At 38.5% G+C, this 288,358-nt stretch overlaps 5 protein-coding genes and 1 long non-coding RNA gene across 14 annotated transcripts; 1 reads left to right on the forward strand and 5 right to left on the reverse strand.

Moving 5' to 3' along the window:
• Nucleotides 1-2,876: 2,876 nt before the first annotated feature.
• Nucleotides 2,877-23,001, reverse strand: EREG (epiregulin). Of its 2 annotated transcripts, none has more exons than XM_025289904.3 (5): nucleotides 22,765-23,001; nucleotides 10,872-10,937; nucleotides 8,672-8,795; nucleotides 7,665-7,814; nucleotides 2,877-5,625 (listed from the first exon to the last, which is right to left on the reverse strand). In XM_025289904.3, exons 1-5 carry the CDS (start codon nucleotides 22,811-22,813, stop codon nucleotides 5,544-5,546), a joined length of 471 nt encoding a protein of 156 aa, XP_025145689.1. In that variant the 5' UTR covers nucleotides 22,814-23,001; the 3' UTR covers nucleotides 2,877-5,543. The 2 variants fall into 2 exon arrangements, with proteins under 2 accessions (XP_025145689.1, XP_025145688.1); XM_025289903.3 differs by having other exon boundaries at nucleotides 10,872-10,958; nucleotides 22,765-22,994.
• On the forward strand, nucleotides 22,249-127,011 carry LOC112586166. Its single transcript, XR_003110559.3, has 4 exons — nucleotides 22,249-22,823; nucleotides 91,334-91,441; nucleotides 123,042-123,274; nucleotides 124,903-127,011. It is a non-coding gene; the product is annotated as an uncharacterized LOC112586166 (long non-coding RNA).
• On the reverse strand, nucleotides 82,150-89,059 carry EPGN (epithelial mitogen). Of its 3 annotated transcripts, none has more exons than XM_006059635.4 (5): nucleotides 88,924-89,057; nucleotides 88,302-88,391; nucleotides 85,617-85,737; nucleotides 84,506-84,658; nucleotides 82,150-82,723 (listed from the first exon to the last, which is right to left on the reverse strand). In XM_006059635.4, the coding sequence occupies exons 1-5, from the start codon at nucleotides 88,964-88,966 to the stop codon at nucleotides 82,669-82,671; spliced, it is 462 nt and encodes a 153-aa protein (XP_006059697.1). In that variant the 5' UTR covers nucleotides 88,967-89,057; the 3' UTR covers nucleotides 82,150-82,668. The 3 variants fall into 3 exon arrangements, with proteins under 3 accessions (XP_006059697.1, XP_006059698.1, XP_006059699.1); XM_006059636.4 differs by having other exon boundaries at nucleotides 88,302-88,433; nucleotides 88,924-89,039; XM_006059637.4 differs by lacking the exon at nucleotides 88,302-88,391 and having other exon boundaries at nucleotides 88,924-89,059.
• Nucleotides 89,089-235,813, reverse strand: MTHFD2L (methylenetetrahydrofolate dehydrogenase (NADP+ dependent) 2 like). Of its 6 annotated transcripts, XM_044945786.1 has the most exons (9): nucleotides 235,441-235,545; nucleotides 233,604-233,637; nucleotides 216,576-216,760; nucleotides 215,840-215,962; nucleotides 195,336-195,488; nucleotides 194,107-194,214; nucleotides 171,021-171,113; nucleotides 122,174-122,299; nucleotides 89,089-89,219 (listed from the first exon to the last, which is right to left on the reverse strand). In XM_044945786.1, the coding sequence occupies exons 3-9, from the start codon at nucleotides 216,727-216,729 to the stop codon at nucleotides 89,089-89,091; spliced, it is 888 nt and encodes a 295-aa protein (XP_044801721.1). In that variant the 5' UTR covers nucleotides 216,730-216,760; nucleotides 233,604-233,637; nucleotides 235,441-235,545. The 6 variants fall into 6 exon arrangements, with proteins under 6 accessions (XP_044801721.1, XP_044801719.1, XP_006059704.1 ...); XM_044945784.1 differs by lacking the exon at nucleotides 233,604-233,637 and having other exon boundaries at nucleotides 235,441-235,813; XM_006059642.4 differs by lacking the exons at nucleotides 89,089-89,219; nucleotides 233,604-233,637 and adding an exon at nucleotides 94,582-96,032 and having other exon boundaries at nucleotides 235,441-235,802.
• Nucleotides 235,814-253,756: 17,943 nt separating this feature from the next.
• Nucleotides 253,757-255,914, reverse strand: LOC102416225 (growth-regulated protein homolog beta). Its single transcript, XM_006059634.3, has 4 exons — nucleotides 255,748-255,914; nucleotides 255,541-255,664; nucleotides 255,344-255,427; nucleotides 253,757-254,493 (listed from the first exon to the last, which is right to left on the reverse strand). The coding sequence occupies exons 1-4, from the start codon at nucleotides 255,836-255,838 to the stop codon at nucleotides 254,478-254,480; spliced, it is 315 nt and encodes a 104-aa protein (XP_006059696.1). The 5' UTR covers nucleotides 255,839-255,914; the 3' UTR covers nucleotides 253,757-254,477.
• Nucleotides 255,915-265,625: 9,711 nt separating this feature from the next.
• Nucleotides 265,626-267,658, reverse strand: LOC102415899 (growth-regulated alpha protein). Its single transcript, XM_006059633.3, has 4 exons — nucleotides 267,485-267,658; nucleotides 267,278-267,401; nucleotides 267,088-267,171; nucleotides 265,626-266,302 (listed from the first exon to the last, which is right to left on the reverse strand). Exons 1-4 carry the CDS (start codon nucleotides 267,573-267,575, stop codon nucleotides 266,287-266,289), a joined length of 315 nt encoding a protein of 104 aa, XP_006059695.1. The 5' UTR covers nucleotides 267,576-267,658; the 3' UTR covers nucleotides 265,626-266,286.
• Nucleotides 267,659-288,358: the final 20,700 nt, after the last annotated feature.

Here is a 288,358-nt window from a genome sequence, read left to right on the forward strand (position 1 = left end):
CTTTCCACTGGTATTTTTATATGCATGCCTACTGAATCACCTCAGTCCTTTCTGATTCTTTGCAACCCCATGGACTGTAGCCTGCCAGGTTCCACTGTCCATGGGATTCTCCAGGCAAGAATACTGGAGTGAGTTGCCATACCCTTCTCCAGGGGGTCTTCTGGACCCAGGGATCTAACCTGCATCTTCTGTGGCTCCTGCATTTCTTGTAGATTCTTTACCACTAAGCCACTGGGGAAACTAATAATTTATTCATAATTCCTATATTTCCAATGAGTACAACCATGCCCTTATCCAAAGCTTTGTCACATGGCCTCCATTTAGCATTTGTTGGATCTATTAACAACTTCCTGACTCAGGAATCGAACCCAGGTCTCCTGCATTGCAGGTTGACTCTTTACCAACTGAGCCACCAGGGAAGACCTATTAACAATACCTGCATTAAAGTACTTGGCTGTACCTATTTTCTTAGTAGGCACAAGGCTCTGCAGGCTCATATGAAATTTTTGGAAGACTTTTCCTAACTATTTCTATAAATTTAAATAAACTGAATGTCCTTCCTTTGTTTGGCTCTGTATGTTGGGTATTTACCATTAGTTGGCCAGACAGGATATTTTTAAAGGATCCGTATTTTATGTCTCCTTCTTAATGAATTCATGTTGGACCCTAATGAACAAAACAACATCTTGTGACCATTTGAGGAGAAATATGTTCTAGAATTGACCAAAGTCAAAAACTTTGCCTACAGTTTCCTATTTTTAAAAAAACTGTGATATTTTATCAAAGTCTAGTCTTCTGGGAGATTTTTCCTTCTGCATAATGCCTTCAAAATGGCCAGTTCTGCAGTTTTTCCATTGTTCCACAAATTTGAGGGTAGTCCTCTCTGAAACCACTTAAAAGTGAACCTTTCATCACCTTCCAGAAAAGACACCGGGTTTTTGGCCTGAGGTACAAAAAGGATGGAGTTGAATTTAATCAAACAGGAACATGGTAGAAGAAAAAACAATAAGGGACTGTTGGTCATTGAACATGTTACTATTTAATGTCCAGTAGATATCCAAGTGGATAGGTAGTTGTATAATGAAGTTTAGAAATCAGGGAAAATATCTAGTCAAGGAATAGTCTGTATACAAATGGCAATTAAATGCACAAGGCTATATGAAATAAAGTAGGGATTGTATATATAGAGAAAACTCGAGGATGGCATGGCAACCCACTCTGGTATTCTGGCTTGGAGAATCTCATAGATAGAGGAGACTGGCAGGCTTCCATCCATAGGGTCGCAAAGAGTCGGACACGACTGAAGTGACTTAGCACGTATGCGTATAGAGAAAAAGTCCCAAAATTAAGAGCTTGGGTGGACTCCAGCATTTACAAATCAGTGGTGGAAGACAGAAGATATTAGGGAAGATCAAGGATGAGACTGAAAACAGGATGACAACCAGATGAGGAGGGCACTTTGGAAGCTGAATGGGAGAAGTGTTTCAAGGAGTTCATTTCCTTACTTAACCCTGTGGGTTGTCAGACTTTGAATAGAATCAGTCTGATGGTTCTGTAAGATCTCATGAAATTCATTTTATAGAAATTTCTGTTTCTCCCCCACAAAATTCCAAATTAAATCTCACACTCACTCCACGTGATGGTCTGTTCTGCTGCCCCTGACATGAACCAGGTGCTAAGTCATTATAGTCATGTCTGACTCTGTGACCCTACGGACTATAGCCCAGCAGGCTCCTCTGTCCATGGGATTTACCAGGCAAGAATACTGGAGTGGGTTGCCATTGCTTTCTCCAGGGGACCTTCTTGATCCACAGATCGAACCCAAGTCTCTTATGTCTCCTGCATTGGGAAGCAGGGTTTTTTGACACTAGCACCACCATGGCCAGAGCTGCAGTGTAACTGGGGACCAGAAGACCTTATTTCTCACCCCAGCTTTATCTTTTACTACCAACTGTGACCCTGGACAGATTGGTTTATCCCCTTGTAAAATGATCAGAGCTAGCCACGCCTCCCTGCCCTATCCAGAGATTATGAAGTGGTCCAAGGCGCCAATAAAAGACAAAGCATTCTATAGATTGTTGAAGCAGGTACCTCAGAAGGTGTTACTGTGACAGAGGTTCAGAGGATCAATGTTTCCTGCTGTGTGGTGGTGTGTGTGCTTGATCATGTCCTACTCTTTGCAACCTTGTTGTCTACAGCCCACCATCCTCCTCTGTCCATGGAATCTTCCAGGCAAAAATACTGGAGTGGGATCCCCTACTCTAGGGAATCTTCCAGACCTAGGGATTGAATCTGTGTTTCCCACATCTCCTGCATTAGCAGGCAGATTCTTTACCACTGAGCCACCTGGGAAGGCCTGGGAAAACCCAAACTTTTGGTTGGCAGATGCTGAGGGAATCATGGGACATGCTTCTGTCTGATGCGTCCTTTCAAAAGTTATTTCTCAGTAGGATATTTATTCTTCTTAAAAATTGCTATTGGGCTATAGTTGTTTCACAATTTTGTGTTAAGTTTCTGCTGCATAATGAAGTCAATCAGTCATATGTGTACATATATGCCCTCTCTCTTGGACCTTCCTGCCACCCTCCATTCCACCCATCTAGGTCATCACAGAGCAGTGAGCTGAGTTGTGCATGCTATACAGCAACTACTCTCTAAAAATATTCTTTTAAAATATACTAACAGCTAGAATTTTATAATTAATGTAATTCCTTACATTTCAAAGAAATTCTTCATTATGGTAGGCCATAATCTATGATAAATTTATATAGTGCTTTCCCAAACTAAAATCAATGTCTTTAAACACATTATAGTCCTGTCATTGCTTTTAAGCCCTTTAATGTAGTATGAAAAAAAAAAGAGTCTAAATCAATCAATGACATTTTTAATGCAAGGTGTTTCATGCATTTTTATTTTTCAATGTTTTTTTTCCAGTTTCCAAAAAAAAAAAATAAATAAAAATTAATAATATCTTGTGAAGTATCTATAGTCTCCTTCAGTATCTCAAGGTACACAATTATCAAAGCTGATATTGAACACAAACAAATTGATACAATTCAGTACTCTGATAAAATTCATTTTCAAATAAGTTACTTTAAACTGCATGTGATACAACTTTATGTTCTATAGCATCTTTAATATAAACTGTATACCAAAATGGCTCTTCAAACTTAAAAAGTGCAATTACAGAGTGCAAAAAAAGCAGAGAGATATTCACTATCTTACATTTAACCTCATCAAGCTTGAATAACAGGCATGTTTTAGATAAAATTATTCTTCAGTCAAAACATTAAAATTTACTCAAGCAACACTGTTTATATAAAAGTTGTTACTCCCCTTTTCCCCATAGGAATAAGAGTAGACAAAAATCAGAAATTATTGGGCAGCAAGTTAAACACATTTTTCCCCAAAAGTCTACATACTGACTGTTGCAGCAAAAAGAGCAAAATGGATCAGACATGAGTTTTTACTGAATTCAACAGAAATTAGAATATCATGTATTTGGTACATAGAAATTGATCTGACACCTCAGGACAGTTGAATTTAACTAATCCTCTTCTCAGGACTCAAAAATGAAAATCTGTCCTCCCAGTGCACCATCTCTCTCCTTGCTTTGACTTTGGCAAAGAGATAAGAACAAAGAATGTCCAAAAGAACAGTGGCATTTGATTGTATTTTAAATATTTAATAAATTACACAAATCTTGATCATGAGGTTATCTTTAGCATCTATCTTAGACCCTCTTTGGTTATAGAGTATGTCTACTGGGTTACTGTGTGGTCTTGGTGGGAAGCCACAAACTAGGTATTTATGCATTGGTTTGCATTTAGTCTCAATACATTAGATATAGATAGATCTTTCTAGAAATATATATAGTGAGAAATTTGTAAAATAAGGAAGATAGACTAAATATGAGCCAAATTTTTTTGTTTGTAAGAAACATGAGCTAATAGCAATGGTTTTTTAATGTTTGCCCAGCATTATCTTCATTAAAACATTTTAAAAATTAATTTTTACCCATAAAATGAATCTGTGTCCTATCTTTTTTATTATTTAATATCAAATTATAAGTAAAAATTTAACTTTTACAGGGGCTAGTTTTTAATCTTTATTTAAGCATCCTTAAATAAAGGTTTAACATTCCAAATCACTTACAATTAATTATGTAATATGAATTGAAATGCTCAAGATAAACTAATATGACTCCCTTTTGTAACAAAATAAATGGATTTCAGATGATTTCTTGGTTCGTCAATAATTTTTTTGGAAGCAACCAATATCACTCAAAATAAGCAGACCTCCCTTACATACAGTAGATGTCAATAAAGATGTGTAGGATTAAAAACATATCCTTACACAGCACATTTGACTTCAGCTATATTAGTGGGAAACAGAAACATGCTTTTAGATCTCTTTAGACTATACATAGAATAACTGTCTTATATTATACTTTAAAATAACACTTAGTCCATCAAATTTTGGACTCTGATTAAACTGTAGAATTCTTTAGCAAAGTTCATATAGAAATAAATACTCTTCAAAAAAGAAGCACAAATTTTGGCTTCATGTGTGGATTTTTTTTATTAGTTTATGAGCAACAGTTACCTAGCATAAATGTACTGAAAAAAAAGAAGGACATTGTGAAGCTATACATAAAATTACGTAAAAGATGGTAAAAGTTTTCTCAATTCATTTTCTTAAGGAAAATCTATTAGATCAGCAGTCCCCAACATTTTTGGCTCCAGGGACGGGTTTTGTGGAAGACAATTTTTCTATGCACCAGGGAGAAGTGAGTGATGGGGAGAGGCTGTAAATACAGATGAAGCTTTGCTTGCTTGCCTGCCACTCACCTCCAGATGTGTGGCCCATTCTTAGCCAGCTGTGGACTGGGAGCAGTCTGTGGCTGGGGGTTGGGGACCCCTGTATTAGATGGATGACTAATATCCACAGGAGTTGTGAATGGGCATAGAGAATCACGCACCTTCCTTCCAGGCAGTAAACAGTGAGCATGTGTGAGTGGAGGGAGCAGAGGGTGCAGTGTTTAGCTCAAGATCTATATTTGCTTCTCCCCAGTTCCCATAGCATTAGTGTTTCAATACGTGGCACAGTGGTGCCAACTCAGACACCAAACTCTGATATAGTCAAACCAATTATCATTGATTCGAGGAGTAGAAAAATATATTAAATTGGTTTGACCATATTTTCGGCTTATAGAAATCTGTCACGTGCTGACACTTTCTAAACAACGAACTGGGCATTGCTCACTCCTATGCAGTGTACACCAGGCAAAAAAGTTTTCAGTAAAGCATTTAGCCCAGAAAAGGATTTCTTACAAAAATATCCACTTTCCTTTTATATTAAATATTTTGTGTACATTAGCAATCTGTTAAAAATAAAACAAAAATAAAAACTTTTCTTAGCATATTAAAAAATACATCATTGTTGACTTAACATATGCCCCACATAAATATTATTAATAAAATAGGAATATTAACATAACCAGGCATGCAGTGCATTCCTGCCCATAAGCTTAATGGCACCATTCAGACTTGCGGCAATGCCGGATCCCCTGAGGTCACTCTTTCATATTCCTTCTTGGGTTCTTTACTTTTTCGATTTCTGTACCTAGAAATATTCAAAAATGAAATCATTAGCACTGTAGTTAACAGTAATAAGAGCAAAATATGCTAACAAAAGAAACAAATACTTGGACTCTAAAGGTACTTTAGCATGGTACTTCCAAAATGACACAGGTAACCAGGTTTAGGTTGAAGGTGAGAAAAGAGGGAGGGGGCAAGGAGTAGTTTCCCTGGACAAATAATTTCGGGAGGAAATGGTGAAATGCAGTTAAAGAACTTCTCAGAGGCTTTCAGATGGTCATGAAAATTGTAAAATTCCAGGAGAGCATGTGACCACATTTAATCCTGGACTGTTACCATTTTTTTCTTTTTCTCTGTCTTCCCTTCCTTTTTTATTCCTTCTTTCTTTATTACAAATAAGAAAAAAAGTACAAATACTTTGAATATCACTACTATATTCTACCTATCATGTTGATGTAATGTTATCACCAATAAAAATAAAAATAACTAACATTTATCAGGCAATTACTACGTGACTGACAATGTTTTAAGTGATATATATTCATTTTTAATTTTATCCTTACACTTAGCATTATCATCCTCATTCTACAGATGAAAAAAGTAAAGTACAAATGGATTACATAACCTGGCAAGTTCTCCTAGCTAGGATTCATAAATCTAGTGGTTCAGAATCTTCATTCACTCATTCATTAAAGCTGTCTACCTAATATTTTGAGTTCATTTTCTACCCATTTTGAAGATGAATCATGTAGACTTAAGGAAACTGCATAATGTTTTTGCTTAGTTGAAAAACACGATTAGGAAAACCTTTGTTTAGCCTTGATCTGGCTACTTGTCAACTAGACAAGCCAGGGCATGTCAATTCCCTCTCTGGGTCTCACTTTCTCATCTTTCGAAAAGAAAGGATTGTGGTTAAAGACCTTTCAGGTGTGTTTCAGGTGTAATAATATTCAGTTATGTGATCATAACTAATTAAAAAGGTATTATAATTTGATGAATACTTAGAAGTAAACACGGACCAAATAAATTTAATCTTGTAAAAGTAACATTTTTGGAGCGTCAAAAGTAGAAGTGCATTATTTTCAGCAAAAATAAAATAAAATTCACTCAAATGTACACTGAAAAATTTGTAGCCCTTCCAAAATAAGGAGGATTTCATGGAGACATTTTAAAGGCAGCTACTATTAAGTAGGGCTTCCCAGGTGGCACGGTGGTAAAGAGCCAGCCTGCCAATGCAGGAAACGCAAGAGATTCCGTTTTGATTCCTGGATCAGGATGTTCCCTTGCAGTAGGAAATGACAACCCACTCCAGTATTCTTGAGTGGTAAAGTCCATGGACAGAGGAGCCTGGCAAGCTATAGTCCATGGGATCTCAAAGAGTTGGATAAGACTGAATACACACACTATTTAAGTCATACTATTCCTGATACTAACCTTAAAAAACAGCCAATCTGATATACGGTCAAAAGTTTCAATGCCCACTCAGTTATCAGCATATGTAAGTACAGCACTGTACACAGATGGAGTGTTGAAGATGGAATTTTAAGGGAGTGGCATGAACCAATTTTTAAAAGTAAGCTCTTACAATTATCTGGACACTCGCTTCTACTAGTCTGCCTTAAATTTTAAGATCCTAAGCCTCTGGGGTTATTAGTTTACAAAGTATATTTTATGAAATACAAACTTCAATCTAATAAATTGAATACAAGTGGCTAAATTTAACATTGGCATGATGCCTTATGATTTACTTTTGCATGTGTTATACTCAATACTGATAATAATCCTGTCATTAATGTAGAATAAGGATTTCTATTTGTATTTTATAAAGGAAGGAACTGATACTCTTAGTGTAAGTTGTATAAGGTCACAGAGGTAATAAATAACAGAGCCCAAAACAGAGTCAAGTCCAGATGTTCTGTTGCTGAAACTTCCTTAAAAATATTTTTAGTGCAGTCTGTCTTTTCCCACTAAATAATACTTTGCCATATTTTTACCCAGTTTTTGTGTCTTGTATAAAGGTAATTTACAAAGGAAGAGTGTTAAAAAACAAAAACACTGGCTTACCATCTGCAGAAGTAGTATATAGAACCAGCAACTACGACAAGGAACAAGATAACAAGAATCACAGTCAAAGCCACATATTCTTTGCTCAGAGGTTTTTGGACGGTTAAAAAGAAATGCTCACACCGGACACCAGTGTAACCTACTTCACACCTAAAGGACAATGGAAGAGAAAGATCAATTATTTTAAAAAGAAATCTTGGTTCTGAATTAATTTCATAAGAGGTCATCTCACACTATAAAGCAAGATATCAACAAGGTCTGCCAAAAGTTGTAAAGATGAATTCAAAGACTGACCTGAAAGCTGGCCCAACTTTGATAAAAGAGCCCCATGAAGCTCTCAAATCACAACTGTTACATTAAAATGATAGTCTTATTCAGCTGCCAATGTGGCTGACAATGGTGTTTTGTATGTTGTGTGGGTTTGAGGTGCTTTTTGTCTAAATCAGTGGAGTCAATGCTTGTAACAATAGCTGACATATAAGTCCAGTGAAAAAATTAAAAGTTGACCTGCTATTGTGGTAAGTGTGAGAGGAAGATATCTGAAGCCCTCCCCATTCCACACCCCCGAAGTATCTGTATAATCTGATAACTACCATTTGTTCTACTCTTTGTTCCCCAACTTAAAAGAAGGTGGCACTAGTGGTAAAGAACCTTCCTGCCAATGCAGGAGGTATGAGAGAGCTGGGTTTGATCCCTGGGTCAGGAAGATCCCCTGGAGAAGGGAATGGCTACCCACTCCGGTATTCTTGCCTGGAGAATCCCATGGACAGAGGAGCCTGGTGGGCTACAGTCCATAGGGTCGCAAAGAGTCAGACACAACTGAAGCGACTTAGCACACACAGCACAACTTAAAAGAAAAAATAAAGTTTCTAATAGTAAATATAAATTGCATGCTAATAATACTAAAAACTGCAGCCCATGGAAATAACAGAGTACTTATTAAGAAGATAAAAAAGAGAGACAATGTGGGTTTTTAAAATATTGTTTGTTTGCGTTTGGCACATTACCTGCAGTAATTTTCACTCATGTCTACCAGGTAGATGCACTGTCCATGCAAACAGTAGCCATTCATGTCAGCACTACACTTTGTTATCGACACTTGAGCCACACGTGGATTATCTTCAGTTTGAACTGTGAAAGAAACGGAAAGGGGAACGTATTCTGTCACTTTCTTCGAAATAGTATCATCCTTTCATAATCGTAACCATTCTCAGGCATTTGTGGACAAAAAGTCACTTTAGTTCTCATACTCTCTAGAGCAATAAGCAAAACACTGGATTCCCAAAGGAAAATGGACTAAACAAAACAAAACAAAAACTGGGAATAAAATTCTCAAAAGACAATGTTTAAGGTTAGAAAAGGTAAGTTGAAGGCACACACGAAAAATCATAATACTTTATGGTTATTCACTTATCCAAATAAGGTTGTCTAATTTTTTCAAATAATTCTGACATTTGCAAGCTTAATCCATTAATTAATTTAAGACAGCTTAAATCTATAGAGTGTTTTAAGCCAACAAGGCTTGTTTTGGTGTGCATTCTCTGGTAGCTCAGTCGGTAAAGGATCCACCTGCAATGCAGGAGACTAGGGTTTGATCCCTGGGTCAGGAAGACCCCCTGAAGAAGGAAATGGCAACCCACTCCAGTATTCTTGCCTGGAAAGTCCCATGGAAGAACCTGACAGGCTACAGTCCATTGGGTCAAAAGAATCAGACATGACTTATGACTAAACCACCACCCCAAACCCAAAATCAATCAAAGTCTCTAATGATAAGAGCTGAACGTGACCTAAACAAACCCTGACTTATAAATGCCTTGGTTACACAAATACAACCATGAAAACAGTAGCCTCTTTAGAATAGCGCTACAACCTACACATAACATTTACTTTAGAATTTTTTATTAAGAGCTTTTTTTTTTAACGTTTATTTACTTTTTTGGCCATGTGGCATGTGGGATCTTAGTTCCCAAACCAGGGACTGAACCCATGCCCCCTGCAGTTGAAGCATACAGTCTTAACCATTGGACCACCAAGGAATCCCTAGAATGTTTTAATTACTAAAATTTGAAGACAGTGAAAGTGAAGTTGCTCAGTCGTGTCTGACTCTTTGCGACCCCATGGACGGGTAGCCTATCAGGCTCTGCAGTCCATGGCATTTTCCAGGCAAGAATACTGGAGTGGGGTGCCATTTCCTTCTCCAGGGGATCTTCCCAACCCAGGGATTGAACCCGGGTCTGCTGCATTGCAGACAGACGCTTTACCGTCTGAGCCACTAGGGAAGACCTAAAATTTGAAGAGTCTATATGAAATAATCAAACAAGGCATCTTGACTTTATACTCTTGTTCAAATAGCCAAAAATAGGAAGCGAGGCAGACCAAACCCCTAGAGTATAATGAGGAAGGATAAGAAAAGAGGTGTACTACTCTGGTTACTCAGGATAACTCTGAACTCAGTAACTCAGACTGAATATAAAGCAGATCTCTCCTGAACCACAGTCAGAGTTCCCTGGGGTCCAAAGATACGACAATGCACCACTTATCTGTGTGCATGTATGCTAAGTTGCTTCAGTCCTGTCTGGCTCTTTGTGAGGCTATGGACCATAGCCCGTCAGGTTCCTCTGTCCTTGGGATTTCCCAGGCAAGAATACTGGAGGGGGTTGTCATGCCCTTCTCCAGGGGATCTTCCCTACCCAGGGATGAAACCCACATCTCTCACATCTCCTGCACTGGCAGGCTACTTCTTTACCACTAGTGCCACCTAAGCACAGTATTTGGCATGTATTAGGTACTCTATAGATATTTTCTGAATGATTGCTGTAACTCAAAATAAAGGGCATCATTTGTTCTTTTTACAAAAAATAACAACGAAATACTTTATCTACTGTGTACAAAGCTCAAATTTGCCTATTTTGCCTGGGATCCAACCTCTCCCAGTAGTTTCGTAGCAAAGCTCTGAAATGATCAAAGGGAATCTGATTTTCTTTTTTCCCTCTCTTTAAGATCAAATCTTCACATACAACTAGATATCCAGGCCCTCTGCCTCCAGTTACTCCTTTATATAATTTTTCCAGATCATTGAGTTCTTTTGTTAATAGAGCAGCTATTCGCCCCTCTTTTTTCCACTATCTCATATTTATAGTCTTTAAGTTTACATTTCTGTTAAGAATGCATAATTATTTGATGCAACATTGACAAAGCTGGGCTTACCTAATGCTGTGCAGTTATCTCCCGACTCTCCTGGGATGCATGAAGGAATCACAGTTGTACTGAAGACTGCTTGAAGAAGATAGAAAACTATTTATGGAGAAAAATAAAATATATAACTGATGCTTCAAGAAACAAACTCTGACCAGATTTTCACATAATTACAATATTTGCAGATTTCTTTTAATTATTTCAATAATTTGATCCCTCTAAACCCTGAAAGAAAATAATTTATGGAAACAGGCATATCACTGAAAATAAATGAACACCCAGCTCTGTGTCCCATGGTAAAAGCCATGGCATTACATTCAGAGTTACAAACTTGACCTGCTCTAAACATTTCACAGTAACCTTTTCAAAGACCTGGTTTTACCATTGGATTTCTTAAGAAGTTTTAGCAATTGGAAATTTTCCACCGTTTTTTACTTCATGATGTGTTCAGAGCAATGCTCCAAAGTAGAACCTATCACAAAGAAGGCTTCAAATAAAACTCAGCTTCTATTTATGGTCACAATGAAATAGGACTCTCAACTGAAGATACATCAGTTGTTGATTTAAGTACCTAAGGTACTCTTTGTATTACGCATGAAAATATTAATAGATTTTAATGAACAATATGTAATCTAAGTAAAGTCAGAACATATCTTATCCAATATGGGAAGGGATACACATGCTGCATGAACCATACTGAGCCTTAGAATACAGCTTCTGTCATCCAATAAGAGATTAACAAGGTGTTTCACTGTGTGTCTCCCCTGAAAAGATAAATGTTGGGGAACTGGCACCAGGATGATGCAAGAAGTTTGTGAATTGCATGGAAAGAATAGGAAGAATCCTTTTAATTGTAGGAAAGTTTACTGGAGAGAATTTTACTCTTCTTAGGAGTCATGTATTTGCTCTTTAATCACTCATTCCAGGTTATATGCGTAACTGTCATATAATAAACATTATTGGTGGTGGCGGTGGTAGTAGTTAGCAGCAGTTGACATTTCTTTACCATGTACTGTGTGTGCGCATATATATTTTTTATGGTCTGAGCCACCAGGGAAGCCCCAAGCATAATGGAGTGGGTAGCCATTTTCTTCTCCAGGGGATCTTCCTGATCCAGGGATTGAACCTGCGTATCCAGCATCGCAGTACAATTCTTTACCATCTGAGTCACCAGGGAAGCCCATCCTTACCTATACTATCTCTTTAATCCACTCAGTGACTCTTTGAAGAAGATATTACTGTTCTCCCCACTAGCCATTTGAGAAGAGTGAGGCATAAAGAGTTTAAGTAACTTTCTTCAGAGTACACAGCAATGTTGTTCTTTGCCCACATTACAGAATTTGGAAACACGCAATAACACTAAAGTATAATGGACATTACAGGGAATGAACTCAGCTAAATATAACTGAAGCAGAGTATTTAACGCCATAAAGAGGCAACAAAGTATGGTGGAAAGGCAATCCTGGGAGAAAACCTGAGCTATGCAATTTTGGACAAATTAATTAAATTCTCTGGATTTCAATGTTCCCAAATTACAGAGTTTGGGGGAGAATTAAATGAAATGGGACTCATGAATGTTCCATGCCATTCAACAGCTAGCTTGTTTTTAGCAGTAGTATATGTGGATAGTGCCCTCTACTGGTCTATAACAAGGTTATAAATCTCTCTGTACTTTGGTATTTTAAAGGATAATTATTCCATATAATAAAGAATTTTATTGTTTCACAATCAGAGGAGGTGTGTACATGTTAAGCAAATTGAGTATGATTTGAGTAAAACATAAGCATCAGAGTTAGTAATTTCTTAATGTTTCAAACTTGACACTGATAATAATCCTCTGAAGTGGTTATATTAACCTCAATAACTGCAGTGTAGTTAAATTAAATGTCTTATCCAAGACCAATTATCTAGAGATTATAGAAGATAAGGGTTAGGAGTACATCTTATGACATCGGGTCTCATAACCTTTCAGTGACTTGAAAATCTCTTTTGGAAAGTTTAGAACTATCACCTCCTTGCTCCATATTTCTCCTACAATATAAATGATACTTTGATTGTCCTTACAGGAAAAAAAAAATCTTTCTTAAATGACAAAAAAAATGGCTAAAATTTTTATTCTACTGTCAGTTGAACAGAGATGGAAAAGGATAACTTTGTCCACACATTTTTTCAGGGGTGAATTAGCTTGAGTTTTATCCAAGCCAGTATCATTCTACTTCTCAATATAATTTTGCCATAAACTTTCACTCATAAAGAATTACTTCCTTTAATTTATGCAATCTGCTCAACACAAGCTGGAGTTTCAAATGTGTGTTTTTACATCCCTGACATTCCTATTCCTCCATGGCTCTTCAACTGATGTGAGGAGATATTATCGATTCTCCTACTGCAAAAGGGCCAGCCAGGTCCACTGTGAAATGCACATTTCTCTGCAAAGGATGGTTTCTTCACTCTTTGCAGAAAACAGACACTAGCCTTTCCTGTTCAGAACTGCTTACAAATACAACCTGCAACTATTATAATAAAATCCAGCTAATTGCTCTGAGGTGTTGCTTATTAGTTGTTGGTTTTTTTTTTTTTCTCAAAAGTTTTTCATATTGTTAGTTTTTCCACTGTTGGAAACTTTGTTCCAGTTGGTCAAGCCACAAGTGAAATATTTGTCTTTGTGAATTAAAGAATGTTCAGGGCAGGGCGTGCCTCCACAAAAACTGGGCTGTTCTAACCTGTGACGCTCCCTTGGACATAGTCCATCTCTCAGGATGGTTTCTATGAGACTTGGTACATTAATCCCACATCCGGGTATTTTATAGATGGAATTGTAAATGATTTTAAATGTAGTTCTCAAATGACAGTGTTTAGATTACACTTTAATCACAGATATATGTAGCCAATGAACTACTGTGTTCAGTTCTTGTATATGCTCAGTCGTGGTTGACTCTCTACAACCCCATGGACTGTAGCCGGCCAGGCTCCTCTGTCCATGGAATTTTCCAGGCCAGAATACTGGAGTGGGTTGCAGTTTCCTTCTCCAGGGGATCTTTCCAATGACCCAGGGATAAGACACGCATCTTTTGTGTCTCCTGCTCTGGCATGCAGATTCTTTACCACTAGCACCACTTGGGAAGAATTACCAAAACTGGTTCTTAATGAACTACCAAAATTGGTTCTAAAGCATGTGTTCATCCACACAGCTCTATTGCTTCAAAACTGGTTTTCAAGCTTTCCTCAACCTCACATTTAGCCCAGGGCCTTGCAAAATGGGGTAAAGGAATAGTGGGAAGTGATCAAAAGATTGAAAAAGTTAACCCATGAAGAATTTTAACATCCAGGATTCATATCCAATTATAAATCACTACTCATTAAAGTCATACAGGGATACATGCTGAAGTCCTATCTGTATATTAATCTTTCAGTTTTTCATGACTTTAGTGTTAATTGAACATAATGATCTTTCTCTAGGTCAATTGCAAATCTTATATTTGAATTTTTGATCTTGATCATGGGTCCCTGCTGAGAAAATATAACCCTATGGTATTATTTGGATATAGAGTTTGGATAATGTCAGCAAACAGATTGGTGGCCAGCCCTACATTGGTAACTACCATACAGAGGAATTCCACGCTAAATGGTAATTTGTAAACACAAAATTAGCCATTGGAACTTCTATGTCAATAATGTGAAGAAAACAAAACTGTCTTTGGAGCGCATTATTTCTGTCCAATTTCCAAATGGGTTTCAGGAATTTAAAGCTCGCCTATTCATCTACCTTCACCTTTCAGAGATTTGTTTCAGTGAAATCTCAAATGTGCCAGCAGGAAGTGGCACCGGTGACTCACAGGATACAAATCACCTCTACTCTGTGAGTCAGGGCCGAGCCTGCACCTTACACAATACTGGGGACAGCGCGTGGGAGAGGTTGAGTGCCATCGCTCCAGTGGGGGGTGGGGGGGCACTAAATGTCCTGGGCCCTGGGGCATTAAGTGAAAAGTGCGTGCCTGACAGTCAGAAGGAATGCTAAAGGTAGAAAACATCCTTTTTTTTGCATACGGTGTCTTTTGTCCTTGCTTCCTTCTGGCCACACTGAGGGGCCATCTAGATGGAGACTGAGATTTGGTGACTGGTTAACCAGCCTATTCCGCAATCATCAACTGCAATTCTCAGAGATAAAATGACTCTCCTGAATAACAATCAAGTCAAATACAAATGACCCAAAATAAAATGAGATGGGTTACAGAATGAAAGGAATGCACCTTATTTTCCTAATTTAACCTTTTCGGATATTTAGACCAGAACAGCCAACTCATTATGAATCATAGTAATTGCCCAGCCCAAACAGGCAGCAAAATCCTCTTTGCTCACACTTCTGCTCGGTCACATGCCTACCTACTCACAAGACTGTTAGTTTCCTACTTTCTTCCACGGCAGTCTGTAATTTTAGGATTTGTCTTTAACATACTAGGCTTGTTAGGTCTTGTATACTTTCTTTCAAGGAGTGAATATGCCTTCATCATTTCCAGATGTCTTTTTGTCTTAAATGCCACTATTAGATAAAGTTAAAATAACTGTAAGCTCTGTTATCACATCAGACATTGAAAAGCACTACTGAAAGTACTTTCTAGTAACAGCCTATTTCTCAGAAAATAGCATATATAATAGTATATACATATCATAATGTATATCTATATAGCATAAACCTTGCTTCCTGCCAGCAATCATTTTCTTTCTACAGCTTTTAATGTTAACTTTACCACAAAGCTTCATTAAAAAATAAATGTAAAAGCCAACAGTAACTAGATAAAAACAAGGATAACAGAATGAAACCAGAGGTTGATATGACAGGTTACAAATAAGTCTTGAATTTTGAATTTCAAATATAGCCATAAGATCTTCTTTGTAAAGTATCAAGAGAAGATGTAATAGGCATAGTTTTCAGTTCAGAGACATTAAATAACTCTTCAAATCTCTGGCAATAATTTCTAAATCATACTTCAAAATGCTCATATATTTTGGTTATCATACAATACTATACTTAAAACTATTCAAATCAAGAATTGTGTGTCAAAATATGAAACTAGAGCTTATTTTATCATAAAAATGGATTTAAAGCTGTCTATCTTATTCATAATGGAAATGTTCTCATAATATAGGAGAAGGCATATCCATTACTGTATAAAGTATACAATTTTTACTAATCTGGGTGTTTTGAAATTTTGTGACTAAGAGCTCTAAATATGGAATGTGCAACCTCTAAAACCAAAGAGTCATCTCTAGGGTATTATTTCAAATTATCTATTGAAAATGTATTTTTTTCTTCAAGATAGTATTTCATGGAAGATCCTTTCAGCATCTTTTCTATCTTTACCCCCTTCCATCTTGCTTCTTACATGTATCCCCATTGATTCAATTCAGAAATTTAAATTACTATTACATTATTGTCTCAAAAGAAAAATCTTCTAAAGGAGAAACAGTTTGGATAAGTCTGTGCCATTTGCCTTTTCTTCCTTCCTTACGGTCATATTGTGGCCTACAACTTTGAAAACTTAGCATTTTTAGAAGCATACTAACTATTGTTATTATTCATTCTTTACAGAAGCTCATTGCCAAAAATGAATTTGCAAAAGGATGGTGTTTTCATCAGTATGCCTAAAAAAAAAAAAAAAAAGAAAGAAAAGAGGAGAAAACAAGTACATAAAAGATAATTTTAAAAGCCTTAAGGCTAATTACATTTCATTCCAAGAATCTGTGTGATGCACTTAGCATAATGGGAGCTGCTAAGAAATTTTATTTTGTGAAAATATATTTTTTGGTTAACACTGGAGACTTCAACTTTTGGGCAAAGCATATGTGCATCCTTAGCATAACCGAAGGGTGGGAAGGGCTTAATTACACGCGATAAATGAGAGGGAAGGAAAGCAACTTAACTTATACTAACTTTTTAGTAATTATCTGTTTCTAATAATATTTGTTCAACAAATGTCTACCAAGAGTCTTCTATATGCATAATACTGAACAAGATGCTGAAAAGTAAACTGATGCAAAGGGCATAGCTTCTGTTCTAACTAGAGGCTAGATCCCAGGTGGTGGTGAGGGAAGGAGGAATTTCATAGATGATACCATGTTTCTGACCAGAAAATACCAAGGAAGGTGGTGCCATTACAGGAGTAGATAACACAGGCAGGACAGCAGGTCTGTGGCAGTGTTTGTAGCTAGTAGACATGACGGAGGACATAACGAATGAAGGAATCTGGGTTTGCAGTTCATATATCATTTATTTATATTTATGAGGTACCTGGGAAAAAAAGATCTTGAGTAAAAGAATAGGAATGGAATTGACAGGATCTATTTGAAAGTCTTATGAGGAAATACTACCTTCAAAAGATAGAAGTCATTCAAATGTTCCAAGGGAAAAAGTATGGAATGGAAAATCATAGAACTTCGGAAATAGGTGACAAGGAGTGGATAGAAATGACCAAAGAAATTGGAGGAAAAAGGAAAATTCAGTCTTGCGGGAGTCAAGAGAACAGAATTATGAAAGGAGGCATGGGGTGGTTAGCAATGCAATGATTGGAGAAAGAATGAATGACTCCATCATAAACAAGAATCATCATTATTCAGGGAAAATGGTGTTAAAATTGGCAATAAAACTTGCTAAGTTGATTTTTTTAACATTAGAATTGCTTTTATATCTGCAATGAGCTTACCATTAACATGAATTTTATTTGTCTTAGTAACTCAAGCACTGATTATTCGAACTGCAACTTACGAGCGGCAATGTTTCCTAGCAATGGAAAACATCAACTGGTGCTTCTCACCCTGGAGTAATTTTGCCAACCAGAGACTTTTAGCAACGTTGGAAATACTTTGGGTTGTCACAACTAGAGCTGCTACTGACATCTAGTGGGTAGAGACCAGGATTGCTGCTGAATGCCCTGCAATGCACAGAACAGTCCACAACAAAGAACCATCCAGTCCATAGTGTAAATAGACGCAAGGCTGGAAAACCCTCCCAGCAGATCCGTGAGGTATGGAGAGAGTTCTAGCTCAGATACTGTTTATCTCTCTGCAGCTAGGTTACCTTATCTCTGAAAATATCACCGGGGAGCAGGGTGGAGTAGGAGAGAGAGAATTTAGATTAGAATACGTTTTCTTGCTGATTATCCATCATTCAGTCATATCATTGCCCTATCTCCCTCCCCCTCTCTCTCTCTCACACACACACATACACGTACACACACACATACACATATACACACATCCATCCACACACACACAGTGCTGATACACTTAAATTTTGTTAGGCATACTGTCATTGAATACAGACTACAGAGAGACAGAAATGGGGAAAACAAGGAAGAAAAGGTGTTCAACTTTACTATTAAACAGAATTGAATTTTCAAAAACTATTGTTCAGCCAAAATATTTGACTTTGTAAGCACATTTTCAAAGAACAGCTGTCTGAGTCAAAACAGAGTGCTAAGAACCCTAAATAGAGTACCATTCTCATCATCCCTCCAATGATAGTCATTGACTGGTTAACATAAGTCTGTTACAATGTGAATGATAAAAGCTGAGCATCAGTAAGAAAAGACAGGGCGGGATACACACTTACAGTGTGATGAGAAAAGAGTAGGATAGGAGGATTCAGAGAGAAACAAAGGGGTAGGGGGGTGGGCAGACTGCACATTTATTTTCCAGTGGTGAGAGAAAGATGGAGGGAGGTATCAGAGAAGGCCTGGTATTTTTCTTCGATCTTAAAGGATGAGTAGAACTTTCACCAAAAGTGAAGTGAGTTGGGAGCATCCACAGTAGATGGTACACCATATTTTAAAAAGTGGCCTTACATGCTGTGTAACGCCTTTTAAAGTGAGTCTTGTCATTTATAAACTGGGAAAAATAATGCCTCTCCTGGCTAAAAGGGAGTTACAAAGATCAAATGAGGCATTTTCCTAAAAAAAAAAACTTGCTACTACTGATAACAACACTAACTTTAAAACTGTTTCTCATTATTTTTAATATTATGATATTTATAATATCCATATACAGTAACCTAACAGCATAGTTATTACAATCTCCATTTTATAGATGGGAAAACTGAAGCTCAAGGAGGAATAAATCTTTCCAAAAGTATGAAATAAAAGAAGCGGGATGTGAAACGTATGTTCTATATACTATGTCTCAGTGCAAAACTGTAAAGTATGACACACACATGTGTGTATAGAAACTTATACATATACGCATTTACACATACATATGAGAAAGAGAAACTTTTCCCTTTATCCTGAGGATTTTCAAAAATATTTGTATTTCACTTACTTTCATGCCTCAAGTTTAAAATTCAGGCTTTTTGACCTAAATAATTGAGCTAACTTTTTTTCTGGACAATTATCAAGTTGTCTTGGGTATTATTAACAGTATCCTAGTTAATGCTTTAACCTAGAATGCCACTGAACCTTTATTTGCCCTAAAACCAGACATCCAGCCTTAACATAAACTGCATCGCCAGAGGACACTGAATCATTTTCCAAAGGTTCCAGAATTGCCGTACCAAGGCAATGGCTGTCAGGGTGCTTCTCCCTGAGGAGCTGGCCTATTATAGCTTTGGGGAGTCTTCCCATTGTCTTCTGAAGGAATGTTTCCAACAGCAGTTACAGCCATGGGAATTTGCATAGGCCTATATTCAGAGTGAAGACTGACAGATGAGGAGACCACACCTAAATTTACAGTCCCTTCAAAGAGGATTTCTTACATGACATTTGCATCTCCTGGGTGATCATTCACCAGGAAATGGGAGATTCCTGGGCAAAAATGAACATTCTTGAAGACATTCAAATTCAAGTTTTCCAAAGTGACTATGGGACCACTGCACTTTTTTTTATAAAACCAAATAGGTGGGTCTATTTTCTCACTGTTAATAAAGTATGCTGTAGATTCCAGCTAGATCTCTTGTCAACACTACATTCAATTCACAATATTGTGAATGATCCAGGGAATAAAAAGAATGTGGGTTTCCTTCTCCTTGACTGCTTTACTTAACATACGTCTAGGAAACTATAAAAATAGAAACAAAGGTCTCAGTCAACTGACGTCAATGATTGCTTCATAATAAAGTCATTTCCTGGGTATTAAAAATGCTGAATATAGGTTAAGTAAAAATGTAACATATCTGAGCAGAGCTTAAAGAAATAATCTCATCTTTTTTGTGCCTGGTTTCTTGAGTGATACCATCAGGTAACATTTTTGCACATATGCCAGTGCCCATAACAGGTCCTAAGCTCTGCAGCAACCCCCACACTACTCTAGGACCTCTCTATTAGAACCAGTTACTTTATTATGCTCCTGATAACTAACTCTGAAAACCTCTGGCTCTTTGCACATTGACCCAGAATGACCTTGACATTTGCTGTCTCTAAGTCCTTGTAAGGTATCTGACATCACTGAGCCTTGGTTTCTCCATTTGTCAAACTGGGCTAATCATCTCTACCTCATATAGTTATTTTAAGGAGTAAAGGATACATGGAAAACACCTCACACACAACATGGTTAGTTCACAGGAGGCATCTGCCTTCCCAGAGCCTGGATTTGGGTCTCAGGGCTGAACCACACACCCCAATTACCCAAGTTGCTTATATGGCAAGATGATGCGGAAGGCAGCTAGGGTGCCTGGGTCAAAATCCAGACTGGAGAGGCCTGTCATCGTGTTTCTGCCCGTGATGTGTCATCTCAGGTTGTGCCAACACCAGGCAGCTCATAAACTCTCAGGGTCAAAAGGAAAGCTCTAAGGCAAGCCATTGCCTCACTGAGATCTATGCTTCTCAGATTTCAAGAAAGAATGTTTATTCTGTCAATTCTCTATCATTGTGCAATGAAGTATGGATAAATTGTCTTGGAGCTGTCATTCAGGAGCATGCTCAAAAGCCCATCTAGGTATCCTTGAACATGTTTGATTTTTAGATCAAGAGACCCTGAACATTAATTGCAGACTCAATATAAAATGTTTTCCTTTTTATTTGGGAACCATCAATATCAAATATTTATCAAATGTAAAAGTGACCAAATGATTGTGGGGTGTGTGTAGCAATTTAAATCTGCATGTGTTGGAGGCAGAAGATGGAAATGAAAGTGTCTGTATTTTTTTCCACAAACATAAATACATATAAATTCTACACATAAAAAAAGGCAATAATAAAATGTTTGCTGAAAATTCGAATGAATGTCTCTTTTTCTTGAAGGATAGATATTTGGGAAAAGTATTTCTAGGTAATCTTTAGCGGGGAAATGGCAATTTCAGAAAGAACAGTTGGCCTTGCCTTTTTTCCATGTGCTTTGGAATAAGACTATTGGACTTGCATACCTGAATAGAGTGTAGAGATATGATACAGAACTTCAAACAGGAACTTTCCTAGTGGCAGAGAAATACCTAAACAAACTGGGAAAACAGAAACTGGCCGAGTTCATTTAGAAATGGGCTTGGCAGCTGATGAAATAGGTGAACTATAATTAAGTAATGCAATAAAGGAGTTAAGCATTTTTATGACAACAAAAACACACACAACACATAAGCTAAGTGGGTAGTAACCAGGATATTCATAGGATCTTAATGTCTCAAATTAGAATACTCAATGAGTGGCCCAAAACAGACACTTGCATTGTTCAAAGCAACCTTACAGGTAGGGGAAATTAAAAAAATAGTGTTAAGCTATTCTGACCTCTAGGTTGACATCTAACTCTAGGAAGACTTCATAACAAAGATAGCAAAGCCACATTATTTACTGAGAAACTCCTAGCAAGTTATTCTTAAAAGTTTTGGTAGAAACCACAGATCCAGTTCCCACCTATGTTCTTGAACTTGGACAGGTAAGTTACAAGTATGCATAGTATGCATGTCATTAGGTCTCCTAACCCCTAAGATAAGGTGTGTCGAAATAATAATTTAACTGTCACATCCTGCACAGGTAGAGTTAGGGGAATTCGCCTCATTGCAATCCCAGAAATAACGCGAGATTGGCAACCTTTATTTCCTTAGGAAAATTTTCATAACAGCTCCAAACTCTTCTTGAAGTTTAGGAAATAGCATTATTTTTTTCCAAAACCAGTAAAGTTACATAAGGATTTTTCCCCCCCTGTCCAAAAAAAACAAAAAAACAAAAAAAAAAAAACCCCACACCTGAATTATCTCCAATAAGAAGACATGCATTAAAGACTACAGGCTGCGTGTGTGTGTTTGTGTGTTCAGTCGTGTCCACTACAGGCTACAGAGTGCAATTAACAGCAAGTGATGAGCGCGCGGCCCGGGAGTCGGGGGGAGGGGGGAGGGGGACCGGAAGCGGCAGGGCCCGCGTGTCCCTGCAGCTCCAGGTGAGCGAGCAGCGTTTCCACTCGTGGAGTCCGGAGCTTCCGCGAAGCCGGCGCCGGCACACGCCAGCGCCCCAGAAAGCTGAAGCCCGCTTTATGTAGAAAACTGAAGGCCAGGCGGGAGGAAACCGCTTTTCTTTCCCAAAAGTCTTTTATAGGCGCGGGTCTAGTCCCTGCTCCCGCCTCCTGTCCCCGCCCTCACCCCAGTTTTCCCTTGTCTTTGGATTTTTTAGAACTGTCAGATTTTCCTAAGGGCGCGGGGGGAGGGGGGGGGAAATCTTTTCAACTTTTTATTTCTCCCAATACGGAGCTGTATTAATTCACGCAGAACACACAGCCCAAGTTCCTTGATCAGCGAAAGGCATATTGAACACCGATCCCCGCTCCCCTACCCCATCCCATTCCAGCCGCAGCGGGAGGGAAGGACCGGACTCCCCGCCGAAGGAGAGACCTGGTTGGAAGTGGAGGACCCTGGACTCAGGTGGAAAGTGACAACTGCCCCCCGGGCCGCCCGAGTCTCGTCCTCTGCGTCGGGAAGGGGCGGGGGACTCACCCAGGACGAGCAGCAGCGTGGGGACCTGGCGGGCGCGGCGCGGCTCCATCCTTCTCGCGGTGAGCGTGTGTCGGGGTGCGGGGACACGGGGGCTCCGGCGGGCTGCGGGAGGGGTCCGGCTGGGCTGCGGCGGCGGCGGCGGCTGGAGCTACGGGGGACCACGCGTCTCTCGGACACCCGGCCTGTGTCTGGCAAGTGAGCTCCACGGCCGCGCGCAGCGACCTTTATTAGTCTGGGGAGGGGCCTGAGTACTCCCTAGCGAGCGGGGTGAGGTACAAAGTGCCCGCAGTTTCATAATCGGCCCGGGGGAGGTGTGGCCGGAGGACGGTCCGGATGTCATCCTCCGGCTCTGAACACCTGAGAGTGACCGAGGAATGAGAAAATGCCCTTCTTGTGAGCCGGGGACTACTCCCCAAACTTTTCCATCTCCCTCCCTGGCTCATGCGGGAGGAGATGGGGAGCGTGGACCAGAAGGGTTGGTTTGTGGGGTCACCTGCCGGATAGTGGGTGGTTTGGGTTGCTCTGGGTGACGGGCGTTAGCTTGAGTCAGTCAGTTTCTCGGCCAGGGCTGGAGCTCCCAGTTCGTGCTTTTGGAAAGCTGTGTGTGTCTGTGTGTGTGTGTGTTAGTGACCTATGGACGTCCTTGAAATTTGTCTGTGGTTCCTTGTATTCACACCCGCCACCCTCCAGAGGTGGTGTGTGTGTGTGTGTGTGTGTGTGTGTGTGTACACCTTCCTTTGCAGCCCCTCTGCTTCCAGCGTGCTGCGAGCATTTAAGGCTTCCAAATGTAGTGATTATGAAGAAAAGCCCCTAAATGATGCTTTCCCCATCCATCAGCCTACTGCTTTTAATTTAACTTCCCTGAATTTTGCCTTAATGCTGTTACCCTTCTGAACAAAATCTTTCAGTGACTTTCCATTGCCTTTTGGAGAAGGCCAGACACAATTGTGAACTCAATAGACTTCTCCACTTCAATTCCGGCTAGTTCATCAAGACAAGTTGTCTAGCCGCAGTCAGGCTGGGGAACTCACTCTGCCTTTGCTTATTTCCACTGTCCTCCCTGAGCCAGCGGAATCCCAGTTTGGAGAAATGGAGCCAAGCCTATTCACTTTCATGGTTCTCCTCCAAGGCCTGGATTGCTGGGGCTTCTCTCTCCATTCTGATCTGTCACAGCTTGTGGTGTTTATCTCTCCACTAGACTAAAGAATTGGAGAAGGCAATGGAACCCCACTCCAGTACTCTTGTCTGGAAAATCCCATGGACAGAGGAGCCTGGAAGGCTGCAGGCCATAGGGTCACTGAGGGTCGGACACAACTGAGCGACTTCACTTTTACTTTTCACTTTCATGCATTGGAGAAGGAAATGGCAACCCACTCCAGTATTCTTGCCTGGAGAATCCCAGGGACGGGGGAGCCTGGTGGGCTGCCGTCTATGGGGTCGCACAGAGTTGGACACGACTGAAGCAACTTAGCAGCAGATATAGAATGCTAGATGGTGCTTTACACCTGATGAAACTACTTTGAATTAACTTTTCTTGTTTGTCAGTCCTATCTTTGGCTCTCCTCCAATGCATGAATTGCCTTACTTGTTGTATTTACCCTGTAGGTCCTAAAAACAGTGAGTTAATATAGCAGTACTGACAGCATATGCTGTGATGTGTTTAGTTGCTCAGTTGTGTCCGACTCTGTGACCCCATGGACTATATAGCCCACCAGGCTAGAATCCACGGGGATTCTCTACGTAAGAATACCGGAATGATTTGCCATGTCCTCCACCAGGGGATCTTCCCAACCCAGGGATAAAACCCAGGTCTCCTGCATTGCAGGTGGATTCTTACCAGCTGAGTTATCAGGGAAGCCCATACATCCCTGACATACTGACAGCATACTTGAATAGAAAATGAAATTTCATATGTTGATAACTCTTTACCTTTCTTTTATCTTCATGTTATTCCTTTCCTTTTTTCTTTCTTCCTTTTTCTTTTTTTCATTCTTTCTTTCTTTCTTCTTTCCTCCTTCCCTACCTTCCTTCCTTCCTACTCGTTTTCCTTCATATCAATGATGTCCTTTACTCATGTTGGAAGCAAATGTTTCCTCTTTCCCTCAGTGGTTAAGATCTTCAGTTCTGGATTTAGATTGTTTGCATGTGAATCCTTGGACAAGTTTTTTAACCAGTTTCAGTTTCCTTGTATGCAAACTAGGGATACTAATAGTATCTAACTCATAAGAAGATAGTGAAACTGCTTCTCATAGTGCCTAGTACAGAGTTGGCACGCATTAAAAATGCCTGTTATGATATGCAGATGCATGTTAGGATGATGGTCAGTATTCAGGAGCTAAGTGAATCAATGTATGGTAAAGTACAAGTAGGATTATCTGTGTCTCAGGAGTTCCTGAGTTTAATTTCTGAACCCAGCAAGGAAACAAGCAGTAAGTAACTTGTCAATTGCTCTTTTCTAAAAGAATAAATGGAACCAAGAAAGATGATCCTGGAGGTGGGTTAGCTTAATGGAACATTGATGGGGATCACAAATTTGGTAAATTAGAATTGGGAAAAGGGACTGCTGGTTCGTGATGGTTTTTGTTTTACAAACTGGATCTGGAAAAGAGATAGCCCTCAAGTGTCTGAAAAACTAAAGCAGAATTCAGTAGAAAGAATGAGGGGTCAGCTGGAAGTATTTCATTATTTTGCACAGTGGCCCCTGTCAAGTACTTATAAACAGTGACAGGAAGAAGACTGTCTTAGTCCTAATTAATGTCGTATTTCAATACATACAGTGTCGTGGTGTGTACACAAAAGAAGGATGGGGTGGGACCAGATTGGAAAAAGTGGAGTCACGCGACAATAGTCAGCTCTTTGGTATTGATATGTGGGGAGGAATTTTTTTCATTTTGTAGCTGATGCCTGCAAGCAGGAGATACCATCATCATGAAAAAATCTTGTGCTTCTCCCAAAATTTTCCACAGCAATGTGCTCCTCTATAAGCTGATTTCACATGGTGTGAAGAAATCTTCTCTTTATTGGTTTTATGTTTACTCAATTTTCTAATCATTAGCTTTCAAGAATGACTCTTTTTTTTTCAGGATGGGGAACACATGTATACCTGTGGCGGATTCATTTTGATATTTGGCAAAACTAATACAATTATGTAAAGTTTAAAAATAAAATAAAATTTAAAAAAAAAAAAAAAAAGAATGACTCCATCATGACACATCAGGAAAGACTGGCCGCTGCCTCTGCAAAAGAGTCTTGTTTTTTTTTTGATAATTGGGAACCATTTTCATTAATCTTTCATTTAAGTGTATAAACATAGTATCAAGCACAATCATAATTCCTCTTAAAGGCCCCCAACACATTTAAGGCAGGACAGTTTGGCAAGAAAACAATCAAGTCGTATAGAATTTTCCAACTGGCAGTACCTTCAAGACATCAACCAGGTCAGCAATTCCCAACCCTTGCAATTTGGGGATTCTTTCTCAAAAACTTAGTAAATATAAATAATATTTATAGTCTGATATCTATCTAATACTGTTTTTTAAAGGTATTAAGGATTGTGATTATTAAAGTGTATTCATTTTAAATTAATAATGAATTCAAGGTGGCTTGCTGGTATGTGTATTTTAATTGATACATAACAAACGTATTACCTCTGTCAGATGGGGCTGTGTGGCATTAAAAGAGGTCCTCTTAGGAGAATTAGGAAACCCTGGACTGGCAGCATCCATGCATCCTAAACTGCATGCTGCTGCTGCTAAGTTGCTTCAGTCATGTCCGACTCTGTGCGACCCCATAGAACGGCAGCCCACCAGGCTCCCCCGTCCCTGGGATTCTCCAGGCAAGAACACTGGAGTGGGTTGCCATTTCCTTCTCCAATGCAGGAAAGTGAAAAGTGAAAGTGAAGTCGCTCAGTCGTGTCCGACCCTCAGCGACCCCGTGGACTGCAACGTACCAGGCTCCTCCGCCCATGGGATTTTCCAGGCAAGAACACTGGAGTGGGTTGCCATCGCCTTCTGCACCTAAACTGCATGCTGCTGCTGCTTCTGCTAAGTCGCTTCAGTTGTGTCCGACTCTGTGTGACCCCATAGACAGCAGCCCACCAGGCTCCTCCATCCCTGGGATTCTCTAGGCAAGAACACTGGAGTGGGTTGCCATTTCCTTCTCCAATGCATACACAGGCCCTAAACTGATATCAGGTGTAAGCCTACTACACACGGTAGCCAGATCGAGCCCTGGACCAGACCCAAACTCTAGCATTTAGCCTTAGACAAGAACAGATGCAACTTCATAATTCTTCTCCCATCACTTGCTTCTTTGGGACTGCAACTGGCACTTATTTATTATGAAATTAATGATTTTCAAGCTAACAACAGAGTATACCTACTTCGGTGAATTAGCTTTTATATAACAAAATGTTTATAATTTTTTGTTAGGTAATCCTTAGCAAGAACTGCTGCCATGGAGTGGTATTAGACTGCTTTTTTAAAAATAATGTATTTTTTAAATTTATTTATTTTTTAATTGAAGGATGATTGCTATACAGAATTTTATTTTTTTCTGTCAAACATGAACATGAATCAGCCATAGGTTGCTTTTTTTTTAACAATAAAGGTATTGAAAAATATAGGAAAGTGTTTGAGATAAAGCTATTAAATTTAATATTCAAAATATGAGTCCTGGAATGTGAATTCTGTTCTATCATGCTAACTTTTGAAAAAAATGATTTTATTCTACATTTAGACAAATATGAATCATATGTTAGCAAGTTCCACTTGAATGAAGAATTTATGTCCTTCATGATAATTACTTAAATGTAGATTAAATAGTGTCTTATAAAGTACAAACAAAGCACGCATTTCCAAGCAAAATTCTAGGCTGCATATTTCCCTGTAGTCTCTGTGCGACTGTGACTGTTTAGCTTTTCTCGTTTTTTAAGAAAAGTATTTATTTATTTGGCTGGGTCAGATCTTAGTTGTGGCACTGGTGTCTTTAGTTGTGGCATGAAAATTCTTAGTTGTGGCATTGAGATCTAGGTCTCTGACCAGGGATTGAACCCAGGGCCCCCTGCACTGAGAGCACGGAGTCTTAGCCACTGGACCACCAGAGAAGTCCCCTAGCTTTTCTCCTTGACTGAAAATTAACAAACTGCCATGCTTTTTCATTGATTCATTTATTCATATTGTATCCTAGTAGAGACAAAATAGAGAAAGGAGGAACTTATATTGAATGTAGTTATCCTCCCTTTATTTAAATATCTTTTTTTATCATAGACTTTTTAAAAAAAGTCATTGTCTTCTGGACTAATCCATTCTTAACAGAGGATTAGTTTGAAAATTCAGAAAGAAAAATGTCCTTGTGTTTCTTTCGATATATGCAGAGGTAGAAGAAAGTAAAAATTTAGAAAGCTTTAAAGTCTAATTAATAGTAAACTACAATTTTTCATTGACTGGCCTGATAATTTGAGTTTTCTTAAACCAAAAATGATTCCAAAACGTGTAAAAATTTACATACCATTTGAACAGTGAGTGATGTAGATGGCTGAGTGATTAGATGAATGAATTCACTAAAAGACAGTATCTTGTTTGTGGTTCTGTTTTGATTCAGAACTATAGGTGGAAAGGAACATGAAAGTAGTGGATATTTGTTCTTAAATCTAAATCAGAATGTGCCTAGTAATAATAACAGTAGCAACAACAACAACAGGTAGCATTTATATACCTAACATTTTTAATGCATTAGGTAGTTTAAAATATAATTGCTTATTTATTCCCCTAAATAACCCTGTGAAGTGAGTACATTTTTATTTCTATTTTACAGATGAGACTAAGGCAGAAAGATTAAGGAATTTGTTCAAGGCCCTTCAGCTCATAAACAACAGGAGACAGAATTCAAACCAAGCAGCCTGACTCCAGGCAACACCAACTCTTTCACCATCACACTGTATTGTTTTTGCCCATAGCAACATCTGGTTCACTGTAGGTAGTGTTTCTTTCTTTTTTTCTTTTTTAATTAATTTTTTAATTGAGGGATAATTGCTTTACAGATTTTTGTTGTTTTCTGTCAAGCCTCAACATGAATCAGCCATAGGTATACATATATCCCTTCCCTTTTGAACCCTTCCATCTCCCTCCCCACCCCAGCCCTCTAGTTGATACAGAGCCCCTGTTTGAGTTTCCTGAGCCTTACAGCAAATTCCCTTTGGCTATCTATTTTACACATGGTAATGTAAGTTTCCATTTACAGTGTTTCTTATATGTGCATTGCTCTCTTATATTTTCACTAAAATCCATGTTTCTGGAGCTTCTAGTCTCAGAGTATTTGAAAAGCGCGTTCACGTCCCTTTGCAGATAGTTTTGATACTCTTTCCAAGAAGAATGTCCCATATTATTGCTTTCCTATTAAGAAGGAAATTAGGTGTGTCAGTCTTCCAGCTTCCATCGCCAAAGCAGTTGTTCACCTTCCTTTTTTATAGTCCATCATGCTCATGTAAAACATTTTGTTCTAACAATGCCCCATTGAAAATACCACGTGTGAATTTTATCAACAGCTTCCTCTGAAAAATCATTCAGTAATCATAAAATATGAGAAAAAGACAGATGCGATTTGATATTAGGAATCTGACATCTGAAGCTGCTGCTTCTTGTACTTGTCTTGAGCTGTGACCTAGTAATAGAAGAGCCTCCCTTTCTGTCACTTATGCATACCCACAGAGCATTAATTACACATGCAGTGATGATGAATTAGGAATGCAGCCATCCCTATTTAAAGTACTGCTATTTCAAGTTTAGCTAATGCCTAGAAGCATGTGATCATACATCGCCTACACTGGTGCTACTACTTCTTAATCAATGGCTTACAGTTAAAATGTTAACTTTCATAAAGACCTTGATTAAACAATCATTCAATAAACATTTTATGTCTCATATATCATCAGCCTTTGAGAAACTCCCCAACTTCTAAATAATTTGCAAGATTATTGCAATGATTGCATATGGACTTACGTAGTTTCTTAAATACTCAATTTAATGCCCTTCTTGCTTCTCTTTTCTCAGCTATTTAAAGGCCTCCTCAGACAAGCATTTTGAGTTTTTGCATTTCTTTTTCTTGGAGATGGTTTTGCTTACTGCCTCCTGTACAGTGTTATGAACCTCCATCCATAGTTCTTCAGGCACTTGGTCTATTGGATCTAATCCCTTTAATCTATTTGTCACTTCTACTGTATAATCGTAAGGGATTTGATTTAGGTTATACCTGAAGGGCTACTTTCCCTACTTTTTTCAATTTAAGTCTGAATTTTCAATAAGAAGTTCATGATCAGAGTCAAGTCAGCTCCCAATCTTGTTTTTGCTGACTATATAGAGCTTCTCCATCTTTGGCTGCAAAGAATATAATTAATCTGATTTCAGTATTGATCATTGGGTGATATCCATGTGTAGAGTGGTCTCTTGTGCTGTCAGAAGAGGGTGTTTGCTATGACCTGTGCATTCTCTTGGCAAAACTCTTTGTTGGGCTTTGCCCTGCTTCATTTTGTACTCCAAGGTCAAATTTGCTTGTTACTCCATAGATCTCTTGATTTTCTACTTTTGCCTTCCAGTCCCCTATGATGAAAAGGACATCATTTTTTGGTGTTCTAGAAGGTCTTGTAGGTCTTCATAGAAGTATTCAACTTCAGCTTCTTCAGCATTAGTGTTGAAGCACAGACTTGGATTATTGTGATATTGAAGGCTTAGCCTTGGAGACTTACAGAGATCATTCTTCTGTTTTGAGTTTGCCCCAGGTACTGCATTTCTCTTTTGTTGACTATGATGGCTACTCCATTTCTTCTAAGGGATTGTTGCCCACAGTATAGATATAATGATCACCTGAATGATATAATGATCACCATTCCGGTCCATTTTAATTCACTGATTCCTAAAATAGAGGAAAATAATAGAATGGGAAAGACTAGAGATCTCTTCAAGAAAATTAGAGATACCAAGGGAACATTTAATGCAAAAACGGGCACAATAAAGGACAGAAATGATATGGTCCTAACAGAAGCAGAAGATATTAAGAAAAGGTGGCAAGAATACACAGAAGAACTATACAAAAAAGATCTTAATGAGCCAGAGAACCACGATGGTGTGATCACTCACCGAGAGCCAGATATTTTGGAGTGCAAAGTCAAGTGGGCCTTAGGAAACATCACTATGAACAAAGCTAGTGAAGGTTATGGAATTCCAGCTGAGCTATTTCAAATCCTAAAAGATGAGGCTGTTAAAGTGCTGCATTCAGTGTACCAGTAAATTTGGAAAACTCAGCAGTAGCCACAGGACTGAAAAAAGTCAGCTTTCATTCCAATCCCAAAGAAAGGCAGTGCCAAAGAATGTTCAAACTATCGCACAATTGCACTCATCTCACACACCAGCAAAATTTTCTAAGCCAGGCTTCAACAGTACATGAAATGAGAACTTCCAGATGCTCAAGCTGGATTTAGAAAAGGAAAGGAACTAGAGATCAAATTGCCAACATCCATTGGATCATAGAAAAAGCAAGGGGATTCCAGAAAAACATCTGCTTCATTGACAATGCTAAAGCCTTTGACTGTGTGGATCACAACAAACTGTGGAAAATTCTTAAAAAGATGGGAATACCACCTTACCTGCCTCCTGAGAAACCTGTATGCAGGTCAAGAAGTAACAGTTTGAACTGGACATGGAACAACAGACTGGTTCCAAATTGGGAAAGGAGTATGTCAAGGCTGTATATTGTCACCTTACTTATTTAACTTATATACAGAGTATATCATGAGAAATCCCAGGATGGATAAAGTACAGACTGGAATCAGGGTTGCTGGGAGAAATGTCCATCAGTTCAGTTCAGTTCAGTTCAGTAGCTCAGTCGTATCCGACTCTTTGCGACCCCATGGACTGCAGCACACCAGGCCTCCCTGTCCATCACCAACTCCCGGAGTTTACCCAAACTCATGTCCATTGAGTCGGAGATGTCATCCAACCATCTCATCCTCTGTCATCCCCTTCTCCTCCCACCTTCAATCTTTCCCAGCATCAGGGTCTTTTCAAATGAGTCAGCTCATCACATCAGGTGGCCAAAGTATTGGAGTTTCAGCTTCAGCATCAGTTCTTCCAATGAATACCCAGGACTGATTTCGTTTAGGATGGACTGGTTGGATGTCCTTGCAGTCCAAGGGACTCTCAAGAGTCTTCTCCAACACCACAGTTCAAAAGCATCAATTCTTCAGTGCTCAACTTTCTTTATAGTCCAACTCTCACATCCATACATGACTACTGGAAAAACCATAGCCTTGACGAGATGGACCTTTGTTGACAAAGTAATGTCTCTGCTTTTTAATATGCTGTCTAGGTTGGTCATAACTTTTCTTCCAAGGAGTAAATGTCTTTTAATTTCATGGCTGCAGTCACCATCTGCAGTGATTTTGGAGCCCCCCAGAATAAAGTCTGCCACTGTTTCCACTGTTTCTCCATCTTTTTGTCATAAGGGTGGTGTCATATGCATATCTGAGGTTACTGATATTTTTCCTGGCAGTCTTGATTCCAGCGTGTGCTTCATTCAGCCCAGTGTTTCTCATGATGAACTCTGCATATAAGTTAAATATGTAGAAATGTCAATAACCTCAGATATGCAGATGACACCACCTTAATGGCAGAAAGTGAAGAGGAACTAAAGAGCCTTTTGATGAAGGTAAAAGCGGAGAGTGAAAAAGCTGGCTTAAAACTCAATATTCAAAAAACTAAGATTATGGCATCCAGTCCCATCACTTCATTACAAATAAATGGGGAAACAATGGAAATAGTGATAGACTTTATTTTCTTGGGCTCCAAAATCACTGCAGATGGTGATTGCAGCCATGAAATTAAAAGACACTTACTCCTTGGAAGAAAAGCTATGACCAATGTAGACAGCATATTAAAAAGCAGAGACATTACTTTGCCAACAAAGGGCCATCTAGTCAAAGCTATGGTTTTCCCAGTAGTCATGTATGGATGTGAGAGTTGAACCATAAAGAAGGCTGAGTGCCAAAGAATTGATGCTTTTGAACTGTGGTATTGGAGAAGACTCTTGAGAGTCCCTTGGACTGCAAGGAGATCCAACCAGTTAATCCTAAAGGAAATCAGTCCTGAATATTCATTGGAAGGACTGATGCTGAAGCGTCAATACTTTGGCCACCTGATGTACAGAGCTGACTCATTAGAAAAGTCAGCTTTTCTAAGGCTGGGAAAGAGTAAAGTCAGGAGGAGAAGGGGACAACAGAGTATGAGATGGTTGGATGACATCACTGACTCAATAGACATGAGTTTGAGCAAGCTCTGTGAGACGGTGAAGGGCATGGAAGTCTGGTGTGCTGCAATATATGGGGTCACAAAGAGTCAGACACGACTTAGCACTGAATAGTAAGAACAGTGTCCTTCTCAACCTTGGAGAAAGGATGAAACATACACAGCCTGAAACTTTCTTGTCTTCAATCTCTTCAAAGATATCTAAATCTATAGCTCAATAAATTTTATCTCAGTTCAGTTCAGTCACTCAATCGTGTCTGACTCTTTCCGACCCCATGAACCACAGCACACCAGGCCTCCCTGTCCATCACCAACTCCCGGAGTTTACCCAAACATGTTCATTGAATCGGTGATGCCATCCAACCATCTCATCCTCTGTCGTCCCCTTCTCCTCCTGCCTTCAATCTACTGTTGCCTTATTTCTGTATACCCTGGAGGTAAAGATATCTAGAAGATGGAGTAAAATGCCACAGAAATCCTAGGAATTGTTTTATGATCACTGTTTTTTTTCCTCTGTTTAACACTACCACTAACAGATAAGTAAAAAATTGCTAGTGAAGACAATAAAGCAATAGCTATTGAAGTCTTCATTTTTATTGCATTGGATATTACTGGTAATACCTGTTAGATTTAGAAAATTATCCCCCAATAAAATTACACACAGTTTATATTCTGTCTTGCAATGTATCTTAGTCTGTAAGGAATGATTTGTATAATTGCTAATATTTTATTGTACAGCTGATTCTCACCCATGGCTACACATTAAAGTCACTTGGATAGCTTCAGAAAAAATACTGAATCTGGGGCCTTATTTTCCCAGAGATTCTGATTCATTTATTTTGGGAAGGGCCTCAAATAAATGTAGTCTTATAAGCAGAGAACCTGATATTTTAACTAAAACATGGAAAGCGAGAACAAATACTGAACCTCATAGTTTAGATCCAAGTTCTAGTCCTGACTGAACATAAACTCTTGTGTGATCTTGTGTAGGTCATTTAACAGTTCTGGGCTAGACCTTTTTCATTCTTAAAAGGCAGATTTGAACCACATGATCTCGAAATGGAGTAACTTTCTATGACCTCTGAAATCTGGTATTGATATGATGGAACCACAACATTATTATCTCTCAACTATATTTGCTTTTTAAGCACTGAGCAGTCTTAGACCTCGGCTGAAATATCCTAGAGTGATAGCACAGGTAATGTCCTTAGGATATGAAAAAGTAGTTTATCTTCTAAACAGGCTTCTCCAGTTTTATGAAATCCTTACCTTCATCTCCCCTAGGATTTCGGTTTAGGTGTTTTGTTCATTTTCTTCCCTTAGCTTACAATGTATGAATCATAAATGCCATGAAAACTATGTGGGGATTTAGAAACTTGAAAATCTTGATCCTGTCGTGGATCGAGAACTGTACTTTAGTATGACCCAAGCCACATTTATGAAGAAAATTTCACTTTTTCTGTCAGAAAGAAGGACTATATGTTAAATGTGCCCAAAAAACAAGAAAAGAAAACATTTGTGCAAAAAAAAAAAAAAAAGACACTAAATCAACAGGTAGAAGCCCTAGTTTGCGATGCTAGCTCCTATCATTCCTGAGTCTTTTGACCTTATGACCTTATTTACACTGCCCTAGCCTCATCTGTAAAACCTGTTCCTGTCTTTCATTCATCTCAGTATTTTCAAATGAGGTCAATTAATAAAATGGTGAGATAGAACTGTAAGATATAATTTTTGACATTAACAAATATCAGATATTTATTTAGTGTCAAGATATATAAGAGAGTCAAAAAGTTCAAAGGGCCATGGTGATAGTGCTGGATTCCCAAAGCACAAGGAGAGTGTTCCAAAGAGGTGCCTGTGGCAGGTGGAGCAATGAGGTCAAGACAGTAGTAGAAATGGAGGAAGAGGTTTGGCAAGAATGAGATCACTGGTAACCTTTCAGGAGAAAGTTCAGTGTAAAGGAGAAGACACAAGTCAGATTACAGACATATAATGTCCTGTATTTCTTCTAATACTAAATATCAACTGTCAGAGAAGAGTCAGTGGGCCTCACTCAGCGTGGGAAGTTTCACAGCACAAGAGTCCCAAAAGTCATCAAAGCCAAGTGTAAAACTCTTGGAGTAGAGAGAAGTCATTCTTGTAGGCAGGCCTTTGTTTAACCCATGCAGTATTCAAGTGAACCCAATAGAGAAGCTGCTTACTGTGGGCTTTACTATAACATGCATTTCTCATCTTTTTCTAATTTAATTTGGAGGGAAACTTCAAAAATAATTTTCTTCAATATTATATATATATATGGATCTAAGAAAGTAACCTTGTGTATTATAGTAGAGGAATCAGGAACAAAGTGATTTTCTGAGATACTGAGATTCTATTAATATATACAGACAATCTCGTTCACACCTTATTTAAATGCATTGGTCTCCTCTCATTCCTTTCCTGCTGATATCTAATCCATTATTTGTGGGTGGAAATTAAGGGGCACAGGAGAAAACATACAACAGGTACTCTATATGTAGTATATATACATACACACACATATAATATCTGTTGTATCTTCACTGAAGGCAGGTAGCTGAGTATAGAGAAAGAGACATGGATCATCATCTCCAGTCTTTATATGGTGCCATGGCACTTAAACTGACTTGGACTTCAGAACGACATAAGATCAAAAATATAATGACATGGAAGGAATATCCGTCTTACAATTCCTAGTCCCCTCTCAAGTTACTCTGGCTCTTGGACTATAATTTCAGACTCAAGATTCTTAAAAACTCCCCTCATCTCATGAATCATCTCCCCAGACTCCCTGGAACTTAATCTTCCTTTCTCTAAACACACCTCTTAATACATACCTATTTGTAAAAATCTAGTTGTTTTTCTACTTTTATAACAGAGGACTTAGTACTTCAGATCTATCCTTCCTGGGTAAGTGCATCTGCATTCTTAAGAATGTATGAAAAATAAAGCTAGAGGAACCCAGAATCTCACCAGATGGAAAACTGAGTTTTACTTGAATCTTGAGCCAATTTTCTAGAGGCCCTCCTATACCTCACTTAGATTACAAACTGTGTTTTGGATTTGGAAAAAATATTACCTGTATTCCCATGGGGCTACAAAAGGAATGGCTGTAAACTACCCTTCTCTCTGCTTACCCTATCCTGCCAGTCTTGTAACGGGTATCATGGCATCTTAACGTGAAACCTGTGCTTTGTTATGTTATCTGTTGTACCAAGCTCTCTAGTGAAAGTAAAAGTGTTAGTCACTCAGTTGTGTCTGACTATTTGAGACCCCATGGATCCTGCCAGGCTCCTCTGTCCATGGAACTCTCCAGGTAAGAATTCTCTAGAATGGATAGCCATTACCTTCTCCAGAGAATCTTCCCGGCCCGGGAATTAAACCCAGGTCTCCCGCTTTGCAGTCAGATTCTTTACCATCTGAGCCACCAGGGAAGGTCTCTGGTGGCTCTGACAAATCCTTGACTTCCAAAATCACAAATCAATAGAAGATATTCAAAAGGGAAAACTAAATCAAGCACAGCAATGGATAGTGATAGACTAAGGATTTGAGAGCAGAAGCTCTGATGTTTATAACATTTCTACTTACGTGACTTGTGAGTTCAAAACTTTTATGACACTTCAACTCCAGATTCTTGGCAGTTCTGCTTGTTTTTTGTCCTGGCTCATACTCAAATGAGTGTTAACTTTATTATTACTTTCTCTGGGAGCCTTTTCAGATCTTCCTAGGCCATGTCAAGCATGTCCAGTGATGTCTATTACAGTCTGAACTTCCTCCATCATAAAACTTATCACTTCTTCATGCATTTGTTTCTTGTTTCTCTCATGGAAAGATGAGCTCCATGAGGAAAGGATCAATCACTATCCTTATTCAGTAACTTGGAGTTAAAAATTTTAGAACATTGGCTAGCACATAAATTATACAATAAGTATGACTATTGTTAGTGGTGGTTTACAAGTTGTATTTTAAATACCAGATTTTAATATTTTTGAAGCCAAAGTGATGCCTTTCATGTGTTTGGATACTCTGCAATACCTACTTTAGTGTCTTGCATATATGTGTGTGCTTGGTTATGCAGTCGTGTCTGACTCTTTGCAACCCCATGGACTGTAGCCCACCAGGCTCCTCTGTCCATAGAATTTTCCAGGTAAGAATACTGGAGCACATTGCCATTTTCCACTCCAGGGGATCTTCCTGATCCAGGGATCGAACCCATGTCTTTAGTGTCTCCTGTGTTGGCAGGTGGATTCTTTACCACTGCACCACCTGGGAAGTCCTGTCTTGCATATACAAGGCATTAATATTTAGTTGTTGAATGAATGTGTTGCTTACTAAAGCTGAATTCCATATTATATATTAAAGGAAGAGAAGAAAATTACATTGGGACTTGGGTGTCATATATCTGGTAGTGATCCAACATGACTAGGTTAATAATTATTGCCAGCACAAATCCTATTACATTAATGGTGTGCATACTATCTTAATAAGCTCCTAGACCGGTTTTGTTAGATATCTATGAATCAAACTTAGGGCCAGTGGTAAGGAAGACTTGCCCATTAAGCAGGCACTTAACAATACTTCTGTGCTCTGATCAGTACTATTCACAAGTCACAGTGTCATAGGATAGGTTTGGTGTGGACAGCCAAAGGCCTGTTAAGCAGAAGACATATCTGAAGTGATCTCCAGAAAATGCTGCTTGTTAAAGACTGTAACATCTTGAATCATGCTGAGAACTGGTCAGAGATGACATGAATCATTTTGAGAAAATCCTGCAGCTTAAGGAGCCAAAGAACTTCTTCTGTTAGAAACCCAGCAATTAGGAGCCCAAGTAACACTTGACTCTTGTGTTCCACATGAAAAAGACAAATATGCTGAGGGTATTTGGATGCCCATTACTGTGAAAATTAATACAGACATGATACCAAGGCCTGGATGATAAACAGATCCCCAGTGTTATTAAGAGAAATGATATCATGCAGTTTCATGGATTAACTAAGATATTGCTCTTGCCATTTGTTACATTTAAAGTATCTAAAATACCTTTACATCTGTTTCTGATTTGCGGACTTAGCAACTATGATAGAAGGCTTAAGGCAACCCAAGTTATTCAACAATCTTAGGTTTAAACTGAACATTTATTTTATGGGGGAAAAGAGCATGGTATTTATAATGAATAAATGATAAATACATAAATAAAAATAAATGGCTAAAAAAACTTAGCTTCTTTTTATTACCAACAAAATTTATGCCTCCAACTTCTTCATTGATTTGCCTATATGTGTGTTCAACCATAACTTTTTTTCTGAATAAAGTTCCATTATATTAGGGTTGGGAGTTTGTCGTTTTAAAATTATTTCACCAAGATGTTATCCACTTCATGAGGTTCTCTCAGCCTCATGAAGCAGCATGGGGTCTGTCAGATTTTTCTCGGTTGGGGCTTACAGTCATTTTACATTCTGATGCAGCATACTCAGGAATATATATCTTTATGAAATAAGTGTGTTAAAACCATATATTAGCTTTTTGAAGTGTGTTGTGATCTCTTCTATTTTATGTCATATGAAAGATACAGTGGCCTTCCCAGGTGCCATAAGTGGTAAAGAATTCGCCTGCCAGTGCAAGAGATGCAAGAGATGCGGGTTTAATCCCTGGGTCAGGAAGATCCCCTGAGGTAGGAAATGGCAACCTGCTCCAATATTTCTTGCCTGGAAAATTCCCTGGACAAAGATGCCTGGCAGTCTACAGTCAATGGGGTCACAAAGAATTGGACACGATTGAGCACGCTCAGGCCATAGGCCACAAGGATATAATAGTTGAGATTCATTAAAATTTATTTACTGGCACAGTAACTGGTTACGATATGCAATTTAGGGAAATATAGACACATAGATCAGTGATGCTTTAGAGCAGTGGTGAATCCTATGCATTCTAAAGCCCCAGGGGCTACATGAATGGGGAGGGGTGCTGGTGGTGGCGGTGCTCAGAGTTTCTGTCATAGTCAGAAATGGGAGAGAGAATGTGTGTTTTTAGAGTGGATGGATTCCAGGCTCTCACTCCCACTTCTGCTACATTTTGCTCTAAATGCAGGTCTTCCACAGAAAATTCCATTTAAAGAAACATATCACTGGGTAAAAGGTTTAACAACTACCTCTGTACATTATAATTTCCTTACCTTATAGGTCAAATCCAGTTATTTGTGAAATCACTTTACAGAAACTAAAAGCTTTCTTATATGATGTTCTCTTTATTTCAAGCAATACTTTATTTAGGCATGGAGTTTCAGTAAAGTTGAAGTATTTGACTGGATCCTTATTTTTTATATATATATAATATATATATATTATATATATATTATATATATATATAATATATATATATATAAAAAGATGTTTTGCTTACATCTTTCAAATCTGCATCAGAATTTTGGAATTTATATTGTGGACTTATGATAAGTCTGTTAGATAATTTACACGAATTTTGACCCTTTTGCTCAGAATTCAGTGCTAAGTTTTGATCACTGTTTTGGTTTCTGGTGAGTGAAGACAATCTCCTCTTCTTTTTATTTCTTTTTTTTTTTTTTTAATTTTATTTTATTTTTTAAACTTTACATAATTGTATTAGTTTTGCCAAATATCAAAATGAATCCGCCACAGGTATACATGTGTTCCCCATCCTGAACCCTCCTCCCTCCTCCCTCCCCATTCCATCCCTCTGGGTCGTCCCAGTGCACCAGCCCAAAGCATCCAGTATTGTGCATCGAACCTGGACTGGCAACTCATTTCATACATGATATTTTACATGTTTCAATGCCATTCTCCCAAATCTTCCCATCCTCTCCCTCTCCCACAGAGTCCATAAGACTGTTCTAAACATCAGTGTCTCTTTTGCTGTCTCGTACACAGGGTTATTGTTACCATCTTTCTAAATTCCATATATATGCATTAGTATACTGTATTGGTGTTTTTCTTTCTGGCTTACTTCACTCTGTATAATAGGCTCCAGTTTCATCCACCTCATTAGAACTGATTCAAATGTATTCTTTTTAATGGCTGAGTAATACTCCATTGTGTATATGTACCACAGCTTTCTTATCCATTCATCTGCTGATGGACATCTAGGTTGCTTCCATGTCCTGGCTATTAAAAACAGTGCTGCGATGAACATTGGGGTACACGTGTCTCTTTCCCTTCTGGTTTCCTCAGTGTGTATGCCCAGCAGTGGGATTGCTGGATCATAAGGCAGTTCTATTTCCAGTTTTTTAAGGAATCTCCACACTGTTCTCCATAGTGGCTGTACTAGTTTGCATTCCCACCAACAGTGTAAGAGGGTTCCTTTTTCTCCACACCCTCTCCAGCATTTATTACTTGTAGACTTTTGGATCGCAGCCATTCTGACTGGTGTGAAATGGTACCTCATAGTGGTTTTGATTTGCATTTCTCTGACAATGAGTGATGTTGAGCATCTTTTCATGTGTTTGTTAGCCATCTGTATGTCTTCTTTGGAGAAATGTCTATTTAGTTCTTTGGCCCATTTTTTGATTGGGTCATTTATTTTTCTGGAGTTGAGCTGTAGGAGTTGCTTGTATATTCTCGAGATTAGTTGTCAGTTGCTTCATTTGCTATTATCTTCTCCCATTCTGAAGGCTGTCTTTTCACCTTGCTAATAGTTTCCTTTGATGTGCAGAAGCTTTTAAGGTTAATTAGGTCCCATTTGTTTATTTTTGCTTTTATTTCCAATATTCTGGGAGGTGGGTCATAGAGGATCCTGCTGTGCTGTATGTCAGAGAGTGTTTTGCCTATGTTCTCCTCTAGGAGTTTTATAGTTTCTGGTCTTACGTTTAGATCTTTAATCCATTTTGAGTTTATTTTTGTGTATGGTGTTAGAAAGTGTTCTAGTTTCATTCTTTTACAAGTGGTTGACCAGTTTTCCCAGCACCACTTGTTAAAGAGATTGTCTTTAATCCATTGTATATTCTTGCCTCCTTTGTCAAAGATAAGGTGTCCATATGTGCGTGGATTAATCTCTGGGCTTTCTATTTTGTTCCATTGATCTATATTTCTGTCTTTGTGCCAGTACCATACTGTCTTGATAACTGTGGCTTTGTAGTAGAGCCTGAAGTCAGGTAGGTTGATTCCTCCAGTTCCATTCTTCTTTCTCAAGATAGCTTTGGCTATTCGAGGTTTTTTGTATTTCCATACAAATTGTGAAATTATTTGTTCTAGCTCTGTGAAGAATACTGTTGGTAGCTTGATAGGGATTGCATTGAATCTATAGATTGCTTTGGGTAGTATACTCATTTTCACTATATTGATTCTTCCAATCCATGAACATGGTATATTTCTCCATCTGTTAGTGTCCTCTTTGATTTCTTTCACCAGTGTTTTATAGTTTTCTATATATAGGTCTTTAGTTTCTTTAGGTAGATATATTCCTAAGTATTTTATTCTTTCCGTTGCAATGGTGAATGGAATTGTTTCCTTAATTTCTCTTTCTGTTTTCTCATTACTAGTGTATAGGAATGCAAGGGATTTCTGGGTGTTGATTTTATATCCTGCAACTTTACTATAGTCATTGATTAGTTCTAGTAATTTTCTGGTGGAGTCTTTAGGGTTTTCTATGTAGAGGATCATGTCATCTGCAAACAGTGAGAGCTTTACTTCTTCTTTTCCAATTTGGATTAATTTTATTTCTTTTTCTGCTCTGATTGCTGTGGCCAGAACTTCCAAAACTATGTTGAATAGTAATGGTGAAAGTGGGCACCCTTGTCTTGTTCCTGACTTTAGAGGAAATGCTTTCAATTTTTCACCATTGAGGATAATGTTTGCTGTGGGTTTGTCATATATAGCTTTTATTATGTTGAGGTATGTTCCTTCTATTCCTGCTTTCTGGAGAGTTTTTATCATAAATTGATGTTGAATTTTGTCAAAGGCTTTCTCTGCATCTATTGAGATAATCATATGGTTTTTATTTTTCAATTTGTTAATGTGGTGTATTACATTGATTGATTTGCGGATATTGAAGAATCCTTGCATCCCTGGGATAAAGCCCACTTGGTCATGGTGTATGATCTTTTTAACGTGTTGTTGGATTCTGATTGCTAGAATTTTGTTAAGGATTTTTGCATCTATGTTCATCAGTGATATTGGCCTGTAGTTTTCTTTTTTTGTGGGATCTTTGTCAGGTTTTGGTATTAGGGTGATGATGGCCTCATAGAATGAGCTTGGAAGTTTACCTTCCTCTGCAATTTTCTGGAAGAGTTTGAGCAGGATGGATGTTAGCTCTTCTCTAAATTTTTGGTAGAATTCAGCTGTGAAACCGTCTGGACCTGGGCTTTTGTTTGCTGGAAGATTTTTGATTACAGTTTCAATTTCCGTGCTTGTGATGGGTCTGTTAAGATTTTCTATTTCTTCCTGGTCAAGTTTTGGAAAGTTGTACTTTTCTAAGAATTTGTCCATTTCTTCCACGTTGTCCATTTTATTGGCATATAATTGTTGATAGTACTCTCTTATGATCCTTTGTATTTCTGTGTTGTCTGTTGTGATCTCTCCATTTTCATTTCTAATTTTATTGATTTGATTTTTCTCCCTTTGTTTCTTGATGAGTCTGGCTAATGGTTTGTCAATTTTATTTATCCTTTCAAAAAACCAGCTTTTGGTTTTGTTGATTTTTGCTATGGTCTCTTTTGTTTCTTTTGCATTTATTTCTGCTCTAAGTTTTAAGATTTCTTTCCTTCTACTAACCCTGGGGTTCTTCATTTCTTCCTTTTCTAGTTGCTTTAGGTGTAGAGTTAGGTTATTTATTTGACTTTTTTCTTGTTTCTTGAGGTGTGCCTGTATTGATATGAACTTTCCCCTTAGGACTGCTTTTACCATGTCCCACAGGTTTTGGGTTGTTGTGTTTTCATTTTCATTCGTTTCTATGCAAATTTTGATTTCTTTTTTTATTTCTTCTGTGATTTGTTGGTTATTCAGCAGCGTGTTGTTCAGCCTCCATATGTTGGAATTTTTAATAGTTTTTCTCCTGTAATTGAGATCTAATCTTACTGCATTGTGGTCAGAAAAGATGCTTGGAATGATTTCAATTTTTTTGAATTTACCAAGGCTAGCTTTATGGCCCAGGATGTGATCTATCCTGGAGAAGGTTGCATATGTGCTTGAGAAAAAGGTGAAATTCATTGTTTTGGGATGAAATGTCCTGTAGATATCAATTAGGTCTAACTGGTCTATTGTATCATTTAAAGTTTGTGTTTCCTTGTTAATTTTCTGTTTAGTTGATCTATCCATAGGTGTGAGTGGGGTATTAAAGTCTCCCGCTATTATTGTGTTATTGTTAACTTCTCCTTTCATACTTGTTAGCATTTGTCTTACATACTGTGGTGCTCCCGTGTTGGGTGCATATATATTTATAATTGTTATATCTTCTTCTTGGATTGATCCTTTGATCATTATGTAGTGACCATCTTTGTCTCTTTTCACAGTCTTTGTTTTAAAGTCTATTTTATCTGATATGAGTATTGCTACTCCTGCTTTATTTTGGTCCCTATTTGCATGGAAAATCTTTTTCCAGCCCTTCACTTTCAGTCTGTATGTGTCCCCTGTTTTGAGGTGGGTCTCTTGTAGACAACATATGTAGGGGTCTGGTTTTTGTATCCATTCAGCCAGTCTTTGTCTTTTGGTTGGGGCATTCAACCCATTTACGTTTAAGGTAATTACTGATAAGTATGATCCCGTTGCCATTTACTTTATTGTTTTGAGTTCGAATTTATACACCCTTTTTGTGTTTCCTGTCTAGAGAATATCCTTTAGTATTTGTTGGAGAGCTGGTTTGGTGGTGCAGAATTCTCTCAGCTTTTGCTTGTCTGAAAAGCTTTTGATTTCTCCTTCATACTTGAATGAGATCGTTGCTGGGTACAATAATCTGGGCTGTAGGTTCTTTTCTTTCATCATTTTAAGTATGTCTTGCCATTCCCTCCTGGCTTGAAGAGTTTCTGTTGAAAGATCAGCTGTTATCCTTATGGGTATTCCCTTGTGTGTTATTTGTTGTTTTTCCCTTGCTGCTTTTAATATTTGTTCTTTGTGTTTGATCTTTGTTAATTTGATTAATATGTGTCTTGGGGTGTTTCGCCTTGGGTTTATCCTGTTTGGGACTCTCTGGGTTTCTTGGACTTGGGTGATTATTTCCTTCCCCATTTTAGGGAAGTTTTCAACTATTATCTCCTCAAGTATTTTCTCATGGTCTTTCTTTTTGTCTTCTTCTTCTGGGACCCCTATGATTCGAATGTTGTAGCGTTTACTATTGTCCTGGAGGTCTCTGAGATTGTCCTCATTTCTTTTAATTCGTTTTTCTTTTATCCTCTCTGATTCATTTATTTCTACCATTCTATCTTCTAATTCACTAATCCTATCTTCTGCCTCTGTTATTCTACTATTTGTTGCCTCCAGAGTGTTTTTAATTTCACTTATTGCATTATTCATTATATATTGACTCTTTTTCATTTCTTCTAAGTCCTTGTTAAACCTTTCTTGCATCTTCTCAATCCTTGCCTCCAGGCTATTTATCTGTGATTCCATTTTAATTTCAAGATTTTGGATCAATTTCACTATCATTATTCGGAATTCTTTATCAGGTAGATTCCCTATCTCTTCCTCTTTTGTTTGGTTTGGTGGGCATTTATCCTGTTCCTTTATCTGCTGGGTATTCCTCTGTCTCTTCATCTTGTTTAAATTGCTGAGTTTGGGGTGTCCTTTCTGTATTCTGGCAGTTTGTGGAGTTCTCTTTATTGTGGCGTTTCCTCGCTGTGTGTGGGTTTGTACAGGTGGCTTGTCAAGGTTTCCTGGTTAGGGAAGCTTGTGTCGATGTTCTGGTGGATGGAGCTGTATTTCTTCTCTCTGGAGTGTAATGAAATGTCCAGTAATGAGTTATGAGATGTCTATGGTTTTGGGGTGACTTTGGGCAGCCTGTATCTTGAAGCTCAGGGCTGTGTTCCTTTGTTGCTGGAGAATTTGCTTGGTATGTCTTGCCCTGGAACTTGTTGGCCCTTGTGTGGTGCTTGGTTTCAGTGTCGGTATGGAGGCGTTTGATGAGCTCCTCCTTTCGAAGAGTTGGGTTGCTTTTCTGGGTGCCTGATGTCCTCTGCCGGCATTCAGAAGTTGTTTTGTGGAATTTACTCGACGTTTAAATGCTCTTTTGATGAATTTGTGGGGGAGAAAGCGTTCTCCCCGTCCTACTCTTCCACCATCTTGGCTCCTCCTCCTTCTTTTTATATCTTGACCACACATTGCAGTATCTTAGTTTCCTGGACCAGGGATTCAACTTGGGACTATGGCTGTGAAAGCTCTTTTTGAAAATTAGTTAAAATTAATTTTTATTAGAGGATAGTTGCTTTGCAGTATTGTGTTAGTTTCTGCTCTATAGCAAAGTGAACCAGCTACATGTATACATACATCCCCTCTTTTGGATTTTCTTCCCATTTATATCACCTGAACTACACAGTAGGTTCTCATTAGTTACCGGTTTTATACATAGTAGTGTATGTATATATGGAGAAGGAAATGGCAACCCACTCCAGTGTTCTTGCCTGGAGAATCCCAGGGATGGGGGAGCCTGGTGGGCTGCCGTCTGTGGGGTCGCACAGAGTCGGACACGACTGAGCGACTTCACTTTGACTTTTCACTTTCATGCATTGGAGAAGGAAATGGCAACCCACTCCAGTGTTCTTGCCTGGAGAATCCCAGGGATGGGGGAGCCTGGTGGGCTGCCGTCTATGGGGTCGCACAGAGTCGGACACGACTGAAGCGACGCAGCAGCAGCAGCAGTGTATATATGCCAATCCCAGTCTCCTAATTCATCCCACTTGCCAGATCCATACATTTTTTTCTCTGCATCTGGGTCTCTATTTCTGCTTTGCAAATAAGTTTATTTGTATCATTTTTCTAGATTCCACACACATGCAATATTATTATTTTTCTCAGTGAAAGGGAAGGTCTTAACCACTGGACTGCCAGGGAATTCCCAGACATTCTTTTCCTTAAGAGTTCAGATATTTTATTTATTGCTCTACTCTTCATGCGTTTTTAGATAAAGAACATTTCATTTCAGTGGAAAGGAAAAAACAGAATATTTTTTTTAGATTTTATCAATCTGTCAGGAATGGGAACAGATCATTCTCAGAGAGAAATGTGTTTCAAGGGCAGAGGTGACATCTCATAATTTTAAACTAATTAAAAAGAATTAGAAATGATTATTAGAACTTCCTAAAGTCATGTTTGTCTAAGATGGAGGACACAAACCCAGTTTTTAGAAGTGACTCAAGATTGGGATGTGGATGAGGGAGGGAGAGAGGAATATGAAGCAAAAGAAAAGAGAGAACTTGTATTTATGAAATATTTACTATGTGTGAAGCATTATGTGTATTATACATATTCCTCCTTTTAATCCTCACATCAGTCTACTGGGTAGACATAATAATCCCTGATATACGATGAGAACCTGAAGGTTAAATAACATTTCCAGGATTGAGCAGTGGTGGAGCTGGAGTTTGAAAATAGGTTTGTCAGATTTCAAATCCCTGGTCTTTCCAGATGTTCCTTTGGATCCAAAGACTGGTCTGTTTTTGCTTGGTTTCTGTAAATTGCCCTTTCCACTCCTCCCCAAACACCGGTTCTCACTGATCAGCTCAGAATCCCCAGTCACTTTCCATCCTCTTCTCCATCTCCTCAGTCCTCCAACAGTAATTCCTTTGTGCCTCCTCCTCCCATTTGGGGGCCCATCTCACCCTTCAGACTCAGCACTCTTTGCTCCACTTGTTCCTTGGCTTCACTCGACCCCAAGTTAACTTGAATTTTTAACTATGCGACAAAAGGCTACCTTAGGCTAGCCAGCCCCTTGGTTTAAAGTAATACCAGAACCCCACTTTGATAATCATGCAATAAAGAATAAAGAACCTGCCTGCAATGCAGGAGATCTAAGAGGTGCCAGTTTGATCCCTGGGTTGGGAAGATCCCCTAGGGGAGGAAATGGCAACCCACCCCAGTATTTTTGCCTGGAGAATTCCATGGACAGAGGAACCTGGCGGACTGCGGTCTATAGGGTCACAAAAAGTTGAACACAACTGAGGCAACTTAGCACGCATGCACGCCATAGACACATCTCCTCCACTTACTATAGATTCTAAAAGTATGGCATTTACACATATACTGACAGTTTGCCTCTCAGTAACTCAGGGTTTGGAGAGAAAGCCTTTAAATTCAGGATCCGGTCACCTATTTACATGAGGATTAGAGGAGCTGGAGAACTAAGAAGCCCAAAGGAATAAACTGTTCCAGATCAACAACTGGCTCCCAAATGAAGCCCTTGAAGGCATGCAGAGTCAAGAGTCAACCCGTTCCCAAACAACCCTCAGATAAGGAAAAGCGTCACTCAGAGGGGAGGGCATTAGAAAAGACAATCGGGTTGGGGATAGAGGTGACTGCGTGCAAGGAGGGAAGAAAACTCGGAATGTTTTCTAGCCAAAAGCAGAACTGAAAAGGCTGGAGTGATGAGTAAGTCCAACTTGAAACTGTGCCATCTGGTCTTGGAGAAAATGAACAGTACACAGATGTAGCTTTTTGTGTGTGCATGTATGACATGATGGGCTTCCCTGGTGGCTCAGCAGTAAAGAATCTGCCTGCAGTGCTGAAGCCTTGGGAGATCCCTGGGTCAGGAAGATCCCCTGGAGGAGGGCTTGGCAACCCATTCCAGTATTCTTGCCTGGAAAACTTCCATGGACAGAGGAGCCTGGAGGGCTACAATCCATGGGGTCACAAAGAGTCGGACACGACTGAAACGACCTAGCATGCACGCACGCATGGGTGACATGATAAGACACTGTAATGCTGTTGAGGAAAGGGGGTTTCTCTTTGCTTTGAAGCCTGAGTAGTAGAAAACAATCAAGAACTTTTTCTCCTATAGATTCTTAAGTAGAGGTTTCTTGCACCTGGGATCCTGTTGACAAACTGGAGAATTCTGGTATAGAATTCACAACAGACCCTCCTCATTTGTAGGTCAGAGATGGACATGGGGAAAAGGTTGAATTTCCTCAGGCAACACTAGAAAGGCCTGAGGAACCCTTTTAATGTTTCTTTCCTTTTGTAGATGATGAACCAGGCACTGAGTCTTACACTTGTTTCATATCTTGCAGCACGTGGCTCTGTACCTGGAGCATAATTGTGCCCAGTCCTAACTCTTTGCAACCCTATGGACTGTAGCCCACCAGGCTCCTCTGTCCATGGGATTCTCCAGGCAAGAATACTGGAGTGGCTTGCCATTCCCTTCTCTAGTGGGGACATAAATAATACTCCATTAATGATCATTAGCTGAATGAAAGGATTTGGCATCAAATTGGATGATACATGTGGAAGTACTGAAGAGGGTGGAGGGATAAAAGCATGGGCTTGGGGCCAGATTGCCTGGTTTCACATCCATACAACCTAGTTTACTAATTGTCTGACTTGGGGCAAGTCACTTAAACTTTCTCTGCCTCAGCTTTTGGCCATTTATAAAGCAGAAATGACAGTACTGTTTCATAAGGATGTGGATCTTAAATAAGCATAAAGTATTTAGAATTGTGCTTGGCCCATGGTAAGTGTACAGTAATTTAATAACTTGGAAATTAGAAACCACACGAGGTTTTTATTGTTTTTTTTTTTTAAATGACCAAGATTAGATAATAGGCTAATGCCATCATAATCGTATGCAGTCATAATCATATGCAGTCATAATCGTAATGTATTGAATGATTATAACATGTGGGTAAATGAAATAAATGACAGTACTGTGATAAGGGATGGGAAGAAGACATTGGAAATACCTGTTATAAGATGCTTGCCCTACACGTGAGGCAGTATCATGTTATTATTTGAAGATGGCTTTAGTTTAAAATGTGTGCTTCAAACTCCTAAGTATTATAATTGATGCAGCAGAAGAGGTGAAAGGAGATCATATATAATAACCAATTAAAACCAGAGAAGGCAGAAAAACAGTTGAAGCCAAAAATGGAACATTTGTCTGGGTGGCAGTCTGTCCTGTAAACTCAGTTCTCTAACAGGGCCAAGATAATTCATTGATTTTCAGTTTGTCAGCTTTTTCTTATTCTAAGGATGGGAGTGATATCTTCTAAGTTCTTTGTATGTCAGAACTGAAACTGGATAGCCATAAAATCATTTTTTAAGTAGGGAAGATGTTAGTCAGAAATGACATTCTTATTTCAAATACATTAACTTCATTCTTAACAGCATTCCTCAGATAACATCAGCTTATATATTTTCCAATTTGTAAAAAAAAAAAAATCTATTAAAAATTATCATGAGATGAAACTACTTTGTCATTGAAAATCAGAGATTTATTCAACCTCTATCTGTGAATTCGTTTTGCCCTTAGAGTTTCCCTCATACCCAGTACAGAACCTCTGAATTTAATTAGCTTATAGAATTGCACAGTAACATCAGAGAGCTGATAAAGACAGTATCTAGCAAAGAGATTCCTATAAATCTACTGTTTATAACTGGAAACAAGGTTATGTGCAAAGAACTTATGTGATAACTATGATTATTATAATCACTTAATGAGCAATAATTATGTTATGCATACATGCTAAATTACTTTACTTGTGTCCAACTCTTTGTGACCCTATGGATTGTAGCCCACCAGACTCCTCTGTCCATGGGATTTTCCTGGCAAGAATTCTAGGGTGGGTTGCCATGCTTTCCTCCAGAGGATCTTCCCACCTAGGGATCCAACCTGCGTCTCTTGAGTCTCCTGCACTGGCAGGTGGATTCTTTACCAGTGGCACCACCAATTATGTCATAGATATGGTCATAGAAGTGTACTGGTAAAAAGATAGGCAAAAGTCATTAGATTTCTTTTGTTTATCTATTAGGGAATTATGGGGGTATCAAAATTATCCCATTATTCCTATTGATCTCCTTGTTGAATATTCCAGTAATATAGGTATTTAGGATTGCCTGGGGAAGCCCCAGTACTTCTAGCCCAAAGTTAGAGCCATTTCCATTTGAAATAAAAATGTGGATAGTGTTGGCAGTTAGTCTGTTCACATAAGTTACCAAATGGACTCCCAAGAGTTTACCTGAACTTGTAATTTGGTGGCAGGATTGCCCTGGGAACCTAGGGTGATACCTGAGAACAGATTCAGATCAGTGTTTACGCTGAAATCTCTGGGCCAAGCAGACAACCAAAAACAAAGCCACAGGAATGGGGTGTGTTGGGTAGGATGAAAATATTTCTGTTTTGAGTCCTGGTGAATAGAATTTCTCTCCTCTAGCTGAGACAGTGAAGCTGAATATGGTTTCTTTACCCTGACATCAAGTTAAATCTCAGAGACAGAGTTTTGGGTGAAGTAGAAAAGAATAGCTTTATTGCTTTGCCAAGCAAACGGGAACACAGTGGGATAATACCCTCAAAACTGCGTGTCCCAACCTGGGGGGGGGGGGTGGTGGTGAGATGTTTTATAGTAATGGTTCAAAGAGGGTGTGATCAACTCCTGGGCATTCTTTTGCTTGATTGGTGGTTAGGTAAGTGGGAGTCTGCATCATCAACCTTCTGGTCCCAGTGGTTTGGGTACCATTAATATCTCTCACCTGGTCGGGGATTTCAGTATCTGCAAATCACTCAGAGATATTGTTATGTCTAGCTCTTAAAGGGGAACCAGGACCCTGCCCCAAGACTGCATGATTGTTTCTTTTGACTATTCCTCCCCTATCTCCAAGTTCCCTCCAGTCACTAATGAACAACTGATTGAACTTGCCTCTTGGAATTCAAGGAAAGTCATCAAGGCTGAATGAAACCTATTTCCTATAATCTGGAAATGAGGGGGCACAGCAGGGCTTTTGTGTCCAGGAGGCCCACAGGATCCTGCTTTGTAGAAACAGGACAAATCAGACTTTTCTTAAAGGATTAGAAGCTTTCAGGAGATGCTCTGGCAAGACTAGAGACTGGAATGGACCACAGGGGATTGGTGTAGCATCTTGGCCATGAGGCTTTGAAGGGGCTGCAGGAGGAATGGAAGGCAGACTGCTGTCTGTGTTTGAAGTGCAATTTTATTTAAAGACGGAGAAATGGACTAAGTAGGGTAATGACTGTTAATGATGATTTTCACTATTTTTAAACTTTATTCATGAAACCTTAGCTCCCTAAAAGCTAACAAGTATTAGCTTGAAGTTGTTTAGCAAGCTTAGATCACTGTTTTATCTGAAGAATGGAGTTAACAGAGTATGCATCATGGGATACTTTTGAGGTTGAAACACTTTCATATATTAAAATGTTGAAAAGAATCCCTGGAACATAGAAGGTACTCATGAAATAAACTATCAGCTCCCCCTAAATACATACACACACACACCCACGCACAAACATATACACTTGTGCACAACCATAGTTAGAGATAAACAATACATGCAAAAATGTCAGAAGGAGTCCTTTGCTTTTATTATTAAGTAAACAAAAGTTTAACAGATATAAACTTCCTCATTGTGGGGAGTGTTGCAATGCTGTGACGATTTAAGCAGTGTTTTCGCGTATGTACAGTTGCTGGATATCTGTAAGATACTTAATGTCAACCGAAAAAGTACAAGCAACCTAAACAATGAGAGTTACGTCTTATTTGGTGGAAATTTTTAGGACTTCAAGCCTGGGAGACAGAATCTCAAGAAATCCTGAGAGAACTGGTCCAAAGAGGCAAGGGGAGGAGCCAAGTTACATAGAAGTTTTGCAACAAAGAGCAGGTAGTCTTGAGGCAGAAAATAGATGGACTCCAGGTTAGACATTTACAATTGACTTCTTGTTTACATTTTACGGGGCAGGAAGAAGTGGGCTTCAGGCAGGATACTTACAACTAGCCGCCTATTTGCATTTCCTGAGACAAGAGATAGGTGGGCTCCAGTTACGGCATTTACAATCAACCTCCTATTTGCCCTCGGAAATGGAAATAACAACAGAAACAAGGTAAATAGCCAGTGTTTGTTCTTAAAGTAATAATCATGGCAAGGACAAAGAGGGGCAAAACCTTGTTTGGATAAAGAATTAAGGGATCTCTGCTCCCTGCTTTTTGGGGACAAGGGAGACACTACACATACAGAGAAAGCCCCTCGAGGGTTAAAAGTCAGGGGATGATACCTGCCGTAATGAATCTTGCTCCTCCCAGAAGCCTTCACTTCAAGATCCATCTTGGCTGTGGGGTGCATGCACACCCATAGGAGGGTCCTAGGGTAGGTCAGGTGTGGAAAAAGAAACCAGATAATTGACTGAAGACCCTGACAAACTGCCCTATATAAATGACTTAACCACCTCTTTACTGAGCTCCTCCTCACTAGGAGAAATGCCAACACCCTTTCTCTTCTGATGTACATCTTTGCCTTGCTTCTGTTTTAACTAAACAAACCGCTTCCTTTGATATGCACTTCAGCTATCTGAGGCCAATATCCTGTTTTCACATCCTGAGTTCCTCAAGGCTCACTATAGGGAGTGGCTATAGTCTGTTGGCTGCTAGACAGCAGGTATTCTTCTCCTTGAGTTCCCTTATGACTCATGGGCTCACATTCAGTTCGGTTGCTCAGTTGTATCTGACTCTTTGCAACCCCAATGGCACCCCGCTCCAGTACTCTTGCCTGGAAAATCCAATGGGTGGAAGAGCCTCGTAGGCTGCAGTCCACGGGGTCGTGAAGAGTCGGACACAACTGAGCGACTTCACTTTCACTTTTCACTTTCATGCATTGGAGAGTGTTCTCCAGTGTTCTTGCCTGGAGAATCCCAGGGATGGGGGAGCCTGGTGGGCTTCCATCTATGGGGTCGCACAGAGTCGGACACGACTGAAGCAACTTAGCAGCAGCAGCAGCAGCAGCAGCAGCAGGCTTCCCTGTCCATCACCCGGAGCTTGCTCAAATGCATGTCCATCGAGTTGGGGATGCCATCCAACCATCTCATTCTCTGTCATCCCCTTCTCCTCCTGCCTTCAATCTTTCCCATCAATCAGGTCTTTTCCAGTGAGTCAGTTCTTCACATCAGGTGGCCAAAGTATTGGAGTTTCAGCTTCAGCATCAGTCCTTACAGTGAATATTCAGGACTGATTTCCTTTAGGATTGAGTCAAGGATTTGATCTCCTTGCTGTTCAAGGGACTCTCAAAAGTCTTCTCCAACACCACAGTTCAAAAACATCAATTCTTCAGCACTCAGCTTTATAGTCCAACTGTCATATCTGTACATGACTACTGGAAAAACCATAGCTTTGACAATATGGTTTGAGAACTCCATGAATAGTGTGAAGAGACCTCACATTGGAGGGCTGCAATGGCTGATGACTATGACATTCATGTTTATTCTCATGGCAGGAAATATTCCATTTCTCATTAATTATAAACAATGACTCTTCAAAATATAGAGTGGGTAGAATCCTTGTCTTTCATAAAAAGAGAGTTGAGTGATAGGACATACTATTTTTTGACATTTTTTTGGGGGGAAGGTAAGTAATGAAGAAAATAAGAGTATACTTACCATTAGGTACAATATGAAAACTAAACTTACTTTCAGCTGTTTATATTGTATTACATATTCAAGTATGCAAACAAAAAGAAATAATTTAATGTGATTCCTTCATATTAAATTTTTAATGTGAGGAATGAAAACAAAAATTAAGTTTTTGTTTATTTATAAATGTGATGTCTGTCTTCATTTGTTCCCGAATTGATGTCAGTTATTTATTGTAAATGCTATAATATAAACTTGGAAATCCCCAGCTTAATTTTTTCTTTAGAATTTTTAGAAAGCATAAACATTACAACAATTTTGAAATAGCTGCATATTTAAAGTCATATTTTGTTCAAGGATATAGCTAATTTTTTTAAACAAGATTAGATAAACTCTAACCTTAAAATTAAAATAATTACTGTAGGCAAAAATGTTAGTTTGTTTTAGACTGATCATAGAAAGTGGGGAGACAATAGTATTTTGGATTAACTGTTTCACTCAGAATGCCCAGAAAAGGAGCACAGTGAAAGAAGGCATTGATCTGAAGGCATCAGACAGGCAGCAGTAAGGAGCTGAGGGATCCATATCCTCAGTAAGGGTGCTGAGCCTCACGATTTGGACTGCTCTGGATGATTCTCAACAAAGAAATCGATGGATGAGGGGCTTGAAAACCTGAGCAGAACTATTGATGGTCTTATAGGAATGGGAACAAAAGTTAGGGTTTAAATTCTTTCAAAAAGAAGGTCCTTCATGGAAAGCAAACTTATGTTTACTGAAAGAAATAGCAAGGATGGGGAGGGATAGATAAATTAGGAGTTTGGGATTAACAAATACATGATACTATGTGTAAACCAGATAAACAACAAGGACCTGCTGTATAGCACAGGGAGCTATATTCAAAATCTTGTAATAATAACCTATAATGGACAAGAATCTGATAAAGAAATACATATATATGTATAATTAAATCATTGTGCTGTACACCTGAAACTAACACAACATTGTAAATTCACTATATTTCATTATTTTTTAAAGAAAGAGCAAAAAGAAAAAAAAAAAAAAGAAAAAACTTTGCTGTCAAATAAAACATTATACAAGAATGTCATTTATTGCCCTATGTTAAAGCAAACTAAAATCTAGGATGATGCTAAGCTGCAAATAAAGAGTACACTTTGGCTTTGCTTTCAGGGGCAAAGTAGAAATGGAAATGTTAAAGCTGGACAGTGAATAAAGTTTATATAGTTATTTCTTTAAAAAAAAGAGGGTCCTTATTACCACATGCCCATCCTTTCATTTGGAACTTGAAGAGTTACATTTTAATAGTAAGAAAGAACCATAATACCTCAGATTTCACATTTTCTAGTCAAGGAAGTTAATGCACAAGAGAGGTTTAACAGCTTGCCCAAGGTCATTCAGTCACTAACAGCAGAGCTGATTTGAACCTGGCTAGTCTGGCTTCAGAGTTCATGATTTTTATCATCATAGTTTAGTATTCAGCTTGCCTAATATTGACACCCAAATCTAACAAAGTCAGCACAAAAAAATTTTTTTTAATTCACACATTAATTTTAATACAATAATAATCTTGAAAAAGCAGAAAATAAAATTCAGCAGCACTTTAAAAAATAGAAAAAAAAATCCCAAGAACAGTTATGATTCATACTAACAGTGTTAAGAGGATTTAGCATAAAGAAAACTACCAATTTAATTCAACATATTAATAGAACAAAGGCAAAATTGTAACAATATCCATAGATGATGAAATTCTTTTGATAAAATTCAATATCCATTCTTGACTTTAGAAATACTTTTACTGAAATATAAATAATAGAATTTACTTTTATTTTACATTGATGGAGTCAAGAATCTATATCATATTGCTGGAAAACACTAGATATATTCATAATAAAACTGGAAATGATAAATTACTATTAGCTAGTGTAATTGTCAGGATTAGATGAGAGAAAGAAGAGGCAAAAATATTAAAATAGTACTGAGACAGGAGGGAATCAGTTCAGTTCAGTTCAGTTCAGTCGCTCAGTCATGTCCGACTCTTTGCGACCCCATGAATTGCAGCACGCCAGGCCTCCTTGTCCATCACCAACTCCCGGAGTTCACTCAAACTCAGATCCATTTTGTCGGTGATGCCATCCAGCCATCTCATCCTCTGTCATCCCCTTCTCTTCCTGCCCCGAATCCCTCCCAGCATCAGAGTCTTTTCCAATGAGTCAACTCTTCTCATGAGGTGGCCAAAGTACTGGAGTTTCAGCTTTAGCATCATTCCTTCCAAAGAACACCCAGGACTGATCTCCTTTAGAATGGACTGGTTGGATCTCCTTGCAGTCCAAGGGACTCTCAAGAGTCTTCTCCAACACCACAGTTCAAAAGCATCAATTCTTTGGCGCTCAGCTTTCTTCACAGTCCAACTCTCACATCCATACATGACTACTGGAAAAACCATAGCCTTGACTAGACGGACCTTTGTTGGCAAAGTAATGTCTCTGCTTTTGAATATGCTATCCAGGTTGGTCATAACTTTCCTTCGAGGAGTAAGAGTCTTTTAATTTCAAGGCTACAGTTACCATCTGCAGTGATTTTGGAGCCCCCAAAAATAAAGTCTGACATTTTATTTACTTGGGACAGGGCATAACCTCTAAAAGAATGACATAGCCTGAGGACGTGAGATAAACTGATTAGAACCAAATAGGTCCAAGATAGCAGAATAGTTGACCTTCACTAGTCTTCCAGCCTTAGTATACACTCATTGTAACAAATTAGCAAGCTAAATGACATACCCATAGGTGCCATGACAGTTCCAGGGCCAACCATAGACACCAAAAAGTAGGCAATGGCCCAATTCCTGGAATTTCTCACCCCTTCCCCAAAATAGCTGGAATACTTCCCCACTCATTGGCCTATGGAATCACCTACCCTTATAAAAACAGACAACCCCATACCCTGGGCCTGCTTTCACCTTCTGAGATGGCCCATATTCTGTCTGCAGAGTGTGTTTCTCTCTAAATAAATCCACTTCTTACCTATCACTTTGTCTCTTATTGAATTCTTTCTACAATGAGACATCAAGAACCCAAGCTTCATTAAGTCCTGAGACCAGGTGTGTGTCTCAGTTAAAGGACTGTGGGTTCAAGTCCCAGTTTAGGTTTTGGCTGGGTTTGAATCCTGGATTGTGGGTTCAATTCCTAGTCTGAGTTTCAGTAAGAGGTAAATTATCCTTCTTAATAAAAGCAGTGATTCCATATGTTTATAAAAAAAAGGAATTCCATATGTTTATAAAAACCTTATAAACTATTACAATTAAATAGATGTTTCAGTTAGATGGCCAGAAATTTTATTTACAAAAATTGATGGCCTTCCCGTATAGAATTAACCACTAGTTAAAATTTAAAGTGGAATATGATCCACCTTACAGTAATACCAGAGTGGATTTTAATAGCTGTGAATAAATTTAACAATAAATGCACAATAATTCTATAAACAAATATTAAAATGCTATTGTGAAATATAAAAGAAGACTTGAATCAATTGGAAGATATACCCTAATCTTGGATAGAAACCCTGAATATCATAATAATGTAAATTCTCTCTAAAGAATATGTATGCATTGTCAGTTTTTGTAATAAACTAGGTAAAGTGATGAAACAAAACAGAATCCAATACAGAAAATAATATGAGAGTAATATGGGAATAGTATATAATATTAAGGTAGCATTGAAGGTTAATGTGTAAGAACAAGTATTCAATAAATGTTGTTGAGAAACTGGAATAGACATTTAAGGAATAAATAACTTTATTTGCTTACTCTTTACACTAAAACAAGTTTTAGATGGATCAAGCATGGAAATTAAAAAATGAAGCTATAAAAGTATCATGGAAAATAAACCATAAAATAAAAGATGGATGTATTCAATTATGGAAAATATAGGCATCAAAAAACACCATAAATAATTCAAAAGACAACAAATACTTGTAAAACATATCTGAAGAAAAGAGTATCCTTTTCTTTATATAAATGATGCATAATTTCAAACTAATAGTGTGGACACTTGGGTTGATAAAGAAATGGAAATATTAACATTTTAAATACAGAAAAGAGATGTATCTATGAACCAGCAACCCCACATAGAGGAAGCAGCAGTCATATTTTTAAGAACTTACCTTTATAGATATGTTTTCAAATCTGTATCTTGATGTATATGTAAAAGGATATTCTTGACAACCCTGTTAGTTGTAGTAAGAGACTGGAAGCAATGTAAATATCTGCCAAGTAAAGACCAGTTAATTAATATGGTGCATGAAGCAAGGCAAAACTGTGCACTCTTGAAGTAAATGAGAGAGCTTGGATGCACTTGCATGAAATACTTACAAAGATAATAGGTAAAAAACAAACAACAACAAAAAATTACATATATAGTATGGTAAAGTTTTGGAGCAAACCAGCTTATAAATGATTATACTAGTTTATGTGTAGAATATCTCTGAAGTGGTACAAAATAATCATTAACTCTGAAAAGTATAAGTGTTGGTGATTGAGAAGCAATAATGGTAAAAAAGAATTATTAGTCTCTGAATTTTCTTTTTTTAAATTCTCTTTATCATATTTATATAAAGCCTATTAAAAATTGTTTTTTCAAAAGCTTAATCTGGAGATATAGACAATACAATTTTGAAAAACTGGCTTAATAATGAGATTCTAAGTTTACCTGATTTTTAAGCATATTATGTAGCTATACAGTTATTAAATATATGTGTTGTACTGGTGCTGTAAGAATAAAAGAGAGCCACAGAACTGCAGCTTGGAAATATAAATAAATATTAATTAAATATATGACAATAAATTGAAAAATGACTAAACACTCATCACAAGTTAGAAAAAACAACAAAGATTTTCAGCATTCTGTACAATCTCTAAAATAAAAAGTTACATTCTTGTGTGAAAACTTACTTTCTTGTCTTTCATTTGTTTCTCAAATGAAAACAACTTTAGTGTAGAAAAGATCTTTGTGAAAATTCCACTTTTCAAGTTCTGTATTTCAAAGAGAAATATAGACAAAAATGGAAAACAACTTAGAATAAACATTTGTAACACAAATGACAAATGGTTAGTAATTGAAGTATTTTACATTTTCTATATGTCAATAAGAAACTGAAACAGCCTAATTTTTTAAAAATGGGTTATGAAGATGAATAGGAATTTCATAAAAGTATATTTACAAATGATCAGAATACACATATAAAAATATCCAGTCTTACTTGTAATGAAAAAAACCTAATTTTGTTCCAGCCTAAGATGGCAATTTCACTTCTTTTTTCCAGTTTGTAATATTGCAACACAGATATGAAGAAACCTTTCTCATAAATGTTTCAACTTTATGACCAATGTTTTTCATGGTAAATTAGCTACTTCTCATGCCCAGTGCGTGCCTTGATATGAATCACTCCCTCTGAATCCAGTTCCTCTTGCTATTGGCAACTCAGGCTCAGGGTTACCCTTGAGATATGAATTTATGTCACATTGATAAGTGACAGTTTAGCACGGGCAGAGAAAGGAACCTGGACACATTTGTGGTCACATAATCTGGGGAGGAAATTACTCAGATGCATCAAGGTTTGCCTCCCCCAGTCCAGTTCCTGGCTTGGGATTGCTTATCTCTCTCTAGATCTTGATTCTGGTTATCCAGCATATCACATATATAGCCCAGTGTACCTCAAATTTAACCTTTTACACAACCTCTGACTGTAATGTCTTTCACAACTTTTTACCACTTGAGTAGATTCTCAAGATTCTCTTGAGTAGAGAGATTCTTGTTGCAAAACCATGTCGCCAGTTTTTCTGGGATTCTGTTCTTCCTGTGTTTTCTTGTATTACTTGTAAACTTTATGTGTCTGTTAGGGAAACTGGCTGATGATTTTAATGTATTCTTTACTTTTACAGTAAAGTTCTCCTGTTACGGAGATTGAAATACTTTGAGTTTGAAAAATAAGTGTCTGAAAGAACTGAGGTATTAATATAAAGAAATTAACCTGCCTAAGGTTACACAGCTGGTTAGCTAAGAAACCCAGTCTGCCAGGGGTCCATGCTCTTACCCACAAAGCCATATGTTTTGTTTCATCCTCAGCTTTTGCTATTTTTCATTGCTAATTTTTCATTCATTGCTTTTTAATCGGAGAAAAGTGAAAGTGTCAGTCACCCAGTTGTGTCTGACTCTTTGAGACACCATGGACTGTTTCCTCCTTCCATGGAATTCTCCAGGCCAGAATACTGGAGTGGGTAACTGTTCCCTTCTCTAGGGGATCTTCCCGATCCAGGGATCCAACCCTGGTCTCCTGCATTGCAGGCAGACTCTTATCTGAGACACCAGGGAAGCCCCTTAATCAGACAGCATTTGTATAATTTCCATTTTAAAAATTCTCATTGAGGGATGATCTTATGAGTGGTGGACTCATAAGCATTCCTCATGTGCTTGAAAAGAATGTCTGGACCTTCTTTAAGACACAGTGTGTATATCAGACTGAATTTGTTAATTGTGCTATTCAAATCTTATATTGTTTTTGTTTGCTTATTCATTCAGCTCTTGAGAGACATTTTAAATTCTCTGCCTATGATCATATATTTATCCAATTCTCCAGGTTATTCTGCCAAATTTGTTTTGTAGATTTCGGGTGATTAAGTAGATACCAGTTCAGGGTTATTATAGTTTTAAATGCATCATTATTTGTATCTGTGGGCTACCCGATGGCTCAATGGTAAAGAATTCGCCTGCAATGTAGGAAATGCAGGAGGCACAGGTTCAGTCCTGGGTCAGTAAGATCCCCTGGAGAAGGAAATGGGAACAAACTCCAGTATTTTTGCCTGGAAAATCCCATGGACAGAGGAGCCTGGCGGCTACAGTCCATGGGCTCGCAGAGCCGGACATGACTGAGTGGCTACGAACACTTGCACATATTTGCATCTATATCTCAATTCAAGGTTTTTTCCTTTAAACTCTATTCCAATTAATATTTTACATCAACTCTCTTTCCATGATAATTTATTGTCTAGGTTTTATACTATCTTTTGTAAATGACTGAATGCCTGCATTTAATTTTTTTATCCCAGTTTGGAAATCTCCAACCCTTTACAATTATTATAATTTATAATATATTCCAACGTATCATTACTATTTCATTTTGTTTTCTATTTAATATGAGTTTTTTCATCTTTTACTTTTCCCTTTCTGCCTTTTATTGGTGAAAGTTTTCTCTGGTATATTTTTATTTATTCTCCTATTTTAAGAGTAATACACAGTATTCATCCTTAAGGCAGAAATGTTTAATATTATTAAGGGTTTACCATATTCTTTTTCATTCATTCTTAATTTTTATAATTTTATGCCATAGTCACTCTTTAGTCAGTATTTCTCTCCTTGTTTATACAGATGAGGGAGCTTCCCAGGTAGCGCTAGTAGTAAAGAACCCTCTTGTCAATGCAGGAGATATAAGAGACAGGAATTTCATCCCTGTGTCGGGAAGATCCCCTGGAGGAGGGCACGGGAGCCCACTGCAGTATTCTTACCTGGAGAATCCCCATTACAGAGGAGCGTGGCAGGCTACAGTCCATGGGGTCACAAAGAATTGAACACGACTGAAGCGATTTTGCACAGACAAGGACCTTACTACAACTTAACTTCTTTCTAAATTCCTTCTCTAATATCCTTGTTATGATCTAGTGTTTAAGTTTTACATCATTTTCTAAATGTTGCCCCAGGTTAATTTTAACCAGAACTCAACATTTATCTCTATTTACCAAAATGTATCTCTGATTTCTTTGCTCGTCATTGCTACTTGCATGACATTTTTCCTCTCATGATCTTTTTTCATCTTGTTGAAATATATTCATTGGCAGTTCTTTCAGTGATGATTTAGCAATAGGAAACTAAGTCTTTTTCAGAAGTAGAAAATTATAAGCTCAATATCTTTAATTTAGACTTTCCTAAAAAGAAGAGTCAGAGGTTGAAAGCCTTTATTGAGTTTAATAATAAATTTTGAGAATGAGAAGATAGTTACCATGGTCCTTGGAAAGCTAGAGTTCAGATTAAATCATAAGTCATAGCAATAACAGGTTAGCAAATATTAGCTGGTGAGTTAATTTTTTTGTATTTTTTATCTTATTATAAAGTTGCGTATCTCTTTAAGTCTGTTTGCTAAAGATAAAAAACATACAAGTTTGCTTGATTTGTAAAGAAAATGAAAGTCGCTCAGTCGTGTCCAACTCTTTACGATGCTATGGACATGGTCCATGGAATTCTCCAGGCCAGAATACTGGAGTGGGCACCCGTTCCCTTCTCCAGGGGACTCTTCCCAACCCAGGGATCTAATCCAGGTCTCCCTCATTGCAGGTGGATTCTTTACCAGCTGAGCCACCAGGAAAGCCCAAGAGTACTGGAGTGGGTAGCCTATCTCTTCTCTAGTTGATCTTCTTGACCTAGGAATCGAACCGGGGGTCTCCTGCATTGCAGGTGGATTCTTTACCAGCTGAGCTATGAGGGAAGCCCTAAACTAGAGACCAAAAATGTTTGTTTAAAAAAAAACTGTATTTCTTAAAATATTTACTTCATCCAACTGTTCACCTGAAGCTGTACACTATGTTTGTCACAAGAAAGAAAAATGTGAGATGAAACCATTATATATGATTTAACTGAATTTTTGTAATCTCAATTATATATCAGTGATTTGAGCATTTTGTTGGAAAGTATTAGTATCTTTTTTGGCTGAATGTCTTAATTTTGTTCTTACTATTAAAATGGGGGTAGAATTCTATAGTAACATTGGTTTTACCTAAATATTTTAAAAATCATTCCCTTGTATAATAATATTCTGTTTTTGCTGAGGGAGAATATGCCCTTATTTTCAATGACTTATTAAGACAATATATCTTTTTTCCTGACAAATTTTAAGTGTTTTTAGTCTTTCATGTCCTTCAGTATCATTGTGATTTGTTTATGTATAGATTTGTTTTCACTCATCTTTCTCAAACCCAAGTAATATGTCTTCAATTTGAAGGTTCATGTCTTCATTTCTGAAAATTATTGGCCATTATTGCTTAAATATTTCCTCTAAACTATTCTTTCCTTCTGGAAATCACCTTGATTTATTTTGGAAGTTTTCATACCTTTCATCTCTTTATTTCTCTGAGCTACTATTCTAGATGATTTCTTCAGAACTTTCTTTCATTTCTCTAATTCTCTCTATCTTGTGCCTAAGCTACTAGATTTTATTTTAGTTTATCTAGATTTATTTTACACTAAAGACTGCATTTAGGATCATCACTTGTCTTTTTCCAGTTCCCTGCTCTTATTTTATGATTTTTTTCCTCTTAATCCTTGAACAGTTTAAGCTACAAATTTTAGAAGACGTTTTAGACTGTAATTCCTTTAATTACTTAGGTGTCAGGTCTACATTTCTTGGATCTGTAGACTCTCTTTTCTGAAATTCTTTTAATGTTTTTAAATAATTTTTGCCTTGTGACAAAAACAAAACAAACAAAACAAGGCAAAATGGTTGTCTAAGGAGGCCTTACAAATAGCTGTGAATAGAAGAGAAGTGAAAGGCAAAGAAGAAAAGGAAAGATATACCCATTTGAAGGCAGAGTTCCAAAGAATAGCAAGAAGAGTTAAGAACGCCTTCCTCAGTGATCAATGCAAAGAAATAGAGGAAAACAACAGAATGGGAAAGTCTTGAGATCTCTTCTATAAAATTAGAGATACCAAGGGAATATTTCATGCAAAGATGACCGCAATAATGGACAGAAAGGGCATGGACCTAACAGAAGCAGAAAATTTTAAGAAGAGGTGGCAAGAATACACAGAAGAACTGTACAAAAAAGATCTTCACAACCCAGATAACCATGATGGTGTGATCACTCACCTACAGCAAGATATCCTGGAATGTGAAGTCAAATGGGCCTTAGGAAGCATCACTATGAACAAAGCTAGTGGAGGTGATGGAATTCCAGTTGAGCTATTTCAAATCCTGAAAGATGATGCTGTGAAAGTGCTGCACTCAATATGCCAGCAAATTTGGGAAGCTCAGCAGTGGCCACAGGACTGGAAAAGGTCAGTTTTCATTCCACTCCCAAAGAAAGGCAATGCCAAAGAATGCTCAAACTACCCCACAACTGCACTCATCTCACATGCTAGTAAAGTAATGCTCAAAATTCTACAACAGTATGTGAACTGAGGCTTCAACAGTTCATGAACCGAGAACTTCCAGCTGTTTCAGCTGTATTTAGAAAAGGCAGAGGAACCAGAGATCAAATTGCCAACATCTGCTGGATCATCAAAAAAGCAAGAGAGTTCCAGAAAAACATCTACTTCTACTTTATTGACTATGCCAAAGCCTTTGACTGTGTGGATACTATAAACTGTGGAAAATTCGGAAAGAGATGGGAATACCAGACCATCTGACCTGCCCCTTGAGAAACCTATATGCAGGTCAGCAAGCAACAGTTAGAACTGGACATGGAACAACAGACTGGTTCCAAATAGGAAAAGGAGTACGTCAAGGCTATATATTGTCACCCTGCTTATTTAACTTCTATGCAGAGTACATCATGAGAAACGCTGGGCTGGAGGAAGCACAAGCCAGAATGAAGATTGCCAGGAGAAATATCCATAACCTCACATATGCAGATGACACCACCCTTATGGCAGAAAGTGAAGAGGAACTAAAGAGCCTCTTGATGAAAGTGAAAGAGGAGAGTGAAAAAGTTGGCTTAAAAGTCAGCATTCAGAAAACTAAGAAACTGCATCTGGTCCCATCACTTCATGACAAATAGATGGAGGAACAATGGAAACAGTGACAGACTTCATTTCTTTGGGCTTCAAAATCACTGATGATGGTGACTGCAGCCATGAAATTAAAAGATGCTTACTCCTTGGAAGAAAAGTTATGACCAACCTAGATAGCATATTGAAAAGCAGAGACATTACTTTGCCAACAAAGGTCCATCTAGTCAAAGCTATGGTTTTTCCAGTAGTCATGTATGGATGTGAGAGTTGGACTATAAAGAAAGCTGAGTGCTGAAGAATTGATGCTTTTAAATTATGGTGTTGGAGAAGACTCTTGAGAGTCCTTTAGACTGCAAGGAGATCCAACCAGTCCTTCCTAAAGGAAATCAGTCCTGAATCTTCATTGGAAGGATTGATGCTGAAGCCGAAACTCCAATACTTTGGCCACCTGATGCAATGAGCTGACTCATTTCAAAAGACCCCGATGCTGGGAAAGATTGAAGATGGGAGGAGAAGGGGATGATAGAGGATGAGATGGTTGGATGGCATCACCGACTCAATGGACATAAGTTTGGGTAAACTCCAGGAGTTGGTGATAGACAGGGAGGCCTGGCTTGCTGCAGTCCATAGGGTCGCAAAGAGTTGGACACGACTGAGTAACAGAACTGAACTGAATGATAACATGAACTCAATTCACATGCTAGCAAGATTATGTTCAGAATCCTTCAAGCTAGGCTTCAGCAGTACTTGAGCAAAGACATTCCAGATGTACAAGTTGGGTTTCGAAAAGGCAGAGAGAAAAAGAGATCAAATTGCCATAATTCGTTAGATCATGAAGAAATTAAAGGAGTTCCTGAAAAACATCTACTTTTGCTTCATTGACTATGCTAAAGCCTTTGACTGTATGGATCACAAAAAACTTTGGAAAATTCTTAAAATGATGGGAATACCAGACCACCTTACTTTCTTCCTAAGAAACCTGTATGGAGGTCAAGAAGCAATAGTTAGAACTGGACATGGAACAACAGACTGGTTCAAAATTGGGAAAGGAGTGCATCAAAGCTGTATATTTTCACCCTGCTTATTTAACTTAAATGCACTGTGCATGCTCCTGCTAAGTTGCTTCAGTTGTGTCTGACTCTTTGCAACCTTATGGAGTGGAGCCCTCTGTGCATGGGTTCTCCATACTAGAATACTGCAGTAGGTTGCCAAACCCGCCTCCAGGGTATCCTCCTGACCCAAGGATCAAACCTGTGTCCCTTATGTCTCCTTCACTGGCAGGTGGGTTCTTTACCACTAGCACCACCTGGGAAGCCCAATATGCAGTGCACATCATGAGAAATGCCAGGCTGGATGAATCACAAACTGGAATCAAGATTGCTGGCAGAAATATCTACAACTTCAAATATGCATATCATCACTCTAATGGCAGAAAGTGAAGAGAAACTAAACGTTTTGACGAAGGTCAAAGAGGAGAGTGAAAAAGCAGGCTTGGGGTTTTCTTCCTTCTTTCTATTAAGGTGACATATCACATTGATTAATTTTTGTCTGTTGACCCATTCTCAAATTCCAGGAATAAATACATTTGGTCATAGTGTATAAACCTTATAATGCACTGCTTTGGTTTGCTTGTATTTTGTTCAGGATTTCTATGTCAATATTCATTAAGGATATTTGTAATTTTCTTGTAGTGTCTTTGCCTGTCTTTGGTATCAGTGTAAAAGTTTTCAAAATATATGCTGGATGCAAAAAAAAAAACAAAAAACTGAAACTCAACATTAAATAATTAAGATCATGGCATCTGGTCCCACTGTGCATGCCTTCATGCTTACTCAGTCGTATCTGACTCTTTGCAACCCCATGGACTGTAGCCGTCTAGCCTCCTCTGTGCATGGAATTTTCCAGGCAAGAATACTGGAGTGGGTAGCCATTTCCTGCTCCACACATCACCTTCCTTTCCTGCGTTGGCAGGCAGATTCTCTACCACTATGCCACCTGGGAAGCCAGTTCCATCACTTCATGGCAAATAGAAGGGGAAAAGGTTGAAGCACCTTTATTTTCTTGGACTCCAAAATCACTGTGGACAGTGATTGCAGCCATGAAATTAAAAGACACTTGCTCTTTGGAAGGAAAGCTATGACAAACGTAGTGTATTAAAAAACAGAGGCATCACTTGTCAGCAAAGGTCCATGTAGTCAAAGCTATGGTTTTTCCAGTAGTCATTTACAGATGTGAGAGTTGGACCATAAAGAAGGTTGAGTGCCCAAGAATTGATGCTTTTGATTGTGGTGCTGGAGAAGACTCTTGAGAGTCCCTTGGACAGCAAGGAGATCAAACCAGTCAACCTAAAGGAAATCAACCCTGAATATTCATTGGAACGACTGATGCTGAAGTTGCACTACTTTGGCCACCTGATGCAAAGAGCCAACTCATTGTAGAAGGCCTTGGTGCTGGGGAAAATTGAAGGCAAAAGGATAAAGGGGTGGCAGAGATGGCTAGATAGCATCACTGACTCAGTGGACATGAATTTGAGAAACTCCAGGAGATAGGACAGAGGAGTCTGGCGTGCTGCAGTCCATGGGGTCACAAAGAGTTGGACGTGACTTAGCGACTGAACAACTGCTTCTCAGTATCTACTGTTGGGTGATGGAATGTTTTGATTGCCCCTGGGGATAGAGGTGAGATGTGTACATCTAACCAGGTACAATGAAGTTGAAGGAGGATGATATTCCAAAGCAAAATTGGGGTTCTATTTTCAAAAGAGACATGGATGCTGGCCAGATCAGTTCAGTTGCTCAGTTGTGTCTGACTCTTTGCAACCCCATGGACTGTAGCACACCAGGTTTCCCTATCCTTTACTATCTCCCAGAGCTTGCTCAAACATCCAACCATGTCATTCTCTGTCGTCCCCTTCTCCTCCTGCTTTCAATCTTTCCCAGCATCAGAGTCTTTTCAAATGAGTCAGTTCTTTCCATCAGGTCGCCAAAATATTGGAGTTTCAGCTTCAGCATCAGTCCTTCCAATGAAGATTCAGGACTGATTTCCTTTAGGATGGACTGGTTGATCTCCTCTCAGTCCAAGGGACTCTCAAGAGTCTTCTCCAACATCACAGTTCAAAAGCATCAGTTCTTGACTCTCAGCTTTCCCTATAGTCCAACTAACACATCCATACATGACTACTGGAAAAACCATAGTTTTGACTAGATGGACCTTTGTTGGCAAAGTAATGTCTCTGATTTTTAACATGTTGTCTAGGTTGGTCATATCTTTTCTCTCAAGGAGTGAGTGTCTTAATTTCATGACTGCAGTTGCCATCTGCAGTGATTTTGGAGCTCAGGAAAATAAAATCTGTCACTGTTTCCATTGTTTCTCCATCTATTTCCCATGGAATGATGGGACCAGATGCCATGATGTTAGTTTTTTGAATGCTGAGTTTTAAGCCAGCTTTTTCACTATCCTCTTTCATTTAAAGAGGCTCTTTAATTCCTCTTCACTTTCTGCCATAAGGGTGGTGTCTTCTGCATATCTGAGGTTATTGATATTTCTCCCAGCAATCTTGATTCAAACTTGTGCTTCAACCAGCCCAGCATTTCGTATGATGTACTCTGCATATAAGTTAAATAAGCAGGGTGACAACATACAGCCTTGATATACTACTCCTTTCCCAATTTGGAACCATTCTGTTGTTCCATGTCCAGTTCTAACTGTTGCTTCTTGACATGCATACAGATTTCTCAGGATGCAGGTCAGATGCTCTGGTATTCCCATCTCTTTAAGAATTTCCCACAGTCTGTTATGATCTACACAGTCAAAGGCTTTGGCATAATCAATGAAACAGAAGATAATGTTTTTCTGGAATTCTCTTGCTTTTTCTATGATCTAGTGGATGTTGGCAATCTCATCTCTGAGTCCTCTGCCCTTTCCAAATCCAGCTTGAACATCTGGAAGTTCTCAGTTCATGTACTGTTGAAGCCTGGCTTAGAGAATTTTGAATATTGCTTTACTAGCATGTGAGATGAGTGCAATTGTGTGGTAGTTTGAACATTCTTTGTCATTGCCCTTCTTCAGGATTGGAATGAAAACTGACCTTTTCCAGTCCTGTGGCCAGTGCTGAGTTTTCCATATTTGCTGGTATATTGAGTGCAGCACTTGCACAGCATCATTTTTTTAGGATTTGAAATAGTTCAACTGGAATTCCATCACCTTCACTAGCTTTGTTCATAGTGATGCTCCCTAAGGCCCACTTGACTTCGCATTCCAGGATGTCTGGCTCTAGGTGAGTGATCACACCATTGTGGTTACCTGGGTAATGAAGATCTTTTTTTGTAAAGTTCTTACTTGCTGGCAAGGGAAGCAAATTAATTGTTACTACATTTTACTACATGCTATATATTTCCCTAGGCCTGCAAACAAAAACCACTGAAACATAAATTAATTTTGATCAGGTATGAGGCGTACCTGAAGGTGTACTCAGAGAAGGCTCCTTAGTCCCTCAGGCAAATGGACTTCAGTCTGCTCAAGACAGCTGTCTATAGACACACGTTTTTGCCCAGTCCACCTAGACAGGCCTGAACCCTGATGGTAACGTCTTAGGCTCAAGCTGGGGACCCGAGTATATACCAAGTTTGACTCTTCTTTTTTACTTCCTTTTGTGTAATATCCCCTTTTGTCTACTAAATGCTTTGATAATTCTTAAATGAATTCTTGCTGCTTGAAGAAGGTCTGCAGTTTGGCAAGATTTATTGCCTAGTATATATTACTGAAGGGAGTCAAACTTGATGCTCAGAAAGAAAAGAAAAAATACAGGAGGGGAATAAGTCACTATGAAAGGAGGAAGAATTGGGATTTTTCACATTAATACTTTAAGTCAATAACACTTGGAAGAAAACGATGTTAGAGTGATTATGAATTTTGGAAGGAAAATGTAGTCATGAGGTTTTCTGTCCATTTATAGTTTGATTTAAAAAGAATAAACATAATGATAGTAAGTCTGTCTGAGAGAACTCAAAAGCATGGTATCATGGGTCCTTGGAAATATGTGTTGGCATTCCTGTTACAATTTAGATGGAGAAATGAAGGTTATCGTAACCCCCACTCCTTAAGGTCCTGATATAAATATTATCAGAATGTTTCAAGTGTCTAAAAATTATAATTAAGTTTTAGGTTGAAATATAAGAGCTATGATCATTTCAGGATATAGTTTTATTTGAATGCTTGTTTTGAAAGTGAGCATTACTTCTAACATAAAGGAACAGTTTCAGCATAATAGGAATTTTGTGTTTGCTTACACATAATTTCACCCGAGAAAAGCACTAGATGAACACACAAAGTTGTTGAGCTGAGATGAGTAGACTACACCAAACGCACACTTGCCCAAATCACAAGTATATGATGGCTACCTTGGTTCAGGTTTGTGTTAGAAATATTTGCTGTTACAACTTTTTACCCAGTTTCCATAATCCTTCTTCTGTCACTTCCACAAGCAAACCTCAGGTGTTTTTTGAGGTAAAGTACACTACACACTCAACTATTTATGTCTTTTTATTATTTATTTATATATCTTTGATCATTTAGAATGTATAAGACTTTGCTGATTTTATTACTCTTTCTTATTGAAGTATTTTGACTTACAGTATTATTTTGACTTCAGGTGTATAACACAGTGATGTTATTTTTACACATTATGAAATGATCCCTATGACAAGTCTACTTACATTTGTCACCATAAAATATAATTGCAATATCATTAACTAGATTCCCTTTGCTGTACAGTACATCCTCATGACTTATTTATTTTGTAACTGGAGGTTTGTACCTTTTATTCCCCCTTCCCCCATATGTCCATTGCCCCACCCCTCCCTTTTGGGAGCCACTCATTTGTTCTTTGTACCTGTGAGTCTGTTTCTGTTTTGTTATGTTTGTTGGTTTGTTTTAAAGATTCTACATATAAGTGAAATCATATAGTATTTGCCTTTCTCTGTTTCACTTTAGCATAATATCCTCTAGGTCCATTCATGTTGTCAAAACTGGCAAAATTTAATTCTTTTTTATGGTCGATTAATATTCCATTGTGGGGCTTCCCTGGTGGCTCAGTGTAAAGAACCCTCCTGCCAAACAGAGACACAGGTTCAATCTCTGGGTCAGGAAGATCCCCTGGAGAAGGAAATGGCAACCCACTCCAGTATTCTTGTCTGGGAAATCCCACTGACAGAGGACCTGTGGGCTACAGTCCACGGGGTTGTAAAAGAGTCGGACGTGACTTAGGGACTAAACAACAACAACATTCCACTGTATATATACCACATCTCCTTTATCCATGATTATTTAGGTTACTTCCATATCTTGGCTCTTATATTTACATAATATTGCAGTGAACCTTGGAGATCATGTTTGATTTCCAGTTAGAGTTTTCATTTTCTTTGGATAAATACCCAGAAATGGAATTGCTGGATCATATGGTAGTTCTACTTTAAAATTTTGAGGAATCTCTATGCTGCTTTCAATAGTGGCTGCACCAGTTTACCTTCCCATTAACTGTGTACAAGGGTACCATTTTCTCCGTTTTTTCACTAACACTTGTTATTTGTTTTCTTTTTGATAATAGCTATTCTGATGGGTGTGAGGTGATATCTCATTGTGGCTTTTATTTACTTTTCCCTGAAGATTAATTATGTTGAACATTTTTTCATCTGCCTGTGTGGTCATCTGTGTGTCTTCTTTGGGAAAATGCCTGTTTAGGTCTTTTGCTCATTTTTAATCTAATTTTTTTCCTATCGAGATATGTGCATTCTTTATATATATTAGATATCAACCCCTTAGCAGGCATAGCATTTGCAAATATCTTCTTCCATTCAGCAGATTGCCCTTTCACTTTATTGATGGTTTCCTTCTCTGTACAAAAGTCTTTTAGTTTGATGTAGTCCCATTTGTTTATTTTTTCTTTTGTTGCCTTGCCTGAAGAGACAGATCCCAATAAATAAGTACACAAATAAGGGAATACTGCCAAGATTGATGTCAAAGAGTATGCTGCCTCCATTTTCTCCTAGGAATTTTATGGTTTGGGGGGCCTTACATTTAAGCCTTTAATTCATTTTTATTTTATTTTTGCTTATGGTGTAAGAAAAATAGTTTCATTCTTTCCCAGGTAATGGTCTAGTTTTCCCAACAGTGTTTATTGAAGAGACTGTCTTTCCCCTATAGTGTATTCTTGCCTCCTTTATCATAGATTAACTGACCATATAAATGTGGGTTTATTTCTAGGTGTTCTATTCTCTTCCATTTGATCTATATGTCTGCTTTTGTGCCAGCAATATCTATTTTGATTACTATAGCTTTACAGTATAGTCTGAAACCAGAGAATGTGATACTTCCAGTCTTGTTCTTCTTTCTCAAGAATGATTTGGCTATTTGGGGTCTTTTGTAGTTTATAAAAATTTTAGGATTATTTGTTCTAGTTCTGTGAAAAATTCCATGAATATTCTGATAAGGAATGTATTGAATTTGTGAATTGCTTTGGGTAGTATGGACATTTTAACAATAATTTTTCAGTCAGTGAGCAAAGGATATCTTTCTATTTGTTTGTATCTTATTTAATCTTTTCCTTATAGTTTTCAGAGTACAAGTCTTTCACCTCCTTGGTATTTTGTTCTTTTTGAAGTAATTGTAAATTGGATTATTTTCCTAACTTCCCTTTCTCATAGTTTGTTATTAATGTATAGAAATTAAACAAATGTCTTCAGATTAATTCTGCATCTTTTTGTAAATCTTGTAAAGTTGTAAATTTTGCAACTTTAATGAATTCATTTATTAGTCAAAATTGTTTATTGGTGGAGTTTTTAGGTTATTCTATATAATATCACACCATCTGCCAAGAGTCACAGTATTACTTCTTTGCTTCCATTTCAGATGCCTTTCTTTCTTTTTCTTCTCTGATTGCTATGGTTAGGACTTCCAGTATCATGTGAGTAAAAGTGGTGAGAGTGGGCATACTTCACTTGTTCCTGATCTCAGAGGAAAAGCTTTCAGCATTTCACCACTGAGTATGAGTTAGCTGGGGGCTTGTCATATGCAGTTTTTATTATGTTTAGGTTTGTACCCTCCATACCCACTTTGTTGAGAGTTTTTATCACATATAGATGTTGACTTTCATCAGATGCTTTTTCTGCATCTGAAAATTATCATTTAAATAAAATGTGCTTTAACTTTCACTTTTGTTAAAGTGCTGTTTTACAATAATTAATATGTAGGTATTGCATCATCCTTGCATCCCTGGAATAAATTCCACTTGATCATGGTGTATGATCCTCTTTATATATTGCTAAATTTGGTTTGCTAATATTCTGTTGAGAATTTTTTAATCTATGCTCATCAGGGCTATTGGCCTGTAATTTTCTTTCTTTTTCTTTTTATAGTGTCTTTGTCTGATTTTCTTATTGGGATAATGCTGGTCTCATAGATCAATTTGGAAACACTTCCTCTAGTGTTTTGGAATAGTTGTAGAGGGATAGGTATTAACTCTTCTTTAAATACATGTTGGAATGTTCCTGTGAATCCATATGGTCCTAGACTTTTGTTGAGAGATTTTGGTTACTGATTAGAAATTGGTCTGTTCATATTTTCTCTTTCTTCCTTAGTCTTTGAAAATTGTATGTTTCTAGGAATCGAATTATTTCTTCTAGGGTGTCCAGTTTGTAGTTGTATAATTGTTTGTAGTAGTCTCTTGTGACTGTTTGTATTTCTGTAGTATATGATGTGGAAAAGGCAATGGCAACCCACTCCAGTACTCTTGCCTGGAGAATCCCATGGACGGAGGAGCCTAGTAGGCTGCAGTCCATGGGGTCGCTAAGAGTCGGACATGACTGAGCGACTTCACTTTGACTTTTCACTTTCATGCATTGGAGAAGGAAATGGCAACCCACTCCAGTGTTCTTGCCTGGAGAATCCCAGGGATGGTGGGGCGTGGTGGGCTGCCATCTATGGGGTCGCCCAGAGTTGGACACGACTGAAGCGACTTAGCAGCAGCATATGATATAACTTCTCTTTCATTTTTCATTTATTTGTTTGGGATCTTTTTTTTCTTGATGAATCTGGCTAAAAGTTTATCAATTTTGTTTACTTTTCAAAAAATAGTCCTTAATTACAATGATCTTTTCTATTGTTTTTTTGGTCTCTATTTCTGTTATTTTTCACTTTAATCTTTATTATCTCATTCCTTTTGCTAACTTTAGGCTTTGCTTTTTCTTTTTTGTCTTGTTCCTTTAGATGTAAAGTTACATTGCTTGCTTGAGATTTTTCCTGTTTCTTGAGTTAACCTGTATTGCTACGATATTGCCTCATAATTGACTTTGCTACATCCTATAGATTCTGGAAAGTTGTGTTTCCATTTTCATTTGTCTCAGGGTATTTTTTAAATTTCTTTTTTTTTTTTTAATTTTATTTTATTTTTAAATTTTACATAATTGTATTAGTTTTGCCAAATATCAAAATGAATCCGCCACAGGTATACATGTGTTCCCCATCCTGAACCCTCCTCCCTCCTCCCTCCCCATACCATCCCTCTGGGTCGTCCCAGTGCACCAGCCCCAAGCATCCAGTATCATGCATCGAACCTGGACTGGCAACTCATTTCATACATGATATTTTACATGTTTCAATGCCATTCTCCCGAATCTTCCCACCCTCTCTCTCTCCCACAGAGTCCATAAGACTGTTCTATACATCAGTGTCTCTTTTGCTGTCTCGTACACAGGGTTATTGTTACCATCTTTCTAAATTCCATATATATGCGTTAGTATACTGTATTGGTGTTTTTCTTTCTGGCTTACTTCACTCTGTATAATAGGCTCCAGTTTCATCCACCTCATTAGAACTGATTCAAATGTATTCTTTTTAATGGCTGAGTAATACTCCATTGTGTATATGTACCATAGCTTTCTTATCCATTCATCTGCTGATGGACATCTAGGTTGCTTCCATGTCCTGGCTATTATAAACAGCGCTGCGATGAACATTGGGGTACACGTGTCTCTTTCCCTTCTGGTTTCCTCAGTGTAAATTTCTTATTTGGTTTCTTTATTGACTCATTGGGTTTTTAGTAGCATGTAGTTTAATCTCCATGTGTCTGTGTTTTTCTAGTTTCTTTTTGTAATTGATTTCTAGTTTCATACTGTTTTGATTAGAAAAAAGCTTGACATAATATTAATCTTGAATTTATTTAGATTTGTGTTGTGGACTAATATGTGACCTATCCTGGAGAATGTTCTATGTACACTTGAAAAAGTGTCTTCTGCAGTTTGAGGATGCAATGTTTTGTATATATTGGTTGATCTATCCATTGATTTTAAGTGGGGTGTTAAAGTCCCTATTATCATTGTATGACTGTTGATTTTCCCTTTATATCTGTTAATATTGGCTTTATATATTTAGATGCCTATATGTTGGATGCATACGTATTTACAAATGCTATATCTTCTTCTTAAATTGATCCTTTTATGATTATGTAATGCCCTTGTCTTTTGTTGCAGTTTTTTAAACTTTATTTTATCACATATAAGACTGTTACTCTCAGCTTTGTTTTAATTTGCATGGAATATCTTTTTCCATCCCTTAACTTACAATCTGTGTGTGTTTATAGATCTGGAGTGAGTCTCTTACAGGGAGCATAATATAGATAGGTCTTGTCTTTTTATACATTCAGCTACTTTAAGTTTTTTGATTGGAGAATTTAGTACATTTACATTCAAAGTGATCATTAATAGGTATGCTCTTATTGCCATGGTGTTAATTGCTTTTGGATGTTTTAGAGTTTTTCCCTGTTCTTTTCTTCTTCTCTTTGTCTCTTCCCTTGTGGTTTGATGATTTTCTTTAGTGTTTCTTTTTTTTAATGTCACACAGTTTTCGAGTATTATACCCCTAGCTTTAGTTTTCCCATATGACCTGTGGTTTTTATTGCTTAATTGTGCAATGTGATAATTTTTTTAGGAAGGCATATACAGGAGTTTCAAATGTTTAATAATTATAAGTAAAATTTATTGAATGGGTACTATGTTCTAAATATTTTACATAGTTAGCTATCTAAGTTAACTTAATCCTAAAATGACCTTATGGGTTAGGTGTAATTATTATTATCCCCATTTTATAATGGATGCAATTGAGATTTAGAGGGGTTAAATAATTTACTCTCTATCACAGAGCTAGTAAACAGCTGGGACTCAGAACCCAGCTCTCTGAGATTTCTGATCACAACTGGAACTTAGCCAAAAACAAAAATCATTATACTACAAGGCAGAATGTAAGCACTATTTGAGAGGTTAAACAAAATAATAATCAGGGAACTCAAAGGAAGGGAAAGATGATATTTGTAAATAATGTAATTCTTCAAAGAGATGGCAGGATTTGAAAAAAAAAATTTTGCGTGAAATCTTGACCAACAGAGATGAAGGAGGGTAATACATGTGGAGGGAATAGCTGACAACCTAACATACAGATAGAAATTGTGAGATCTCTTCAGAGAGCAAAGGGCAACTGGTGGCTGCAGCTGATGGTCTGAGTTGGGAGCCCCCGGGAAGATAGGTAAGAAAGAGACCACCAGAGCCTCCTTGTGGAGGGCCTCACACTATTGGGAGGGGAGCCTTTGTTAAAAAACATGGTACACAATGGGGAGTCAGTTTAGTTTTTGATCAGGAAGTTAACATAAACAGGGCTGAACAATGAGAAAACAAATCTGACAAAGATTGTAGCAGAGAGTGACTGAGGGTGTGGGCAGGGCAGGGAATCTGAGTCATTGGAGGCCACCCCTGACAGCTTCCAGGTTAGTGTTTTGCAGTACAACAAGGCCCTCTACAGGTTACCCAGATGACTAGATTCAGAGGAATTTAGATGAGGCAGGATCTTAAAATTAATCCAGTCAAACCATCGTGGCACACTTTAAGATCCATCAGTTCAGTTCAGTTGCTCAGTCGTGTCCGACTCTTTGCGACCCCATGAATCGCAGCACGCCAGGCCTCCCTGTCCATCACCAACTCCCAGAGTTCACTCAGACTCACATCCATTGAATCAGTGATGCCATCCAGCCATCTCATCCTCTGTCGTCCCCTTCTCCTCCTGCCCCCAATCCCTCCCAGCATCAGTCTTTTCCAATGAGTCAACTCTTTGCATGAGGTGGCCAAAGTATTGGAGTTTCAGCTTCAGCATCATTCCCTCCAAAGAAATCCCAGGGCTGATCTCCTTCAGAATGGACTGGTTGGATCTCCTTGCAGTCCAAGGGACTCTCAAGAGTCTTCTCCAACACCACAGTTCAAAAGCATCAATTCTTTGGTGCTCAGCTTTCTTCACAGTCCAACTCTCACATCCATACATGACCACTGGAAAAACCATAGCCTTGACCAGACGGACCTTTGTTGGCAAAGTAATGTCTTTGCTTTTCAATATGCTGTCTAGGTTGGTCAGAACTTTTCTTCCAAGGAGTAAGCGTCTTTTAATTTCATGGCTGCAATCACCATCTGCAGTGATTTTGGAGCCCAAAAAAACAAAGTCTGACACTGTTTCCACTGTTTCCCTATCTATTTCCCATGAAGTGATGGGACCAGATGCCATGATCTTCATTTTCTGAATGTTGAGCTTTAAGCCAACTTCTTCACTCTCCTTTTTCACTTTCATCAAGAGGCTTTTTAGTTCCTCTTCACTTTCTGCCATAAGGGTGGTGTCATCTGCATATCTGAGGTTATGGATATTTCTTCCAGAAATCTTGATTCCAGCTTGTGCTTCTTCCAGCCCAGCGTTTCTCATGATGTACTCTGCATAGAAGTTAAATAAGCAGGGTGACAATATACAGCCTTGACGTACTCCTTTTCCTATTTGGAACCAGTCTGTTGTTCCATGTCTAGTTCTAACTGTTGCTTCCTGACCTGCATACAGGTTTCTCAAGAGGCAGGTCAGGTGGTCTGGTATTCCCATCTCTTTAAGAATTTTCCACAGTTTATTGTGATCCACAGTCTTAAGATTCATAGGAACCCTGAATGAGAAGACAGAAACTGGCTGGGTGTCCAGGGCACACTCCTGATCAAAGCTACATTAAGAATATAGGGTCAGAACTGTGTATCTCCTATTATATATCCTGTATCTATGAGATCTCCTTTAACTCCTATTATATATCCTGTATCTCCTTTTTTTTCTAGAAGCTAGATTTCTATAGTAAAACATCTTGATTTCTAAATGTGGTCTGGATTTAAAACAGACGCCTTGAAAGACAAAGGAAATATACCTGTGGACGGGATCTGCCTTACAGGCTGCACATTTTCAACATACAACTTTCAACCAGGAAGGGAATGTGGAGGTCATCTCTTAACAATATCTTTTTCACTTAACAGACAAAGATAGCCAGTCCAAATGGCCCCAGCAAAGTTAGAGAATCACACAGCCAGACTAGATCACAGGTCCTTTAACTATCCATTCATTGCAGATTTTTTTTTTTTTTTTAATGTTGCTTCCAAATTTTGACCCAAGCTGGATCACTATCATTGACTGTTTTTCTCTGAAGAACACTAGGGTAGGATTGGGGGTGTTGTGGTGGGAAGGAGGTTGTTGAGATTTTCCTAGAGATGTGAAAACCACTCGCTCCTCATCTCATTACCAAACTGAACCACAATGCCCCTGTTAGGATGTTAGTGCCAAAGAACCCTTGTCCACAGGCTGGGATCAAATGTTCCCAAGTGACCAACTTATTCCCTACATCCTGTGGATAAACCAGGGTTCATTTATAGTCTAAAGTCTCTTCTCAGACTGTACATTCAGTAGGCACTTGAAGCTTGTTCTGGCCCCACCCTAAGGATGCTATTCATATTTTAATAATCTGCAGATGACACCAGGAAATTTTTGTGGTCGATTCATGACAAGGTCATTATTTTATATATTTTGAAGAAAATAACTTTTCATTTACTTGCAAATCTCTTGGGTATATATTCAAACTCATAAGAAAAAAAAGAAAGAAAATCAACCCCCAACACTAATGTTTTTCATAAAATGTTGGGAACTATTTTCATATAGGTTTAAATAAGGGACTTTGGCATTAGATCTATCTAGATCTATCTAGGCTCTGCCACTGAAAGGCTATGTGACCTTGAAAAAAATGATTTGCCTTCTGTAAGCCTTAATTGCATATAGGTGTGGGTTAATTAAAATAAAGCTAATAATGCTTTTCAAACATTTTAAATGCTCATAAATGGTAGCTATATTACAGTATTACTTCAGTTTCCTTTGAGAACAGACTCAATATTGAATCAATAGTTTTGTATAGTTTAAAAAAATCTAGATATGCCATTGTTTTCCAGAAAGATGTGAAGCCTAACTAACATTCTGTTAAAGAAAACTGCTAGTTTGATACCTGCTAGACTGTGGTATTAACAGAATTTTAATCTAAGTTACTTATGCTCCAGTATTATCTGAGACATAAAAATTACAAAGAAAGCCCATGAAGTATAGGCATAAGACCTGATTAAACAATTCAATTCTTCTTGTTACTGTATAATCACATTCTTCATCTTTATGAGATACTTCTCTGGAAGCTGTGGGTATTGGCCACAATCTGTAAAAGCCCTCATGTTTTGTTTTGGTGGAGGTGTAAAATGTAGTGATGGATCACATTTTTTCACATGGTTATTCTCAAGAAGTCTATACTTTAAATTCTCAAGAAATAGCTACTTAGGCCTTGTACTCTGAGTTGTGCATTCATTGAACATTTAATAGAAATTTGGAGCTGAATCTGGAAGATATGCTTCTGAATGTGCTACTGAATAGGGCTGTGCCAAAAGTTTGGACAGAAATGTGGACTCACCCAGATTAGCAGTCCCAAACTCACAAATTAAATTTCAACACTTCCAGTTCATCTTGGCAAATGCTAGTATCCTGATGTCAGACAGTAATGATGTAAGCCAGAAAGAGTGGTGTTTTGCAATACAGAGATTCTGGTAACCCTTCCCATGAGTGTGGGTTGTAGGATATCAATATTTACATCATATCACAGAGTATGTTACAGTTTGCAAGGCACAGAAATTAGATGGTTTACTCATGGTCTTCTATGGAGAAGTGTCCTTCTGTTCAACATCAAAAGCTTAAATTGCTCATGTTTGCATTGTTATTTCCTTAAGACATTCTTTTTTTCAATTGCATATAATAAATGGACATTTTCTTGATGTCAGCAAAATGGGATGTTTCAAAATTAAAGGGTTGTATTGTGCCAGGAAACACTAAATGACAAACTGTATTATAATTTCATCTACTTCCAATATAATTATAGGAAAAAATAACTTGGGGAAAGCAGTTATAATTCCTTTTTTGTAAATTTACTCTCTCAAGCATGACTGAAATTATAGTGTTTGCTCCTACTGCCATCATGCTCCAAAGGGCTAATTAATGAAGCACTCATGAATACTGATGACTTAAGAATGTGTTCTCAAGAACTGAAGGGCAGACACAGGAAGGAGACAAAATGGGAAGTGAAAGAAATTGATAAACCCCGTTGACTGGTTTGATTTAGTCAGATGCCAGAAATATGTTCTCATTTCTTTCTTAAATGACCCACCACACCTAATAGCTGAAAATGTAGTTCTGATACCAGATCTTCACCGGTAGGCGTCTTTTCAGGGAGGGTCTTATTTCATATAGGAAAAAACAGAAAATGAAATATTTGCAGAACATCTTATACATGTTCCTACTGAAGACCTGCTTACAAATGTAAATATTGCCATAAGAATACCAGGGATTCCTTCCTGGAAAATGAACTCTAGGAGTTATATGAGCACAAGATTCCTTTGTATGACAGATCATAAAAGATGGCTTCTCAGGAGCCACACTCTAAATTTCCATATTTTCTCACTGGGTGGATTTTATGATGTTAATGCATACCCATCCAGAGGTGGAAAAAAATGAACCTCTGTTGGTTTTCTGCTTTGATCTACTTTTTGGTTTGGCATTTTGGGAATTTTATTCAGTTAAGTATACATTTTAGAAATACTTATAGACAGCAAATATTTGTAACTTTTTAGTTTATCACCTTTCCAGAGACTTTAGTCTTACTTCCTCTTTCTTTTCATCAGGAGGCAGTCCTTAATTAAGCTTTATTGTTTCTTCCTGGACTCTCCCCAGCTTTTTAACAGCTATTTGAAATGCTCAGGAAGAGGAGTCATTGGGAGGAACCTTTACCTCCCTACTCCTTGGGATGATGTAACCTTTGCATACTTTGTGAGATCATGCAGAAAGTGCTGATGTGCAATTCATCTGCATTAAATTCCTTCAGAAGGAAAAACAAACTGAGCAAGTGAAATGCCTTCTACTCAAAGGAAAACAGAAGGTAGTTTTATTTAGAAGTGAATGAAAAGTCACAACTTGACGTAAGAGAAGCCGTTGCTAGTAGGCTTCCATTGTAAGAAAATTCACCTTTGACCCCTTTTTTAACCCATGCCATGATCAAAATACTTTGCTTATCTATTCCACAATAGAAAAAAAGAAAAAAAGTCCATAGTCTTAGATTGAATCTAAAAGAAACGTGGTAGATACTATTCTTTAATTTCATGTTTCACTTCCTTTAAGAACAAATTCTTAAATTATTATTTTAACAACCAAACACTAAAATATACACCGAAGATAATATCCAGTGGTGTGTTTCAGAGTGAGGGGTGAGACTGGGGACAGACATGCAATACAGATGTGTAAATTTTTCTCCCTTCTCTCAGTATCAAATTTTAGTGCTAGAAAGGCTTTGTGGAAAATGACATGAAAGTCCAAAGAAATTAAGGGGCCTAGGATTATTCGAATTAGGTGGAAGAATAATGATAAAACAGGTAGGACCATAATTCTCAAAATGTTATTTCTACCAATGTTCCATTTTCTCTACGTATAAATCTTCTATCAGGTATTCAGAAATGGTAAAGAAAGTTTCCACATGCTCTTGGTTGATGAAAATGTCTGGTTCTTCAGTTTCTATTTCAGAGTCAATTGTAGAATTGTATACATTAGTAGAATTTTAGAATGTCAGTCCAAATAGTCACCAGGTAATTCCACTAACAATAGGAGAAAGTGATGAACATAAGCATTTGAGGACTAGTGAGTCGAGCACAAAATTTTATAATCCATGCAGAAACAAAAATGTTTTGCCTATTCAAGACTCAATATCCAGATAAGTTTTCAGTCATCAGAAACTCTTTAGCTTATTCCATATTTCAAAGTTTTGTCACAAGCTTGGGATGATTTATGTTTGCCTTGGACGTTCCGTTTTCTTTTCTCTAGCTTAGACTTCAGTCACATGTTTGGGTCACCAGAGGCGCCATAACACTAATCTCATCTGAGTAGTTGACATCACATTCTTTTAGACACCATGAAAGCAGCATGTTTCAGATTTGGTCCATAGAGCTGTGGTCCAAAATCCTGGTAACAAGCATAGTGAAGAACCCAAGCATGGCCTTGCTTAGGCTGACTGTGTTGTAGGAAAGCGGACCCCTTCCAGGGCCCAAAACTGGGCTCTTGTCTAACACTCAGAAATGAAGTGTCCGAGGAGACACATGTGCTGACAAAGCAAGAGATTTTATTGGGAAAGGGCGCCCAGGTGGAGAGCAGAAGGGTAAGGGAACCCAGGAGAACTGCTCTGTCACATGGCTTGCAGTCTTGGGTTTTATGGTGATGGGATTAGTTTCTGGGTTGTCCTTAGCCAATCATTCTGACTCAGAGTCCTTCCTGGTGGTGCAAGCCTTGTTCAGCCAAGATGGATGCCAGAGAGAAGGATTCTGGGAGGTGGACGGACAGCTGGTGTTTCCTTTTGACCTTTCCCGAACTCTTCTGGTTGGTGGAGGCTTATTAGTTCCCTGTTCCTTACCAGGACCTTCTGTCATAAAACAGCTCATGCAAATGCTTACTGTGGCGCCTGGCCAGGGTGTGCGGTTTCAGTCAGTGCGCTTCCCCTAACAACTGCATAGTTGATAATTATTGTCATGAGAATTCACATCTGACGTAGTCAGAAGCGTACAACTCAGTATCCCATAGGGAGAACAAAAACCACACAGAAGCAGCAAACCCAGAGTAGGGCTGTGAACTTGACTTCTGTCACTGTAGCTTGTTCCCTTGGCTCCCACGGTGCTTTAACGATGACAGAGTCTAAGCACCAACGTTGAAATTTATTCTCTCATTTCACCACGATCCCAACTTTCTAGTCAGCCTGGAAAGTTTTGTTGTTTCACTTGAAGATTTCAGTTTGGGGCCCACTGATTTACACCAATGCCTCATGAAAATTTCTTACAAAGGCTTCACAGTGGTCTTCCTCCGGAACAGATATTGTAAGGTGATTTCAATTTTAGATACCTAAAACAGAGCATTGGTTTCCATATGAATTTGACTGCTGTTTGTATAGCTTATTGAGAATTATATAAATGCTCTGGTATAACAGTTGCTCTTGGTGTCCCACCTATACCCTCTTTGCCATCCCCATCCCTCAGCAGCTGTGGGTATTAATAAGGCTCATGTGCTTTGTGCTGTGCTACATCGCTCAGTCGTGTCTGACTCTCTGTGACCCTATGGACTGTAGCCCACCAGGCTCCTCTGTCCATGGGGATTCTCCAGGCAAGAATACTAGAGTGGCTTGCCATGTCCTCCTCCAGGAGATCTTCCCAAGCCAGGGATCGAACCCAGGTCTCCTGAATTGCAGGCAGATTCTTTACTGACTGAGCCACCAGGGAAGCCCAAGAATTCTGGAGTGGGTAGCCTATCCCTTCTCCAGGGGATCTTCCCGACCCAGGAATTAAACCAGGGTCTTCTGCATTGCAGACAGATTCTTTACCAGCTGAGCTTCCAGGGAAGCCCATAATAAGGCTCACAGCACCATCCTTCTTTAGAGGATTGTAGCACCATCCTTCTCTAGAGGACTGTCCTCAGCCAAGAGAGGATTTTGCCTGAAGATTTCTGGGAGATTCCAAGGCCCTGTCCCTTACCCCACCAGGAGCATTCTGACATCCACACCTGATGACTCAGTACTAAAACCAAGCTCCCTCACCTCCTTAGGTTGGGTCAGAGATGCCATTCATGTTCTAGGTCTCCCTGTGGAATCAGGCTGAGGATAGATTTCAGCTAAAGCTACATCTTTGCTTCCTTTCCACTCTGCTCTAGTTTTCCTACTTCATTACAAGTTTCAGCTTTGAGTAGTCCCTTGACCAATCACTCACTCAAGAATCTCTTTCATAGTTCTTCTTCTAGGGAACTTGACCTCAGGCAGTTGTCTTATTTACACTAAAAGGTCTTACTTCCTTTTCTTTGTTTTTCCTTTCTTGATCTCTTATGCAGCTGATTTAACAGATTTTGTATTAATCGATCCACAATTGATACAACAAATTTTACTCTCTCTAAGGTGCAGTTATTAAGAAAATATTTTTTATGTTGTATAATAACTTTTGGTCATTTTAAAAATGACAACTTAGTTAACAGAGTACAGCAAAAGAAATGTATTTTTACTTTTCTTTAATGTATGTCACGTATTTTTTGACTTTTCCTTATATGTGGATTTTAGGTAAAATTACCAGTGTGGAAAGGCCAGAAATAATAATTAATAATTAATACATGAGTAATTTATACTTAGTGGATCAAATTTGTCTTCTTTAGCTTTTAGCAGTAGGCAGTATCTCCTGCATGTACCCTCAGTTGATGTCTGGGAAGAAAATGGCCCAAGTTTGTTACACACTTTCATTAATTTCATACTTATATTTGATGTGTCCATTCAACAGATATTTACTGAGCACGTACGGTGTCCCAAACACGGTATTCAGCACTCCATATAGTTGTGCACAGGACACAGTTAATCTTCACCGTTGTGGACTGACTGTCCTACTCATTTATAACTTGATGTAGACAGACAAAGATGAGGATGAAGGGAAATTGTAAATTGGAGCTATCCTATTGCAACTGCAGGTAAATCTACCTCTTGTCTGGGTTTATGAGAAGAGGCACCAAAACAAATATGCAGGAACTTGCCAGATTTACAGCCATATTTTCACTAGACAATTATATATGTCAATGCTTGGTACCTTGTAGGGGCTCAGTAAATATTTGTCAAATGAATGAGTATCTAGTGACTTCATAATTTTTTTTTCTTACCTCTTTCTTATGTAGCAGTAAAAAATAACAAGAAAACCACTTAATAGTAATCCAACGCCAATTCCAATTGCGATGTATTTTTCATAAGAATCCGCAGCATATGAAGTTAAGGTCAAATGCTCACACCTTTCTCCAGTATAACCAGTAAAACACCTTTAAAAAAAAGAAAAAATGTATAATGTTAAAACTCATGATGATAGAAACACATATGACTAATTTCAAAAAATGAAAACAATTAAATAAAAATGATTTAAAAAATATATAAACAAAAAAAAATAAAGAGGCACATACCAAATGAAAGTTGATCTATTAAAGAAGAAGAAGCCATGCATTTGATTAAAACCCCGTATTAATGCAGCTTCCCTCATTGGTAGAAGAGAAAGGTAGGACACCTCCATGAGTTGATCTAGAAAACTGTTAACCTACTCTTTCATAAGAGGATGCTGAGTAAATCAATGGTCATAAACAGTATCTCAGCTGATCTAGAACTTTATATTCCTGAAATATTTTTGCCATAGTTTCATTTCATCCTATAATCAACTCATAAAAATCTTAGAAACGTCTTTGCATGTTATTTAAAGCTGGTTTGGGATTCCCTGGTGTCTAAGAGGGTAAAGAATCTGCCTGCAGTATAGGAGACCCAGGTTCAATCCCTGGTCAGGAAGATTCCCTGGAGAAGGAAATGGCAACTCACTCCAGTATTCTTGCCCAGAGAATCTCATGGACAGAGGAGCCTGGTGGGCTATACTCTATGGGGTTGCAAAAAGTTGGACACAACTGAGCAGCTAACATTTTCACTTTTCAAAAGTTGTTTTGGATTCAGTAGTTTTGAGGTGTGCATGAGCTTCTGCATTTCTAACAAGCTCCCGGGTTACACAGATGCTGCTTATCTAGGAACCATACTTTTAAGCAGTGAGAATTAGGTAGGTTAGAAAAAGGCTCCTTAGATATTCAAATACAAAGAGAATTGGTGAATCATGTTCAGAGCATGTACCTTTTTTACTGGGTAAGATAGAGGTGTATATAAATGTACCATGTGAAACACCATGTTAAAGGAGGCATACATTCTCCTTCTCCCATCTCTAGGACTTGGGAAGTTCTTTGCAATTACCTGCAGATGGCTTTCTCCAACTCATGGTGGAATGCACAGACACCATTGATGCAGTAACTGTGGTGGTCTTCCAGGCAAGGATGTGAGAACTTCAAGGCTATGGGTACTTCTGTGTAGTCAGCTAGAAAAAGGAGACACTATATTAACAGATGAAGTGGGTCACGCTTTCATAGTAGATCCGTAACACATATACAAAAAGGCCTTTCATTTTAAGAATATTCTTTGAGTGCTCTGCCCCTTGAACTATTGATTCATTCCGTTGGCAGGGTATATATACAAAGGTTAGGTTAATATCATCTAGACATATTAAGAAATTAGGTGGTGGAGGTGGACTGATTATCATTCTGTTCTTTAGAAATTTCATTATAAGATATAGATACAAGTCTGCCAAAAGGTGGCAGCATTGATACTAGTCCGTATGGTATCTTAAACAAGGCTTCCCAGATGTATCCTGGATGCTAATAAATATAGAAACTTTCATATGCCTGAGAAGTAAGCACTTAGGGAGATGTGGATATATGCTTGTGAGATAATGAATTTGATTTCTCTTCACTCCCCAGAGGAGTGAGATGAGAATCTGCCCTTGCTCATCTGTGGACCTTAAGTAGCTAATGGAAAGGAAATTGCTTTCCATAACTGATTTCAGAAGAGGTATTGTTATGACCCATATATGAAGCCAGAAATAATTTATGGCTCAGGCTTAACATAGCTAAGACAATACCTTTGGACGTTAATTAGAAATTTTACTCAAGAGGCATTATGAGACTGTAGGAAAAGCCATGGAGTTGGAATTAGAAAACCTGGGTTTTGATTTCTAGCTCTTAGACTCTTCAGATGACCACACTTGGTCAAACTTTTGTGGTCAAGTGTCCAGAAGCCTTTTTATGGGAAACTTCCCTTTGGGAAGCTGTACTGCGGCAAAATACATATATTTCAGAGTGGTTATCTTTCATTTCTTGATGTATTAAAGACATATATCTATGCTGTTCTTGAGGTTTATGCAGTGGGAATGACATTTGGGTAAAATGGCATAATTTTAGTGTAGTTTAATATTTGATTCTTAAATTCTTCTCAAGCAGAATTAGTGGCATTTTACTTTTGTCATTGTTGTGAATAAACATCATATGTCCTCAACGCATAGCTTCATTTTGGTTGAGAATGCACATTACCTTAAAATTCATATTCATTTTGTTAAATGTAGCATAGTAAATCTAATTTCTCACCTTGATCATTAAGGCAGTGAGAACTTCCCATTATAAACTGTACTAGGTTTTTCCTACTTCAAGATTAACTCAGTTCAATTAACCAAGCGTGAATCAGGGCTTACTAGAAAATGTGAGAACTGAAAGAAGACATTTTTAAAAAGAGAGTAGACTAGAGACTCATCTTCCCGCTAAGGACAAGAATATTAATTATAACTTCACAAAATTATAACTTCAAAAAATTTTCCTGAGGTACTAGATTCAGATTTTTTAGATTAAACAATAAGCAGGAAACTAGAATTCCCCAATCAAGAACACAAAGGAAAACTACTGAAGTGATACATTCAATCCCTTTTCTTTCCAATATTATTGCCTGTAACTTGGCGACTACTGATTTGCAGTTCACCATTAGGGAAGATAAACGGTGGTGATGGGCAAACTGTTACGACACTGAGAGGGAACTGTACTTCTTTAATTTCAACAGTATTATCTTCCAACAAGGATGCTTTCTCTTTGTTTAAGGGCTTGGAGACATGAAGAATTTGGCTAAAAGTTATTCTAAAAGCCGCACATTTTGTTTTTCAAATTAATACATGCTCCAAAATTCAAATGGGTAAAATATTTTAAGGAAGTTTTTAAAATATAAAATTACTGGTGAAATGAAGAATACTTAAATATTACTGTCTTTCATGTTCACAAACAAAGTATTTGACTTCATCTTCTTTTATTTGCCAGGCTCTGAGAGCAAGATATGGTGTTTCTTTTGTTGTAAATCTCAAAGCCCACCTTCCCATCAGGGAGTGATATTTGATTTGCCTGAGAATCACAGCCACCTGATACACAGGTCTTGGCAGATAACAAGCTTCCTAAATTCACCTTTAAGAGTTCAAAGAGTTTGGAAACATGCTGATGCTCAACAATGGCCAGAAACTATTTTAATAACAATAATAAAATATGTCATCACCATCAACAACAAAAATTGGGTACAAGTGGTTGGGAAATACAGCGTACACTAAAATAACAAAAAACCCCAAAGACGAACAAGAAAAAAGACGTTTCCGAAGAGAAAGTAGATTAAGGCTTCATCTGCTTGCCAGAAATTTTTTGGCTGCAAAAGCTCATAATCACAGATCAAAATATTGTTACTCATCGAGAACGTCAAAATGGGGACAAATTGCCTTTAGACATGCCTGGGTTGTTGGGAACTCGGCAGGAATCAGGCAGAAAGTGTGGCAGGTTTCACATCCAGGACTGTAACTGAAGACAACTTTCTCTCATCTGCTCCACTTCCTCCTTTTAAAAAGATGATTCTTTGCGATATATTTACCTGCCACTTCCATTTCACAATGTCCCAATAAAAGATTGTCTAATAATAAGATATATGTTTAAAAATTTCCAATGTTGCTTTTATCACAATCTAAATTTCGCTAAAACATTTAAAAAAAAAAAGTCACTTGAAATACAAAAGTGTGAAGAAAAATACCTTCTGTTTTGTTAACTGTCCAGTTACTCTGCTGGGCTGTGACTGGGGGGCTTATCGTGCTGGCTGCCTCTCCAGTCACCGCTGTCATTGCTGTGTGAAGCAGGGGAAAGGCATCTTTAGCAGGCTAGCCTCCTTCAACGTACAAGCAACAGATCAAAAGTTATTCTGTCTATTCCCACATCTGTTCTATTTTTAATTCATCTACATTTGAGATCCATAACCTACTAAGGGCAGTTTTCTGACAGTTTCTCATGTATATCAATTCCATTCACTACATTACAGCTAGAGAAAATAGAATAATTGTTAAGAGAACATGAATACATTTATAAACTCACTCAATCACAAGGATACTCTCATATCATAGTGAAAATGTCTCAACTGCTCTTCAGTTGTATAGAACAAACAATATAGAGATCTCAGAAAAAAAGGTATCAAAATATATTAAGAGAGGAATGTGTCAAAAGATTACATAAGAAACTAAATGAATCCACGGATTCCTTGCTTGGATCTTTGTCATAAAGAACAATTGCTAAAAGCCAACTTCTCACTCACACAGAGAAAGCAAATCCTGTTCACATTTTACAATGACACAACATTAACACAATAAAAAGAAATGACCTACCATTGATCAAGAGATAGACTGACATTGGAACCCCGAAATCCATTTCCTGCACTTGTTAATAGTATCTTGCTCTTATCCTCCTAGACCGATGGGTGGAAGGTTTTTATTGAGCTCTCTCAGAGGCTTTCTTGCATTTATATTTCATGAAGCGTCATCTGGCAGTTCTTAGCAATCAAAAAAATATGTCCTTCTGGCAGCAGCATGAAGCCTTGGGGCGTTCGTGCACTTGTTCAGGATACCTGTGTTATCTGGTAGTGTGATCAAGTTTTTCTTTTGAAACACTGGTTTCCTGTTACCTGTGGGCATAATCATGCTTGTGAATGTACTTAAAACAACAAAAAAGAACTGAATTCAGGTAAAGCTCCCTTGGTGTGAACAGAATGGTTCTCGCTCCTAAGCTGCTAGCCATCCATGCAGGATTCCAAGAAAGGGGACTTTTAATATATCCAAACCAGGAAACATCTTAACCTGTTAATAAAAGAAATATCCCTGAAGCTGCAGTTATTTACACTACTTTTTTAGGACAGATTGGGTTGCACTGTAAATCAAGATATTTTGTGATTTAGTGGCAGGAGAGAACAATTAAATGTGCATAAAAGTAAAGGCTTAATATTCCATTTTAGTTTTTGCTACTTAGTTTTAGTATTTCAAGTTTTGTAAAAATAATTATTTTTAAGAGTATAACATTTACCTTTATGTCATTTTTGCCATTTAATATTTTTCTGAGTAAATGGAATGGCTACCAAGCTCTAGGAACTACAGTTCTTAAAAATGTGCCCCAGTGATTAGGCTGGTAAAACACCAAAATACTAATAACAATAATAATATCATCTCCAATAAGATGAAATTAAAATATTTAAATTTGGTACATCTAATGAATAGAAAGTTTTAAGTTTAATATAACATTCACATTTTTTTTGCTATTCATCTACTTGAGACTTCCTTGGTGGCTCAGACGGTAAAGTGTCTGCCTACAATGAGGGAGACGTGGGTTCGATCCCTGGGTCGGGAAGATCCTCTGGAGAAGGAAATGGCAACCCACTCCAGTACTCTTGCCTGAAAAACCTCACGGATGGAAGAGCCTGGTAGGCTACAGTCCATGGGGTTGCAAAGAGTCGGACACAACTGAGCGACTTCACCTTACCTATCGACTTACGATTATTAAAGTATCATTTTTAAGGTCAAAACATGTAATTATTGCTATTACTTTTTGTGACAATTGGAGCTTCCATAAAGTCTCACTTGCCCAATTTATAATAAAATAATTTATAAATATGTTTTGCTGAGGTGTTAAAGTTTTCTACCAAGAATTTCAATTGCTCATATTTTCTGTACCTTGAAAACTTGTAGAAGTCGGGATAGGTTGTCATTTGCATCACGTCCATCCAGCAAATTCAGTTTACCAGAAAGGATCCTTTTCACTATTCAAATATAAACTTGGCTTTAGAAATCACACAAGAATGAGCTTGTTGAACTCATTATAACTTGGGCAATCGCTTACCACAAGAGTCATCCTTTTAAAGTTAAAGAATATATAGGACTTGGCTTACTTTAATGTGCCTACACAGTTCATATTTCTACTTTTTGAAGTTTTCTTTTTAACTGCTATTAGGACAATTTCTGGATATGATTTTTCCTAAGCAAATAATATTTGAATTATAAGTTATATAATCACTTTCTGTGCCATTGGTGAGAATTTAAGAAGAAATAATTTACAAAGGATTAAATAAACCACAACCAATTGCAGTTTCAGGAGGAAGATGCTAGGAATAATGTTAAATACCTTTATTCCAAAGACTGGGACATAGTACAACAACATCTTTGTAGTAACTGTTAACTGGTACTTAACAGTGCTTTGCATTTTGCAGAAGGTTTTCACACACATCTCAAATTTGTCTTCAGTAATCCTGCCTGGCCCCAACAAATCCAATGCCTAATATATAGTGCATACTCAATCTATCTTGAGTGAAGAAAGCAATAAACAACAGGTCTTGTTTTAATTCCCATATAACAAATAAAGAATGAAGACTCAAAAGAAATTAAGTGACTTGCCAGAGGACACACCCTAGAGTTGGGACTTGAATCTGTTCAGGATTCCAGGTCACGCGTCCTTTCCATTTCCCCAGCTGCGTCCTCTGGTAGGAGTCAGTATACTGACCTTAAAGGAATTCACATTATCTCCTAAAATCAAGATTTAAGTAAATTACCTTTACCATAAGAATCTAAACATTAAATGAACCGTGGCTTCTGCACATATTTGGACTGAGAGAAGTGCACCGCTGTCTCTCTAAATGTTTCTCCACTCTGGTGAACTAAGCCACATAATATCATTATAATATCAATATAAACTCATCTACCACCTGAGCCTATGAAAATAGCTCCAAGTTATCCTTTGTTTCTTTTCCTCTAGGACTCATCCTGATGGATTCCACGTACACTCTAAGTAGGAAATCTCCAATGTTCATGTCTTCAGTCCTCTCATCAGGGAGTCCCTCAGCAATTCTGAAGAATGGGGATGGTGGGTATTTGTATTCTTGATCCATGTTAGAATGAGAAAGAAAGTGAAGAGCTACAATGCCCGTCTATCATTTTTCCCTCTGACCATTTTTACTGTCTTTTTAATTTATTCATCTCTCTCTGCTGCTACTGCTAAGTCGCTTCAGTCGTGTCCGACTCTGTGCAACCCCAGAGATGGCAGCCCACCAGGCTCACCCGTCCCTGGGATTCTCCAGGCAAGAACACTGGAGTGGGTTGCCACTTCCTTCTCCAATGCATGAAAGTGAAACGTGAAAGTGAAGTCGCTCAGCCGTGTCTGACTCTTAGCAACCCCATGGACTGCAGCCTACTTGGCTCCTCTGTCCATGGGATTTTCCAGGCAAGAGTACTGGAGTGGGGTGCCATCGCCTTCTCCGTCATCTCTCTCTAGTCATAAGCAACTCTGGAAGTGCCTTCTCTTCCCGCCCCTCCCCCTTAAGTTTATTTTTTCCTTCCCTCTCCCACTTACAGTTTCTTTTCCTTTCTTTTCCTCTCTTCATCTCTTTGCTCCTCTCCTATCCTTCCATTTTTTCTTTCTCACTTGCTCTTTGACTAAAAGTCACAATTTGTTTTTGGACATTTGCAGGAAAGTGTCACCAGCACATTGCTTATCTTTCTCTAAACTTAATCTGTAATTCTCATGAATTCAGCTGTCACCCATTCAATCATAAACTACTTTATGCCCCTAACATCCAATATTTGTAAGACAAGTAGACAAATCATACATGGACTCTGACCTCAAGGAACTAGAGTGAGTCAAGGAAAATATATACTTAACTACAATGCTGGGTAGAGATAGATGACTGCCATGAATGTGTACATAAATGAGTATGAGAGTTCAGAGGTGGGACTTAGTCAAAGTCTCACAGCATTTCTCTTGGATGAGTTTCATTTGAAGTGAATCTTAAATAGCAAGTAGAATTTAGAAATATAATGATAAGAGAAAGGATTCTAGGTGGCAGGGAGGTGGGCACTGAGGGGATAGAGTGATAGAAAAGAGAGTGGGTTCTGGCTCATATTACCCAACAGACCTTTCTTTGAATTTCAGTTCTACCTTTCCTACCCATTTGGCCTTGGCTGAGACTTTTTCATAACCTCATGGGTTGATTTCCTCATATATCAAATGCAAAATGTCAGTAACAACAACCTCAAAAATGTCAAACATATAGCACACTCTCAGTTAAGGATAGCTATTACTATTGAACAAAATTAGAAAGATGCAGGGTGTATACAGTGGTCAAAAAGGCTAGGAATTTAGTGGTTAACACACAGTCAGTTCAGTTCAGTTCAGTCGCTCAGTCGTGTCCGACTCTTTGCAACCCCATGAATTGCAGCACGCCAGGCCTTCCTGTCCATCACCAACTGCTGGAGTTCACCCAAACTCATGTCCATCGAGTCGGTGATGCCATCCAGCCATCTCATCCTCTGTCGCCCCCTTCTCCTCCTGCCCCCAATCCCTCCCAGCATCAGAGTCTTTTCTAATGAGTTAACTCTTCACACGAGGTGGCCAAAGTACTGGAGTTTCAGCTGTAGCATCATTACTGTGTCTTAAATTTTCACCACTAGCCATAATTTATTTTCAATCCCGAGTGATATTATGTTAGGACTTTGATTTATGTATTATGTCATCACTGCAAACACAACATGTCTTCAACTGAACATATTCTCTCTCCTCCAAATCAGCTCCTCTTTACAACTTTCTCATGATAATCAGTGATAACATCCTCCAGGCTTCAACTTCCATGTTCTATCACTGACTAACTGTAGTCCAAATTCTGATTTATCCAGGCTTTTTCTAATCCAGTTCTGCTATTATTCAGCTATATTTCCACCACTCTGCAACATGCATTTTTCACTTCAGTCTGACTGTTGCCCTTGATTTCATATGTATTTGCTAAGCTCATTCTCACCTCCATGTCTTCATGTTATTATTCAGTCCTCACTAGTCCTTCAGGGTCCTTTTTACAGATACTTGTAGGAGAAGGGAACTTGTACAAATCTCCTTCACAAGACAATCATATATCTATCTTTTATAGACCCCAAATAATATCCATAAATAAAGTTATGATACTGATGAACCAACTTCATTTCCTTTATGTGTTAACAAAGTCTTCCTTCTTGACCAAACTTTAGCTAGGCTCCTCTGAATCCTTCTCTTAACTAGGCATCGAATTAGACTATTGAGCTCAGTTTTAGCAAAGAAATCTGTTGTTAGTTTGTAGAGAATACCCCTGCCCTGCTCCTTGTCCTCTTGCCATATCTGATTAAATTCCTCCTCTCCCACCCTTTATATTGACCTAACTTTTGGACAGGGAGGCCTGGTGTGCTGCGATTCATGGGGTCGCAAAGAGTCGGATACGACTGAGCGACTGAACTGAACTGAACTTTAACAAGAATCCTGGTGAGGTAGTTTAACAAAAGTCCTTCCAGCCTTGATATCTAATCAAGTTCTCTTAGTAATTTTTCATCTACTGATCCCCTCACTCTTTTCATTGCCTATAAATCCATTGATGTCTCAGCTATATGTGGAGTTGATTTCAATCTCTTCTATTGTGATAGTCTTGACCCCACTGCAATAGTCATTGTTCGTTTTGGGAATTTGGGGCACTTAAATATTAATGAGGGCCTTTCTAACATGTTTGCTTGGGATCTTTGATTTTAAACTACCATGAAGAGGCTTCCCAGGTGGCTGAGTGGTAAAGAATCCACTCGCCAATTCAGGAGACACAGGTTCAATGCCTGGTCCAAGAAGATCTCACATGCTGCCCCACAACTACTGAACCTATCCCGGGAGCTGAAACTACTGAAGCCTGCCCGCCCCAGAACCCGTGCTCTGCAACAAGAGAAGCCCCTGCAGTGAGAAGCCCCCGCACTGCGACAAAGAGTAGCTCCCACTCGCCGCAACTAGAGAAAAGCCTGTGCAGCAACGAAGATCCAACACAGCCAAAAATAAATAAAGAAACTACTATCAAGGTTATCAGACCAAGATCAGTGTGGAATGGGCTACAGAACATTTTCTTTCCTTTTTGAGACATTTGTACATCTCCCCAGCGTGCTGTGAAGAAATAGATAACGAGTATATGAACAAGGAAACTTCTAGCTTAGGAAAAAAGAAGACATGTATTTCTTTCCAAACTGATTTTATTATACAGTTGAAATACTATTAATTATAAACATCTAGTCTATTTTCACACAAATGATTAAGAGTACACACTAATAAAGACATGCATTGGGTAAGAATCATTATTGGTACATTAACACACTGGGATTTGGGCATGACAACAATACCATTATGTGCCTAGGGTAGTCTCAAATAGCCTTCAACTGACAGGCACATGTATTTTCTAATTTACATTGTGTTAAAAACATGGCATCTACTGTGAGAACCAAATGCCATAAGAGAAAAGAACTGTGGGCAAAAAGCAGAAGGTTTTTAGTCATATCCTAAGGAGTAGCTGTGGCACATTGTGTCATATTTTGCTATTAGAGTTCTACATTTGTGGAACGTATTATTCAAATATGTTTGTAGGAGAACAAAGAAGTTACATGTAAGCCTAACATATTCTTATTGAATTTTTACTGTCAAGTAGTCATTCACAATTTGAAATAATCAATACCTTTCCAAGTAGCATGGCATTTTTGGGGTTCCTTGCACATTTTTCTTTCCTTGAATGGAGCATAATTTTTCATTAGTATGCCTTGGGGAGTACATTTGGGAAGTATATGAGATCAAAATTTTATGCTTAATATTTTATCTTTCTTTTAGCAAGTAAGCTCTTTTGCTCTTTCTCAGCATACAATATGGGCTTCCCACGTAGCTCAGTCAGTAAAGCATCTGCCTTCAATGCAGGAGACCTGGGTTCAATTCCTGCATTGGGAAAGTTCCCCGGAGAAGGAAATGGCAACCCACTTCAGTATTCTTGCCTGGAGAATCCCATGGGCAGAGGAACATGACGGCAGGCTACAGTTAATGGATCACAAGAGTCGGACACAACTTAGCTCTATCTTTCAGCATACAATATAGACTATAAAATATATATAAAATTGAGGACGATTATGGCAAAATCTAAATTACATTTTACAAAGGAGCCTATTTGGCTGACAACGTGTTTGTTGAAGACACACAATTTGTGATTTTGTGTCAAAAATATATGCACTTCTTATGAGCCCTTTATTGTTTTAACATTATGAACAAATATTATTCACAAAACAAGCAATTGTTACCAAAGTGTCGTTGCAGTTGTTTTCTTTTTTCCTAAAACTCAAAATCCATTCAAAATATTCTAGTAAATATTAGCAGGAAATGCATAAGATTGTGTGAATCATCTGATCCACCATGATTCTACCCATGAAAAAATAAATACAATGTAGAAATAGCTTTGTAGTAAAATATAAAGATTTTTGCCTTTTGTCAAATAAATACGCAGCATGACTTCAGCTTGCTTTATTCCCTCACGTGATCTAGTAAATGACTTTTTTAGCTGCCAAAAGGGTGTTCTTGAGAAGCATTGCCACCGTCACGGGTCCCACGCCTCCTGGAACTGGAGTGATAAAGCTAGCCTTCTTCTTAACAGCTGATGGAGGAAACAGAAAAATTTCTTATTTTTTCCCAGAATTTCATATCTTTAAACATATGGAACTGTTAAAACTGTAAAAACTGAAGTGAATATTTTAAAACTTAAGAGTTTATCTGCACAAAAATGGAGTCAAATCCAGCAGCACCAAACCTAAAGTAGTTGGAAAGCTTTCAACAACAGGAGCGACTTACAGAGAAAAGGTAGAAACAAAGCAAGAAAACCACTTATTAGTTATAGCTTTAATGCCCAGCTTTATAGCCTAGTTGGCTGTTTGTGATAGGTTGTCCTTAGCTTTCAATTTTGTAACCTTGAGGCATTTCCAGACCTAGATTTTGATTTGCTTATGTAGACAGCTGGGGCATTAGAGCCACCTCAGTCCAAGGGTTTCTTTGTTTAATTAACAGAATACACTGAATTTTTCTACATTACATGTATAGCTCTAGCATCCCCAAATAATTTTTACAATGAAGCAGACTATAACACACATACACACACTTCTGTATATGATATTGAATGTGTATAGAAAAAACATGAGGCCAACACTGTAGCATAAAACTTCATGCAGCTCAGTTAGTGTTACATGATGAAAATCTAACCTACTGTATAGCACAGGGAACTCTGCTCAATATTATGTGGCAGCATGGATGGGATGGAAGTTTGGGGAATAATAGATACATGTAAAGGTATGGCTGAGTCCCTTTGCTGTACGCCTGAAACTCACAACATTGTTAGTTGACTATTCTCCAATACAAAATAAAAAGTTTAATAAAAGAAAATCTGTAACCCATGATTGATTCAGTTCAGTTCAGTCACTCAGCTGTGTCTGACTCTTTGCGACCCCATGGACTGCAGCACGCTAGGCTTCCCAGTCCATCACCAACTCCCGGAGCTTGTTCAAATTCGTGTCTATCAAGTTGGTGATGCCATCCAACCATCTCATCCTTTGTCGTTCTCTTATCCTTTTGCCTTCAATCTTTCCCAGCACCAGGGTCTTTTCTATGAGTCACTTCTTTGCATCAGGTGGCCAAAGTATTGGAGCTTCAACTTCAGCATCAGTCCTTCCAATGAATATTCAGGACTGATTTCCTTTAGGATTGACTGGTTTGATCTCCTTGCAGTCCAAGGGACTCTCAAGAGACTTCTCCAACACCACAGTTCAAAGCATCAATTCTGTGGCATTCAGGATTCTTTATGGTCCAACTCTTACCTCATGGCTAATAGGTGGGGAAACAATGGAAACAGTGAGAGACTTTATTTTGGGGGGCTCCAAAATCACTGCAGATGGTGACTGTAGCCATGAAATTAAAAGACACTTGCTCCTCAGAAGGAAAGCTGTGACCAACCTAGACAGCATATTAAAAAGCAGAGACATTACTTTGTCAACAAAGATCCATCTAGTCAAAGCTATGGTTTTTCCAGTAGTCATGTATGGATGTGAGAGTTGGACTATAAAGAAAGCTGAGCACCAAAGAATTGATGCTTTTGAACTGTGGTGTTGGAGAAGACTCTTGAGAGTCCCTTGGACTGCAAGGAGATCCAACCAGTCCATCCTAAGGGAAATCAGTCCTGAACATTCATTGGAAGGACTGATGCTGAAGCTGAACTCCAATACTTTGGCCACCTGATGGAAGAACCGACTCATTGGAAAAGACTCTGATGTGGGAAAGATTGAAGGATGGAGGAGAAAGGGACGACAGAGGATGAGATGGTTGGATGTTTGAGCAAGCTCTGGGAGATAGTAAAGGATAGGGAAGCCTGGTGTACTGCAGTCCATGGGGTCGCAAAGAGCTGGACACGACTGAACGACTGAACTAAACTGAGCTCACATCCATACATGACTACTTTGACTAGACGGTGGACCTTTGTTAGTAAAGTAATGTCTCTGCTTTAATATGCTATCCAGGTTTGTCATAGCTTTTCTTCCAAGGAGCAAGCATCTTTTAATTTCATGGCTGCAGTCACCATCTGCAGTGATCTTGGAGTCCAAGAAAAATAAAATCTCTCACTCTTTCCATTGTTTCCCCATCTATCTGCCATGGAGTGATGGGACTGGATGTCATGATCTTCGTTTTTTGAATGTTGAGTTTTAAGCCAGCTTTTTCACTCTTCTCTTTCACTTTCCTCAAGAGGCTCTTTAGTTCTTCTTTGTTTTCTGCCATAAGAGTGGTGTCATCTGTATATCTGAGGTTATTGACATTTCTCCCCGCAATCTTTATTGCAGCCTGAGTTTCATTCAGTCTGGCATTTTGCATGATGTACTCTGCATATAAACTAAATAAACAGGGTGACCATCATACAGCCTTGATGTACTCCTTTCCCAATTTGGAACCGGTCCATTGTTCTGTATCCCGTTCTAACTGTTGCTTCTTGACCTGCATACAGATTTCTCAGGAGGCAGGTAAAGTGGTCTAGTATTCCCATGTCTTGAAGGATTTTCCACAGTTTGTTGTGATCCACACAGTCAAAGGCTTTGGTGTAATCAATAAAGCAGAAGTAAATGTTTTTCTGGAACTCTCTTGCTTTTTCTATGATCCAGCAGATGTCAGCAATTTGATCTCTGGTTCCTCTGCCTTTTCTAAATCCAGCTTGAACATCTGGAAGTTCTTGGTTCACGTACTGGTGAAGCCTGGCTTGGAGAATTTTGAGCATTACTTTGCTAGCATGTGAGATGAGTGCAACTGTGTGGTAGTTTGAACATTCTTTGGTATTGCCTTTCTTTGGGATTGGAATGATAACTGATCTTTTCCAGTGATTGACTCAATTATGTGTAATTCCAGTTAACTATTTCTAAAATACATGATATTAGTCTCTAAAGGGAAGACAGGATACAAACAGTTTAGTACCATCCGTTAAATTAAAATAGTCTTGCCAGGCTTTTCTGTCCATGGAATTCTCCAGGCAAGTATACTGTAGTGGTGAATCATTCCCTCCTCCAGGGGATCTTCCTGACTTAGGGATTGAACCCTGGTCTCCTGAATTATAGGCAGATTCTTTACTGTCTGAACCATCAGGAAAGCCTTGTTATAACAATAGCATCATGTATATGTGGATAATACATTCCAGTGCAAGTCTAATAAAAACATTAAAGATATTAAAATTAACTGAGCAAATACACATAGTCCTGTTCTAAGGTATGAATAAAGATTTCTTCTTCAGTGAATATACTCAAAGAAAATTACAGAGAATTTTTAGCAAGTTATATTTAAGAATGTTCTCACACCCACAATATTACAGGTGAATGGCTTTATGAATTGACCTACTGGTTCAGTGTTTCACCGTGTGAATAAGAAAAATGAAGTTTTCCCAGGTAACTCTTTTAATACAAAGTTAGCATACAGAATACTTTAATGCATACTCTGACCTCATTAGTCACATGCTATTTAGATATATTGCCTTTTAAAAGTTTATACTTAGATGCTTCTACAAACATGAAATCAGTAGATGTTTTTGAAATCTTAATTAAGCATTACTTTTGTACAATTTACATTGCCTTTTTGAAATATGGTTTGTAAAATTTGCATTTATCTTAAGTGTATTAGTATACTGTAATTTTTTACTCATATGTGTGTGTGTGTGCTCAGTCATGTCTGACTCTGCGACTCCATGGACTGTAGCCTGCAAGGTGTCTCTGTCTATGGGTTTTCCAGCCAAGAATACTGGAGTGCATTGCTATTTCCTACTCCAGGGAATCTTTCCAACCCAGGGATCTAACTCATTTCTCCTATGTCTCCTGTATTGGCATGCAGATCCTTTACCACTAGCTCCACCTGGGCCTTTTAATCATAGGAAAATCAAAGGAATAACATTCTTTTACTTGAAGAAAAGTCCAGATAAGCTTGAAGACATCACACACCAAAAAAGCCCGCTAGTGTACATCATGAATCGTCTCATGGTATATAACAAAGAAAGGATAAGAGTATTATGATTTGGGAGATAATATTTTGTTTTTCCAAAATGTGCCTCTATACAGGAAGCATGTCCTTTCCTGGCCATAATTCAATCCAATGTACTCTATTCTGCAGAAACACTAGGCTGTGTCAACAGTCAGTTCACAAATCAATATGAATTCTCAGTCCTTACTTCCTTTGCTCTTGTTATTCCTTCCACCTGGAATATTCTGCTACCTTTTCCAAATAAACAACCCCTTTTATTTATTATTCTTTTAAAGCCAATAAAATGTTACCTGTTCATAATTTTTCTCAAAAAGTCTCCCCCCTCAACATTAAATTAAAAGTGTTACCTTCTATGTTTCCAGTCACTTTTTACCAAACTCTGTTATGAAATTTAGCACAGTGTGCTGTTCCCTTAATTAGACCCTGGCCCCTAGAAGGCAGAAACTGTCTTTGGGGTGACTGTTGTTTTTCTTAATCTTAGAACTTCTCCATGCACAGGTGAGGCATTCAGTAAGTTATGAAAGCATGAAGTAAGTAGTTGTTGAAATTTAAAATCTAAAATCAGTTTGCAGAAATGTGTCCGTGTTTTTGACTGGATATAGACAGCATCAAAACAATTTAGTTCAAGTTAATTTACTGAATTCTCAAGCTACATAAGTAGCTGGAGGGTGACATAAGCTAACTTGATGGTATCAACGGTGCCTTCCAGGACCTTTTCCATAGGATTAGAGAAAAATGTCTTTAAAAATTGCATCAGCTCTCTAGAAGAAATGTACTGTACTGCTATTATTTATACTGATAGCATGTAAAATCATATATTTGTAAAGCACTGACTTTGAAATATTAATACATAAAAATAGAATACTACTGCATAATGTGATACATTAAGAATCAAGATCAAAGTAAATATTCAATGGAAAACAAAATGGTTTATTTCATAGTTAAAAGATAGAAGCAGACAAAATTGGGAATCCATTCTGGGTATACAATCATTTTTTTATATAATTTGGTTTTCAACTTTGAAAAGTGAAGTGGCTTGAAATCATTTTTATATGGAAAAATAGTAATAACCATAGGCAGTATCCATTGAATACTTACTATTTGCCAAGAATTGCAGACACATCATTTTAATAATTGATATTTAATTATCATTTCAATAGCTGAAGAAAGTGGCTTACTGAACTTAAAATGACTTATCATTCTCTAATATGGTAGAGACATTATTCACAGTCAGGCTTGAATCATTTTATGGTTCCATAATTCCACCTCATCCCAATGCAACTGTATTACCATGACCTGAACAAGTGGAAAAGCTCCAAGAAAGGCTCATGTGCCCCAAATCAACTCAGTTTTCTCAAAGGGTTAAGAGGATATTAAGAAAAAAGAAACAAAAAGGAGAAAGTTCTGATATAGTAATTTACCTCCAATTTTACTGTGAGTACTCAGAGTTCATCATCTTTGAATTATGTCAGCACTTAAATTTCAGCTGGCTTAGCAGCCTGAGTTGCTTTCTTTCTTGGGTGAAATTCAGATCAGATAAACCACTGGTCTGCTCAGGTGTTATGACCCTCCTCTTTGAAATTATATTTTTCACAACATGCTTACTATTGCATTCTTTTGCTAAAAAAGTGAGGCTTGAGGTGGAGGAATAGGGAATGAGAATGAGCTGTCACATGAAATAATACCTGCCTGAAACGTGTGGCTCTATGTCTGCTGTCCTGCACACTTTACTATGCAAACCAACATGTATCTGTCCTGTCCTATCACTTCATAGAATCAAGACTATGTGATGGGTAATGGATCTTCACCTGTCTTGGGTGAGGACTTCTCTGGACTTCCATGAGCATTTAGTTGTGTCAACAGAGCCTTGTAAATTATCACTAGGCAGAATTTTATGACATCACTGTGAACACATTTGGTTTTATTCAAATACTTATTTCAGATATTTTTATCTTTGACATAACTAGTCAGGTATTAAAATAGAATTTGTACAAAGTCATGAGAGGCAGATTGTATTGAATTTGATTTAAAAAATATAAGATCTCTATTGCTTTTGATTGGATTTTAATTAGGATCTATGTCTGAGAAAGAACTGCTAAGTTTTGCTGCTGCTGGCTAATGTTAATGTATTCTTTTTCTATTTACATAAGGACCAGGGTATGGAAGTAAGTGATTTCTCAAGAAATATGAGGAATTATCACTGGCAAATGCCAATGGGTACAGATGCCAATGCTTGAAAGAAATTCTCTTAGTCTAATTACTTTGCATAACTATTTCAAGGCTGTCCTAAGTGACATGTTTGTGAAAAGAGTTAAGTTCAATACTTGTCTGATGCTCTGAAAAGCATTTTCCCCAATCATGTTTGAGAAAGAGTAAGTTAACAAGCATTACATCACCAGAATAACTTCTCATTGACTGGTCTTTCCCTGAGGGCAAACAGGGTTTGCACCTGTTTGCAGAAGATGATGCTATTAAAGATTAATCCTATTATGTGTGAGAAAAGGTGTTCTATATGCTCCATTGAAAAGAATTACAGAAGAATTTTAAGGCAGCAATTTCATTCATAAACTTATTTACTGTGAGGCAGTATGTTTGTGTTTTAAGGAAAATACTAAAATTCTGTACATATGGGAATCAGGAATTAGATCTTGATTGATATTGATGCTTTCATGGGAGACTTTTATGAACAGATGCCACAAAACCATGATTAGATTAAATTTCATAAAGTCAATATGATTTTACAGATACTGAAACTGACAATGGAGGCAAGTAAAATAATCCTCAAATCCTGTTGTTACTTGTATGGAACTTACTTTAGGGAATGAGATTTAGATGGAAATGACTTGATGATTTTAAAGCAGTTTCCTAAAAATAAGAATATTTTGAGGAAAGGTGACAATTGTCATGATAATTTATTTGAATGACTTCTTTCTAAACTGTTGACTCTGCAAAATATATTCTATAATTTCCTTAATAATAATGCCTATCAGCAAAATTCAGACACTAGAGAGTGTGTGTCCAGTTGTTTAGAAATAAAAGAGCAAAGAGCTCACAAATTAAAATCAGTCATTCTGGACACAAGATTTGCCTTTGTACATACTATTCTCTTTGACATACCATTCCTGCACTTCTCCATCCAATGAATATTTATTCTTCCTTTTCAGATCTGGCTAAATGCTACTTCCTTTGTGGTGCTTACTAACTCCCCAGCTACATTAACTATTCATTTATTGATCCATGAAATTTACTAGCATGGTTTTCAATTTGTCATCATAGAGTAGGTTGGACTCTCCTGAGAACTGTAGTCAAATTAAATATGCCTCCTCCCACCTCATGATTCCAGTACGCACCACTGAGAATCACCACTGAAATGAGAGCTGTTTCTAATGAGGGTAGGGAATGTTATACATATACACATATGTGGAGGAGATTTAAATGTGGTTAGAATCCACTGCTTCAGTGAAGGTTACTTCATGTGGTGGCCTCCGACTTTCCAGTCAAGTCCCAGCCACCCCCAGTGTAACACCTGAATGCCTCATTGGTCAAAGCAAGTCACATGGTCAAGCTCAAATTTAAAGGCTTAGAACAGGAAGAATCACCAAGTCACACTGCCAGGAGGATGTGCCCATGAGGCAAGAAGACACGTGCAGTCATTTTTTATAATCTACTGTATTTAGTCTCTTGGATTTCAGTCTCTACCTTATTAGCCATATAACCTGCTGCCAGATTTATTCTTTAAAACATAGATTAGATCACTTCAGCTTATAAACATCTGTTGAATTTTGACTGTCTTTAGCCACCCAGCTAGCTCAGTTGGTAGACTGCCTTTAGGATAAAATATCAATTCTTTGTCATGTCAGCTAGGATCTTTTATGATCCAGCCCTACATCCTTGTCTTGCATTTCCGAACCACTGCATATTTTCTGAACTCCATTATTCACTGTTCCAACACATGCTCAAAACTCCCCAGAGAGATTTACCAAAAAAGTTTCTTGAGAAAGACAGCCATTGTCACTATCCCTTGGAACTTATAGTCTAGTTGGGCGATTTATATTATAAATATAATTACCTACATAATAATTGAGCTAAGGCTATGATATGTTCTACAAACAAAATGCTTACTGTACAGTGACTGTGTTGGGAGGACCTAACTGAGGTTGAGCATATGAGTATCTCTGCCAAGTCAAGAAATCAGAGGATGAATCAAACTTTTCCAGATGAAATGGAGAGGTAGGGAATAAACAGTGTTCTTGATTGGGGAACAACGTTTGTGATGAGGTAGAAACAAGATTTCCCCCAGGCAGAAAATGGCATGAATTCTTGGAAACACTACAAGAATGTCAGTGGGGTTGACATGTAGAAGTGAAGGGAAGAGTTTCAGGAGATGATATGGAGGAGTCTAGCTCATATAGAGCCTAGCAGATAATGATACAAATTTGAGGCATTAACCTAAGATCACTGGTTAAGCATTTTATTTTTATTTATTGACATACAGTTGATTTACAATGTGTTAATCACTGCTGTACAGTGATACATTTATATATGCTCTTTTTTTACGTAGTCTTTTCCATTATGGATTATCATAGGATGTTGTATACAGCTGTCTGTGCTATACAGTAGGACCTTATTGTTTATAACGTATTTTTAAAACTTTGAAAAAATAATATTCTGATGCAGGATAAGTCAAATGGGGAAAACTGCCTATTCTGTGTATATTTTTCTAATGGGATGAGCTTATCATCTGGGCCAGAGAAGTGAGAACACCAAAGAAGCAACATAAAGGTAAACTTGCTAAGATGGGAATAAATTCTGGTTCTTGTGAGAGCACTTCAAAGAGGAACAGAAACCATACTGGGGTCAGAGAATATTTGTAAAGTGACAGAAAAGCTTCAAGATTTTATGAATGTCTGAGGGAGTAAGAAAGAAGGAAAGAATGCAGTGCAAATACCAGGAATAATAAAAGCAAAGGAACTTTGGACCTGGCAACAAAGCCGATGCAATGGAGGAGCTCAAAAAAGTGCATTATGACTGAAGCACACGGTGCAAGCAGAGAATAGACAGAGAAGAGGCTAGGAAGGTGGTCGTGGGCTGCATGACCATTAAGTGAAGGGTCGTGACAGCTGTAGATACTGTGTTCAAGATGAATAAGCTTTTGAAAAAATTTCTTTTGTGAATAAACCTAGGCATTTATGTATTTAAGAATAACCAGCTTTTCAAAGTGAGAAATTGGAGAGAAAAATGTATGGTGGTTTAGTCACTAAGTCGTGTCTGACTCTTGTGACCCCATGGACGGTAGCCCGCCAGGCTCCTCTGTCCATGGCATTTTCCAGGCAAGGATACTGGAGTGGATTGCCATTTCCTTCCCCAGGGGATCTTCACCCAGGGATTGAACCCCAATCTCCTGCATTGCAGGCAGATTCTGTATACTGCTAAATAATTTTCAGAAGAAAATTAAAATAAAGGAGAAATCCAAGTTTTATTTTCATAAAGTTTTAGGTTCTTGAATGCTATTCAATTATTTTTCAAGAAATCCCTTTTCAGTATGAAATATGTGTTTAATCTGCTATGCTTCCTTTTCTCCAATATGTAGACATCTACTCTTTATCATGTTATTGTTTTCAAATTTCTAAAGGGAAGAATTAACACAGGTTTGGCTTGACATAATTTCCATCATTTCTTACTTGAAGTCAACCATCTTTCAGTTTGAAGGTAAGAAGAACAGGTATGGCGCAGAAGTTTAAAATTTGAGGTAATGGAGGGGATGATGAAAGAAACCAGGTGTTCAGATTAGGTGTGCCTTAAAAAAAAACCAGGGGTGATACATGGTCACAAGGTGTGGAAATACTGCTAACGAAGGATACTTAGAGCTACATAAGGGATTAGCAATTACCTTTTAACAATTAAGGTAAGAATAAAGGAAGAAGTGTGTGATCGTTAACCTTCTGGCACCAGCAACCCATGCTTCATGACAGGGTATCTCTTGTTTGTGTGTTGTGTGTCATTATTTCCTCTGGAAACTTTACTTTTCCAGGTTTTCAGGATCTGGGTTTAATAATCCAGACTGTCATCTTAAACACTTTGTTAGGATGACTCACTAATTTTTAAGCAGATAGGGAATTTCTATTGCTGTATGATGTGTGCGCTCATTCACTCAGTTGTATCTGACTCTTTGTGACTCTTTGCTCGCCAGGCTCCCCTGTCCATGGGACTTTCCAGGTAAGACTACTGGAGAGGGTTGCCATTCCTACTCCAGGGGATCTTCCCAACTCAGGGATATCAAATCCACGTCTCTTGTGTCTCCTGCATTGGCAGGCAGATTCTTTATCACTGCGCCACCTAGGAAGCACCATAGTATGTGAAATACTGACTCCAAAGTTCCCGAATAATCGAATTTACATATATACCTAAACAGAATTAATTTTGCTAATACAGTTTGGAAATTGTATATTCTAGTTAAGTCAAAGAATGTATTTGTGCTTTATAAATCTATTCTTGGGTAGAAGAGAAAGAATTGATATGTTAAATTCCCACAGTACTGTTTTATTTCCATTTGTATTTTGTCCATTTCTCTGTCTCTTGCAAAGAAGAACTCTATGGCCCATATCAGATTTTCAGCAATGTTACAACTAACTTTTAAAACCAACTCCCTTCCCTAAAAGGAAAAGGAATGATTCTTTATTTGTGGCAACCAGCAGCAGAAGGAAAATTCCTTGTTCCCTTCATGTGAATTTCTGTCTCCTCCTATACATGCGTAATTGTCCAAATTAAATGCTTAGAGATTTTCCCTTGCTTCTAAATGCAGACCATTTAGACCTCCCAAACACATCCGCTGTAATGAAGGGAAGACAAGCTTTAGGAAAATGAAGTAGGTAAATAACAACCAGAAAAACCTGACTTGCATGAGACTGGAGAAATAGTATGACTCAGGAGATAATATGGAAAACACTTCACTTTCGCATATGGTTGATATAAAAAATGAGAGCATGATGAGCCAGAGAGAGAGAGTAAGGGCTGCTTGACAAGTGAATGGCTCACCACTGGATTCTTGTGAGGCAACAGGGAATCAGGTGCCCCAGAGACAATTTACTATGCTTTCTCTTGCATTTATCTAGCTGTCTGACTCCTGGGGTTTCTACAAGTTATTTTATATATAAATAAATATATATATATACATATATATTAAGATATTCATTATGGCTGCTGCTGCTGCTGCTAAGTCGCTTCAGTCATGTCCGACTCTGTGCGACCCCATGGACTGCAGCCTACCAGGCTTCTCCATCCATGGGATTCTCCAGGCAAGAACACTGGAGTGGGTTGCCATTTCCTTCTCCAAGTATTATGGCACCCAGTGGAATATTAATGGAATGGACAGGATTATGAGACTTTGGTCATATTTTTATAACTTTTTTGTTACAAAGACTTCCCTCAACTATTTAACTTAAACGGGGTAAGGTGGATAAGTCTTTTCTTTCTTCTTCTTCTTTTTTTTTTTTTTTTTTTTTTTTGCTTTATCTGCTTTACTCTTTATGTTAAGTCAAATCTATACTCACACCAGTATTCTTGCCTGGAGAATTCCATGGACAAGGAGCCTGGTGGGCTATAGTCCATGGGATCACAAAGAGTCAAACACAGCTGACTGACTAGAGAGATGCCAAGAGAAATACAGATGTGAATATTTAAAACTACCACTCACAACTCAGGAGGCCTTCAATGGAGCCAAATATCAAATTAATTACCTGATCAAAATTTGACATTGTTTTCAACAAACTCTGTGACCACCAGAGGAACCTCCTCTCTGACCATGAATAGTGTCAGCCATCATCGATAGTTTCCATTTTGGTGAGCAGGAGTAAGGATCTCTGCTAGGATATTTTTAGTACTCTGTCAACATAACTAAAATATCTTCATTTCATGACTTCCTTTATAAAAAAAAAATTATCATTTATTCTTGTCATTCTCCCCAATCCTTTTTCTTCCCTCCCCAGTCCTTCTTCCTCAAGCCTCTGAACATTTGTACAGCAGAGTGGCAAATCTGTAAACCTAGATAGGCTGTTTGGAGTATCCTCAAAAATCACTGGCACTGTCTTAATCCCAGTAGTCTGCCATAATCAACCCAAGACACTAGGACATAAAATTTCCTCCCCATAGATATTTTTATTTTAAAAAGACCCTAAGAAAAAACTTCAAAAAAACAAAAACAAAAAACCTCACCCTTAAGTATAAAACAAGGACTTCAGAGGCATCAAGCACTTCTGTTTTGGTAGACAACCTTTTATGTTTCAATTTAACTCTTCTCCATATGTGTGTGTGCTCAGTCATGTCTTTGTGACCCCATGGACTGCAGCCCCACGAGGCTCCTCTGTCCAGGGAATTTTCTAGGCAAGAATGCTGGAGTGGGTTGCCATTTCTTACTCCAGGGGATCTTCCCTACCCAGATATGGAACCCTAGTCTCTTGTGTTTCCTGCATTGGCAGGCTGATTCTTTACCACTGTTGCCACCTGGGAAGTCCAACTCTTCTCCACATAGGTAAAGAATTCAATGTCAAATATGTTCTGCTAAAATGAATGTCTCTAAAGGTTGACCTGAGTTCAAAGACCTAGACTTTAAGCATCTTGCCCATGCTGTAAACAACAAGGCAGCAGCTGGCTCAGTGGTCGATATCTCATTGTGAACGTCAGTGATTCTACCTGTTTTCTGAAATGACAGGTTGGCACAATGACCACAGTGTTAGTAATAGTCTCTCTAACAGAGACTTTTGCCAGTTTCCATCAGCTCTTTCAAAATGACTGGAAGAGATCACCTCTGGGCTAGAGTGTTCAATTCAGTTCACTTCAGTCGCTCAGTCATGTCCAACGCTTTGCGATCCCATGGACTGCAGCACACCAGGCCTCTATGTCCATCACCAACTCCCAGAGTTTACCCAAACTCATGTCCATTGAGTCGGTGATGCCATCCAACCATTCCATCCTCTGGCATCCCCTTCTCCTCCTGCCTTCAATCTTTCCCAGCATCAGGGTCTTTTCAAATGAGTCAGTTCTTCACATCAGGTGGCCAAAGTATTGGAGTTTCAGCTTCAGCATCAGTCCCTCCAATGAATATTCAGGACTGATTTCCTTTAGTATGGACTGGTTGCATCTCCTTGCAGGCCAAGGGACTCTCAAGAGTCTTCTCCAACACCACAGTTCAAAAGCATCAATTCTTCGGAGCTCAGCATTCTTTATAGTCCAACCCTCACATCCATACATGACTACTGGAAAAATCAAAGCTTTGACTAGATGGACATTTGTTGGCAAAGTAATGTCTCTGCTTTTCAATATGCTGTCTAGGTTGGTCATAACTTTTCTTCCAAGGAGCAAGCATCTTTTAATTTCATGGCTGCAGTCGCCATCTGCAGTGATTTTGAAGCCCAAAGAAATAAAGTCTGTCACTGTTTCCATTGTTTCCCCATCTAATTGCCATGAAGTGATGGGACCAGATGCAGTATCTTAGTTTTCTGAATGTTGACTTTTAAACCAACTTTTTCACTCTCCTCTTTCATTTTCATCAAGAGGCTCATTAGTTCCTCTTCACTTTCTGCCATAAGGGTGGTGTCATCTGCATATCTGAGGTTATTGGTATTTCTCCTAGCAATCTTGGTTCCAGCTCAATGCTTCATCCAGTCCAGCATTTCTCATGATGTACTCTGCATATAAGTTAAATAAGCAGGGTGACAATAAACAGCCTTGACATACTCCTTTCCCGATTTGGAACCAGTCTGTTTTTCCATGTCCAGTTCTAACTGTTGCTTCTTGACCTGCATCCAGATTTCTCAGGAGGCAGGTAAGGTGGTCTGGTATTCCCATCTCTTGAATAAGTTTCCACAGTTTGTTGTGATACACATAGTCAAAGGTTTTGGCATAATCAATAAAGTTGAAGTAGATGTTTTTCTGGACCTCTCTCACTTTTTTGATGATCCAGCAGATGTTGGCAATTTGATCTCTGGCTCCTCTGCCTTTTCTAAATGCAGTTTGAACATCTGGAATTTCATGGTTCACATACTGTTAAAGCCTCACTTTGAGAATTTTGAGCATTACCTTGCTCACCTGTGAGATGAGCGCAATTATGCAGTATACACTGAACATTCTTTGGCATTGCCTTTCTTTGGGATTGGAATGAAACCTGACCTTTTCTAGTCCTGTGGCTACTGTTGAGTTTTCCAAATTTGCTGGCATATTGAGTGCAGCACTTTCACAGCATCATCTTTCAGGATTTGAAATAGCTCAACTGGAATTCTATCACCTCAACTAGCTTTGTTTATAGTGATGCTTCCTAAGGCCCACTTGACTTTTGCATTCCAGGATGTCTGGCTCTAGGTGAGTGATCACAGCATTGTGGTTATCTGGGTCGTGAAGATATTTTTTGTATAGTTCTTCTGTATATTCTTGCCACCTCTTCTTAATATCTTCTGCTTCTGTTAGGTCCATATCATTTCTGTCCTTTATTGTGCCCATCTTTGCATGAAATGTTCCCTTGGTATCTCTAATTTTCTTGAAGAGATCTCTGGTCTTTCCTATTCTATTGTTTTCCTCTATTTCTTTGCATTGATCACTGAGGAAGGCTTTCATATCTCTTCTTGCTATTCTTTGGAACGCTGCATTCAGATGCTTATATCTTTCCTTTTCTCTTTTGCTTTTTGCTTCTCTTCTTTTCACAGCTATTTGTAAGGCCTCTTCAGACAACCGTTTTGCCTTTTTGCATTTCTTTTTCTTGAGGATGGTCTTGATCATTGCCTTCTGTACAGTGTCATGAACCTCCATCCATAGTTCTTCAAGCACTCTGTCAGTTTTAATCCCTTGAACCTATTTGTCACTTCCACTGTATAATTGTAAGGGATTTGATTTAGGTTATACCTGAATGGTCTAGTGGTTTTCTCTACTTTCTTCAATTTAAGTCTGAATTTAGCAATAAGGAGCTCACGATCTAAGCCACCGTCAGCTCCTGGTCTTGTTTTTGCTGACTGTATAGAACTTCTTCATCTTTGGCTGCAAAGAATATAATCAATTTGATTTCAGTATTGACCATCTGGTGATGTCCATGTGTAGTCTTCTCTTGTGTTGTTGGAAGAGGGTGTTTGCTATAACCAGTGCAATCTCTTTGCAAAATTCTCAGGACCTTTTAGGAAAAGATTAAGTCATTAGAGTTCCAACTTTCAGTACTCTTAAAAAAAAAATTCAGGGAGCTATCATGATCTTTGTGACATGTAAAGATACAGTGAGAAATTAGCTGTCTATAACTCAGAATGGGGTTCTCACCAGAACCTGGGTATGATGACACTCTGATCTTAGACTCTCAGTGTCCAGAACTGTAAGAAATAAATATTTGTTCTTTATGCCACCTAGCCTTTGATAATTTGTCATAGCAGCTCAAACTGACTAAGACATACATCATCAAATTAAATGATTAACATGGAAAACTCAGTTTAATTTTGGTTCTTTATAATATCACCACAGATTAATAGTTCTCTAAAAGTGATTCATTCCAAAATAGTTTTATTTCCTTAGAAACTGGTAACATGCTCTTACTCTCCCAGCTTTAGAACATACATTTAAGAGTAAGTAGTACCAAAATCGGCTTCCCAGGTGGCACTAGTGGTAAAGTTCATGCCTGCCAATGCAGGAGACCCTAGAGACACAGGTTCAATCCCTGGAGAAGGATGATCCCCTGAAGGAGGGCATGGCAACCCACTCTATTATTCTTGCCTGGAGAATCCCATGGACAGAGGAGTTTGGTGAGCTATAATCCATAGGGTCACAAAGAGTTGGACATGACTGAAGCAACCTAGCACGCACACACAATACGAAAGCCACTTCCAAAAAATGGTTACTTTGACATATAATCTAGAGAATATAGGGCTTCCCTGGTAGGTCAGATGGTAAAGACTCTGCCTGCAATGCAGGAGACCCAGGTTCAATCCCTGGTTGGGCAGATACCCTGGAGAAGGGCATGGCAACCCACTCCAGTATTCTTTCTGAGAATTCCAGGGACAGAGGAGCCTGGGGGGCTACAGTCCATGAGGGGGAAAAGAGTAGGACATGACTGAGAGACTAACACACACTAGAGAATATAAGTTCTGTGGGAACAGGGACTCGGTCTATCTGTGTGTGCCAAATCCCTGGTACCTTGAAGGTGTGTTGAGTGAGAAGTATGCACTGAAAAAACCAATGTATGATTCAGTGGATGTATCACTACTGAATCTAGATTGCTGTAGATTAATAATGTGTCAGATGCCACCTTCAGTGGGAGCTTTTGCTCCCATTCAGGCAACTATAAGGGATTATTTCTGTAATGCAAGAGTAACACTAGAGATTTATAAGTTATCCAGGATTATCATGCAAATGACCAGTGATATGATTGAGAAGGTTGAACCTGGTATGGGATGAAGATACAAAAGCAATGTAGGACAGGAAGCTTACCTTACAGAGGCATACAATTCAGTAGGGGACAACTAAATAAAAGTGCAAGGCAGTACAGGATTAAGAACAGAAAGAGTTGGGCAGATTGAGACCTACTATGGGAGTCTGGAGAAGATGGGGACTATTGGGTGACAACAGATCTGACCGGAAGAGAGCTGAGGTCAGAAAAGTAATGAGGAGCTGAGTGGTAATTGAAAGGTGAAATTAATACAATTATGTAAAGTTTAAAAATAAAATAAAATTAAAAAAAAAATAATGACAGGTGAAATTACATATTTCCAGGTTAGGACTCTAGTGGGAATGGAGAGAAAGGCTGAGTAATGTGCACACTCACAAACGCACACATACACTGTTTTCTGCCAGGTATTATGCTCAGGAAGTCTCATACATTAGCTCATGTGAGGTGATTACTTCATTTAATCTTTGTAACAACTCTATAAGATAGGTATTATTATCTCAGTTTTTTGGATGATAAGTCTCAGAAAGGTGAAGTGATTTGCCAAGATCCTAATTGTTTTAAGCAACAGAGCTAGAATTCAAACCTAAATCAGTCTAACTCCAAATCATAGCCTTATATAAAATATTGTACATAACATAAAAAGAGCACGGAGTAAAAGGTAACTCTCAGGTTTTGAATGTAGACTACTATGCATAAATAAGACATCTGGAAGCACCTATAGTAAAATAAGAGAAAATATAGATGAAAAGCTGCTTTAAAAAGCACTTCATGAGTTTTAATTCCTTTATAGTAGTTTCTTATAAGAACAGTACCTTCTGTGTAATTCTGGATCCTCTTCTGTCCTCATATTTTGACTACTGCATTTGAATTTTGAGGAATAACTCTGACCAGATGGAGTCCCAAATTATAGGGTTCTTTTTGCTCTAGGAGAGATTTGTCTAGTGGAGATTCTTTTGAAGAATGCATGGTAAGGCTATAACTATTTGGACCAAATCACAATTATTTAGAATATCATACTTTCCTTATTCAACAAACAATGTTGGGTCACTTATTGAGTACATAAGGCCTTTTGGAATCTTTCCTCCTTCCTTTTGATCTGCTGTTCCCTTCCCATGGAAAGAGCCCTATTTATTTTTCTGCCCACTCTCTGCCCTATATACATATAAATAGATGAAATTCACTGATCATTTCAGACTCATCTCAAAAGAATACCTTCACTCCTGCCTATTTGAGAACTCTTAGAGTCATAAATAATTCTCTTCTTTCTATCTAATCACTTAGCCAATCATACTAACTCTCCTTTTAAATTTTATCTACCATCTAACTACCTCTTAATACTTTCAACCATTACCACCTGGGTCCACACCCCATCTTGGATAATTTCTTACCTGGATAATTACAATGGGTTCTTAACAGGTACCCTAACAGGTATCTCACCTCTCTAAGGTACCCTAACAGGTATCCTAACAGGTACCTTACCAGGTACCCTAACAGGTATCCTCACCTCTCTAAGGTTGATTTGTCATTCAAAAAACCAGGATGATCTTGTTAAATGCAAAAAAATGCATAAATATCCTGCAATGGCTCTGGCGCAAATCCTCCAATGGCTTTCCACTGCACTTAGAGTAAAATTCAAATTCCTTTTCATGGTCTGTAAGGCCATTCATGATGTGGTACCCCTGCTGCTTCCTCTTTATTTCCCAGCATTCTTCCCCTTATTTATTTTGTCCCCAGTTACAGTGGCCTTCCTCAGCTCATCAAAACCAGCAGGTACACTGTACCTCAAGGTTTTCACACTGCTCATCCATGTGTCTAGACTGTTCCTGCCCCATATATCCACATGGCTCTCGACTTGACTTTGCTCAGATCAGCAGTTAGCCTGCTGTGACCACTCTTTCTCAACAACCTAAGGCCATAAATCCCTAGCCCCGCCCCCCATCTTGTTTTATTCTTGTAACGTTAGAGTCGGACACAACTGAGCGACTTCACTTTCACTTTTCACTTTCATGCATTGGAGAAGGAAATGGCAACCCACTCCAGTGTTCTTGCCTGGAGAATCCCAGGGACGGGGGAGCCTGGTGGGCTGCCATCTATGGGATCGCACAGAGTTGGACACGACTGAAGTGACTTAGCAGCAGCAGCAGCAATATAGTATATTATATATTTATTACCTGTCTTCTCCAACCAGAGTGTAAGCTCTTTGTCAGGAAGGACTTTGCCTGTGTCAGTCACTGCTGCATCCCAAGTGCTCATAGCAATGCCTGACACTTGGCATCCCCACCCCCCTGCATCCCACCCCCAGCCCTTCTGTGGCCTCCAGGGATTCCAGAGAGGGCTCTGAGCACCTCTCCCCTTCCTACCATCCTCCTTGGCATTTTTTAGAAAGGGCTGTAGTGAGGAGCCAGAGAAGTACCTAGGCCTCTACTGTGCAGAGAATTATGGGCCAGAAATCGCTGACACGGGCTGGAAGCTCATAGACATTTAAAAATATTATTTCTTCTAATCCATGAACATGGAATATCTTTCCATTTATTATTTGTCTTCTTCAATTTCTTTCATCAAAGTCTTGCAGTTTTCATTGTATAGATCTTTCATTTCCTTGGTTAAGTTTATTCCTAAGTATTTTATTGTTTTATGAAGCTATAGTGGACAGGATAGTTTTCATTATTTCATTTTCAGATTTCATTGTTATGTATAGTATCAACTACACTAAATCAACACTACTGATTTATGATCCAGCAATCCCACTTCTCTTATCCAAAGGAAATGAAAATAGGATACAGAAAAGATACGTCTTGTTTAGTGTAGTTTTACTCATAACAGCCAAGATATGAAAATAACCTAAACATCCCTCAGTAGATGAATGGAGAGTCTGGGAAGGCATGGGCCATGGATGGAGGTGCCCTGTTCCTGGGTAGGTTAAGAAAAGATTGAGTTATAGACCTAGGAATGGACAGACAGACTGATCCAGCATCCGACCTTCTCTTTCCTCTTACTGTCCCAGGATGGCTGGGCTAGATGCCCCCTGTTCCCTCTCTCTAGGACCACCCCACTCCTCACCTACAAATCCCTCCTCAAGTTCAAGCACAGACTCCATCATGAACACAGTTTTCCCTGGTACCTTATGGAGTTGGTGCTGGCTCTGCCTCCCTCTGTGAACTACAGGGCAAGCTAACTCAGCTCCAGAGGGGCACTTGGCCCCACTGCCTTCCCAGACTCTCCATTCATCTACTGAGGGATGTTTAGGTTATTTTCATATCTTGGCTGTTATGAGTAAAACTACACTAAACAAGACGTATCTTTTCTGTATCCTATTTTCATTTCCTTTGGATAAGAGAAGTGGGATTGCTGGATCATAAATCAGTAGTGTTGATTTAGTGTAGTTGATACTATACATAACAATGAAATCTGAAAATGAAATAATGAAAACTATCCTGTCCACTATAGCTTCATAAAACAATAAAATACTTAGGAATAAACTTAACCAAGGAAATGAAAGATCTATACAATGAAAACTGCAAGACTTTGATGAAAGAAATTGAAGAAGACAAATAATAAATGGAAAGATATTCCATGTTCATGGATTAGAAGAAATAATATTTTTAAATGTCTATGAGCTTCCCTTGTGGCTCAGCTGGTAAAGAATCCTCCTGCAATGTGGGAGACCTGGGTTCAATCCCTGGGTTGGGAAGATCCCCTGGAGAAGGGAAAGGCTACCCATTCCAGTACTCTGGCCTGGAGAATTCCATGGACTGTATAGTCCATGGGGTTGCACAGAGTTGGACATGACTGAGCGACTTTCACTTCACTTCACATGCTACCCAAAGCCATCAAAATATTTGATTCAATCTCTATCAAAATTCCAATGGCATTTTTCACAGAAACAGGAAAAAAAATCTTAAAAATTTGTATGGAAACACAAAGATCCTAAATAGCTAAAGCAGGCCTGAGAACAAAGGTGAAGGACCCATTTCAAACAATATTTTGTGCTTGTGCTGTTGTGTCCAACTCTTTGCAACCCCATGGACTATAGCCCACCAGGCTTCTCTGTCTGTGGAATTTTCCAGGCAAGAATACTGGAGTGGGTTGCCATTTCCTCCTCCAGGGAATATTCCAGACCCAAGGATCGAACCTGTGTCTCTTCCATCTCCTATATTAGCAGGCAGGTTCTTTACCACTGAGTCACCTGGGAAGCAAACAATATATAAAGCTATAATACTGAAAGCAGTAAAACAGATACATAGATCAGTGAAAGAGAAATGAGAACTCAGAAATAAATCCCCTACATAGGGTCAGCTAACATTTGACAAGGGAGTCAAGAACACTTCACTGGAAAAGGAAAATCTCTTCAAAAAATGATACTGGGGAAACTGGATAAACACATGAAGAAAAATGAAATTGGAGCTCTAGCTCACAGCACTCACAAAAATTAACTTAAAATGGATTAAAGTCTATTTAATACCTCATACCATAGAACTCCTAGAAGAAAACATAGGGAAGAAACTCTTAACATTGGTCTTAGCAGTCAGTTTTTGGCTATGACACCAAAGCACAAGCAACAAAAATAAAAATCAACAAGTGGGACAACATCAAACTAAAAAGCACCAGCACAGAAAAAGTAACAACAAAGTGAAACGGCAACCTACAGAATGGGGGGAAATACTTGCAAACCACATACTGGATAAGAATGTAATAACCAAAATATATGAAGAACATACAACTCAATAGCAAAAAAGAAAAAACAAAATCCTCAAACAACTCAATTAGAAAATGGGCCAAGGAATTGAATGGACACATTTTCCAAAGCAAATATACAAGTGACCAACAGGTACGTAAAATGTTGCTCCATCATCAGAGAAATGCAAATCAAAACCACAGTGAGATATCACCTCACATTTGTCAGAATGGCTACTGTCAAAAAGGCAAGAAATAACAAGCGGTAGAGAAGACCTGGAGAAAAAGCGAACACTTGTGCACTGCAGATGTGAATGTAGATTGGTGCAAACACTGCTGAAAACCGATGGAGGTCCTCAAAAAATTAAAAATGGATCCAGCAGTCCCAGTCCTGGGTATATATCCACAGGCAGGTTCTAACAGCAGGTAACTCATCTTTCCTGGCTGGCCATACACACAAAAATCTTAGTCCTTGAACCAGGGGAAACATGTAGGGTTCTCTTTCTCAATAGTCAAAATAAGTGGTAAGTAAGCCTTAGGTGAACAGTGCAAAGAAACAGAAGAAAGCAATAGAATGGGAAAGACTAGAGATATCTTCAAGAAAGTTAGAGATACCAAGGAACATTTCATGCAAAGATGGGCACAATGAAAGACAGAAACAGCAAAGATCTAACAGAAGCAGAAGAGATTAAGAAGAGGTGGCAAGAACAGACAGAAGAATTATACAAAAAAGGTCTTAATGACCTGGATAACCATGATGGTGTCATTCACCTAGAGCCAGACATCCTGGAGTGTGAAGTCAAGTGGGCCTTAGGAAGAATTGCTAAGAACAAAGCTAGTGGAGGAGATGGGAATTCCAGCTGAACTATTTCAAATCCTAAAAGATGATGCTGCGAAAGTGCTGCACTCAATATTCCAGTCAGCAAATTTGGAAAACTCAGCAGTGGCCACAGGATTGGAAAAGGTCTGGTTATTCCAATCCCAAAGAAGGGCAATACCAAAGAATGTTCAAACTGCCATAACTGCACTCACTTCACATGCTCAAAATCCGTCATGCTTCAGCAGTACATGAACTGAGAAATTCCAGATGTACAAGCTGGATTTTAAAAAGGCAGAGGAACCAGAGGTCATATTGCCAACATCTATTGGATCACAGAAAAAACAAAATTCCAGAAAAACATCTACTTCTGCTTCAGTGACTATGCTAAAACCTTTGACTGTGTGGATCACAACAAATTGGAAAATTCTTCAAGAGATGGGAATACCAGACCATCTTACCTATCTCCTAAGAAGCCTGTTTGGAGGATAAGAAGCAACGGTTAAAACTGGACAAGGAACAAGTTTTATTAAAGGCAAAATGAGGACTGTAGCCCAAGAGCTATTTCAGATAGCTCTGAGAAACTGCTCCACAGAGTCTGGGGAAAGGTCAGTGATTTTGGTGAAGGGCAAGTACATGTAATCAGGCACATATATTTTGTTGAAAGTTGATGCTAGTCTCCTGAAAATTACTGCTAGTCACGAGGAGCAGATGTCGCCATGAAGGGTTTTAGTGCTTTTCTAGCCACAGGAGATGCAAGAATTGGGCTCATAAAATCTTTTGAAAATCTCTATCTGCAGACCTGTTCTGCCAGTTGTTCCCAGATCACACAGTGCCTCATTTCTATCTCCACCCTGAACGCCTTTCAGGGAATGTTGAAGGTCAGCAGCTGCAGCAGCTCATGATTTAATCCTTGTGGAGGCAGATGGCTAGTGCCAGTGTGTAGTTGGCATAACAATACCTACCTTATAGGGTTATCATAATTACTGAATCAAAATTAAACAATACATGCTTATAGGGTTATTCATATATAAAAGTCTGGGAACAATAACTAGTACCCTGTAAGCACTTCACAAACACTGGCTATGAGAACACAGAAATAAGAGCAGGAAACCCTAGTGGATGAAGGAAGATGCAGTTTAGAGGAAACTATATCTAAACCCAAATAAAAATCTGAGCTCAAAGTCTCAAGGAAATATTTAGGGTGTTTTTATGTTCTCTTTTGTCAAGAACTATAGTGAGTGTGATGTAACCTTCATGTTGTATTTGATACAAAATATCAGTCTTCTTAGAGAGAAGCCTGATTTAAAAATGAGGTCAAAACATTTAATAATGAAGCAGAATACATACAGGCATGTGTATTTTCTTAGAAAGAAAATGGACTAAATGGCACCTGATTCTATAAATCACTGAATTTGTAAAATAATCTGCAATTATTTACATATTTCCAGTAATACCTAAAGGGGGTCGTGGATGAAATTATTCTTTAAAAATCATTCCCACTGAAGTAATCTACTTGAAGTAGGTCATCCTGTTTCCTTTATTATTGAGCCAAGATTTCTGCAAGGACCATTTACTTCAGCTCTGCATTTTACCTGTATCTGGCTTATCTGTCTTGGCTATAGTTGTAGTGAAACTTTCATCGATACTCACAAATCAGCCACAATTTCCCTGTGGCAATTTACAGCTGACTGCTACCTATAAGTTTTGCAGCAGAACCCACATGAAAGTCCCTCCCTCTCAGCTTCGGGATCATCCCTCACCTCAGGTTAAGTCCTGATGAACAATCTGAAGAGCAGCATGTCAAAACCTATCACTTGCGTGCTCCTCTGGGTGATTGAGTCATGGCCTCACCGGTAAGGCCTTCTTTACCAAGTCCAGGTCTTAGGGCTCTGGCTCCACGAACCAGCAGGGCGACAAGAGTAATTTTATAAATCACATAGGCGTGTTTTATGATAGGATCAGAAAAACCTGACTTTCTGAAAGTTTCTGTGTTTTTACACAATCACATGGCAACACTCAGCTGAACGTCCGAGATGCACCAAGTGTTAGAGCTGGAGGAACAACTGCCATCATTGCTGTCAACTGGTAACAATGCTGGACAGAGAGGCTGCTAAGTTAATGGGCTGCAATAATAGGTCTCAGGGCACCTCTTCAGTCTCTCAGCCCAGTGCTCTTCCTTACATCTTAGTCTCTCACGGTCATGTCCTTTTTTGTTTCATTATATAGTTAGATACGCATAACTGTAATTTAATAGATACTACCAAGGGATTGTATATGTGACAGCGTATGCACCCACCCCACAATGCTCATTTTAAAGAAATGTTTTCATAAAATCTGAATTGAATGAAATATCATATAGGAGAAGGGTCTTATAAAACACTGCCAACTGCCAGCTAGGTAAGCTTGCCCCAGAAGCACAGTCAAGGTTGTGAGCTGTGTTTAACATCCTGCTTTCTTGCGTTGAGCTGGTTGTCACGTGCTGTCAATGCCATCTGGATGCATTATAAGTGTGTGGTGATTTTGCAGTAAACACACAGTAACTATAATGTAACCCAGAAGCAGAATGACTGAAAAAAAAAAAAAAAGGTCAACTTTTAAAATGAAATCTATCCTTACTTGAAATTTCAAGTTTAGAAATTCAAATATATTATAGATATCTGACATTAGTGACTGAATATGAAAAATTAAATAAAGAAGAGAGGTCATTTCCTAAAGAGGCCAGCGTGGACACACACATACATACAGACATACATGTTCACTTGGGGAGCCACCTTGCTCGGTTGGCAGGCTCCATGAATGACAGCCTGTGAGGGCAGCAGATGATAAGGTCCATCTGTACTTTGCTCTCTTCATCATTCTGTCTCCAGAGCTTTTGTCTTCAGGCTTCCCTTTTCTTTTTAGCACCAGACTTAGCATCCCTGCTTGGACCTGGTCCCTGATGCACCCTGGAATCTCACATTCAAGGGGCCAATACCTTACTCAGAAGGACGCTCCTGAGTCTCTGTATAGTCATTTGTATTACATACCACGCTAGGACTTGGGCAAACCATCAGCTCATGACCAAATTCCAAGAGAAAATGTGAAGTCTGAATTATTTTTAAAAAGAGCATGATTTTTCCTTTCAATTTGTCTGTAAAGACACACTTTTAACTTGTGGAAGTTCTTGCATGACCCTGCTTTTTTAGCCAGAATGACCAATCCAATATATAAAATATTTCTAATATGAAAATTACTCTATTACATCCATGTATTACTAGACAGCTAAGATTCCTAAATTATACTGAAAAGCCCAATGCAGATAAGTATTTGACAAAGACACTGGAAGTAAAATTGGATTAGGGGTCAGGCATCTAAAAATATATCTATCTTGGGGTTAAGTTTCTTCATCTATACAGCTAAGGCATTGGGTTAGAATTTCTTTTGTTCCTACACATTGGCTGCTTTGTCTCCTTCATCGGCCATAGTAATGTTAACCTAACTCCTCTTTCTCGTCCTCTTTAAAACACAAGTGAGGGATATTGACTTGAATTATCCAGGGAACTATTTAGATCTGAAATATAGTGAGGGCTAGCAAACACATCCCAAGTCGCCTTCTGGCTCTGAGAATGAATGGCTGAGTATAAAGCATGGATGATGAAGGACAGAGATACACTACCAACAGTCAAAACAATGCTAAGAAAACTGCACTACAAAGAATTTAATCTTAAAACTAAATATTAATGATGTCATTATATTTTTCTCCAAAGAAAGAAGATGAGGAAAGGAAGGACAGAAGGAAAGAAAGAAGGAAGGTAGGAAGGAAGAAGTGAAGGAAAGAGGTCAGGCAGAAGGAAGGAAATACGTGAGTGCATTACACTCTTTTCCATCAGAGGAAAGATTAATGTAATAATTAATAATAGTGCCAAAATCTGGGCTTCCCTGATGCTCTAGTGGTTAAGAATCTGCCTGCCAATGCAGAGGACACGGGTTCAAGCCCTGGTCCAGGAAGATCCCACGTGCCATGGAGCAACTAAGCCCATGTGCCACCACTACTGAACCAGTGCTCTACAGCCTGTGAGCTGCAGCTGCTGAAGCCTGCAAGCCTAGAATCCGTGCTCCACAGGGAAACCACTGCAGTGAGAAGCCTGGGCAACACAATGAAGAGTAGCCCCTGCTCACTGCAACTAGAGGAATGTCTGTGAAGCAACAAAGATCCAGCACAGCCAAAATAAATAATCTTAAAAAAAATTATAAAAAAGTAATGCCCCAATCAAATAGAAAATCTCTCCTTCAACTATCAAAACATGCAAAGTTGAACCTCTGTTTTTCTTCATTTGTCAAAAGAGATGCACTTTATTACCTTCAAAGTCCACATCTCCAACGAGTTTTGTCTTTCCTGTGATTGGGTCATAGACATAGTTGATACCAACGTCGATTACAGCAGCACCTTCCCTAACCATATCCGATGTGATCAACTTTGGGATACCTAGAAGCAAAACAGAGTTGTAAAACACTGGGAAATACTTAAACTTTGTCCTTGAGCATAACAAAGATTTATACATCTGGTATTTTTGTTGTCATGGAAAGGTAGCACATGAGGGTATCGCTGGATGAAATCCTGTTAGGGTTTACCCTTCACCTTAGAGATTGCTTAGCAGACTTCAAATGGACCCAGCTTGAGCAGCCTCCTTTTGTATCTCATGTACTGTAAATAGCATGGGGAGATTATGGAGATAAAACAGGCTTCTGTTGAGGGTGAGTGCAGTGGAGTGAAAACAACTAGGAAGATGGAGGCAGAGACAAGGAAGCGAGGGAGGGAAGGAGGGTAAAAAAGACAAAACGTGAAATGGTCATGTTCATTTTTCTCAGGGTTGTGGTAAACTGTAAAGCACTGTGCACAAAGTAGTATCTCATCATTTCCAAACATGAAAGATTATCCTGCTTTGATTTTTCCTTGGTTTCTTTGATTCATCATGTCTGTATATAACTTGGAATGGTAAGAAACCGTACATTCTACTCAGTGTTTCTCCATTTGAATTTGAAAGATAGCTCTACAGAAATGTGATGTCACCATCTATTTTTTATAACTCTTTTCAAATTTTATTTCAGGTGCAATAGTACCAGCTAACAATAGCTAGTGCTCCAATTTTTTATTTTTTTGCTATAAATTAACAAATCATTCCTAAACTCAGTGTCTTAAACCAACAACTTATCATTATGTTCCACAGTTGTGTGAGTTGACTGAGCTCAGTTGGACGGATCTTCCTGGGGGTCTTTCATATAAATGGAGTCAATTAGTGGCTGCAGCTTGAAGCATCTCAACCTGTGACATCGCTGGCTGTCTGAGGTGTTACAATCACAGGCCTGCAGTTGAGCTCATCTGGGGATGCTGACTAGAGCACACAGACGTGGCCTCTCCATGCAGCTGGACTTCTCACAGCCCCACAGCTGGCTTCCAGGAGTGAGTGTTCCAAGTGGCAGGAAACAGAAGGGCACCATTGCTTGAGGATGGAACCTGGAAACTAGCACAATGTTGCTTCTATCATATTCTGTTTGCCAGGCAGTGACAGAATCCACTTAGACTGAAAAGGAGAGGTAGAGACGCCACTTCCCAATGGGAGGAGAATCAAAGAATTTGTGTCCATCTTTATTCCATCAGCATGCCTCTGGAGGACACTGTGTCTGGAATGTGATTTACTCATTTTCACACTACATCCCTTAACCAGAATAGGGGAATCTGTTTGGTATCATCAGAGGCTTTCTTCTATCATCTGAATATCCAGATGCTTTAACTGTCATCTTGTGACATATGATTTTTAGTGATAGTAAGAATTAAAAGGCTAAAAAGACAGTGCCAAAATAGATGCAGCTAGCTGACAAGGTTCCTCAGCCACACCAACGATACAACCAAGATGGTTATCAATGCTTGAGAGATATTTTTTCTCTTGCTTTCCTATCCTGTCCCAGAGAAGTTCTCCCTTTTTATCAGTTCTAGCATAGATATTGAGTAATGCTCCAAATAAACTAATAAAATCCTGTATATTCTTGGCAGCCAATAGAAAAAGAAACCATAAGTGATTATGGCAGCAGGAAATATTTTTAAAATTAAAATGACAATGAAGTAGTTATTAAAATCCAGCTACTATGATTTTGGGAAAGATCCAGATCTCCCTTTCAATTAGGACCATTCAGTATAGTATCTCAATGAATATCAATTGGCAGTGGTCAAATACACAGTTTTCAAAAGCGAGGGAAATGTGAGCTTGATTTTAATTCTCAGGAAAATTACAAAATGGAAAACAACTGAATGCATTCTTTTTTTTTTCTGATGATGATGTTACATATGTCCATTGCAGAAAATGTCAAAAATACCTAAAAGGTTAAGCTGAAAACAAAAATCACTATAATCTTGCCATCCAAAGATAATAAATGTATTTTATTGTATTTGTTTCTAGGATTTCAAAATGTTTCCTCATTATCTATAAAAGCCTATAAAAAGATATATAGTTTTGTTTGTATTGTGCCCCATTGTTTATCTTTGAATTAAAATTAAATTGTAAGCACTTTCCTATTTCATTAATTATTAACATTTAAAAACCACATGAAATAATTTATTATATAAATTACCATAGTAAGTTATTCATTCCTGCAGTCTTTTCAATACTTTGCTATCATAAATAATGCAGTGATGATCATTTGTGTTCAGAAAACTATGATGATTTCTTATCTGCAGCATCAAGTTTGACAGTTTTTCACTGAACCCTTATGATGGGATTCAGTGAAACATGATGGAAAAACATGGGTTGAATAAAAGCTCTCAATGGTAGAGTCATGACTGGTTAAATAATACATTCTGAAACAGTTTATCAATGCATCTTATAAGAAGGTCTCTTGAGGTCTTCCATGAAAAGTATCTTTCAGTGCCATTTTCAAATTTTGTGAGAACTTGGAAGAATGCATTGTCATCCCAATAGTTATTTTATCTTTGTCCTCCTTCAGGTCCATTTTCCACCCTTCTCTGCTCTACTTTATGGCAGGGATGGGACTGATTCTTATAGAGGTCTTTTGTGTTTCCTCTCTCTCTCTCAGAACCCTGTCACAGCCATGAGAACAAATACAAGCCTCCCTGCTGGCAGATCCAAATCCTGTGGAAGAGAGCCGAGTCGTTTCAGGGAAGCCATCCTAGACCAGCCATCTAGCCAACCACCAGCTGAAGGCAGATGTTTGAACAAGCCAAGTCATGGTCAGAATATTTGAGGTAAGGTCACCATAATTGACCAGCTGAACCAGACTCAGGAGAAATTTATTTTAAAGGGTGGTTGTTTAAATTGACTGAGTTTGCGGGTATTTGGTTATTTTTTAATACAGCAAAAGCTGCATAATCCATATTAGTAAATGACACAAAACTGGGCAGAATAGCTAGTAGGTAGCTACTTTGGAATAGTGGACTATCAATAGCAATAAGAATTTGAAAGAGGTTCTGTATATAATTCTGACCAGCTGGCTGTACTTGATTAAAAACTCACTAAAAACTATTAGGTTGTTCCAAGACAAATAATGTCCAGATACAGGGATGTAATGTTTTCCACTATATTTTCAGTAGACTCTCTCTGAAAATGTTGGTTGTATTCTGGAGGCTGATCTCAAGAAGAATGATGAGAATGAATCTGGAAATCATGTCATATGGAACAAGTGCTATCAAACTAGTTGGTTCAACTGTTTACCCATCAGGTTGTGACAAGAAGAAAAGTTTATGCCACAATGTAAATCAACTATATCAGTAAACAACCTTTTAAATTCAGCTATCTTTATTTTTTCACAGAAAGAATTTTTCAATGATAGCAATATGATTTCTTTTTTTTTTTTTTTAATTTTGGCAGTGCTGGGTCTTCTTGCAGTGTGCAGACACTTTGTTGCAGCACGTGGGCTTCTCTACTTGCAGCATATGCTGCAACTAGTTGTCCCGTGACATGTAGGATCTTAGTTCCCTGACCAGGGATTGAACTCTTGTCCTCTGTATTGGCAGGCAGATTCTTAACCACTGGACCACGAGGGAAGTCCCAGTATGCTGATTTATATTCTGCCACAGCTCTTTATGTTGATGTGGATCTATAACTTATAGTTCCCAAAGGGTAAGGAACAGCCATGGGTTAGTATTGGTCCACACACTGAATATCTCTGAAACAGAGGAATGGTTGAATAAATTCAAGTTGCCTTTCTCAGGGAGGAAAAAAAAACCTAAAAACTAAAAATAATCAAAACCCAATAATTGTGCCTTCAATGTGTTAAACTACATAGGGAGTTGATTTACTTTATATATTTTCAGAAGGAAGAATGAAGGGACAAGGAAGGGAATAGATTTTAGCTCAATACAGAGAATGTTTTAAGAATAATAAGCCACAAAGAGAAATACTGTCCTTATTCCCTATTAGAAATGTTCACAATAGGGTAAAGATGAGATTGAATTGGGAAAGTTAATGATGCTTTCAAATTTTATGATTTAAAGATTCTCTTTTGTCTAATTATAATAATTTTTTTTCTTTCTTCTCTCAAGTAATTCATTTCTGAATCCTTGCAGACTTCTGACCCTGCCATTCTGCTAAACAAAAGAAAGAAAGAATACAAATTGTATTTAACAGTTGAAATGATAACAAATAGGCATATATGATACCTACTTCAGATATGTTAAATAAGTTGTCCACTGATATTGTTGTCTTGTAGAGACAAATGACTGGAAGTAAAGTTGTTCATTAATTGTACCTTAAAAGACACTGAAAAGAAATTTCTTAGACATGAGGTATTTGGTTCCCCAAATAAACAAATGCAATGTATTTAAATTAAATTATTATCATTTGATAAAGTGGCATATTAAAAACTATTTAAACATTTGGAAAAGACTTTCAGTTTAGTTCAGTTCAGTCACTCAGTCATGTCTGACTCTTTGCGACCCCATGGACTGATTTTAGATATTAGTCTAAAAAAAGACTTTAGATACTAGTAGAATGTGAAGTCAGAAAAATTTTTATTTGTTTTTTTGTTAAAGTTGAAAATGAACAGTAGTTTCAAGTGAACATTTCCTATGAGCTTTTTCTTTGTAATGTGATAGTTCCATAGAAACCTGTCCTTAATTCTTATATAATTTGAAGACTCAAGCATTATATATGAGAACCAAAACCATGCATATCCACTATACTTACTTACCACATCCATAACTTACTCTATATAGTAACATAACTTTATTATTTCATTATCTTTATCAATGCAACTTTATTACTCTAGGAAACTCTTGATCAGAAAGATAAAAGTTTTGAGCAATTTTATGGTCTCAAGAACGCATCAAAAGGCTTATTTTAATTAACATCAAACTGTTTGACATCTCAACAGATAGTATCAAAATTTTCGAGACTCTTGGAAATCCTTGCTTTAAATCCTCTCCTTGTTGTGTCTTCAATCCTAAACTTTTATATTATGATTTTTACCTAATCCTACTGAAAATCTCTTATTAAGAGACTTGCCTTAAAACAAACTTCATGCTTAATCTCCTACAACCCCATGGACTGTAGCCCACCAGGCTCCTCTATCCATGGGATTCTTGAGGCAAGCATTCTGGAATGGGTTGCCATTTCCATCTCCAGGGGATCTTTCCCACCCAAGGATCAAACCCACATCTCCTGCATTGCAGGCAGATTCTTTACTATCTGAGCCACCACGGAAACCCCCAAAACAAACTTCAACATATCCAAAATGTTCCAACTTTGCTTCTACACCCTAAGATGTTACTAAGGTAAAGTAGCTCACTGGGGCTGGCGGCGGGGGTGGGGGGGGTGTGATTTCTGATTTGTGGAATTTGGTGATTTCTGTGGAGAAGGCAATGGCACACCACTCCAGTACTCTTGCCTGGAAAATCCCATGGATGGAGGAGCCTGGAAGGCTGCAGTCCATGGGGTCGCTGAGGGTCGGACACGACTGAGTGATTTCACTTTCCCTTTTCACTTTCCTGCATTGGAGAAGGAAATGGCAACCCACTCCAGTGTTCTTGCCTGGAGAATCCCAGGGACGGGGGAGCCTGATGGGCTGCCATCTATGGGGCTGCACAGAGTCGGACACGACTGAAGCGACTTGGCGGCGGCAGCAGCAGCAGTGGTATAAGTATTCCTATCATGGCTGACTTCAAGTTACCAAGGTGACATCACTGAACATGGAATTGGGAAGGGATGTTCAGAATCCTTCTCAGGCTAATAAGAGTTAGCTCCAACACACCACTGCCTCTAAGGGACTGTCAAAATAGTGTTCTCCCATGTTTCTCTAACCTAAACTCAGATTTGTCTTATTGATGGATTGTTTGAATGACATCTGGGGGAAACCAGTGTTCAACAATACTGGGGATCTGTGAAAATCTAATCAAGAACTTCTCCTGGCCATGGTCCATGACCTCAAGTTGGAACCAGGGTTGCCTCTTTGGCCCTTTGAGCCTCTTGCTGGTGCAGGGAGCTGTCGGCCTCTGTGACTGGGATGATGAGGTAAGTCTTGCATTGAGTCCCAACTCTGATTTCTTTTCTTTAAAGGTCCCCAAATGCTGAGTTTATTTTGTCTTCTTTAAATAAGAAACTCATTTTAGGAATCCTTTGATTATATGTTCAGTTAAATAACTTTTATCTTTGGTGAAAGTCAGTGCTATTACTTACAACACAATTTGTCTCTATCGCTGTCATCTTTTGTTGTATATCTACAAAGGAAGAGTTCACAGGGAGGGGATGTGGGTAAGGTAGATAAATCCATTACTCAAACTGACCCTGAAGACTGAAAAATTCAGAAAGTGTCTTGATTTTTGGAAAATCCTATGGATAAGTTTTGCCTCAGCTCACTTGTTCCCCTGGCTAAAATGGTAAAAAATCTGCTTGCAGTGCAGGAGACCTGGGTTCAATCCCTAGGTCAGGAATATCCTCTCAAGAAGGGAATGGCTACTCACTCCAGTGTTCTTGTCTGGAGAATTCCATAGACAGAGGAGCCTGGCAGGCTTACAGCCCGTTGGACCACAAAGGGTTGGATATGACTGGTGATTTAGCATTAGCACGGCATCCCAAATATCCACTGTTCTGCATTTTTTTTTTATGTTTCAGAGGGAGTATCTGAGGCATTTAGATTCCAAAATTGTTCCCTTTAAAATATGTCTTCACCAAGGCAAACAAAAAGTGAAAAACTAAAAATGATCTCTTTTAGAGTCTTCCAAGTCTTAGTACTTTCTTTAATTTAATAAGGAGCTCATGATCTGAGCCACAGTCAGATCCGGTCTTGTTTTTGCTGATTGTATAGAGCTTCTCCATCTTTGGCTGCAAAGAATATAATCAATCTGATTTAGGTATTGACCATCTGGTGATGTCCATGTGTAGAGTCTTCTCTTGTGTTGTTGGAAGAGGGTGTTTGCTATGACCAGTGTGTTCTCTTGGCAAAACTCTATTAGCCTTTGTCCTGCTTCATTCCGTATTCCAAGGCCAAATTTGCTGTTATATGGGGTCGCACAGAGTCAGACACGACTGAAGCAACTCAGCAGCAGCAGCAGCAGCAGCCAGGCATTTCTTGACTTCCTACTTTTGCATCCCAGTCCCCTATAATGAAAAGGACATCTTTTTTCGGTGTTAGTTCTAAACGGTCTTATAGGTCTTCATAGAACCGTCAACTTCAGCTTCTTCAGCATTACTGGTTGGGGCATAGACTTGGATTACTGTGATATTGAATGGTTTGCCTTGGAAGCGAACAGAGATCATTCTGTCGTTTTTGAGATTTCATCCAAGTACTGCATTTCGGACTCTTTTGTTGACCATGATGGCTACTCCATTTCTTCTAAGGGATTCCTGCCCGCAGTAGTAGATATAATAGTCATCTGTGTTAAATTCACCCATGCCAGTCCATTTTAGTTCGCTGATTCCTAGAATGTCCATGTTCACTCTTGCCATCTCCTGTTTGACCACTTCCAATTTGCCTTGATTCATGGACCTGACATTCCAGGTTCCTATGCAATATTGCTCTTTACAGCATTGGACCTTGGTTCTGAGACGGCGGATGGCATCACTGACTCGATGGACATGAGTTTAAGTGAACTCCGGGAGATGGTGATGGACAGGGAGGCCTGGCGTGCTGCGATTCATGGGGTCGCAAAGAGTCGGACACGACTGAGCGACCGAACAGAACTGAACTGAACTGAAGTCTTAGTACAAATCAAATAGCTCTTATCTTATTGTTTATCTTCCCCCAACTTAAGTTTCTCCACTTCCTCTGACTTGTTCCTTTTACCACCTAATTGGCTAGAAAAATCTCCAAAGTGCAATTACTTCATAAAATTAACCACCCCTCCCCTCACCATCAGAAATGGGGAAAATTGCATTGTTTTAAGGTCTAGTCTCATACTGAGCCAAAAAGCCAAGTGATAAAATTTGCAGAGAAATTAGAAATAGTTTTAGGAGTCAATAATCCAGTACCCCCAAGTGTATATCAAATAGTACATATGTGTTCTGTTATGAAAGAATTGGATGGAAAGATAGGATTCAAAGAACCCAATTTGCATAAGAAATCAGAAGAATTTAGAAAAGTTGTGTGTATTAGACAAGGTCTTTTGGAAACTATCCCCTCCTGTGAGCTTAGATTGAATGCTGATTCTGTCTTAAAAGCAAAGAAAGGAACCATCCACTGGAGAATTCACAGACAAGTTCTTTAATACCTTTAGACAGTTCTCATAAGTAACTCCTGCTGTAGATGCAATGAGCTTTCTGCTAACTTTTTGCCAATGCTTTTAAGCCTGAAATAGAAAGTTTAATACACTAGAAACATTTAGAATTTAAAATCTATAATTTAAAACATTCTAGAAAAACTAGAATGGAATAATAGACCCATTGACAGACATCCAGAACTTTACTGAGCATTTTTAAAAGAACATGAGAAGACAGAATAAGACTCAGATAAAACAATTAGACATTCCTTATGAGGAAGAAGAGGAGGAGGAAAGGAATCAAACGCCCAAATCTCTCATTTTATCCTTGAATATTCACAAGGAGAATTTTCTCATAATGTTAAAAGGCAACCTTTTGCTTGATCTGGGCACTACTTTATTAGTCTTAATCTTCGCTATTTAATTCAACATCTCCCTTGGAGTAAACAGACCACTCAGGTGGTGGGTGTTTAAGAATACTCAGACATTCCACATGTCCTGGCTGAGAGCAGAAGTGCAGTCTTGGCTCCTCAGTGACCCCACACTTGCTAATTTGATAGCGACAGATGTATGCTGAAAGTGGAATCATCAACAAATTAAGTGATTTCTTGATAGTCTCTTTCCTGAAAACTCTGAGGACTTCCTATTCATAATGAGGTCTCAACTAATTGGCATATTAACTTAGATTTACTGTGTCTAAATCAAGTTCAAATTGGAAATCTCAAAGAAATGCCAGAGTTTTTGTGGGTAACACTTCTATAATATTGGTGGCATTAATAGGACTGAACCTCTATCTAAACCTCTATCTAGTGAGAAAAGCACTTTTATTGAGATGTTCTTAAGTCTTAGTGAGTTTTACCTGGGGAGCTTGTTAGACTGCCTGTGTCCTGAGTCAGCAGGCCAGATATGGCCCAGGACTCTGCATTTTAACACTTCTTCAGGTGACTCCGATACATAATATTCTCTTAAAGCACAAGCTAAAGACAGACCAAAACTAATAGAAAATGGAACGGTTCTTAAAACCCCTGTCCTTCTAGGTAAAAACACCAATGGGTTGAGGATATAGAATCATTCAGAATCTTAGATCCATAAATAGAATATTCATTCCCCAGTTACCTGTAGTAACAACCTCAAATTCTGTTTTATCCTTGTGCCTCCTGATACAATATGTTTTAGTTTAGATCTGTATTTTGTTTCCTTTAGTGTCCTTTCTGTAGTGTTAATCATAATTGACTATTATGATTTCTTTTAGATCATAATATACTTATTGGCCTCTGGAAATATCAACAATATACATATCTGGGCTATTGTTATACCGAGGAGTTTACTAAGTCATCCTAATACTTTTTCAAAATCCTCTATCAGGACCTAAACAATCTGAAAATTTCCTGTAATTATAGTCTTATCATTCAAAGGAAGATTTGCAGAAGAACATATATTTTAGAAGATGTGAATCAGAAACTGAATTTTAAGTTTCTAAAAACTCAAAATACTTTTAGGCTATGCTGGCCTATCAGCAGGTGTATTCCTTAAGTAAATAGGTAATAAGAAACATTACAAGTACAATAAAATAGCTGTTAGATTTTATATAAATATTTGTTATTGTAAAATCCCTCCTTTACATTTAGCAATTTTCAAAACTCTCATATCAGTTCTTTAAATTCCTAATAAAACATATCAACTCTATATTCTAGGATATTCAGTAACATGAAATTTCATTGTTGCACACTTATAATATCATCATTAAAAATTTCTAGCATTGTTTTGCATAGCAAAAACAATCTTGAGAAAGAACAGAGCTGGAAGAATCACCCTACCTGATTTCAGGCTATACTAGAAAGTTACAGTAATCAAAACAGTCTGGTATTGACACAAAAACAGACATGTAGATCAATGAACAGATTAGAGAGCCCAGAAATAAACTCATGCACTTATAGTCTATTAATCTATGGCAAAGGAGGCAAGAATATATAATGGAGAAAAGACAGTCTCTTCAATAAATGGTGCTGGTAAAACTGGACAGCTACACATAAGAGAATGGAATCAGAACATTCTCTAACACCATATATAACAATAAACTCAAAATGAACTAAAGACTTCAGTAAAAACAACAACAACTTATTAAAGACTTAAATTTAAGACTAAAAACCATAAAACTCCTAGAGGAAAATGTAGGCAGAACACTCTGACATAAATTGTAGTAATATTTTTTGGATCTGTCTTCTAAAGCAAAGCAAATAAAAGCAAAAATAAACAAAAGGGACCTAATTAAACCCAAAATATTTTGCACAGTAAAGGAACCATTGACCAAAAAAACCCCAACCTACTCAATGGAAGAAAATATTTGCAAATGATATGACTGATAAGGAGTTAATATCCAACATACATTAAAGAGCTCATATTAATGCATATTAATACAGCGTAACATAAAACAAACAATTAAAAAGTGGGCCGAAAATCTGAATATATATACATTTTTCCAAAGGGACATGAAGATAGTAGCAAACAGGCACATGAAAAGATGTTCAACATCACTAAACATTAAGGAAATGCAAATCGAAACTACAGTGAGGTATCACTTCACACCTGTCAGAATGGCTATCATAAAATGAACACAGATAACAAATTGTTGGCAAGGATGTGTAGAAAAGGGAATTTTGTACATTTTTTGTGGGAATGTAATTGATGCAGCCACTAGGGAAACAGAATGGAAGTTTTTCAAAAAATTAAAAATAGAACCAGCAATTACACTCCTGGGTATATGTCTGAAAAAAGCAAAAACACTAATTTGAAAGGATAACACACCCCAATGTTTATACCAAAATTATTTACAATTGTCAAGATATGGAAGGAACATAAGTGTCTATCAACAGGTGAATGGATGAAGAAGATGTGATACACACACACACACACACACACACACACACAGGAATAATACTCAGCCATAAAAAGAATAAAATTTTGTCATTTGTAGTAATACGGATGGATTTGGAGAGTATTATGCTAAGTGAGATACTTCAAAAGGGTAAGACATATACTGTATGATACTGGATTTATGTGTGAAATCTAAAAAATACAACAAACTTGTGAATACAACAAAAAGAATGCAGAAATAAATACAGAGAACAAACTAGTGGTTACCAGTGAGGAGAAGGAAGGGGGAGGGACAATATACGGGTAGGAGAGTAAGAGGTACACACTGTGATGTAGAAAATAAGCTACAGGGATACATTGTACAGCACAGAGAAAATAACCAATATTTTATAATAACAATAAATGGGGTGTAACCTTTAAAAATAAATTAATTTTTTTTAAATTCTAACTTATAAATAAAATTACATACTAAAGCCTGAGATAGGTTTATGGAGGTAGGCTTATGATTTTTTTTTTACCCCGAACGACTAACCAATGGATGGTCTACACAGAATCACACTATTTCAAAGGTTATACGTTTATTAGGCTATATCAAATCTGTTATTTTGTGATCCCGTATATGACAGATATGACAGAGAAGGCAATGGCACCCCACTCCAGTACTCTTGCCTGGAAAATCCCATGGATGGAGGAGCCTGGAAGGCTGCAGTCCATGGGGTCGCTGAGGGTCGGACACGACTGAGCGACTTCACTTTCCCTTTTCACTTTCATGCATTGGAGAAGGAAATGGCAACCCACTCCAGTGTTCTTGCCTGGAGAATCCCAGGGACGGGGGAAACTGGTGGGCTGCCATCTATGGGGTTGCACAGAGTCGGACATGACTGAAGTGACTTAGCATATGACAAATATGAAATAAGCAACCAATGCTGTTTTAGCAAAATATACTGGATAAATATAGCATTTATAAAAACAATAGCATTATTTAAAGTATAAATAGGACATGATTCTACACCCTAGGAACTGTTTACTTTTATATGAAGGTAAAACCAACACTCCTTGAGTAAGTAGAGGCCATATCCTAGAACCCCAACTAGGTATTTTCACATGATTTCACATGGTTACTTGACAATCTCAGAATTTAGTTCACAAGCATTTTTTTTAAAGTAATCTTTTCCTTATGAATCCTCCTATCACAGTCATCTTTCTTTATGACATGGCTCAGTCAAGGCATCCTGATAAAAAGAAGCACCATATTTACACATCAATTTAATTAGTAGAGTTCAAAGGGCTGTGCGAACATTATCTAATTAAACTTCACAACAATTCAGTGAAGCAAGAGAAGGTTACCCATTATCCTCCTTCACAGAAGAGAGATTTTGAGGTGCTGAGAGGCTAATTGATTTCTTGGTTTCACAATGATGAGTCAGAGGTGAGACTGGGAACAAAACCAGAATTCTTATTCAAATATAAAAGTAACACCGTGGAAATGCTTATTCAGATGCATCACTCCTTCAGCTGGAAGTTGTCCTACTACATAAATAACAAGAGCAATTGTAATGGAATTTGTGTGAATGTATATGTTTCTATCTAGATGAGAAAAAACCATGTTCAACAGTATTTGTTTTGGAGACAGTAGTATGATGGCTAAATGCATCCTAGCTAAATACAGACTATATTAGTAGTGAGAGTACTTCAGTGTCTTCCCCAAAGAGTCCTCCTGTTACTTCTAGGAATCCCCAAGAAGCAGATTATAAGCCAGTGAATCAGTGACAATGACCACAGAACATGTCCTTTTTTTCCCTGGCTTCTTTGATTCCTATCTGGCTATTTTGATACGTGTTTGACTATGATGCCTGTCAGGAGAGTAATGTCTGTACCGAGGGCAGTCTCTGGATACTTCTAAAGCTTCTAATCCTTGGGGTGCCAGACCAGCCTTGGATTCTTTACAGAGCTGAGGACCAGTAGGATTCTGCTCTGTGCTATACTTGATTCTCCAGGGATATGGAATCCCTTTGCTTGCAGAAACTCACAGAATTGCTCATGAGTAGTTATATCAGCTTTTGTCATTGTTGTTAAGTTGCTCAGTCATGTCCGACTCTTTGTGACCACATGGACTACAGCATGCCAGGCTTCCCTGTCCTTCACAATCTTCTGGAGCTTACTCAAACTCATGTCTTGAGTTGATGATGACATCCAACTATCTGGTCCTCTGTCATCCCCTTTCCTCCTGCCTTCAGTCTTTCTCAGAATGATGGTCTTTTCTAAGATCTGATAGTTGATATCAGCTTTTACCTTGAACCTTTTTGCTGCAAAGTCCAGTGGACCTCTTGAGGGGTGAGATGCATGTTTCTCTTTTCTTCCTCCCATTAACAAAACCATGTTCCTTTCAAATAGACACTGGTGCATTGGAGGCATGGGTGGAGGTTGGAGGACAATTGGGGCAATAGGTTGTTCACTCAGTCATGTCTGTTTGCGACCCCATGAACTGCAGCACGCCAGGTTTCCCTGTCCATCATCATCTCCCGGAATTTACTCAAACTCATGTCCTTTAAGTCAGTGATGCCATCCCACCATCTTATCCTCTGTTGTCCCCTTCTCCTCCTGCCCTTAATCTTTCCCAGCATCAGTCTTTCCCAATGAGTTAGCTCATCACATTAGATGGCCAAAGTATTGGAGCTTCAACTTCAGCATCAGTCCTTCCAATGAAGATTCAGGGTTGATTTTCTTGAGGATTAACTGGTTTGATCTCCTTGAAATCCAAGGGACTCTCAAGAGTCTTCTCCAGCACCACAGTTTGAAAGCATCAATTCAAAGGGCCTACATTGCCAGTCTCCATGGGGTGTACAGAACACACAAATGGAATAAGATTCAAACACTTTTTCATCCTTTCTTTCAGGAAAAATGTTTACCAAGCTCACATGCAAAATGATCAAAGCAAGGATAGATGTACTCATTGAAAAAAAAAGGTAGGATTGGGGGAGCACTAGCTCCTTAGGTTCCCAAGAGTTCAGTTTGAAAACCAGTGAGTTCAGTTCTTTTTGCTTAAAGACATAGCTTCCAAAAGCCAAATAGTCTAAATAATGTATATAAATGAGGCTGATATTTTGGAAACACAAATTATTTTTTTCATAATTCTGTTGTTTCCTTTGTATGTTGTCTTAGGCCTTCCCTTCTTCCATCTTGTTGCTTGCTGGTCTCGGCCTATTGATAACAATGCTATGGCTGAACCTGCTCTTTTGATTCTTAGGATTGTAAGATGCCATCAGCAATAACCATTAAGAAATTAAAAAAAAGCTTATTGACACAGGAGCTGGAAATTACATGGCACACCTGGGGCACACAGTCAGTGAGGTCACAGGTAAAGCGAAAGAGAGTGAGAGAGCATGTAACTGGGGCTCTGCTTTCTACTGGGGCTCCGGGTGGGGGGATAGGATTTCAAAGGCTCCCTATTGTTTGTGAATTTAAAACAAAAATGGGAGTTAACAGCACAGGAAGAGAGAATACATGCAGCTCAAATCATCAGTTAGCAAAATCAACCAATATCTCTAAAACAGAGGAGTCTGGAGGAGATGGGTAGCCTAGGTCATTATCTACTGGCTGGCAATGTGTTTATCCAGTGGCAATTTAGAATAGTTTCATAGGAATAGTACAGCATAATGTGTGTTGCTGTTGTTTAGTCACTGAGTCATTGCAGACCACAAATTGCAATTCCTTGATCCTGAATAAATCCATTTTTGCTGGAGAAATAACTGTCAGACTCTTTGTTTTCGGTCAACATGACTTTGTGGTTCCTTTATTTAAGTAGTGGAGTCTTTTTCCCATGCTTTGAATCTGAGCCTGACCATAGAAATCTGATCAATAGAATAAAGGAAAAATGTAAGAGCACCAGAAAAATCAAAGAAATAGTTGTTTTCTGTGTTTCATCCTTAAATGAATGGGAATAATTCTAGTATTTCAAAACTGAGGATTTTTTCTCTATTTATTTTCAACTGATAACATTCATTAGATTAAGAAAATTTTCTCCATTCCTAACTCGGAATGATTATTTTAAAAACTTGTTTCTTTGCTGTTGTTTTATTAAATCACAAATAGGTGTTGACTATCATAAATAGCTTTTTCTACATCTTCTGAGGTTATAAGAGTAATGGTGCATGTGTGCTAAGTTGCTTCAGTCCTGTCTGACTCTTTGCAACTCTATGGACTGTACCTCACCAGGCTCCTCTGTTCATAGGATTCTCCAAGCAAGAATACTGGAGTGGGTTGCCATGCCCTCCTCCAGGGATCTTCCCGACTCAGGAATCGAACCTGTGTTGCTTATGCCTCATGCATTGGCAGGCATTCTTTACCACTAGTGGCACCTGGAAAGCTGGGTAGTAATATAGTTTAAAGAATTCAATTTTTTAAAATGGTAATACAGTTTTAAAGAATCTGAATTCTTTTCTTATATTCTTTTAATGTTGTTTTCAATTTAACAATATTCATAAGTAAAACTAGACAAAGTTTTTTTATTTCCCTGTCACCTTTGTCCTGTTTTGATATCAGTATTATGCATGCATGCTTAATCTCTCAGTCGTGTCTGACTCTTTGTGACCCTAGGGACTGCAGCCCACCAGGTTCCTCTGTCCATGGGGATTCTCCAGGCAAGAATACTGGTGTGGGTTGCCATGCCTTCCTCCAGGGATCTTCCCAACTCAGGGATCGAATGAGGGTCTCCTGCATTGCAGGGGGATTCTTTACCAGCTGAGCTACCAGGGAAGCCCCATCAGTGATCTTATAAATTAAATTGGATAATGTTTCTTCTCCCTCTTTGTCCCCTTCCCCCACCTTCTCCACCTCCTCTTCCTTTCTTCTTTTTCCATACTAAGTTTATATGAGACATAATTATTCATTCTTTAAAGAATTAAAAGTTCTTTCTGAAGTTATCCCCAGGCCATCTAGTACTCATTATTTTAATATGAAGAACTGTTTACCAATTCAAGTTATTTTATACTTAGTAGCTTAATCAGATTTTCTCTGTCTTGGGACAATTTTGCTAAATCCCCACCTTTCCTCCCAGTTTTTTAAATTTTATTTTATTTTACTTATTTACTTATTTCTGGTAGTGCCACATAGCTAGTAGGATCTTGGTTCCCCAACCAGGGATCAAACCTGGGCCCACAGTCGTGAAAGCACTGAATCTTAACCACTGAATCACCAGGGATTCCATTCTCTGGTTTTAACATGCTATCCAGGTTTTAAGTATCGATCTAGGTTTTAAAATTTAATGGCATAAGATTATATAATTTTAAAATGTCCCACTGTCCCAGTTATATTTCCTGATTTTACTTTTTTGTGCCATCTCTCTTTTTCCTTTCCCTAATTTTGATCCTAATACCTACTTTACAATATCACAGTAATCCAAGTCTATGCCCCAACCAGTAATGCTGAAGAAGCTGAAGTTGAATGGTTCTATGAAGACCTAAAAGACCCTTTAGAACTAACACCCAAAAAACATGTCCTTTTCATTATAGGGGACTGGAATGCAAAAGTAAGAAGTCGAGAAACACTTGGAGTAACAGGCAAATATTGGCCTTGGAATACGGAATGAAGCAGGGCAAAGGCTAATAAGAGTTTTGCCAAGAGAATGCATTGGTCATAGCAAACACCCTCTTCCAACAACACAAGAGAAGATTCTACACATGGACATCACCAGATGGTCAACACGGAAATCAGATTGATTATAGAAGCTCTATACAGTCAGCAAAAACAAGACCGGGAGCTGACAGTGGCTCAGATCATGAACTCCTTATTGCCAAATTCAGACTTAAATTGAAGAAAGTAGGGAAAATCACTAGACCATTCAGGTATGACCTAAATCAAATCCCTTATGATTATACAGTGGAAGTGAGAAATAGATTTAAGGGACTAGATCTGATAGACAGAGTACCTGATGAACTATGGACGGAGGTTCATGGCATTGTATAGGAGACAGGGATCAACACCATCCCCATGGAAAATAAATGCAAAAAAGAAAAATGGCTATCTGGGGAGGCCTTAAAAACAGCTGTGAAAGAAGAAAAGTGTAAAGCAAAGGAGAAAAGGAAAGATATAAGCATCTGAATGCAGAGTTCCAAAGAATAGCAAGGAGAGATAAGAAAGCCTTCCTCAGAGATCAATGCAAAGAAATAGAGGAAAACAACAGAATGGGAAAGACTAGAGATCTCTTCAAGAAAATTAGAGATACCACGGGAACATTTCATGCAAAGATGGGCTTGATCCTCTGGATCAAAAAGCAAGAGAGTTCAAGAAAAACATCTATTTCTGCTTTATTGACTATGCCAAAGCCTTTGACTGTGTGGATCACAATAAACTGTGGAAAATTCTGAAAGAGATGGGAATACCAGACCACCTGACTTGCCTCTTGAGAAACCTATATGCAGGTCAGAAGTAACAGTTAGAACTGGACATGGAACAACAGACTGGTTCCAAATAGGAAAAGGAGTATGTCAAGGCTATATATTGTCACCCTGCTTATTTAACGTATATGCAGAGTACATCATGAGAAATGCTGGGCTGGAAGAAGCACAAGCTGGAATCAAGATTGCCGGGAGAAATGTCAATAACCTCAGATATGTAGATGACACCACCCTTATGGCAGAAAGTGAAGAGGAACTAAAAAGCCTCTTGATGAAAGTGAAAGAGGAGAGTGAAAAAGTTGGCTTAAAAGTCAACATTCAGAAAACTAAGATCATGGCATCTGGTCCCATCACTTCATGGGAAATAGATGGGGAAACAGTGGAAACAGTGTCAGACATTATTTTTTTGGGCTCCAAAATCACTGCAGATGGTGATTGCAGCCATGAAATTAAAAGACGCTTAGTCCTTGGAAGGAAAGTTATGACCAACCTAGATAGCATATTGAAAAGCAGAGATATTACTTTGTCAACAAAGGTCCATCTAGTCAAGGCTATGGTTTTTCCAGTGGTCATGTATGGATGTGAGAGTTGGACTGTGAAGAAAGCTGAGCACCGAAGAATTGATGCTTTTGAACTGTGGTGTTGGAGAAGACTCTTGAGAGTCCCTTGGACTGCAAGGAGATCCAACCAGTCCATTCTGAAGGAGATCAGCCCTGGGTGTTCTTTGGAAGGAATGATGCTGAAGCTGAAACTCCAGTACTTTGGCTACCACATGTGAAGAGCTGACTCACTGGAAAAGACTCTGATGCTGGGAGGGATTGGGGGCAGGAGGAGAAGGGGACGACAGAGGATGAGATGGCTGGATGGCATCACCAACTCGATGGACGTGAGTTTGTGTGTACTCCGGGAGTTGGTGATGGACAGGGAGGCCTGGCGTGCTGCAATTCATGGGGTCACAAAGAGTTGGACACGACTGAGCGACTGAACTGAACTGATGAAAATTTTGGTGTATTCTAATACAGATATAAATTTATCCTATTGAAAATATGACCTCTATCAAATGATTCATACCATTATGAGATATTCCCAATTTTAAATATAGAATTTAAAGATGTGTATACAGCTTGTGATATTTCATATTTAATTTTTCTTACATAAAGCTATATTTCAATAAATTATGGTTTTTAATAAATGCATGTAAGTGCAATAAAAGCTGCAGAGTTTTGTTATTCCACTCATTGAATACTTATATTTGAAATTTCCAATTGCTTATCAATAAAATGCAAACAAAATTTAGATGATTCATCTACAGAATTTCAATTCCATTCTAGTACACTTAGTTTGCTGACTAAAAAATTAAAATTTCAAAATCTGTATAATATCTATGATGAACAAATAGAAATACATCGATAGTTGTACATAAACTTGTAAATTTTGACAATCACTGTTCTGCTTCAATTGGCAGAACATCTCATCTCATTTGGAAGAAATTCTGAATGATGTATGTACCACAATTAACCCCAAGGAATTTCTTTGCATAGCATTTTTTTTCTTAGACGCTTTAATGATGTATAATTCACCCATTTAAATTCTACAGTTCAGTGGTTTTTAGTATTCATTACCAGTCACAAAACTGTGTGTTTATCACCGCAATCAATTTTTGACCATTTTCATCATCCTTTTATCTATTAGCAGTCACTCCCCAATTCTCCCTGCCTCCCCAGTCCCAGTCAATTACTAATCTACTTCTATCTCTATGGATTTGTCTATTCAGGTTATTTTATATAAAGGGAATCATACTATGGTGTTATATTTGTGTACTAGTTTTGTGTGGGGTTGTGTGTTCTTTTTCTTGGGGTATATATCTAGGAGTGGAATTATGGAGTCATATGGGAACTCCATATTTAACATTGTGAACAGCCAGATAATTTCCTAAACCGTTTTATACTTAAATGAGAAATGTATGTAGATTTCAATTTTTACTTTCTTGTCAACACTTGACATTATCTGAAATTTTGATAGTGAACCTTGGTGGGTATGAAGTGTTATCTCATTTGGTTTTGGGTTGCACTTCCCTAATGATAATGATAGTGATCATCTTTTCATGTGATTTGATTGACTATCTGTTTAACTTCTTGGAAGCATCTCTGTTCAAATCATTTGTCCATGTTTGAATTAGATTATTTTTTTTTTCATTGATGAACTGTAAGAGTTCTTTATTTTGGGTACAAATGTTATCAGATATTTGATTTGCAAATATTTTCTCACATTTTTTGGGTTGTCTTATTATCATCTTGACGACAACCTTTGAGGAATAAAGTTTTTAAAAACTTTTTATGAAATTCAGTTTATCTCTTTTTTTTTTCTTTTGTTGATTGTGTTTTTGGTGTAATAGTTAATAATCTGCCTAGCTCAAAGTTATCAAGATTTACAGCAATATTTTCTTCAAACAGTTTTATAACTTTACCTCTTATGTTTGGTCTCTGATCCATCTTGAGTTAATTTTATGTATAGTATGAGAAAGCAGTCCAACTCCATTTTTTGCCCATGTGGATATCCAGTTGTTCTAGAACTACTGGTTTAAAAGACTTAAACCACGGAGATTGCCAATATCCCCTATGTATTCTACAGATTCAGTGAAATTGTCAAAATTCCAACAGGCTTTTTTCAGAAGTTGACAACTTAATCCTAAAAATCATATGGAAAATTATAAAGCATGAGATGAATGAACATGGGGCCTCTTTCTTTGTATTTATGTGATCTTTCAGTTCAGTTCAGTTCAGCTGCTCAGTCGTGTCTGACTCTTTGGGACCCCATGGACTGCAGCACGCCAGGCCTCCCTGTCCATCACCAACTCCCGGAGTTCACTCAAACTTATGTCCATTGAGTCAGAGATGTCATCCAACCATCTCATCCTGTGACATCCCCTTCTCCTCCTGCCTTCAATCTTTCCCAGCATCAGGGTCTTTTCAAATGAGTCAGCTCTTTGCATCAGGTGGCCAAAGTATTGGAGTTTCAGCTTCAATATCAATCCTTCCAGTGAATATTCAGGACTGATTTCCTTTAGGATTGACTGGTTGGATCTCTTTGCAATCCAAGGGACTCTCAAGAGTCTTCTCCAACACTACAGTTAAGCATCAATTCTTTGGCACTCAGCTTTCTTTATAGTCCAACTCACATCCATACATGACTACTGGAAAAACCATAGCCTTGACTAGACGGACCTTTGTTGGCAAAGCAATGTCTCTGCTTTTTAATGTGATCTTTAATTCTCTTCAAAAATGTTTTGTTGTTTTTCAGGGTAGAATATTTTCCATTCTTTTTGTTAAGTTTATTCCTGAGTGCTTTATTCTTTCTGCAATTGTTTCTTAATTTTGTTTTCAGTTTATTCATCACTAATGTATAAAATCTGTATGCAGGTCAGGAAGCAACAGTTAGAACTGGACATGGAACAACAGACTGGTTCCAAATCGGAAAAGGAGTACGTCAAGGCTGTTTGTTGTCTCCCTGCTTATTTAACTTATATGCAGAGTACCTCATGAGAAACGCTGGACTGGAAGAAACACAAGCTGGAATCAAGATGGCCGGGAGAAATATCAGTAACCTCAGATATGCAGATGACACCACCCTTATGGCAGAAAGTGAAGAGGAACTAAAAGCCTCTTGATGAAAGTGAAAGAGGAGAGTGAAAAAGTTGGCTTAAAGCTCAACATTCAGAAAACGAAGATCATGGCATCTGGTCCCATCACTTCATGGGAAATAGATGGGGAAACAGTGGAAACAGTGTCAGACTTTATTTTTCTGGGCTCCAAAATCACTGCAGATGGTGACTGCAGCCATGAAATTAAAAGACGCTTACTCCTTGGAAGGAAAGTTATGACCAACCTAGATAGCATATTCAAAAGCAGAGACATTACTTTGCCAACAAAGGTCCATCTAGTCGAGGCTATGGTTTTTCCTGTGGTCATGTATGGATGTGAGAGTTGGACTGTGAAGAAGGCTGAGCACCAAAGAATTGATGCTTTTGAACAGTGGTGTTGGAGAAGACTCTTGAGAGTCCCTTGGACTGCAAGGAGATCCAACCAGTCCATTCTGAAGGAGATCAGCCCTGGGATTTCTTTGGAAGGAATGATGCTAAGGCTGAAACTCCAGTACTTTGGCCACCTCATGTGAAGAGTTGACTCACTGGAAAAGACTCTGATGCTGGGAGGGATTGGGGGCAGGAGGAGAAGGGGACGACAGAGGACGAGATGGCTGGATGGCATCACCAACTCGATGGACGTGAGTTTGAGTGTACTCCGGGAGTTGGTGATGGACAGGGAGGCCTGGCGTGCTGCAGTTCATGGGGTCCCAAAGAGTCCGACACGACTGAGCAACTGAACTGAACTGAACTGAATGTATAAAAATATAATTGATTTTTATATATTGATCTTGTATCCTGAAGCTCTATTAAACCCATTTATTGGTTCTAATAATTTTTAGTGGATTATTTAGGATTTTATATATGCAAGATCATGTCATCTGCAAAAAGAGATAATTTTACTTCTTCCTTTCCAACATGAATGTTTTTTATTACTTCTTCTTGAACTGGCTGGAACCTCCAGTACAATATAGAATAAAAGTGGTAAGAATTGTCATCTTTGTCTTATTCTTGGTTTTAGGGGGAAGATATTCAGTCTTTCACCAATAGGTATGATTTAAGCATGGAGTTTTTTAAAATGCCTATTATCAGATTGAGAAACTTCCTTCTATTCTTAGTTTGTTGTGGGTGTTCGTCACTCAGTTGTGACAAATTCTTTGTGACCCCATGGACTGTATCCCACCAGGCCCTCTGGCCATGGAATTCTCCAGGCAAGAATACTGGAGTGGGTTGCTATTTGCTTCTCCAGGGGATCTTCCTGACCCAGGGATCAAACCTGGGTCTCAGGCATTGCAGGCAGATTACCATCTGAGCCATGAGGGTGTCTTTATCTTGAAAGAATGTTGCATTTTGTTGAATCCTTCTTCCATGTCTAATGAGATAATTGCAAGGCTTTTGTCCTTTATTCTCTTGATGGTGTGCATTACATTAATTGATTCTGTATGTTAAAGTAAAATATATTCCTAGTGTAAACCCTATTTGGTCATGATATGTTACCCTTTTTATTCATAGCTGGATTCAGCTTGCTAATATTTCATTGAGGATTATTGGATCTATATAAGGAATATCAGTCTGTACTTTTTTTGTAATGTTTCTATGTAATTTTTTTGTGATGTTTCTATTTCAATATCAGAATAATATTGGATTCATAGGAAATATCCCCATCTTGTCTATTTTTAGAAAAGTTTCAGAGGAAGTGACATTAATTTGCCTCTAAATATTTAGTAGAATTCATTAGTGAAGTCATTTGGACTTGGGCTTTTCTTTGTGGGAGGAAGTTTTTAAACTACTTATTCAATCTCCTAAACTGTTAAATGTCTACTCAGATTTTCAGTTTCTCCTTGTGTTAGCTCTGGTTGTCTGTGTCTTTCTAGGTATTCATCCATTATAGTTTTCCACAGTATTCCCTTAGAATTTCTTTTTGTTTCTGTAAGTTTGTTAATGATGTCCTCTCTTTCATTCTTGATTTTAGCAATTTGACACTTTTCTCTCTCTTTTTTTTTTTTTTCTTCTCCTGGTCAACCTAGGTAAAGTTTTGTTGATCTTTTCAGAAAACCAAATTTTGATGTTCTTTATAATCTCTGTTGTTTTGTATTCTCTATTACTCTCATATATGCTGTAATCTTTATTCTTTTATTCCTTCTCTTTCCTTTGAGTATAGCCAACTCTTCTGTTTCTAGTGTTCCAAGTTCGAAGAGTAGGATACCGATTCAATATATTTACTTTTTTAAAAATAAAGACATTTGCAGCTATAAATTTCTATCTAAGCACTGCCTTAACTGCATTCCATAGGTTCTGCTATGTTAGGTTTTCATTTTCATTCAATTTAATGTAATTGTGATTTCTTTTTTGATGCTTTAGTCAGTTAGGAGGGTACTACTTAATTTCCACACACATGTAAATTTCTCAAATTCCTTTCTGTTATTGCTTTTTCATTTCATTCCATTGTTGTTGGAGAACATACTTTTTGTAATCTCAATCCTTTAAAATGTACTGAGTTTTTCTTGTAATGAAAGTCAGTTAGAAATGAATTCTCTTAGTTTTTATTTATCTGGAAATGTTTTTACCTTCATTTTTGAGAAAGAATTTTACTAAATGTAAGGTACATGTTTGATAGTTTCTCTTTCAGCACTTTAAATATGTTATCTCACTGTCATCTGGCCTTTATTGTTTCTGATGATAAACTGTTAATTTTATTGAGGTTCCCTTATATGTAATTAGTCATTTTTTGCTTGCTGTTTTGGAGATTTTCTCTTTGCTTTTCAACATTTTAAGTATGATATCTTGGGGGTGTTTCTACTTGAGTTTATCCTAGTTGGAAGTTGGTGATTTCCCTTGCCTTTGTTCATTAATGCTTTTCATCAAATTTGGGAAGTTTCAGCCATTATTTCTTCAAACATTGTTTCCGATCATTTCTTTGTTTCCTTTCATTCTAGTAACTCTATCACACATATGTTAGTGTGCTTACGAATTTTCCACATTTCTCTGAAGTTTATTGCACTTTTCTTTATTCTTTTTACTATCTATTCTGCAGATGGCACAATCTTTATTGATCTGTTTCCAAGCTCACTGATTCTTTCTTCTAACAGTTCAAATCTACTATTGAGGCTCTCTAGAAATATTTTTTATTTTGTTATATTACTTTTCAACTTCAGAATTTAATCACTAATTAAAATGATAACTCTTTCAGTACAAAAGTGTGTCACATTATAATAGATGAGATGATGGTAAAGTCTAGAATTACAAAATAGAAGTCACCACATCCATTCTGGGTCTTCAATACAATAATAACAATACATACTACTACTATTACTACTATTATTGCAGGCAGATTCTTTACCATCTGAGCCACCATCTTATTCTTCTTTTTAAACTTTCATTCTTCTCTCATGGTTATAATCCCTTTCTTATCTCTCTAATAACATCAAAATGACTTTTTCAAAGTCCTTTCTAGTTGTACTAGCTGCTTATTTTCCTTAGTCAGCTTTTCTGTTTACCAAGTTGGTCATTTGTCCTTTATCATCTTTGTTAGGTGCCTGTGTAGTCATTTTTCATGGGTTATCTCCTCTAGGGCATCCTGGTCTCTTATAGCAAGTTTGTGGTGGCCTCACCATGGGCTCTGTTGGAAGTCTGGCTCCAGAGCAGGCCTGGAACTCAGGACTGCACTCTTCACAGATCCACTTCTAGATTTGCTTCTGCTAAGGCACAGATCCAGACTCTCATAATTCTACAAGCCATGCTGCAGGAGCCCCAAGCTATATGGCAGGAGGTACTGCTGTTCTAAGCACAGCCAAGAGAGTAGAAAACAGGCGGCATCTGTCTCAGAACCCCTTTTCACTAAAGCTGTGCAGATGTGGTCCTGTGCTATGTATACAACTTGTGTGGGCATAAAGATGTCAGTTCTTTTTTCCAAGCATTCACCTGAGTCTTTACCCTCTGCTACCTGTGGACTGACTTCACAGCTTCAGAATGTTATGAATTTTATTTGTTCCTCATTGCTTTTTTTTTTTAGGGGAATATCCTTATTCTATTCTCTTTCTTGTTTTCTAGAATAACTGTTTATTGATTTTAAAAATGTTTTGCCATATTGTCAAATGATAGAAAAAAAACATTTTATTTCCCACTATGCACTTAAGAGAAGAGAAAGGCTGGTTCAGTTCCAATTGGTCAACATTCCAGTTCAGATGTATCCTGAATATTAAGACTTGGTTTCTCCATTGAAAAAGTAAAAGCAACTAGTTTTGTATTATATTCAATTCTTGGAAAAGCTATGGTTGGGTGTACCCAATGATTTGGAGGGATGGGCATGACAGAAGTACCAGTGGGGAGGAAAGATCTTCTAAATGTTGTCACATATTATTTTACAGTATTACAAATCCTATTCATTAATATCACCATTGCTCTCATGAGAAAAAAAAATTAAGTTTTTGGAAACTGTCAAGCTTACAGAGAGGACAATGTTTTTTCAAAATTATCTTTGCTTGAAATCAAGCTATAACCTAGTTCAGATGGCTAGTACCAGTTCACCACAACTCACTCCAGTGCCTTTTGTACCCACCACCAGTCTTTACTCTCCTATCTTCCTTTCCACTAACAACAGCAGACCAGTTTCACTCAGATCCATTTCCCTCAAGACCAACAGAAGGATCTATCTTTATAACCAAGTAAAGACCTCCCCACTCCATTCACCTGTCTGATCTAAGGGTTACGCCACTTTCCAGCACATTGGAAGGGCTGTGATGATGCATACAATGAATGATCTCACTCTTCACTTGAGACCCCACCCCCCACAAATAGAGAGTGGCACAACCTTAACATATAATCATCACATAACAACAGTTGGGACAAATAGTAACAAGAAGATTGCTCTGTCACACCTGTCAACAAACTGAATGGTGTTATTTCTAATCTGGTCTTATATAAAGTATAACAACAATGTTAGTAAATGACGTTTGGGCCAAACCTTACAGAGTCCCCTACCATAGATGGGGTCAGTGTACAAGCCAAAGTGACGAAAGAATGGGCACCTTGTAAGAATGAAAAAAAAAAAAAAAGCTCTCTGTTCTCTTAGGGATTTAATGGGTGGGTCTGTTACCTTGCCTACAAGCTTTGTTTTGAGAGAATAACTAGCTGATTATAACATCCTCTGTGATGCAAGTACAAAACAAAATTAAGGACAACACATTCACATTTATTTGGAAACACTAAACACATCCAGAGCATGGAACTCTGAAGAGGCTTGATATGAAAGCAGGGAAATCAAGGGAATAATTTTTTGAGGTTAAAAAAAACTTGTTAAAAACAAACAAATAAAACTACATGATAAAACTAAGTACCCCCCAAAAATCCAACACTTGTTTTCAAAAATGAACAAAATCCACACAAATGAATTAGAGAAAGCTTCAAAATTTCTTGATGGCATTTTATCCTGCCATAAACCCCTTTCCCATGTAGCCCAGTAGGAGTGTGGTGAGATGCTAGGCTGACATTCAGGAGAGTAAGGGAACCTCACAGAGGCCCTGTCCTCAGGGAACTCAAATGTACTGTGTGGAAGATGACTTCTAAACCTGCTGCTGCTGCTACTAAGTCGCTTCAGTCATGTCGGACTCTGTGCGACCCCATAGACGGCAGCCCACCAGGCTCCCCCGTCCCTGGGATTCTCCAGGCAAGAACACTGGAGTGGGTTGCCATTTCCTTCTCCAATGCATGAAAGTGAAAAGTGAAAGTGAAGTCGCTCAGTCGTGTCGGACTCTTAGCGACCCCATGGACTGCAGCCCACCAGGCTCCTCCATCCATGGGATTTTCCAGGAAAGAGTACTGGAGTGGGGTGCCATTGCCTTCTCCGTTCTAAACCTGAGATGCACAGTAATAAAAATACAGCAGATGTACATGAAGTGCCTCGTTAAAACTGATAAAAGAAAACGGCGACAGTCTTTCTTGCCTAATAATACTAAATCCAGCATATGTCAGACAAACAGCCACTTCCTCTGGGAGGCTTTCTGTGATTACACCAATCTTGGTACCAACCAAGTCCCCTTCCACAGATGTACCCACAGCTCATGCACTTTCTCACACAGTTTATAATTTTGCCCTTACATTTGCATATTACATGTTTGTATAGAGTAGATTATAAGCTCCATGAGGGAGAAACTAACCAGCATGTGACACAGAGTCTGGCACTAATATGTATGAACTCAATACATAAGTTGAGTAAATGAAGGGAGAAAGGATGAATGTAGCTAGACTAGCTTCAGGCATCAGTCCGTGGAAAGTGGCATGCTAATTAAATGAGGAGAAAGGCAAAAGCAATCCCAAAGGAAAGTAGGAAAGTCACCAAGGCTCTTGTTCTGTGTACTTTAACTTGGTGAAAAGGAGTTAGATTCTTGTTGAAAACTTAATTTGAGAAAGTTAAGTGAGTAAGTTCAGTAAGTGCCTACTAGACCTCTTGAAGTAACAGATAAATCCTCAGAATTCTGACCAATGAACTCAGAGTATTTTGTGAGATATTTCTTCTTGGTAGTGAGACAGAAAGAACTTCCAAAAGGAAAGAGAGCATTATTGGAGTAGTTTCTTTCATTTGGGTCTTCTAATTGGCTTGGCTGGCACTGCAGGGCTATAGAGAAGCAAAAGGAAGGTGAAACAGTTGTGTCTCTACCAATCTTGGGAGTTTTGACTGTCTTACCTGGATTGGCAGGATGGGAAAGAGAAGTGAGCAGAAAGTCCAGGAGTTTCAAATCACAAATCCAGGGGGAAATGTGGATATGTGCTGTTTATTTGCTCCATATAGCATAATGAGACAAAGTGTGATCTGAGAAACTCTTTAGGTAGGAAAATGGTATGATAACGACAGCTCTCCATTAGGAACTAGCAGTTACCAGGGAGGGTAACCAGGTTTGCCATTTGGTGTGCACAAGCATGTAGTCTGAGTCATTGGAAAGAACTTGGGCTTTGGAGGCAAACAGATCTCAGCCTTGACAACTACAGATTCTATGTTCCTACACCAATGGTAAGACTATATTCCACATTTATAAAAATAAACACAATGACATTTCCCCAAACTCTAAATTTCTTGTAAAAATACAATTAAATTAAATTAAGTAGATGAAAGCACAGAGCATGATGCTTGGCATACAGCAACATTTGATGAATGACAATTGCCTTTGGTTTATTTCTATTCTAATTGAAAACTTAAACACAATATGAATATTGACCTGTATGCAACTTTACAGATCAAATCAATACTTTGAGACCCCGTGGACTGCAGCACATCAGGCTTCCCCATCCTTCACTATCTCCCAGTTTGCTCAGATTCATGTCCATTGAGTTGATGATGCTATCTAACCATCTCATCTTTTGCTACCCTCTTCTATGTTGCCTTCAATCTTTCCCAGCATCAGGGTCTTTCCCAATGAGTTGGCTCTTCGCATCAGGTGGCCAAAGTATTGGAGCTTCAGCTTCAGCATCAGTCCTTCCAATGAATATTTTTTTGATATGAGGAAGTTCTTTTCTGCCTCACTACCAAGAAGAAAGAAACACCTCACAAAATACTCTGAGTTTATTAGTCAGAATTCTGAAGATTTATGTGTTACTTTAAGATGTCTAGTAGGCACCCTGAATATTCGTTGGAAGGACTGATGCTGATGCTGAAGCTCCAATACTTTGGCCACCTGATGCGAAGAGCCAACTCATTGGGAAAGACCCTGATGCTGGGAAAGACTGAAGGCAACAGAAGAGGATGGCAGAAGATGAGATGGTTAGATAGCATCACCAACTCAATGGACATGAATCTGAGCAAACTGGGAGATAGTGAAGGATGGGGAAGCCTGATGTGCTGCAGTCCACAGGGTTGCAAAGTACTGGACACGACTTAGCAACTGACAACAACAACAAGCTTTAATGATGTTAAGTTACTGTAAGTGACCTTATTCCTATGTAACTAAAATGTCTTTATAAGTTGCTTCAAACTTTTTTTAAAAGTCAAGGTATAATTAAATTTCTTTAAATAAATGTCATTGTTAATCCCCTTTGGACAATTTTAGCAAATCAATTTATTTTGTGTATATCCCTAGTTATTTTTTTTAGGGTAAAAAACATGTATGACTTAAAGGACTACATATAAATAAACCAAGACTGTCTCAATTTTACCTGTCTAGCTACTATTATTATGTGGCTATAATCTCCAGCTGATTCTAGGAAAGCAATGGCATAATTAGTGAGGCATTGTTTTTCGTCTCTTTGGTCAGGGGAGGGGAAGAGAGCCTTTCCCTTACATAATTATTCTAGGATTAGTGGTGTACCAATCAGTTCCTATCTAGAGTTTACAGGTCAAAATCCCTAATGAGGACATTGGGTGGTGAGAAAACATTTAAGGAATATATAAGAATAAGAATAAACCATAGGTTAAACAATTTGAGATGGGTTCTAAATTATTTCCTTGGCCATGAAATCACACAAAAAATGTACCAGGAGTTAAAACTTTTCCAGTGGGAGCACATATTTTGCTAAAAACAAATATGAGCCTATGACTAAAAGACACAGAGATGAAGGGATAATTTTGGTCCCTTTCAACAGATTTCTGATTCCTAAAGAATGTCAGCATCACTCTGTAAGAGTGTGCTCTTAAGCATCACCACGCATTATGAAAGGGACACATATGGCAGGCTGTCTTGGAAGAGCTGAACCGGAGTGAAGATGTAACAAATACTCAGACAAGGAAAATGCCAAGTTTTCTGCTATTTGAATATACAAATGTGAAATGTTATTAACTGTCAGACAGTTATAGAATTGTAGATATAACTCTGCAAGCTTTGAAAATTTAAACTCATGCTTGTTTTTTTGTCTTGCTAAAATATGCCCCTTGAGTTCCGTTAAAAAATGCTATGAATAAAATGTGGAACGTACCCAACATAAATTCTTGAGAAACATTTATGCATGCATGATGCCTGCTCCTTCAGTTATTATAACACTTGCAGTTAACATAAAGCAAATAAACACAGAAAATGAAAGCACATATTGCTTTCCAAAATTATGACAACAATAGCCAAAAGCAGATGAAGAATCAAGATCAGGGGTTTTAGAAGAGTCAGCATCAGGGGCTTTGAAGAATCAAGATCCAGATGGGGTTCCCAGTCCTGGTTCAGACATTCCATCATATGATCATGGGCAAATCAGTTCACTTTAAACCTCAACTTTTTGCATCTATAAGGATATTAAACTTACTGACTTCATAAGGGTGTTATGAGATTTAAATGTGAGATTTTTAGAAATGCTCAATAAATATCAATCTGTATTATAATAGATAAATATTATGAATACCAATATTTAAATAAAATGATGAAAATTCTATACTGAAACACTCCACTTAAAGGTTACTTTAAAGTCTGTTTGAAGGTGTACAAACCTAGAGCCTATTATACAGAGTGAAGTAAGTCAGAAAGAGAAATAAAAATATCATGCTGCTGCTGCTGCTAAGTTGCTTCAGTCGTGTCCGACTCTGTGCAACCCCATAGACGGCAGCCCACCAGGCCCCACCGTCCCTGGGATTCTCTAGGCAAGAACACTGGAGTGGGTTGCCATTTCCTCATCCAATGCATGAAAGTGAAAAGTGAAAGTGAAGTCGCTCAGTTGTGTCCGACTCTTAGCGACCCCATGGACCGCAGCCTACCAGGCTCCTCTGTCCATGGGATTTTCCAGGCAAGAGCACTGGAGTGGGGTGCCATTGCCTTCTCCCATAAATATCATATACTGATACATATATATGCAATCAAGAAAGAGAGTACTGATGAATTTATTTGCAAGGCAGCAATAGAGACACAGACATAGAGAACAGACTTATGAACATGGAGGGAGCAGGGGAGGGCGAGGGTGAGATGTATGGAGAGAGTAACATGGACACTTACAACACCATATATAAAATAGATAGCCAGTGGGAATTTGCTGTTTAAGTCAGGGAACTCAAACAGGGGCTCTGTAACAATCTAGAGGGGTGGGATGGGGAAGGAGATGGGAGGGAGGTTTGGGAGAGAGGGGACATGGATGTACCTATGAATGATTCTTGTTGATGTTTGACAGAAAACAATAAAATTCTGTAAAGCAATTATCCTTCAATTAAAAAATAAATAAAGTGGCCAAAAAAGTCTGTTTGAAAAACATCACTATATTTTAAAAGATAATGTCCATGATACTCAGACATATGAGGAAGTACTAATTATTTAACCATATAGAAAAAAATCTTAATGTCCTAGTACATGCTTTTTCAGAAATATCAAGGACTAGCTTCTGCTGGAGATGAGTCAGATAAATTGGAAACTAAATAGGTTTCTCTAAGGTTTAAATTATTTATACAGGGCAAAAAATGTATGTGCCTCTATTTGTTACAAAGCTTACTTCAGTTAAAATCTGGATTTGTCCTTGACTGACTACAGAAGAACAAGGTATTAATGGCATCTGGATAGCTCTAGGGCCTTGAGACAAAAGGATAGAGCATCAGTGGCAAGGAATGTTCAAGACAGAATGGCAAAGAGAGAAATCAGGGGCTTCAAAGAGAGCAAGTAGAGGTTTTCCCTTCCTACCACCTCTTTCCCTCAGACTCTAGCCCTACTCCTTCTTGCTGCTACCTGAGAACTAGATGACTTTTTCATACGATCAGGAGGCAACAAAGACAACCACACTGGCTTGATCTGGAGTCCCCGTCTTGGCTGTAATTCTGATAATATTCCATAGACTTGAATCAACTTATTTATAATGACTGATTGCTCTTAACAATTATCTTCTGTGTGGTAACAGAATGCTGTTTGCTTCATTTAAAATGCTGGTACACAGAGATTGTAGTTGTGGGAACTTTAACTCAGGATATTACTGAGAATACAATTCTCAGCGATTAGGTAGAAATGCTTTCAAATTCCATCTTCTTTTTTTTTTTTAATTGGAGGCTAATTACTTTACAATATTGTAGTGGTTTTTGCCATACACTGACATGAATCAGCCATGTGTCTACATGTGTTCCCCATCCTAAACCCCTCTCCCACCTCCCTCCCCATCCCATTCCATCTTCTTTTGGCAGTTATACTTTTTAAATAAAATTCTTTGCTGAGCATTTCAGTTTTACTAATGTAATCATGCTACATTACATGTGGCCTAACATCAAAAGGGTTTATTGCTTAATGACCAAGAACTGAGTATATCAGGATTCAGGAGTTGGAAATGGTTTTAAATAAAGCAATTTCAAGTGAAAAAACAAACAAGTCAAACAAAACACTAGATTCTTTTTTCTGAATATTTGATAACCGATTTAAAAGCAAAAACTGCCTTCAATTGCAGCATCCCTGGGTCTTTCATTTTCCCATCAGTTTTTATAAGCTTTGCTGCTGCTGCTGCTGTTACTTCAGTCGTGTCCGACTCTGTGTGACCCCATAGATGGCAGCCCACCAGGCTCCCCCATCCCTGGGATTCTTCAGGAAAGAACACTGGAGTGGGTTGCCATTTCCTTCTCCAATGCATGAAAGTGAAAAGTGAAAGTGAAGTTGCTCAGTCGTGTCCGACACTTCGCGACCCCATGGACTGTAGCCTACCAGGCTCCTCTGTCCATGGAATTTTCCAGGCAAGAGTACTGGAGTTTAATGAAGATATAATTTATATCCCATATGGTTTATCCATTTAATTCACTTGTCTTTTCATTTCTTCTTCTTTCAAGAAGAGTCATTTAATTAACATGTTTGGTACTTTGCAGGGGACAGGCCATTTCAGTTTTATACCACTCCGTGCTCTATTTTTTAATTTTTAAAATTTATTTATTTTAATTGGAGGATAATTACTTTACAATATTGTGATGGCTTTTGCCATACATCAATATGAATTGGCCATAGGTATACATAGAGATAAGAAAGCCTTCCTCAGCGATCAATGCAAGGAAGTAGAGGAAAACAACAGAATGGGAAAGACTAGAGATCTCTTCAAGAAAATTAGAGATACCAAGGGACCATTTCATGCAAAGATGACCACAATAATGGACAGAAAGGGCATGGACCTAACAGAAGCAGAAGATATTAAGAAGAGGTGGCAAGAATACACAGAAGAACTGTACAAAAAAGATTTTCACAACCCAGATAACCATGATGGTGTGATCACTCACCTAGAGCCAGATATCCTGGAATGTGAAGTCAAGTGGGCCTTAGAAAGCATCACTATGAACAAAGCTAGTGGAGGTGATGGAATTCCAGTGGAGCTATTTCAAATCCTGAAAGATGATGCTGTGAAAGTGCTGCACTCAATATGCCAGCAAATTTGGAAAACTCAGCAGTGGCCACAGGACTGGAAAAGGTCAGTTTTCATTCCAATCCCAAAGAAAGGCAATGCCAAAGAATGCTCAAACTACTGCACAATTGCACTCATCTCAAATGCTAGTAAAGTAATGCTCAAAATTCTCCAAGCCAGGCTTCAGCAATACGTGAACCGTGAACTTCCTGATGTTCAAGCTGGTTTTAGAAAAGGCAGAGGAAGCAGAGATCAAATTGCCAACATCCGCTGGATCATGGAAAAAGCAAGAGACTTCCAGAAAAACATCTATTTCTGCTTTATTGACTATGCCAAAGCCTTTGACTGTGTGGATCACAATAAACTGTGGAAAATTCTGAAAGAGATGGGCATACCAGACCACCTGACCTGCCTCTTGAGAAATCTGTATCCAGGTCAGGAAGCAATAGTTAGAACTGGACATGGAACAACAGACTGGTTCCAAATAGGAAAAGGAGTACGTCAAGGCTATACATTGTCACCCTGCTTATTTAACTTCTATGCAGAGTACATCATGAGAAACGCTGGGCTGGAAGAAACACAAGCTGGAGTCAAGATTGTCGGGAGAAATATCAATAACCTCAGATATGCAGATGACACCACCCTTATGGCAGAAAGTGAAGAAGAACTAAAAAGCCTCTTGAGGAAAGTGAAAGTGGAGAGTGAAAAAGTTGGCTTAAAGCTTAACATTCAGAAAACGAAGATCATGGCATCCGGTCCCATCACTTCATGGGAAATAGATGGGGAAACAGTGGAAACAGTGTCAGACTTTATTTTTGGGGGCTCCAAAATCACTGCAGATGGTGACTGCAGCCATGAAATTAAAAGACGCTTACTCCTTGGAAGGAAAGTTATGTCCAACCTAGATAGCATATTCAAAAGCAGAGACATTACTTTACCAACAAAGGTCCGTCTAGTCAAGGCTATGGTTTTTCCTGTGGTCATGTATGGATGTGAGAGTTGGACTGTGAAGAAGGCTGAGCGCCAAAGAATTGATGCTTTTGAACAGTGGTGTTGGAGAAGACTCTTGAGAGTCCCTTGGACTGCAAGGAGATCCAACCAGTCCATTCTGAAGGAGATCAGCCCTGGGATTTCTTTGGAAGGAATGATGCTAAAGCTGAAACTCCAGTACTTTGGCCACCTCATGTGAAGAGTTGACTCATTGGAAAAGACTCTGATGCTGGGAGGGATTGGGGGCAGGAGGAGAAGGGGACGACAGAGGATGAGATGGCTGGATGGCATCACTGACTAGATGGACATGACTTTGAGTGATCTCTGGGAGTTGGTGATGGACAGGGAGGCCTGGCGTGCTGTGATTCATGGGGTCGCAAAGAGTCGGACACGACTGAGCGACTGATCTGATCTGATAAATAATATAATTAGTTTTAAAAATATAACTGGTGGTAAGAACTCCTTCTTATAGCTATACCATCATTTATTAAATATTCCTGCATTGTTGGATGTTTAGGTGGCTTCAAACTTTTTGCTCTCATCAATAAATCTGTGATGGATGTCCTTGAATATTTCTCTGAAAACCTCCTTATAATTTTCTTTAAACTCCTGGATGTAGTATTTTGAGACCTTATCTGTTCACAGTTTATATCTATAACAAGTTTTAAAGTCTATTTATTTGTATCTGGAGAAATTTACTCAAGTTTACTATCTCATCTAGTGCCCACTATAATTAAAGCCATCTTGTAAGTTCTTTTTGAGCCATTCAAGTATTCCTTTGCAGAGTCTCCAGTGAAAAAATCAGAAAATGTATCATAAAGTAGAGGAGGGGGAAAGTCCTTCAAGCACTTTTTTTTAATTCAAGAAAAAGTAAATTTGGGGTGATATCTTAGTGACCTAAAAGAACATATGACACTCAATATTTAAGGAGGGCTTCTCATTCATTCTGACATGACATATCACATTATTTTTAGGACTGTCCTACCTATCCTGTCAAAGATGTATACTGTGTGTCCTTTGTTTTGTGTGTGTATGTATGTATGTCAAAGACAAGGTATAGTGCTACTTATCTTTAAAGTAAGTGTAAGTATGAATTATGAAATACATACAACAGAAACATGATTGAAATGTACCTGCCCTTTTTTTGCAACGTAATATGCAATCCCTGATGTTACTTTTTTGATTTAAAGCGCACACATTAGTAATATACCAAGAGAAGATTGTCGGCAATCTGCACACTCAGGGAAGAACTATGACATTTATATTTGTTCCATCCACAGTCATAAAGCCCACACTCATACATAGTACTCATTAATCTTCAAGTTTTGTTAACAAAGGTAAATCATTCTAAAATAAGCAATTATTAATTAATCAAATCAGAAATAAATTTGGGAGGAAATGCACTTAGGTCAAAGATGAGGAGACAGGGCTGGAAACACTTCTCTGACTGTATAAATGGGTGAGAAGAAAGGAATTACACAGAAAGCTGCCTGAGGAGACCTGTGGCTGCACAGTGACTCCTTCCTTCCCATCGTTCTCCTTTAGAACCAAAGCCACACCTCAAACAGGTAGCTAGGTGCACAGTCTGGTTCTCCATAGCCTCCTCTTCAATCACCACCTCTGTACAGATTATTACACAAGTTTTGATATGTGATACTTCATCCCTGAATTAAAAAATATTTTTTTTGGTTTCCTGTATTTTAATTAGATATGTGGTATCATCGCAAAGCCACAACTAATGACTGACTATAGATCTATTGCAATCATTTCACTTTCTGCCAGTCCTCATACATTTGGAATAAATATTCAGCAGTACCACAAATCTGAATATACCACAGGAATGATGACTTCACCAAAGAAGGGCTCATACTTCTACCCATAATAGAGAGCAAAGAGATAGCATTTTCTCGTTCTTTCATTGAAGACAGTCATCATTTCTCAGATGTTTCTCGGCCTCCTCCCTATCTTACCTTTGAATTCTGCAGGTGTAAGCTCTGAGTCAGTGGTGCTGATGCAATGCCATATTAAGGCTTCATGAAGTGGAACAGCCCCAAACAAGGTTTGAAGAAGAATCAGAGTCTGAATGGATCCTGAAGAGATCATCTGCCCCGATGAAAGCTCTCTTCAAGTTTTTCTCCTTCAAGGGGAAAAAACCCTTAAACCAAGAAAAGCACCTGACTTTTAAAGAAGGAAATGTATTCATTTAACAGTGAGTTTTCTAGTTCCCAATGTAAGGTTCTTCACGAGGTACAAGAAATACAAAGATAAATAAGACATGGTCCTGGCTACTGGAGATCACGAGATGGTATGAATAACGTCAGTACTGTCCCACTTGTAATTCATACTGTTTTTTACTCATCACATCTCATCTAGGTCCTCTGTATTTCCATTCTCCTTCTCCTCTTTTATTATTTTGTTAACACTTCAAAATTTTCAACGTGATGCTTGAAAGAGACTTTTCTACTTTAAATAAAGGCAACCACTGTCATCCCATGTTCAGATCAGATCAGATCAGATCAGTCACTCAGTCGTGTCCGACTCTTTGCGACCCCGTGAATCACAGCACGCCAGGCCTCCCTGTCCATCACCAACTCCCGGAGTTCACTCAGACTTATGTCCATCAAGTCTGTGATGCCATCCAGCCATCTCATCCTCTGTCGTCCCCTTCTCCTCTTGCCCCCAATCCCTCCCAGCATCAGAGTCTTTTCCAATGAGTCAACTCTTCACATGAGGTGGCCAAAGTACTGGAGTTTCAGCTTTAGCATCATTCCTTCCAAAGAAATCCCAGGGCTGATCTCCTTCAGAATGGATCTCCTTGCAGTCCAAGGGACTCTCAAGAGTCTTCTCCCATGTAAGTATCATGTATTTAAATTTTACATAATTTTAAGGTGTATTTTATGCCTTATATGGGTGTTGTTATACAGCTTTTTTTAACAACTATAAACAAAGACTTGATACAGCCTCATATAAAGTTAGGCCTACTAAACAATTAATAAACTAGAAAGAGATAAGTCCATTGAAGGCATGGTTTTAAAAACTGCCTTATACCTCCTCTGTAGTCCAGAGTCAGTTTACTGGAGTCAGTTGTTAAAGTGAGTCATAATATTCAAGGGCCATATTCAAAATGGCACAGAAGCTGTAGAGTAGATTTTAAATTATCTACTGATACACAAGGAAAATATATTGGTTTTAGGCACCATTCTTTATGGATTAGATACCCTAGAATCTATTGTCTTTTAATGCAGAGGCAATAATTTGCTGAGAGGAATTTGCTGTTGTTTGTTTGTTGTTTAGTTACTAAGTTGTGTCTGACTATTTTCAACCCCGTGGACTGTAGCCAGTCAGATTCCTCTATCCATGTGATTTCCCATGTAGAATACTGGAAGGGGTTGCCATTTGCTATTCCAGGGGATCTTCCCAACCCAGGGATCGAGTCCATGTCTCCTGCACTGGCATGGGTAAGTGGATTATTTACCACTGAACTACCAGGGAAGCCCAACAGAGGGATAAAGGAATTTTAATAGTCACTACCATGGTTATGAATGTCATGACTATGTCTGCCTTAATCAGACCCTCCAGAGTTGAATGGACACCATGCTAAGTCACTTCAGTCGTGTCTGACTCTGTGCGACCCCATAGACAGCAGCCCACTAGGTTCCTCTGTCCCTGGGATTCTCCAGGCAAGAATACTGGAGTGGGTTGCCATTTCCTTCTCCAATGCATGAAAGTGAAAAGTGAAAATGAAGTCGCTCAGTCGTCCCTGACTCTTAGCGACACCAAGGACTGCAGCCTACCAGGCTCCTCCGTCCATGGGATTTTCCAGGCAAGAGTACTGGAGTGGGGTGCCATTGCCTTCTCTGAATGGACACCATAGGAGTAGAATTATAAATAGAAAAAATATACTGGATGAACAGAAAAAGAGCCTAAATGGATAGGAAAAACTACAGAGTATATTTAAAGTATGTAGAACTTTCATTTCAGATCCTAGTTTTTTAAAAAAAAGAATGAACTTAAGTCGATAGATTATTCAAGCAAAAATTAAGCAGATCAGGCTCAGAAAACAGATAATCAGACCATAAAGTACTGAGAAAATCATTTGTTCCAATTTTTACAAAGCATTTAACCAATAAATAGGCATGAGAAATGCAGGTACTGAAATTAGGCTTTCTCTGATGAAAAAAATTATTTGACAATAAAATAGGCTGTGAGAATTAAGACTGGAAAAAAGTAGGTCCACTGGGAAACTTAACCAAACTACCTAATGGAAATCAAATGCATTGAATGATAAAGAATAATTATGACAAATTTACTATGAACATAACAGAAACACAAGCATGAACATAAAATATAAGCTGTGAGAAACATTTATTAATGATTTTTAAGTATATATGTGGAAAGATTCAACATTTATGAATTTAAGATAATCATTCTGTTTTTAGAGTATAATTTTGTCTCTACTATATGAGTGTGACGTAACTATGCAATCCACACAACTTTGCTATAAAAAAGTTGTTTGATAACACTTGTGTAAAGCATAAAATATGCCTTAATATTATTAATATGTAAAATTTAAATACATCAGGCTAACACGGGATGATATGGAATGTCTTTCTTTAAAAACTCTTAAACATCACATTGTGAATTTTGAAGTGTAACAAAATAATAAAAGAGAAAGAGAATGGAATTGATTATATAAATACTTGTTTTGTCTAAACAAACTCATGTCTAGTACCATTGACACTAATGACTTCCAAACCTGTCAGTCCAGATTAGAGTTCTCTTCCTAACCCCAAATCCACATATCTCAGGCCTCTACTGGATTTCTCCACCTCAATATACTGTGAGTATTTCAAACTCAACAAGTTCAAATGAGATTCATCATCACCTCTCACCCTCTCATTTCTCCACACAAATCTTGCTTCCTTTCTGCATGCTCTCCCTTGTTAATAGTAACACCATATGCCCAGGGTCCAAAGCCAGAAAGACTAGTCTACTTTTTCTTTCTCTGTCTGATTTTCGACTATTATATTAGTTTAGAACCACATCAACGCTACTCCCAACCGTATCCCTGCCCATGGGCTACTAGGGTAACCCTTCAAAAATTTAAATATCATCATGTTATTCCAATGCTTACACCTATTTAAAGTTTACCCGTTCCCCAACCCTTCACCCCTGGTAACGATAAGTTTGTTCTTTAAGTGTGTGAGTCTGTTTTGTAAATAGGTGCATTTGTATCTTTTTTTTTTGATTCTGCATTTCAGTGATATCATGAAATATTTGTCTTTCTCCATCTGAATCAGGGAGTTTGGAATTGACATGCACACACTATTATATTTAAAATGGATAGTCCACAAGGACCTACCATATAGCACAGGGGGACTCTGTTCAATATTATTTAACAATCTAAATAGGGAAAGAATGCAGGATACACAGGTTTGATCACTTGGTGGGGAAGATCCCTGCAGGAGGAAATGGCAACCCACTCCAGTATTCTTGTCTCGAGAATCTCATGGACAGAGGAGCCTGGCAGGCTGCAGTCCATGGGGTCACAAAGAGTCAGACACAACTGAGTGATTAAGAACACGCACTATATGTAAAGTAGATAATCAACCAGGACTTACTGTATAGCACAAGGAACTCTACTCAGTACTCTGTAATAACCTATATGGAAAAAGAATCCGACTACATGCATGTATATGTATAACTGAATCACTCTGCTGTGTACCTGAAACTATGACAACAGTGTTAATCACCTACACTCCAATAGAAGACAAAAGCTAAAAAGAAATAAAGGAAGTTCTTCAGGTTAAGAGAAAATGATATGAGAAATGAGAAATACATGCACATTTATGAAATATTTTTCTCATTAAAATTTATTTTAAATATAATTGACTATTTAGCAAATATAACAGCAACATATCATGGGGTTTACTACTATACACGAGGAAAATGTACAATAGTAGCACAGAAGATGAAAGGGGAAAATGTAAGCATGTTTTTGTAAGTTTCTTACATTAAAAGTGAAGTTGTGTGTTACAAAAATAAATAAAGTTTAACCCATAACTGACAGGATAAAATCCAAATCTCTTCATTTATTTTGCTGTCTGGCTCTTTCGGAATGCTGTTTCATCTTTCACCACTCACAGAGAAGCATCATTTTGAAAGAGTTAACATTTTAACATTCAAGAAATCAGTCCTGAATATTCATTGGAATCATTGATGCTGAAGCTAAAACTCCAATACTTTGGTCACCTGATGCGAAGAATTGACTCATTTGAAAAGACCCTGATGCTGGAAAAGATTGAAGGCAGGAGGAGAAGGGGACGACAAAGGATGAGATGGTCGGATGGCATCATCGACTTGATGAACATGGGTTTGAGTAAGCTACGGGAGTTGTGATGGACAGGGAAGCCTGGTGTGCTGCAGTCCATGGGGTCGCAAAGAGCTGGACACGACTGAGTGACTGGACTGAACTGAACATTTTTTGATATATGCATAGTGTTTTACTGGAGTAGAAAATAGCACCCCATTCAAGAATTCTTGCTTGCAAGGTTCAATGGGCAGAGGAGCCAAGTGGGCTACAATCCATGGGGTCACAAAGAACCAGCCATGACTGAGAAACCAAGCACACACACACTGTATTTTACAGCTTTCAGCTTCCAGAAGGCCCCTTCCCTTTGATTCTGCCCAGGGAATTACTGTTCACTCTGTGGGATGGGACCCCCCACTCAGTCATTTCGCCTTCAGGGTCAGTGAAACACAGCTGTCACTCCTCCTCAGTGACACACCCTCTGTCTCTCTCTGTCTGTCTGTCTGTCTCTCTTTCTCTGTTCTTCTCCATCTTTGTCTGTGTGTCTCTGTTCCTCTTGGTCTCTGTCTCTCTCTACTGTCTGTTTTTCTGGGTCTCTCTTTAATAGACAACCAGACATAAACATATCTATCCACAAATACTTCTAATACTGTATCAGCAAACTGTATTATACTAATTTGTACATCTTTCTCCTCTGCTAGGCTCTGAATTTCCCAAGAGCTGAATCTATAATTTATGTATCTTTGTTTTCCAGCACCTGATGGAGGGCAAAATTAATATCTGTTGAAAGAAAGAATGAGCCTGAGGAAATATGTACAGATTTATTTCTGTACAGCACCACAGCGCTTTTCACAATCACAGTAAATTGGAAATAACATACATATCCATCAACAGAAAATGGATACTCAGTCAACTGAGTATTATACAACTAGCACTGCATGTATTTATATGGGCAAATCTCCAAAGCATGATGTTAACCAGAACAAAGGAAGTTGCAGAAACGTACAGCATGTAGAAATTGAAAACACAACAATATTTAGATATGACAAACCTGATTGAGGCTTGCAACATTGTTCTTTTGCTATATTTAAAAAGCACATTTTAAATATTTCATGATATAAAATGTTTAAAGACATGCAATAAAAACATAACAAAGTAATAATTCCAACCAGGGATTGAACCCAGGCCCTTGGCAATGAAAGCGTGGAGTTCTAACCACTGGACTACCAGGAAATTCCCAAGGCCTGTGCTTTTTACTATACTCTATAGCACTGAAAATAATTGAAAAAAAATTGAGATAAATGACAAATTTAGGAAAGCAGAAAGGAATTCTAAATGGAGAAACAGAGGCCAAAGGGGACAAGATAGAGAATCAGAAATAGGATACAAGAACAGTAGCTTCAGAGAGACCGTGAAATGGGTGAGCATCCATTCAGGAAGCACCCAGGACCGTGAGTGAGCAAGCTCCACTCCCGAGTTGCATGAACTTCAGATGGTCCAGTAGAGTATTTCCGTGCCCCACCCCTTGGAACTTCCTGCCATCCTGAAATGGCTTCAAGGAGGAGGAAACCTACCAGAGGGAAAGCTCTGAGCCTAGGATGTTGTGTAATGGGAGTGTGTCTAAAACTTGATAATATGATGGGAGAAGCAGTGGAAAGAAGTTAGTTGGTCAGCTTGCATTTTATGACAAGTAAGTATGAATATTCTAAATTACTGAATTGCTCATTTATCCTGCTTTATATTACAGTGTCCATCATTAAAAGTGTTGCAATAGAGACGCTTCAGTTACGACTGTGAAGGTTCATACATCACGCTGGCGGAGAGAGCTTAGTGGACAAAACACCAGCTTTCACCGGCTATGACACTCTGCAGCCAGAAGTTAATATGCTAGTGGCATTGACTCAGCAGCTCATCTTCTGAATGAAGCTAATTCCACAGAGTTTACTCAGATGGGTGGAGGGTCCTTTGGACAATGTCTGGGGAAAACATTGCCGATCTTGTCTGGATAATCAAGATTCCTACAACTTTTACAAACTGAAGACTTCCCCCAGCTTCCTGTAAGCATGAGATGTGGGTGAGCCAAAGGCTTTATCCATATTCTTAAAACTGGTTCCTTAATCTGGCTACTTTCCCCTATTTTACCATTATCTTACACAAAGCCAATTTAGCCTTCCCCTAAACTACTTCTTTTCATTCAACTAATACTCTAATTGTATTTTTATTTCTAAAATTTGTTTTATATTGGAGTATAGTTGATTTACAATGTTGTGTTAGTTTCAGGTGTACAGCAAGGTGACTCATTTATGCATATACATATATCTATTCTTTTCAGATTCTTTTTCCATATAGGTTATTATAGAGTATTGAGTAGAGTTACTTGTGCTTTACAGTAAGTCCTGGTTGATCATCTATTTTACACAGAGTGTGTGTGCTTAGTAACTCAGTTGTGTCTAACTCTTTGTGACCCCGTGGACTGCAGCCTGCCAGGCTCCTCTGTCCATGGGATTCTCGAGGCAAGAACACTGGAGTGGGTTGCCATTTGCTCCTCCAGAGGATCTTCCTGATCCAGGGATTCAAACCTGCATCTCCTATGTCTCCTGCACTGCAGGCAATTTCTTTACCCACTGAGCCATGTTAATCCCAACCTTCTAATTTATCCCTCCCCCTTATCTTTCTCCTTTCATACTATATTTTAGATGTCTATCATAGTCTCCTTATTTTCTTCATCCTGCTCTAAGTTTTGATCTTAATAATTTTATGCCCAACCTAGATAGCATATTGAAAAGCAGAGACATTACTTTGCCAACAAAGGTCCGTCTAGTCAAGGCTATGGTTTGTCCAGTGGTCATGTATGGATGTGACAGTTGGACTGTGAAGAAAGCTGAGCACTGAAGAATTGATGCTTTTGAACTGTGGTGTTGAAGAAGACTCTTGAGAGTCCCTTGGACTGCAAGGAGATCCAACCAGTCCATTCTGAAGGAGATCAGCCTTGGGATTTCTTTGGAAGGAATGATGCTGAAGCTGAAACTCCAGTACTTTGGCCACCTCATGCGAAGAGTTGACTCATTGGAAAAGACTCTGATGTTGGGAGGGATTGGGGGGCAGAAGGAGAAGGGGACGACAGAAGATGAGATGGCTGGATGGCATCACTGACTTGATGGACGTGAGTCTGAGTGAACTCCGGGAGTTGGTGATGGACAGGAAGGCCTGGCATGCTGTGATTCATGGGGTCGCAAAGAGTCGGACACGACTAAGCAACTGAACTGAACTGAACTGAATCTTTAAAATAAATCCATTCATCTACCTAGTGACATGAACTGACTTTTTATAAACACATCTTTTATTTTTATGGCTTTATCAATTTACAATGACAAAGTAGGAAGTTTAGTAGTCATAAAAATAATATTATCTCTAAGCAAATCAACCAATATCTTAGACTAACAATTTCACCCTTATAAAAGTATTCTTACATATTTATCAGCTAAGTTTATATCAATTTGAAGAAATCCTTGCTCCAATTATAATCTCAGGATGAATTATAGTACACATTTACTGAGTACCACTATGGGTCAGATACTGTTCTAAGCACTTGGCTAGAAAAAGAGAAAACAACAACAAAACCCAGCCTTGTCCCTGCCCTAGTCTAGTGAAGGTAACAGATGACCATAAACAGGCATTGAGTGCTATAAGCATGGTACGGGAAAATACCCTAGAAACAGACTCATGCTTCCTGTGAACTCAGCAGTAGCTATAGAGACTTGAACTTCTTGTTTCTAAATACAGTTTGACAATGTGATTTTCAGATTTGAGTTTCTGTGTGTTAGTCACTCAATCATGTCCTGACTCTTTGCGGCGACTCCATGGATTGTAGCCCACAAGGCTCCTCTGTCCATGGAATTCTCCAGGCAAGAATACTGGAGTGGATAGCCATTCCCTTTTCCAGGGAATCTTCCCAAACCAGGGATCGAACCTTTGCCTCATTATGTCTCCTGCATTGGCAGGTGGGTTCTTTACCACGAGTGCTACTTGGGAAGCAGTCTGACGATCTGATTTTCAAGTCTGAGCTTCTAAATTAGTCCAATTCTTGATTTTTGAAAGTAGATATTTAAAAAGTAAGGGATGCATAGTTAAACCTATGGGAATTTGAGAAACTGGAGGGGTGAGGTTAATATAAGCTAATTTTATTCATGCCCCAGGATCGTCACAAAATGATTTCCTTTTTTACCTTTTTCTTGTTCAAGCCCATTCTGAGATTTTATCATTACATTCTGTACTGTCATTTCTCAAACATTATTAAACTTTCTGATACATTACGCCCTGCTCCTCCTTCTACTGTTCCCAACTTTTAGATGCAACTGCTTCCATATATGCTGACATCATTATGATAACGATCCAGCCCTCCCTGTTCCAGCAACTCTGCTATTAGATCACTATCTCCTTCTTTAATACCCACTGCTAATTGTATTTGTGTATTCCCCACACATGATGATGTGGTCATTTTAGAAATATTTCTTTCTTATCATCTGGTTATATGGAATTTCTTTTATACATTAATTTATACTTTACCATCATTTACTAATATCTACATATTTTACCCTTAAATTCTCCAGGTGTTTATTAAGGAAGTGAAAATGTAGCAATCTTTAGTTATTTCTTATAATTCTCAATTTTCTTCCCAGAAATTTCCCATTATCCAAATATTTATTTCTTGGGGATGATGGGAGGGCTTTGTATAGGGCAGTCTTCCAGCTTTCAGAATACTTTAGTATCTGTTAATAGTTGGAGGCATTAGAACTAGAATATAAGGCAGGAGCAAGACCAGATTGCACTGCTTTCATTCAAAATGTCTTCCCCCTCAGGATAAGGATGGAGTGTGTCCAACTGGCTGTTTGCAGTAGCTGCACACCTGACTGGCGCCCTCTGGTGGTAAGAGGCTATCCTGAGCAGGATGGCTGCTGCTTCTAGAGTCTCCACAGAGGCTCTACCGCTAGGGGCCTGAGTACCTCCTGGCTTGGTGGCTCAGAGGGTGAAGAATCAGCCTGCAATGCAAGAGACCTGGGTGAGATCCCTGGGTGGGGTAGATCCTCTGGAGAAAGGAATGGCTACCCACTCCAGTATTCTTGTCTGGAGAATTCCATGGACAGAGGAGTTCAAGCAGTTCAAAAGAGTCGGACATGACAGATGGACTAACACTTTCACTTGTTCATTTTACATAGGCTTGGCTCCTCCTTTCCCTTCTCTTATTTCCCTTTGTCTTTTCCTTTTTGTTATTTTTAACCCCTTGTATTCAGTGCTTATTTCTTGTTTTTGTTCAGTCACTCAGTCATGTCGGACTCTTTGCGACCCCATGGACCACAGCACGCCAGGATTCCCTGTCCTTCACCATCTCCTGGAGCTTGCTCAAACTCATGTCCATTGAGTCGGTGATGCCATCCAACCATCTCATCCTCTGTCATCCCCTTCTCCTCCTGCCCTCAATCTTTCCCAGCATCAGGGTCTTTTCAAACAAGTCAGCTCTTCCCATCACGTGGCCAAAGTACTGTAGCTTCAGCTTCAGCATCATTCCTTCCAATGAACATTCAGGACTGATTTCCTTTAGGATTGACTGGTTTGATCTCCTTGCAGTCCAAGGGACTCTCTAGAGTCTTCTCCAACACCATAGTTTGAAAGCATCAATTCTTAGGTGCTCAGCCTTCTTTATAGTCCAACTCTCACATCCATACATGACTACTGGAAAAAACATAGCTTTGACTAGATGGACTTTTGTGGCAAAGTAGTGTCTTTGCTTTTTAATATGCTGTCTAGGTTTGTCATAGCTTTTCTTTCAAGAAGCAAGCATCTTTTAATTTCATGGCTGCAGACACTATCTGCAGTGATTTTGGAGCCTCCCAAAATAAATTCTCTCACTGTTTCCATTGTTTTCCCATCTATTTGCCATGAACTGATGGGATGGGATGCCATGATCTTAGTTTTCTGAATGTTGAGTTTTAAGCCAACTTTTTCACTCTCCTCTTTCTCCTTCATCAAAAGGCTTTTTAGTTCACCCTGCCATAAGGGTGGTGTCATCACATATCTGAGGTTATTGATATATCTCCCGGCAATCTTGATTCCAGCTTGTGCTTCATCCAGCTCAGCACTTCACATGATGTACTCTGCACAGAAGTTAAACAAGCAGGGTGACAACATACAGCTTGATGTACTCCTTTCCCAGTTTGGAACCAGTCAGTTGTTCCATGTCTGGTTCTATCTGTTGTTTCTCGACCTGAAAACAGGTTTCTTGGGAGATAGGCAAGGTGGTCTGGTATTCCCATCTCTTGAAGAATTTTCCACGGTTTGTTGTGATTCACACAGTCAAAGGCTTTAGCGTAGTAAATGAAACAGAAGTAGATGTTTTTCTGGAACTCTCTTGCTTTTTCTATGATCTAATGGATGTTGGCAATTTTATTTCTTGTTCCTTTGCCTTTTACAAAGTGCTGATTTAAGCCTTTACAAAGGAGCATACGCTGAGTCCATAGCAGGAACTCAAGAATGTATACTTGTGACATAAGCTTTGCTTTAGTCACAGAGAATGTCAGTGGTTCGGAAAAGAGGATTGTGATCACACATTTGTCATTTTTTATCGAAATAAAAAAAAACATGAACTGAATGAACACTGAGGGATGTTACTCCACCAGAAGAAAATATGCATTTAATGTCATAATTGATAAACGGGAAATGAGGTCAATGGTGAAACAGTCTTTACAAGTTGGTAATACTGGAGCCAATAGCACCTTTTCAAGATAATGTAAATTTCATTCTGTCTAAAGTTAGAGATAAACCAGGAAGATCACTCTAATTTCTCTCTGTTCACCAAATCCTGAGACTGGTGTGTGACTCCTAGTATTTCTAAAAAGGAGTCGGTATTTGTCTCTGATAATATATCAGCTGCTGCACAGCATTTTACTTAATGTTGACCTATGGTATAAAAACTTTTATTGCCTCTCTAAACATCTGATGTCTTACTTATGTCAACTCAGTTCAAAAATTTGAATTTGATATCTCTTGAATATAATTTTTCAGAAAAACAGGAAATGTTATTAGCTTTACCTGTTTACTGGTGACTTCATGAAAATGTAATATTTCTATTTTCCTCTACAAAGAGGCAAATTACTCCACCTAGAATCATCACATATATATTCTGAGTTCCAGAGAAGGGTCTATATTATTTAAAAAGTGAGTTAAACTTGATTGAAACTAATTTAAACTATTATCATTCTCTTCATCAAACTCAATTTGTTCTGGAACTTTTACCCTCCCTTTAAAGTTTGTAAATATTCAACAATTTAACTGTAAAGTCTAGAAATTATCAGTAACATCTAATTGATAAACAAAGTGAAAAATGCCCCCACTCAAGCCTTGGATAAAACAAGGAGTCACAGTCATCTGTAATGCAGAAATACTACGTGGCAAGAGTAAAGCTAGAAGTGAAGGGTAGAATTACTTTGTATGTTTGAATATAAAACAAATTAAGGGAAAATCGAGATTCGTTAAATAGAAGTGCATAACTATTCTCTCTGTTTCTACTCTTACTGTTCTAGAATCAATTCTCCTTGACACAATATAAGTAATATTTTAAAAACATAAGCCAAACCATATTGATCTTTTGCTCACAGCCATCCTTGGCTTATATGAAAGTCCCTGGAGGGTTTACAAGATCCTACATGAGCTAGCCCTGACTACTTTTCAACAGCCTTTCCTACCAGTCTCCTCTTAACTTATTCATGTTTGGAACCAATTACACCAGTCAAAGTAATTGTCAAAGTACACATTCATTCTTGCGCTTAATCTGTCATTCCAGACTGTTTTGGTTTCCCATAATGAAGTAACAAATGCTAACACAGGCATAATGGACCAATATCATGACTACCAAAAGACAAAATGGAAGTTAGTTGTACATATACCTAATTCTTCCAAGAAGCTATTCTTATAGACATGTCAGCAATCAGGGAAGGAATTAGTCTGCTGATGTGACATTTCAACAAATAACAGGCACTAAAGACTTACCTGCAGCAACTATGATAACATCTGCCAACAGAGTGTGGGTCTTCAGTTGCTCTTTGGGGGTATATCTGTGAGCTATTGTCACAGTTGCATCACCTGGAATGCAGAATAACGTCTATTAGTAATTACTGAGTTTTTTTTTTTTTTTTAATGAGGCTTCAATTCTAGAGGAGTTCTGGCAACATCCTAAGAATAGTAAAATTGCTTTGAAATTATCAAAACACTTTGCAAGCAAAAGCTAGATATGGAAATCCAGTGACTCAAAATATTGCACCTTTCAGCTGACCAGTAGAAAGTCAAATGAGACCAAATGAGGGTGTGTGCTGTTCATCATAAGAGATTTGCAAGCAGAGTCCAAGAAACCAAGGATTTCAAAGTTTTATATTGACAGGCCAATACATAGATGCAGGGCATACTCACTGGCTTGATAATAAGATATATAAACATTGAAAGCAACAAAGTAAGTGCAGTGAAAATAGGACAGTGTGCTGTGGAAACACAGGTGAGAGATTGATTTGCCTCACTTCATGGCAAATGAAAGGGGAAAAAGTGGAAGCAATGACAGGTTTTATTTTCTTGGGCTTCAAAATCACTGTGGATGGTGACTGAAGACATGAAATTAAAAGATGCTTGCTCCTTGGAAGGAAAGCTATGACCAACCTAGACAGTGTATTAAAAAGCAGAGACATCATCTTGCCTACAAAGGTCCATATGGTCAAAGCTATGGTTTTTCCAGTAGTCACGTATGGATTTGAGAGTTAGACCATAAAGAAGGCTGAAGAATTGAGGCTTTCAAATTGTGGTCCTGGAGAAGACTCTTGAAAGTCCTTTGGATAGCAAGGAGATCAAAGTAGTCAATTGTAAGGGAAATCAACCCTGAATACTCATTGGAAGGATTGATGCTGAAGCTGAAGCTCCTGTACTTTGGCCACCTGATACAAAAAGCCGACTCATTGGAAAAGACCCTGATGCTGGGAAAGACTGAAGGAAAAAGGAGAAGGAGGTAGCAGAGGATGAGATGATTAGATAGCATCACTGACTCAGTGTATATGAATTTGAGCAAACTCCGGGAGAGACTAAAGGACAGGGAAGCCTGGTGTGCTGCAGTCCATGAAGTCACAAAGAGTCAGAAACAACAACAGCTGAGGAGATGTCAAAGAAGGCTTCCTAAAGGAGTCAATACACATTTTTAGCTCATGAAGTATGAACAAGAGTATACTAATCAGGGAAAGAATAAAAGGGCATTTCAATTCAAAAGGATAGCAGGAAAAAGTGGATCAACTTTGAAATTATATGTTCAGGAAATGATGACATGGTCTAGGATATAACAGGAAGTACTCCATGCTTTAATAAAGTGATGTCAGAATAAGACGAGATGGCAGTATGAGGGATACCAGAGCTTAATGTGTGAGCCAAGGAAAGGGAATGAGGGAAAGGCAGTGATGACACCAGTTAAAGGAAGGACTTCCAGGAAGAACATGGATGTGTTAAACAGGATCTTCTATCTGCTCCTCCCAGATAACATGCAAAATTACACAGTTAATGACAACAACAAAAACTGCACAACCCCTCTTTTTAGCAAAACTAGAAGACATATTTTTCACAGACTCCAAAAATATGTAACAGTACCCAGGTGCAGCAGAGTTAGTAGATATCACACAGGGAGAAAGGCAGAAGGAAGTTCAAATAATAACAAAATGGCCAGTAGTGGCAGATCGCTGAAAAATGATTACAAAAATATACTTCCTGAAGGTGAAGGAGGTCATAGCAAATTGCAAAATCTCTCTCTCCTATTGCATGTAGGAATAAAGGCAGAAGAAGCCTTCTTGCACCTCGCATAGTTCACAGTGAGTGGTAACATAAAGACTCAGAGGAGCTGTTTAAGAAGGAAATGGTTTGACTCTGTGAAGGTGGTGAAGAAAAAAATCTGAAGGCTGCCCAGAATGTTTTCCCCAAACCCTAGCAGAAGTATCTTGCAAACAGCAGATTCAAGAAAATCCAACTCACTTCATGATAAGTAATCTATAAAGGACTTTAAACAGTATCCATAATACTATATAGGGGCTTCCCTGATGGCTCAAGACCTTCTAGAACTAACATCCAAAAAGATGTCCTTTTCATGATAGGGGACTGGAATGCAAAAGTAGGAAGTTAAGAAACACCTGGAGTAACAGGCAAATTTGGCCTTGGAGTACAGACTGAAGCAGGGCAAAGGCTAATAGAGTTCTGCCAAGAGAACGCACTGGTCATAGCAAACATCCTCTTCCAACAACACAAGAGAAGACTCTACACATGGACATCATCAGACGGTCAACACCGAACTGAGATTGATTACATTCTTTGCAGCCAAAGATGGAGAAGCTCTATACAGTCAGCAAAAACAAGACTGGGAGCTGACTGTGGCTCAGATCATGAACTTCTTATTGACAAATTCAGACTTAAATTGAATAAAGTGGAGAAAACCACAAGACCATTCAGGTATGACCTAAATCAAATCCCTTATGACTATACAGTGGAAGTGAGAAATAGATTTAATGGACTAGATCTGATAGACAGAGTGCCTGATGAACTATGGATGGAGGTTCGTGTCATTGTAGAGGAGACAGGAATCAAGACCATCCCCAAGAAAAAGAAATGCAAAAAAGCAAAATGGCTGCCTGAGGAGGCCTTACAAATAGCTGTGAAAAGAAGGGAAGTGAAAAGCAGAGGAGAAAAGGAAAGGTATATCCATTTGAATGCAGAGTTTCAAAGAATAGCAAGGAGAGATACGAAAGCCTTCCTCAGTGATCAATGCAAAGATATAGAGGAAAACAACAGAATGGGAAAGACTAGAGATCTCTTCAAGAAAATTAGAGATACCAAGGGAACATTTCATGCAAAGATGGGCTCAATAAAGGACAGAAATGGTAGGGACCTAACAGAAGCAGAAGATATTAAGAAGAGGTGGCAAGAATACACAGAAGAACTGTACAAAAAAGATCTTCATGACCCAGATAATCATGATGGTGTGATAACTCACCTAGGGCCAGACATCCTGGAATGTGAAGTCAAGTGGGTCTTAGGAAGCATCACTACAAAAAAAGCTAGTGGAGGTGATGGAATTCCAGTTGAGCTATTTCAAATCCTGAAAGAGGATGCTGTGAAAGTGCTGCACTCAATATGCCAGCAAATTTGGAAAACTCAGCAGTGGCCACAGGACTGGAAAAGGTCCGTTTTCATTCCAATCCCAAAGAAAGGCAATGCCAAAGAATGCTCAAACTACCACACGATTCCATTCATTTCACATGCTAGTAAAGTAATGCTTAAAATTCTCCAAGCCAATACATGAACCGTGAACTTCCAGATGTTCAAGCTGGTTTTAGAAAAGGCAGAGGAACCAGAGATCAAATTGCCAACATCCGCTGGATCATCAAAAAAGCAGGAAAATTCCAGAAAAACATCTATTTCTGCTTTATTGACTATGCCAAAGCCTTTGACTGCGTGGATCATAATAAACTGCAGAAAATTCTTCAAGAGATGGGAATACCAGACCACCTGACCTGCCTCTCGAGAAACCTATATGCAGGTCAGGAAGCAACAGTTAGAACTGTACATGGAACAACAGACTGGTTCCAAATAGGAAAAGGAGTACGTCAAGGCTGTATACTGTCACCCTGCTTATTTAACTTCTATGCAGAGTACATCATGAGAAATGCTGGACTGGAATAAGCACAAGCTGGAATCAAGATTGCTGGGAGAAATATCAATAACCTCAGATATGCAGATGTCACCATCCTTATGGCAGAAAGTGAAGAAGAATTAAAGAGCTTCTTGATGAAAGTGAAAGAAGAGTGAAAAAGGTGGCTTAAAGCTCAACATTCAGAAAACTAAGTTCATGGCATCTGGTCCCATCACTTCATGGGAAATAGATGGGGAAACAGTGGAATCAGTGGCTGACTTTATTTTTCTGTGCTCCAAAATCACTGCAGATGGTTATTGCAGCCATGAAATCAAAAGACACTTACTCCTTGGAAGGAAAGTTATGACCAACCTAGACAGCATATTCAAAAGCAGAGACATTACTTTGCCAACAAAGGTCCGTCTGGTCAAGGCTATGGTTTTTCCTGTGGTCATGTATGGATGTGAGAGTTGGACTATAAAGAATGCTACGTGCCAAAGAATTGATGCTTTTGAACTGTGGTGTTGGAGAAGACTCTTGAGATACTCTTGTACTGCAAGGAGATCCAACCAGTCCATTCTAAAGGAGATCAGTCTTGGGTGTTTATTGGAAGGATTGATTTTGAAGCTTAAACTCCAATACTTTGGCTACCTGATGCAAAGAGCTGGCTCATTTGAAAAGACCCTGATGCTGGGAAAGATTGAGGGTGGGAGGAGAAGGGGATGACAGAAGATGAGATGGTTGGATGGCATCAATGATTCAATGGACATGGGTTTGGGTGAACTCCGCGAGTTGGTAATGGACAGGGAGGCCGGGTGTGCTGCAGTTCATGGGGTCACAGAGAGTCAGACATGACTGAGTGACTGAACTGAACTGAACCAATGGCTCAGGTGGTAAAGAATCTGTCTGCAATGCAGGAGACCCAGGTTCGATCCCAGGGTTGGGAAGATCCCCTGGAGAAGGCAATGGCAACCCAATCCAGTATTCTTGTCTGGAGAATTCCATGGACAGAGGAGCCTGGTGGGCCACAGTCCATGGGGGTCACAAAGAGTCGGATACAACTGAGCCACTAACACTTTCATAATACTATATATACGGATCAGCCCTGGGGAATTTTGATATTAGCGATTATTGCATGACTGTACATTTGTCTAAATTCATGGAACTAAACACCAGAAAAGTGAATTTTACTGTATGCAACTGCTTAAATAAATTGTATTCTATGCAAATGTTTAAGTAAACAAAAATGCCTGATGAAAGGTCAAAACACCAAAAAATAATTTTAAAAATTTACCAACAAAGTAATAAACTCAACAGAAAAATGTTGTTATGGAAAAGTTGAATACTATGACCAAACACTATGCCAAACACTTGCTAGAACACATTGCCACTCATAATCCACAATTTGAATGATCAGTGCTTGAGTTACCAAGATTAATAAAATTCATATTAATGGTAAGCTGGATGAAAATATAAAACCTATTCCAGTGTTAAAAAATCAACTTAGCAATTTTTATTGCTGATTTTAACACAATTTTCCCTGAATAATGATGAATCTTGTTTATGATGGAGTCACTCATTCTTTCTCCAATCATTGCATTGTCAGTCACCCCATGCCTGCTTTCATAATTCTGCTCTCTTGACTCCCACAAGACTGAGCTCCTTGTTTCCTCCAAATTCTTTGCCATTTCTATCCTCTCTTTGTCACCTATTTCCCAAGGTTCTATGATTTTCCATTCCATACCATTTCCCTTGGAACATGAATGGCTCCTATACCTTTAGAAGTGATAGTTCCTCATATGACTTCCAAACAGACTCCGTTAACTCTATTCTTATTCGTTTACTCAAGATCTACTTGTCCAAGTGCCACACATAAATATAAATAGAGGATATATGAACTAAAACCCAAATTCCTTCACTCATTGTGTCCTCCTTCATGTCTGCTAGCTGCAAATGCCACTGCAAACCTGCTATCCTGCCTACGTTATCTACTCTTATAATGGCACCACCTTCCTTGGCATTTTCTGCCCAGAAACTTGGCATCATCTACGAAGTCCCTCCTCCCTTCACCATCACCTGGGGTCTAACATCACAAAGTCTAGTTAGAACAGAAGTGGTGTCCTTTGTATCAGTTTTCCTCTCAAAGTCTTGTTCAGTATCTTGCATATACTGAGAGAATTCTCAGTAGCTATTTATTAAACAAATATTATTAAAGACATGTAGTTACTAAAAGTACAAGCTGTAAACAATCAACATATGTAAAGTATATGTATAGAACCATCCCCAGGCACCAGAATTATGAAGCATCCTCCCATCTCTATCTTAATACAGTTTTCCTATATTTAGAAAACTTCCCTTAGACGTTAACAGCCCACTCAAGCATTCTCTTGTTCCAAATGAGAGACCCCTGGGACTTCCTTGGTGGTCTAGTGGATAAGACTCTATGTTCCCAATGAAGGGGCCGGGGTTCGATCCCTGGTCAGGGAACTAAATCCCACATGCCACAACTAAGCCTGTGTGCTGCAATTGCTGAGCCCACCTGTGGCAGGTAGAGAAGTGCACGCACCACAGCCAATAGCCCGAGTGCCCTGAGTGCCTCAGTGAAGATCCAGCACAGCAGAAAAAAATAATAATTAAAAAACCACTAAATGAGAGCATCCCAAATCCTTGCAAAAACCAAAATTAAAACCAAAACAAAACCAAAACCTCCCACTTCATCATTACTAATTATTTCATTAAGTAACTGAGCGATACATAGTTCAGTGAGTTATATACACATATAATTAACAACCTATAAAGGTTCAAACAAAAGAAAAAAAATTGAGATGAATTTCAATCAGCAGGGAAAGATCTTTTAGATACCTCTACTTCTTAATTAATAATATCTAGTGTTTTTTTTAACTCCTGAGTGTGGCTAGGCATACTCATGGCAATATCAAAGTCTTTTTTAGACTTGATGGATCAGTTTCTGATTGTTGCACAATCAAACCATGGGAAGGTTTTTAACCTACTATTCATTAGAGTAGATGATGACAGCAAAAGAGAAGTGAACCAAGGGAGTTAAGAATAAATGTGTTCAAATAATGCCTCAGACTCTTCTGCATTTGCCCCTGGATACCTGTTCCTGGATGGACTCCTGTGGTGGTCTGGTGGTCCTGTGGTTAAGACTCCATGCTCCCAATGCAGGGGGACCAGGTTTGATCCCTGACAGAGGAACTAGATTCCACATGTCACAACTCAAGATCCTGCATGCTGCAGCTAGAAGATCAAGCATGTCACAACTAAGACTTAGCACAGCCAAATCAATAAAGAAAAAATATTTTGAACGTCCCTGGTGGCTCAGCTGGTAACAAACCTGCCTGCCAGTGCAGGTAGATGCAAGAGATGCAGGTTCAATCCCTGGGTCGGAAGATCCCCTGGAGAAGGAAATGGCAACCCACTCCAGTATTCTTGCCTGGAGAATCCAAGGGACAGAGGAGCCTAGCAGGCTACAGTCCATGGGTTCGCAAAATGTTGGACACAATTCAGTGACTAAACAACAAAACCTCATCCCTTTTCCTGAGAACTAGCTGTCCTAACCCTACTCTTATTTGACCTGTCCTCCTCGGCATTGTGAAAATTTTGTCATTTCTGTTTTAAATTCTGGCGTTCCATCACTTTTCTTCAGTGAATCCCAGGGCTTGCTGCACCTAGTCATCTCTAGTGCCTTAGCTTTTTCCCTAGGATCATCAGAACCAACAAGTTACCGCAGCCACTCCACAGAACGATGCATATCTTTGACACTCAGATGACTTTTTCTCACACTCAGTTTTATCCTCTTAGTGTGCATATGATAACAGCCTGGGCTCAGGCCTCTTTTTCTCTATCACACAAATCTAGGTAAAAATGTTTTATAAGAAGAATCTTAAGCAACTTTATTGTGCCCAGTGTTTTACATCATATTTGTAAGATATAATAAGAACGAAAGACTGAGGACCTATCTCCTAGAATCATAGAGCTCTGTTAGAACTTAATAATTAGCTGCTGGGCAAGAAATGCTTCTGACTATATAAGAGTCTGCAGTCAATCCAGGATTTTTCACTGGGAGCCAGCCCTCTGCACAATCTTCTAGGCTATCATTACCTCTGTGATTTATGCAAAATTGCAGATTGTGGCAAAGGGTTGGTGCTAACTAACACAGAGTGCCAACTGAGGGAAATTAATTTTTGATGTTAGAAATGCTAAGACAACACAATATGATTCATTTTAGAGTATCATTTTTTATTAAAATTACCTAAATGAGGAATTTACTTTTGTCAGGCATTTCATTTAATCCCAGGGCCATGCCAAGTAATGGAGACACACAATTCTCTACTCTCACATAAAAATAGATCTGTGAATAGGAACTGTAATACAGTGTGATAATTCCACATTAAAAGGAGATATAAGTTACAGAACTGGCAGAGAGAACCATGATCTACTCTAGCTAAGAACCACACAGGGGCACTTAAAGCTCTTAGAGATAGATTCTTCATGTGAGCAGGAATTTAGTTTGCTTCTGCTTCAATTCCCTTATGCTTTTCCTATCTTTTCCAACTAATAAATTATTTTCCATAAATATAATTATGGGTATTTTATTTAGCTCAAACTGTTAGAAAGTCCTTCATATAACAGCAAAACTCTACCTTTTTGCTATGATCCTAGATCTATCTTCCTCAACAACACAGGGCAAGTCGCATCTTTATCCATGAGGCAAATCTTCAAACCTGTATCCGTTTGTGCCTGCATCAGCAGATGAAGCAAAATGGCAAATCCAGTAGGAGCTAGAATTCTCACACGTAGGGTATTGCTTTGTCAGCTTCTCTGGATAAGGGAAAATTGCATCATTCCTGATACATTTAACTTATACCAGGGTCTGGCTTAAGGGAAAAAATCAAGGAAATAGCAAAGAAGGAAAACTTCTTTTTGTCAAGAAGGAAAACTCAGTACTCATCAACAGAACAGCACTAGATAGAAAAATGAAGCCTGAGTTCTGTTTTAGGATAAATGACTCCAGAGGCCTAAAGGTTCTGAACTTGAACATGTATTTCTTTCTCTCTTCATAAGCTGCTATTTTATATCTTTAAGCATGAAACAGAAAAACAAAGCCCTTTCTACTAAGAAATGCTCCATGGAAGCTACATGGGCAGAACCAAAGCATATACGATAAAAACAACCCTTATGTAAGAACTTACTAAACAACTAGCACTGTTCTAGTTACGCATATTAACTCACAACAATCCTCACCGAACACTGGAAGTGTATTTTTTGTGAGGTTGAAACTAACATTATTTACATTATATAAATGAGAAAAGTGAGAAAACACAAAGATCCCATAATTTGTCCAAGGTCATAAATCTATGTAAGAGCCAGAATTCAAACTGATCTAGTCCAGCTCTTGAGGCCAAGCTCCTAATCACTTCACTGCACAGCCTCCACATGGGACAGAAAGGAAAGGAGCTCTGAGCAGTAGAATCAGAGCTGGAACACACTGAGTTTTCACTTTGGTCAGCAGAATAGCATTTCTGGGATTATGCTGATACTAGGGAGGCCGGGGAGGGATCTCGATGACACTTCTTTTTCCTTAGGCATAAAGTCTGCCTTCAAATCCCACCCAGAATACACCGGTAGTACTGATGAGAGCACATCCGACGGAAAACATGTGCCTCTAACACAAAAAAAAGACAGTTTAGGCTTTAATTTTTGTGTGTACTCAGTTGATCTACTGTCTTTGACTCTCATGACCCCATGGACTGTGGTCCTACCAGGCTCCTCTGTCCATGACATTTTCCAGGGAGGAATACTGGAGTGGGTTGCCATTTCCTCCTCCAGGGGATCTTCATGTAAAATAATATCTAGCCAATTTTTCCAAGTGGGAAGCAAAGAGATCAAAACAGTCAATCCTAAAGGAAATCAATCCTGAATATTCACTGGATGCTGAAGCTGAAGCTCCAATACTTTGGTCACCTGATGTGAAGAGCTGACTCACTGGAAAATACCCTGATGCTGGGAAAGATTGAAGGCAGGAGGAGAAGGGGAGGACAGAGAATGAGATGGTTAGATAGGATCACCGACTCAATGGACATGAGTTTGGGCAGGTTTTGGGAGATGGTGAAGGACAGGGAAGCCTGGCACACTGCAATCATGGGGTCGCAAAGAGTTGGACATGACTTAGTGACTGAACAACAACAACAATTTTCCTAGATCTTAAAATAATATTGTACTCTCTTGGCTCCTGAATTCCATTTACTATAAGTTTTTTGTTTCAATTTCAGCTGCTTTTTATTTAAATAACTTTATTTTTTTTTTGAGACATAATTCACATATTTATTTATTTATTATTTTTTTAAATTTTATTTTATTTTTAAACTTTACATAATTGTATTAGTTTTGCCAAATATCAAAATGAATCCGCCACAGGTATACATGTGTTCCCCATCCTGAACCCTTCTCCCTCCCCAGAGCACTCAGATCTAAGCCTTTTTTTCATATTTTAAATGGGCCAGACTTTAACCTGGCATCTGGTCAAGACTAGGCTGGTTTGATTTGCTGTTTATCAGTCTGTCAGTTATCTTTCAAACACTTTGGGTTGCTAGGTGGATGCAAACTAAGGAATATGGTTTCACATTTAATCAAATACCATTTCAATCTCACTCCTTTTACGTCTATCTCAAATTTCTTTTGTGAGAAAGAGTATTAGGAAAGACTTACTGAATCATAACCACCTATTGCTCTAGATAATTAAAAATATCTGCCCCTGGTTTCAGCCAAAAATTATTGAATTTAACTCATGGACTCATCATCCAACAAACAAAATACATAAATGAGCAAATAAATCTATAATAAAAATTTACATAAGAATAAATTCTATGAGTTAAAAAGCACAGAATAAGTGAATAAAGAGCAACAGGATAGGTGCTATTTTGATAAGGTGATCAGGTGCAGCCTGTGGAGATAACATCTGAACAGAAACCAGATGTAGTGAGGAAATAAATTATGTAAATAACTACAAAAAAGAGCACTGTAGGCAAAAGGAAAGTCAAGAGCAAAGATCTGACACATGAGCATGTACGACATGTTCTAGGAAAGCAAAAGGCAGGTGTGGCTGGAGGGTAGTAAGGAAGCTAAGAATGGTGAAGTGAAGTGAAAGTCGCTTCGTGACTCCATGGACCATACAGTCCGTGGAACTCCCTAGGCCAGAATACTAGAGTGGGTAGCCTTTCCCTTCTCCAGGGGATCTTCCCAACCCAGGGATCAAACCCAGGTCTCCCATGGAGATAACATCTGAACAGAAACCAGAAGGAGTGAGGAAATAAGTTATGCAAATAACTACATAAAAGAGCATTCTAGGCAAAAGGAAAGCCAAGAGCAAAGATCTGACACATGGACATGTACAGCATGTTCTAGGAAAGCAAAAGGTAGGTGTGACTGGAGGGCAGTGAGGAAGGTAAGTGGTAGGAAATGAGTAAGGAGACACAGGTCGGGTCATGTAATATCTTGCATATGACAGCAAGGGATTTGGCTTCTATTCTGGCATTTTGTTGCTGTGAGTATTAGGGGAAGCCACCAATGACTGAGACACACCACTTGGAAAATAGACTGGATGTGGGAGATGGGACAAAGGCAGATGTAAATTTTATAAAATGTGTACATTTTATAGTGTGAGATAATGGCTTACTGACCTAGGGTCTTACTATTGAATGTGATGAGATCATAGGTATGTTTTGCACAGATTGCTAATGGATAAGATAGGGAATGTGAGAGAGAGAAGTCAAGGATGGCCTGAGCAACTAGGTGAATCGATGGTGACATTTACTAAGATGATGAGGACTATGGGGAGTAAAATTAAGAGTGAAGGTTTGTATTTGGTAATTTTGAGATCCCTGTGGACCATTCAAGTAGAGTGGTCAAGTGGACAGTAGTTACATGGCTGTAGAGCATAGGGGTGATACAGGTAGATTTAAAGTTAGGAGGATGGTATTTGCAGAGACATGGATGGACCCAGAGGCTGTCTCACAGAGTGAAATAAGTCAGAAAAAGAAAAACAAACATCATATATTAACGCATATATGTGGAATCTAGAAAAATGGTATAGATGAGCTTATTTGCAAAGTATAAATAAAGACACAGATATAGAGAACAAACATATGGACCCCAAAGTAGGGGGAGGGTGGGATGAATTGGGAAATTGGGAGATTGACACATATATGTACTATTGATACTATGTATAAAATAGATAATTAATGAGAACCTACTGTATAGCACAAGAAACTTTACCCAAGGCTCTGTGGTAAGCTAAGTGGGAAGGAATCCAAAAAAGAGGGGGTACATATAACCATATAGCTGATCCACTTTGCTGCACAGCAGAAACTAACACAACACTGTAAAGCAACTATACTATAATAAAAATTAATTTAAAACATTAAAAAATGAAGCTATGAGGCTGGGAAAAAAATGCCTACAGAATGACTCTGGAATAGGAAGTGAAGTCCTGGACTCATTCCAATGTTTTGAGTTTCATCCTCAATTACTATCATTGTGTTAGATTCTTTTATGAAGCTTTATAAAAAATGCTGATGTTCAGATCCTCCTCACAAAGACTCTGATATAAATATTCTGCATTGGGTTCAGGTGGCTACATTTTTAAAAGCCCTCAGATAATACTAGTGGACAGCTAAGGTTGAGAACACTGGTTTAGAAGTTGGGAAGAAGAGAATGACTCAGAAACTGAGAATCAGAAGAAATGTATGAGTGAGATCAGAGAAATACATGCCAGTGGTAGCTTTGACCTATGCTAAACAATGAAAGAAATAACTCTATAAAATATGACCATTTCATTAAATTAAAAAGCATTATGAATATTACTCAGTCCATTTATAGTTCTCTGCGTATAAGGAATTTAGGAGAAATTACTCTTTGGTTTTAAAATCAGAAAATGCAGAAAAATGTTTTATTTATTCTGAGTATGTGTTTATTTTTAATCCTAAAGACACTTAATTGGGTAACTAGTCATTTTGTTTTCCTGCTAAAAAGCTCACAGAATGAAATTACTGACCCTAATACAGAAAGTGTGGTTTAGACCCAATTAAATTCACCAAACATATATTTAGTGACAGTATATAAACTGCAGTGTGCTTGGCCAGGGAAAATATCCATGAAGATTTAATGATATTTTTATATGGTAGCTTTATTTTTATTAAAAATAAATTTATTTATTATAAATTTATAATACATTCATTATTTATAGTAGCCTATTTTTAATAGCAGCTTTATTCATAACTCCATTTTAGTTTCAGGTCTTATTTCTCCTTTTTCTTAACTATTTCTCATTTGCATTGTGATTTGCATATTGTTGTGGACCACTTTAAATACTTTTTAGAGCAAGCACACTATAATAGCTAATATGAACTGAACACTGAGTTTCAGGGAAATACAGGAACACAGGGTGCACTCAGGCAATATGGTCAGAGCACCGAGTCTCATTAACACGAGGCTCTCCTGCTCCAGGAGTCCAACTTTACCTGTCAAGATTGCAACTATGGAGAGAACAAGTTGCTGATTACAAATGAAAATGTTGGCTTTGGAGTCATATTTTTGGGTTTATTTTCCTATTAGTAGGGATAAAATTTGTTAAATCATCCACATGAATCAATTCCCCAGGTGACCAAATTCCTCATGCTACCAAGCTGCCGGGTCAGGATTGATGGTAGTATTCATGATTGTGAAACAGATTTTAAGCTATATATACAAAAAAAAAAAAAAAAAAAAAAAAAAGAACAAAAAAAACAAGGCAATCAGACCCTCCTAAACCCTAGCCAAAATGAAGTAGCCAACTCAGTCATGGGACAAAGGCTAAGTAAAGTGTTACCCTTTGCTTTCTAGTTGTTTTGGCTGGGAGATGTGTGTATGAGGTCTATTTGTTAAAGCTTTATATAATTTTTGCATTTATTTTCTTTCTTCCAAGATTAACAGATGAAAATAAACTGAGGAATCTTACTACGATGTCTGCTTTTGCAAACCTGCTTATAAGGGCATAGTGTTAGTCACTCAGCCATGTCCAACTCTTTGTGACCCAAAGACTGTAGCCTGCCAGGCCCCTCTGTCCATGGAATGCTCTAAGCAAGAATACTGGAGTGAATTGCCATATACTTCTCCAGGGGATCACCACAACCTAGGGATTGAACCTGGGTCTCCTGCCTTGTAAGCAGGTTCTTTACCATCTGAGCTACCAGGAAAGCCTTAAAAGACCATAGACTGATGCTAAATAAGTTTTCTTAAGGTCCTGAAATTGATAGTGAAAAATGCAGACATCTTGAAGAACAACATCCTGCTTATTGCCCAACCTCCAGGGTCAAATACCAAAGACTTTTACTCTCTCAGAGTTTCACAATGGTCACTATATTAAAGGCTATATTATAGGACTATATTCACAGTCAAGATATATGTTTGATTTTGTTTAACCCAGATTTCCCAGACTTATTTGACTAATTTTTGTCCCTTCAAAAAAAAATTAGCCAGCACCCAGTGTCAGTCGCTCAGTTGTGTCTGACTCTTTGTGACCCCATGGACTGTAGCCTGCCAGGCTCCTCAGTTCAAGGAATTTTCCAGGCAAGAACACTGGAGTGGGTTGCCAGGGGATCTTCCCAACCCAGGGATCGAAACCAGATCTCCTGCAAACCCATTTAAAATACTTTTTTTTTTTTTTCTTTAGGTAAGAAATGAATTTATTTAGAAAGAAACACACTCCATAGACAGAGTGTGGGCCATCTCAGAAGGTAAGAGCCCCCAAAATATGGGGTGGCAAGTTTTTATGGGCTGAGTAATATCTTAGGCAAATGAGTGGGAAGATTATTCCAACTCATTATTATTCCAACTATTATTCTAATTATTCCCCAATTATTTCAGTTATCCCTTGATTATTTTGGGGGAAGGGGCAGGGACTTCCAGGAATTGGGCCATTGCCCACTTTTTGGCCTTTCATGGTTAGCCTCAGAACCATTTAAAATCTTGTGGTACTTTAGGCCTCCTAAGACTACAGTTTATGAACAGCTGTATTAAAACCTTTGTGATACTCATGGTCTACAAATAAACTGATCTTTTCATTCATTTATTGAACAAAGAATTTTTGGAGAAATATTGTGCTATTAGTAGATTCTGGAAATAAAATGGGAAGATAAAGAAATCTGGTTTTTGCTCTTGTGGAGTTAACAGTCCAGTAAGTATGGTGAACATTAATCAATAATGATACAAATAAATTATAATTACAAACTGATAAATGTTATGAAGGAAAAGTTCTTTAGTGTCTCTATAGAGCTGTGTGTGAGGGAGTAGGAGAGATTTTCAGAGAGGCCTGTTTGAGGAAGTTCTATCTGATGTTCTTATTTTATACATATAATAATTGCATGGCATTGACTTGATTTTTTAAAAAATCATCAAATCATAATTTACCATTATGGTATGAATTATTTATTTTCTATAGAATGAAACTTTTCCTCTAGATATTTTAGAAATTTTAAATAACTTTAAGTAGTATATATTTTTGTTTTTGTCCCTGAGGTGGGATTTTTTTAGTCTGAAATGAAGCATAGTGACAGAAAGTAGACTATTAAAAATATTCCATTGCAACAGTAACAGAAGATAGACATAAATAGGTATAACCTTCATGCAGAACTATAGTTAGAAATAATCCATTCCTTAAGCTTTTATTATAGAAAGCTCTTCTCTTTTGGAGCATTTTGCACAATTATGATTAATCATCATTACCTGATTGTTTAGTGATTGTCTTTCCTACTGAACTGTGAGCTCAAGAATATGATTTATTCACCGTCATATTGTGCATACCTAGTGAGAAAGAAATCAGCCCTTCTGTAAGAAGGCAGTATTACATGTCAGCAGCATGAGGAAAAAAAAAGTCTAAACAAAATGATAAATTTTAAATGTTTTACTGGAAAAATGCTGTGACCTCTTTCAATTAATGTTGTCGTTAACAACTCCCTTCTCTTCCCAGTACACTAAGATCTCCTCCTGATGGTCATGAGGCATTCTCCTCTCCTGTGATCTGATTCTTGGGGGAAGGGGTGTCATAAGTTATGCTTATATATAAATGTCTATAATGTTAAAATATGAAGGAGTTAGTGTGTAGTAAGCACCTAGCTACTTCTCTCCCTCCTCACTATACAGGGAATTTTTTCACCCTCAATAAATAGCAATATTTTATTTTAAATCCCTAGCCTGCAGTCTTATTTTCTATAATACAGGCTCATGTTGTTGTTCAGTCACTAACTGTGTTTGACTGTTTGGGATCTTGCAGACTCCAGCATGCCATACTCCCCTGTCCTTCACTATCTCACAGAGTTTGCTCAAGCTCATGTCCATTGAGTCAGTGATGCTATCTAACCACTTCATCCTCTGCTGCCTTCTTCTTTTGCCTTCAACCTTTCCTAGCATTAGGGTCCTTTCCAAAGAACTGCATCTTTTCCAATGATGTGAAGGCATCAGGTGGCCAAAGTATTGGAGCTTTGGATTCAGCATCAGTCCTTCCAATGAGTATTCAGGGTTGATTTCCTTTAGGATTGACTGGTTTGATCTCCTTGCAGTCCAAGGGACTCTAGAGAATCTTCTCCAGCATCACAATTCAAAAGCATCAATTCTTTGGTGCCAAAATAGGAGACATTAATAAACTGTTATTGATTCATTGACTAGTTGCATTATTACATGCCAATCTCAGGGCTAAATTTCAGAGATAGAAACAGCCCAAGAAGAAATATTTGTCATTAAGCAGCTCATGTTTACTATGCATGTGTAGAAAAGGGGAGTAGGTAGACAATCAAGACGTAACAGAATTAGTATTGTGATGGCAGCATAGATAACATTTAAGAGTTAGATTTGGTGCACATCATGAAAGATGGGTGGAAGGTGAGAGGAAAGCAGGTGAGGGATGAGAAGAAGCATTCCCTGCCTAGGGAACAGTGTATGTAATGGAAAGGCGGTTTGGAAGAGGTGGTGTGTTTGGGGAATAATATATAGTTCTATGAAGCTTCAGCAGAAGGTACCAAAGGGGACTTGATGGGAGAAATGGCTGAAAATGCTGGTGGAGCAGAACACAACATCCTTACAAGTCATGCTTTGAACTATTGGGCTTATAGACATTAGAAAAGGGATGTTTTGTGCTGCTAATTAAACAAATGCCTGGTGCTCTGAGGTCAGGATGAAAGAGAGAAAATGAAAGGGAAAGAAAAGGATTTGAACTTCATTTCATTTTTTTATACAGTGTTTAGTGTTAGTAGTCATGTATGGATGTGAGAGTTGGACTATGAAGAAAGCTGAGCACCGAAGAATTGATGCTTTTGAACTGTGGTGTTGGAGAAGACTCTTGAGAGTCCCTTGGACTGCAAGGAGATCCAACCAGTCCATTCTGAAGGAGATCAGCCCTGGGTGTTCTTTGGAAAGAATGATGCTAAAGCTGAAGCTCCAGTACTTTGGCCACCTCATGTGAAGAGTTGACTCATTGGAAAAGACCCTGATGCTGGGAGGGATTGGGGGCAGGAGGAAAAGGGGACGACAAAGGATGAGATGGCTGGATGGCATCACTGATGCCAATCAGTGGATTGGCATCAAAACTCAATGGACGTGAGTTTGAGTGAACTCCGGGAGTTGGTGATGGACAGGGAGGCCTGGGGTGCTACAATTCATGGGGTCGCAAAGAGTCGGACACAACTGAGTGACTGAACTGAACTGAACTGAATGTTAGTTTCAACAGTGTAACTAACAGTTCCAGCTGCCCAATGTGAGGATATGTGGTATTTTTCCAAGTACAGTGCTTTCCAGATACTAGCTGGCTGAATTTCAGATACTCTGAAAATGAAACAGTACTCCTACTATTCAACACAGAAAATGAGACTGCAAAAAGCATTTGTTCTTTGCTATTGCTTTCCACTAAACAAACTCAAAGCTATAATTCAGTGAAGCCAACTCAACATGGAGGCATCACAAGACATAATATCCCCAATATCTTACCGTGAGTACTTCTACCTTAGGAACAGTGGGATGGGAGGAAACTGGAGCCTATTATACAGAGTGAAGTAAGCCAGAAAGAAAAACACCAATACAGTATACTAACGCATATATATGGAATTTAGAAAGATGGTAACAATAACCCTGTGTACGAGACAGCAAAAGAGACACTGATGTATAGAACAGTCTTATGGACTCTGTGGGAGAGGGAGAGGGTGGGAAGATTTGGGAGAATGGCATTGAAACATGTAAAATATCATGTATGAAACGAGTTGCCAGTCCAGGTTCGACGCACGATACTGGATGCTTGGGGCTGGTGCACTGGGACGACCCAGAGGGATGGTATGGGGAGGGAGGAGGGAGGAGGGTTTAGGATGGGGAACACATGTATACCTGTGGCGGATTCATTTTGATATTTGGCAAAACTAATACAATTATGTAAAGTTTAAAAATAAAATAAAATTAAAAAAAAAAAAAAGACTATATGCCTGGTGTCTGCCTGCCCCAGTTTGGCAATGGTTCATTCCACAGAGGCAGCAAAAGTCCACCTCACTCCCCTGGCAACAAGACCAAGAATCTCAGTCTCATGACTGAGACTTTGTGATTGCTTTGCGTGACTCCTCCCCCAGGCATTCTTTTTTGGCTCCTCTCTGAAACTGGAGGGCACCTGACCCAACCTAGCACTGGGCTGAGCTTAATCACACATAGCACTCATATCACAATGCACTGCCTGGAACATCCACTCCTGTATTACCACCTGAAGGCCCCTCCTGTACGTGAGAGATAATGCTTCCAAGGTGGCAAAAATGTTCATTTTTCACAACTGGAGCCAATTTTCACAAAGGCAAGGCATTCCACTGACAAAATACCTTGAGGTTTTTCCATTTAGATAGGATGTTCCTTGAATTAAAAAAAAAAAATGTACCTGATTTATAGAATTTTCAGCAGATGGGCAGCTTGAGTGCAAAAGCTGAATATCAACAAGGAACCTGAGCTTTAAGAAAACACGGTGTCCTGAAGATGCAATCTCTCATCTTCTGGAGATGGGTGTGTGTGTGCTCAGTTGCTTTAGTAGTGTCGGACTCTTTGCCAGCCCATGGACTGTAGCCCTCCAGGCTCCTCTGTCCATGGGATTCTCCAGGCAAGAATACTAGAGTGGTAGCCATTCTCTTCTCCAGGGGATCTTCCCAATCCAGGGATCGAACCCAGGGTTCTTACGTCTCCTGCACTGGCGCAGGTTCTTTACTACTAGTGCTACCCAAGTCTTTTTCAATACTTTACCACTCCCCACCCTAGTGTTTCAGTGAGAATATGTACTGAATGCATATTGCACAAATGAAATCAAGAATATCCCTGGGTCCATAGGACTCTAAGCAAAATCTTCCATAATGCTCTTTTAAAAAATCCCAGCACTAATGCCACTGCAATAGTACCACAACCTCACCATATGTCTTCCAGTGTGATTATCTTTGGCTTTAAAACACAAATGAATCATTAGGGCTTTGAATCTTTTCTGGCAAAGAAATACAGTGTGAGCTGATGCTCAGCATTGTGAGTGTCATCAGAACAAGGTCTATCTCTAAGAATTTGCCCAGTTAATCCTCCTTTATTATCTCCACCAGCTAACAATGCACATGCAGTCACTCCACATAATCACTGCTCTAACAGACATGGACATTTGAAATATTATCTTTCCCACAGATTCCAGGTTTTCAGTGAGCAGCTCTCAACAATTCATTATACTAATCATATATGTCACCATATTCCTATTAAATGTGCATGAGATTAAACACCACCCATGTTGTGAATTTACCAGTATCAGTTACAATATATTACCTTTTAGATACTATAATTATAAACACACCTAGGTGCCACTATAATAAATGCAAATTTAACCACCTGGCATGTAAGTAACCAGTACTATATCTAATTCTGCTTTTATTCAATTTTTAACATGCGTTCAAGTGAACATATCTTGCAAAACAAAGTACAGAATATTTATAAAGTCAATGTGTTTTACGACATAGGAAAATGTACTTTTAAATTTCATAAAGAGGAAGGAAATTGACTTTCTTAGACTTAGGTATTTTATAGACAAATAATTCAAAATTGAAATTTATCAAGAAATTAGCACACAATATGTTAATAATATAAAGTATAATTTGGAATATTATAAATCATATTTCTAAAAGTTTATAAACTTTATAAATTCTACATTTATGCAAATTATTACAACAAAGATTAGATTTCATCCAAATAAAAGCAAACAGAAAACCCACCACAAAAAGAAAATAAAATTTCAAATGAAGGTTAAAAATTCATCATTAACTTTGGATTATGTTACTCTAAGCTTTTTCATCTGTATGGCCATAGATTACTGCCTTAAGCATAATAGTAGAAATAATAGTAATAGCCATGGTTCACATGTACCAAGGGCTTACTTAACTTACTGTCTCAGGCACTGAGAGTAGTGCTTCACATTCAAATCTAATTCAGTTTTTACGATAACCCAGCAAAAAAGATACAAATGAGGAGAGTGGAGGCTTACACAGATTAAATAACTTGTCCAAGGATACAGGACGTGGTGGGAGAGGGGCCTGACTTCAAAACTATCCTCCTAACCAGAGAGTCAGCACCCAGCCCCCAGCTCTGTACACTGTTTCCTTGAATGGCCTTGGGTAAGTTACTGAAGTTTCTAAAGCTCATGTCCTTTAGCTACAAAATGTGAATATGAATATATTCCAGAATTACTGAGAACAAAATAAGATAGTTCATGAGAAAGTGCTGTGCAAATAATGAAGTTGCATAATGTTGCTTGATATGTTACTGATGAAATAAGATAACAATGTGTTGAAAATGAAGAAAAACCTGCCAAGTGACTCTTGGTCAAAATCTTCCAACAAAAATGGTATACTTAGGTAAATCTTCCTGGTTATTTTACCTTGCTTTACAGAAACTATTAAATAAAGGCAAATATGAATCAATATCATTATTACATCCTAAGAGATACACAGATGAGCACTAACAGACTATGTTAGAAGTGAATAATTAAGCTAGAGATACATCTACACTACATCTCTTTGTAGGCTACCATCTCAAAGTTCATACTACCATTACTACCATACTACCATTTGGTCTTGTGAACAGCTCTTCAAAACTCAGACTTTTAAAATAATTAATTAATTAACTTTTGGCTGTGCTGGATCTTCCTTGCTGCATAGGCTTTCTCTAGTTGTGGTAAGCAGGGGCTACTCTTTGTTGTGGTGCACAGGCTTCTCATTGCAGTGGTTTTTCTTTTTGCACAGCACAGGGTCTAGGCACGCAGGTGCAGTAATTGTGGGGCACAGGTTTAGCTGCTCTGGGGTACGTGGAATCTTCCTAGACCAGGGATTGAACCCAGGTCCCCTGCATTGACAGGGAAATTCTTAACCACTAGACCACTGGGGGAGTCCAAAACTAAGGCTTTTTAGTTACTTTGAGTCACTATCAGGCCCAAGATAACTTTGATCCTCATACACATTTTGATCTGGTAATATTTAAGTCCTTAATTCCAGGAAGGAAAAACAATATTTAATTCTCATAATTCATCACTTTGCATAAGTGATATGTTATCACTGGGCTTGTTTTTCCATTGGGCTTCATGGTTTAAAAAATATTTCACATGCATTATGTCAACCAAGGTCATAAAATTAGTATAGTTGACCCTTGAACAATGCGGAGGTTTAGAACACCCACCCTCTGTGCAGTTGAGAATCCACCTATAACTTTATAGTCAGCCATTGTATTCACGGTTCCATATTCACTGATTCAACTAACCACAGATTGTATAGTACTGTAGTATGTAAATGTTTAGTGGAAAAAATATAAACGGACTTGTGTAGTTCAAACCTGTGTTGTTCAAGAGTCAACTGTATTTGAAAATGTTAGAACAGGAAACTAGAATTCATCAAGGTAATAATGGTAAAAAAAAAAAATCTTATATCCATGCATTGGTGGTGTGTTTTAGTGAGATGGTGTACATGGGTATACAGATATCTATCAACATGTGATATTTATGCATCTAGTATGTATCTAGTCTTTCCACCTTTCTTTTTTTAATATTTTAATTTTTTAATTGGAGGATACTTGCTTTACAATGTTGTGTTGGTTGCTACTGTACAATAATGTGAACCAGTCATAAATATACATATATTTCCTCCTTCTTGAGCCTCTCTAGCACCCTTCCCCATCTCACCCCTCTAGGTCGTCACAGAGCACAAGGTGAGCTCCCTGTGCTACACAGCAACTGCCCACTGATTATCTATTTTACACATGTAGTGTATATATTGCAATGCTGCTCTCTCAATTTGTCCTACTCTTTCCTTCCCCTGCTATGCCCACAAGTATCCTCTACATCTGCATCTATATTTCTGCCCTGTCAATAGGTTCATTAGAACTATTTTTCTAGAATCCATATATATGTGTTAATGTATGATATGTTTTTTCTCTTTCTGACTTCACTCTGCATAACGGCCCTAGGTTTATCCACCTCACTAGAATTGACTAAACGCATTCTTTTTTATGACTAGTAATATTCCATAGTATATATGTACCACAACTTCTTTATACATTTATCTGTGGATAGATATCTAGGTTGCTTCCATGTCCTACCTATTGTAAATAGTGTTACAATGAACATTGAGGTACATGTGTCTTTTTTAATTGTGGTTTTCTCAGGCTAAATGCTCAGGAGTAGGATTGCTGGGTCACATGGTAGTTTTATTCCTCATTTTTTATGGAATCTCCATATGATTCTCCATAATCTCTATATGTTTAAGGATATGAAAGAAGTACATATAGCCAAAAGAAAAAAATAGGAACAAAGGGACCACATACTTCTAGCAATTCTTTTATACATTATCAAGGCACTCATGTCATTAGATGGAGTAGGAAGTGGCAACCCACTCTAGTATTCTTGCCTGGAAAATTCCATGGACAGAGGAGCCCAGCAGGCTACAGTCCATGGGGTCGCAAAGAATCAGGTATGACTGATCAACTGAGCACGTGTGCACACGTCATTAGATGAAGAATAAGGGAAACCTTTATTGCATTCAGTTCAGTTCAGTTCAGTTCATTTGCTCAGTCATGTCCGACTCTTTGCGACCCCATGAATTGCAGCACGCCAGGCCTCCCTGTCCATCACCAATGCCCGGAGTTCACTCAAACTCACGTCCATCGAGTCAGTGATGCCATCCAGCCATCTCATCCTCTGTAGTCCCCTTCTCCTCCTGCCCTCAATCCCTCCCAGCTAAACCCACAAATATGCTAAATCACATTTCCAAACACATTTTTATTTGAAGAGCTTAGGAAGTGAGAAGATTGTATTAATAAGAGTGCATAGAATCTCCAAGTGGCACCTACCTCCTGGCCGTTCGTGTTCTCCATCTGTGTGTAACAGCATGGCAATGGGCATCCCTACATTCTTGGATCGTCCAGCCACAACAACATTTTTTCCAAATGTTTCAATTCCTTAAAACACAGAGTTTGATTTAAATGAAGAATAAACAACAAGAAGTAATCATCTGAACAGCCAACTGAAATATCCTTTAAAAACCTCTAATTAAATTTGAATTATTTTGTGAATTGTCTATAATGTTCCAAAATTCATTATTTAAAAATATTTCTTTTTATACTTTGTGGTTTTTTCACTTTCCCTCTCATTATATCCTCATTAAAAAAAACTCACAAACATTTTCAAGTTGTCATTAAATTATTTTAAACATTAAAATTCACATGAAGAGGTAGAAGTGTGAAGACTTAAAATATATTAACTATTAATCATAAAACAGGCAAGGTACAACAATGTCAAGGTTAACTGGCAACCAAACTTTGACCAAATCTAGGACATAATGAAGTTGGGAAAAGTATTTTTCATAAGATTTATGCGGTTTACTTCATAGGAGAGAAGCACTAAATGTACAGATTTAGAAAGATATGAAAGGTAAAGCTTACAGATTTCATACACTTAACCTCTTTGGGGCATAGTTTTTTCATAAGTAAAATGAAAAAATTAGAATTAAAGTTTTATAACTATTAAGATTCTATGAATATAATTCTAGGATCTGCTTTCCCTTGAAAGTTCTCTTTCTCAGTAGAAAAGAACAGATTGGGATGAGGAGATGCTGCCAGAAATGTAAGTGACAGTGATAGAGGCAGGGGAGCCATCACCTGCCTGCTTGAGGGTCTTTGAGAGCATTATTTTATTTAGAGCACAGTTCAAGGGCAAGTGTCTACGATGAAAACCTAGGTCATCAGAGACGGCTCCAAATGTTCAGCACATTTTGTTTTTAAAGGTAAGGAAAAATATAACACATTTTGAAAAATGCATATCAAAATACCTTAAGTTTATAGTTTTAAAGTAGGGAGATAAATCTATTATTTGGAAAACGCACTCCCTGAAAGCTGAAACAGAGTTACTTGTAACCTGATACCAGTTCTTCTTTTATCTTATTTCAGATTATTCTTCAATTTCTATAACTTTATCCATTCCTGTAGACTGAAGTTTAATGGCTTATTTTCTTTCATCCTTTCCATCAAGGCAATGCACAAATGCTCATGTGGCACTTAGCACCTATGTCCCATAGACCAACCTGTTCTTCTGATAATTTCCCAAACAGCACTAGCAGTGGCAGGTATGAGGGAATGCTGATCAAGACACAGTCTTCCAATGTTAATAATATGAAATCCATCTACATCTTTTTCAGGGGCTATTCCATTGCATACTGTCCGCTCATCCATATGATCTGGAAGTAAATAAAATTGATTTAATTTTGCAATTGTTATTTATTCGGAAGCCTGAAAAATTATATACAAGGGCCTTCAGCCAGATCACTTGTGGTTCAGCTTCAGTTAAGATATACAATGATTACTCTATTCCTTTTCTTGCCATGAAAATATTAAGTCAAAGTGCTCTTGACCAATAGCTGTAATTAACTTCTGTAAGAGTATATGCAGGTACAGAACCAGAAGTGACTACCCTGGTAAAAAGGAAAAATCTGTAAAATAAAACAATACCAATGAGACATGGGAATGGTCAGATGATAAAGCTTTGCTGCATAAGTTTGCATATTTAAATCTATGTTTTTCCTATACAAAATATTTCCATGAATAAGCTTCTATTGAATATCGCTAGCATTATAGGTTAAAAGGGCTATTAGTGTTAAAAATAGCCAAACATCATTAATGCCTAGCTTCCTCCTAAATGACATAAAAGAAAAGCAAATAAAACACACACACACACACACATCATTACCCTGAAGCATTACACTGAAATACAAAATATTATTATGGTTTTCTTTAAGAAGGGAAAAGAATACAACTTGAGTAATGAATTAACCAAATGGGATATGAGATGCCAATCATCTCATTTTGAAAAGTAGGCTCTTAATACTATTCTATACAGCGTAGCTTAGGTTACCCTAAACCCAACAATTAACCCACATGCTTAAAATACTAAAATAAAGGTGTATATTCTATATAAAAGTTTATTTATGCATTATCCAATGAATGCCACTTATACATAATTTTTTAAACATTATCAATGCCTAAGTTCTAATTGTTTTCAGAGAGCCATGCTTTCTGTCTTTTATCTTTTGTATCCTAAAGGGACACTATTGCCATCTTACTTTCAATGGAGCTACTTTAGATTGGAGCTACTTCAAATAGCTCCAATTTGCCATTATTAGACTGCCAAAGTCCTTTATATATGTAAAAGGCACAGTTCAGTTCAGTTCAGTTCAGTCACTCAGTTGTGTCCGACTCTTTGCGACCCCATGAAACGCAGCACGCCAGGCCTCCCTGTCCATCATCAACCCCCGGAGTTCACTCAAACTCATGTCCATCGAGTCAGTGATGCCATCCAGCCATCTCATCCTCTGTCATCCCCTTCTTCTCCTGCCCCCAATCCCTCCCAGCATCAGAGTCTTTTCCAGTGAGTCAACTCTTCGCATGAGGTGGTCAAAGTACTGGAGTTTCAGCTTCAGCATCATTCCTCCCAAAGAAATTCCAGGACTGATCTCCTTCAGAATGGACTGGTTGGATCTCCTTGCAGTCCAAGGGACTCTCAAGAGTCTTCTCCAACACCATAGTTCAAAAGCATCAATTCTTCGGTGCTCAGCTTTCTTCACAGTCCAACTCTCACATCCATACATGACTGCTGGAAAAACCATAGCCTTGACTAGATGAACCTTTGTTGGCAAAGTAATGTCTCTGCTTTTCAATATGCTATCTAGGTTGGTCATAAGTTTTCTTCCAAGGAGTAAGCATCTTTTAATTTCATGGCTGCAGTCACCATCTGCAGTGATTTTGGAGCCCCCAAAAAATAAAGTCTGACACTGTTTCCACTGTTTCCCCATCTATTTCCCATGAAGTGATGGGACCAGATGCCATGATATTTGTTTTCTGAATGTTGCGTTTTAAGCCAACTTTTTCACTCTCCACTTTCACTTTCATCAAGAGGCTTTTTTAGTTCCTCTTCACTTTCTGCCATAAGGGTGGTGTCATCTGCATATCTGAGGTTATTGATATTTCTCCTGCCAATCTTGATTCCAGCTTGCACTTCCTCCAGCCCAGCATTTCTCATGATGTACACTGTATATAAATTAAATAAGCAGGGTGACAAAATACAGCCTTGATGTACTCCTTTCCCGATTTGGAACCAGTCTGTTGTTCCATGTCCAGTTCTAACTGTTGCTTCTTGACCTGCATACAAATTTCTCAAGAGGCAGGTCAGGTGGTCTGGTATTCCCATCTCTTTCAGAATTTTCCACAGTTTATTGTGATACACACAGTCAAAGGCTTTGGCATAGTTAATAAAGCCGAAGTATGTTTTTCTGGAATTCTCTTGCTTTTTCGATGATCCAACAGATGTTGGCCATTTGATCTCTGGTTCCACTGCCTTTTCTAAATCCAGCTTGAACATCTGGACATTCAAGGTTCAGGTACTGTTGAAGCCTGGCTTGGAGAATTTTGAGTATTACTTTGCTAGCTTGTGAGGTGAGTGCAATTGTGCAGTAGTTTGAACATTCTTTGGCATTGCCTATCTTTGGGATTGGAATGAAAACTGACCTTTTCCAGTCCTGTGGCCACTGCTGAGTTTTCCAAATTTGCTGGCATACTGAGTGCAGCACTTTCACAGCATCATCTTTTAGGACTTGAAATAGCTCAACTGAAATTCCATCATCTCCACTAGCTTTGTTCATAGTGATGCTTTCTAAGGCTCACTTGAGTTCACATTCCAGGATGTCTGGCTCTAGGTGAGTGATCACACCATGTGATTATCTGGGTAATTAAGATCTCTTTTGTATAGTTTTTCTGTGTATTCTTGCCACCTCTTCTTAATATCTTCTGCTTCTGTTAGGTCCATACCGTTTCTGTCCTTTATCGTGCCCATCTTTGCATGAAATATTCCCTTGGTATCTCTAATTTTCTTGAAGAGATCTCTAGTCTTTCCCATTCTGTTGTTTTCCTCTTTTTCTTTGCACTGATCACTGAGAAAGGCTTTATCTCTCCTTGCTGTTCTTTAGAACTCTGCATTCAAACGGGTATATGTTTCCTTTTCTCCTTTGCCCTTTGCTTCTCTTCTTTTCACAGCCTTTGGAAGGCCTCCTCAGACAGCCATTTTGCCTTTTTGCATTTCTTTTTCTTGGGGATGGTCTTGATCCCTGTCTCTTGTACAATGTCTCGAATCCATCCATAGTTCTTCAGGCACTCTGTCTATCGGATCTGATCCCTTGAATTTATTTCTCACTTCCACTGTGTAATCATAAGGGATTTGATTTAGGGTCATACCTGAATAGTATTAAACTGATTTACTCATAGCTTTCTCAGGTGATGGCAATTCCATCCAGATATCATGCTTACTTGCTAGAAAAATCTGAAGTCATTCTGAACAATTTCTTTCACACGGAATATCTAATCAACAAAAACTTTATTGGTTCTTCCTTCACATCACATATAGCATTTCACTGGTCTCACCATGTCTACTCTGGTTCAGTTCAGTTCAGTTCAGTCACTCAGTCATGTCTGACTCTTTGCAACCCCAAGAACTGCAGCACGCCAGGCCTCCCTGTCCATCACCAACTCCCGGAGTTCACTCAAACTCATGTCCATCGAGTCAGTGATGCCATCCAGCCTTCTAATCCTCTGTCGCCCCCTTCTCCTCCTGCCCCCAATCCCTCCCAGCATCAGGGTCTTTTCAAATGAGTCAACTCTTCGCATGAGTTGGCCAAAGTATTGGAGTTTCAGCTTCAGCATCAGTCCTTCCAATGAACACCCAGGACTGATCTCCTTTAGGATGGACTGGTTGGAGATCCTTGCAGTCCAAGGGACTCTCAAGAGTCTTCTCCAACACCACAGTTCAAAAGCATCAATTCTTCCGCACTCAGCTTTCTTCACAGTACAACTCTCACACCATACATGACCACCGGACCTTTGTTAGCAAAGTAGTATCTCTGCTTTTCAATATGCTATCTAGGTTGGTCATCTAGGTTATCTAGGTTTCTTTCCAAGGAGTAAGCATGTTTTAATTTCATGGCTGCAATCACCATCTGCAGTGATTTAGGAGCCCCAAAAAATAATGTCTGACACTGTTTCTACTCTAGTTCAAAAAGCCATTATTTCTCCTGTGAATTCTTGTAACAGCCAATTCTCTAGCTAATTGTTTCTATATTTGCATCCATATAATCTGTTCTCAAAATAGCAGAGGTTTTATTTTTGAAATGCATGTTTGATCACACCACTCTTCTCCTCAAAACCCTGTTGTTCTTGCTATTCCTCTAACATATCAGGCATCTCCTAGCTTGGTTATTGCTCCTCTGTCTGCCTGGAGGCTTTACCAAAAAAAACTGTCAATTTGGCTAAATCCTTCTCTTTTTTCAAGTCTTTGTTTAAATTCCACATTCTCAGTAATAGTATTCTGACCACGTTATTTCAACATTAGGTTCCATGTCTAATAATGTTGAAGTTGTTTACATTGGACCAAATTTCTCAAGGAAAACAACTATAAACATTGGGAAAATACATTAAAAAAGAACTATCAAAGATGTACTGTACAGTACAGAAAATAAAGCCAATATTTTGTAATAACTGTAAATGAAGCATAAAATTTTTAAACATTTTCAAAAAACACAACTCTCTGAAAGCACTGGAGAGTTACTTGAAACAGATTTGGAAGAGAATGGACATCTGAAGGAAATGTCACTGGAAGAGTTTCCCATTTAAGAGTTTTTTCTAGGAAAAATTTGGATAAAAATCTGTGGTATTTCTTGCTTAAGGAATCAAAGGACAAAATTTGGGGCTACTACAGAAGTTGGAAATTGAAGGGACATATCTATCCAGGAAAAGAGAAAACCACAGAGGGGAGAGTCAAATTGTGTCTATAATTTCTTCCCAAAACTCTGACTGACCCCTGGACAATACACATAAGAGGCAAACCCCAAGAAGCCCATCTAATGCTAAGAGAACTAAACAGAATGCATCTGCGGCTCAACAAGGGCAAAGCAAAGCCTTAAGTCTTCAATGTGACAGGCATTCACACACACACACACACACACACACACACACACACACACACTTTTACAGCAAACATTATACTTAATAATGAAATATAGACTCTTTCCCCAAGATCAGAAGGTGGCAAAAGTGTCCACACCCACCATTTCTAATTCAATATTTTATTGGAGATCCTAGCTGGTATAATAAGAGAAGCAAAATTTAAAAAAGAAGTTTAAAGATCAGAAAGGATGATGTAAAACTCTCTCACCACAGATGGTTGTTTATATAAAATATTGTAAAGAATATGCATGACAACAAAAGAACAAATAAATTTAGCAAGATCACAGAATATAAAGTCAATATCCAGAAAAATAAATTGCATTTCTGTATACAAGAAACAACTAAAATAAGAAATTTTAAAACTTCTGTTTACAATAACTCAGATCAGAAAATACTTAGGAATAAATTTTAAAATTTAGGGCATGATTTTTATAATGAAAACTATACAATGTTGCTGACGGATGACCTAAATAAGTGGAAGATGTACTGTATTCAGGAGTCCTGATGGCTCATATGGTAAAGAATCTGCCTGCAATGCAGGAGACTCAGGTTCCATTCCTGGGAAGATCCCCTGGAGAAGGGAACGGTTACCCACTTATATGTTGGAAGACTCAATAATATTAAGATGTCAGTTCTTCAATTTGATCTATTGATTCAACGTAATTGCAAACACAACCCGGTGAGGTTTTTTTGTAGAAGTTGACAAACTGATTCTAAAATATATAGGGCTATGCAAAGGACTTAGGACATCCAAAGAAATCTTAAAAATGAACAAAAAGGACTTAGGATACCTGACTTTAAGACTTGCTACAAAGCTACACAATAATCAGCACAGAGTGGGGCTGGTATGAAAGTGAAAGTGTTAGTCGCTCAGTTGTGTCCAACTCTCTTTGACCCCATGAACTGTAGCCCACCAGGCTCCTCTGTCCATGGGATTTTCCAGGCAAGAATGCCTGAGTGGGTAGCTGGTATAGGGATAGACAAATAGATCAATGAAACAGAATAGAGAGCCCAACTTTAGATGGACATTTACACAGTCATTTGACTATTTACAAAGTTGCCAAAAGCAATTTAATGAGAGAAGGAAAGAATTTTCAACAAATAACACTTGAATAATTTGACAATCATATAGGGAACAACAACAACAAAGAGATACAATCTTTACTTCATTCTGTGAAGGAGAAAATTTGCCACATCAAAATGTGTCTCTTTGACATGAGGATTACATTTTATCTCCCCCTTTAAATTCTTTGGCTGCCTAAAGAATTTAGATAAAGGAGTTGTTCCCAGAACAGAGGTACAGAGGTATTACTAGAAATATCTGCAAAGAATATGGGCTAGGAGTTCTGGGGGAACTCTAGGCAGGGCCTAGAAATCAGAGTCCACCATGTGTCCCATTGTCTCTGCGTAGCCCAGCAAACATTTGCTTACTAAACATTTGCTTTTCTGTCTTCAGGTGAATCGCTTTCCTCTCCTCTGAAGTCCCAAACCTAACGGCCAAGAGAAACTGGGGAATGTAAGGAAACGTGCATGTTTGGAGTATTTTATTTGTCTGCGCAAAAAAAAAAAAAAAAAAAAAAACACAGATCTAAACTAGGGGTTGACAGATTTAAAATAATGTCAGAAGACATGGGCTGGGAAAGGCTCTCTGAGGCAGTGGTATTTAAGCTAAGACCTGAAAGCTGGAAAAGAATTCAGCCCTGGTACATTTGATAACCAATGTAGTAAAGAGATCAGAGGCTCAATGAAGTCCAATTCAAATAATAAAATGTGCATTATCCTAACATGTCCTCTGTACAATAAATACTTCAAAATAAAAATATAACATCCCAAGTACCCCCTGAACATCCTGATCCTCTTTACTATGCTCTACCTTTTCTTTTTTCCCATAGCATATAAACTTCTAAAAAATATACAGTAATTACTTATTATGTTTATTTTTTTATTGTCTATCTGCCCTACTACTCCACAAAGGTAGAAATTTCTGTCTTTTTTTTTCACTGATGTATTCCTAGCACAAATAACAGTACCTGAAAATTTGTTAAATAAATAACTACAACTACCTTTGATTTATAAATGAAGATATTGAGACAAATGAGTGGTAAACTGGAAACAATTAGAATAGACTACCACAAGGAAAAGGTGCCTGATTCTCCTGCAATCTCTGATATCCATCTTTTACAAATACAATGAAAAAAAAATCAAAAGTAGCTTTCACTAAAATCTTGATTTATCAATAGCTGCATCTACATTATTAGATATTTGGCATTTTTACACTCTCCAATATAAATTTAATGTGTAAAAGAATCATATTTCTTTGTTTTTCATTTATTTCTTCCTTTCAGGACTTGAAAAATAAGAAATCTCAGGTAAAGCTTTCTGCAGATATGTTAAAGTCCACACTCTGAACAAGTGTGGACAAGACCCCTGGAAATTCACTCATTTATTCACTCAACAAATATTTATAGATTTACAATATTGAAATGATTATTGAGTGTCTAACATGTGCCTACCATTGTTCTAAAGTGAAAAGTGAAAGTGTTAGTCTTTTAGTCATGTCCTACTCTTGCAACCCCATGGACTGTAGCCTGGCAGACTCCTCTGTCCATGGAATTCTCCAGGCAAGAATACTGGAGTGGGTTGCCATGTCCTTCTCCAGGGGATCTTTCTAGCCCAGGGATCAAACTGGGTCTCCTGCATTGTTGGCAGATTCCTTACCAACTGAGCCACCAGGGAAGCTCAGCACTGTTCTAAGGGTTTAGAATATATAAGTGAATCAAACAAACAAAACTCTTATCCTCTGGAGCTCACATTTTAGTCAATGATTTAGCTGTAGCCTCTTAATGAGCTGGGCTTCCCTAGTGGTGGCTCAGATGGTAAATAATCTGCCTGCAATGCAGGAAATCTGGTTTTGATCCCTGGGTCAGGAAGATCCCCTGGAGAAGGAAATGGCAACCCACTCCAGTATCCTGGCCTGGAGATTCCATGGACAGAGAAGCCCGGTGGGGTTACAGTCCATGGGATCACAAAGGATCCGACATGACAGAGTGACTAACACACTTTCACACTCTTGATGAGTTAATTATTTTCCCGGAGTAAATACAGTTTTGGAAGCTGTGTTCATGGTTCTCAAACCAATACATAATATTATTTAAGTTACACCCTCTGGGTTCTACGTCAATGTTTCAAGACACAAAATACGTATCAGGTGCTTACCTCTTGCCCAATATCATTTAAGAATTGTTGGATCATCAAGCAGTGACAAGACAAAAAGGCAATGGGAAGTGACTCGAGTCTCACTGTATTACTCCACCCCTAAATCTGAGAAGACAGCAGAACTTGGAGGCGGAGTGGATGCCCAGAAAGGGGTGGATCTGGCTCTCCACCCTTTCTTAGCCTCTTTCTCCTATAGCCACAGAAACTAGGCAGACATTCCTAGGCAGGCTGATTTCACAGGCTCTTTAAAAAGTTAATGAAGTGGGAACCTACACATCACGCAAAGGTTTGACCTTTATAAGTTTCTTGAGTGATGTGAAGAGTAGATGGAGATCCAAAGATTGCATTATTCTTCAGAAGTGGTGTTGAAGACACCCTGGTTTTCTAAACCCTTGGATTTCTAGACACTATATACTTCTGTCAAATACATTGTACTGAACTTGAAGCTATGTCTTTTCCACAGAGGAAACAGTCTGATAACAGAGCATATCTATTCTAATGAACTCCTTTAACACAAAAGGGAAAAGAAGAGATACTGTGTTTCAGGGACTTCCTTGCAAAGTTTTTAAGGACAGTGTGTCTCAAATTGTTTTCTAACCACCCCTTTTCCCTAGTGACTATCACAGAATCATATATAGGTTGGATTCTAGGTAAATATTTTTTTGAACTGGAAAAAGAACAAAGAGGGTCTGAGAGAAATCATTTAAACACTTCTCTTTAAAGAATTCTACAAAGAAATATCCAGACATTTCAAAGGGTCTTTTGATTTTGGTGAATTCCTTATCAAAGCTGAAAGCACTCAAAAATAGTTAAGGACATTATGACGGAGGAAAGAGAAAAATATGAAAAAAGAAGCAATGATTGTTGTTCTAAGAAATTCCAGACTGTGAAGATACTTTGAGAAGTAAATAATCTCAAGTTACATGATATAGTCTGTTTATGATAGCAACTGCTCAAAAAGACATAATTATATAGACCTGAGGGACTAAAATAACTCTTGGGATGGTTTCCCTTTGGAAATAAATAGGAAGAAACACATATGGCTACAGGGACCAACCAATCCCACTGATATATAAAGCACATCAAAGTGATTTACTCAGCTTTCTCTATAAACCATTAAACAAAACACACACACACACACACACACACACACACAGTTTGCTTAACGCTGCCATCATGTGGTTATCATGAGCCAGAGCAGGAGAATTTTCCATTTTGTTCCCCTGTGCTGTGCTGTGCTGTGCTGTGCTTAGTTGTTGAGTTGTATTTGACTCTGCAACCCCATGGACTGCAGTCCATTAGGCTCCTCTGTCCGTGGGGATTCTCCAGGCAAGAATACTGAAGTGGGTTGCCATGCCTTCCTCTGGGGAATCTTTCCAAGCCAGGGATCAAACCCAGGTCTCCCTCATTGCAGGCAGATTCTTTACCAGCTGAGCTACCAGGGAAGCCCTTTGTTCCCCTAACTGCCCCTCATACAAATTCTCTGAAAAAAGTCTTACCTATAAGAAAAAATTTTTAAGTAGATGAGTGATTTGCAGTGATGACTTTGTTTCTTGGGCTTCCCTTGTGACTCAGCTGGTAAAGAATCCATCTGCAATTCAGGAGACCTGGGTTTGATCCCTGGATTGGGAAGATCCCCTGGTGAAGGGAAAGGTTACCCACTCTGGTATTCTAGCCTAGAGGATTCCATAGACTGGATAGTCCATGGGGTCGCAAAGAGTCGGACATGAACGAATGATTTTCACTTGTTTCTATGTTAACACTAAATCATGTCAGAAAGGATTTGAACAAACTATTGTTTAAAATCTGGCCCTTTTTCTTTGCATAAACCTTAAATGCATAAATTTTTGAATAACTTGTGACACAATATCAATATTGGTCCAAGCATAATCCAGTTTTAAATAATTAACTAGTTATTTTCATAGTAAGCTAGGCATATGCAAATTTGCCACCCCAAACAAAAGTTATGGACTTGACAAAATCTATATTTAATCATATATTTCATCCATTAACCACCCCATTTCCTGCTCCAATCTTAGGTAAACTTCATCCCACATCCTGATCTTATCATTCCCTTGACTTCCTTTCCATAAGAGTTCTATTGTATCCATTTGTATTCCTAATAGATTTGTTTTTTAAAATAATTTTATTTAAAAATATTTGAATATAGTAGACTGCATATATTTAAAGTACATAATTTGATAGGCTTTCACATATGTATATATTTGTAAAACCATTACCACAATCAAGATGATGAACATATATATATACCACTCTGGAAAGTTTCTACAGGCCCCCTTTCCTCATCTCGTTCTCTCTCCCCTTCCCACCCCCTAACCCCCAACTACTTTGTAAACACTTGCTATGGGCTGAATTGTGTCCCCTCAAAATTCGTGTGTTGAATCCCTGACCCTTAATGTAAATGATATGTAATTAGGTTTATATGAAGTCATCAGAGTGGGGCCCTCATGATGGGATTAATGCCCTTACAGGAAGAGACGTCAGTTTCTGGTTCAAGATGGTAGAGTTGAAGGACGTGTGCTCGTCTCCTCCTGCAAGAGCACCAAAATCCTAACTAGCTGTTGAACAACCATCAACAGGAGCACACTGGAACCCACCAAAAAAAGATGTCCCGCATCCAATGACAAAGAAGCCACAGTAAGACGGTAGGAGGGGCACACTCACGATAAAAAATATTCCCACATCCGCTGGCGGGGGGATGACCCACAAACTGAAGAACAATAATACCAAAGAAGTCCTCCCACTGTTGTGAAGGTTATGAATCCCACATCAGGCTTCCCAGCTGGGGATCCAACAAAGGGACTGGGAATCCCCAGGGATCTGAATCTGATCTTCCTGACCCAGGGCTCAAATCTGTTTCTTGTGGTTTCTGCATTGGCAGGCAGATATTAACATAACCACTCCAGCTTTCTTTTGATCTACCTTAGTATAGCGTATCTTTTCCATCTTTTTTTCTTTTAACCTCGCTAGGCTTTTATATGTAAACTATATTCCTTGTAGGTACCATATAGTTGGATCTTGTTTTTTATTCAATTTGACAGCCTCTGACATCTAACTGGATTATTTACATTACATTTATGTGATTAAATCTATCATCTAGCTATGTGTTTTCATTGTTCCCCCATTTTCTTTCTTCCTTTAGAATAACTTGAACATTTTAATGATTGGATAGTATCTCTTTGACTAGCTTTATTAGCTCTAACTCTTTGTTTTGTTTTGTTTCAGCAGTTGCTTATGGCCTTATAGTATATAACTATAACTTATTTCAGTCTACTTTCGAGTGACATTTATCACTTTACATATAGCGTAAGAATCTAACAATAAAGTTTTATCATTTCTTCCTTTCTGACTTTTGTACTATTGCTGTTATGTGTGTTACAAACCACACATTACATTGTTTTTATTTTGGGATAAATGCCAATTATATTCTAAAATGATTTGAAAAACAATTTAAGAAAAATATCATAAATACTTACTCATGTGGCTACCAATTCCAGTGTTCTTCATTCCATTGATAATATACATATTGTATCATTTCTTTCTGCCTGAAGGACTTCCTTTAACAAGTTTTACATTGTGGGTATGCACGTGATTGTTTTCACCTCTATCTGGACTCTACTGTCTCTACATTTCTAAAAATGCTTTTTTTGCCTTTAGTTTTTAAAGATGTTTTCACTATAGATCTCATGATTGATAGTTATTTCTTTCTTTCAGTACTTTAAAGATTAAGATGTTCCATTGTCTTCTTGCTTACATTATTTCTGAGAAGTCTGCTATTTCCTTCTTTTTGTTCCTCTGTATGTAATGTGACTCCCCATCCCCTTGACACTTTCAACATTATTTTTAATCACACTGGATTTGAAGAATTTCATTTTGGTGTTTTTGGTATAGTTGTCTTCCTATTACATGGGCTGAGAGTTTGTTGAGCTTCTTAGATCTGTGTTTATATAGTTTTTTTTTTTTTATCATATTTGTGTTTCTGTGTGTGTGTGTGCTTTAATCTGAAACTCCAATCCATTATGAAAGAATACTTATTTCTTATTCATGTAAGCCTCTGCCAAGAGTCCCACCTTCTGAGACTTCCCTGGTGGTTCAGTGGTTAAGACTTCCAATGCAGGGGGTGCAAGTTCAATCCCTGTTTGGGGAGCTAAGATCCCACTTGTATTGTGACCAAAAAAAACAAAACATAAAACAGAAGCAACATTGTAACAAATTCAATACAGACTTTTAAAAAATGGCCCACATTAAAAAAAAAAAAAGAATCCCACTTCCTTTATTCTCATAATTGGCAATCATCTTTAACACCTAGATTTCATGATCACTGCAACAAAAATGGCTGTGGCTGTGGGAGGCCACATAGCTTCTAAATATCTCAGTCCAGAAGTGACTCAAAAAAGTCACTTATCCTCACAGTCCAGTAACCGAAACTCACATAGCCCCAATCTAATTGCTAGGAGAAGCTGGGAAATGTAAGGAAATGTGTGGCTGTTTGGCACACTTCAAAAGCAGATCTAACACAGGAATTGATAGAACTAAAGTAATTTCAGAAGGTGTAGGCTGAGAAAGGCTCTCTGAACCAGTAGAATTTAAGCTAAGACTTGAAAGTCAGAAAGAAGTCAGCCCCGGTATGTTTGAAAGATAACCAATGTAGTAAAGAAGTCCAAGGCTAAAGCCCTATTCAAGAAATAAAATGTACATTATCCTAGCATGTCCTTCGTATAAGAAATACTATCGCTATAGGAAGCTTTCAAGGATTTGCGGCATAAGAGGCTCACCAAATACTGATCGGTAACAGAAATTAATAAATACACTACTCAGATATAGAAGAATATGCAGAAGGATGAAACTTCAATGACATACATACACTAAAAACAGTAGCTATGAAGCTACAGGGTTAATTTATTTCAGCAATAACAGTCACTAAGAGTCCACCATGAGGCAAGGTGGAATAATATTGTTGACTGCAATTTCCCCTACTTTGGTGGAACTGATAACTAATAATCTAGTAGAAGAAACATATTACTAAAAAGCAATGAAATATTCTATGTGGAATTGTTTTTCCCCACAAAGAAAAGGAGAGAAAGCTACAACAAAGGTGATTTCTAATTTAGAAACTATTTAGAAATAAGCAGGAAAAAGCTCTACAAAAATGGAGAAGTCCAGAGTGATAAAAATTTCTCACTCTGGTCAAGAACATTAAAAATAGAGCAGTAAGTATTCTGCATACATAAATTCCATAATCTCTCAAGAAAAACAACTATAGTAAGACCATTTCTCTTTTTTTTCCCCCTCCAAATGAAGAATCAAGGTTTAGACAAATACATATATCTACATTCACTAATTAGGTCAACATCCACATTTATATGCCTACTAATTACTACAGAAATTTATCTTTGTTAAATCTACACTGTGAATGCTAACTCTTCTTACTCACCCTTTCCATTTTCAATCCTTTAATCCTGTATTTCATTCTAATTTCTCTATTCAATCCTTTTACATAAATTGGAAGATGTTGATCCTCAAAGGCATCAAACTAGATAACTGAAGGGAAATATTTGAAGAACTACTTTAGAAAAAGATAGATAAGATACAAAAATTTTCCCACTCTACTTATAATTTTCTAACCAGAAATAGATGAGAAGTAGATTTCCTAGAAAGCAAGAAAATACAAAAAGGTGAGTAAGCATCTCCCTTGGTGCTTGACTTAACTCAGTTGTAAGACTGTGATTATGACTGAAAGAATGCTATAACTGGATATCTAGTACTTCTCTGCTACTCATATGCTGTAGCATATGAGTGAAATCTATGTAGCATATGAAACCTTAACAAGTTTCGTTTCCTTAACTATAAACCATGGATCAAAAAAATGTACTTACCGGTAAAGGTCCTTGTGAGTGTTAAATGATTTACATATATAAAGCACTTAACAACAATGCCTGGCAATATTAAATGGAAAAAATTTGCCATTACTAATACTAGTAATAGTTGTCATGGAACAATAGTTGTAAAATAACACATTAAAATTTAATTGAGTGATTGCTGTTTCCTGGGCTTCCCAGGTGGCTCAGTGGTAAAGAATCTGCCTGCCAATGCAGGATATGCAAAAGATGCAGATTTGATCCCTGGGTCAGGAAGATCTCCTGGAGTAGGAAATGGCAACCAACTCCAGTATGCTCACCTGGAAAATTCCATGGGCAGAGGAGCCTGGCAGGCTATAGTCCATTGGGCCACAAAGAGTCAGGCACAACTGACACAGGACATACACCCACTGTTTTCTAAACTTATATCTGAATTGCTGTTGTTCAGTTACTCAGTTGGGTTTGACTCTTTGCGACCCCACACACTGCAGCATGCCAGGCTTTCTTGTCCTTTACTATCTCTCGAAGTTTGCTCAAATTCATGTACATTGAGTCAGTGATGCCATTCAACTGTCTCATCCTCTGTCACCTCCTTCTTATGCCTTCAATCTTTCCCAGCATCAGGGTCTTTTCCAATGAGTCAGCTCTTTGCATCAGCCGGCCAAAGTATTGGAGCTTCAGTCCTTCCAATGAATACTCAAGGTTGATTTCCTTGAGGATTCACTGGTTTTATCTCCTTGCTGTCCAAGAGACACTCAAGAGTCTTTTCCAGCACCACAGTTTGAAAGCATCAATTCTTCGGCACTCAACCTTCTTTATGGCCAACTCTCACATCCCTACATGACCACTGGAAAAAGCTTTGACTATACAGACTTTTGTCGGCAAAGTGATATCCCTGCTTTTTAACACATTGTCTAGGTTTGTCACAGCTTTTCTTCCCAGGAGCAAGCATCTTTTATTTCATGACTGCAGTCACCATCCGCAGTGATTTTGGAGCACAAGAAAATAAAGTCTGTCACTGTTCCCACCTTTTCCCCTTCTGTTTGCCATAAAGCAATGGGACTAGATGCCATGATCTTAGTTTTTTGAATGTTGAATTTTAAGCCAGCTTTTTCACTCTCCTCTTCCACCCTAATCAAGAGGTTCTTTAGTTTCTCTTCACTTTCTTCCATTAGGTGGTATTATTTGCTTATCTGAGGTTGTTGATATATCTCCTGGAAATCTTGATTCCAGCTTGTGATTCATTCAGCCAAGCAGTTTGCATGATGTACTCCGCATATAAATTAAATAACTAGAGTGAAAATATATGGCCTTGTCATACTCCTTTCCCAATTTTGAACCAATCAGTTGTTCCATGTCTGGTTCTGACTGCTGCTTCTTGACCCACACACAGGTTTCTCAGGAGACAAGTTGGTCTGGTAGTCCCATCTCTAAGAAGTTTCCAGTTTGTTGTGATCCACATAATCAAGGGCTTTAGCATAGTCAATGAAGTAGAAGTAGATGTTTGTCTGGAACTCCCTTCCTTTCTCCATGTCCAACAGTATTTAAGGTGAGAGCTAAAACCATTTTGGAGAGTCACTCAGTTTTCCTGAGTCTCTCCCAAGTACACAAGTTACTAAACTTCTCTTTGTTTTTCTCTTGTTAATCTATCTCAGGTCAAATTAATTCCTAGACCAGACAGAAGAAACAAGAAGGGAAAATGTCATCTTCCTTGAAAACCTACATCAAAAGATTGATGAATTAATTTAAATACTTTATAACACATTGTTTAAGGTAATTGCATTGTGTTATGGTTTCCTGGGCTTGCCTTGTGGCTCAGCTGGTAAAGAATCAGCCTGCAATGTGGGAGATCTGGGTTTGATCCCTGGGTTGGGAAGATCCCCTGGAGAGGGGAACAGCTACTCACTCCAGTATTCTTGCCTGGAGAATTCCAGTTTATTCTGCTAAACAACAAATTTTGTGTACCAGTATAATGTACATTAAGTCGATAAGTAATATAGCTGAGTCTTCTCACCTGCAATATGAAGAAGATAATGCCTACCCATAAGGCTATTTTGAGGAGTAAATAAAATCATCCCTATAAAAGAATACTTGCCACATAGTAAGCACACATTACTCACGAGCTAACACTGACAAGTTGGTGAGGGTGGTAACATAATAGTAAAGGTATGAGGGACCTGTGAGCCTGGGTTCACATCCCAGCTCAATTACCAGCTCTGTGACCTTAGAGGAAGTTACATAACTTCTCTGTACTTCAAATTCATCATTAGTAAAATGTACATAATAATAGCTCCCCATCTGCATTGGGAAATTGTGAGGATCCAATGAATCAATAAATGTAAAGAATATAATAATGCTTATAATAAAGGCTTAATTTTAATCAGTGTTATTTTGTATGTTATTGGCTCTTCAGCAAGGTAGAAGACTGCCCTTTCTCAAAGCATCCAGATAAGTGTTATCACCATATCCCTTTGGCTCTTGCTTCTCAGTTTCTTTTTTTTAATTAATTTATTTATTTTAATTGGAGGCTAATTACTTTACAATATTGTAGTGGTTTTTGCCAAACATTGACATGAATCAGCCATGGGTGTACATGTGTTCCCCATCCTGAACCCCTCCTCCCACCTCCCTCCCCTTCCCATCCCTCAGGGTCGTCCCAGTGCACGGGCTTTGAGTGCCCCGTTTCATGCATTGAACTTGGACTGGTGATTTATTTCACATATGGTAATATACATATTTCAATGCTATTCTCTCAAATCATCCCACCCTCGCCTTCTCCCACAGAGTCCAAAAGTGTGTTCTTTGTATCTGTGTCTCTGTTGCTGTCTTGCATATAGGGTCATCATTACCATCTTTCTAAATTCTACTTATATGCATTAATATACTGTATTGGTGTTTTTCTTTCTGACTTACTTCACTCTGTATAATAGGCTGCAGTTTAATCCACCTCATTAGAACTGCTTTAAATGTGTTCTTTTTAATATTTAATATTAAATAGTTAATATTTAATAGTAATATTCCATTGTGTATATGTACCACAACTTTCTTATCCATTCATCTGCCGATGGACATCTAGGTTGCTTCCATGTCCTAGCTACTGTAAACAGTGCTTTGATGAACACTGGGGTACACGTGTTTCTTTCAATTCCGGTTTCCTCGTTGGGTATGCCCAGCCGTGGGATTGCTGGGTCTTATGGCAGTTTTATTTCCAGTTTTTTAAGGAATCTCCACACTGTTCTCCATAGTGGCTATACTAGTTTGCATTCCCATCAACAGTTTAAGAGGGTTCCCTTTTCTCTGCGCCATCTCCAGCATTTATTGTTTGTAGACTTTTTGATAGCAGCCATTCTGACCAGCATGAGATGGTACCTCATTGTGGTTTTGATTTCCATTTCTCTGAGAATGAGTGATGTTGAGCATCTTTTCATGTCTTTGTTAGCCATCTGTATGTCTTCTTTGGAGAAATGTCTGTTTAGTTCTTTGGCCCATTTTTTGACTGGGTCGTTTATTTTTCTGGTATTGAGCTGCATGAGCTGCTTGTATATTTCTAAAATGAACATTTCTAAAAGGTACTCTATTTTAGTACAAGCAGATCACCATTGCCATCTAGTGGCAAATTGCTAGCAAATTCAATAAGGAATATTGCCCATAAAGGGGTAAATTTTCTACAGATGTGAATTTAATTCTTTAAGACAAACTAGATATTTGGAAATTTGTGATACATTTTCTATAACAATCTGAATTGGATACAAATATAAGTGGGGGAAATTTAAAAACTGAAAACCACAAGAACGTTGCTTGGCAAATACAGCAGTACCAAAAAAATAAAAAGATTCTTATTTTGCATGAGCCAAACAACTGGGTTTAAACTCAATGCCAAAAAAATTTTGGAGAGACTTGTGATGTTAATATACCCCTGACATTTTCTAGGCCCTAATCGTCTATGATATCACATGAGTTTGCTGTATGTGTTGAATTCCTTTTGTAGTTATAAAAGTATGGGATAAATCACTATGCTAAATCTATAGTATTATCTGTCAGAAGCATTTTTCTTAAGGGCAAACGTTAATAACTTCTAAGATCTGTTCCAACTTTTTGATATTTTAAATGCAGCCATATAAGAGGAAAAGAATTAGAAATGTGAATCTGGAGTGTAATTTAAACAGCACAAATGTTATAACATATAGCTAGGATATTAAATTATATTATTAGATAAGTTAAAATACTAGTACCATACAAAGAACACAGACAACTGCATCATTCAGCTTTACTTTCTGCAAGTCAAAACCTATAAAATAATTCAAAACTGCACAAAAGTACTATAATCTATAATATTCAGGCTACTCCTTGCTTTGCTCATTGAAAAATGCATGAATTTCAGAGCTATAATTCAGTCAAATGACACCTGTCTTCCAACAACACAGTTCAAATTTTAGTTATCACGGTGTCTTAACTGTGAGTAATTATATAAGAGCTGCCAACCCTCAGACAGTAAAGAAACTGCCTGCAATGCAGGAGACTCAGGTTCAAACCCTGGGTCAGGAAGATCCCCTGGAGAAGGGAATGGCAACCCACTTCTGTATGATGGAATTCCTAGGTAGCGCTAGTGGTAAAGAACCTGTCAGCCAAAGAGATGCATTAAGAGATGCAGATTTGATCCCTGGGTCAGGAGGATTCTCTGGAAGAGGGAATGGCAACCCACTCCAGTATTCTTGCCTGGAGGGTCCTCTGGACAGAAGAACCTGGAGGGCTACAGTCCACAGGACTGAAAAGAGTCAGACATGACTGAAGCGATTTGGCATGCATGCATGCATGCCGACTCTTTGGTCCAAATATCACTATGTAAGTAACAGATGAAGTCTGTGAATGCTTGGTCACTGTACATATGTTACTCAATTCAAACATAGATAGCAAATCATATTGCCTCCTTGGGTTTCAGGGATAAATTCACTGACATTTCATAAAAGTACATAATCAAAAGAGGGAATTAGCCCATAAAGATGAAAGTTCAACAAAGAAATAAACATGATGATGCTGGAAGTGAAAATTAGATGTGAATAGAAGATCTGAAGATGGCAACAGCAAAGCAAAGATAAAAGAGACCTAGGCTAGCAAGAAGGTGAGGGCCATGAATGTAAAAGAGAAGGTAAAGTCGCTTCCGTAGGATTTTAATGGACTGTAAATGGGTTGGTTGATTAAGAAACAGGAAAAGACCCTAGAAGCTGATACCATGTCCTTTGGAATGATGCAGCTGTGAAGCCAAAGGAACTTAGTCATCGCAAACGGATCAAAATAAATGAGGAACAAAAAGGATGACAACGCCCAGAGGAAGTGACACCAGAATCAAACCTCACACTAAAGAAATTCTCAGAGATATTTCATGACTTTGAAAGGACAAAGGACAAAATGGAAGTTAATCCAAATTTAAAAAGAATTTGACAATTTAATTCACCAAGGCATAGAAAAAATGCTTGCTCCATATAAGTTATATGATGAGAAGAAAGCAAGTAACTCTTCAAACTCCTCTTGATAAGATTTTGGCAATGAAATAAAGTACTTTAATGCTCAATGTTTCTAATGTTTAAATTACAGTATACTGGATAAATATTAGTTTCATTATTTTTTGCATCTGCTTCGGTTCAGTTCAGACGCTCAGTCATGTCCAACTTTTTGCGACCCCATGGACTGCAACACACCAGGTCTCCCTGTCCATCACCAACTCCCAGAGTTTACTCAAACTCATCTCCATTGAGTTGGTGATGCCATCCAACCATCTCATCCTCTGTCCTCCCCTTCTCCTCCCGCCCTCAATCTTTCCCAGCATCAGGGTCTTTTCCAGTGAGTCAGGTCTTCGCATCAGGTGGCCAAAGTATTGGAGTTTCAGCTTCAACATCAGTCCTTCCAATGAACACTCAGGATTGATCTCCTTTAGGATGGACTAGTTGGATCTCCTTGCAGTCCAGGGGACTCTCAAGAGTCTTCTCCAACACCACAGTTCAAAAGCATCAATTCTTTGGTGCTCAGCTTTCTTTATAGTCCAACTCTCACATCCATACATGACTACTGGAAAAACCATAGCTTTCATCTCCTTACACATTTATAAACCATGGTAATGTTTTGAGAAAACATTTTAAAGGTCACAGAACAATTATTATTTTCCTATTGATTTGTTAAGCTCTTTTGCCCAGTTTCAACTTAGTCATTTTCATGGTCTCGCATTATTGTGCAAAACAAGAACCGCATGTATTATTGCCAAAGCCTAAAGTTTTCTTTCACAATTTTCAGTCATGATAAGCATGTCATTCAGAAATTGCCACCTTGAATGCTACTGTAATAGCTAGTCCCTTTCTGAACCTATTTTATAAATGACTTGTGGTGTCATGAAATAATGTTGAAAGATGTCCTTGCCCCTAACCAAATTAGATACACAGAAGAGCATTATGTACCTGGCAGTGGCAACTGAACTAATATACCACTGACTCTTGGGTCCGTGTTCAATTGATCAGTTATATCCAACAGTTCTTCCTGAGAAACATCCTTAGGTTTTAGAATGATCTCACTACAGATACCTGAAAGAAAAACAAGTACAGAAAGTCACTTGACTAACAATGATGTGTTTTTTCATTAATGGTGTCTTACACAGTGTTTGATTGGTTCCCTCTGTTCTTGTCCCACTGAAAGAAAAGGCCTTTCTACAAAAGTGATGTTCAAAGCACCATCAGGAGGGAACTTTTAAATGGTACAGATGTTTTCTTATGATTCACATGCATTCATTGGCCCAGTATCCCATGCGACAAATTGCACTTATTTGTGATGAGCTACTGTTAGTGGATTGAGGAGAGTGAAAATACCAATACCACCACCACCACCACAGCCATGAACTAGCCAGGTTAATGTGATTAAAAAAAAACACAAACAAACAGGCCCTTTAAATGTAACAAGTTGCTTTCATGTTTCCCAATAGGATCAGAAATCACACTAAGTTGATTTAAAGAAATTTGAAGAAAAAAAAGAGTAAGAAATGAATGTGAATGTTGGGACCTAAATAATCTACAGAATGGCAGTAAATAATAATAACACATATTATTCAAATAGCATTTAGTCGACAGTTATCATTCATAGTTATCACACTAAAACCAGAAAAGGTTATCTAGTAACAAGTACAGCTAAAATGCTCCCCACCTACAGCGGCGGCGGCTTTAATCTTCCTCCTGACATACGTGTGGCTTGCTGGGTTATCACCCACTAATATGATACTGAGGTGAGGCCTTCTGTTCCCAAGGGAAACCCAAGAGTCCACGCCATGTTGGATTTCTTTCTGGATTTGTTTGGCCATTTCAGTTCCTGAGATAATAATTGCATCATATCTGTGGAAAACAAACAAAAAACAAATATACTACTAAAAAGGCAGTAAGGACTATCCAGCCACATCAATTTAAAGTACAAGAGTGAACAAAACGTCTATGATCCCCTAAGCGAGCACCAAACTTTGATTTTTTTGATATATTTGACCCTCATTCTTCAGGTTCAGAAATGCATTCATAACTTTTAAAAACTAGTCCAACTCTGCTTTTCAGTTCTGCATTATGATCTGTCTATAGTATACATTTCTTCATCACTTTCACCTGTATGTTTTTTAATTATTGAATCACATACTCAAGACCTAGAATATTGGTTCTATTAAAAGCTCTGCTTTTTTTTTTTTTTTCCAGAAAAGACAGATCAGCACAGTCGAGTTAAAACTGGCCCCTATCTCCAAAGCCCCAGACAAGTTGTATATACCTGGCCCCATAGCCTTTTGACCCAGAGGCAAAGTCAGTTCACTCTTAATAGTACATCCAGTACAAAATCCTGAAGTCATGAGCTCTATACTACACAGCTGCTCTCATTTACTCCAAGAAAAATTGTGTTCCACAGCTCTCGGACTCTGTGACAACAGCTGCCAGTACTGCCATACTTGTCATTGATGGGGATCAGGTCAGGAAGCAAATGGCTGTTTCCTCTTCTTCCCACACCACCACCCCAGCCACCCTGATCACACCAAGGCATTATTTCTAACAGAAAAAAAACGCACAAAACATTACTTCATGGCAGTTTATATAAGTGCTTAAGAAGGTAAAGCATGCTAGACTTTGATAGATGACATAAATTTATCTCTGGAAAGGCACAAAAATGGATGCATTATGGGAAGGCTTTACTGCTCTCCATGATCTCAAATTTAAAAGTGGTGAATTAATATTGTTCCTACTATATGCAGGAGACATAAGAGAAGCGGGTTCAAACCCTGGGTCAGAAAGATCTCCTGGAGGAGGGCATGGCAATCCACTCCAGTGGAGAATCCCATGGACAGAGGAGCCTGATGGGCTATGGTCCCTAGGGTCACAAAGAGTCGGACACGACTGAAGCGACTTAGCATGCATGCACACACTACTGCATGTTTAGTTTTTAAAGGTATTAGATAAAATAAAAAATAGTTCCATCTGGTGCCCCCGTCCTTTCACTATCAAAAGCTCTGGTGAAAGCATGATCTATAGCGCATGAATATTATACAAAACACTAAATGCAGGTCAATGAATATTATGCAGGAGGAGAAATGGAGGAAAGAAAAACCTTTACCAACTTAATTTTTTCAATCACCTGTACAACTTTTATGTTCTAATTAGAGCAGGCATCATGAATATCAGCCAGCACAAACAAAATGAAATCTGTCACGCCTTCCAAATAAGTCAGCTCCCCTTTCTGACAGGTTGGTATACACACACGCAGAACCAGATCAAGAATACCCTATTTCAACCTGGCACCAGTGGTCTACAGGGTTCATCCAGGTTCATGCAATTTTGATGTCAACAATATTCTGCTAAGAAGTGATCCTGAAATACAGTCTATGGATACATACATCAAAATTGCCCGGGAAGCTTACTGAACTTGCAATTTCTGGACGCGCCCCCCCACCTCCACCACACCCATGATTCAAGACCTCTGGGGGAGAAGAGACAGCCTGGCAATCTGCACATCTAACAGGCTTTCACAGGTATTCTTATGCATGATCATGTTTGAAAACCACTTCTTTAATTCAACACGAAAGTGTATTTTAATAATCATGTGTCTGCTAAGTCGTTTCAGTCGTATCTGACTCTTTGCAACCCTATGGAGCCCTCCAGGCTCCTCTGTCTGTGTGATTCTCCCGGCAAGAATACAGGAGAGGGTTTCCATGCCCTCCTCCAGGGGATCTTCCTGACCCAGGGATCTTACATCTCCTGTACTGGCAGGTGGGTTCTTAACCACTAGCACCAGATTCTTAACCTGGGAAGCCCCAATAATAATCATAACCATGGGTAAACAAGTAACTGGTTTTGGTATCAGGGTGAAACTGCCCTCACAGAATGAGTTAGAAAGTATCCATCCCTCTTCACATTTCCAAAAGAGTTTGTGTAGAATTGGTTTTATTTCTCCCTTAAATGTTTGGTGGAATTCACTTGTGAAGCTGTCCGGCCCTGGGCTTTCTTTGTGGCAAGGTTTAAAACTACAAATTTAAATTATTTAATACAGAGGGCTCTTTAGGTTATCTATCATTTCTTGAGTGACCTTTTGTAGTTTGTATCTTTGTACATTCTAATAATTGGTATTAATACATAATTATTAGACTTAAATAAGGTAAAAAATAAAATACATTCACTTTTGAGTTTAAATTTTATTTTTCAGGATTAAGAAACAAACTTTTTTCATTATTTACTTTGAATTCCTGATGCTCATTTGTTATTGATTCATTTAAGTGGACTTTTAATACTAAGGGCCTTCCCAGGTAGCCCAATGGTAAAGAATCTGCCTGATAATGCAGGAGATGCAAGAAATATGGATTTGATCCCTGAGTTGAGAAGATCCCCTGGAAAAGGAAACCAGCAACCCAGTCTGGTATTCTTGCCTGGAAAATTCCATGGACAGAGGAACCTGGTGTGCTACGGTCCATGGGATTGCAAAGAGTCAGATATAACTGAGCACGCATACACACACACACACACACATTAATACTGAAAGAACAAGGACCTCCTATATTAATAAGTACTAAGGGCCTGCAGATATGGCAAACAATTTCAACATGATTCATTTATAAGAGGTAGAAAAAAATAAAATAAAATAAATAAATGATAAATAAAATAAGAAGTAGTAAAAAAAAAAAATACTCTCCAAAAATTAAGTTGTGTCAACAATATTCAGATAGGCAAAATAGTCTGCTTTAGAAATGAGTTTATCTGCTAACATACATCTGAAGTCACTTCTTTAAAAGTGACTTTTTTTTTTAATTTTATTTTTAAACTTTACATAATTGTATTAGTTTTGCCAAATATCAAAATGAATCCACCACAGGTATACATGTGTTCCTTTTAAAGAAGTGACTTCAGATGTAAAGAACATACATTTGTATTTTAAAATATAAAACCATCTGAGCTCCATGTTGCATTTTAACAGCATATGAATAGCAATGCAGCTGCTTACATGTTTTATTAGCCAATTCTCTGTTAAAAACAGTGATTTATTCATAGATTATTGTCAAACTGGCAACACTGGACATAATTCAGGATAATTACAGCCTAGAAACTACAAAACTGTGTGACCTTGAGAATGTCAGCGATGATAATGGCATAAACTGATTCCTGACTTCCAAAAAGACAATCTATTTGCAGATTAAACTTGATTGTACCTTTTCTGTTCGAGGCTGAGGTGACAGGGCTTAACTTTACATGATAGCACTGATGTGCTAAATTGGCCTGCTAATTACAGCTGACATGGTTTAGCCTGGCCTAGCTGGTGTTTACGGGTAAACACCCATATGATTGCTACCCAATTATGAAGAGGGACTTAGAGCATTTTCAGTCGTAGCTGGTCCATCCCACTGATTTCCCCAGTCACTGGGGAGGCTGAGCAAGCCTGGCTCTGTGGGAGACACAATTTAAGGATAAATGAAGCAACCCTGAATTAGTGGAGGGCCAATGCAAGATGCCTGCATCAGTCTACCTGCTAGAAGTACTGGTAAACACACACATTAAGCTCATATAGACCTCAGTGCATAAAGAAATTAGATTTTTTTAAAACATGCATATTGTTGAAAACTTTTAAATATCAGCAACAACTCAAATGTTCAGCCATAGAAGCACGCAGCTCCTAAGAATTCACCTTCAGATCTCGATCGCTGCCAGTCCATTCTCCACACTGCAGCCAGAGCAATTTTCCAAAAGGAAACATGCCAGCTCCCTTGTTAAAACTGGACTATATACCCATTGAGAAAATTAATTTAATAAATAAATATTGAAAACTGCTTATATGCCAGGCACTATTCTATGCACCAGGAATACAAATAATAGTGCACAAAACAAATCACTCACTTTCACAGAAACTATATTTGTAGTTGAAGAAGACATAAGCAAAATTTTAAAGCAAATATTTAATATATTATGTGTGAGAAATAGAAAGAAAAGGCATTTGTGGAGGCCAGAATTACCATTTTCCTTAAGAAGGTTAAAGTGTCACTTCTCTGATTAATTGGGTAACACCTGATTGTAAACGAAGAAGTGAAGGAATATGTTTTGTGGTTACCTGGAGAAAAGAATTTAGGCTAAGGGAAGTACATAGCAAGTACAAAGGACTTTAAGCTGGAGCATGCCTGGTATGTTTGATGAATAGCAACGAGGCCAGTGGCTGCAGTGGAAAGAACAAATGAATGGGTGAGAACAGGATGTAAAGTCAGAGGAGTGTGACCTCAGATCACATTGTACTCCAGGCCTTTGGAAAGACGCTGGCTGTTACTGTGAGAAAGCAGGCATTTGAAGATTTGAGGAGTGCCATGACCTGATTTTAATTATTCAGTGATAACTGGTTAAAATGTGGAGACTCTATAGGAGGAAGCAGGGAAGTGAGGACACCAGTGAAGAGGCTAGTGTGGAATCTCAGGCAAGAGATGATGGTGGCTTGGACGTGGGTGGAGCAGGCAGTCAAGGTGCTGAGAGTAGTCTGATTCTGAATCTATTTTGAGGGTGGAGCCACTGGGATTTACTGAGATTGAATATAGGGTGTAAAGAAAACAGAAGTCAAACATGACTCCAAAATTTTTGACCTGAAATGCTGAGGGAAAGGGAATTTTAATTCAAATCCAAATGTTCTGTAGCTGACATGCCTCTGCATGAGCTTTCTTCAGCCTCATGGTGCTGCCCAAGTCCCACAGTACACACAGCTGCATTTCAACTTACCGCTTGTGCTGGTTTCTCATTTCTGGGCCTTCACATACACTATTCCTTTGACCTAAAACACTCTTCATCCTCCTTCTCACTTCTCTAACATCCCTACCAAATCTGCTCCTCATTCATTCCCACACAGTCCTCAAGCCTCAGCTTGGAAGGCAATCTGGGAAATGTCCCCTGACACCTTCAAACTGGGGATCTGCCTCTGCTAAGAGTGCCCACAGCACCCAGCTCTTACCCTCATGTAGACTCTTCAATCCTTATTAAAATTACTGTCTCCCTCACAACACTGTAAGCTGTGTAGCACAGGAAGCTTATATTTACTACTGTGTTTATAAAATATCTGTGGGATTATCAGAATAAAATTGTTTATTGTATTACAGTTTTTTGGAGTTAATATGTAGCCACTGAAAATAACTATAAAAATAGCAATATGTTAAAATGTTTGCATAAAATTAAGTGAAGAATTAAATGAAAAATATGCCAAAGCCTTTGACTGTGTGGATCACAATAAACTGTGGAAAATTATGAAAGAGATGGGAATACTAGACCACCTGACTTGCCTCTTGAGAAGCCTATATGTAGGTCAGGAAGCAACAGTTAGAACTGGATATGGAACAACATACTGGTTCCAAATAGGAAAAGGGGTACATCAAGGTTGTATATTATCACCCTGCTTATTTAACTTATATGCAGAGCACATCATGAGAAACGCTGGGCTGGAGGAAGCACAAGCTGGAATCAAGATTGCCGGGAGAAATATCAATAACCTCAGATATACAGATGACACCACCCTTATGGCAGAAAGTGAAGAAGACCTAAAGAGCCTCTTGATGAAAGTGAAAGAGGAGAGTGAAAAAGTTGGCTTAAAGCTTAATATTCAGAAAACTAAGATCATGGCATCCGGTCCCATTATTTCATGGCAAATAGATGGGGAAACAGTGGAAATAGTGGCTGACTTTATTTTTCTGGGCTCCAAAATCACTGCAGATGGTGACTGCAGTGATGAAATCAAAAGACACTTACTCCTTGGAAGGAAAGTTATGACCAACCTAGACAGCATATTACAAAGAAGAGACATTACTTTGTCAACAAAGGTCTGTCTAGTCAAGGCTATGGCTTTTCCAGTGGTCATGTATGGATGTGAGAGTTGGACTATAAAGAAAGCTGAGTGCAGAAGAATTGATGTTTTTGAACTGTGGTGTTGGAGAAGACTCTTGAGAGTCCCTTGGACTGCAAGGAGATCCAACCAGTCCATCCTAAAGGAGATCAGTCCTGGGTGTTCATTGGTAGGACTGATTTTGAAGCTTAAACTCCAGTACTCTGGCTACCTGATGAGAAGAGCTGACTCATTTGAAAAGACCCTGATGCTGACAAAGATTGAGGGCTGGAGGAGAAGGGGACAACAGAGGATGAGATGGTTGGATGGCATCACCGACTCAACAGACATGGGTTTGGGTGGACTCCGGGAGTTGGTGATGGACAGGGAGGCCTGGTGTGCTGCAGTTCATGTACTTGCAAAGAGTCGGACATGACTGAGCGACTAAACTGAACTGACTGAATAAAACAGTGAGATACGTAGTATTATGGATATTTATCTTTCTATCTTAAAATGGTATCAAAATAGATCCTGAATTAAAAGTGAATAAATGCAAGATATGTATGAAACATATGAAAAGAAAAAAACAGTAAAATTAACAACCTTACTACCCAGTTTAAAAAAAGTATTATCATCATCACTGCAATTGTGTATATTGAAACCCTCCCCTATCAAAACCTTATCTTCTCCTAGAGAGTTAAACACAATCCTGAAATTGGACTTTATAATTCCATTGCTTTCCTTTATCATTTAAACTAATGCTTGTGTCTCAAACATTAGAAATATAATCATATACTATATAATGTAATATAATAACATATATCATATATACTATACAAAATGTACATCAATATATGAGCTACATTATATATTTCACATTTATATATGATATAAATATAAAACATAATATCTCTCTAAGGTTTACACCCAGGAATGGGATCGCTAGATTATAGGATGCATTTATATGTGTTCAGTTTATGCCACCTTATTTTCAAAGTGGTTGCACTAATTCATACATCCACCAGTAGGGTCTAAGAATTTCTACTTCCTTGAGATTGTCAAAGTTTTTACATAACACATTAGTTTAATGGCATTTTGTTGTAGTTTAAGTATGTGTTTCCCTAATTACTAGAGGTTGAATGTCTTATAGGTTTATTGGCCACCTGGAGTTCCTCTTTTACGGGATGCCTGTTCATCTCTATTGACCATTTTTCTAACGGGTTATTAGCTGTGCCTAATTTGTAGTAGCTATTTATGCATTCTGAACACTAATCTCATAACAGTGAGAAATGGAGTATTTCCTGCCATATCGGTAAACAAGGATGTCACAGTCATCAGGGATTCCAGCCCTCCAGGGCACTCAGGAGGGAGAAGACCTGTGCCACCTGGCAGCCATCAGACTGCAATGCAGCCACTCTCTATGGTGAGCACCAAAGAACTAGAATGTGAAGATTCACAGCAGGCTGGCCCCAGATAGCTGAGCTGCAATTGAAAGGAGTGATTTCAGTGAACCCAGATTTTTGCATCTTCCCATACATAGAAAAGTGTTAAATTCCTTGAGATATCTGGTTTTCTTTAATTCACAAAAATACTTTTGATATTCAGACTACTTGTTCATTGTTTCAAACTTCTGTATAACCTGACTCCCCACTCCACCTCCTTGGAGCAGTTCTCTCAGGGATACTTAAGATGATACTGCCTCCCAGGATTAAGTACTAAAAATTTCCGCCAAATAAAACATAACTCTCAACTTTTAGGCTACATCTGTTTTTTAAGTCTACACCAGTTATATCTGTGTATCAAGTATCACCAGTATATGGTTTGACTTTTCACTTATTTTACAGTTACTTTTGATGGAAAATTCTTAATTCTAATGTGAAAACCATCTTTGCCTCTAGAACTTGCCCTTCTTGTCTCTTAAGAAAACCTTCATCATCTCTGACAAAATTTGTTTTACAGAACACAATAGGACTCACAATTGATGAGCCAGATTGGCAAAGGAATTGCCAGGAACTTTCTGAGATGCTATAGGCTAGATCTAAAAATCTTACTGGGCTTAACTAAAACCTTTATAAAGTAGTTCTGCCAAGCCTCAGTTAAGAACCACTGATTTACACCCCCATCATGCTCAAAGTAAAAATCCCCATTCTAGTATTCCTGATAAGTGGTCAACTACCTTTGTAACCAAGCAGGACCCCATGAGGCCTTCGCAGGACAGGCTTTCCCCCATATCTTTTGCATTAGCTCCTCTCTGAAGTACCTATATAATAATATTTGAAGCACATTTCCTGAGCTGTTTTGCAGATGTAAAAAAACCTCCCTCATGCTAACAAATGAAAGATGTTAACTATCTGACAATGATGAACACATAGCCCCAGGCCACCAGGAGTCTAAGGACCGATAATGTTAACCCCTGGGATACTACTTTTCTACCTCATCATCAGCCAGTCAGAGAATTGTGCATGAGCTGATCACAGACCCTGAGACACTTCACCTCCCTCACTTGGCTTTTAAAAGTGCTCTGCTGAAACTCTTCGGGGAACTTGCAGCTTTTCAGGGGATGACCCACCCATCTCCTTGCATTGCCTTGCTGTAAACCTTTCTCTACTCCCAAATCCTATTGTGCATCAGGCATGTGAATTTGCATTAACACTTTCAATATAAAGAAACCTATGAAGCATGTGTATATGCTTGAAACTGGTCATGGGGCATGTATCCATAAGTATGCAAACAAGCATACAATCTACCAACTAGGACTCTTTAGGACCCCATGGACTGTAGCCTGCCAAGAGTAAGAATATTGGAGTGGGTTGCCATTTCCTCCTCCAGGGAATCCTCCTGACCCAGGGATGGAACCCATATCTCATGTGTCTCCTGCAATGCAGATTCTTTAGCTTCTGAGCCATGGAGAAAGCCCAGAAGTATAAATTGATAACAAATTAACAAATATTGTACACATAAGCTCAGTTATTATAAATAAATTACAAAGCTATTGTGAAGAGGTTTGTATTGAATATAAAAAATTATGTCATCACAGAATGTACTCTCTTCACTGCCTGCCTACATGATTTTAAAAATATATTTTGTAAATGAGCTAGAAAGCATTGCATTTTGTTCAAAATCTACTGGAAATTATTAACATATTCAAAAATATAAGCCAGACAAGGGTGGAATGAAGAGTTCAGATTTGAAACATCTAGTGAACTACAAATACTGAAACCAAAGCTTACAATAGAAATGTACCCCTTCCCTCCAAAAGGAGGTACTGAGCTAATTAAACAATGACGCCTCAAGCATTATACAAGCAATTTTGAAATTCTATTGCTGAGGGTTGAATTGTGTCCCCCAAAAGATATGTTCAAACCCTAATCCCTGGTACCCACGGCTGTGATCGTATATGGAAATAAGGCATCTGCAGATGTAATTAAGCTGCAGGATGAAGTCACACTGGAGTTCAGTGACCATAAATACAATATGACTTTTGTCCTTATAAAAAGACAGAGAGAACTCCACGTGAAGACAGAGGCAAGATGGCCACATGGCTATAGACACAAAGTTGGAGTCATACGGTTGTAAGCCAAAAAAAGCCAAGGACTGCCAGCAACAACAGGCCAAGAGAGCGTGGTTCTGTGGATTCTCTGGATTTCAGACTCCTGGCCTCTACAAATGTGAGGCTAAGTTGCTGTTGTTTTAAACTGATGAGGTTCAGGGCAGGGTGCCCCAAGATGTGACACTCTTGACATGCAGATTATTTCCAGCTGAAAACAACCAAGGCCCAAAAGATTTGGGACAAAACCTTTGAACTTCTCCCAAATGCCTAAGAGAACTTTAAGAATTGGAATTCCAGTTCCAGAAAGGAGCTGTCACCACAGATAACCATACTAAAGTATGAACTAGGTGTGGTGGACAGGGAGGAACCTAGCAAGGCTGGTTTGATTAAAGTTCCCTCTGTGTCCCTCTGTCTCTAGATGGCCAGGCAAACATTTGTTCACAAACATTAACTCTTTTCATATTCCTGTGAATTACCTTACTTCTCTTTGAAGTCCTAGACACTTACCTTCTTCTCCTTAGTCCAGAATAATGTATACATATATACATTATATATATGTATATATACCTCATAATAATAATGTATATATACCTCATCTTGCCTGTCTTTGGAACTCTTCATGTTTATGTAAATTCCTCATACATAGTTAATAAGTTTTTTTATTGATTTTTTTTTTTTCGGGTTAATCTGCCTTCTCTCATTTCAATTGCCAGCTCAGAGAACTGAGAAAAAAAAGAGGAGAGTATCCCCTCCTCTACAAAGCCATCTAGTTTGTGGTATTTTGTTTATGGCAGCCTTAGTAAATAAATACATCTTTAATCCCAATTCAAAGTATCCCAATTTGTGGGAAGAACTTTTGATGAATCTCCTGTTTTTCACCGAGTAAGTGTCAGTGAAGAGTTCTGACAAAACTTAGCCAACTGGAGGAGAGAATGGCAAACCACTCCAGTATTCTTGCCACAAGAACCCCACGAACAGTATGAAAAGACAAAGAATATGACACCAGAAGATGAGCCCCGCAGGTCATAAGGTGTTCAGTATGCTACTAGGGAAGAGCAGAGGGCAATTACTAGTAGCTCCAGAAAGAATGAAGCAGCTGGGCCAAAGCCAAAATGACGCTCAGTTGTGGATGTGTCTGGTGGTGAAAGTAAAGTCTGAGGCTGTAAAGGACAAAATTGCATAGGAACCTGGACTGTTAGGTCCATGAATCAAGGTAAATTGGATGTGGTCAACCAGGAGATGGCAAGAGTGAACATCATCTTAGGAATCAGTGAACTAAAACGGACAAGAATAGGCACATTTAATTGAGATGACCATTATATCTACTCCTGTGGGCAAGAATCCCTTAGAAGAAATGGAGTAGCCGTCATTTAACAAGAATCTGAATTGCAGTACTTGAGTGTGATCTTACTTTTTTAACTCTTAAAAATGTGATTGCATCAAAAAATTATACAGTGACATTGCCATTAACACAAATCAAAAGTGAAGTCAATTTGACCCTTAGATATCTTTCACACAATGCACCCTGTCATTACTTGCTCAGGTGACATCTCCTGCAAAGGCAGAAACTTTGCAAGTCACCCCCAAAGAAGGCAAGACAAGGAGCTCTCCTTTTCAGCAGTTTATTCTCCCATTGCTCAGCTAGCACTACAAGTTCCTTCATTAGGAAAGAATATGTCATAATGGAGGGGCCAGGGAAGAGAGTTAGCAGTCAGGCAGCACAACACACTACAAATTACTCACCCAAAGCCAGAAGTCCTGAGAGGTAGCCCTGTTTACCTTTAAAAGCTGGCCAAGTTACTTAACTGCTTTCAAAGGCATGCAATTTCCTCATGTATATAATGGGAATAGTCTCTGTTGACCTTATAAAAGAAGCTTTGACTAAGAGTCGATTGACTCATTTGTAAAAATGGCTCTCCTAGTTTCTGTTAAGTAATAGACGGAGAAATATTCAGAGAACCAGAAGTAATATGGGACTAAAAAGCCATCAGGGATTCCCTGGTGGCTCAGTGGTAAAGAATCTACCTGCTAATGCAAGAGACATGGCTTCTATCCCTGGGTCGGGAATATCCCCTGAAGGAATTTGCAACCCACTTCAATATTTTTCCCTGGGAAATCCCATAGGCAGAGGAGCCTGGTGGGCTACAGTCCATGGTGTCACAAAGAGTCAGACACAACTTAGCAACTTAACAACAACAACAAAAAGTCATCAACATTTAGTGTTTTCTATGAACTTGTCCATTTACCTATTCACTTTCCAGAAAATAAACTACAACCATCCTAATCTATGGTTCCTAGAACTAAATTAAGTGTTTAATTAGCTAAAACAAAGTAGTACACAGGAGGGGAAAAAAATCACTACTTTTCTTGTGTATCAAAATACTCTTTCACAAAATAGTAAATCAAAGTCCACTCACAAACAACAGTGTATTTAATCTGTATACTTGACATCTTGCTTCTGCATCTATATTTTAATCTCATTTTCAACCACAACTTTAATTAGAGCTGTAATAAACTGTTTTATGATCTATAAAGATGAAAAAACCTAATACAGTCATTAGCAATGAAAATATCTCAGCAGGTGCTAGCATAGTTTAAATGCTTTGTATCTTAGGGCAAAATTTGAAGATTTTGAGGTTCAAATTAACAATAGTAACAAAACAAACTCAAGGGAACCAGGGCAAAATTACGTATGGAATAAAACCAATCACTAACTGATACTAGGGAGCCTTTCAAAGCAAGTGAATTTTTTTTTAAAGTAAATTAATATTTAGAAATGTTAAGTTTAAGGTTTTTTAAAAAAAATTTCATTCCACATCCCAAATGCTATCTTACACTGTGAAGTAAAGGAATTATACTTCCATAAGTCAATAAAAAGTAAAGCAAATTCTTTCCATTACATATGATTCTTTCATTCAATTTTGTAACTTCAGAACTCTAACCTGTAACTTAGAACATCAGTAACAACCTAAACCCCTGGAGAAGGAAATGGCAACCCAATCCAGTCTTCTGGCCTGGAGAATCCATGGACAGATGAGCCTGGGGGGGGGGCTACAGTCCATGGGGTCGCAAAAGAGTCGGACATGACTTAGTGACTCAACAGCAACAACCTAAACATCCATAATTTTTGCAGAAAAAATCTTATATGCTAAGCTTTGTACTATGAGAACACTTGGGCAGTTTGTTAAATCCCATGTACATCTTCTCAGAACAAATTTTTAAAATGTTTAACATAAAATACACAGGTTTACAGAAAACCAGTTTTATTGAAATAGTGTTATCAAATACTTTTTTTAAAAAAAGCATTAAATAAAACACCTAGTGGCAAGTCTAATTACTACATAATATCAAAGAGTACTGGTGAGTGTATATATGTTTGGAGATCTCTGCATCAACTGTGTTATTAACATACCTGTATTTTTGCTGGGAATATTATAAGTTGTACTCCTACTACTGTGGTTTGAGGCAAACATTCACAATTGAAGAAAATGCTAAATTTAGTAGAGATTAGTGACCTCCCATCTAAGTTTACTGCTGCTGCTGCTAAGTCACTTCAGTCGTGTCCAACTCTGTGTGACCCCATAGACAGCAGCCCACCAGGCTCCCCCGTCCCTGGGATTCTCCAGGCAAGAACACTGGAGTGGGTTGCCATTTCCTTCTCCAATGCAGGAAAGTGAAAAGTAAAAGTGAAGTTGCTCAGTTGTGTCCAACTCCTAGCGACCCCATGTACTACAGCCTACCAAGCTCCTCCGTCCATGGGATTTTCCAGGCAAGAGTACTGGAGTGGGGTGCCATTGCCTTCTCCACCATCTAAGTTTACGGATACTTAAATTCTATCCATGAATTCCCAAGTAAAGAGATACCCTGTATTAAGGAAATCTGACAACACAATTTTTAAGATTTATATGCAAAATCTGGTGTCTTGATTCACAAAAGTTCTGCAATTTAATAAGAATTTTCACAACGATGATAAGCAATAGGGAAATTTATAAATTGCTTGTAGAGAAATGCACTGGATAGATCATGCAGTTTCCAACTCTGTCTTCACCATTTATTTACTGTGTTATCATGGACAAGTTATTTAATTTCTCTAAGTCCCAGTCTCCTAATCTGTTAATTGGGAATAGTAATAGTGTCTACTTCTTTCAGTTGTTATGAGGATTGAAGGACAAACTATATGTGAAAAATCTCAGCGAAATGTTTAACACAGAGTTAGGAAACATTAATTAATACGAATTTATTTTTCAACAATACAACTGGATTGCTTAAAGAAAGATGATATTCATTGCAGAGTTAATAAATAGCCAAAGTGGGAAAAGGAAACTCCTATTTAAATTATAATATGCCCTCAGTTTAGAATGACGAATCTTTGAATAGTCTCTTGGTTCGAGGCATACTCTTTAATGAGAGTAATTCTAGAAACCTAAGTAGAGTTCGGATCATTAAGTGAACAAACCTGGTTGGTATGATGATGTTGACAGGAACATGACCTGCATCTGAGAGTGAATTATTTCATATTTCAAGGACTAGACATTAACCAACAGCAAAATGGTTAGGTAAATTAAGGCCATTTGACTTAATGTAATATTACAGAGCCAATAAAATGTTAACAAAAACAATGGCAACACAGAAAATACCTATGATATAATATTAACAGGAGCAGCTGGATAAAACTTCTTGGATACTATCAACCCTGAAGTCGTCTTTAAAACTAATTTAGGTTTGTATTATATCCCATTCTGAACACAAATTAGTTGATATTTTTTTCTGGTCCAGACTGCACTTCTTAATAGTAAATCTCACTAATTACTAATCATTAATTTATCCCACTCATTGGAGAGTTCACTTTTCACCCAAGCTCCTACATCTTTAAGCATCTTTCTACAACTTAATCATCCTTAAACCAAATTATTTTTAAAAATCTTCATTGAGCTCCATGGAATTTCATGAAGAGTATGTGACCATAGAAGGTAATCTGCTGGGTTTCTTTGTTGCTACTTTTATCATCTAACTGGGGTATTAACTGGAGAAGGCAATGGCAACCCACTTCAGTACTCTTGCCTGGCAAATCCCATGGATGGAGGAGCCTGGCAGGCTGCAGTCCATGGGGTCGCTAAGAGTCGGACACGACTGAGCAACTTCACTTTATTTTTCACTTTCATGCATTGAAGAAGGAAATGGCAACACACTCCAGTGTTCTTGCCTTGAGAATCCCAGGGATGGGGGAGCCTGGTGGGCTGCCGTCTATGGGGTTGCACAGAGTCGGACATGACTGAAGCGACTTAGCAGCAGCAGCAGGGTATTAACATGAAAGAATAATATAACTACAAAGCATCTGAAAAACAAAGATTTGGGTCATTAAAGAAATTGCTAGATTATTACTAAAATCATGACTAACAAGATCTGAGATTAGTATTAATTTTCTCTGTTCACCTGTTGATCCATTTTAATCAGAAAACTTGATTTTGGAGAAATTACATTAGAACATATTATTTCTGAACAGCTGAAGCACAGATATAAAACTAAGATATGAGACAATAAATGGTGAAACATTTATGTTTTAAATTTAAAATGACATAACTGCTACAGTCCATGGACTCGCAAGAGTAGGACACGACTTAGTGACCAAACCACCACCAATAACTGCTTAGAAATAAAAACTGTAACCAGATGGCTATCATAGCTTATTGTCATTAGGAGAGGTAAGGCATCAAGACTCAGAAATCACAATTTTCCAGCAAAATAAAATGTGATTTTGAGAAATTGCCCTTGCTAGCCATTGGTACAAACTCGATCTTGGTTGAAATAATTCCATGGAAAATCAGCTTCAGTAATGGTACTAAGTGGAGTCTGGGTTCTTTAAGCTTCACATGAGGATAAAATGATCTTTAAATCAATTCTATAGCAGACAGAGAAACTGAGTAAATACTAGAAGAGAGGGTCTCAAGAAAAACAAACAGGTGTACATATACAATTTGTCTTTTTAAAATTATTAAAACTATCCATCCTACGAAAGAAGAAGGTATTAGTTGCTGAGTCGTGGCCAACTCTTTGCAACCCCATGGACTGTAGCCTGCCAGGCTTCTTTGTCCATGGGATTCTTCAGACAAGAATACTGGAGTGGGTAGCCCTTTCCTTCTCCAGGGGATCTTCCCCACCCAGGGACTGAACCTGGGTCTCCTGCATTGCAGGCAGATTCTTTACCATCTGAGCCACGAGGGAAGTCCTATAAGACATGATTATTTACATAACATAAACCAGTATCTCTTACTAGTTCCAAAAATATAGGTTTTTTTATTAAAAAAAAAAAAAAACCCTTGGGATATCCATTTAGTTACTATAAATGAGTTGATGTAGTAAAGCATGGTTTGGGGAAGCCTCTGTTGGAGGATACCTGAAAATCTGCCTCGAGAATGGCATTAACATAAAAGTCTGCTGTAACCTTGCCTCCAGATGAGATAGACTGCTGCTCAGCTCCATACACTTAAAAACACTGTGCCAGGCTCATATGATGTTTTACAACCCAAGCACATTTTGATTTATAAACTTCTCACACAGCAAGGCCAAATTGGGAAAATTTAATCACCAAGAATATTTTATTTGTAACTTTTTGGCTTTTTAGGTAATTCATTTCAAGAAACAATAAGCTGCAACAAACAGAAGGGACTTATTCATTTATTTCCTTGACATTTAAATATATTTTCTTTCAATTAATAAATCTATTTTATCATGAGTAAATGGGGGAAAACTCACTTCAAATTTTAAAGGGAAACCATTCTGAGATTAAGTATTAAACAATAAATAATAATTTTGTAATTTTCAAATTCTGTTAAACACTATTTCTTGAAATTCTCTACTAAAAAAGTATTTATATGTTCCATTATAAGTATCTAATTAGCCAAAGATATGAAAGACAATCAAAAATACTTTGTTTCATTTGAGACTCTATACCAGAAACTGGTAATAAATCTGTTAATTGAAAACAGTCAATATCATTAGGAAAAGAGTTCATCAAACTCAAAGATTCACTGCAGTAAGAAAAACACTAAGGCTCATATTTCAAGTCAAGAGGATAGTGTAGGATTTAAACCACATTCACTATGAATAACTACACAACTAATGTGTCACTACATATTAACTCATTATTGACCGGGGGATTTTTGCAGAGACTAACACCTGTGGCCAGCAATTTCTTATCAAGTGATATTGATATATCTCCAGTCAATAACATTTGGGTAACAAAAGACATATTAATACATCTCTGGTCAATAATGTGTTAAAAGAGATGACCGAGGATGGGGACAAGTGGGGAGGCAGACAGTGGCGACCTCTGGAAGATGGAATCTCTTCTCTCTGCTGGTCCTAGAAGAGAAAAGAGACACCAATGAGCATCAACACACTGTCCGGATTTCTCCCCACCCGAGACCCATCAGTCCACAGGTGTTTCTCAACCTTCCAGCCAACTTCATCTTCATATACAGTACTTAGTGACAAGGGGATGTCAAAATGCCACCTATCCTAACCTAACTAGTGCTGCCTTGAAAAAATAAGAACCTATCAAAGGTATTACTTATTTCTATACAGCTATAACCTGAAAGCAGCTGGGTTGAAAGTAACACTTCTTTATTTACATTAAAAATAGCTTTCCAAAATTATTCCAGTCAATTATTTTAAATTATAAAAGACCATAAATTCAATTTAAAAACCTCTGAATGATCCATGTGTGTATCTGCATGTGTGTGTGACAACAAGTGGCTTCAATGAGATAGTTAGGTTTTTAGCTGTTCCGGTTCTCATTCAGTGTATTGATACCTGGAGAAGACAGGATGATGGGGTTATCTATTTACACCATCTGACAAAGGGAAATTAACCAACTTACACAATTTGAAAAAGGTTATCTTCACTCTGGGAAGAAGCCCTAAAATAACTCAAATTCAGCAAATAATTATCTAAATAGTGTGACTGTGGTACATAATTCCTTCAGTTCTGAAATGCAAAGAGAATTCTACAGAATCTGCTTTTCCTAGGTTGCAGAGTTTGTATCCAAACCAACTGGTAATTTTTTTCAGACACCATGAGAGCTTCTACAGTCAGAACTGTGAGTCATTGTTATTTTCTCACATATTCTCTGGAAGACAAACAGCAGTCATTACAAACTAAGTCCAAAGTAAACCCTATAGGAATTTTTTTTTTACTTCAATCACGCAAGACTAAGATCCAAATGTATACAATGAAGAGTTAATCAATTTAAGTTAAATCAACAGTCATTATGTTTCCTCATTATTGAGCTTTCCTTTCTTCCCGGCATAGTGCTGGGCATGGGGCTACAAAAAGACGAGTAAGGCACAATCTCTGGCCACGTAAAACTGCAGTTACAGAACGTTATTGAAATCCCTGTAAGTCTGAAAACAAATGGACTCACTGGCTCTGGGTTCAAAGAAATTATTCTTAGCTTCTTAGATCGAGTTTGTATAATAGCTATAAGTAACGGACGGACGGACAAAGTGTACCATTTGTACAGAACAGTTAAAACCTACTCGCAATCTGCTAGCCAGCAACAAGGTCCAAAGAGATGCAGTGAATCTAAGATTGATCATGTCAATCTAAGACTGCAGACATTTGGGAAGCGCCATACAGAGAAACACCGAAAAGTCAAGATTAATGTCTGATTTTGTGAAATCATTAAGAATTGTAGAGCTGGAAAAGATCTCAGTATTACCACCAACAAAGAAATTCATAAACTAAACCATCTGGCCATTGCCCACTCCTTTGTTTACGAAATACAGCCATAACCAAAACCAAACAAATGCTTCAAACAAGCAGACCACGTGTTTTTATGGCCCCTTTTCTCTGGGTCTCAAAGGTCTTCCTCAGTCACTCAACTGCACCTGCTGCAAACATGGAACGTTCCAGTGTGCGCAGAGAACATCCAAGTTGCCTGATTTGAGGCGGATGCGACCAGCCGGCCTGGCCTGCAAGGCCAAGTTCGGAGCGAAGCCAGGCCTCGCCCCCGACCCGCCGCGCGGCTGCCCTGGAGCCCCGGTCACACGCGCGAGGCCTCGCCCGCGCCAGCTGCAGGCGCCCGGCCGCCCCTCCCACAGCCACTGGCTTCGCACCCGGGAGCGCCCACCCCAGAGGAGGTCGAGCGTCCGGGAGCGCTCATACCTCATGCCGCTGCTCCGAAAGCCCCGGAACGCCTGCCCTGCCGCTCCTGGCGCCACGAAGGGCGACTCAGCGATCCGGCTCAGCGCCGACACTCGGCCCAGGCGGCCGCGGAGCAGCCAGAAGCCGCGGGCCACCACTGTCATGGCCGCGAATGCCGGCTCCCCGACACAGGCGCCACCTCCGCCGCTCCGGTTCTCACAGCTCCAGGCCGGACTCCGCCCCCACCCGGCTCGGCGGGAGAGCGAGTCCCACCAGCCGAGGGTTCCCGGGGGCACCTTGCAGGGGCGGGGCTAGAAGCCGAGTTCAGGGCCGGGGGCGGGGCTGAAGGACCCGAGCCCTGTACCGTCATGGGGCGGGGCCGGGACCCGAGCCCCAGGCTGGACTAGCACGTGCGTTGGAAGGCAGGAGTTTGAGATATGGCCTGGCGGCGACATGGTTTCTCTTGCACTGGGCACGCTGCTGATGTGCCCATAGCAAGAACACAGGGAAAGCGTCTAAACTAATCAGTTCAAGCAGCACGCTCCCTTTCTCCCAAACTATTGCTTTGCCCCGCAGCTGCCCAGGCTACTGGTGACTTCATTTAAAGCAGGAAGGATATATACAGATTCTGTCTCCCTTAGTGAGACCTTGGGATACCTTTCTCCTGAGAGCAGGAGAAAGAAAGACAAGTGTGAATGTGTGGAGGGAGGAGGGAGACCTGGCTGAACAAGGCTTGGACCTAAGAATTTCTGTTGCTCTACCTTATCATTTCCACTTGGGAGAGGAAAACCTGTCGTTCATTTTCTGGAGTCTATGATCAAACTTACACTACCTAGGAACCTTTGTTATGTGGTGAATTTGTAGTGAGAAAACAAAATAGCAGCTTCCTTTAAAAAGTAAAAATCAGACTGGCCTTTTTTTATGCTGAGATGTGGTAGAAGATGAACTGAGTTATGCTTTTATTTGAGCAAAAATCAACTTGAATCAGACAGCATCCAACCTAGCAGAAAGTTCTAAGGAGCATGTCTTTCACAAAAGGAAAGACTTGTAGGCAGAAGGGAGCAGAAGTTATATTAGACAATAAGTGGTTTTGTTTGGCTATTGAAAGGTTACTTTCCTTTAAAACTGCAGATCTATCAGACCTACTACCTAACTAGTGATAATAAGAAGAAAGAAACAGAACTACCTTCATGCCCTTAAATTAAGTATTGTTTTTTAAGTTTTTCTTGTAGTCCAGCTTAAAGATAATGCAAAATATAGAAAAAGTTGTGCACAAAATGAAAAATACATAATTTGGAAAATTAAATATATTTTCTGTATTAAAAACCAGGATTATGTTTATGAATTGTTACATTCATTAAATTAAAAGCAATAAAAATTATCAATAATAATAGCTAACAGTTTCTGTAGGTTTACTTTGTTCAAGGCATTCGTTCTTTACATGGATTGCTTCATTTAATCCTGACAATAATTCTCTGAGAAAGATCCTCTTGAATTCTCATTTTACCTATGATAAATTTGATCTATGAAGAAATTAAGAAACTTGCCCAAAGCTACAAGTCTAGGAAGTGGTACATTCAAAATTCAAAGAAAGGCACTTTGATTCTGTAGGTTAAAAAAATAATAATAATCATCCATGGGACAAAGAAGACATGAGAAGGGAAAATGAACAGAGAATATATCAAAATTTGAGGAAAGCAGCTAAAGAAGTACCTCTGGAGAAATCGGTAGCCTTAAATGCTTATTTTAGATAAGAGTAAAGGTCTAAAATCAATGGTCTAATTAATCTCTAGGTCTGTCCATGTTGCTACAAATGGCATGGATTTATTCTTTTTTATGGCTGGGTAATATTCCATTTTATATATGTTCCACAACCCACTCCAGTATTCTTGCCTGGAGAATCCCATGGACAGAGGAGCCCGGTGGGCTACAGTCCACAGGGTTGCAAAGAGTCAGACACGACTGAGCAACTTCACTTTCATTTTCACATCTTATTTATCCATTCCTCTGTTGATGGACATTTAGGTCGCTTTCATGTCTTGGCTATTGTAAATAGCACTGCAGTGAACATTGGGGTGCATATTTCTTTTTGATTTATAGTTTTTTATGGATATGGGGCTTCCCAGGTGATACAGTGGTAAAAGAACCCACCTGCTAAAGCAGGAGATACAAGAGATGAGAGTTTGATCCCGAGGTTAGGACGAGCCCCTGGAGTGGGAATGGCAACCTGCCCCAGTATTCTTGCTTGGAAGATTCCATGGACAGAGGAGCCTGGTTGGCTATAGTCCATGGGATTCCAAGAGTCAGACACAACTGAGCAACTGAGAACACAAGCACAGATATATGCCGAGGAGTGTGATTGCTGGATCATATGGTAGTCCTGTTTTTAGTGTTTTGAGGAATCTCCATACTGTTTTCCATAGTGGCTATTCCAGTTTGCATTCCCACCAACAGTATAGGAGGTTTCCCTTTTCTCCACACTCTCTTCAGCACTTAACTGTTTGTAAACTTTTTGATGATAGCCCTTCTGACCCATATGAAATGATACCTAGACTCATAGACTTTGGAAATAAACTTATGGTTACTAAAGGAGAAATGTGGCAGGGAGGGATAAACTAGAAATTTGGGATTAACATATATATACTACCCTATATAAAATAGATAATCAACAAGGACCTACTGTATAACACAGGGGACTCTAATCAACAGTCTATAGTGACATATATGGGAATGGATATATGTAAAACTTAATTACTTGCTGTACATCTAAAACTAACACAATATTATAAGCTAACTGTACTCCAATATAAAATAAAAATTAAAATTTTAATAAAATCAATGGCCTGAGCTTCTACAAATTAGAAAAATAAGAACAGTTGAGCTAAAGATAAGAGCTAAACTAAATAGAAAACAGAAAAACAGCAGACAAAATTAATATTATCAAAAGCAAATTTTGAGAATTAATACAATTGATAAAATTGTAAGACTAATTAAAGGAAAAGAGCATTATAGGGAGCAATGCATTTCTATTCTCATTCCTACATGTTTTGCTGAGTGTCAAGACTAGACCCTGACCACTTTGTACCTGGGCCATTTCTCAGGAGTCTTTTTTTTTTTTTTTTAATATTTTCTTATATTTAAAGAAACTAGTATTTATTTATTTTAAATATTTATTTATTTATCTGCACCAGCTCTAGTTGCAGCATACTAACAAACTCAGGCCCCCTGAATTGGGAGCATGGAGTGTTAGCCACTGGACCACCAGGCAGTTCCCCATCTCTCATGAGTTTTCATGCAGCCGGTAACTCTGAGCGATGAGGTAATGACTCCCTGTGTACAGAGAGAATGCTTGCTTACTGCTTGCCTTAAAGGGATGAGATCCTTAAGCTCAGAGTTCCTCGTCTGTGGTGCAACAGCCGACTACACATGCAGGCTTCATCTGGTCTTCCATGTCATCCTGTGGTACGTGGTGCTCAGGAAAATGGAACAATGATGCTAATGCTCCAGCAACTACTTTTTTGGTCGATATCATTTGCTCATCTATTGCAAGGTTTATTTCTGAGCTCTCTCGTCTCTTCCATTGTTCTGTGTGTCTGCTTTATGCCACCATCACATCTTTTGATAACTGTGGCTTTGTATCAGAGAGTATGAAACCTCCAACTTTATTCTTCCTTTTCAAGATTGTTTTGGCTACTCAAGGCCCCTTAAGATTCCATATGAATTTTAGAATAGGTTTTTCTGCTGCTTCTAAAAATGGCATTGGGACTTTGATAGATATTGCATTAAATCTGCCGGAGAAGGCAATGGCAACCCACTCCAGTACTCTTGCCTGGAAAATCCCATGGACTGAGGAGCCTGGTGGGCTGCAGTTCATGGGGTCGCTAAGAGTCGGACACGACTGAGCGACTTCACTTTCACTTTTCACTTTCATGCATTGATTGGAGAAGGAAATGGCAACCCACTCCAGTGTTCTTGCCTGGAGAATCCCAGGGACAGGGGAGCCTGGTGGGCTGCCGTCTCTGCGGTCGCACAGAGTCGGACACGACTGAAGCGACTTAGCAGCAGCTGCAAGTCTTCCAATCCATAAACACGTGATATCTTTCCATCTATTTATGTCTCCTCTGATTTCCTTCAGCAACATTTTGCAGTTTTCAGTGTAAAGTCCTTCTTGATTGGGTTTAAGTATTTTATATTTTTTGGTGCTATTGTAAATGGAAATATTTTCTTCATTTCCTTTTTGGATAGGTCATTTTTGATAACTGCTTTTGCTGTAACAAATTTCTTGTCTCTCTTCAGGAGTCTCATGTCTTCTGTAAGTTTTCATGAAACTGTAGAGAACTAATTTATTAGATTGTAGATAGGGCTCAATGGAGAAGGCAATGGCACCCCACCCCAGTACTCTTGCCTGGAGAATCCCATGGGTGGAGGAGCCTGGTGGGCTGCAGTCCATGGGGTTGCTAAGAGTCAGACATGACTGAGCGACTTCACTTGCACTTTTCACTTTCATGCATTGATTGGAGAAGGAAATGGCAACCCACTCCAGTGTTCTTGCCTGGAGAATCCCAGGGACGGGGAACCTGATGGGCTGCTGTCTATGGGGTCGCACAGAGTTGGACACGACTGAAGTGACTTAGCAGCAGCAGCAGCAGCAGATAGGGCTCAATTACTTATGTATTTGGCCACCTAAATAAAATAGCAAATTTCTTTAAAGACACAAATCATCAAAAATTGACCTCAAAAGAAATTTAAAAATTGAATAATTCCATGAAAAAATCAAGTTACTAATTGTCTTCTGACAAAGAATCTTTAGTCTTCGGTGGACTTTACTGATGATTTCTCTCAAATATTTAAGAAATCAATAGTAACAATATTATGCAAATCTCTCAGAAAATAGAGGAGGAAGGAACCTTCCCAACTCATTTATAAGGCCACTAGTACCCTGGTGTCAAAACATTACAAGACACTACAGACCAATATCCCTCAATAACACAGTAACAGAAATTTTCAAATACACTAGCAAATTTAATAAAACAATATAAAAAAAGGCAATCTATCATGACCAAGTGAGGTTTATACTGGGGATGTAAATCTGGTTTAACACTCAGAACCAATCAATTCAATTTACTATAACAGATTGAAAAAAAAAAACCCAAAACAAAACAGTAATGAGCTCAATAGATCTAGAAAAAATATTTGACAGAATTCAACATTCATCCATGAAAAAAGAATTTAAAACTTGCAAAAAATTGTAAATAGAGGGATATTCATCAAGCTTATAAAGGATGTCTATGAAAACCCACAGATAATGATTATTTCATGGTGAGAGATGCATAAGTTTAACACAAGGCAATAAGGTCTGTTTCCACAGTTTCTATTTTTTACTACTTGTCTGTGGCTGACTCTAAAAGGTTACAAAAGAACTTTTGAAGGTGACAAAAATGTTCTATATTTTGATTGTGGTATGGTACACAGTCTATTCATTTGTCAAAACCTAAATGGGAACATTTTATTGTATGTAAATTTTTCAATTAAAATTGACTAAATATAGGGCTTAAGCATTTTCTGATTCTCCTTAGAAGTAATCCACATTCCTCAATAAGAAGCATTTTAGATATGCAGATATATGTAGCTAGATATCAATAGATCAGTAAATCTAGTAGATCTACTAGATAGATCTATAGCATAGTGAACTTATTGATATCTATATACCCATCCACCGCTCACGTTGAAAGTGAAAGTGAAAGTGAAGTCTCTCAGTCTTCTCCGACTCTTTGCGACCCCATGGACTGTAGTCTACCAGGCTTCTCTGTCTATGAGATTTTCCAGGCAAGAGTACTCAAGTGTGTTGCCATTTCCTTCTCCAGGGGATCTTTCTGACCCAGGGATCAAACCCAGGTCTCCTGCATTGCAGGCAGACGCTTTAACCTCTGAGCCACCATTAATTTGGCCACTAGAGGGAGCCAATGTTTCATGAATACAAAAGTTTGGCACTGATTTTAGTGACCCTATGGTCTTTTGCCCGCCAGTGGGATTCTCTGGGCAGAAATACTGGAATGGGTTGCCATGCCCTCCTCCAGGGGATTTTCCCGACTCGGGAATCGAACCCACATCTCTTAAGTCTCCTGCATTGGCAGGCAGATTCTATACCACTAGCACCTTCTGGGAAGCCTCTATTAAAAAGCACTGAATGTAAATTCATAGAAAATAATGAATATGAAAAGTTTTTATAAGATGTATAAGAAATTTTAATAGGATTTGGTAAAATCTTTTCTGGCCATAATAATACAGGAAATAAAAATATCACTTGTGAAAGAGATGAAACTTCTTTCATGTATTTAAATAGTAAACCTGATTTTGACTCTCATCTAGATGTTGTGGGTCATTTAAACATAACCTGAGATTATTTCTTTAAAAAACAAAGGTTATAAAGTTATACATGTTCATTACAGAAAACTTGAAAGTTACAGAAAATCTGAATGAAAGAAAAGAACAAGAAAGAGAATAAGAATCAAAAGTATTATCATCACCATTCTCACAGTGTGCAAATCCAAATGCTATAAAAATTTGGGTGTATTGTCCCAGAGATTTTAGTGTATATCTTATTGTTACTTGATTGTAATCACAAATAACACAAAGTTAAAATGTAACCACTATTTGCTATCTTAACCATAAAAATGAAGTATAAATTGAATCTTTTTACATAGTATAGAAAGCTCATAACTACATTAACTATGTTCTTTGACATGCTTTTAAACAATAATCAATTTTAAAAATTACAATAACGGTTATAGTATTTAGTAGTCACATTAAATGGTCCTTTTGTGGCTCTAACTTTCTTAAGCAGAAATTGTGAGTCATTACAACTGGAAATGGGGCAGGCAGTGGATGGCAAAATCCTTTTTCCTTATCCTAAATGATCTCTATTTAATTTGTTACAGGGGAAAAAAGTATAATTTATGAACAAGAAAGTCTCAGATGGGAAGCACATTTTAAATTTATTTACATATTGGAGATCCAACCAGTCCATCCTAAAGGAGATCAGTTCTGGGTGTTCATTGGAAGGACTGATGTTGAAGCTGAAACTCCAGTACTTTGGCTACCTGATGCGAAGAGCTGACTCATTTGAAAAGACCCTGATACTGGGAAAGATTGAGGGCAGGAAGAGAAGGGGATGACAGAGGATGAAATGGTTGGATGGCATCACCAACTCAATGGACCTGAGTCTGGGTAAACTCTGGGAGTTGGTGATGGACAGGGAGGACTGGCATGCTGCAGTTCATGGGGTTGCAAAGAGTCGGACACGACTGAGTGACTGAACTGAACTGAATATATCGGGCATGTGGTATATTTCCAAAGAAACTGTACATGCCTTCCCACTCAGCTTTTCCTTGCCATATACCAATAATGTATTCATGATTAAGTGTAGGGCACAATGAAATGGATGATAAACAGTAAGTTTTGAGCTTTGTTGGAATTATGTATCTTTTATTAAGATCCATTTGGCACGAATGAGTTATATGTAGATTTTAACTAATGGAGGGGATAAAGGAGACAGAGTTAATGTGAATGTTTGCAATTACATGAAAATAAATTGTGTCCACTAATGTTTCAGTTCAGTTCAGTTCAGTTGCTGAAAGTTTTATATCTTCCAGGTATGTTCTGCTGCTGCTGCTGCTGCTCTAAGTCACTTCAGCCGTGTCCAACTCTGTGTGACCCCATAGATGGCAGCCCACCAGGCTCCTCTGTCCCTGGGATTCTCCAGGCAAGAACACTGGAGTGGGTTGCCATTTCCTTCTCCAATGCATGCATGCATGCTAAGTCGCTTCAGTTGTCTCTGACTCTGTGCAACCCTATGGACAGCAGCCCACCAGGCTCCTCCATCCACAGGATTCTGTAGGCAAGAATACTGGAGTGGGTTGCCATTTCCTTCTCCACCAGGTATGTTCAGTACTGTGTTATTTGTATTAACTTTTTTAATTTAATATATACAACAGCTTTATAAGGGTTTAAGCAGAACTACTGTTTTCCTTGTCATTTTATAAATATAGAATCTGAGGCTCTGAGAGGTTAATTTTTTCTAAGTCAGAACTGTTCAGTTCAGTTCAGTCGCTCAGTTGTGTCCGACTTTTTTCAACCCCATGAATTGCAGCACGCCAGGCCTCCCTGTCCATCACCAACTCCCGGAGTTCACTCAGACTCACATCCATCAAGTCGGTGATGCCATCCAGCCATCTCATCCTCTGTCATCCCCTTCTCCTCCTGCCCCCAATCCCTCCCAACATCAGAGTCTTTCCAGTGAGTCAACTCTTCACGTAAGGTGGCCAAAATACTGGAGTTTCAGCTTTAGTATCATTCCTTCCAAAGAAATCCCAGGGCTGATCTCCTTCAGAATGGACTGGTTGGATCTCCTTGCAGTCCAAGGGACTCTCAAGAATCTTCTCCAACACCACAGTTCAAAAGCATCAATTCTTCGGCGCTCAGCCTTCTTCACAGTCCAACTCTCACATCCATACATGACCACAGGAAAAACCATAGCCTTGACTAGATGGACCTTTGTTGGCAAAGTAATATCTCTGCTTTTGAATATGCAATACATTCTTAAATAACTGTGGTTATGTTATACATTAATTTAATGTGCATTTCTCACTTCATGTTTTTCTGATAATGACATTGCTTGTTGTTTATTTTATATTTATAGTTTATTTTATATTTATATTTAGACTATGGAAATGATGTTAGACAAAAAGCAAATTCAAGAAATTTTCTTATTTGAGTTTGAAATGGGTCATAAAGAGTGGTGACAACTGGCAACATCAAGAATACACTTGACCCAGGGGCTGCTAACAAATTTACAGCGGAGTGGTGATTCAACAAGTTTTGCAAAGGAAACAAGAGCCTTGAAGATGAGGAGCACAGCGGCTGGCCATTGGAAGTTGACAACAATTGACTGAGAGCTCTCTATCATTGATACTGATTCTCTTACAGTTACATGAGAAGTTGCCGAGGAACTCAACATTGACCATTCTAAGGTTGTTTGGCATTTGCAGCAAATTGGAATAGTGAAAAACTTGATAGCTGGGTGCCTCATGAGCTGACTGCAAATAAAAAAAGAAAATCATCTTTTTGAAGTGTCTTCTCTTATTCCATGCAACAGCAATGAACCATTTCTTGATTGTATTGTGACATGTGATGAAAAGTGGATTTTATACCACAGCCTTCAATGACTAGATCAGTGGCTGGACCAAGAAGAAGTTCCAAAGCACTTCCGCATACCAAACTTGCACCAAAAGAAGGTCATGGTCACTGTTTTGTGGTCTATTGCTGGTCCGATCCACAACAGCTTTCTGAATCCTGGCAAAACCATTGCGTCTGAGAAGTATGCTCAGCAGATCGCTGAGATGCACTGTAAACTGTAATGCACGCAGCTGGTCTTGGTCAACAGAAAGGGCCCGATTCTTCTCCACAGCGAAGCATGACCGCACATTGCACAGCCAACAGGACAACTTTTTGCAGGGAAAATGCTTCCACAACCAGCAGGATGTAGAAAATGCTTGTCAAGAATCTGTCATATCTCGAAGCATGTACTTTTATGCTACAGGAATAAATAAACTGTTCTCATTGGCAAAAATATGTTGATTTTAATGTTTCCTATTTTGATTAATAAAAATGTGTGTGAGCCTAGTTATAATGATTTAAAATTCACAGTCTGAAATCACACTTTCATTTGCACCAACCCTGATAGAATGTCTCTAAAGTTGAGGTTCACACATAAGCCTGGTCTGGCTATAATAGAAATACCTTTGACCTACACATTCCTATTTTCCAGTAACTACACGTAAAAAACTCGCTTAATGCAGTTTTGCCACTTTAAGATGTATCACTAGCACCATGTTGTATTCAAAGAAATCTAAAGAAATGATTTAAAATAATTGATAGTTACTTCAGTCCCTGAAAGCAACTCCAAAGTATAGTATCTTTCCTAACACAAACCAAAGATGAATGTCTTAATTTAAATCTACTACTTTATCAAATAACAATAAAGGGAGTGGTTTACTCTTGTAAACCACTATTTATATTTTTGTACCTGTATCATTATTTGTATACACAGATAATTGTAGTATATTAATTGGTTCTTATAAGACACCTTTCTGGTACCATATCTGAGTGGATACAAAACTCTTAACCTCTAAAATTAGAAGACAGTAAAGCACATCCTCATGGTGTTCTTTATTAATGGTTTTTAACTGGTGTGGTGCAAAAAGAAGCAAATTTAGGAATCATGCCTTAAAGCACAGAATGGCGAACACTGTGTTGCATTTACTTATGAATATACAAATACAGTGATTTAAAATTTTTATTAATAACTATTCAGCACATACCATCTGCCTATATTAATAAATTGACAATAGATTAAATTATCTGTAGTTATTACTAAAGATGGATTAAGCACTTATTCTATATTTTTAAAGCTCTTAACACAATATGATTGTGCTTTCACTGTTGGGAGGGTAAAGAGCTCAAGAAACCATTTCAGAACTAAAAATATGCAAAAAATCAAATGAATGGCAAATGGAATCAAAAACAGTTTTTAATATTATTTAAAAGAAAACATTAGAAGACAGCTTAAATAAGACAGTGTCAAAAATGCTGCCAACTGAATACTACAAACAAGCAGTCACGAAGTCACTGCAGATGCTGAACCAGATAGATTTCATCCATGTCAAGGGGTCTGCTTCCAAGAGTGAAATGGGAGAACTGAGCATGCCTGATTCATTTTTTCCAAATAAGGCAAGCTATTTCTACATTGAACAGAATCAAAAGGGATGATAGAGACTAGGAATGTTGTGCAAATTGAACTAGTTCAATTTAAAAAGAAATGAGAAGGGTGGAAAAGTATTCCCCCAATAGATATTTCTAAAATATTAAAAATAGCAACAGTAACAACCTATATGTATAATAGGAGTCAAAAGTCAACATAATGCCTAATGGTAGAAAAATAGAAGGAATAGATAGAAAGGCTGAACTTGAGACAAGAATGTCTGGAACCACTATTATTATATAACAGAATTTGGGATGTAGACAATGCAATTAGATAGGGGAAAGAAATTACATACAGTAATTAGAGCAAAAGAAGCAAAAGATGAGGGATGGTATGGGGAGGAGGAGGGAGGAGGGTTCAGGATGGGGAACACATGTATACCTGTGGCGGATTCATTTTGATATTTAGCAAAACTAATACAATTATGTAAAGTTTAAAAATAAAATAAAATTAAAAAAAAAAAGATGAGAAGAACCTTGACTATATCTATTTAGAACTTCTTAACTAATAATGATCCATTCCAACAATAAAGTAGTATAGCACACATCTTTCTGCATGTGTATTAAGTCACTTCAGTCGTGTTTGACTCTTTGCAACCGTATTCCATGGAATTCTCCAGGCAAGAGTACTGGAATGGGTTGCCATGCCCTCCTCCAGGAGATCTTTCCAACCCAGGGATCAAATCCCCATCTCTTATGTCTCCTGCATTGGTAGGCAGGTTCTTTACCACTAGTGCCATCTAGGAAGCCCTCATATCTCTCTACCTCTAGGGAAACATTTAAAAATACTTGCTGAAATTGAACAGTCACCAAAACGTATTTTTACACAAAGCAAACAAAGTGTATAACAGCATGCATGGCATCTCCCATGTTTACCATAAAAAAAGAAACATGAACAAACACAATGCATAAACACGTGCTAATTTGGCTATAGAATATATTTTCCAAGACATCTACACACAGAAAATTGATTTTTTTTTTTTTACAAAAATGTATTTTCTGGGAGAAACAAAGATCTTGAATGAGAGTGAGAGATTCAGGTGTCATTTATTAACTGTATAACCCTTTCTTACCATTTGAATTTTTATGATGTACACATATGTTTTTCTTCAATGACTAAATATAACCAGTTTAACTATTCAATTAGTTCAGTTCAGTTCAGTTGCTCAGTCGTGTCTGACTCTTTGCGACCCTATGAATTGCAACACACCAGGCCTCCTTGTCCATCACCAACTCCCAGAGTTCACTCAAACTCACGTCCATTGAGTCGGTGATGCCATCCAGCCATCTCATCCTCTGTCATCCCCTTCTCCTCCTGCCCCCAATCCCTCCCAGCATCAGAGTGTTTTCCAATGAGTCAACTCTTCGCATCAGGTGGCCAAAGTACTGGAATTTCAGCTTTAGCATCATTCCTTCCAAAGATATCCCAGGGCTGAACTTCTTCAGAATGGACTGATTGGATCTCCTTGCAGGCCAAGGGACTCTCAAGAGTCTTCTCCAACACCACAGTTCAAAAGCATCAATTCTTTGGCACTCAGCTTTCTTCACAGTCCAACTCTCATATCCATACATGACTACTTGGAAAAACAATAGCCTTGACTAGACAGACCTTAGTTGGCAAAGTAATGTCTCTGCTTTTGAATATGCTATCTAGGTTGGTCATAACTTTCCTTCCAAGGAGTAAGTGTCTTTTAATTTCATGGCTGCAGTCACCATCTGCAGTGATTTTGGAGCCCAGAAAAATAAAGTCTGACACTGTTTCCACTGTTTCCCCATCTATTTCCCATGAAGTGATGGGACCAGATGCCATAATCTTAGTTTTCTGAATGTTAAGCTTTAAGCCAACTTTTTCACTCTCCTCTTTCATTTTCATCAAGAGGCTTTTTAGTTCTTCTTCACTTTCTGCCATAAGGGTGGTGTCATCTGCATATCTGAGGTTATTGATATTTCTCCCGGCAATCTTTATTCCAGTTTGTGCTTCTTCTAGCCCAGCGTTTCTCATGACGTGCCTTGCATGTAAGTTAAATAAGCAGGATGACAATATACAGCTTTGACGTACTTCTTTTCCTATTTGGAACCAGTCTGTTGTTCCATGTCCAGTTCTGTTGCTTCCTGACCTGCATATAGGTTTCTCAAGAGGAAGGTCAGGTGGTCCAGTATTCTCATCTCTTTCAGAATTTTCCACAGTTTATTGTGATCCACACAGTCAAAGGCTTTGGCATAGTTAATAAAGCAGAAATAGTTGTTTTTCTGGAACTCTCTTGCTTTTACAAGTTTTAACCTATTTACCTACTCAATGGTACAAGTTTAACCAGTTTACCTACTTGATGGTACAAGTTACAGATTCTGAATGATCAACAGCAGAATGAGTAAGTATGATAGAATGATCATAAGGGAATTTGGATCTCTTTCTGTTAGAGAGATATTAAATTTTGCAAGGCTCAAAGAAGAATGAGTCAGTTCTTGGGCCAACTATAGAGTTTTGTAAGTTTTGAGGCTTAGATAGTGTACAAATAATAAGAAATTTCATAAAGAATAAGATGAGTAAGCCGCTTGTTTATATGCTAAATTTGTCCCCCCTAAAATCCAGATGTTGAAGTCCTAATCCTCATTATCTCAGAATGTGACTTTATTTGTAAATAGGCCATTTTAAAAGATAATTAAGGCAAAAATAAGCTCACTGAGGGTGGGCCTTCCTTTATCCATTATGACTGGGTTCTTGTAAGAAAAGGAGATTAGGACACAGATGATACAGAGAGAAGACCATGCTAACATACATGGAAAAGATGATCACTACAAGCCAAGGAGAAAGGCTGCAGAGGAAATCAATTCTAAGAACCCTTTTATCTTGGACTTCTAGCCTCCAGAACTCTGAGAAAATACATTTCTGCTGTATAAGCCATACAGACTATGGTACAGTACTTTGTCATGGTGGCCTGAGCAAATTAATACACAACTAAGCCCAGTAATACTGGCTACAGTGATAAACAGCTATTGAAGATTTCAAGTAAAAGGATGACCAGACAAGATGAGCTCTTTTAAACAATCACTTTGCGGTGAATAAGACTGACTGGAGAGGCTAATCTGGGCGACTACTTAGGAAGTTATGTCAATGGTTGAATGGAAGCCAATGAAAGGCATAATTAAGACAATTTCATAAGGAAGGGAGAGAAGGAGTTTCACGTGAGAGTTGTTAAGGGGATGAAAATGGCAGGATGAGAGCCCAGTTGGATGCAAAGCAAAAGGAGTCAGTCTGCGGTGAAAGCAGGGTCCCTGGTTTCGACAACAGAGTGAATTGTTCATAAAGCAAAATGGGAAAATAGAGGAGCATGTGAAATCTGGAGAGAGCTAAGTAGATTACAGTGGTTACTTGTTAACACTGGCAGCAAGGAGAAAATGCAGAGATAGACATCCATCAAGATAAAGATCGTAGCACCTGATGATCCAGTGAAGGGAAACTGGTGGAGCTGGCAAGGAGTAGCAGTCAGGATGTCTTGGACGATCTGATGACTTACCATGTCATGGGGAAGAAATGCGCCTCACCCAGAAACACACAGAGGGACTCTTTCTGGAGATTTTATGTCTCAGCATACCATAGAATCTGAGTGCAACCAGGGTGGAGCTGGCCCCACCAAGGCAGATGTAGTGAAAGAAAAGGAAGAGGATGCTCCTGGCATGATGTTTTCGCTCTGCCCTTAACAGGCTTTGTAACCTTGGGCAAGTCAGTTGATTTCCCTTTTCCTCACTTCCTATCACTAGCAAACCAGTGTGAAAATAAAATGATAGGAATTAGAACACTTCATTAGCTCATTAATACTTGGAAGGCTCAGGAAGAGCCTCCTGCAGGAGGTGATTTCTACACTAAGAGCTGAAAAACAGGTAAAAATTAAGCAGCTGAATGAGTGAGGAGGTGGGGAGAAGCTGAAAGATGTTCCAGTTAGAGAGAACAGTGTTTGTAAGACCCTGAGCCAAAACAAAAATGGTGTTTTCAGAGAACCAAAAAGTGATCTGACACATGAGAGCACAGAGTTTCATAGAGATGAAGTGAGAAAATCTAAACTCTAAGCAGTTAAGTAATGTGCTCAAGGTCACATAGCTAGTAAGAGTCTGATCTCTGAATTGAGCATGTCTGCACCAGGACTTGCATTTAAACTACAAATTGTGTGCAGACTTCCTATAGCATCATGCAAACAGAAGACCATAATCGATGGTAATACAAGTCTAACATTTCCCGGTGTGTCTAGGAGGTGATAAGGTGAATACTCACATGAGCTTAGGTAGAAAAATAAAGATGCGACTGTTAGAATGAAAGTCATTAAGTGTATAAAATTTAGGTCACAAAAGTAAGGAAGTAAAATTTAGTCAAATAATTCAACAGATAATCTACCTAACCTTTGTTTCCAATCTAGTCCTCTGAAAATAAAGAAATCATCTCAAAGCAAATTTTGTGACTAATGCAAAACAAAATTTTATTTTTATATTTTGAATTTTATTTATTTATTTTTAATTTATAATGTGTTAAGTTCTGCTAGACAGCAAAGTGATTCAGTTATACATATATATACATTCTTTCTAAAATGCTTTCCTATTACAGTTTAACACAGAATATTGAATATAGTTCCCTGAAGGACCTTGTTGTTTATCCATTCTATTATAATGGTTTGCATCTGCTGACTCCAAACTTCCAACCCATCCTCCTCTACAACAAAATGTTGATAGTTTTTTTATTGTAAATTTGCTTACTAATCACTAAATTTTCACTAAACTCTGAAAATCCATGGTAATTGCATTTATTTTACAAACAAAACACACCCCAGATCCAGATCAGTTCAGTTTCATATGGACTTAGCAGCAGGGTGAACTGTGTTATAATCTACCCAGAAACTGGAAGAACTGGTCTGTCCATGTCTCTTACCTGGAACACTGACCCATGGAAGATTAAACTGATTTATTATAAGGTCTTCTATTAACTGTGCCCCTTTACTGGTGGTGTTTCCATTTCAACACTGTTTATATACATTTCCCTGCATCTCCCCAGTGCATACTTGCTCTTCAATCCTTACCCGAGAGTCTGCTCTCATTTAGCCAATTCCTACCCAATGGTTTGTCAACTGTGCTGGAAGTTGAACCTTTAGCAACACTGTGTTGGAGTTCAAAGATTTCCATCTAAGGGGGAACAGGAGAGAGGAAATTTTGCTGAAAATTTTTTTAGTTAACATACCTATGGTTTTTTAAAATTTATTTGTTTTTAATTGGAGCATAATTGCTTTACAATATTGGTTCGTCTCTGCCATACATCAACCCTAATCAGCCATAGGTATACATATGTCCCCTCATTCTTGAAACTCCCTCTCATTTCCCACCACACCTTACCCCTCTAGGTAGTCACAGAGCATCTGGTTTGCAAATTCCCACTGGGTATCATTGGAAAGACCGATGCTGAAGCTGAAACTCCAATACTTTGATGTGAAGAACTGACTCACTGGAAGGGACCCTGATGCTGGGAAAGATTGAAGGCAGGAGGAAAAGGGGATGACAGAGGATGAGATAGTTGGATGACATCACTGACTTGATGGACAGGAATATGAGCAAGCTCTGGGAGTTGGTGATGGACAGGGAAGCCTAGCGTGCTGCAGTCCATGGGGTCACAAAGAGTCGGACAAGACTGAGCAACTAAACTGAAATGATCTATTTTACACATGGAAATATATATGTTTTAATGATACTCTCTCAATGCGTCCCACTCTCTCCTTCCCCCACTGTATAAGGAGGTGGATGAACCTGAAGCCTGTTATACAGAGTGAAGTAAGTCAGAAAGAGAAAAACTAATATAGTATATTAATGTGTATATATATATGGAATCTAGAAAGATGGTACTGATGAACCTATTTGAGGATAGCAATGGAGATGCAGACATAGAGAACATACTTATGATCTGCATAAGACAATTTATAGCCATTGTAATCATTTACATGTTTAGTAGGCATAACAGACCCCAGACTACATAAAAAGTATAGCAGAGCTTTTGTTTAAATGTCAATATGTTTAAGAAGAAAAAAATTTTGCTTCAAGACACCTTGGCACGTACTGTATTTCTCTTTTTGATAAAAATCATCACCCTTATATTCTCAGGAGCCAAGCAAATTTTCTATGTTTCACTGTGACTCTAAAAGGAGACTATCTGGAGCTAAATACGGAAGCAACAGTGTATGTAGGGCTTCCCAGGTGGCACAAGTGGTAAAGAATCCACTTGCAGTGCAGGAGATGTGGGTTTGATCCCTGGGTCAGGAAGATTACCTGGAGAAGGAAATGGCAACCCACTCCAGTATTCTTGCCTGGAAAATTCCATGAACAGAGGAGCCTGGTAGGCTCCATGGGGTCACAAAAGTCAGACATGACTTAGTAACTAAATCACCACCACCACCACCGAAGATAACCTTGTACTACCAGAACCTGTGAGTATGCTACCTTACATTGCAAAAGGAACTTTGCAGATGGGATTAAGTTAAGGGTCTTGCAAGGAAAGATTGTCTTGCTTTATCCTGGGTGGCCTGATATAATTCACAAAGATTCTCATAAAAAAGAAAGTAGGAGAAGTCAGAATCAGACAGAAGGTAATGTAACAGAGCAGAAGGACCAAAAGAAAACATCTCAGAGAAAGAAATGCTCCTCTCTCTAAGTTTTTCTGACTAGTTTAATAGTTAAATCAACATGAGACAGGTTAGCAGGAGTAAATCAAACAAAAGTTTAATAATATATCTACATGGGAGAGACCCAGGAAAACTGAGTAACTCACCAAAATAGCCAAAGCCTTCACTTTAAATACCATCCTAAGCTAAAGACAAAAGATGTTGGGAGTAATGGTTATGGGGCTTTTGGGGAGAGACGCAATTTACCTGGGAATAGGAAAGCCAATGTTTGATAATATTTGTTGCACCACGCAGAGATAATGGGGCACGAAGTGAACTCTGATTTTTAGATCCTGCTTAGAGTTTGCCTCACCACCCCTGGCCCATATTCTTTGCAGAGATCTCTTCTAAGTCTATTCTGAAAACAGGTTTTTTATCTAAATTCTTTTAGGCAGTTAAGATAGAGGTTACAAAAAACACCTTTCTGAATCTTCTGCTTATTAAAAATAACCAACAAAGAGACACATTTGGTGGGAGGCAAATTTTGGTGCCCTAGAGAAAGAGATTTGAAGAGGCTATGTTGATGGCTTTAAGATACAGGAAGATGATCATAAGCTATGAAACATAGGTGACCTCTGGAAGCTAAAAAGACCAAGGCAATGGATTTTCCCCTAGTGCCTCCAGAATGAGGCAGCAATGCAGACACCTTGACCTTAGTCCAGTGGAACTAATTTTGGTCTTCTGACTTCCAGAATTGTAAAAGAATAAGTATATTCTTTTAAACTACTGAATTTGTAATAATTTGTTACAAGAGCAATAGAAAACCCAAGTGCTGGGTATTCAAGAGGGAGGATAAAAGTGGTCAAGAAATAAAAAAGAAACTTAAGTAATAAATTTGTGTAAAAAACTTTATTTTCATGTTATTAATAAAAATACATCAATAAATACTTAAACTTCTCTATTCCAAGACATAGAGAAACATTTAGATAACTCACACTAAACAAGGCACTATGCCTTACAAGGAAGACATAAAATGTCCAAGGGATATTTAGATCATTGTTATTTGTAAAGGTTCAACATCAGAAATGTTGACTACAGATTGTGAAACGTTTCAATAAATAACAACTGACAATCTTCTCTACAAAAAGTAAACGTACACATACATTCCCTACATTAACAGTGATCGTGACCTATCTGTTTGCTTGAACCCTCCACTACTGTCTCTAGCCTTTACTATAGTGGATAGTACAGTGTGGAATACCCTCTCCCCAAAAATAGTTTAATAAGTAAAGAACACTTAAAACATACCATCTTCAAATTAAATAACAGTCAGGATTGAACTAACTTTAAGTTAATATAAAAATAAACTTTGAAACGAACTGTACCGAGAACTGCCAAACACATTCACACCTTTAAATATTAGAGTATCAATACACAGGCTTTGAAAAATAAATAAATAAATACAGATGTAAATAAATAGAACTCTCATAAGAAACAGCCAAATACATTAAACACAGTCCAGATGGCCCCGGGAGCCATTTGTTTCTCTTCTTTTACTTCACTTCCACTGAGGCTGCTGAGTAGTCAAGAAGTTCCTTCCATTTCTCTTGATCAGTTGGCACTAGCCCTGCGATGAGAAAATGGTTACTGTTAGTAGGACCCCAAAAACTGACCTCACAGCCCTGCACAATGTGGTTGCTACCTAGACCATTGCTGCAATATGACAGAAAATGCCAGGCTCCTAAATGCTATTTAATTAGGAACATGGAGTCTGTGGTAGCAATCTTACTATTTTCAAAAAGCGAGAATATAATGCCACCTTGAGCTAAAAAAAAAGTACATGCATGACATTACTTAAGCCTCATGGCAAACTCCATTAAATACCTATTACTATTATTCCCCATGTTATTGAGACTTAAAGAGATTAAGTACTTTCCCTGGGGTTACAGGAATAATAAAGGGTGGAACCTAGACTTGCACCTTGGCAGAGGCCAGGGGAAGGGGCGTTCCCTGAAAAGTCCCTGGCTTCACCACCAAGCCTGAGCTCCATATGACCCAAATCCAAGAGTTTTACCTCTCAGGTCTGAAGCCCATGTAAAACTTGAGGTAAACAGTATTTGTTCCTTAACAGATAGGAAGCATTTTAGCATCACTGGCTAACTCTGCTTCACCTTTTGGGCTTCCTTGGTGGCTCAGATGGTAAAGAATCTGCCTACAATACAGGGGACTGGGATTCAGTCCCTGGGGTTTCATCTTTTAGAAACATACATTTACCACACTCAAAGAGCGAGGAGGCCAGAAGGCACTTGAAGTGTCCTTTTGACACCAGAGCAGATTAATGACCTTAATGGCAAATTTAATTCTGAAATACTGATTTTTTTTTTTTCATTCCTTCAGCTAAATCCTAGGTTTCTCTGACATAACTTTCAGCAGGCAGAATGACTATAGTCACAAGATGAATAAAAACCACAACTCACTTGTTAAGCATCTTATCGATGATTTTCTTAACCATGGGGGCGGCGGGGTTGAGACACACTTCCTGACCAGTCTTCAGAGTGGCTCTGCAGAGAGAAGGAAGAATCGACATGAGGTGGGAGGTCCATTTGGGGGTCGGGGTGGGGGCATCGGCACGGTGGGTGGTGATGATGAGGACAGCAACGGAAGTGACACTTACATGACTTCGGTTTGGTCGCAGTGGGGGCCGGGGGGCGTCACCTTCACGCTCTGGATGTTCTTGAGGTGAATCCCCTGCAAGGTCTGCAGGCACTGGCAGCGCAGTTCGTTGACCACGGGCGCCCCTGCGGGAAGGACAGAGTGGGTTAGGGGCTGTCCTCACGGGCACCCACCCACCCCCGTCCCGCCCTGGGGATCCGGGTCTCACCTGCTGCGTGCCGGCCGGCGGCCACCAGGAGCAGGAGCAGCATGGCTGCGCGGAGGAGCCGGGGGGCGGCGGCGGTCGCGGCTCGGGCCATGAGTCTCAGCTCGGAGGGTCTGTGTCTGCAGCGGGAAGGCTGGCGGGAGCGCTGGCTGAGCGGGTACTGTGGCTCCTCGAGCCTAGCGAACCCCTTTTATCCTGATCTGATGGGAGTTGCCAGCCTCGGGGACAGGGAAATTCCCGGTCCGGAAGGAAGGCGCGGCCCCGCCCGCCTCACGCGTAATCTGCGCACTCGGGGAGTCATCCCCTTACCCAAATCCCCACCGGAGGGTGAGTCGCCTTGCAAGAAGTGTTGTCACATCTTAGAGGAGACAGGCATCATGACAAACGTTAGTTATTAAGATTGAGGGAATTAAGGCCAGGACGCAGAGAGAACTGATTTTCCACGTGTTACTTACACTTAAGTATTTTGGGACTTGATGATTTTATCCACGTCTGCATAAATACACTCTTAAAGCACATGTCATCTCAAATTATGCATGAGAATGTTCTCTTACTTCCCGGTATTTTACGAGCACAAATAAATCACACTTCATGTCATATTATCCCCGCAGTAGTGAGGGGATGACCAGTATCAAAAGTTTAATTTTGTGTTTACATTGCAACTAAAGTGTCGCAATCCTACAAAGCTTCCTTCCCCGGTGAAATTCTGGAACTTCCAGAGCTCGAGTAGATTCACGAATACCAGCTTTTTTTGCATAGAGTGTGTTGATTAATTAGTGAACTAAGGGACAAGTGGTCATTTGGACCTATTCCAGGGAGGGAAAGGTGTGTCCCAGTCCAGTTTCTAGTTTTGTTCAAGAACAAAATAAGTCACAGGAATTGGAGTGTGGGTTTGGAGGGTGAGGAATGCCTAGTGCCAGTAGTGAGAGTTGTACCCTTCACTCTTCTAACCAAAAAAACAGGTGTTCCTGTGAAGTATCTAAGAGCTAATATCATGAATGTCATACCATTTACTTGTTTGATGGTCACAAATCTCATTTTATCTTCATCTTATATGGACTTTTCTGCTTCCAGTGATTTGATTTCCTTCCAGAGAAATAATTGTTGTCATCTTTTATTTGTACTGATTTCTAAAAAGACACTTCAAGCAGTTGATTGAAGACGTCATAATTGTGTAGTTTATTTTTCACCCTTAGTTTTAATGTCCTTTGTTGGATTATGCTCAGGTAGGTTTCAGATGGTTTAGGTGTGATTCTGGATGCAGATCTGTTAAAAGTATGGGGATACCCAGTGGTAAGCAAGAGAGAGGAGGGGAGGTTGGAAGGGTGGGTAAAGACACAGAGCAGACCTCTGTTATAGGCTGCTAAGTAGGAATTTCAGCTCTCGGAAATATTGATCCATGGCATTTAATTGTCCGTGGCTTAGTTTCTCATCTGTAAAATAGAGATGAACTGTAATATCTACTTCAACCGGCTGTTACCATGAATAAATGTATTAGCATTGGAAAACACCTGTACATATTAAATGCTATAAATAATTTTTAAAAACTAAAATAAAAATTGTTTTTTCCATATTACTAAGCTGAAATTAATCTGAGGATAAAATCTTTGCACAAAGAGAAAATAATTATTGAAGAAAAAAAAAACAAAATAAAAACAAAAACTATTCCAACATAAAATGTTTGCATATTTTTTCTTAAGAGAAAACAGGGTACAATTTTTGTTATCTAGTTTGTTGAATAATCTTATAATTCTAGTTTTAGTCATTTCAACTACAAAATGTGAATAAAAGTGAAGATCTCTCATTTTGATTATTAGAAAAGATTAAGAATCACTAGACTATAATAAAGATTTGTCTTTACATTTTTTTGTCAGTATAGTCCTGAGATAAAGAACAGGAAATTTAACTTTAAAAAAAAAGTAGGGAATGAAAGATGACCTAAAGCTTATAAAATATGAGTAACTCAGCAATAATTGAGAATTTGCTTAGATACTGTTGTTATTTTTATTTTTCTGGGATTCTTAATTGGAAATATACTTGACACTTGACTCAATGAACATGAGTTTGTGTAAGCTCTGAGAGATACTGAAGGACAGGGAAGGGTGGCATGCTGCAGTCCGTGGGCTTGCAAAGAGTCAGACATGACAGCAACTGAACAACAGCAATACTTAACACTTGGATAACATGGGCTCAAACTGCATAGGTCCACTTATACACAGACTGGTTTCAATAAACATATTGGAAAAAATTTGGGAGATTTGTGGCAATTTGAAAAAAAAAATTGCAAACTAACCACGTAGCCTAGAAATGTCAAAAAAAAAAAAAACAAAACAAAACAGGAAAAAGTTGCTATGTCATGAATGGATAGAATCCATGTAAATACTAGTCTGTTCTTACGTAGGCATAAGGTGAGTGATACTTAATATAAAATTAATATGTTAGCTTTATTCCTGTTTTATAACTTTGCTTTTATTACATTAACCATACAGTATGCCTCTCTATTTCACAATTGGAGAAACGATCATCACAGGTAAATTTTTTTTTTTAAATGTAACCATGTTTCTAATACTATGTTATGAATATGACTATAATACTGTTGGCCATAAGGTTTTTATAGTGGTTCATTCATTAGAATATAGGCTAAGATACTGTGAAGCAATTGTATCAATTAAGCTACCACAAAGCAATCATATTGCTTCCTTGTTATCAATGCATTAATCTTTATATCTGTAATTAAATATGAATTTTACATTATTTTTCATTTTTGATGAGTCATGTTATTAGTACATATAACATCTACAGTGTTTTGTATTAAATAAGACAATGTTGATGGAGATACTGACAGATGATTCATCTTATAAACATATGACAAAGTTAAAGTATCAATAAATACAGTACAGTAATATAAATGTATTTTCTCATTGTTAAAATTTTCCTAATAAAAGTGCCCTAATTTTCTTTTACTGTAGCTTACTTTATTTTAAGAATAAAGTATATAATACAAATGGGCTTCTCTGGTGACTCAGCAGTATAAAGAGTCCTCCTGCCAACACAGGAGACTCTGGTTCTCTCTCTGAGTTGGGAAGATCCCCTGGAGAAGGAAATAGCCACCCACTCCAGTGTTCTTCCCTGGAAAATCCCCACAGATGAGGAGCCTGGTGGGCTACAGTCCATGAGGTCGCAAGAGTCAGACACAATTTAGTGACTAAATGAAATATGTATTAATTGACTGTTTATGCCATTGGTAAGGCTTCCAGTCAACAGTAGGTGATCAGTAGTTAAGTTTTTGGAAAGTCAAAACTTATACTTGGATTTTCAACTGCACCCCTAACCCCCATGTTTTCAAGGGTCAACTATATTATGTTTTCTTGACATAATCAGTGGCTCAGAGACATAACAGCTATTCTTTAAAAGTTAAAAAATTTGATTTTATTTTTCTGATTAAAATGTATATCTGCTTATTATAGAACAAGTATAAAGGACAGAAAACATGAAGAGATTGTTATTAAGACTTTTAAACTTCTGTTCAAGAAACAAACTTTTGCAGATCTTTCCTTTTTTCTTCAACATCCTAGTATCTGACATGTTTTATGTGTTTATGAGATGCTAAGTAAACATGAAGTGCTATCATAAATAACACTTTGATGTAATAGGCAATATTCTAAGTCTTTTACATATATGTAAAACCCACTTAGTCTTAACTGCCTCATGAAATAGTCACCAGTTTATTTTCGTCACAATTTTTCCCCCACAGGGAAACTATTAATAAGTTGCCAAGATCTCAGAGTTAAGATAATTCAGAATTTGAGCTTCAGGCAGTGTAGCTTTAGCCACTCCACAATAAAAAATTATTTATTTTTCCTGAAACAAATGACAGTTAACTTCAGAAGAGCAGTCTTGTTTTGTTATTCTCATGGTTGAATAGTTCAACTTCGCCTTTCCTAAAACTTGAAAATAGCCAACTGCTCAAGAGTCTCCAGTGTTTTATTTCACTGACAATAAGAGTTTTCGTGTCATGAATATTATATACTTGAATTTAATAAAATCTATATCTATTCATCTAGCGATTTGATTTTCCACATCAGTGGACTTCAACTCAAAAATCAGGTCAGGAATAATGACGCCACCCTGAGAGTTTCCCAGAAGCGAACTGAGCAATATCATCAGCTCTTGTTTGCTGAAATAAGGATCACAGTTTTCTACTGACTTTGAGCGCTTTGTCATATTTTATTATCTAAAATACTTTGCCTTCAGCATTAATTGGAGACTACTCAGACATTTATTCTCTTTATAACTTAAGAAACCAGAGAATGTTTGCTCTAATGCTTTCCAGATCCAAACCAAAGTATTGACATAAGCCAATACTCGGGGTGAATGAATAGAAAATCAAAACACTGTAGTAGCCAAAAGGATAAACCACATCAAGAATCACCATCATATTGTAGAATTATCTTCAACTGTATGCCTAAGACTTTGTATATTGTCTTAATAAACATTGCTTAATGAACATTTATTTCTTACAAAATGAAGTGCAAAAGATTTTTTCTACTTTAATATATCAATTCTCAAAATTTAATCCTTAATGGCACTATATTATTTTTCAGATCATTTAAAATGCAATAATGTGGGAATTCCTCTAGTGGTCCACCCTTTCACTATGGAGGGTCCGAGTTCCATCACTGGTTGGGGAAAAAAGATTCTGCAAGCCTCACAACATGGCCAAAAACAAAAGAAAAAAATTTAAAAATAAAAAGCAATAGTATTCTGAAATGTATATACACAAACTTTCAACTAAGGCAATCACCAGTTTTAAAAGTATAGAGCCAACCCTATATTAAAAGAATTAGTAGCTAAATTTCATTTTGAGCTAGCATATTTACAGCATTATGCAGATTTGATTGACATTATCTCATCTGCCTTTAAAATCCAGAATTGTGGGACTTCCCTGGTGGTCCAGTGGTTAACACTCTGGGCTCCCAATGCAGGGGGCCTGGGTTCAGTACCTGGTCAGGGAACTAGATCCCACATGCAGCAACTTAAGCTTGGTACAGTCAAATAAATAGATATTAAAAAAAAAATTCCAGAGTTGGTGCTGTATCCCCAGATGATGGAGCTTCAGGAATGGTCTGTGCCTTGCTGCTCTCCCCATGCTGGCCTCGGGAAGTTGTGCCCACAATTGCCAACCCTGTATTGCTGCAACGTTTACTTTGGGTAGAACAATTCTGGCACAGAGAGGAGAAGAATGAAGATGTTGGAAGCAATATTCCTGTTGTGTTATATCTAGTAGAACAGAAATTTAAAACTTTGCCCGTGCTTGAGAAGAGCTTGCCTAAAATGAAACCAGCACAGAGAAAAGCAGCCTGATCCAGAGTGAGACTGTTATGAAGTTTTGAACTGCATCACTGAGCTTTTTTGCGTCTACTCATCAGTCTTTTAGTTTCATAGATCAGATGAGTCCCTCTTGATTAACCCAATTTGAATTAGGTTTTTTGTTACTGACTCTACTTATTGCCAGAATTATCTTATGAAAAAGGAGGGTGTTTCAACTCAAATTTAATGCATTTCTCCATTTGTTTCTTCACTTTCAATGGTTATTTTTTCAGCTTTTATAAGGTGGGAATGAAGTTTGGTGCTGGGGATATAAAGAGAAATAAGAGACTCTGCTACCATCTAACTCTCAATGCAGTAGGAAATGAATGTAAAAAAGAGAAGTTTCAGAAAAGCTACCATGGCAAACCATTCCCAAGGTATTGGGAGTGAGAAGGGAGACTTACTGCAACTCTTATAGAGGGTTTATGAGAGTTGTCAGACAAGTTTTCCTGAAAGAAGTGCTCACTCATGCAAATCTGAAGAATAAGGAGCTTTCCAGGTAAATGGGGAACACAGAGGGGTGGAAAACATTCCAAAGAGGATCAAGGGGGCAAAGGCATGGTTATTGAAAAGAGCATGTGAGTACTGAGAGAGCAAGTGTCTTGCATTTACAGCTCATTCTACGAGCAGGAAGAGGGGAAAAGAGGCTAGAGGAGGTGGCAGGGCTGGGACACTGGAGGCCATGTGCTCATAGGATCCTGCTTCTCCATCAAGACCCAGTTTGGATGTTACCTCCATTGGGAAGTCTCTCCATGCACCTCAAGGTGTTTCTATAGCCTTCTTGCACAGACTACATTGTGACCTTTATCAGCTGTCTACCATGGGGAGGAGGAAAGGCTAGGGTAACCTAAGATTCACAGTGTGTGCAGAAAAGGAGGGGTGGTAGATATTGTAAAACTAACAATAATAAATAATAATAAGCAGAAACTTCATAGAAACCCAAATAGAACAGAGTGACCAGAAGGGGGAGCTTTCACACTCTGGGACAAGAACTGAGCCCAACAGGAAGAAGACTCCTTTCCCTGCAAAGACTCAGTCAATGAAAATCCATGGACTTTTTGTTTACTGTAGCCCTCCCAACTTCTTGTTCCTTTCTATAAAAATGTTCTTCTTCCCTTACGGCGTGGGGACTTGGATGGAGCTTGCCATTGTTGCAGACTTCAAATTGCAATTCTTTGCTGGTGTTGAATAAACCCATCTTTACTGGAGAAATATCGGACAAACTATCAGTTTTAGGTCAAAAATATTAAGTCAAAGGGCATTTATAAAGCACATACAATGTATTGATGCAAGAATTTGTGGTCAGTTTTGCAAAAGATATGTAGTGGAAAAAGCTGAAACATGAACTTCTTCTTCATGCGTACTTTCTTCTGCAATAGAGTTAGTCTTACCTTCTGTTCCTGTCGGAAAGACAGCCTGACAATTTCAAAAACTCTGAATATTTAAATTCATTTCAATTATCTCTGAATACCAAGTAATATGTTAAGTTTGGGCATTATTCCAAGTCTTCTAAAGAATAGATTTCAGTGTAAACTTTGACTTTCTGTTTTTTTAAGATTGTTTTTTAAACTTTTGTGGAGGTAATTAAAATATATCACATATGTATAAGCCAAAGAAATACAGAAATGCCAAAATTACCAAAGAATATGTCAAGAAATAGATATAGGAAGTGAGGAAATGTCTCTGTGGAAATATTTTTTATCACTCTTGGCTATAATGGGCATGAAAGCAGCATGATGACCCTGTTTTGATGCTTTCTGTATTATGGAAGCAAAATTTAGGAAGTTGAGAGATGAGTTATAAACCACAGCAAGCATATCACGTACAGTAATATGTTATTACATATTTCAGCTAGGAAAGTTATAATCATCATAAAAATCTTGATGATCAGAGAATATCCTCTGTAACTTTTCAAGGTTTTAAAATTTGTTGATACATTTTTTATGACCTGCCAATGCAGAAGAAGTAAGAGATGCAAGTTCAACCCCTGGGTCAGGAAGAACCCCTGGAGGAGGGCCTGGCAACCCACTTCAGTATTCTTGCCTGGAGAATCCCAGAGAAGCCTGGCGGGCTAAAGTCCGTAGGGTTGCAAAGAGTTGCAAAGAGATGACAGAAGTCACTTAGCATGCATGCACAATATGCCAACCATTAACAAGTATATCAATAATTTATACTAATAATGAATTAATAAGTAATTAATACATCAGTATATCCATGCCAAGTTTCTTTCAAGTGGTTTTTTGCATGATATAATGCTTTAATTCTTTTCATTTCAAATGATCTGGGTCCTAATGTTTAAAGTGCGCCTTTTTAAAGCAACATTGATTCTTTTTGCCTTAATTACACAGCCTGATGGTCTTTGACTTTTAATTTGAGTGTTTATCTCATTTCAATTTACTATAATTTCTAATATATTTGGATTTAATGTCTTATCTTTTTAAAAACAGACTTTCAATTTGGAATAATTTTCAAAGTTAATTAGTTTACTTTTTTTTTTGGCTGTGCTGGGTCTTCATTTCTGCTCAGGCTTTTCTCTAGTCTCAGGGAAAGGGGTTACTCTCTAGTTGCAGTGCATGGGCTTTTCTTTGCAGTGGCTTCTCTTGTTTCGGAGCACAGGCCCTATGGTGAGCGGGTTTCAGAAGTTGCAGCACAGGGTTTGTCATTGTGGTTCCCAGGCTGGAGAGCACAGACTCAGTAATTGTTGAACATTGGTTTACTTGCTCCACTTGCTCCCACTTGCATGTGGGATCTTCTTGGACCAGGGATCAAAACCACGTCTCCTACCATTGGCAAGCGTGTTCTTTACCACTGAGCCACCAGGAAAGCCCCAGAATAATTTTAGATTTACTAAACACTTGTATAGATAGCACACGGAGTTCCTGTGGACCTTGGCCCAGTATCTCCTCTTGCTGATATCCTACATATTTATAATCACTTGTCAAAACTAAGAAATTAGCATTGGCACATTGCTGTTAACGAAACTCCAGCCTCTGTCTGGGTCTTACCACTTTCCATTAATGTCTTTCTTCTATTCCTGGATCCAATCCAGCATACCACATGGCATTAAGTCATGTGTCTTTTGTCTCCTTAGAGCTGTGACAGATTCTCAGTTTTGTCTTTCATGAATTTGACAGTTTTATAGCATGCTAAATGCTAAATCACTTCAGTCGTGTCCGACTCTGTGCGACCCCATAGACGGCAGCCCACCAGGCTCCCCCATCCCTGGGATTCTCCAGGCAAGAACACTGGAGTGGGTTGCCATTTCCTTCTCCACTGTATGAAAGTGAAAAGTGAAAGTGAAGTCGCTCAGAAAGTGAAGTCGCTCAGTTGTATCCGACTCTTAGCAACCCCATGGACTGCAGCCAACCAGGCTCCTCCATCCATGGGATTTTCTAGGCAAGATAAGTTATTTTGTAGAATGTTCCTCCATGTGGATTTTTAGGATGATTTTCCAATGATTACACTGGGATTATTGATTTGGGGTAAGAATATCATGAAGATGAAGTGTCCTTCTCATCACATCATATGAGTACATGATAGTCACATGATATCAAGTGATATCAAGTGGTGATAATAAACTTAATCACTTGGTTAAGTGACAGATTCTCTATTGTAAGTTTATCATTTTTCCTTTTTCCTTACCTCTTTTTTGGAAGTAAGTCACTAAGTCCAGCCCAAACTCAGGTGTGTGTGAAAGGGTTGGAATTAAACCCCACCTTCAAGAGGCTCTACTTATATTATTAGAAATCCTTCCAAAAGGAAGCCATTTCTCCCTATGCCATCTGTTGTTTTGTTCCTTTATTCCTTAATTTTTGTCTACTTTTGCATTATACAGGTATTTTCTTTTATTCCATTTTCTCCCCTTTTTTAGATTTTTAAATCTAAAATTTAGCATTTTTTTATTGTTTGTCCTAAAAATTACTATATTCTTGCCACATTGCAATTTTCTTTAAAGCTTTCTCTAACAATGTATTATATTGTATAACGCATTGTATTATAAATCTATTTATCTCCCTACCTATCATTTGTGTTACTTTTGTCATATATTTTACTGTACACTATGTATTTATTTCTACTGACCATTATTACTGTCATTTTAAACAACACAAACTGCTCCTGTTCTTAGGAATAATCTACTTTTCTCTTTTTCTCCCAGCTTCATTAAAAGGAAAAGAATTGCATAGCTGTTTGAAAAACCATTTTATCAAAACAATTTAATAGGAGCCCTTGTTGAAATATTAATAAAAATTCAACAGTTTATAAAGAACTACTTTTGAATAACAAATTGGTCAGTGTGAAAAAAAAACAGCAATTTTCTTTTTATAAAACTAGAATTCTCAAAGTGGTTGAGGAGGGTAGTATATCAAATATTCCCTTCAAGTTAGAGGAAAAAAGGGAATAACAGCCTGGAGTTGGCATAAAGTTAGGCACAACCTAAGCCTAAGTGTATAATACCTTGAGCACCCAGGAGGAACTAAAGATCAAGAAGAAGAAAACAAAACTTAATCATGTTATTTTTTTTGCAAAACTTTTATTTTCATGCCATTTAAAAAATGTAACAGTAGTTTTAACTTCTTTGTTCCAAAACAAAGAGAAACACCACATAGTAAACATTAAACAAGGCATTATGCCTTACAAGCAAGACATAAAATGTCCAAGGGAAATTTCAACATAAAAATGTTGATCACATAATATGAAATCATTTCAATAAATAACAACTGACATTCTTTTTAAAAAGTAAAGAAATAGAAATGCACATACTTTCCCTGATTCTAATAGTGATTTCACTGTCTGATTGTATAAACTCCCCTCTCCCACTCACTGCCTCCACCTCTCTCACAGAGCCTGGCACTTTATGGTCTTCCAATAAATATCAGTGGAATAAAACATTTAAAACTCATCATCTTCATATTAAATAGCAATCAGGACTGGGTTATGTTTGATTTAACATAATCACATCTTTAAACACTAACATGTAAAAGACTAAAATACCAGCTTTGAAAAATAAATACATATATAAATAAATAGAACTCATATAAAATAGTCCAGCACATCAAGTCCTTTCTAGTTGTCCCTGGAAACCAGCCATTCTCTTCTTCATTTTCAGTTCCTGTATGAGCAGAGACCACTTTTCAGGAACGGTCACTAATGAATTTCTTACTTCCCTCTAGGTCAGTTGGTGCTGCCCCTGCAATGAGAAAAGGGTTAGGGTTATAAGTGCTGAGGAAAGCTACTCTTCTTGTACAGGCCCCAAGGCTGGAGGGACTTCTGCATGCAGACCCTGGCCCAGCTCCGCACTCAGAAAAGGTTTCTGCTCAAAGGGATTAAAAAACTTTCACAGGCATCCTAGAACTCAGGGAGCTTTCACTGCAAAGTCCTGCTCTTCACTGCTAAGTTTCTGAGGTTCCTGTTGCCCAAAACCTGGGTCTCCATTTTTCAGGTAGAAACCATTGAGGAATGGAGGTAAACAACATCTGTTCTTTAATGGGTTGGAAGCATTTTACCGTTTCTGGTTAAATTTACTTAATCTTTTGAAGTCGCTCAGTTGTGTCTGATTCTTTGTGACCCTATGGACTGTAAGCCACCAGGCTCCTCTGTCCATGGAATTCTCCAGTCAAGAAGATTGGAGTGGGTAACCATTCCCTTCTCCAGGGGATCTTCCTGACCCAAGGGTTGAACCTGGGTCGCCTGCATTGCAAGTGAATTCTTAACCTTCTAATCCACCAGGAAAGCCCTACTGAATCTTTTAGGAACATACAGGCTCATTTGAATGCGGATGGAGAGGAGGATCAGGACAGAGGGAGCTGGAAATAGCCTTCAGACACTAGAGCAGATCAAATTTAATGGGGGAAATAATGGGTTTTAGTCCTACAACTGAACTGTGGGTTTATCAAATACTATTTTCAGGAGGTAGATGTCAGTATTTGAGAGCAATGGCTCTAGTTGCAAGTAGGAATAAAATCCATGACTTACTTGTTTAGCATCTTATTGATGATTTTCTTAACCATGGGAGCTTCAGGGTTGAGACAAGCTTCCTGACCATTCTTAAGAGTGGCTCTGCAGAGAGAAGGGAGAATCCACGTGAGGCAGGAGGTCGGGCTGTAAGTCTAGGTTGGGGCATCCGGACGGCGGGGGTGATAAGGACAACAGTGGCCCTACTTACATGACTTCGGTTTGGCCGCAGTGGGGGCCGGGGGGCGTCACCTTCACGCTCTGGATGTTCTTGAGGTGAATTCCCTGCAAAGTTTGCAGGCAATGGCAGCGCAGTTCATTGACCACGGGCGCCCCTGCGGGAAGGACAGAGTGGGTTAGGGGCTGTCCTCACGGGCACCCACCGACCCCCGTCCCGCCCTGGGGATCCGGGTCTCACCTGCTGCACGCCGGCCGGCGGCCACCAGGAGCAGGAGAAGCATCGCGGCGCGGAGGAACCGGGGAGCGGCGGGGTTCGCGGCTCGGGCCATGGGTGTCAGCTCGGAGGGTCTGTGTTTGCGGCGGGAAGGCTAGCGGGAGCGCTGGCTGAGCGGGCTCTGTGGCTCCCGGAGCCGGGTGAAGCCCTTTTATCCATGGTTGAGGCGGGAGTTGGCAGCCCCGGGCCGGGAAATTCCCGGACGCGTGGGTCATTCCCGGGTGCGGAAGGAAGGCTTGGCCCCGCCTGCCTCCCGGGGAGTCCACGCACGCGGGGTGTCCTCTTTGTGCCCAAATCCCCAGGCGGGGAATGAGTCGCCGCCAAGCTGGGGCTACCTAAGGTCGAGGGGGTGCCGTGCGCGCCCGGACACCCCTGGTTGTCAGCGGGCGTTGTCAGACTGATTAGACTAGTATAGGGACTGTACCACAGCTTAGGGGGAGTTAATTTCTTTCAAAGACACTTCTATTTTGGAGATTGAACGAGTTGAGTCTAGAATGGCAGCCTTTGTTTGTTTGTTTTGTCTGTCTTTCCTCTTTCTCTTTAATTTGCATTTTGTAGATTTTATGAATCCCTGAAATAAATGCACTGCTTAAAATAACATCTGTCATCTCAATTTATATGTAAGAACATTTGTCTAATTCCTGATGTTCTAGGATCAAAAATAAATCATGCTAGTGCCATTGTTTTTGTTTGTTTGGTTGGTTAGTTGGGTTTTTTTGGGGGGTTTTTTTTGAGATATGGACTGGGGGTGAGGGCCAGGGACCTATTAAATGGGTTGATTCCCTGTTTATTTTAGGATACTGTGTTGTAATCTCTTATCTGTCCTTTCTTCGAAATTCTGGAACTTAGTGATTCCAAGAGCACCACTTTTTGTTATACAGAAGGCTGTGTTTTCACCCACCGCAGATATCAGGTATTATAAAGGGCCACGTTGGGCTCAGGAGATCCCTTCACCTTTCCTAGGCCTGTCTGTGGGCAGAAAAGATCTTAAGATCAGAAAGCTAGTGCCTAGGATTCCTGACTTTAAGCAGCAAACAGATATGGCTTTGGACACAAATACTAGATTACTAGTACATCTCACTTCGTGTTGTTTGAATTTGCCTATTTCTTTGGATTGATTCCCTCCTGGGAATCAATTATCAATGTACTTACATTTCAAATTCTATGTAACTGAGGCCTTCTCACTTTCAGCATCAGTTTCAATATCCCTTTCTGGATTAAACTGTAGTTGGTCTAAGTTGACCCTCCAGAGTAGGTAAGGACCTCGGAGATGTGTGTGATGTTCTGTGGATGCTGTGAGAAGGATTGGGGAGCGGAGGAAGAGGGTCTGCCTCAGGAACAGAGGGAGTTTGTCAATCAGGCTGTCAAGGCTGAAGTCTCAACTGTACATTTACCTGCCATGTGACCACGGGATCATGGGCAATTATTTAATCTGTCCCTGCTCTTGCTCTTCCTCTGTTAAAGCGAGCTAATGATAGTGTCTGCCTCACAGAGTTGCTATGAATATGAAATGTGTTAACATTTCTAGAAGAGTGTGTGCTCAGTAGTGTTCAAAGAGTAGCACATATAAAGTGCTATATAAATATTTGCTAAATAAAATAGAAGTGTTGACAACCTTACTATTATGCATTAAATGTTAGCACCCTCCAAAAATTCCTATGTCAAAGCCCTATACCTCACTGAGATGGTATATGACTGTGGAGCCTTTTGGTGATTAGGTTTATTTGAGGTCATCAGGATGGGGTCATCATAGTAGGATTAGTGCCTTTACAGCAAAAGATACCCAAAGAGCTGGTCGTCTCTCTCAGTGATGTTAGAATAAAGCAAGGTGATTTCACTACCTGCAAACCAGAAGAGGATTCTTACCAGATATCAAATCTGCAGACACTTTGATCTTGCTTCCCAGTCTCCAGAAATGTGAGAAATTTGTTGTTATTCAGCCCCTAAGTCGTGGCTGACTCTTTGCGACCCCATGGACTGCAGCATGCCAGGCTTTCCTGTCCTTCACTATATTCTGGAGTTTGCTCAAACTTCTGTCCATTGAATTAATGATGCTATCCGACCATCTTATCCTCTGTTATCCCCTTCTCCTCCTGCCTTCAATCTTTTCCAGCATCAGGATCTTTCCCAATAAGTCAGCTCTTTCTGTCAGGTGGCCAAAGTATTGGAGCTTCAGCTTCAGCATCAGTCCTTCCAATGAACACTTAGGATTGATCTCCTTTAGGATGGAATGCTTGGATCTCCTTGCATCCAAGGGACTCTCAAAAGTCTTTTCCAGCACCACAATTTGAAAGTATCAATTCTTCAGTGCTCAGTCTTCGCATATGGTCCAACTCTCTCATCTGTACATGACTCCTGGAAAAAACATAGCTTTGACTGTACGGACCTTTGTCGGCAAAGTGATGTCTCTGCTTTTTAATATGCTGTCTAGATTTGTCATAGCTTTTCTTCCAAGGAGCAAGTGTCTTTTAACTTCATGGTTGCAGTCACCATCTGCAGTGATTTTGAAGCCCAGGAAAATGAAGCCTGCTATTGTTTCCATTTTATCCCCATTTATTTGACATGAGTTGATGGGACTAGATGCCATGATCTTAGTTTTTTGAATGTTGAGTTTTAAACCAGCTTTTTCACTTTCCTCTTTTACCTTCATCAAGAGGCTCATGCTTGTTATTTCAGCCTAGTCAACCCAAGAGAAGGGAAAGGGTACCCACTTCAGTATTCTGGCCTGGAGAATTCAGTCCATGGACTATACAGTCCATGGGGTCACAAAGAGTCAGACACAACTGAGCGACTTTCTCACTCACTCGGTGCATGATATTATGTTATAGCAGCCTGACCTGATTAAGTTACTTGCATAAACACAACATGGTGATCCAGCCCAGTATTCCTGCCTGGAGAATCCCATGGACAGAAGAGCCTGGTGGGCTACAGTCCATGGGGTTGCAAAGAGTCAGACACGACTGAGCAATTAAACAACAACCACAATAAACACAACAACCTCTGTTGTAAAGAGAATATATATATGTATATTTCAGAGAAACATATCTTAATTTATCATTACATTTTTTTAGCATTAGAAATTTTGTAAGGGGGAATGCATCCATATTCTTTAAGAATCTTGGAATAGATTTTAAAAATCCACTGTTGCCTTCAATTACTTCTCATATAAAACAGGAATAAGAGTAAAAAAAATTTCCCAATTCATTTATGAGAAAATATTTAAGAAATGACTGGCTATCTGCCTTGGGCATTAACAGTTAGTTGCTCAAACAATGAAAAGTATTAGCTGTAATGGTTCCCAGACCCAAAGAGTGACGTGAATAAATACCAAGGAAAAGTAGAATTTCAGCTTACTTTCAACAGCAGCCAAAAGGATGAGACATGTCAAGAATCAACTCTTTATCTGTAGAAATATCTATAACATGACCTCTGGAACCTGTTAAATTAAAATCATTTACTTTCAGGAAGGAATAAAAAAGGATTGCTTTTCCTTTAATAATGTACTGCTTTCCATTATTTAATTCATGTCAGCCCCACAGTAAGTTTCGGAAAATTTTAAGAGCATTAGTGATATGAAGCTCATCAGGATAAGCAAATTATTTCTTGTTTTTAATATGTCCCGAATGCCACTTTTATATGCACAAGCCATAAATCAATGCAGTCATGAATTCAATGGAGTCATCTCTAAAATAGAAGCTCAATTTCCTAAATTGCATTCTATTCTGTAATTGTAAGGGTATCTTTGAGATTTGATTAATACAAGGTAACATGCCTGCAGAATCTAAGGTCGCTGTTCCATGCTGAACACTGACCTTGCTCATTGGCCAGCATGAACGAGTGGTGTGGTTCTGCTGTGTCCTAGCTCACCTTGAGAGCTCTGTTGACATAACTGCCACTGCTACCATTCCCATTTCCTCACAACTATGGTTTATGTAGAACTGTTCTACACTTAGGAGGGAAAATGAAGATCACTGAACAAGTTACTAGATCCCAAGATCTCCCATCCTTCTAAGAATGCTCAGTTGAACAACAGTGTTAACCTCCCCTTCCGAGCTCTCCTATGAGTACGTCTGCTGCTTTCTCTACCTGTCTCCTGATTGGCACCCACCTTTCTTCTTTTCCTTCTTTTTTTGGAGGGTGGAGGGGTTCACACAGGTGCAGCAGGGACCTTACTTCTCTATCGATCTGACACTCTCGACAGTGAAAGTGTGTAGTCCTAACCACTGGATCAGCACAGAATTCACCTCTTTCTTCTTAAAACAGAACCTTAGTTTTCCTTTGGAAATCCCTGCCTCTGCCCTTGGCAGTCCATGTGATTAAAGTGACTTCAGTTCTGAGCTCAAGACAGAGAATTTGTGACCCAAGGCCACTGTTGCTCCCTGCTTCTTACCTATGTCCTCACCCATGTCAACATGGGTTCACAATGGAACCAATGAGTTAAGGTTGGCCAATAAGACAATGTCAATTGTGCAGGGGAGTAGGGAATTAAGGGGCTTTGAGAGGTTCTTGGTTCTAGCTGGGATTGCTAAACTGGTAAGATGGAAATCTGCAGTCTTGCCATGACTTAGGGAACATTTGCCTGAGAATATAATGCCACAGAGGAAAGCACAGACATAGTTTACACAGACAAGACTATTGGAGATGCTGTTTGTGAACTTGAGTCTGGCTTTGTTCTACCTAATCCTTTATGGGCATGAGTTTGAGCAAACTCAGGGAGATTGTGATGGACAGAGAAGCCTGGCATGCTGCAGTTAATGGGATCACAAAGAGTCAGACATGACTGAGCGACTGAAAAACAACAAATCCTTTGACTTTCACTGTCATATATGATAGATTCTCTTCCCTTGTTTAGTCAATTTGGATTGTGATTACACCACATGCAGGTAAAGAGTCCTGAAAAATACCTACTTCTTTCATATTGCTTATAAAGTTATCTTTTTAACAGACTGAATTCTTCACTATTTAAATCCTTCTTTCCCATTATATCTCCATCTATTCACTTTAAACTTAACATTTATGAGTTTGGAAACATGTTAGCTTCAAGGAATATATATATAAAAAATTTTATTCCATTATCACAAAACTTTCAGTCTAATAAGAGAAGCAGACTTATACACAGACAATTATGAAGTAGCCTAGAACATCACATGAAAAGTATGCCTAGAATATGGTAGGTGCCTAGAGGTGGGATTGGAGAAGGCAATGGCACCTACTCCAGTACTCCTGCCTGGAAAATCCCATGGACAGAGGAACTTGGTGGGCTGCAGTCCATGGGGTCACTAAGAGTCAGACATGACTGAGAGACTGCACTTTCACTTTTCACTTTCATGCATTGGAGAAGGAAATGGCAACCCACTCCAGTGTTCTTGCCTGGAGAATCCCAGGGATGGGGAAGCCTGGTGGGCTGCCGTCTATGGGGTCGCACAGAGTTGGACATGACTGAAGCGACTTAGTAGCAGCAGAGGTGGGATACCTAGTCTTGTTTCTGAAGAGGGTGGGCCAAATTCTTAGAGAACTTCAGAGTGGCTTCTCTGGAGGCAAGGTACTTATTGAGTTGAGTATAAAAGATAGATGAAATTTTCTCATGTGAATCAGGGGATCAAAGGATAGGGGAAACATTCCAGAAGGTCATGCCAAATGTACAAAAGCATTGAGGTTAAAATAAGTATCATGTCTACTTGGAACAGACAGCAATTCATATATCTGGAGCTTAACCTGTGAGGCAGGGAGAGAGGAGAGATGGAGGCAAAATCTAGTCACTGAAGGCTATGTGTAGCCCCCACCTGTTACTCAGAAACCAGTGCAGGTGTTAATTCTAATTCCATTAAAATGCTCTTGAGTCCATCTCAAAGCGTTTCCTTGACCTATGTGCACAAATTTCCCAAGTATGAAGTATGTGAGGGAAGGTCAGATTAAATAAAAGGCTCAGGATAGGACCAAAAAAAAAAAATGGAGACCTTTATTAACTCCTTACTGTGTATAACATGTTAGGACATGATTTATAAGAGATGCAAAACTGGATAGACTCCAAACTCTTAACCTGACATTCTCAACTCTTAACTTGACATTCATTAGTGTCTATCCAATATACTCCCCTCTGTATATTAGGTAACTTCTGTTGTTGTATCTGTAGTAAAGCCCTGGATGAGTTGAGCAATTTGCAATGATTTCAAATCATTTCAAGTTACACTGAAAGTGAGTGAAAATGAAGTCACTCAGTCGTGTCTGACTCTTTGAGACCCCATGGACGGTAGCCTACCAGGCTCCACAGTTCATGGGATTTTCCAGGCAAGAATACTGGAGTGGGCTGCCATTTCCTTCTCCAGGGGATCTTCCCAACCCAGGGATCGAACCCAGGTCTCCTGCATTGCAGACAGACGCTTTCCTGTTTGAGCCACACGGGAGGCCCCAAGTTACACTAAATCAACTTTAAAAATATTGGCTTTGGGCAATTGTTAAAAGATTTTAAGAAATTGCTTCAAGTTAGTTTTTCATCTTTATTTTCTTAAAATTGTTTATAATGTTTATGGAAGAAGCCTCAATTAAATAAATTCCACCATGATCATATAAAGCAATATGAAGAAATAGTGCTATGACAAGTTTTAAAAAGGGAACTCAACACAGGGAAAGGGGAAACGTCTCCATGGAAATGCATAGTTTATGCTATAAAATTTTTTTTTGGAGAATAAAACCATGATGACTGTGGTTTCATGGAAGCAAAATTTAGGAAGTCAATAGATGAGTGTTGTTGTTCAATCACTAAGTCATGTCCAACTCTTTGTCACCTCATGGGCTGCTGCACACCAGTTTCTATTGTCTTCCATTATTTCCTGGAGTTTGCACAAATTCATGTCCATTTAGTCGGTGATGCCGTATATGTGTGTGTGTATAAATATATATGTATATATATATGTGTCTGTGTATATGTATATATATGTATTAAAGATGAGTATACATACATATATATATGATTGTGTGTGCTAAGTCACTTTAGTCATGTCTGACTCTGTGCGACCCTATGGACTGCAGCCTGCCAGGCTCCTCTGCCCATGGGATTCTCCAGGCCAGAGTACTGTAGTGGGTTGCCATTTCCTTCTCCAGGGGATCTTCCTGACCCAGGGATGGAACCCGCATCTCTTACGTCTACCTGCATTGGCAAGTGGGTTCTTTACCACTAGTGCCACCTGAGAGGCCCTCATATATATACATATGAGTGTACATAGATGAGTGTATAAACTACAAATGAAAGTATCACACACATGGTGTCACAAATTTTAGCTAGAAAAATTAGAATAAAGAATCACAGACTTGATTTTTGAATGTTGTCCATAGTGTATTTTCCAGTGTTTTTTTTTTTTTTACTACATTCCACATATTTTGCACCAGAAATTCTTTTATTTTTGTTTTTATTCCTCTTGACTCTGTCCATTTGTACATACTTTTTTTTAATAGAGACACACACAGCATGTGTTATAAGTAATCAAAGTCTTATCAAACAAACAAAGCAAGATAAAAGCTCTGCGTGAGGGGATGGTGATGGCATTAGCATTTATCTGGCACTTACAGTAAGGAAATCAACAGATGTTCAGGACAAGAAATAGCAAGATTTATTATTTGGGGCTGGAATGGAGTTTATCCTCTGCTTTTTCTACACCATGTGATCTCTCATTGCAGCCTTTTTTTTTCTTTTGTATCTGCTTTATTTATTGTCCATTCTGCATTCCAGCTTATAGCCAACCTAAACATTTTTACTCCTTAAAGTGCTGAAAATAGTTCATAGGGTTATTATGAAAACCAATTAAGTTCACATTTGCAAAATGTGCTTGAAAGTAAAATAAAATTAAGAATAGCTTTTAAAAGCCAAAAGAAAGCATCATGCATGAATTTGTACTTAGTTGAGATTAAGCAATCAGTTTTATTGACTGTATTTAACACATGGGTTCAGGATGGGGTAATTATTTCTCAATATCAAGAAAGTAGAAGGAGAAAAGGTGAAGGCACAGAGAGATTTTGAGGATGAAAGGAGATGAGTTTAGGGGTCATCACAATAAAGTGGGACAAAGCAGGCACTGAGTAGTCAGGGCTAAGGACAGGGCTGGGTGTTTGAGGGAAATGGTGAGGATTTGGAACAGCAGCGCTAAAAGTACAGAGGTAGTTGATCTTAATGAACAAAAGGACTGTAAAATTTCAGGGAAAGATCACTTAGGACTAAAAAGCATTGAAGTACACTGATACCAACACACATGATTTCCTTTTTTTTTAATTTTTTTAAAATTTTATTATTATTATTTCTTTTCTTTCTTTTACATTTTATTTTATTTTTAAACTTTACAATATTGTATTGGTTTTGCCAAATATCGAAATGAATCTGCCACAGGTATACATGTGTTCCCCATCCTGAATCCTCCTCCCTCTTCCCTCCCCATACCATCCCTCTGGGTCATCCCAGTGCACTAGCCCCAAGCATCCAGTATCATGCATTGAACCTGGACTGGCGACTCGTTCCATATATGATATTATACGTATTTCATGATTTCATTTCTTCATGTAACTCAGGGACAAAGACAAATGGTAAAACTGAGCAAGACCATGGGGTTAGCCCAGTGTAAACCATGAAGACCTTAATTTGCAGAAATGACTAACCACAGAGTCCAGGCAGAGATGGAAGGTGCAGGAAGCAGGATAAGGTATGATAGACTGAAAAATGGTGGTGGGAGTGGGGGAATAATCTTTGAGGGACTTTCAGGTCCCTGGGGGATGTTGGGTATGTTCAATGTATGTTTGAAAGTAGGAGAGTTTGGACAAAAAGCTAGTCTTGGAAAGTGTCTGTAATCTCGTTGCTCCATTCTAAAGAGAATAATGTCAAAGGTGAGGTTCTGCTTGGGGGTGACCAAGATAGTGTGTCATTTGAAGGTTCTGATGTAGAGGAAATTAAAGAACCATGAGATTCAGTTAGGACAGGTGGGTGGGAAATATGGAAGAAAAGGGAGCAGGATACCTTGGTTATGTATCTCATGTGATACACTCTATCTAAATATGTATCTATGCAATTAAATATTATTTCTTGAGCACATTTTGTGATACTTTGTGATTGTGATTGAGGGTGTGGATGGACAGATGAGGGGAAATGTTGGCATGACCCTGAAAGTTCTTGGGCATACTTCAAACTGAAAATAAAGACTAGAAACACTGTTGATGGTAATGACCTGGTGGGGGATTTTCATATTGTAAATTATTTTAATAGAGTTGAAAACCATGTTAGGTATTCATTGGCATAACTTTTCTTAATTAATTTTTGGTTGGTTGAGTTGCTTATGCCAATAACTTACCAAAAACATTAACCACATTTTTTTATCATTTACTGTGGCTAACATTTTCTTGGAATGTAGCTGTACTAGGAAGGACAAAATTTTCTTCTCTAGAGGAAGAGATGAGAAGGACAAAGAAATAATGACAATAGATTTTAGCAGCTGATAAATGTTGGGAAACTGTCCTTTAAAATTACAGAGTAGAAATTAGATTAGGGATTCTCAGGTGGTGCAGTGGTAAAAAATCTGCCTGCCAATGCAGGAGACACAGGTTTGATCCCTAAGTTGGGAAGATACCTTGGAGAAGGAAATGGCAACCCGCTCCAGTATTCCTTCTTGGAGAAGGAAATGGCAACCTGCTCCAGGAATCCTGGAGAATTCCATGGACAGAGGAGCCTGGTCGGCCACAGTTCATGGAATTGCAAAGAGTCGGACACAACTAAACAATTGAGCACAGCACAAAGATTAGCTGAAGTGAAGTCGCTCAGTCTTGTCTGACTCTTTGCGAGAGCCATGGACTGTAGCCCGCCAGGCTCCTCCCTCCATGGGATTCTCCAGGCAAGAGTACTGGAGTGACCCAGGGATCGAACCCAGGTCTCCCGCATTCCAGGCAGATGCTTTAACCTCTGAGCCACCTGAGGGTGTTGATAATTAAGACTTGGTAGTTCTCACTCAATTTGTGGTTGGTGACCCCTTTGGCTTCAAGCTTTCTTGTCCTCTATAAAAACTGGACACAGGTGCAATCTCTTTGTTGTGTTTGACTCAGTGAACTAATAAATAATTGATATGGTTACATATTATGCTTATTTCTATTTTTTTTCCACAGAAGAAAAAAGGTAAAAAAAAAGTAAAGATAGCCTCTCAATTACCAGATATACTTTATAGTCTTATAAACTTGGTCGTTGTCAGACTTAATAGACTTTTCAATTTCATTTGGGGGGAAATGCAGCTTATATTCAGTGTGCTAAACTTTTCTTTATTGACCATAACACCCGAGCTTTGGGATGCACTTCTACCAAAGAAAAATTCTTGCTTATATGTGGTATGCTTAGTGGGTTGATTGTTAGCTCAGGGATTGGACTGTTTGGAAATAATATATGTTCTATATGTAAGGAACCTAAGGAAGAGGAGAAGAGTAAAATTTATTAGGTCCCAACTCTATGTCAGATGCAGTACCTGAGCTTTACATAATATCATTTTCATAATTTCAAGAATGCTATGAAGTTGATATCATTATTCTCATTTTATCAATAAAGGAAATGGCACAAAGGATCTTAAAGGCAGAGTTAAAATTAAAACTGAAGACTATCTAATTCAGAAGCCCATTGGCTCAAAGTTAAGTCTTTCTCTGGATAAGGAAAGAAAGACGGGGAAGAAAGACACCATATAAATCTTAAGTCTACTGAGTGCACTTCATTTTTTAAGCCCTCTTAGGAAATAATGCATTTTTTAAAATCTTCAATTTAGTTTGCCCTAGGAATCTAATGAAAATGTATGAGTAATGACAGCTTCTAGGCCCCAGAGTGTCAACAGCCCGGAGATCCTCTGGCTTGTGCCAACTCAGCTCTAAACACTTCATCCCATGGAAATCTTAAAGACCTCCTACACTGATAATCATATTAAAGGATCTGATAATTAGAGTGAAGGTGGATGACAGGCAGGGTATATGAAGGGCCTAGCTGGTCTAAGCAAACTATCTCTACTAATTCTCCAAGTATCTTGGAAGGTGTTAATAAGGATTAGACTCTATCACAGACTGTCTAAGCTTGGTTGTCATAGGAGACTAAAACAACGCTATTAAACTACAGGTTGTGATGCATTCAGTTCAGTTCAGTTCAGTTCAGTCGCTCAGTCGTGTCCGACTCTTTGTGACCCCATGAATCGCAGCACGCCAGGCCTCCCTGTCCATCACCAACTCCCGGAGTTCACTCAGACTCATGTCCATCGAGTCAGTGATGCCATCCAGCCGTCTCATCCTCTGTCATCCCCTTCTCCTCCTGCCCCTAATCCCTCCCAGCATCAGAGTCTTTTCCAAGGAGTCAACTCTTCGCATGAGGTGGCCAAAGTACTGGAGTTTCAGCTTTAGCATCATTCCTTCCAAAGAAATCCCAGGGCTGATCTCCTTCAGAATGGACTGGTTGGATTTCCTTGCAGGCCAAGGGACTCTCAAGAGTCTTCTCCAACACCACAGTTCAAATGCATCAATTCTTCGGCACTCAGCCTTTTTCACAGTCCAACTCTCACATCCATACATGACCACAGGAAAAACCATAGCCTTGACTAGACAGACCTTTGTTGACAAAGTAATGTCTCTGCTTTTGAACATGCTATCTAGGTTGGTCATAACTTTCCTTCCAAGGAGTAAGCGTCTTTTAATTTCATGGCTGCAGTGCATTAGTAGGTCATATATTCAAGTTTGTGGGTTATAACTATTATTTTAATATATAATAGAAAGAATAAAAAGAAAATATATTATAATATATTACAAATAAAGTATTATCTTGTGAAAATTTTTTTCGAATGTACACAGGTAACTATGTGAAATTAAACCCTTGAATGTAGAAAAAGAACTTCCACAAGCAAAAATACTCTTTTGATTATTTTGTTTTATTGATCAAAGTTGTGACTGTGTTCTAAGTTCCTAGATTGTAGACATCACCTTCTGGGAATTTCCAGGCAGGCAGAAAAAAAAAATAATTGAAGTCATGCCATTTTGATTTCATCACTCCCTGCAAGTTTGCACAGTGGGTACTTGCATTAAATTACCGTACAACCTGTGCTTTTCCTGACAGGAATGCCTGCTTCTGATGCTTTTACAGATAAGGGTGACAGCTTCACAATGTTCTCAGTGGAGTTAATCTAAAATAAAGGTTAACATGCAGCAAAATTTATTTTGGTTCTTCAGGCTGTTGGGTCAAACTAGGGAAATTGTTTGTAGCAAGCATAAGAAAGGAAATAAAGAAAAGAAGCAAAACCAGAAGATCTTACCACATGCACTCCACTCTCTAAAGTATTAAGTTAAAAAAAATCAGTTGAAGTACTTGTATTTCAACTTGATATTCTTTATTTTTATCAAAATATCTCTGCTAAATGTCTGATTCAGCCCATTATACTATGATAGCACAAAGAATAGCAATAATAATAATAGCTATTGTTCCTAATCACTAACATTTAGTAAAAACATGCCATTTTTCTGTTGTTATGAAAAACAGGACTGAGACTTGTGTGTGTGTGTATGTAAAATCGCCTTATAATAACCGAGGAAATAGATATTCAAAATATACCCATTTCAGAGATTGGAAAAACAAGGCACACATGCCATGAATGCTAAGAAAGTTAGACCTTACACCAGGGGACACAAGAGAAACCTTGGATGTTTGTACATAGATGAGTGACATGGTTGTATTTTAACAGGATAACTCTTGTGTCATTGAAGGTTAAATGTGAGGGGAAAATTCAGAAAGGGAGCAAAACTCTCAGAGATATCATTATCTACTCTCTCTTTAATGCATATCTGCTCCATCCCTCACCTATATTCTGTTTTTACAGAATAAACCCTTCTCTAAACATGCAATGATCATTCAGATTTTGATGTGTTTGCACCCATTTCTCCTTTTTCAGTTTAGTTCTTTGCTTGACTATTAGTAAGTCTCTCTCTTTGTTTTTATTTTTTTAAGATCAAGCTCATCTATTGGTACCTCCAGGAAGTAACTACTTACATGTCATTTCCTTTTACAAGAACCATGCTATGGTAGAAAGATAGAATTGCAAATCAAGCAGCTTAAGGTTGCTTCTGAACAAGTTTCTTAAAGTTTTTGAAATTGCTTCCTTAAGTATAAAGTGGGGATATTACCTGCCTTGAAGTGTCACTGGGAGGGTTAGAAATGATTCTTGACATCTAATAGGAACCTATGAGATGATACCATCTATAATTGTGTTTTTCCACAGCTCCCCCAGACATTCTTGTCTCTATCTTCTTAGGGCACTTCATCTCATCTATGCAAACATTTGCTGTATTAGATTGGAATTAGCTTGTGAGCAAAGGGAAGAGACTTCTGTTTGAATTCCAATAAATAGCACAATTTCTGGCCCAGAGGAAGATGCCCTTCATAGAATAATTGTTGAAATAAATGATGTGAGCTTATCCTGAGGGTAATGAAAGAGAGAACAGATAAATATCTGAAAGTTATATGGGGGGAACTGTAGGAGTTGATGACTGCAACACCATTATCTAATTAGCAGTAGTGATCTGATGCTCAGAATGAAAATCAAACTGATGAGACACACTAGAGAAGTGAAATGCCTTGTATATTTTTGTATCACTTCAAATATTTTTTTATTTTGTTCTGGAATGCAGTTAGGTTATTTGGAATCAATTTGACTTTCAAGGCTTGATTTTAAACTTTTTAAAGTACGAGTTCAAAATACCCTTTAGGGGTATATCCTGGCTGCGCAGTGGTTAGGACTCTGCACTTCCATTGCCAGGGACCTGGGTTCAGTCTCTGGTCTGGGAACTAAGATCTGGCAAGCTGCCCAGTGAGGCCAAAAACCAAACCAAACCAAACCAAAATGCCCTTTCAGTTCAGTTAAGTCACTCAGTTGTGTCCGACTCTGTGACCCCATGAACAGCAGCACACCAGGCCTCCCTGTCCATCACCAACTCCCAGAGCTTGCTCAAACTCATGTCTGTAGAGTCGGTGATGCCATCCAACCATCTCATCCTCTGTCGTCCCCTTCTCCTCCTGCCTTCAATCTTTCCCAGCATCAGGGTCTTTGCAAAGAGTCAGTTCTTCACATCAGGTGGCCAAATACTGTTTAGGCAAGGATTAATTTGACCCCACTACTGAGGCAATACCTTCCTGAGAACACTACAATTGAGCCTGAAGTGCGCTTTGAATCAAGAGAATTTTCAATCCCATAAGATAACAGATTGATGATATTCTCTATTATTGTAACAAAATTTTGTTAAGTTCAATATAATTATATGTTAGCTGGTTATTAAACAGATTAAAAAATTTTTAAACTACAAAGGAATTTCTATAGTAATATGTTTATCCAGGGTATAATCTTTTTCTCAAATCTTTATAGCTATTTTTTTTCTCTATCTTGCATTAAAGTCCAGTATAAAAAATAGATAAAAATAGGCAAAGCTTTATGAAAGAGGCAGTCAGATCCTTATATACCTTGTAATAGTTACAGTTAAAATCAATGTCACTGGCTATGTTTTAAATTCTGAGCTTTCAACCTGCCCTGATAAAAATTCATTCTCTTAAAAAAAATGTTCATTTTCTACTGTGGTCACTTTTTTGAGTCTTCAAATACTGAGTGCTGCTGCTGCTGCTAAGTCGCTTCAGTCGTGTCTGACTCTGTGTGACCTTATGGACAGCAGCCCACCAGGCTCCTCCATCCACAGGATTCTCTAGGCAAGAATACTGGAGTGGGTTGCCATTTCCTTCTCCCAATACTGAGTAGTGAGTCTGAATTTTGCTCCATAAATTGGAGCCTGCAGGAAAATTTAAATTTATTTTATTTAAAACAGATTAAAATTTGATTCTATTCCACCAAAACGAAAATTATGCAATTTCAATAATTATTGTGGTTCCCTGACCACACCCCTTGGTAGAGCAAAGGTCCTGAGGGATTTCTGCAGAGCGAAACATCCAGGAATATCCCTCTGAACTTTGGCTTAAACCTGTTTTCTGTAAAAAGGATAAACATTGGCACGGTCATTTGAAGCACAACATCATGCAGCTTTTTCCTGTTCTGGAACACAGAAATTGTTGCTATGGTTGGTAATGCCAATGCTTATGTGTCTTCTAAGTACTGAATGCAGGCTTTCTTTCATAGTCTTGTTACTTCCCTGGGAAGAGGGAACTGAGGAAAAAATAAAAATTGTTCATCTTGGCAGTGTGGGCAGTGTGCGTAACTCTGTGATAGCCAATTTTCCATTTCCACTCTTCCTATCTGTGGTATCCAGCAGAGAACTAGGTAAAGATAAAGGGTTGATCATGAGTTCAAAAAGAAGGGGAGACCTAGAGAGCCATGAGAAAAATGGCCTAAAACAATGAAAGATCCTTGAAAGAGGGAAAAGAGAAGTAAATCCAAGGGATATGAAGGTTTTTTTCTTTTTAAGTTATTTAATTAATTTATTTTATTTTTGTCTGTCCTGGGTCTTCATTGCTGCTTGGGCTTTTCTCTAGTTGTGGTGAGCAGGGGCTACTCTCTAGAGGCAGTGCTCAGGCTTCTCACTGTGACGGTTTCTCTTGCTGTGGAGCACGGGCTCTAGGGACACAGGCTTCAGTAGTTGTGGCTCCTGGGTTTTAGAGCACAGGCTCAATAGTTGTGGCACACAGGCTTAGTTGCTCCAGGTCATGTGGGATCTTCCCAGACCAGGGATCAAACCCATGTCTCTGCATCAGCAGGTAGATTCTTTACCACCGAGCCACCAGGGAAGCCTGGATATGAAGTTCTTCAGTCAACTTTGAGGCTTTGGCCAACTGGTGGTCCAAGATTCATGAATGGAGACTTTGAAACAGAAAGTAAAATTAGGGGTAGCCATAAGGGCACAATAGAGACAGGAGCCAGTTCTGTGTTTTAATGCCCTTCCTGTTTTATATGCTGGGCTTCCCTTGTAGCTCAGTTGGTAAAGCATCTGCCTGCAATGTGGGAGAGACCTGGTTTCAATTCTTAGGTTGGGAAGTTCCCCTGGAGAAGGAAATGGCAACCTACTCCAGTATTCTTGCCTGGAGAATCCCATGGACAGAGGAGTCTGGTAGGCTACAGTTCATGGGATCGCAAGAGTCAGACACAACTTAGCACTATCTTCCTTTCCTTTTTTCTATTTTCTTCTTGCTCCTTTTTGATGTTTACCAAACTAACATTAGGATGGTGTGGAACATGGACTATATTGTTTCCTCTTTTCCAGAGTAAGGGTAGAGTTCTAAGGATGTTGTTGCTATTGTTGTTCAAGTGCCCTTTAATATTCTAAAAATCCTGAAACTTAACTGTCTATTTTCTTGTCTAACAAAGTCCAGTCCCAAGGCTGAGTTGCCCCAAAATAACACAGCGGTGGGGGGAGTGTTAATGAATAATAAAGGTGGAGGTTGGACTCCCTTCCATTTTCTTCTGCCTTGGAATGCCCATGGAGAACTGGAGGTATGTATTTTTACAAAAAAACAGAATTTTCACAGAAGATGACCTAAAAAGCTTGGGGGAACTCAAAAGAGTTATGCACCCTTATGACCAACAATTTCCCCATCCTCTCAATAAACACAGCCTGAAGGCATCTGTCCACTGTGTATTTTCTCATTTGTTCTGGAAGCTCAGTGTCTAGGTAATATATTGTAAGCAACCCATTATAATGTAACATAAACATGATGTAAAATTCATGGTTCATTTTTGAATCTAACTAATGCTTTAGAAATCTTGTTGAAAATTCACTTAGCAGAGTAAAACTTCTAATTAAAATTAACAATGCTGTTAGGATTAATAATTCAAGTAACATCTAATTTGGCATGACTGTCTGAGAACACAAACCAGGTGAAAATTTCAATCATAAAAACTTAATAGGGACTTTCCTGGTGATCCAGAGGGTAATCCAAGCTTCTAATGCAAGGATGCCCAGGTTCAATCCCTGGTCAGGGAACTAGAACCCACATGCCAAAACTAAGAGTTTGCATGCCACAACCTAAAGATCCTGCATGCTGCAACAAAGATCAAAGACCCAGCATGCTGCGACTAATAAATATTTTAAAAACTTAAGAATAAATTCTGCTAAAATGTAGCCAAAAAATAAAATTTAAGCCATTAATATTGCATAACTCATAAATTACATATCTTTATTTTGTATGCATGCTAACATGATTAGTACAATTAAAGAACACCCAGGCTTGTGAAATAATAAAATTCAGTTATCTTTGCTATTTTACTGACTCTCATCATGTAAAATCCATAAGTTTTATTTACTATTAAAATGCTTTTGGTATATATTTGCCAAGGTATATTTGTCAAGGTAGGAGGATAAAACTACTTTATTTAACATTCTGTTAACTTCTTTAGAAAGCTTCAAATATTTAGGCAGGGGAATGTGGGGCCTTCTTTGAACCTTCCCCCAAGACCCCACAATTATTAGAGATGGGCCCAAGTGTATAGATAATTTGGGGAAGGATTTCAAAAGCATCCTAGAGCAGATAATTGAAGAAATGAATTTTGGAAAAAAAGTTGAATATTATAGTCATATATTTAAATTTGTGCTCATGTTGATGCCCCCTTAGAGGACTTATTGCTCTTTGGAAACAATATTTACTCATTTACATTTTTATTGACACAGAGTTCATTTTATAGTGCTTGGACTGCAACAGTGTTTAATGACTTGATATAGGGCATTCTTGGGAAGGAAGAAGAATGGAAACAGATACGTTTTATTGGCTAAGACTTCAGATGAGAAAGTTATACTAAGGGATGTAATAAGTATCTGTCTTTAAATATAATTTCTTGGTCAATTATTAAGTGCTATTTTAACTATAATCAACTCTTGATGATATAATACAATAAGGCATTGTTGAGAAAAGCAGAATTGCTATCTTACTTTCAGTGATTTCTCAAAGTATCCTTAAAAACTTGTGCAATGGGAGACGGACTTACTTTTTAGCTTTTTAAGAATCTAACCTACACTGTACACTTATCCTATTTTAATTTGGCCTCATTTTAAGCATACCTCTTTCATAATTACATTTAAAATGCTAGTTTGTTCCATTTATTGAAGTACTGCAAGTTGTAGAAATCTCAACAGCAGGAAGGAAGTTTATTTCCCAATTTGCTCTTATTACTCAAGAGACATCAAATTGCTCATAAATAAATAGCAGGACTGCAATTGTCATTTCCTGATGTGAGACTATCACAGTTAGGGCAGAATGTCTTGGGAATATGTTCTCAGACAGCTGTGCCTCATGTTCAGTTTATGGAAGCAATGTGACTCTATTAAATAGAGGGGAATCCAGATCTTAGAACAAGGATGTGAAGTCAGAGGGTCTTGTCAAGTACGTCTTTGGTGCATAACTTTGGCTACAGCTTCTCATTGACTGGCATTACTACAGGAAATGCTGTTTTGTGGTTTACATAACTTGTAGAAATCATGGCTCAGCAAACTAAAATATCAGCAAAATGAAATAGTATTGCACAATGTGCTTTACTTAGAACACACAATATTGGGGAAAAAAAATCAGCAGGACTCAGCCTGCAGCCTCATATTTGCTAACCTAGAGTCCACTAAAAGGAACAGAAATGAAATAAGAGGAGGAACAGTCTGATCTTGGCAGGAAAGGCATCAAGATGCCTGCAGACTCAGGGTCATGTTGTTTACCCTCTTCTATTGTAACAGTGAAACCGAGCAGGACTCTGTGGAGCTCCTGGGCATGGAAGCCTTTCTGTGTCCTCCATTTCTTGTTTGTGAGAAATAGGCTTCAGCCTCCATGACCTTCACTCAGTTCCAAAGGGCAGGTTCAAACAGTGCTAATCAGGGAAGGATGGGGGTACAGAGACAAGGGAGGAATAGTCAAGAAACAATAGGGCAGAATTCCCTGGCTGTTCAGTGGTTACAACTTCCTGCTTTCACTGCCCAGAGCCTGGGTTCAATCCCGGGTTGAGAAACTAAGATCCTACAAGTGGTGCAGTGTGGCCAAAAAAGAAACAACAGCGTAGCCGTGGGACAGGATCCTGGTTCTGTCTCAAAGAATACAATGTCTTTGAGCTCTTCTGCAAAACTAAAACTCCCCAAAATGGAAGATGTTAATTGCTTGATGGTTTTTAGTCTGTCTGTCCTCTGAATTCTTAAAAAGATGGGAATATCAGACTACCTGACTTGCCTTTTGAGAAATCTGTATGCAGGTCAAGAAGCAACAGTTAGGACTGGGCATGAACAATAGACTGGTTCCAAATCGGGAAAGGAGTATGTCAAGGCTGTATATTGTCACCCTTATTATTTAACTTACCAAAATCACTGCAGATGGTGACTGCAGCCATGAAATTAGAAGACGCTTACTCCTTGGAAGAAAAGTTATGACCAACCTAGATAGCATATTGAAAAGCAGAGACATTACTTTGTCAACAAAGGTCCGTCTAGTCAAGGCTATGGTTTTTCCAGTGGTCATGTATGGATGTGAGAGTTGGACTGTGAAGAAAGCTGAGCTCCAAAGAATTGATGCTTTTGAACTGTGATGTTGGAGAAGACTCTTGAGAGTCCCTTGGACTGCAAGGAGATCCAACCAGTCCATTCTGAAGGAGATCAGCCCTGGGATTTCTTTGGAAGGAATGATGCTGAAGAGTTGACTCATTGGAAAAGACTCTGATGCTGGGAGGGATTGGGGGCAAGAGGAGAGGGGGATGACAGAGGATGAGATGGCTGGATGGCATCACCAACTCAACGGATGTGAGTCTGAGTGAACCCCAAGAGTTGGTGATGGACAGGGAGGCCTGGCATGCTGCAACTCATGGGGTTGCAAAGAGTTGGACATGATTGAGCAACTGAACTGAACTGATGCAGAGTATTGAAGAATTGATGCTTTTGAACTGTGGTGTTGGAGAAGACTCAAGAGTCCCTTGGACTGCAAGGAGATCCAACCAGTCCATCCTAAAGGAAATCAGTCCTGAATATTCACTGAAAGGATTGATACTGAAACTGAAGCTCCAATACTTTGGACCCCTGATGGGAAGAACTGACTCATGGGAAAAGACCCTGTTGCTAGAAAAGATTGAAGGCAGGAGGAGAAGGGGATGACAGAGAATGAGATGATTGGATGGCATCACTGAGTCGATGGACCTGAGTTTGAGCAAGCTCTGGGAGTTGGTGATGGACAGGAAAGACTGGTGTGCTGCAGTCCATGAGGTTGCAAAGTCAGACGTGACTGAGCATCTGAACTGAGACACTAAGTTTGAATTCTCAATGACTAGCTCTCCCGATCAGCCTCAGTGCCAGAACATAATCATTTTTTCTAAATAACAGCAAAGTCTGTATGCCCTGGGTAGGGGAGGGGGAGGGGTAAAGTGTATATTTGTGGATGGCTTAAGTATTCCTAAGTGAATGTGGAGAGATAATGTGTTTCAGAACTGAAGGAACCTTGAACATAATCTTGTCTAACTTGCTTTTTAATGTGGTGAGTAAACAGAGGCACAGAGAAATAGTGGTAGAACTAGAACTGGGATTCAGAACCCTAACTCCCACTTCTGGGAACTTTCAAATCTACAACAATGTCTATTTTTTAAAATATTATAATTAGCACCAAGATAATGTTAGGGAAACCACTGACCAACACCTCCCACCTTGGTCAGGCAAGATAGTAACCACTTGCACAAATTATCTTACATCAGGAGGTCCTGGTAAGGAATGTGGAACTAACAAGCTACCACTAAACTGAAGAATTTATGAAAGGTCAAAAGGAGAGAGGAAGCTCCAGTCCATATGTCCTACCAACCTCCCAGAATCCTTCTCATAGGAACCCACCTTGGCTGAGCCATGTGTGCACAACCAGGAAGG

The sequence above is a fragment of the Bubalus bubalis genome, chromosome 7 (genome assembly GCF_019923935.1).
Source record: "Bubalus bubalis isolate 160015118507 breed Murrah chromosome 7, NDDB_SH_1, whole genome shotgun sequence".
Classification (NCBI taxonomy): Eukaryota; Metazoa; Chordata; class Mammalia; order Artiodactyla; family Bovidae; genus Bubalus; species Bubalus bubalis.

Bases quoted from the DNA above. Each gene is read 5' to 3' on its own strand.
- EREG (XM_025289903.3), bottom strand. From the start codon at position 22,813: ATGGAGCCGCGCCGCGCCCGCCAGGTCCCCACGCTGCTGCTCGTCCTG. The intron at 10,959-22,764 runs GTGAGTCCCCCG...CTCCATAAATAG, and splicing joins CACGCTGCTGCTCGTCCTGG to TTTTCTATCTTCTTCAAGCA. The intron at 7,815-8,671 runs GTAATGTGCCAA...ATTGTCCTTTAG, and splicing joins ATGAGTGAAAATTACTGCAG to GTGTGAAGTAGGTTACACTG.
- LOC102416225 (XM_006059634.3), bottom strand. From the start codon at position 255,838: ATGGCCCGAGCCGCGACCGCCGCCGCCCCCCGGCTCCTCCGCGCAGCC. The intron at 255,665-255,747 runs GTGAGACCCGGA...TCCTTCCCGCAG, and splicing joins CGCCGGCCGGCACGCAGCAG to GGGCGCCCGTGGTCAACGAA. The intron at 255,428-255,540 runs GTAAGTGTCACT...TTCTCTCTGCAG, and splicing joins TGCGACCAAACCGAAGTCAT to AGCCACTCTGAAGACTGGTC.
- EPGN (XM_006059635.4), bottom strand. From the start codon at position 88,966: ATGGATTTCGGGGTTCCAATGTCAGTCTATCTCTTGATCAATG. The intron at 88,392-88,923 runs GTAGGTCATTTC...TGCTTCACACAG, and splicing joins AGTCTATCTCTTGATCAATG to CAATGACAGCGGTGACTGGA. The intron at 85,738-88,301 runs GTATTTTTCTTC...TCCTTTTTCTAG, and splicing joins GACAGTTAACAAAACAGAAG to CTGACTACACAGAAGTACCC.
- LOC102415899 (XM_006059633.3), bottom strand. From the start codon at position 267,575: ATGGCCCGAGCCGCGAACCCCGCCGCTCCCCGGTTCCTCCGCGCCGCG. The intron at 267,402-267,484 runs GTGAGACCCGGA...TCCTTCCCGCAG, and splicing joins CGCCGGCCGGCGTGCAGCAG to GGGCGCCCGTGGTCAATGAA. The intron at 267,172-267,277 runs GTAAGTAGGGCC...TTCTCTCTGCAG, and splicing joins TGCGGCCAAACCGAAGTCAT to AGCCACTCTTAAGAATGGTC.
- MTHFD2L (XM_044945784.1), bottom strand. From the start codon at position 235,583: ATGACAGTGGTGGCCCGCGGCTTCTGGCTGCTCCGCGGCCGCCTGGGC. The intron at 215,963-216,575 runs GTGGGGAGCATT...TTTTTCTTTCAG, and splicing joins TAAAGCCGCCGCCGCTGTAG to GTATCTGTAGTGAGATCATT. The intron at 195,489-215,839 runs GTACATAATGCT...ATTTACTTCCAG, and splicing joins AGTTCAGTTGCCACTGCCAG to ATCATATGGATGAGCGGACA.